The sequence below is a fragment of the Ahaetulla prasina genome, chromosome 2, assembly GCF_028640845.1.
Source record: "Ahaetulla prasina isolate Xishuangbanna chromosome 2, ASM2864084v1, whole genome shotgun sequence".
Taxonomy (NCBI): domain Eukaryota; kingdom Metazoa; phylum Chordata; class Lepidosauria; order Squamata; family Colubridae; genus Ahaetulla; species Ahaetulla prasina.
In genome coordinates, this window is record NC_080540.1 from 185,280,324 (window position 1) to 185,544,032 (window position 263,709).

The window sequence follows — 263,709 nt, forward strand, 5'->3', positions numbered from 1 at the left end:
ATGGGCCATAGTTTGAGGACCCCTGGTTTAGCACTGATACATTAATAAGTAACTGATGAATTGGTGACTCTTACTTTTTGCTTACTTTTGTTTGTTGAATCTGCTAATTGATTATCTTTTTCTCTTTTTTCTACTGGATATAACGACTTGAACACTTTTTGGAAATCATTATCATTATCTAAGCCACTTAACTCATTAATTTACTTGTAAGAAGATTAATTAACCCAGCTAAGGAATTGATTATATTTATTGCTATATATTAATTGACTGAAAGTGTTAGGTAATTTATTTTATACATTGATACTTCTCTCTTGGTTGTTTTAGTTCTTTCTTTTTTGTACTTTTTCCACCTTACATATAATCATATATATACCTATATATAACTCAGATTTGTTGATTACTATATCTTTTGATTAATATATTAATATTTATATATAATACTCATTAAGATTTATATTTATAACTTAAAACTGTAAGTTATTGTTATAATTAGTTATAACTAGATTTTGAAAAAAAAAGTTTCATATAGATATTTATAGTTAGGCACCTCAATCCTCTAATTAGTTATGCATTCTACAATTTCTGAATATTGATGTGAAAACCGAGATCTATATAAATAATATAATTACACAGAAATCTATAGCAAGCGCTAAATTAGCTAACTTTTAAGATAAAAAATTTGAAGCTGTTTAATGCCAATTTAATGCCAATTTAGGACAACATGTACAATATCCTTAAAAAACAGAAAGAGATACTAGAAGGTATGACTTCCACAAACATCACAATAACTAAGGCAGGAAAGAAAACCACACTACCTCTAGCACCCTCAGCAACAACACTTTCTGCAATAACACAAAAAACAACAGAGGGAATGCTAAAAGCCGAGGAACAAAATATTGCTTCCAACATTAATATCTAAACCTCACTATTTATTTATTTATTTATTATTTATTTATTATTTAAATTTATATACCGCCCTATCTCCCGAAGGACTCAGGGCGGTTCACAGGCATATAAAACATCAGTGTACAAAATTAAAATAATCTTTAAAAAACTTATTCCAATGCCCTATAATTAAAAATATAAATATAAATATTAAAATCAATTTAAAACCCCTATAAAATTTAAAATCTAAGCCAGTCCTGCACAGATGAATAAATGTGTCTTGAGCTCGCGACGGAAGGTTCGAAGGTCCGGAAGTTGACGGAGTCCTGGGGGGAGCTCGTTCCAGAGGGCGGGAGCCCCCACAGAGAAGGCCCTTCCCCTGGGCGTCGCCAGACGACACTGCCTAGCTGACGGCACCCTGAGGAGTCCCTCCCTGTGAGAGCGCACGGGTCGGTGAGAGGTATCTGGTCGCAGTAGGCGGTCCCGTAGATAACCCGGCCCTATGCCATGGAGCGCTTTAAAGGTGGTCACCAAAACCTTGAAGCGCACCCGGAAGGCCACAGGTAGCCAGTGCAGCCTGCGCAGGATGGGTGTTATGCGGGAGCCACGAGGGGCTCCATCTATCACCCGCGCACTACAAGAATCAATGGTAAAATTCCAGGAAATAATGGTAAAGAACCATTTAGAGACAAGAGCAGATATTAACAAACTGAAAAAGGAAACGGGGAAATTAAAACTGGAAATGAGATCAGACATATTGAAACTCGATGAAAAAATAGGATCAATCTAACAAGCACTAGAGAAGAATGAACATACAATAAGGGAAGTAGAGAAAAGAACGGAACAAACACAGAAGGAACTAGAAAAGATGGAACAACAAATAAAAACAGTGAGCAAAGAAATGGGAGACTCCCTGACCTTCATAGAGATGGATAAGGCTGCGTCATATTTAAGATTTCAAGATGTAGTGCAAGAAAAAGATGAAGATTTGGAACTAGTGATGGCAGAAATCTTAGCCAAAGCGCTAGATAGAGACAAAGAGGAAATGTTAAAGGAGATGGACAACGTTTACACGGTCAGCATGAGTTATGCGAGAAGAAACAAACTCCCAAAAGAGGTCCACATCCAATTTACAAGAAGGAAAGTGTGAGATATCATATACAAAATATCCAGAGAAGAAATAATAACATATAAAGGTAAAGAAATTCAGATCCTCAAGCAAATCCCGAGAAGAGTGAGAAAGCAGAGAAGGGACTATAAATTTCTGGCCAAGCAGTTGAATAAACGAGACATTCTATTTCGATGGCTGATTCCAGAAGGGATGTTGGTTACTTGGGAGGAAAGGACAATTAAAATAGATATGCTTGAAAAAGCTCAGGATCTTTTTGAACAACTGGCGTGGTCAGAAGACCAAAGTAGCAGAGAAAATTTAGATCTAAATTTTGTCCCCCAAAGAGGACAAGACCAACTAAAAAATAAAGACAAAGAACAAGAAGTAATAGATACTAATCAACAACAAACAGAAAGGGAAATAAAAGCAACCAGAAGACAAAAAGCGAAAGACAACTAGGGCTATGGAAAAGGAGGTGAAACTCTTATCTATTAACCTAAAGGGACTAAATTCAACAACAAAAAGGAAAAAGATTTTTGCAAATTTAATAAAACAAAATGTAGATATTATATGTTTACAGGAAACACATATTCTAAAAACTGATGAAAAATATTTAAATTGCCCCGAATTAGGGATGCTGTTTACAGCTTCTGCAGATCAGAAGAAAAAGAAAGAAATAGCAGTCTACATTAAGGAAGAGATAGAGGCAAACTTAGTATTTGAAGACCCCAAAGGAAGAATTTTGGAAACAGAAATACAGATAATTTTAAAAAAAATCCTACTAGTGGTAATTTATGCCCCCAATGACAATCAAAATGAATTTTAAAAAACCCTATATGACAAAATTATTGAATTAGAAAAGAAAAATATTTACACCATAGGAGATTACAATGCGATAACAGACTATTAAAAAGACTATAATGGGGGGAATAAGAAAGTGACAAAAAAGAGAGAACTACCCAAAATATTTGTAGAAATGACTAAAGAATTGAATTTAATAGATATATGGAGAACACTAAACCCAGAAAAGAGACAATTTACCTTTTATTCGAACCCCCATAAGTCTTGGTCATGCACTGATATGGCCTCGATGAGTGGAGAGCTAGTAGAAGTGACATAAGTAGAAATCTTACTGAATTCATGGGCAGACCACAACCCACTTAGAATTAGCTGGAAGGGTTAAAAAAAACCAAGGAGAAGATGGACATTAAATACCCAATTATTGAAAGATGAGGAATTTACTAAGAAAATCAAGGAAGAAGAACTAAATTATTACTTTAAAGAAAATAACAATCAATATACAACGACCCAAAACCTGAGATACTATGAAAGCTGTGATACGGGGAGTTATAATATCCTTTGTTGCAAAAAAGAGCAAAGAAAAATATGCCCAACAAAATAACCTACTTCAAACTATCAAAAAATTAGAGACTAATTGTCAAGGTTCCAGAAAAACCTCCTCTGCATAAGAAAAACTCAGAAGCCGTTGTCTTTCAGAGTTCTTTACTAGCATAAGAAAACTGGCACACGATGAGTGAAATTCCAAAACTGAACTTCCGGATTCTTTTCCCAGTTATACAAACCCCAAGAGTCCCACCCCCCTAACCCCTTTGCTGGTCACATGGTCCAATGCTCTTCCACTTTATTCGAAACCTTTTCTTGCCACACCTTCTGCAGATGTGAACACAATCCGACCTTGACTGCTTGAAGAATGTTACCATACCCCTCAACCCCCCTTCTCCCCCTCAGGGGAAAAATGTGGCAGCCTCTGGAAACCTAAGGCCTAGTATGGTTTCCAGGCCTGACAGGCGTCCCCCCTTGCAAAAGAAGCTATATCCTAGGAAAGAAAACAAAGAATTAATAAAGAAGGGTGTCGGTGGTCCACACTTCCCTTCTACCCCCCTCTTCCCCCTCCAAGAGTTTTTTTAGGTTTGTCAGGGAAAGTGTCGTGAAATTGTCTAATCAAATTGTCTGCATTTACTTTCCAACTTTTGACCCAAGTAGATTCTGATAATGGATATCCTTTCCAGTGGACTAAATATTGTAATTATATAGTCTAGAGTCAAGGATTTTCTTGATCTCATAGTGGGTTTCACCTTGGATTATCAAGGGTGGTGGTGGGGCGGCAGGTAGAGGTCTCAGTCCAGATTGTCTAGCAGGTTTTAATAAGATGCTATGGAATACCAGGTGTATTTTCCCCAATATTTGAGGGAGTTTGAGTTGGACGGTAACGGAATTAATAATCTTTACAATGGGTAAATGGCCCAAAAATTTTGGACCGAATTTTCTGCTTGGTATTCTCAACCTCAGATACTTAGTAGATAAAAAGACTTTATCCTCAATGCGAAAAGGGGGTTGAAGGGAACGGTGTTTGTCAGCTTGGGCTTTGTATTTTTGAGCTGTTACAGCTAAAGCCTTTTTTGTATTTTCCCACCCTTTTTTCAACGAATTCATCTAGTCCGTTAGGGAAACGGAAGTGGGGGGTTGCACGGGGAGTTCAGGCATTGGAACGAAGCCATGCTGGTGGTTATCTGAAAAGGAGTTAACCCCATGCTGCTGTGTACAGCATTATTATATGCAACCTCTGCAAATGCTAACAAATCCGACCAGTTCTCTTGTTGGTAATTTACATAACACCGTATGTAACACCATAACACCATTGAGTTCAATTTTTCAGCCGCACCATTGGTCTCAGGATGGAACCCAGAACTAAATCCTTGAGATGACCCAATGGACCGTAGGAACTCCCTCCAGAACTTGGCTGTGAATTGAACACCCCTGTCGGATATTATCCTTTTAGGAACTCCATGTAGTCTGTAGATGTGTTTCATGAAGAGCTTTGCTAATTTTCTTGCCGATGGCAATCCGCTGCACGCAGTGAAGTGGGCCTGTTTAGAGAACAAATCCACTACAGTCCATATCACCGTATTTCCCCCAGTAGGTGGGAGTTCAACAATAAAATCCATGGCAATCTCCTCCCAGGGTCTGGTGGGTTCGGCCATGGGTTGTAGGAGTCCAGGGGGTTTCCCTGGTCTGGACTTCATGGTGGCGCAGGTGGCACAGCTCCGCACATAGTCTTCGACATCTGATTTCATTTTTGGCCACCAGAATTGCCTTCTAGCCAAGTGGAGAGTTTTCAAAAACCCAAAGTGACCTCCTAGGCGAGAGTTGTGGCTTCTCTGTAGTATAGCCAGCCGCATAATGACGGGTACATAAATCATGGTTCCCTTCCAGGGTAGTCCATCCCTTAAGGTGAGGTCCGGCATGTTTTCTTTAAACCAAGCATCGTCAGTGAGTGCTGATTTTAATTCTGCTAGTAGTTTATTTGGTGGGATGTTAGCACCACAGCGTGATCACTGTTGAATAAGTGCTTGGCTGGCTGGTTCGCTATCGGGAATCATCGCATGTACTACCTCTTCGCGTTGGCTGTCAAATTGCGGTTTCCTGCGTCAGCCAGTAGATTTTGGTCGCCGGGATGTATTTGAGGGTGAAATGGAACCGTTTGAAAAACTGAGCCCATCAAACTTGTTTGGGAGAAAGTTTTCGAGGGTTTTTTAAGTATTCAAGGTTTTTGTGGTCCGTCCACACCTCAAATGGTTCCTTCCCCCCTTCAAGGAAGTGTCTCCAGGAGAGGAGTGCCCACCTCACTGCAAAGGCTTCGTTTTCCCAAACTGCCCATCTGCGTTCAGTGTCTGTCAGTTTTTTAGAAACGTACACGCAGGGCATAAGATTGTTGTCGGTATTCTGTTGTAATAAGATAGCTGCTACTGCTACATCACTTGCGTCAGCTTGGACCACAAAAGGTTTATTTGGATCCGGGTGTTGAAGAATTGGTTCCATCGAGAATAGGCGTTTTAGGTGTTCAAAGGATCATTGGCAGTCCATTGTCCAAGGTAGGGGTTGGTTAGCTTTGGGTTTGGTGGGTAATGGCCCAGTTTTTAGCAATTGTGTTAATGGTAGAGCTACTTCTGCGAAAGAAGAAATGAATTTGCAGTAAAAATTTGCGAATCCTAGGAAACTTTGAAGTTTCCTAGGATTCACAAATTTTTATCGCAAATTCATTCCTTCTTTCGCAGAAGTAGCTCTACCATTACCCGGTAATAGGCTTCCCTTAAATCCAATCTGCGTGGCAGTTGTCAATCCAACACCTTTACTTTTCCTGGGTCCATTTCGATACCTTTGTTTGATATCCGGTAACCTAGGTAGTCTAGGGATTTCTTATGGAATTCGCATTTGGAAAGTTTCACATATAGCTTGGCCGCTAGGAGTTTTTTAAGGACTTGTCTGACTAATTTGATATGTTGTTTGATATTGTCTGTGTAGATAAGAATGTCATCTAAGTAGACAAGAACCCCACTGTAGAGATGGGGGTGCAAGGTTTCATTAATTAGTTGCATGAAAACTGCTGGAGCCCCCTGGAGTCCAAAAGGCATGACACGGTATTGGAAACTCTGTGGCCTCTCTGGCTCAGACTGCTAATGCAGTCTGTTATTAACAGCAGCTGCCTGCAATTACTGCAGGTTCTAGTCCCACCAGGCCCAAGGTTGACTCAGCCTTCCATCCTTTATAAGGTAGGTAAAATGAGGACCCAGATTGTTGGGGGCAATAAGTTGACTTTGTATATAAATATACAAATAGAATGAAGACTATTGCTAACATAGTGTAAGCCGCCCTGTGTCTTCGGAGAAGGGCAGGATATAAATGCAATTAATAATAATAAAAAAACCTGCCCAAGTGGCAGTTGAAAGCCGTTTTCCATTCACCACCCCCCTTGATGCGGACCCGGTAATAGGCGTCTCTTAAATCCAATCTGGTGAAAATTTTGCCTTTTGCTAAGTGGTTCAACAAATCATGCATTAGTGGGGTATGTGTGTTGTATGCAAATCGCATTGATATTTTTGAAATCAATACACAATCTAAGTGAACCGTCTTTCTTTTGTTTAAATAGCATGGGCACGGCTACAGGTGATTTTGCTGGTTCAATGAACCCCCTGGCTAGGTTAGTGTCAATGAATCTCCTTAGTTCAGACATTTCGGCTGGCGTCATTGAGTACATTTTGGGTTTTGGTAATTTTGCCCCCGGGTGCAATTCAATTGTGCAATCAGTTTGTCGGTGGTGGTGGGGGGTAGGAGGTTACATTCAACCTCGCTAAAAACTTCTGCTAAATCCATGTATGCTTTAGGGATGTGTGGTTCATTATGAGATGGATTGGATATTGTGGCTATTGGTTCTCTCTGATGGTCATTCTGGATAAGGTTTTTTTCAGTAGGGGGAACTGGGTATAAGTTCATAATGGTCTCCAATATTATATATATATATATTTGAAAAAGTTTTAACAAACAAAAACATTTTTCCCCTTTCCCCCCTCCCCCCATAAACCCTCCTCCCCCCTCCCTTCACCTCCACCCCCGGCTTCCCGGGTCAATCACAAGGTATTGTTATACATAAACCAAACATAGAATAAAATTTTCCCTTCTAATCCAATTAACCTCATCCAATTCTTTTCATTTCCTAACCCCTCCCATTATATAAAATAATACATCCTAATTATTCAAAGGCAATCTGATATCTCTTAATCTGATATCTGTGTTGTAAATAATCCATTTTTTCCATTCAATTAATTATCTTTCCTGCATATTGTCTTTCAAAAAGGCTGAGATTTTAGCCATCTCAGCCAAGTTAGTAACTTTCAATATCCATTCTTCTATTGTAGGTAACTCTTTTTTCTTCCAATATTGTCCAATCAACAGCCTTGCTGCTTTTATTAAGTTCAAAATCAATTTAATCTCAGTCACTGTACAATCTGTTATAATTCCCAAAAGGAAAAATTGTGGCAGGAACTTTATCTTCTTCTTCAGGACATTTTAAATAATCCACCAAATTCTTATCCAAAAGGCCTTGATTTTCTTACAAGTCCACCAAATATGAAAATATGTAGCGTCATCACAGTCACATCTCCAACATTTCGCTTGGATATCAGGATACATACATGATAATTTTTTTGGATCTAAGTGCCATCTAAAAAACATCTTATAAAAATTTTCCCTTAGATTCTGTGCTTGTGTAAACTTAACATTTCTAACCCAGATTTTCTCCCATGTTTCCAACATTATTGGTTCCTGAATATTCTGTGCCCATTTTATCATACAGTCCTTTACCAAATTCTTTTCCGAATCTATTTCAAGCAACACATTGTACAATCTCTTTATATGCTCCTGGGTCTGATTTCTAATTTGCTTTATTAAATTTTCCTCCCTTTGCATTATACCAATTTTTTGATCTTCTTTCCATCTAGCACTTAGTTGCCCATATTGAAACCAAGTATAGTTCCTCCCTTCTTCATTTAATACCTGTAATGATTTTAATTGCAAGCTACCTCCTTTAGCATACAAAAGTTCTTTATAAGTAATCATTTCCTGTTTCTGTTCTATATTTATATTCTCTATTGCGTGTCTGGGGCTCACCCATATAGGAATCTTATAGTCTAGTTTATAGGAATATTTTTTCCAGATCCGCAGAAGAGCACTTCTCAACACGACTCTTAAAAGCCCTATCCACTTTTTTTCATAAAATAAATACGCATGCCATCCATATAATCAATCGATCAAAGGCCTTCTCCGCATCCAAAAAAAATAAGTGCTGCTGAAGTATTCTTCTTTTCCAAATATTCCAATATATTAATAATCTGTCTAACATTATTCCTCATCTGCCTCCCTTTTATAAAACCAGATTGATCAGTATGAATTCTTTGTTGTAAAACTAACATTAATCTATTTGCTATTATTTTAACTAAAATCTTATAATATTTATTATTTATTTATTTATTTATTTATTTATTTATTTATTTATTTATTTATTTATTTATTTATTTATTTATTTATTTATTTATATTTTTATACTGCCCTTCTCCCAAAGGACTCAGGGCAGTTCACAGCCAGATAAAACCACAATGAATAAATACAAGGTAAAACAGTAATTAAAAAACTTATTAAATATGGCCCAGATTAAAATATATTTAAAACAGTAAAACCCACTACGTAAGATTAAAACCGAATAAAAATGTCTAAAATTCTATGCCAGTCCTGCGCAGATAAATAAATATGTCTTCAGCTCGTGGCGGAAGGTCCGAAGTTCAGGAAGTTGACGAAGTCCTGGGGGACGTTCGTTCCAGAGGGTGGGAGCTCCCACAGAGAAGGCCTCCCCCTGGGGGCCGCCAGTCGACATTGCTTGGCTGACGGTACCCTGAGGAGTCCCTCCCTGTGAGAGTGCATGGGTCGATGGAAGGCAAACGGTGGCAGTAGGCTGTCCCGTAAATAACCCAGTCCTAAGCCATGAAGCGCTTTAAAGGTGGTAACCAACATTTAAAAGTGAGATCGGCCTATAATTCCCGGGTTTAGAGCAATCTTGCTCCTTTTTTGGTATCAGTGAAATAAAAGATGTTTTCCACGACAGGGGTATTCCCCCTCCTAATTGTATCTGATTAAATAATTCTTTAAGTGGGTCTAATATTTCATCGTGTAATTTTTTATAATAACTTGCTGTAAGACCATCTGTACCAGGGGTTTTCCCCATTTTTAATTGTTTAATTGCCTCCACTATTTCTCCAGTAGCTATCGGCCAATTCAACTCCTCCCTTTGTTCTAATGTTAGAGTATTAACCTTATAATCTTTCAAATAATCATAAATGTCCCTATTCGATATTTTATCTTTCGCATATAAAGTAGTGTAAAATTCTGAGAAGGCCTTTTTAATTTTATCCTGTTCTATTTTTTCTATGACACGTACTTTCTGTTTTTTCCTTAAGTTATATGCCAGCCACCTCCCAAGTTTATTTGCATTAAGTCTCCAATATTATATATAGTATATATATATAGTATATATATATATAGCAAGTCTCCAATATTATATATATATTATATAATATATATTATTATAATATATATATATTATATATAGCCCATATAATTTTCCTGAATCCATCCTCCCATTTGATTGTGGGTTCCCATTTGTCCAACCAAGCTAAACCCAGGATGATGGATTCTGACATCTTTGGAATTACTATGAATCGTATAAGTTCATGATGGTCTCCAATTTCTAAGCGAACCAGTTGCGTGATTTGGGTCGCTGGAACGCCGTCAATTAAGGTTCCATCTACTTGGTGGAATTTAATTGGGTGTTTCAAGGGAAATGTTTTTATACGCAGTTGGGCGACCGTAGAGGTTGAAATTAGGCATCTGGTGCATCCTGTGTCCACAATAGCCTCTAAATCTTTTTTGGCCCCTCCCCCTGGAATTATTAAGTTTACTTTGATAGCAAAAGGAGGAATGGGTGCACTCACCATTGGGTCGTTTTCTGCGTGGTTTGAGTCCTCAGGAGGTGAATCAGGTGATGGAAAGTTAGTGGATACTTCAGTAGGGAGGTCTTGCAAAGCGATTGGTATTCAGATTCTTTCGAGGGGGTCTGCGTGGTCAGGTAGCGGTTGGGCAATACTGTGGGAAGGGTGTTGGGGCTAGGCAAACTGAAGCCTGATGTCCTACTTTTCCACAACGGTAGCATTTAATTATTGTTGAAGATTGAAAGGTGGAGGGTGTGGTAGGTCTTAAGGGGGAGGGTCTTGTAGGTAGCCGCTGTGGAGTTGTAGTTGTTGATTGGCTTTGGCGGGGGTTGAATTCTCTGTCCAGAGCTATGGACACATTGTACCAATCATTTAGTTGCTCTGGGATTCCTCTGATGGAGCAGGCTTTTCTGATTTTTTGATTGATTGCCTCTTTGAAATAGTGGAGGAGGATGCAGTCTGGCAAATGTCTAAGATTACCAGCAATCCTTCGAAAATTCCTTACAAATTCTTTTAGAGGCCTGTTACCTTGTTCCATAGTTTTTAAGGTGGTTTCACATTCTGCAATTAGGTCATCATCTTGAAACTGGTTGCGAAGCAATGCAATAAATCCGTGAACATCATTTAATTCAGGTGCACGTTCATTGTGTAGTTGAACTCCTCCTTTTATATGGGGGACAATGACGGACAGTGACGGAGGCGACGGAAGCACCATCTACTTCCCGAGGGGACTCAGGTTATGGAACAGAGCAGTCATGTTTCTTTGTCCTGGTTGGGTTAAGATGGTTTACGATCTTTTGTCTGTTAATCCACCAGGATATCATGGACTTTACATCTAGCCATGAAGGACTGCTTGTTCTCTTTCCATCTTGTACCGGGCCCCGAAAAAACATCTTAGTATAACTTCTCAGCCGATAAAGGGGACGAAATCAGCTGTCGGCCGATGCCATGCGTTACTCGCCACATGAACTCTTGCGCCTGTGAGGTACCCCCGCCTCGCAGGAATGGCCCTCCACATTACCGAGGGCCGGCCTTATTGATGGGTTTTGGGACCCAGAGAGGTGGCATGTGTTGAGAAAGAATCTTTGGGGTTTTTTAAAAAGGGTTTTTTTAAAGGGGGGGAGGGAAAGGACGGGTGTGGGGGGTAACCCGTTGGGGAGGGGTCCAGTTCCTGCGCTTGCTCATGGCGTTACTTCATCGGGTCCGAAGGCAGGGGGGAGGGGTATGTTCCTGGTTTAGAGGGTCGTTCCATCTGTACGGTAAGTGGGAGAGGCAGGTATGGCGGAAGCGAGGGGCTATATCGATCTTTGGGAGCACGTGCTCGCTGTTTAAAAGCGACCGCGCGCTCCGGCCCCTCAGACTTCACCCGTTCCCCGGGTGGCCAGGATCCTCAGAGCTTGGGCCTCCGGTTGATGTTGTGCAATGCACGGTCCGTGGTTAACAAAGCCCCCTGATTTGTGATCTTATTCAGTGGGAGGCTGCGAACCTTATAGGCATTACGGAGACCTGATTGGGCACGGAAGGGGGTGTTCCCCTTGTCGAGCTGTGCCCACCGGGTTTCCAAGCATTCCGTCAACCGAGGGCCCAAGGTAGGGGTGGGGGGGTGGCGGTTGTGATTAGGGAAAGTCTACAGCCGAGGGAGTCCACTGTGCCTCAGATAGCCGGTTGTGAATCCCTCTTTGTGAGGTGGGGTCATAGGGATCAGATGGGCTTGTTGATCACGTACCTGGCTCCTTGCTGCGTGACTACAGCCCTGCCTGAGCTGTTGGAGGTGCTTGCCGGGGTGGCGGTTGAGACCCCCAGACTTATGGTCATGGGGGATTTCAACTTGCCATCAACCGGCTTGTCATCGACAGCGGCTCGGGAGTTCCAGGCCTCCATGACGGTCTTGGACCTGGTACAAGTAGTTGATGGCCCTACGCACATTGGTGGAGGCACACTGGACCTGATTTATATCTCTGGACAGTGGTTAAATGATCTGGAGTTAGGAGATTTAGTAACAGAGCCTTTGTCATGGTCAGATCATTTTCTCCTTCGCTTGAACTTTCGGATCGCTACCCACCACCGCAGGGAGACGTCCCAGGCGCCTGATGGCCCCGGAGAGGTTCCTGACGGAGCTTGGGCCGTTCCCCGAGGATCTGGCCCACGGCACAGCTGAAGAACTAGTTGCGGCCTGGGAACAGGCCGCGGCTGGAGCTTTAGACTGTGTCGTGCCTTTGCGGCCTCTGACCCGGCGTAGATCTCAACCAGCCCCTTGGTTCTCCGAGGAGCTGAGGGAGATGAAACGCCGGAGAAGACGCCTAGAGAGTACCTGGTGATCCAGCCGTTCCGAAGCTGACCGGACACTAGTTAAGTCTTATTCTAAGACTTACCTAGTGGCACTGAGGGAAGCGAAGCGTTCCTACGTTTCCTCCCTCATTGCATTGGCAGATAACCGCCCGGCCGCCCTGTTTCGGGTGACCCGCTCTCTCCTTCATCAGGAGGTGCGGGATGACCCCTTACAGGGACGGGCCGAGGAGTTTAGTGGTTATCTATACGATAAAATCATTCAGCTTCAGGATGGTCTGGATCAAAATTGGGATGATCCAGGTGAGAGGGCAGAGACTTGTCTTGTCGAGATTGTTTGGGATGAATTTGACCCTGTGGCTCTTGAGGATGTGGACAGGTTGTTGGGGAGGTTGCACGCCACCACATGTTTACTGGACCCGTGCCCCTCCTGGTTGGTGCTGGCCACACAGGAGGTGACACGAGGCTGGCTCCGGGGGATTATCAATGCTTCTCTGTTGGAAGGGGTGGTGAGGCCCCTCCTCAAGAAGCCTTCCCTGGACCCAGCTGTTTTGAGAAATTACCGTCCGGTCTCCAAACTTCGCTTTGTTGCGAAGGTTGTTGAGAGTGTGGTGGCGTGTCAGCTACCCCAATACCTGGATGAAGCTGTCTATCTAGACCCGTTCCAGTCTGGCTTCCGGCCCAGATATCGTACGGAGACGGCTTTGGTCGCGTTGGTGGATGATCTCTGGAGGGCCAGGGACAGGGGTTGTTACTCTGCCCTGGTCCTATTAGACCTTTCAGAGGCTTTTGATACCATCGACCATGGTATCTTGCTGCACCGGTTGGGGAGTTTGGGAGTGGGAGGCACCGTTTATCGGTGGTTCTCCTCCTATTGGTGGTTCTCCTCCTATCAACAGCAGACGGTGTTGACAGAGGGGCTGAGATCGACCGCGAGGCGCCTCACTTGTGGGGTGCCGCAGGGGTCGATTCTCTCGCCTCTCCTGTTCAACATCTATATGAAGCCGCTGGGTGAGATCATCAGTGGTTTTGGGGTGAGGTACCAACTGTACGCTGACGATACGCAGCTGTACTTTTCCACCCCAGGCCACCCCAACAAAGCTATCGAAGTGCTGTCCTGGTGCCTGGAAGCCGTACGGGTCTGGATGGGGAGAAACAAGCTCAAGCTCAATCCCTCCAAGACGGAGTGGCTGTGGATGCCGGCACCCCGGTACAGTCATCTGCAGTTGCAGCTGACTGTTGGGGGCGAATCATTGGCCCCGATGGAAAGGGTGCGCAACTTGGGCGTTCTCCTGGATGAACGGCTGATGTTTGAAGATCACTTGACGGCTGTCTCCAGGAGAGCTTTTCATCAGGTTCGCCTGATCCGCCAGTTGCGCCCCTTCCTTGACCGGGATGCCCTATGCACGGTCACTCATGCTCTTGTCACCTCTCGCCTAGATTATTGCAATGCTCTATACATGGGGCTCCCCTTGAAGAGCACCTGGAGGCTCCAGTTAGTTCAGAATGCGGCTGCGCGGGTGATAGAGGGATAGAGGGAGCCGCACATGGCTCCCATGTAACACCACTCCTGCGCAGACTGCACTGGCTGCCTGTGGTCTCTCGGGTACACTTCAAGGTTTTGGTTACTACCTTTAAAGCGCTCCATGGCTTAGGGCCAGGGTACTTACGGGACCGCCTTCTGCTACCGAACACCTCCCGCAGGGGAAGGTCCTTCTCTGTGGGGGCTCCTACCCTCTGGAACAAACTTCCCCCTGGATTATGTCAACTGCCTGACTTTCGGACCTTCCGCCGCGAGCAGAAGACGTATTTGTTTATTCGCGCGGGTCTGGCTTAGTAATTTTAAATTTTATAATTTTATAATTTTAAAGAGTTTAATTTTAATATTCATATTTTGATATAAATTTTTAGGGGTTTTTTAACGGTATACTGTTTAAATTTTAGCCAATTATATAATAAGTTTTTTAATCTTTGTTTTTATCTGTATATCCACTCTGAGGCTAGCCCCATGTTCATACCAGCCGAGATGGCGTTGATTAGGCTTCTTTCTGATGGGTAACCCCTCCCGCTTTCAAGGCAACCTTTGATGGGAATCCACATCACCTGGCTTACTTTCTCAGCAGAATTGAGGCTTACGTTGAACAATATAGATGTCTGTATTGTTCAACGTAAGCCTCAATTCTGCTGAGAAAGTAAGCCAGGTGGTGTGGATTCCCATCAAAGGTTGCCTTGAAAGCGGGAGGGGTTGGGTGAAGGGGTGGAGGTGGGTTTAGTTGGCCTGCTTGCGGTTGAAGAGGAACTTGTGGGATGGCTGTCGTTGATGGCTGTAAAAATGCTTGTGGCTGGGGGGGGGGGTGAAGCCATCGTGGCTGGTTGCTGAGTTGTAAAGGGGGGTGGAATCCCCCCTGGCTGCTGAGAAGAAAGTCCTTGAAATGCTTCAGCTGGTGCGGCAAAACCCGGCCTGGGGCCCCTAGGAAAGAAAGGTGCTGAACTTGCTGGTTGCCATTGGTATTGGATCCATCCTTGTCCAGGATAAAATGCCCAACCAGGAGGAATAGAAGCAGCAGGAAGTAATGTAGGCCTCGGCTGGTGGGAAAAGTCAATTGGGGGGGTTGCGGTTCCCCTCAAGTGCCTGGTGCTGCCTGAACTCCCTGCTGTCTGAAGGAGGGAAGGGAGGGCTTCCTGCGTTCATTGGAATGGCTTCGAGCTACAGTAATTTCTCCCTCTCTGGTGGGAGGGAAGATGAATTTAGGCTGAGCTAAACTCAAAGGCTCTCGAGGCAGGTGAGCTGAGCTTATACGAGGCCTCACTTCCAAACGCTCAAAAGTTTCCGGGGAGGTCCAACAGGGATTGCGATTTTAGGGAGTTTCTCAGGTCCCAATCCAGTGACTCTCCCGATTCTCCAGTTTTTATTGCCCTCCATTGAGATTGAGAAGAGGGAGGGGGCTCTCCATTCCGCCCTGGGGAAATTTCTCCCAGGGATCTCACTTCTTGCAACTGATGGGGAGGGGTTCGGCTGGAGCGACAGCTTACCCATGAATCGGAGTCTTTAGGCCATGCACCAAGCTGACGAGCAGGCTTTTCCACTTCAGGTTTTTGAGTCATATCTTCCGATGGGAAGTAGGTGATCTCGACCAAGTCCTCAGATTCCAGCCTCTCAGCCCCTTCAAAGCTTTCAGCTTGCTGGCCTTCCATCTTCGCTGGGTCTTTGCACCGCTGTGGAGGTTGCGGAGGCTGGGGCCCAGCACCCCCCTAACGGGCCCCCTGAGCGGAGAAGAGGGTACCATTAAGCCAAAGAAAGTTATGAGTTTTGGAATAATGTCAAGGTTCCAGAAAAACCTCCTCTGCATAAGAAAAACTCAGAAGCCATTGTCTTTCAGAGTTCTTTACTAGCATAAGGAAACTGGCACACGATGAGTGAAATTCCAAAACTGAACTTCCGGATTCTTTTCCCAGTTATACAAACCCCAAGAGTCCCACCCCCCAACCCCTTTGCTGGTCACATGGTCCAACGTTCTTTCACTTTATTCGAAACCTTTTCTTGCCACACCTTCTGCAGATGTGAACACAATCCGACCTTGACTGCTTGAAGAATGTTACCATACCCCTCAACCCCCCTTCTCCCCCTCAGGGGAAAAATGTGGCAGCGTCTGGAAACCTAAGGCCTAGTATGGTTTCCAGGCTTGACACTAATCTACAGAATAACCCACAAAACTCCCAACTACAAGCACAACTGATTCTCTATAAACCCAAACTCAATTTAGTTGAGCAGGAAGAACTGGCCAGAAACTTGAAAGTAACCAAACAAATACACTTCAAACGAGCAAATAAACCAGGAAGATGGCTATCTTATAAACTCAAAAAAGAGAGAGAGAAAATAACCATCTACCAATTACAAGATGAAAATGGAGAAAACCAACATACAATAGAAAGGAAAAAAGAGTTCACACATAAATATTCTGAAGATCTCTATAAGAAAGAAAAAATAGATGAGTATCAGATTAGGGACTATCTAAGGGAAAAAAGAACCCGAGAAATAAAAGACAAACTGAAAGAAATGCTGATTAAAGATATAACTATGATGGAACGAAATCAAGCAATTAGATCACAGAAAGGTTTCCCATCAGAATTCTATAAGGCAACAGAAGAACAAATAGGACCAATAATGGTTGATTTATTTAACGAGGTATTAACATCAGTTAAAATGCCGGATACGTGGAGGGAAACACTAATTTCGCTAATCCCGAAGGGGGATACGGATCCTAGACTGATACAAAACTATAGACCAATTTCTTTGTTAAATGTAGATTATAAAATATTTGCTACTGTTATTGCCAACAGACTAAAGAAAATTTTGAACGCTTATATACATTCAGATCAAAATGGAATCCTCCCAGACAGACAAATTAGAAATAATCTAAGAATAATAATGGACAGTTTAGAATATTATGAAGCTCACCCGGAGAAACAAGTAGCCCTTGTTTTCTTGGATGCCCAAAAAGCATTTGACAATCTCAATTGGCAATTTATGATTTAACAAGTGTATGAAATGAATTTTGGCACTAAATTTGAGAATATTATAACAGCAATATATTCGATACAAAAAGCAAAAATTATAATCAATGGAGAAAATACCCAAATGTTAAATATAGATAAAGGAGTTCAACAAGGCTGTCCCCTATCTCCTCTGCTCTTTATACTATCATTAGAAGTATTATTAGAACGAATTAGACAAAACCCAGAAATAAAAGGATTGAAAACTAGAAATGAAGAATATAAACTGCAAGCATTTGCAGACAATTTGGCCTTTATCATTGAAGAACCATTAGGGAGAGGACAAGCATTAATTAAGGAATTAGAAACGTAATTAGAAAATTGGAACTGTAGCAAGACTGAAAATTAATAGACAGAAAACGAAAAATTTAACAGAACTACAAATAATAGAATTGGAAAGAACACATGGACTCCAAACAAGAAAAATCAAATACTTAGGGATATGGTTGACAGCGCATTGCAAAGCGATAAAGGAGAATAACTACAACAAATTACTACAAGAAACAAAAAAAGATTTAGAATTATGGATGAAGATGCAGCTGTCACTTTTAGGAAGAATAGCAGCCATAAAAATGTCTATACTACCAAAATTCCTATACTTATTCCAGACTATCTCAGTTAAATTAGAAAAGACCTTTTTTAATGACCTTAATAAAACAATTGCAAAATTTATCTGGCGGGGGAAAAAACTAGAATAAAAATGAAATCTCTACAAGATATAAAGAGCAGAGGAGGATTTGGATTGCCAAATTGGGAACTATATTATAGTGCAGCAACACTAGTCTGGTTAAAAGATTGGATCAATTTAAAGAATAAAAGAATATTAGCCATAGAAGGTCATGACCTACAGAGAGGATAGCATGCCTTTCTGTGGGAAACAGGACACACGAAACAACAATATTTTCATAGACATTTGATTAGAGATTCGCTAATAAATAACTGGATTAAAATTAAAAAGAAACATTACATAAAAATCCCAATTTGGCTATCCACAATGGAAGCGATGATTTATCCAAATAATTTAGATTTGAATAAAATGCTAAAATACAAAGACCTATTAGATATTCATGGAAAATTAAAAACATTACAGGACCTCAAAGAACAAGAACTATGAGTGGACTGGTGGGCTTACCTTCAATTATAAAATCGATACAAACAAGATATAAAAGATTATGGAATATATCTTAAACTACAACAATTAGATAAAATTTTACTAGGGCCAGACAAAAAAAATATTACCCAAATTTATAAATATCTGCTGGAAGTAGAATTGGAGGAAGAAGTAGTCAAAGGATGTATGATTGCATGGGGTCAAAATATGGGACATAACATAAATTTATCAGACTGGGAGACCATATGGAACAGAAATTATAAACTAACAAAATCAGCAGCATATAAAGAAAACGCATATAAAATGTTCTACAGGTGGCACCTACCCCCTCGAGATTAGCGAAAATGTACCCCAAAATGAGCCCCAGATGCTGGAAATGTAAAAATAAAGAGGGAATATATTACCATATGTGGTGGTCCTGCCCCGAATCCCCTGAATATTGGCTTAAAATTAAAGAGTGGCTACAGGAAATTACAAATGAACAATTGGATTTAGAACCTGAACTCTTTCTATTGGGGATCCTCAAAAAAATATATGAGAAGAATACAAAATATCTAGTACTACATATATTAACCGCTGGTTGGATGGCCTTCGCTCAATGTTGGAAACAGCCATGTATACCCACAGAGAAACTTGTTATACAAAAGGTCATGAACTGCGCAGAAATGGACAAACTAACTCTGAGTTTAAAAGATAAAGAGACATCGATATTTTACAAAGTATGGGAACAGTGGTATAAATGGATAGAACAGAGAGAGAGAAGAATAATTAGTTACTAAGTATAAGCAATAGATAAAATAAGAATGTAAATACACACTATTTAATTTTTGTAAATAATGCACAGATTATTGTTATAAGAAAAACACCACAAATACCTGTCAAGTGATATAATTTTTTGTTTGTTTTTTCTTTTCTTTTCTTATGTTTTTAATGTAATAAAAGTTCAATAAAGTATATTTAAAAAATATTTTTTTCTGCCAATTCTTCTTTATCAAGTAAATTCAGTTTATGTCTTATTAATTCCATTTGTTTTTTTAGATTCTTTTTTATGGTTCTTTCTGTAGTTCTAATTCATTTGTGTTCTTCTAACATTTTTTGGTTTTGTTTCTTTTTCTTATTTTTCTTTCACATATAGGTTATATTTAATTCCCAAATATACGCGTTAGTAGTGTCCCATACATTTTGCAGTGAAGTTTCTTTTTTCCTATTCTCTTTAAATAAAAAGTTCAAAATTGAAACAAATAAATTTGTTTTGATAGTTTGTATGAATTCCTTATCTTTTAATATTGAGTCAACATCCATCTCCATTTTCTCTTTTGTCCTTTCCACTTAACTTTTACTGGGTTATGGTCTGCTTGTTTCTATTTCTATTTCTTGCACATTTGACTTTAACTCTGGTGACATCCATATCATATCTATTCTTGACCAAGACATATGTTTATTTGAATAAAATGAATATTGATTTTTCTTAGGGTATATCTTTCTCCATACATCTTGAATACCCATTTTTCCACCATTTTAAAGAAGGTCTTTGGAAGTGTGGGTGGGCGTGGCCAACTTCTTTTAAAAAAACTTTTAAAAGCATTTTTTCTACAAGCTCTTCAGCCGAAGAGTCTGTAATAAATGCTTTTAAAGGGTTCTGGCGATCAGGCAACTCAGCTGGGATCATCAGAACCCTTTTAAAAGCATTTTTTTTACAAGCTCTTCGGCTGTAAAAAATGCTTCTAAAAGGCTCCTCTGGCAATCCCAGCTGAGTTGCTTGATCATCAGAGGCTTTTAAAAGCATTTATAACAACCACTTCTGTTGAAGAGCTTGTAGAAAAAATGCTTTTAAAAGTAAAAAAAAAAAAGGTTGGCCACGCCCACCCAGTCACATTACCCCCCCCACCAAGCCACACCCACAGAACCGGTAGTAATCAATTTTATATTTCACCCCTGAGGAGACCCTATATCAGCGATGGCTGACCTTTTTGCCCACGCATGCCAAAAATGGAAGGAGGATGGGGGGGGGGGTCGTGCACATGCATGCCCACATCTATAATTCAATGTCACCCCGTGCAAGCGAACGCAACCCACCCACCCACCCACCCCCCACTTTTGGCACATGACTGGGAAGCAGGGGTGAAATCTAAAAATTTTCCCTACCGGTTCTGTGGGCGTGGCTTAATTGGTGGGCGTGGCTTGGTGGTCAGATGACTGAGTGGGCATGGCCAATAACAATAAATAATAAAAATAATAAACAAAGTATAAAAAACAATAAGAGATATCAAAAACCAACTTTCACACTTTACACACACAACACAACTGACACACACACACAATGTAAAAGCAGCTGCACTTCACACAGCCACAAAAAGCTCAAAAACCAACTTTCACACTTTACACACACACACACTCACAAAATGCCATATACAGCTTTCTGAGATTTTGTGTAGTTAGAGTGAAACACGACAGAAACACCCCAAATCTCAGAAAGCTGCACAAATATTTTATTTTATTATTTTATTTTATTTTATTGTGGACTTCAAATCCCAGAGTTCCTCAGCCAGCAAAGCAGGAAGTCAAAGCAAGCTTTTTAGTAGCTGAAGAAAACATGCCATTGCCAGCCCAAAAGAGCGGTAATTATAGGTAAGTGAGGAGGGAGAATTGGCTGGGCTTGGGTGGGGGCTCTTGTAAGTGGGGGCTGTTAAAAAGTGAGTTTTAAAGCCTGTGAGGATCAGGAAACTTCTCTGGGATTGCCAGAGGAGACTTTTAAAACCTCCGGTTTTTTTCTTTCTTTTTTTTCCCCCTTCGGCTGAAAGGTTTTTTTAAAAAAAAACTTTTAAAATGTTCTGATGATCTCTGCTCAGCCCCACGATCATCAGAGGTTTTGTTTTTTTTTACTTTTCAAGGCATGTTTCAGCTGAAGAAAAACTTTTAAAAGTAAAAAAAAAAAAGGTTGGCCACGCCCACCCAGTCACATTACCCCCCCCACCAAGCCACACCCACAGAACCGGTAGTAATCAATTTTATATTTCACCCCTGAGGAGACCCTATATCAGCGATGGCTGACCTTTTTGCCCACGCATGCCAAAAATGGAAGGAGGATGGGGGGGGGGTCGTGCACATGCATGCCCACATCTATAATTCAATGTCACCCCGTGCAAGCGAACGCAACCCACCCACCCACCCACCCCCCACTTTTGGCACATGACTGGGAAGCAGGGGTGAAATCTAAAAATTTTCCCTACCGGTTCTGTGGGCGTGGCTTAATTGGTGGGCGTGGCTTGGTGGTCAGATGACTGAGTGGGCATGGCCAATAACAATAAATAATAAAAATAATAAACAAAGTATAAAAAACAATAAGAGATATCAAAAACCAACTTTCACACTTTACACACACACAACACAACTGACACACACACACAATGTAAAAGCAGCTGCACTTCACACAGCCACAAAAAGCTCAAAAACCAACTTTCACACTTTACACACACACACACTCACAAAATGCCATATACAGCTTTCTGAGATTTTGTGTAGTTAGAGTGAAACACGACAGAAACACCCCAAATCTCAGAAAGCTGCACAAATATTTTATTTTATTATTTTATTTTATTTTATTGTGGACTTCAAATCCCAGAGTTCCTCAGCCAGCAAAGCAGGAAGTCAAAGCAAGCTTTTTTTTTCTTCAGTAGCTGAAGAAAACATGCCGTTGCCAGCCCAAAAGAGCAGTAATTATAGGTAAGTGAGGAGGGAGAATTGGCTGGGCTTGGGTGGGGGCTCTTGTAAGTGGGGGCTGTTAAAAAGTGAGTTTAAAAACCTGTGAGGATCAGGAAACTCCTCTGGGATTGCCAGAGGAGGCTTTTAAAACCTCGTTTTTTTTTCGTTTTTTTCCCCCCCCCTTCGGCTGAAGGGTTTTTTTAAAAAAAAACTTTTAAAGTGTTCTGATGATCTCTGCTCAGCCCCACGATCATCAGAGGTTGTTTTTTTTTTACTTTTCAAGACATGTTTCAGCTGAAGAAAAACTTTTAAAAGTAAAAAAAACAAAAAAACTCTGATGATGGTGCGGCTCAGCAGAGGCAGGGGTGTGGGGCCAGGGATTTTTGCTACCGGTCCTCCGAACCAGCAGCTGTCATCGCTACCTAATCGGGGGAGTCGGTGCGAACCGGGAGCATTTCACCCCTGCCGGGAAGGCCCATTTTTTGCCCTCTCCAGGCTCCAGAGGCTTTCTTAGAGCCTGGGGAGGGTGAAAACAGCCTTCTCCCCCACCCTGAGGCCCTCCAGAGGCTGGAAACAGTCTGTTTCCTGACTTCTGCTGGGCCCAAAAATTACCTGGCCGGCACGCACATGGGCAATGCTCGCATGCCCACAGATATGGCTCCATAGGCCACCTGTGGCACACGTGTCATAGGTTCGCCATCATGGCCCTATATCATTTCAGAAAAATACCGTAGTTGTCCCATCTCTTTTTGAAAGCCTCTAGTGATGGAGCACCCACAACTTCGGAAGGAAAGCTTCATTCATTGGTTGATTGCTCTCACCCTTAGGAAATTTGTCCTTAGTCCTAAATTGCTTCTCTTTTTTGTTAGTTTCCATCCATTGTTTCTTTAAAAAAATGTTTACGTATGAATATATTGAATACAGTATAATTGTCCTGGCATTCCACTTACCATAAAACAAAAGTAAAAAACAGAATAACATATATACTATTTTAAACAGTGCTACTGTTGTACAATAGTTTCTGACCATTGTATTCTAGTATGTCAATTTATCTATCATTCTAATACTTACATTCCTATATCGATAATAATATCTCTTTCCATGTCCACCTAACCTGATTCTTTCCCATTCCAACTTCTACCTCATGTTTCTAACCATTGATAGAATCTATTCCATGTTGAAAAGTATTCTGTTTCTCCTTTATCTTTTATTTTTAGTGTTTCTGCACAGTTTAATATCTCATCCTCTGAAGGGGTGTTTTCATTCTTCCACTGCTGCGCATATACAATTCTTGCTGTGGCTAAGATATGTAATATTAGATATATTGTCCCTTTGTCATAGCCATCTGATATAATACCTAATAAAAACAATTCTGGTTTAAAATCTATATGTTGTTTGATCATTTTTTCTAGCCACGTATGGATTTGTGTCCAAAATTTCCTTGCCTTTTTGCAAGTCCACTACATATGTTAATATGTGCCAGGTATTTGTTTATATTTCCAATAGTTTGTGGACATATTGTTAAACATTTTAGCCAATCTTGCCGAGGGCTGATGTCACCTATGGAACATTTTATAGAGGTTTTCTTTATATGATGTGGCCATTGTCAGTTTTCGGTTTCTATCCCAAAACTTTTGCCATTTATCCCAAAATATACTATATCCAAAGTTTTTGGCCCATACTATCATCGTCTCTTTAACTTGTTCTTTTTCCATTTTATAATTTAATAGATAATTGTATATTAACCAGAAATATCAGGCAAGATGAGCAAATCAAAGGAATGGCAATCAAAAGAGAAAAGTACAAACTACAAGCAGATGATTTAGTTTTTATCTTAGAGCAGGGGTAGTCAACCTTTTTATACCTACCATCCACTTTTGTATCTCTGATAGTAGTAAAATTTTCTAACCGCCCACTGGTTCTGCAGTAATGGTGATTTATAAAGTAGGGAAGTAACTTTACTTTATCAAATTTATAAAGCAGAGTTACAGCAAGTTAAAGCATATAATAATAATTACTTACCATTTAGTTTCACTTACGTAACGTGAGATAAACTTTTGTGCGGGCAATACAAATAGTATATTTTCAGAAATTTAAATTGTCACGGGGAATTTTATGAAAACAATGAAAATGTTTTAAAATAATGCTATGATTTTTTTAAAAAAAGTCAATTAAATTTAAAAAAAGGCATGTGCTTCAGTATAGGAGAAAACCCCTACCGCCCACCGTGAAAACTGGAATGCCCACTAGTGGGCGATAGGGACCTGGTTGACTACCACTGTCTTAGAGGAACCATTAGAATCAGGTCCGAGACTCATAGAGAAATTAGAGGAATATGGAGAAGTTTCTGGATTAAAAATAAATAAGGAAAAAACCAAAATGACAGTTAAAATCTTACAAACAAACAGAAGGATGAATTAATCAAGAAAATGGATATCCAGATAGCGAAAAAAGTGAAATATATAGGAATCTATCTAATAGCAAGATGTATAACTAAAGAGGACAATTATATAAAATTAATGCATCAAATTAAGCTGGATCTTATGGAGAGATGGAAAAGCTTGCAACTTTCTATGATGGGTAGAATGGCCACAATAAACTCAAGGTGCAGAACTTACCTAATATTCCTTCCTCCTCTTAGTTTCCCCACAACTGCAATCTAAGAAGTGGATGGGAAAGAGTGACTGATCATTCAGCCATGTTTTCAAGCCGCAAATGGGACTAGAATTTAAGAGTCTCTTGGTTTCTAGGCTAGAACCTTAACCACTACTTTGTTTAAAAAGGAGGAAGGAATGTCAAAATAACTTGTAAGAATTGTATGCGAAAACAGGGTTTATTTATTTATTTATTTATTCAATTTTTATACCGCCCTTCTCCCAAAGGACTCAAAAATTAAAAACATATTAAAAAACTAATTCTAAAATTTGGCCAAATAGAATTAAAACTAACATAAAACCATCATAAAAACCCCCATTAAAATTTTGTTAGGCTAGCCCCGCACAGTGGAATAAAAAGGTCTTGAGCTCGCGTTTAAAAGACCGGAGGTCGGGGAGTTGATGCAACCCTGGAGGAAACTCATTCCAAAGGGCAGGAGCCCCCACATAGAAGGCCCTCCTCCTGGGGGCCGCCAGCCGGCATTTTTTGACTGACAGCACCCTGAGGAGGCCCTCCCTATGGGAGCGCACAGGCCGATGGGAGGCTATTGGTGGCAGAAGGCGGTCCCGTAAGTAACCCGGTCCTGTGCCATGGAGCGCTTTAAAGGTGATAACCAACACCTTGAATTGCACCCGGAAGACCACCGGCAGCCAGTGCAGGCTGCGCAGGAGAGGTGTTACATGGGAGCATCGTGGTTCTCCCTCTATTACCTGACAGCCGCATTCTGGACCAGCTGGAGCCTCCTGGTGCTCTTCAAGGGGAGCCCCATGTAGAGAGCATTGCAATAGTCCAGGCAGGAAGTGACAAGGGCATGAGTGACCGTGCGTAGGGAATCCCGGTCAAGGAAGGGACGCAACTGGCGTATCAGGCACACCTGATAAAAAGCTCCCCTGGCGATGGCCGTCATATGTTCTTCTAAGGACAGTCGATCGTCCAGGAGAACGCCTAAGTTGCGAACCCTCCCCCTGGGGGCCAATGATTCGCCCCCAACAGTCAGCGATGGACTGATCTGGCTGTACCGGGATGCTGGCATCCACAGCCACTCTGTCTTGGACGGGTTGAGCTGAAGCCTGTTCTTCCCCATCCAGACCCACACAGCCTCCAGACACCGGGACATCACTTCGATGGCTTCGTTGGGGTGGTTAGGGGTGGAAATGTACAGCTGAGTATCATCAGCGTACAGATGGTATTCCACCCCAAAACCACAGATAATTTCACCCAGCGGCTTCATATAGATGTTGAACAGGAGAGGCGAGAGAACCGACCCCTGCAGCACCCCACATATGAGGTGCCTTGAGGCCAATCTCTGCCCCCCTGCCAACACTGTCTGTGATCGGTCAGAGAGATAGGAGGAGAACCACCGAAAAACGGTGCCCCCCACTCCCAAGCCCTCCAGCCGCCGCAGCAGGATACCATGGTCGATGGTATCAAAAGCCGCTGAGAGATCTAATAGGACCAGGACAGAGGAACAGCCCCTGCCCCGAGACCTCCAGAGATCATCAACCAACGTGACCAAAGTTGTCTCCGTGCTGTACCCAGGCCTGAAGCCGGACTGGAGGAAACAAACTTGTAAAGCTGCAAACATCACAGATAACATTTCAGAATAATCTCCCATAGAATGATGCAAAAGACAAGAGGGGATGTAGCAAATTACAATCTGAGATGGACCTGTTAGTAGGAGAGGAGACTAGAATGAGGAGTAATACTTTGCAAGATGCATCAACTCTGATGTCAAGTTGTTTTTATTTATTTGCACAAGGCAAGCATTCTTTTTATTTGAAAATTACTCCAGTGAGGCAAGTGGCCGGGCATGACAAGGAGTGGCCGGGAGGGGAATGATGAGGCACACCATGACAAGAGTGATGTCGAGTTGGCCATGTCCGCCCAGACCCATGATCACCCATAAACGTCTACCCAGCCTGTCATTAGGGCAAAGAACCTGTTGTTAAATTATTTGAATCCCACCACTGCACTGTCCTGAGTTTATCCCCATGCTTGAGTTCCCCAGGGAGACACCTCTTCCATGAGTAGATGGAAATCACTGAGGAGAGCATGGGAAAATGTGAAACAAGCCTTTCAGGAAGCTGCAAAAACACAAAAAGTGCAAGCCGATAAGCATCGGTCCCTCCAATTGCCCTTCCAAATAGGGGACAAGGTTTACCATCTACTAGGGAAAGTGCATCCAGTTTTCCACAGCAGCTTGTTAAAGACTATAATAGGGTCTCAGCGGAGGCCAGTGGACTGGGTAGCCCCAAAGCTGACCATAGTGCAGGGAAAGACGCATTTCAAAATAAAAAGAATCCTAGACTCTAGACCAGGGGTGTCAAACTCAAAGCCCAGGGACCGGATCCAGACTGTGGGATGCTTAGTTCTGGCCCGCGGCGCTGCCCTGGAAACAGTGAAGGACCAGCCCACAATGCCTCTGCATGCAGCCCTCCTGAGCTCTGCCTTTGCTGGCAGAGGGTTGCAGGAGGCCATTGCAGACAAAACTGAAGCTTGCAAGGGCCGTGGACAGCACTCCCAAGCTCCGTGTTGTCTGGCAGAGCACTTGGGCCACCACAGGTGCCTCTGACATGAGTGACATCGAGCCCCCCCCGCCCTCAAACACAACCTTGATGTGGCCCTCAATGAAATCAAGTTTGATACCCTGCTCTAGACTGTACAATAGGAGACTACAATACCTAATGCAATGGAAGGGATATCCATTGTCAGAGACCCACCTGGGTAAAAAGTTCAGATGTAAAAGCAGATTGATTAAGAAATTCCACAACAAATACTCTCAAAAGCCAAAAGAACCTCCTAGAGGAGGAAGGGGTGGCTGATGGAAGACTTATTTTCTGTTTGAATTTTTCAGGAACTTCTTTTGAGTTAAGGGGGGAGGTCTGACTGTCAGCTCTGAAGCAAACCTGGCTGAAGCTATCTTTTGCTGCCTCCTAGTTGCCACGAACTCTGAAAGGGGGAAGGGAGGGGGAAGACTGGCTAACAGTCAAAACAAAAAGTTTTCTTGTGGGAACCAAGGTCATCCTATCAGGTGGCAGTTGAAGGAAGAGAGAAGTGACCAAGCGGCCTGCCAGCTACTTACATTGGAAAAGGTGACTAGTGAAATCTGGGGAGGGAATCATTTGTTTTTTTAATTAGGCTAAAACCAGGGGAACTTTTAGAGTTAGTTTTCACTGGCTATGAAATATGATGTATCCAATAAGCATATTCTTTGAGGAATCTATCTGCCTCGTTCTGCTTTTGGCGGATGTGTTACTTGGAATGCTGACACTGGTAGTCCTCAACTACCTCGACAGTTCATTTAGTGACTATTCAAAGTTACAAGGCACTGAAAAAAATGATTTATGAGAATTTTTCAGACTTACGACCATTGCAACTTCCCCATACTCACATGATCAAAATTCAGACGCTTGGCAATTGGTCCATATTTATGACCGTTGCTGTGTCTTGGGGTCACGTGATCCCCTTTAGCGACCTTCTGACAAGCAAAGTCAATGGGGAAGCCAGATTCACTTAACAACTGGGTTATTAACATAAATTGCAATGATTCACTTAATAACTGAGGCAAGAAAAGTTGTAAAATGGAGCAAAACTCAATTAACAAATGTCTCACTTAAAAGAAATTTTGGGTCCAATAGTCAAGTCACTACTTACCTGTAGTGGCTAAGGCAGTGATGGTGAACCTTTTTGGCACCGAGTGCAGAGTGCCTAAAAGGTCGCACAGAAACGTCACGCGTGCTGCATGTTCGTTGGGGCCGCGCTCGGAAAAGCCAAACTTCCGGGTTCTAGCATGCATGCACGCCCAATGATCAGCTGGCTGCCGTGCATGCGCACTCTGATTTTTGGCACTGCTGCACGTGCAAAGGAGAGCCAATTGTTGTGCACGCCTGTGCGAGAAACCCTGAAGACAAACAGGCAAGGCCACGCATGCTGGGTGACATGGCTTCATGTGCCACTTTGGGCACACATAGGTTCGCCATCACGGGGCTAAGGTATGATCTAGAAACCAGGAGGCTGTGATATTTAGCCCTGCCTTAGGCATGAAAGCTGCTGAATGACTCGGATCCAGCCAATTCTCTCTCAACTCTCAACTGTTTATTGTAGCGAAAATAGGAGTGAAATGTATTAGATATTGATTCTTTTTGAGTTACAATATATCTAAAAAGATATATATGTATTTTAGAGGTCGCATTAGAGCAGCACAAATTGGTGTATACATATTGGTTAACTAATTAGTTTACTATGTAAGTTGTAAATAATGTCTAGATTGCAGTAGAGCAGTAATAAATATTATAGCAATTAGAGTTTACTATGTAAGGAGTAAGGAGAAAATATCTAGACATTTACTTTGTACTTCGAAACAACAGTTTGCTTGACCAATGAGTTAGCTAGTTTCACATCACACAAATCAGTTCACATTTTAAAGTACCCCTTCTACCTGTGTTTACTTTTATGTTGCTCTTGACATATAACTTTCACTTCACTATAACAGCATTGTTATCTTACTGAAGGGTTTCCTGCAACATATATACTGATGTCTTTGTATACCTGCATTTCCTTTCTCTGTAAGGTTCACTTATTAATATGTCTAAGCTCATAACTGCCAATCAAGAGACTTAAACAGAGGCTTGAGTAAAATAGCATTTAATCCTGATCAGGTTCAAATGGATAGTTGTTCCAAACACATAGATGATACATACATACATGCAAGGAAGGAGCTACCAAGCTCATGAGAGAAAGCAATGTCCTCTTATACCAAAAAGAGGTCTTTGAAGTATCTTTAGGGATGTCATAAACCATCAACTGGCATCTGCATATCCTGGAATCTGGTTTGGTGTATCCCATAGTAAAGGTCAGTGATATAATCTAACTCTAAATTTGCATTCCTCTGTAGTGTTATCTTTTCCTTCTTTTTGTCTTTCTAAATAGCCACTTGGTCCCCCAATTAGCACTACAAAGGTGTGTAGATTGCTTCTGCTAGTTTGAGATAATTTCTTGTGGGAAACAGAGTGGCATTTTATGGAGGTTTTTAGATCTTAATGCAGGTTAATGCAGGATGTACTTTTACAGCAGTAAGTATGTTCTTCATGAGAAAGGAAATGCAGGTATACAAAGACATCAGTATATATGTTGCAGGAAACCCTTCATTCCTCCCTTTTATTAAATATGATGGTATGCTTGCCATCATGGTAAATAACCTTATTCTATTCAGCATATAAATGGGAGCGTTCCTATGAGCATACATTCCAGCTTCTGCCCAGGTGGTCAGCCTTATATCTGAACTCTGGAGGCCAGCAATCTTTCTCTGGTCTCCTCATAAACAGGGCAGTATATAAAAAAGAAAATGCTTTATACTAGGGCTAGACAATTGCACATAGGCAAAATTTCCAATATAAGTCATCTGGAGCATGCCAATTACCACATTGGTCCATAACCCATTCTAATCTAGTTATTTTCAAATGGGTTACTAGGTTGTGTCAGTTCATAATTGCTGGTAACGTATGATTTTTTTCACACTTATTGCATCATCTGCTCCTCCCACTTATCCTATGCATAAGAAAATTTCAAATGTTGAACCATTGCATTCTGATATCTTCAGGGAGTATGATATCACTATCTCCTAGGACTAATGATCAGGTTTCTATAGGAGCAATCCCTTGCACATTTCAACAATCACAGTGTTGCAGTTCACAAGTACAACAAAATAACAACAGCATTCAGTAATGCAGTTACAATCACAAAACAAACACAATCTGTAGAGTGCGAAGTTGCACAGCTGCTTTTAGGATTTTCAGATGGAGTAAGAGTCCACCAATCAGGTCAGAAAGACAAAAATTGTTTCTCCTGCAAAGAGAAAAATCCCAAACAAAACTCATGCACACATTTTTGAAAATGTTCATTCTCAGTTGGTCTCCAGGAATCACTTGACACTTGTGGAGTTCTTTCATGAGGCAAGTTTCTCTTCCACCTGACAGAAATCTAAGATGTTCAGGACTTGCTGTTGACAGAAATCTCAAATACAATCCTTACATGAACACATAAAACAAGAAAGAACCAGCTGTCTTCTGGGAATTGAAAAAAGTCTTTTGATCGTTACCTGTCTACTCATTTCATGTCCATTTCTTCATTGGAAAGTTTTGCTCCACTTCGGTGTGGTGACTTCCAGTGGAGGCTGGCTCAAATGGATGGAATGTCTCTTTTGGGGAAAGCATCTTGACCTATGTATTCGGCTTCCACAGGTTTGAGTCATCTGCAGGGCTAAAAGACATGAGAAGGGATCCCCTCCTCCTCCCTTTCTGGGTGAGAAAAGGCATTGTTGGAGGATTAGGGAGGGGGCCAAGGGGAAATAGATAGCTTGCAGATAGAACTTGAAAAGGAACAACAACACATCAGCATTAAATAGATAAACTGGTACAATATGTTTCCATACGAGAAAAGGTAGCTGGATACACATGCTTCAGGAAGGAGATGAACAGGTAAAATCATTTAAACAAAAGTACAGAGAAGAAAGAAAGAAAGTTGAACTCTGTTCTTCACCCTGTCTAGGTAGCTGGTCCATCCTGGGCGAAAAGTCATTTTCGTTCTTTCCAGCACTTTTAAAATTCATACCCACACAAAAGCAGGGACAAAGAAGAGATGACACAACTTGGGGAGGTGGTTTACACACAAATCTCAGTTTTTTAACAAACATACTATGTGGAAGATAAAGACAAACAATCAACAAAAACCCAACTCCCTCCCCCCCTTTTTTTCATGTGTAGAACTCATTCACTAACAAATCCACAATATCAAAAACTTCCAAAAACAAATCACATTATATCTTAGCAAAATCACCATTTGTCTTACTTGTTCATACTTTTCTAACTCCTAACATTAAACCTTTATTTCAGCTTCATTAATGCCTCAAGCTTCAAATTCAAAGCTTGACTTAACAAATTAAATCCTTCACAGCACCAGTCTCTGATCATCCTCCTAAATCTCTCTCCACATCTTGTAATTTTCTAATTTATTTCTGAAATAGTTCCTAAAACAGGGCACATCTTGTGCTGCTAAAAAATAAAAATAAACAATACAAACAGCAAATAAGGGGTGCCTTGAGTCTGATTCAAAAAAAAAAGCACCCATACAGAAGAAGATAGGCATTTGTCTGAAATGGTTTACATATAGCTATTTTAGTTTCTTCCAACAAATAATTCCCTTGCAACTGCGTACCTCTCGTTATTGTTTTCATCTAATGCTTCTTTTCTTGCCTTCTGAAGAAAAAGTTGACTCCCTCCTCTGACAGTTCCTCAAATATTCTCTAAGTTACCCCAGTTTTTCTCTTTGTTAGACTACACATACCTAGTTCCCGCAACCGTTCGTCGTAGTTTACCCTCCAGTCCCCTAATCATGTTTGTTGTCCTTTTCTGCACTTTAGAGAATACTAAATACTAAAGAATACTAAATCTTTTTAGAATACTGGCGACCAAAACTGTGAGTATGGTCTTACCAGTGCAATTAACCTACGTTTCCCATAAGGAAATGAAGTTTGGTAACGGATCGAACGGCAATAATATGTAATATAAGGCGCAATAAAATAAAATGCATCACCGTTTCAGCTAAATACTCTGTGAAAAGTAAATCGGACTGAAGTGATTGGCCAGTTCCTTCATGTGATAGAAATATTGTCCAATAAAGAGCAAAAGTAACTTGAAGGGTGGGTGGCCTCTTGTTTTGATGATTCGTTGTTTTAAAGAGATGGATAGATCGCTTATCAAATTAAAAAAAAACATATAAAGAGGCCAAAGGGCGAGGGCAGGGTTATACTAAGGCAGGATTATACTATACATTGTGCTGCTATTGGCTGTTTGAACCGAGAGTCTGTCGAATGACACATAATTTGTCCAATTAGAATGCTGACTGGAAACAGACATAATTGATAAATGCCATCCTATCATTATGGGAGCCTTCTAAATCCTCCTTTACTATTGGCTTTGAACGGGAAATGACAGTTTCTATTAGCAATAGTAATAGTGATTGACGGATTTAGGGCGGGCCGAAGAGCAAACGGGCGTCGCTGAGGCCGGATGAGAAGAATCCAAAGGGGAAGTTTGTGGGTTGTTGCCTGGGGCTGTGAAAGGAAGCGGTGGAGTGTGGGGGGATTTACCCCCCCAGGTCGTTGCTATGGGCAACCGAGGAATGGAAGAGTTGATTCCGCTGGTGAACAAGCTACAGGATGCTTTCAGCTCTATTGGACAAAGCTGCCACCTCGACCTGCCACAAATCGCTGTGGTGGGTGGTCAGAGCGCCGGCAAGAGCTCGGTCCTCGAGAACTTCGTCGGCCGGTAAGTCGAGCTGTCGGTCTAACGAAGGGAAGACAGATAAGCGAGGGGGAAAAATGCCGAAGGAGTCTTTTGACCGGCCGGTTTATAGTAGCCGACGGAGTTTGCGGAAATGCCTTCTGAAAACGTCACGCACGTCTCCTGTGATGATTTCGGAAACAGCCACCATTAGAGCGGTCGCCTTGGTGTAACCGTTCTCTGTGAATAACTTCCTTCGACAAAACGTATCCTATTCCGTGAACGTTCCGGTGACGCTAGTTGCGTTAGCTGAGCAAGAAGCGCACAGAAATGCCAGAAGTGGCGGTCTCGAACAGAGGTTTCTGTGTGGGTTGTCAGGGGTGACTTGGCGAGGCGGGGCGATGTTTTCTGGCAGATGGGACACTCCCGTCCTTCTTTCCTAGCCTCATTGACAGGGGGAGGCGGCTGTCCGAAGAGTCCTCGCCGCCTGTCTTTTGAGGTAAATGGTAGGATGGTGCTCAAAGCTACCTTCGTGCTCTTTCCACCCTTATCTTATTCAGAAGACGCCCTTTCATTGTTTCCTGGAAATTTTGGTCTGGTTCTCATGTTATATGTTCATCTGTAATTGTGCAGCTGATTGTATGAATAAATTATGAAAATTGAAGTCATTTTTCATGTGGACGATATAGACGATTTAAGGGCCGTGGGTGGCTTAGGCTGTAAGATAGCCGGTTATTAAACACAGCTGCTTGCAATTACTGCAGGCTCGAGTCCCACGAGGCCCAAGGTTGACTCAGCGTTCCATCCTTTATAAGGTAGGTAAAATGAGAACCCAGATTGTTGGGGGGGGCAATAAGTTGACTTTGTATATAAATATACAAATAGGATGAGACTATTGCCTTACACAATGTAAGCCGCCCTGAGTCTTCGGAGAAGGGCGGGATATAAATGTAAATTAAAAAAAAAAGTTTCTCTTTTGTAAAATATCTCTGGGTGTATTAATGTTCTTTGTGATCCACTTTTTTGGTACTTTGCTGCTTGCAAAAACTTTCCAGTGACTAATTTGTTTATGAATTATTTATGTTACTAAACAGAAGATACGTTTTTAAGACCCTCCTTTAAAGTTGCATGAATAGAAAAGGCCTTACCTCCTTTTCTTTTATATGCAGATGGCGCATCAGTCTTAGAATAACGATTTAAAAATCTTATTAACCTGGACTTGTGTACCTCTGCTTTGGACAGTTGGCTGCCCCCTCTCCCCCCTCCCTTGCATATTGGGTGCTTGGCAACTGGCATTTATGGCAACTGGCATTTATGGCCGTTTGCAGCTTCCCATGGTCATGTGACCATGAGTCATGACATTTTGGGCTGCAAACTGGCATTCACTTCTGGTTTCTTTCAAAAAAATGTCCATTGGGTACAATTGGTTTACTTAATTACCATCGCATTTCTTAATTACTACAAAAAGGTTGTTAAATGGGTGGTGGTCATGTGATGACCCACTTAATCAACTTGAATTATGATCACAATTTAGGCTTAATTATGGTCATGAGGCGAGGACAACCTATAGTATTTTTCCCCACAATTAGCTATCTTTGTCATTACAACTCACTGATGCCAGTTGTGCTAGACCAGGGGTAGTCAACCTTTTTATACCTACCACCCACTTTTGTATCTCTGTTAGTAAAATTTTCTAACCACCCACCGGTTCCACAGTAATGCGCCATGTATCATCGTCTGAGCATCCTTCTTGCACATCGTGGATTGGATTTGGGGGGGGGGGTGCCAGCTATCACCTCTGCTTGTCTGTTACAGCTGGGTGGTGTGGGGGGAGATGCGCAAGCTATTCTGGGATGAGGCTCTTGTTTGCGGTCGCACTATAGTGCCATTTAGTTTCACTTGCATAACGTGAACGAAACTGACGTGCGGGCGATACAAATAGCATATTTTCAGAAATTTAAATTGTCACAGGGAATTTTATGAAAACCTAATGAAAATATTTTAAATAATGCTATGAATTTTTTTTAAAAAGTCAATTACATTAAAAAAAAGGAAAGTGCTTCAGTATTGGACAAAACTCCTACCGCCCACCATAAAAGCTGGCACGCTCACTAGTGGGCGGTAGGGACCAGGTTGTCTACCACTGTGCTAGACTAATGGCCCTTTCATATCTTGCATCAAAATTCTATTTAAAGATGCTTATGTGCAGGGTTGAATTATTTTGTTAATCCTTTTTCTTTTGAGGATCAGAGAAATGTATTTTCTGTACATATTTTCTGTAGATTTTTATCCTGCCTTTATTACTTTATAAGTAACTCAAGGCAACAAAGGTTCCTAATACTCCTTCCTCTTCCTGTTTTCCTTAAAACAACAACTCTGTGAGGTGAGTTGGGCTAAGAAAGTCACCCAGTTGCTGCAAAGTGACCCAACTGGTGGATGTAGAACTGACAGTCTCCTGATTTCTAGGCCAGTATCTTAATCACTAGACCAGATTAGCTCTTCATGATTTATTAATGTATAAAAGGGAATTCACCTAGTTATCTATGCTAAGTAACTTCAGAGGGCTACTTGAATTAGTCTGTTATAAGAAAAACAGCAGAGATTTTCAACAGTTTAAAGACATTAAATATACAGTGTAATTGGGGATTAAAATAATTTTCCTTGTTTAGATATTATTCTCATTTAGAAAATTGATAGGATAGAGAAAATAAATATAAGAATATTTTAAAAATATAAAAGGAATAAAAATAATAAAGATCTCAAATGGCTAAAAAAGTTTTGTCTTTGCACCAAAGGAAAGCAATATTGATTAACTTTCCCAGTTTATAAATTTTATAAATTTATGCTGCTTCTCTAATAGTTACTTTTTAAACTTTAGAGGGAGTATTAAGAGAAAAATCAGACATTGAGGAATGATCAGGTACCTGTGGATGAAGACATATGGTGGGCACAGAACCAGCATTTAGAATTTAGAAACCAATATATGATGTCACAAAATGAAGTTCATTTACTCAGAAATGTCCCAATTTTTTCTGAGTTTATTTCATGAATAAGTAAAATATTTTAAAACTGATTAAAATTATTTTAAGCCTAGACGTTATATACTGATACTATATGCTTGTACATAATATATGTATATGGAGTCCTATCCTGTCTCTCATTTACTGACAGTCTTGATCAATTCACCTCATTGTTAACTTTATGTAACATTAAACAAATTAAAGCAAATATTCTAGTAAAACATTACTTCTGTTTAGGGACATTTGTGGGTGGAGCAAAATGGCGGCCACAAGACAAATAACTTCATTTTGCTTCCTTAGGTGGTCTGCACAGTGTTGCAGAAGCTTCTGAACACTGCAGACCTCTCTAATTCCATTTGTGGGTGGGGACAAAACGGCAGCTGCCTTATAAATGGCCAGACAAATTTCTTCATTTTGCTGCCTTAAGAGAGGTCTCCATAGTGCTTGCAGGAGCTCATTGTTTAGCGCTTATTAAAGCAGCAAAATGAAGCAGGGTATGTGGCGGTAACCTGAATGCAGCTGCCATTATGTGGGCAGGAGAAAATGATGGCTGCTTTTGGAACTGTGCCATGTAGCTGTGCAAAGAAGGAACATTCCAGTGCTCTGGAAGACCTTGGAACTTTTCAAAAGGTAAGTGAGGAGAAGATTATTTGGCCTAGTGGGATAGATCAGCCCTAAGGCCTAGAACAGCGATGGTTAACTTTTTTGCCATTGCGTGCCAAAAATGCTCCCCACGCTGCTCCTGCTTTTGGCACGCAATGGCACAGTGAGCCCGGTAGAGTTGTTTTTCGCCCTCCCCAGGCTCCAGAGGCTTTCTAGGAGCCTGGGGAGGGCAAAAACAGCCTTCCCCACCCCACCCCAGAGGCCCTCTGGAGGCCGGAAACAGCCCGTTTCCCAACTTCCAGTGGGACCAGAAGGCCTGTTTTTCGCCCTCCCCAGGTTCCAGAGGCTTTCTAGGAGCCTGGGGAGAGTGAAAATGGCCTTCCTCTGTCAGCATTGGAAGCCATATTAGCACCAGAAACTTCTACGCTGCCAACTTTTTGCACTTCAGAAAGTAGGAGGGGGGATATAGGAGAGTGATTGTAGTTAGACATAATAGCATTATTCCTTTCAGTCAAGGTCATGGTGTTTATGCATCTGGAGGAGCAGTGGTTGCAGGGATGGCTCAAGTTGGGACAGATGATGATTGGGCCATGTGACAAACTGATGTGTGCAGGGGCTGGATTTAGGGTTTTGATTTACTGAGGGAAAACCCGGAACTCTCAGATTCGGTTTTTCCCAGATGTGCCAGTATACCTTCTCTAATAAACAGAACTTTGAGAAATGCTTGCCTCAGAGTTTTTAATTGGAGTGGGGCTTTCTGGAACGTTGAAATTAACCTGAATCCCTAAATTTAATAAAGGCACCCCGAAAGGGGGCTGTCCGGGGTGTTGAGCCCCAGCATCAACCTAAAACTCGGGTGGTGCGAAGACTCAGCGAAGATGGAGGAGAAAGAGAACATTGCAGAGGGAGTTGTGGGGACTGATACCAGAGGACTTATCAAGACCCGGTATTCTTCTGAAGAAGAAGTGGTGGGAGCTATTGGAGCTGCAGAGACAACGCAAAGGCTAGGCACTCGGCCCAAGGAGTCGGATTCCTGGAAAAGTTGCCAGTCTGATGCAACTTCAGAAAGAGGACAGGAGGAGAGACTGCCTGAATCTCGTGCTGCGTCCAGCTCTATGAAGTCACCCCATGAGCCAGAATGGAGAGATGTGACAGCTTTGGGATCAGAGGATTCCCGAGACTGGAACCTATTGCCTCCGCCTTGAAGCCAATAGTTGACCGGACTCCCAGAGTGGTTTGAATGGATGGAAGTGGGAAGTTATGCCCTCCCCACACAACCTTCTCAAGCGAGATGGAGCTTAATGCAACCCACTTTCACTTTTCCTGATCCAGGACCTGGTGGAGGAATTAGCAGCCAGCAGGCACCTTTCTACCTGGCCAGGGATGACAGGAGGAGCGGCTCCGTGCAGCCTGGCAAAGCAGCATTTGGGAGCAGATGCAGCCGGCATGGGGACCGCCACCCCTGCCTGCTGTCCCCCCTCACAAGCCTATTTTTGCACTATTCCCTGCAGAATGTATCCCCCCAGGCTGGGGATTCTAACCCGGCCAGGGGTGGGTCCAGTGCTAGTGATCACCAGCACCTTCTGCTCCAATTTTCCAGGGATCTCCATGGGCCCAATTTGTCCCAATGATCCCAGCACATCAGTGGGAACTAATCCAGTGGCCAGCTGGAGCTCCTTCCCCTCTGCAGCCCAACAAGCAGTGCAGCAGCTGGCCCCTGTCTCTCCTCCATCCTCAATCCACCCACCAGCAGCAGCTCCGCCGCAGGTTCCAGCTCAGCCACCTGTGCTTGCCCCACCGCCCGCCCAGGTGCACCAGCAGCTCCCAGCCCTGCCGCCCGTCGCCAGGTCCAATCCACCTGCAATACCACCTCCACTCTGTTTTAGGACCACCTTCGATGGTAAGCTTTCCAAACTGACTAACTTCCTCAGCCAAATCTGGGCCCATATAGATTAGTATGGGGAATAATATGAAATTGATCGCGACTTAGTATCTGCGATTTCAGAGGGGATGAATGAAGGAGACGCTTCAGACTGGATAGCCCAGTTGTACAATGAGGGAGCAGCCGAACTAAATGATGATGAAGGATTTGTTGATCTGTTTGGCCCGATTCTATGATCCTGACTAGATCAATGAGAATGAAGCCACAATAAAAGAGATTGTTGTGACTCCAGCCCCCAAACCTGGCCCTATGCCTGAAAGTGACTCCAAAAGTGAGGGCGAAGGGCCAATAAGGCTTACCTCGGGAGCACCGATTCCTTTGGCTCGGCTCCAGGAGCCAGAACCAGACCAGTTGGAGGATGTAATGAGGCCATCATCCCCTGATTCCTCCCTTCCCCAGGCTACGCCTTCAGACCCAGCTGATAATAATAATCAAGCTTGACTTGACCCACGCTTCAGAAGATTAGAGAGGCAGCGTCATCAAAAAGAAGGATGGGGCAGGAGCCCTACCCCACAGGATATATAAGGAGCTTTGGGACTGCTCTCACTCCACGGGAAGCAAAATTTAGCTGAACCGTTTCAAAAAGAGCTGAAAGTCTTGCTACGTGAGTCATTTGTTTGAACTTTGGCAGGCAGCTGCGATTTCTCTGCCAGGACTGATAAGAGCCGTGAATCCACTGGCTGAAGGCCAGCTCATGGGTCTGAAGTGGGGAAGGAGACAGAACAGAGATGAAGCAAGGTAATCGACCCACAAAAGACTTTGTACGAGATTTTAGATGGGTCGCAGGGATCCTTGCCCATTGGCTGGACCGCATACTCCTACATTATTTTAAAGACGCCATTGATCAAGAAGTCAGGAAAGCATGTGGCATCCAAGGAGTGCTAGAGTGACTGCAAGACTGGTATGCTATGTCCATAGCTCTGGATAGAGAAATTCACCCCCTCCGCAAAGCCCCAGCAGAGAAGCCGCCTCGGAGAACTCTGGCTAGACATCCACTTTCAAAGCTTGCTGAAGTCCCTCCCATTCAACCTGCAAGAGTGATTAAATGCTATCGTTGTGCACAAATGGATCATCGAGCTTCTGAGTGTCTGGCCCCTGCACCAGTTCCACAACAATGTCCGGCCACGGCCACCCTAGGCAGAAGGGCCCCAAGAAAGCCCCCGGATACCAGTCGATTTGCCAGACAAGCTGTAGAGGTTCCCCTCCCCATCGAAGAGAGCGAGGAACCTCTGGCCAAAGAAGCCCCTCCCAATGAGGCTAGCAGAGAAGATGACCCGATGGTGAGTTCACCCATCCCCTCTTTTTCAATTAAAGTGAAACTGGTGGTGCCAGAGATTGGGGAGCAAGGAGAAGTACCAGCAATAATAGATACAGGCTGTACCAGAAGTATAATTGGACTTTCAATTGTTGAACAATTAGGAATAAAAACAAAAGCCTTAAAGTGCCCAATTAAGTTTAAACAGGGGGATGGGACATTGATTGGTAGAGTCCCAGCCACCCAAATTACTGAACTGATTAGATTGGAATTTGGGAGACATAGTGAACTTATATGATATATATTAGCGCCAAAGATATCAGACTCTGTCATTTTGCTTCTTGCTGGCTGGACAAATGGGTCCCCACCATTAAATGGGAGGATGGATACCAGAAAATTATAATTGGAGTCGTCCCTCCTCCCAAGAGACTGCCAAACTATAGAAGCTAAATACCAGAAGCCGCAACAGTCACTTAAGACTGCCCTCCAGGCGAGCTCCAGATTCCCAAGGAATATAAAGACCTGGCCAAGGAATTTAGTGAAGAGAAATATTCTTCCCCCTCATCGAGCCACTGACTGTGCCATTGAATTAGAACCTGGGGCCAAGTTACCAAAACCCAAAATGTATTCCATGATGCCTGCTGAAATGATCCAGTTGAGGAAGTACATCGATACCAACTTAGCCAGAGGATTCATCAAGACTGCAAAATCTAAAGTGGCAGCCCCCATCTTGTTTAAAGAGAAGAAAGATGGAGGGCTGAGATTATGTGTTGATTTTTGTAATATCAGTGCAGTTTGCATACAAAACATATACCCCCTACCCCTAATGAAAGACTTGCTGAACCACTTATCAAAAGGCAAAATCTTCACCAAGCTAGATCTAAGGGAAGCCTACTGCCGAGTCCGCATAAAGGAGGGGAACGAATGGAAAACAATGTTTAACTGCCTGCTAGGCAGTTTCCAATTCCGAGTCATGCCTTTTGGGCTTCAAGAGGCCCCTTCAGTGTTCATGCAGCTGATCAATGAGGTGCTGCATGAGCACCTGTATAAGGGAGTCCTAGTTTACCTAGATGACATTCCTATATTCAGTGAGAACATGGAAGAACACATCAAACTAGTCAGACAGGTATTGAAAAATCTCGTAGCAGCCAAACTTTATGCAAAGCTGTCAAAATGAGTTCCATAAGGAGCCTTGGACTACCTGGGTTACCGGGTGTCTAATCAAGGAATCTAGAGAGGGGGCAGGGCCAGTATCACAATGACACAGTGTGCCCCGGTGCTCTGGGATAAACGCCGAAATTCCTGTTGTTTTGGGGGTTCTCAACCCCCTACAGCCCCCTGGACGATCTGGATGATAGCAGAGGTATTACATCTACCCTTATTGCCAGCTGCCTCGCTGCCATGGCTTTTTGGCTTTCTCCCTGCTGCCGGACTGTGGACTTGGCAGCCTTCACATCCCCCAGCCTCTCGGAGAGGTTTAGCCTCTTATATGGGCTTCGCCTCTTGGAGGGAGAGGTCTGGAGAGACCTGGCCTCTGGGATGGTTAGGATTTATTCCTGGCCATGTCTGGAGGTGGTTGTTGGAGGACTGCGGGGAGATGATGGAGGCATCCCGGAGTTGTTCCCCTGTAACCAGTCCGTGACTGTGATAACATCACCCATGCCCCCCTCGGCCTTTTGGGATTTCTATGGCCGTTTTTGGTCCTATTAGGACTTTCTGGGGGAGACAAGGGATCTATTTGGGGACAGAGGAAGACGGAGGAAGACGTGGCCAGCGACCGGAGTGCCATTTCCCCTCACCCCCGGTTCCAGGATGTTTGGACTATGCACCGGACAGAGTACCACCCAGACTGTCATTCGGTGCCAATTGCTGTTCCATTCTTTGTCTGTCCTCATTCTGGACTAGTACCATCTGTTATCACCTTGCCATTCGGAGATGGAGCCTCTATACTGCTGATTTCTATCCTCAGCTGCTACGCATTATACTTCTTGTGAACTCTTGCGCCTGCGAGATGCCCCCGCCTCGCAGGAATGGCCCTCCTCACTACCGAGGGCCGGCCTCCATGACGGGTCTTGGGACCCACAGAGGTGGCATGCGAAAAAGAAGAGCTTGTGGGGTTTTTTAGAGAGGGAATTTTTAAGGGGTGGGAGGGTAAGGGCGGGTAATGGGGGTAACCCGTCGGGTGAGGGGCCAGTTCCTGCACATGCTCGCGGCGGTTTTTCTTTATCAGGTTCGGAGGTTATGGGGGAGGAGTGTGTTCCTATCTGTGAGGGTGGTTCTATCGACACGGTAAGTGGGAGAGGCAGGTATGGCGGAAGCGAGGGGTCATATCAATTTCCGGGAGCGCGTGCTCGATGTCTGAAAGCGATCACGCGCTCCGACCCCTTGGACTTCTCCCGTTCCCCGGATGGTCAGGATCCTCAGAGCTTGGGCCTTCGGTTGATGTTGTGCAATGCTCGGTCCGTGGTGAACAAAGCCCCCCTTATCTGTGATCTTATACAGGGGGGCTCCGCGGACCTTATGGGCATTACGGAGACCTGGTTGGGCACTGAAGGGGGGGTGCCCCTTGTTGAGATGTGCCCGCCGGGTTTCTGTGCATTCCATCAGCCGAGGGCTCAGGGTAGGGGTGGGGGGGTGGCGGTTGTGATTAGAAAGAGTCTAGAGCCGAGGGAGACCACTGTACCTCAGATTGCCGGGTGCGAATCCCTCTTTGTGAGATGGGGTCATAGGTGTCAGATGGGTTTGCTGATCACGTACCTGGCTCCTTGCTGCGTGACAGCTGCCCTGCCCGAGCTCCTGGAGGTGCTGGCTGGGGTGGCAGTTGAGACCCCCAGACTTTTAGTCATGGGGGACTTTAACTTGCCATCTTCCGGCTCGTCATCGACGGCAGCTCGGGAGTTCACGGCTTCCATGACGGCCTTGGACCTGACCCAAGTAGTTGATGGCCCTACTCACATTGGGGGTGGCACTCTGAACCTGATTTTTCTCTCTGGTCAGTGGTTGAGAGATCTGGACTTAAAGGATATAGTCACTGAACCTTTGTCATGGTCAGATCACTCTCTTCTTCGCCTGGACTTTCTGACCGCCATTCACCACCGCAGGGAGACAGAGCCGACACGCTGGTTCCGTCCCAGGCGCCTGATGGACCCGGAGGGGTTCCGGACAGAGCTTGGGCCATTTCCTGAGGGTCTGGCTCACGGCTCGGCTGAGGAACTTGTTGCGGCCTGCGAACGGGCCGCAGCGGGGGCCTTAGACCGTGTCGTGCCTTTGCGGCCTCTGACCCGGCGCAGGTCCCAACCGGCTCCTTGGTTCTTCGAGGAGCTGAGAGGGATGAAGCGCCGGAGAAGACGCCTAGAGAGTTCCTGGAGGTCTAGCTGTTCGGAAGCTGATCGGACACTAGTGAAGTCCTATACTAGGACTTACCTAGTGGCATTGAGGGAAGCGAGGCGTAGCTACGCCTCCTCCCTCATTGCATCGGCAGATAACCGCCCAGCCGCCCTGTTTCGGGTGACTTGCTCCCTCCTACACCAGGGGGAGCGGGATGACCCGTTGCAGGGACGTGCTGAGGAGTTTAACGGTTATCTATACGATAAAATCGTTCAGCTTCGGGATGGTCTGGACCAAGATTGCGGTGACGCGGGTGAGACGGCTGAGGGTGGTCTTGGTGACATTCTATGGGATGAGTTTGACCCTGTCGCTCCCGAGGACATGGACAGGTTGTTGGGGAGGTTGAATGCCACCACGTGTTTACTGGACCCGTGCCCCTCCTGGTTGGTGCTGGCCACTCAGGAGGTGACACGAGGCTGGCTCCAGGCAATTACGAGCGCTTCCTTGGTGGAGGGAGTCTTCCCGACCGCTTTGAAAGAGGCGGTGGTGAGACCCCTCCTCAAGAAGCCTTCCCTGGACCTGGCTGTTTTAGGTAATTATCGTCGGTCTCCAACCCGCCGCGCGAAGGTTGTAGAGAGTATGGTGGCATATCAGTTTCCCTTACACCTGGATGAAACTGTCTATCTAGACCCGTTCCAGTCCGGCTTCCGGCCCGGTTACAGGACTGAGACGGCTTTGGTCGCGTTGGTGGATGATCTCTGGAGGGCCAGGGATAGAGGATGTTCCTCTGCCCTGGTCCTGTTAGACCTCTCAGCGGCTTTTGATACCATCGACCATGGTATCCTGCTGCGCCGGTTGGGGGGATTGGGAGTGGGAGGCACCGTTTATCGGTGGTTCTCCTCCTATCTCTCCGATCGGTTGCAGACGGTGTTGACAGGGGGGCAGAGGTCGGCTCCGAGGCGCCTCACTTGTGGGGTGCCGCAGGGGCCGATCCTCTCGCCCCTTCTGTTCAACATCTATATGAAGCCGCTGGGTGAGATCATCAGTGGCTTCGGTGTGAGGTACCAGCTGTACACTGATGACACCCAGCTGTACTTTTCCACACCGGGCCACCCCAACGAAGCTATCGAAGTGTTGTCCCGGTGCTTGGAGGCCGTACGGGTCTGGATGGGGAGAAACAGGCTCAAGCTCAATCCCTCCAAGACAGAGTGGCTGTGGATGCCGGCATCTCGGTACAGTCAGCTGAGTCCTCGGCTGACTGTTGGGGGCGAGTCATTGGCCCCGATGGAAGGGGTGCGCAACTTGGGCGTCCTCCTGGATGAACGGCTGTCTTTTGAAGATCATTTGACGGCCGTCTCCAGGAGAGCTTTTTACCAGGTTCGCCTGGTGCGCCAGTTGCGCCCCTTTCTAGACTGGGATGCCCTATGCACGGTCACTCACGCCCTCGTGACGTCTCGCCTGGATTACTGCAACGCTCTCTACATGGGGCTCCCCTTGAAGGGCATCCGGAGGCTGCAGTTAGTTCAGAGTGCGGCTGCACGGGTTATAGAGGGAGCCCCTCGTGGCTCCCGTATGACACCAATCCTGCGCAGGCTGCACTGGCTACCTGTGGCCTTCCGGGTGCGCTTCAAGGTTTTGGTAACCACCTTCAAAGCGCTCCATGGCATAGGGCCGGGTTATTTACGGGACCGCCTACTGCTACCGGATACCTCTCACCGACCTGTGCGCTCTCACAGAGAGGGACTCCTCAGGGTGTCGTCAGCTAGGCAGTGTCATCTGGCGACGCCCAGGGGAAGGGCCTTCTCTGTGGGGGCTCCCACCCTCTGGAACGAACTCCCCCCAGGACTCCGTCAACTTCCGGACCTCCGGACCTTCCGTCGCGAGCTCAAGACACATTTATTCATCTGTGCAGGACTGGCGTAGATTTTAAATTTATAGGGGTTTTAAATTGGTCTTAATACTCATATTTTTAGTTTTAATAATTGGGCATTAGAATAAGTTTTTTAATGTTTATTTTAAATTGTATATAAGTGTTTTATATGCCTGTGAACCGCCCTGAGTCCTTCGGGAGATAGGGCGGTATACAAATATGAATAATAAATAAATAAAATAAAAAACCATAGCTGTCCTGGAGGGACAGCGAAGAAAGAAGGCACCAGCCGGCGCGAATAGGGAAGTTGCAAATTCCCTACAGCACTGGCATCCAGCTTTCGACCCAACAACAGGAAAGGCAGCCATTAGAAGCTGCCAAAGTCGGGACGGCCACAGAAGAAGATTGAGCAGGAGGCGAGATCAGAACAGAGTATTGTTACCGAGTGAGCGATTGGCCAACTCGCAGGTAAGAAGAAAAAAACTTTTAAAGCTCAAAAATTTTCCGGCTTGAAGTTAGCAGCTAATTGGCATGTGGAAACTTAAAGTGAGAGGAAGCAAACAGCAAAGAGGATCTATAAGATAAAAGCCCTAAAAGAAACAACGTTCCATCTGGATTTAAAATTGGTTTTGGAAGAAAATATAAACATTAAAGGGAGAAGAAGATTAAGAGAAAGCATCTTCTACTAACAAAAGGATTTAATAGAAGAAGAAAAAGAAACTGCTTTTGCGGATTAACGAGTGACATTTTGTTGCCAGTAGTTGTGGATTGGAGAGAATCATTGCTGGGGAAGAAGAAGAAAAAATAGCATTGCATTGTTTAGTCTAAGAGGAAAGGGACATTAAAGAAGTACTTGTTTGAACAGCTGTGGTAAGAACTGGAAAAATCAAGATTGGAACTTGTAAGGAAAAAATAAAAGCATTTTGAACTGGCTTGCATTTGGAAACAGAAAAAAAGGGGGGGAAAAGAGAGACAATATTTTGGACTTTAATTTGGACTATACATAAATTAAGATAAATCTAAAAAGTTTTTCTCCTCACATCGAAAACATGGAGAATTGGGAGGGATTATGGGAGATGCGTCAAATGGTGCGAGAGTCCTTTAATGGGAACAAACAAGCAGAACTGTGGCTTAAAAATAAAAAAATAAATTATGAAATTATGAGAAAACAAGAACAAAAATATAATGTTGAAAAAGAAATGAGTGAGGATAATACAGATGATCATATTGGGATTGATAGGGAAAGAATAAAAATGGAGAGGGGGAACGATATTTTAAAAAAGAAAGGGAAAAAAGAAAAGAAGAAAACATTGAGGGGGGAAATTAAAAGAGTGAAAAAAATAGATGATTACACTGGGATTAGCAGTGACAGAACAAAGAGAAGAGGAAATAGAGAAAAATTGTGGGGGGAAATTAAAAGAGTAAAAGACAGAGAAAAGTAGAAAAGAGGATACAAGAAAGGGAGAAAAGAAGATAAAAGAACGGGAAAAAGGGAGAAAAATATTAAGAGATGAGATCTGGGAAAGACTGAAAGAAAATGGTTAAAAGAAGAGAAAAATGAATAGTAGAAAAGAAACTAAAATAATAGTAGAAACTTTCTTTTTTCTGGAATAATGGAAATTAGAAGAAATATATGGATTATTGTAAAAAGGTAGTACAAAAGGTTGAAATGAATGAAGGAAATTAAAAAAATGTGGAAGATATAATGGGATATATGTTTTCTTTTTCTGTTTGCGTCTGAGAATGCATGGAATGAGAGAATTAAATTTGAGGGTAAGGAAATAAAATTTAAATATATAAAAGAATGGAAAATCCAGCAGATGAAATGTGAAAGATAGTATGGTTTATAACTCAGTAAGCTCAAACTCCCCAAGGAGCTGCTGATTCAGTTCTACAGAGGAATTATTGAGTCTGTCATTTGCACCTCTGTAACTGTCTGGTTCGGTTCTGCAACCCAACAAGAAAGACACAGACTTCAGAAGATAATTAGAACTGCAGAAAAAATAATTGCTACCAACCTGCCTTTCATTGAGGACCTGTATACTGCACGAATCAAGAAGAGGCCGTAAAAATATTTACAGATTTTACAGATCCCTCATATCCAGGACATAAACTGTTTCAACTCCTACCCTCAAAACGGGTATAGAGCACCGCACACCAGAACAACTAGACACAAGAACAGTTTTTCCCCGAAGGCCATCACTCTGCTAAACAAATAATTCCTCAACACTGTCAAACTATTTACTAAATCTGCACTACTATTAATCGTTTCATAGTTCCCATCACCAATCTCTTTCCACTTATGACTGTATGACTGTAACTTTGTTGCTGGCAATCCTTATGATTTATATTGATATATTGACCATCAATTGTGTTGTAAATGTTGTACCTTGACAAACGTATCTTTTCTTTTATGTACACTGAGACCATATGCACCAAGACAAATTCCTTGTGTGTCTAATCACACTTGGCCAATAAAAAAATTCTATTCTATTCTATTCTATTCTATTCTATAAGTGAAAATGATTGAAATTAAGATGTAAAAAGGAATAAAATTGAAATGTTAGTAAATGATGTACACCAGTGGTAGTCAATCTGGTCCCTACTGCCCACTAGTGGGTGTTCCAGCTTTCATGGTGGGTGGTAGGGGTTTTGTCCGATACTGATGCATTTTCCTTTTTTTAATTAATTGAGTTTTTTAAAAAATTTCATAGCATTATTTAAAAACATTTTCATTAGGTTTTCATAATATTCCCTGTGACAATTTAAATTTCTGAAAATATACTATTTGTATCGCCTGCGCATAAGTTTAGTTCACATTACGTAAGTGAAATTAAATGGCGCTATAGTGCGACCGCAAAGAAAAGAGCCTCGTCCCAGAATATCTCGCGCATCTTCCCCCACACCACCCAGCTGTAACAGACAAGCAGAGCTGGTAGCCGGCGCCCCCCCACAACCCCAATCCACAATGTGCAAGAGGCATGCTCAGACAATGATACATGGCGCATTACTGTGGAACCAGTGGGCGGTTAGAAAATTTTACTACTAACAGAGATACAAAAGTGGGCGGTAGGTATAAAAAGATTGACTACCCTTGATGTACAGTATTGGAAGAAAATAAGTATTGAATTGTGAACAAAAACTCTAAGAAAATAAGAGGTGGAAGGTTGCATTAATTGATTGTAAGATATAAATGGAATAAAATGAAAACAATGTTAATAACTAAAATATAGGAGGGGAGATTTGAGAAATATGCATAATAAATGAGAAAATCAGGGTTGTCTGGACACCAGAAATATTGAAATGAAAATAAATACAGCAATGGAGAGAGATAAGAAGGAGAAAAGGCTGGCTGGGGCAGAAGAATGGAAGGGGTGGCGAAGGCTTTGTGGGGTCCCCCTGATGGAGGATGGATTGAAGTAGACAAAGGGCTGGACTTGGCATACGAGACCTGGTGCTGGGCTCGACCTGCCAGCTGGAGGGGAGCTGCTGTGGGGGACTGATGAGGGGGCACTTGGGGCTTGGAGTACTTGGGGCTCGGAGCGGTAAACTGCGTCCAGGAAGCACCACAGCAGAGTGAAGCTGCTGGAGTCAACCCTGGCTTTGCTGTCCATTGCAGACGCTAGATCGGCCCCCTGCAAACTCTTGTTTCTCAAGGAGCCTGGCCAAAGTTTCCCTGCTGCTTCAGCAAGCGCTCTTTGAGAGACGAGAGTTTGTAGGGGGCCGAGCTAGCGTCTGCAATGGATAGCAAAGCAAGGGATGACTCTGGCTGCTTCTGTTTGCTAACAGGCAGCCAAACTAACTACCTGAAGGACCCCATCCTGTCTTTGGGAGTCAAAGCGCTGAAGCGTGAGTGGTGCAGGAAACCTTGGCTGGGTTCCTCGAAAGAATTGCAACAATTTCTCTGCGGACCACCAAAATTTTCTCATGGAGCACCAGTGGTCTGTAGACCACCGGTTGGTGATCAGTGGTCTGGGACATCCTCTTCACGATTTGTTTTCCTTGTTACCTTCTGGGAAGAGGCTCCGTGGTGTCAGAAGCAGAACGTCTAGATTCAGCCACAGTTTTGTTCCATACTTTTGACCTCTCAAACTTGCTCTTTCTGCTATGTATTCAAGATGGACAGTGATTAATATTTATATGTATTTATATGTTAGGGTGTAGATATATACATATGTGTGTATATAGCATATCTATATGTGTGTTACGTATATGTACACTTTTGAGAGCAGGCAACAATTTCATTTTTAATGTGTGCCAGAGTCCCACAGAAAAAAAATGACAATAAAGGTTAGCTTATCTAAGCTTCCATTCTGTTTCTATAGTTAGGGAAACAGTAATATTGTACAACTTCCTGAATTAAAAAAAGTACTTTATAAAAGGGAAAAACTGTTAATAAATAAAAGCAGTTTCCCTTCCACTTTATTTCTTTGAAGTACTCAGTATTATGTTTCTTACGAACAGCGAACAGCATTTTTCTATGATTTTGCAAAATGTAAAAATTTTGTCATTAATGAGCCATCAGTCTATGTACACTAAGATTTGGGGAATGGAATGCTTTCTGGACAGTTGCAGTGTGTCATATATCTGATGACATACATTTAAAAATAATTGCTTAGTAAAACTTCTTGTTCATACTATCTGTTTTAAGCTATCTGTCGTGTCCCACTCCTCCTCTGATGGCTGGGTCGGGGAAGTCTGTATCAAGCGTGGCCACAAAGCCTCTGCAGCTTTGCCAAAGTTCTGTCAGAGTTCTCAGGGCAGGCAGGAGTCCAAGATGTGACTTCAGCAATCCAAATTAGACTTTGCCTGACTCAAAGAATGCCAGAAAGCAGATCCTTTATATAGGCCATGGGGTGTGGCTCCATGACTCAGCACTTATCCAGGCCTGCCCCTCCCTTCCTTTTGCTGACATCGCCCCTCCATTCTCCGGAAGCGTGGATCCCTCCACCTTCCAGCTACCGGCAATTCCAGCTCGTGACTGGCTTCCTGCTCCTCATGTTCACATACTGTGGGGGAGGGGTTTATTTGCTCGGTCTGTCCGGGCATGGTGCCAGGACTGGGGGCTTGAGGCATGTCAGGCCGTTCATCTGCACTATCAGTCCCTGGCTGAGGTAACAGGAGATGAGAGGGGCCCGGCTGCGGAGAGGGGGGCGGGCGAGGCACAACACTATCATAGTAATATATTGTCAATATATTTTGCAGAGATTTCCTGCCCCGTGGGTCTGGAATTGTTACCCGAAGACCTCTCATTCTCCAGCTTATCTTTTCTAAAACAGGTATGTGGTCCCTTCATTTATGCTTAAAAAGTAATCCAAATTTTTTTGTGAATAATGTTATATTCATATATAGTTTCTTCTTGGACTTAGAGTACTTTACATATTCAATCATGCCTTAAAAATTAGTAAGCATGATGAAGTATTTGGTATGGTTAAATTGTGATAATAGATAATAATTCTTATGTGAGCACTCAAAATTTTCCCTTAGATTTGTATTTGAGCTTCATATGAGATATCTCTTCTTTTTCAGAATATGCAGAATTTTTGCACTGCAAATCTAAGAAGTTTACAGATTTTGATGAAGTTCGACAAGAGATTGAAGCTGAGACTGATAGGGTGACAGGAACAAACAAAGGCATTTCTCCTATTCCTATTAACCTGAGGGTATATTCACCACATGGCAAGTGTTGTGGGTTTTTGTAAAAGTTGAATATTATATCTTCTCAATATCTAGGAAAGAAGATGGAGATTTGAAAAATATTATTCAGAAAATCTATGCATTCCTATCCTTTCTGGAAAATAATACAGGTAGTCCTTGTTTTAGAAGCACAGTTGAGCCTGGAGTTTTGTTTCTAAGTTGTTGCAATCATAAGTCTAGTCTCCACATGACCGGACTCAAATTTATGATCATTTTTATGATGATTGTTAAGAAAATAATTGTGGTTGTTAAGCAAATCATATAGTCATTAATTGAATCACATCATAAGTTAAACCCAGCTTATCCATTGGGTATTTTTTGCCTTTTTTAAAAGGCAAAAATGTTGCAAAATGTGATCACGTGACTGCAGGATGCTGCAACCAGTTGTAAATGTAAGCTAGTTGCCAAGTGCCTGAAATATGATCACATGACCACAGAAGCTGATGCAACAGTCGTAATTTCGAGGAGAGGTCTTAAGTAACTTTTTTCATCATCATTAAGTCCATCATAACTTTGAACAGTCATTAAGCAACTGGTTGTAAGCTGAGGACCGTAATAACAATTGTCCTATTTATTGAAGAGATGATATTGAAAGAATGAAGAAAGCTCCACTACAACAAAGCCAAGAGATAAATCAGACCCCAAACTTTGAAAATATCTTTCAATCTCATTATCTTTGTAAGGAAAAGAGGATTTTGAGAATCTCTTCTTTGATCTTCTTTGATCTTCTTTGATCTAATTAGCTGTCTGACAGGGATATACAGGGATATACAGGGATATAAGGGATATAAGGGTGGCTCAGGGGCTAGGACATTGAGCTCATCGATCGAAAGGTCGGCAGCTCAGCGGTTCGAATCCCTAGTGCTGCCATGTAATGGGATGAGCTCCCGTTACTTGTCCCAGCTTCTGCCAACCTAGTAGTTTCAAAAGCACGTAAAAATGCAAGTAGAAAAAATAGGGACCACCTTTGGAGCTTTGGACCTTTGGAACAGCGTTCCGTGTGCTTTTGGTGTTGAGTCATGCCAGCCACATGACCACGGAGATATCTTCGGACAGCGCTGGCTCTTCGGCTTTGAAACGAAGATGAGCACCGCCCCCTAGAGTCGGCAACGACTAGCACGTATGTGCGAGGGGAACCTTTACCTTTACTTTTTATGCTATATGTATGCTGACACACAGACGCACCCACATGTGCGCACACCCACACACACACATATATATACACATACATACATGCACACGCACACACACACACACACACACATATTTGAGGGTAGGAATGTACAAAATATTTCAATATGAAATGTTTTGTGCATTGAATTTCACAAAATGCTTCATTTTTAAGTGTATAGTTGACCGTCTCAAGCATTTTGAAAGTGTGAATGGGGATTTTTGGATGTGCTGATTAAAACAATTGAATAAGGGGAATTATGATATAATTTTAATGAGGAAGGAGAAAAAATGAGTTTGTAACTGTAGTAAGGAAGAGTGGAAGTGCTTTTTTTGCAATGTTACTAGCAGCAAAAGTATATAGTTACCTTCACGAAAATACTGAAGGGAATATATAATATATCCACTCTCAAGATGGAAATCTTTTGTAGTTCTTTGGAAATAATGTCATAACTTATAAGTATAATAATTAAAAGCTGAGAGTATTTAAGTCAGTTATAAAGATGACTTTAATTTATTTTTATTTTTAAATTTTAAATTTCCCTCTCATATAAATGATCTTGCTCTTGGCAATAATAGATACCCCCCCCCCCTTCTATGTGGAAAGGTTTTGGAAAAACCTCTTAAGGTCCAAAGTTGATTTAAGACAAAACAGCATTTTTCAGATGAAGTTCTTAGTCTTTGCTGATTTCCTTTTCAGTGCTGAATCTGACTCTAATTGATCTTCCGGGTATCACTAAAGTGCCGGTGGGTGACCAACCCCAGGATATAGAATATCAGATCAAAGATATGATTTTGCAGTTTATAAGCAGAGAGAGCAGCTTGATTCTTGCTGTGACTCCAGCCAATATGGATTTGGCTAACTCTGATGCGCTCAAACTGGCTAAAGAAGTTGACCCACAAGGTAAACTATGTTTTTATATTTACTTGGATGTAGTGGATATATACATCACAGACTTGTATGAAATTCCCAAATTATGATGATTTTTCCAGGTAGAATGCACCAAAATACTGTTGGTTCTATAGTTGCAATAGTTGTTGATAAATCTCAGTGTCATAAAAGAAATTTTCTGATATTATTATTTATTTAAATTTATTGGCTGGCCAATTCCAGGGGACTCTGGGCAGGAAACAAAACTAGAGAAAATATAAAAACAGGTACAAATATTAAATCAAACAGAGTTCAACAAAATCAACAAAACAAAATAGGGACCACTGAACAAATAGTAAGCATTAATCCCAGACCTGGGCCAAAGCCAGGTTTTCAAACTTTACGAGAGGGGATGCCATCTTTGTGGGAGTTGCTGTTCTAGAGGATAGGGCCACAAGATAGAATGCACACTTCCTAAGCTCCACAATATGGTAATGTTTAATTCAGGGGATGTGAAACATATAAACAGGCAGAAACAGTTGGAGACACTCTCAAATATATAGGCCCTATGCCATACAGGGCTTTATAGGTAATAACCAACACCTTGAATTGCACTTGAAGCTAATTGGCAGCTAATGCAGCTTGCCTCAGATTGGTGACACAGAAGTATACCAAGAGATGCCCTTTATTGATAGGAAGGGGAGCAAAGAAGAAGTGGAACAAATAAAAAAATTAAAGCATCCTTTACCTCAAAATGTGAATAAGAAAAAAATTTAGTATTTTGTTCCGTACTTCTGCTACTCTCAAGTTTGCTCTTACCTGCCTGCTACTGGTGCTGCTACGCAAGCCTCCCGTGAGTCAGGCAGCCGCACAGCATGTCCGGATTGCCTGTCTTCTCCCCACCACCTATGCCTCTACGCTCAGAATTAATGGTATTTGCACTGCGCGAAGGAAGCCGAGGCATGCTGAGAGCTTGGCCTGTTGCAGTTGCGGGCAAGCAGACAGTTGGACAGAGAAGGCGGGGTCAGCAGTAGCTGTGTTCCCACTTCCATCAGTCCCCACACTCACCGCCTCCTGCACTTAAAAAATATAAGCCCAAAATAAGCCCAAGTACTTATTTTCAAGCCCAAAAGAAAATAAGACCGGGTCTTATTTTCAGGGAAACATGGTATTGTTTAGAGTAGTAACTTTTTAAATTCTATGCTGCCTACCAAACTGTTAAAATCGGACCGAGCACTAGTAAGGTCTCATATTCAGACTTACCTAGTGGCGATAAGAACGGCAAAACGGGAGTATTTTTCTGCTCTTATCGCATCGGCAGATAATCGCCCAGCCGCCTTGTTTAGGGTGACCCGCTCCCTCCTTTTGCAGGGAGCATGGGAGGACCCCTTGCAAGGACGTGCTGAGGATTTTGGACAATATCTGCACGATAAAATCGCTCAGATCCGGGACGGTCTGGACGCGGACTGGGTAGATTCGGGCAGGATGACGGAGGTAGGTCTTGATGATGTTATCTGGGAAGAGTTTGATGCGGTGGCTCTCGAGGACATGGACAGGATATTGGGGAGGCTTAACGCGACCACATGTTTATTGGACCCGTGTCCCTCCTGGTTAGTACTGGCTGCCTGGGAGGTTACACGAGGCTGGCTTCAGGGGATTGTCAACACGTCTTTGATGGAGGGTATCTTCCCCACCGCCTTAAAAGAGGTGGTGGTGAGGCCCCTCCTCAAGAAGCCCTCCCTGGATCCAGCTGTTTTAGCTAACTATTGTCCGGTCTCCAACCTTCGTTTTGTGGCGAAGGTTGTTGAGAGTGTGGTGGCGCAACAGCTCCCCCGGTACCTGGATGAAACTGTCTATCTGGACACGTTCCAGTCCGGCTTTCAGCCTGGGTACAGCACGGAGACGGCATTGGTCGTGTTGGTGGGTGATCTCTGGAGGGCCCAGGACAGAGGTTGTTCCTCTGCCCTGGTCCTATTAGATCTCTGCGGCTTTTGATACCATCGACCATGGTATCTTGCTGCGATGGTTGGAGGGGTTGGGAGTGGGGGGCACCGTTTTTCGGTGGTTCTCCTCCTATCTCTCTGACCGTTCACAGACAGTGCTGGCAGTGGGGCAGAGCTTGACCGCGAGGCACCTCATGTGTGGGGTGCCACAGGGGTCGGTTCTCTCGCCTCTCCTGTTCAACATCTATATGAAGCCGCTGGGTGAGATCATCCGTGGTTTTGGGGTGCGATGTCATCTGTACGCTGATGATACATAGCTGTACATTTCCACCCCTAACCACCCCAATGAAGCCGTTGAAGTGATGTCCCGGTGTCTGGAGGCCATACGGGCCTGGATGGGGAGAAACAGGCTTTGACTCAACCCTTCCAAGACTTAGTGGCTGTGGACGCCGGCTTCCCGGTACAGTCAGCTGACTCCATCGCTGACTTTAGGGGGCGAGTCATTGGCTCCCATGGAAAGGATCCGCAATCTAGGCGTCCTCCTGGATGTACGGCTGTCTTTAGAAGATCATATGACGGCCGTCGCCAGGGGAGCTTTTTATCAGGTTCGCCTGATACGCTAGTATCAGCTTTTTATCAGGTTCGCCTGATACGCATTTCCTAGACCGGGGTTCCTTATGCACAGTCACTCATGCCCTCGTCACTTCCCACCTGGACTACTGCAATGCTCTCTACATGGAGCTCCCCTTGAAGAGCACCCGGAAGCTCCAATTGGTCCAGAATGCGGCTGCGCGGTTAGTAGAGGGAGCAACTCGAGGCTCCCATGTAACACCTCCTGCGCAAGCTGCACTGGTTGCCTGTGGTCTTTTGGGTGCAATTCAAGGTGCTGGTTACTACCTTTAAAGCGCTCCATGGCATAGGACCGGGTTATTTACGGGACCGCCTGCTGTCACCGATTGCCTCCCATCGACCAGTGCGCTCCCATAGGGAGGGTCTCCTCAGGGTGCTGTCGGTCAGACAATGTCGACTGGCGACCCCCAGGGGGAGGGCCTTCTCTGTGGGTGCTCCTGCCCTCTGGAACGAGCTGCCTCCAGGGTTACGTCGACTCCCTGACCTCCGGATCTTTCAACGCGAGCTCAAGACATTTTTGTTCCATCGCGCAGGACTTGCCTAATAGTTTTAATGGGGGCTTTTATTTGAGTTTTATTAGAGTTTTAACTATTAGCTAAATTGAATCAGTTTTTTAATGATGTTTTAATTTTTGTATTCTCGTTTTTTACTTTGCTGTAAACCGCCCTGAGTCCTTCGGGAGAAGGGCGGTATAGAAATCAAAATAATAAATAATAAATAAATAAATAAAAGATTCCAGAAGCTCTGCAAAATTAATGAGACATGAGGCAGAAATGCAAAACCTAAACAGGCCAGGTCAAAAATGTATGTTGTTGTAATATATTTCAGCTAGTTTTATATTACTTGTTATGGTTCATCACAGTCAGCCAGATGTCCATATTAGATTTGGCATTTTCATCCACCTATCAAGTCCTTCCCAAGGACTTCAGATAGTCAGATGTTGATGTTTGACGGTATTAAAGGCATCATTACAGGAAGTAAGCTGTTCTGAGTAAAGCTACCTTTTGCAATTGACTGATGAAGAATTTGTCATACATAATATATAAAGATTATAAGAGCAGTGGTGGTGCGGTGGTTAGAATGCAGTATTGCAAGCTGACTTTGCTCACTGCAAAGAGTTTGATTCTGACTGGGGCTGGTGAATAGCGCAGGCTGGTAATGCCTGTTATTAAGAACACAAAGCCTGTTATTAAGAACACAAAGCCTGCAATTACTGCAGGTTCGAGCCCGGCCCAAGGTTGACTCAGCCTTCCATCCTTTATAAGGTAGGTAAAATGAGGACCCAGATTGTTGGGGGGGCAATAAGTTGACTTTGTAAAAATATACAAATAGAATGAGACTATTGCCTTATACACTGTAAGCCGCCCTGAGTCTTCGGAGAAGGGCGGGGTATAAATGTAAACAAAAAAAAAAAAACTGGCTCAAGGATGACTCAGCCTTCCATCCTTCCAAGGTGGATAAAATGAGGACCCAGATTGTTGCTGATTCTGTAAACCATGAGAGGTCTGTAAAGCACAGTGAAGTGGTATATAAGTCTAACTACTATTGTTATTATTTTGCAAAGAAAAATTATCCTGAGAAAATTATTGTTAACTTGCTAAATGGTTCACAATTTGATTACAATTCTTTTTCTTTCTCAGGCCTAAGAACAATTGGAGTAATAACCAAGTTAGACCTGATGGATGAAGGCACTGATGCCAGAGATATCTTGGAGAATAAATTGTTGCCTCTGCGGAGAGGTAGAAAACCATTCAGAATTATAGTTGATGGGTATTTCTTTCAGTGAATCGTGTCTTGGGTTTTTGGTTAAATTCATAGGCAAAATAAGGAAGGAATACTCTAGGCTAATTATGGGCTGAGGAAGATATGGCAGAAGATAGGGAATGGGCTATACCTGTGATGGCGAACCTATGGCACATGTGCCAGGGGTGGCACCCAGGGCCCTCTCTGCTGGCACACGCGCCATTGCCCCAAGTCAGATCTCTGTGGCGTTTCTTTCGTGAGCTTCTGTTTCCCTGCAAATGACGAAACAGAAACTCAGGAAAAAAAAGATCTTACCTCTTACCATGCTGCCAGTGTTGGAATGCCCCGCCTCCTGTCAGCCAACTGGTCTTTGGGTCTTTGCTGCTCATGCACCCATGTCTGTGTGCATGTCTGTGCACATGTCTGCGCATGCACATATTTACGCATGTCCATACATGTCCATGTGCATGTCTGCATATGTGTGCATTTGCACACGTGCACCTTTTAGTTTGGGGATTCACGCACACACATTTTGTGCACTTGATGTCTAAAAGGTTCACCATCACTGGGCTATACTCTGGGAATGATCAGTGCCTTAAACTGGCTCTGCATTCCAGCCAATGGTCTCTTCCCCAATGCCAAGTCGTCAGAACCTCAGAGGCCTGACTTTTAACTGCTGCTGAATGCATCCTTTATTTTTGTCTCTAATCTTCTGTCTTTAGGGAAGGTTGTTGAGAAGATGGTTGTTGAAAGAAGTGGAATAGCTGGACTACTTTCAGTTGGTTTGCAGGCCTGAATTATGGGACTGAAACAGCATTGATTGCATTTGTGGATAAGCTCAGGTGGGAGTGGGGTGGGAATGGTGTATTCATCCATGCTTTCCTTGATCTCTTGGCAACTTTCAATATTGTTGATCAAGACATATTTCTGGACTGGGGAATAAGAGTGGGAGGCGTACTTTTGCATTGATTCTCTTCCTCTAAGGCCAGTTCCAGTCAGTGTTGATTGTGGGTGTGGAGAACCTAGCTTTTGATCTCTTCTCGGTTGAGTTCCTCAGGGATTTTCATTTCTAACTATTGATTATTTCTACCTTTTCTAAAGTGAGATAATCTTAAATTAAGAACCTTTTTCTTTTCAGATAAAATAATAATTCTACCTCTGTCATCTGGGTGATTTCTGGCCCTCTAAATTTGAAAAATTAATACAGGCAGGCAGCATCTTCTTACCCTGGGCACATTTTGGCCTTAGGAATAGAAAGATCAGATACTATAGGTTGCTTGTAACTATATTTTCTCCTCTGGAAATAAGCATTAAAAGCTGAAGCCATATATACCTGTTTAGAATAGTTATTTAGAAACTAAGAAATGGTTCAGCAGAAAGTGCTATAAATAGTTGACATATAAAAGAAATACGCAGGTCAAATTAGTCTTTGGCATTTCAGCAAAAATTGCTAAATTGGTTTGGACATCATGGTTATGATTTCATACTATTCCTTTGGGTAGCCATTAATTTGACAAGCTTTATCTGGTAGTGGATAATTAGTAGAGGACTAAGTGATTATTCATTTCACAAGATTATGATTATCCATTTAATCCAATTGAGAATCATTTTTCTGCATCTAGAATAAAATGCAAAATAAGCACAGTCTTGTGGTCTTATATTCATACTGCTTTCTAGTGTTCTATATTATTCTGGATTCCTTTTTCCTATATTAAAGATGATCATTTGAGATCAGTAGTATGATGACATTATTGATGAGCAGATTGTTCAGAGTGAATCCTATCCTGGATCTAGAGTGTTTTCATGCAAAGAAAAAAATAACAGTATATTCAGTGTTTTAAAAATTGATTTCTGGACTTCAGTGATAGAAGTATATTCCCTCTGTTACCATTATACTCTTACGTTTACCTGATTTTGTGAAGCTACACTGTCTCATTTACCCTACTCAAAATTTATTCTTGGGACTTCCGGTGGCAACACTGAATATACGTCTGCCGAACTTCTTCGACTGCGAGGTTCCCCCGCCTCGCAGGAATGGCCCTCTGGGTTATCGAGGGCCGGCCTTAACGAGGGGTCTTGGGACCCGGAGAGGTGGCATGCGAGGAAGAAGAATTTGTGGGGTTTTGTAGATAGGTTTTTTAATAAGGGTTTTTTAAAGGGGGAGAGGGTAGTGTCGGGTGGGGGGAAGAACCCGTCGGGGAGGGTAGGTCTAGTCCCGGAAACTGTTCCCGGCGTTTCTCTATTAGGTCCGAGGGAGGGGGGTGAGGGGTACGTTCCAGAGGTGGAAGTTGGTTCCATCTGTACGGTAAGTGGGAGGGGCAGATATGGCGGAAGTAAGGGGCCATATCGCATTCTGGGAGCTCGTGCTCGCTGTTTAAAAGCGATCACGTGCTCCGGCCCCCCAGTCTTTTCCCGTTCCCCGGTAGGTCAGGATCCTCAGAGCCCGGGCCTCCGGTTGATGTTATGTAATGCCCGGTCCGTGGTTAACAAAGCCCCCCTGATTTGTGACCTTATTCAGGGGGAATCCACGGACTTCATGGGCATTACGGAGACCTGGTTGGGCGCAGAAGGGGGTGTGCCCCTAGTTGAACTGTGCCCTCCAGGTTTCCGAGCATTCCATCAACCGAGGGCCCAGGGTAGGGGTGGAGGGGTGGCGGTTGTTATGAAAGAGGGTCTGGAGCCGAGAGAGACCACTGTTCCTCAGATAGCCGGCTGTGAATCCCTTCTTGTGAAGTGGGGCCATAAAAATCAGATAGGTCTGTTGATCGCGTACCTGGCTCCTTGCTACGTGACTACAGCCCTGCCTGAGCTGCTGGAGGTGCTAGCCGGGGTGGCGGTGGAGATCCCCAGACTTTTGGTCATGGGGGACTTCAACCTGCCATCGGCCGGCTTGTCGTCTTCAGTGGTTCAGGAGTTCCAGGCCTCCATGACGGCCTCTGACCCGGCGCAGATCTCAATTAGCTCCCTGGTTCTCTGAGGAGCTGAGAGAGATGAAACGCCGGAGAAGACGCCTAGAGAGCGTTTGGAGGTCCAGCCGTTCCGACGCTGATCGGACACTAGTTAGGTCTTTTTCAAGGACCTACCTAGTGGCACTGAGGGGGGCGAGGCGCTCCTACGCTTCCTCCCTCATTGCGTCGGCAGATAACCGCCCGGCCGCCCTGTTTCGGGTAACCCGTTCCCTCCTTCACCAGGGGGAGCGGGATGACCCCTTACAGGGACGTGCCGAGGAGTTTAACGGTTATCTATACGATAAAATCGCTCAGCTCCGGGATAGCTTGGACCAAGATTGCGATGATCCGGATGAGATGACTGAGGCGCATCTTGTTGATACCGTTTGGGATGAGTTTGATTCTGTGACTCCCGAGGACGTGGACAGGCTGCTGGGGAGGCTGCATGCCACTGCATGTTTACTGGACCCGTGCCCCTCCTGGCTGGTGCTGGCCACACAGGAGGTGACACGAGGCTGGCTCCAGGGGATTATAAATGCTTCTTTGATGGAGGGGATCTTCCCCGCCGCCTTGAAAGAGGCGGTGGTGAGACCCCTCCTCAAGAAGCCTTCCCTGGACCCAGCTATTTTGGGTAACTACCGTCCAGTCTCCGACCTTCGCTTTACCGCGAAGGTTGTAGAGAGTGTGGTGGCGTGGCAGTTTCCTCAGTACCTGGAGGAAGCTGTCTATCTAGACCCGTTCCAGTCCGGCTTCCGGCCCGAGCACAGCACGGAGACAGCTTTGGTCGCGTTGGTGGATGACCTCTGGAGGGACAGGGACAGGGGTTGCTCCTCTGCCTTGGTCCTGTTAGATCTCTCATCGGCTTTTGATACCATCGACCATGGTATCTTGCTGCGCCGGTTGGAGGGGTTGGGAGTGGGAGGCACCGTTTATCGGTGGTTCTCCTCCTACCTCTCTGACCGGTCGCAGACGGTGTTGACAGGAGGGCAGAGATCGACCGTGAGGCACCTCACTTGTGGGGTGCCGCAGGGGTCGATTCTCTCGCCTCTCCTGTTCAACATCTATATGAAGCCGTTGGGCGAGGTCATCAGTGGCTTTGGGGTGAGTTATCATCTGTACGCTGATGATACTCAGCTGTACTTCTCCACCCCAGGCCACCCCAGCGAAGCTGTCGAAGTGCTGTCCCGTTGTTTGGAGGCCGTATGGGTCTGGATGGGGAGAAACAGACTCAGACTCAATCCATCCAAGACGGAGTGGCTGTGGATGCCGGCATCTCGGTACAGTCAGCTACACCCACAGCTGACTGTTGGGGGTGAGTCATTGGCCCCGACGGAAGGGGTGCGCAACCTGGGCGTTCTCCTGGATGGACGGCTGTCGTTTGAAGACCATGTGGCGGCCGTCTCCAGGAGAGCTTTTTACCAGGTTCGCCTGGTGCGCCAGTTGCGCCCCTTTCTGGACCGGGATGCCTTATGCACGGTCACTCATGCTCTCGTCACTTCTTGTCTGGATTATTGCAATGCTCTCTACATGGGGCTACCCCTGAGGTGCACCCGGAGACTTCAGCTAGTCCAGAATGCAGCTGCGCGGGTGATTGAGGGAGCACCACGTTGCTCCCGGGTAACACCACTCCTGCGCAGTTTGCACTGGCTACCTGTGGTCTTTCGGGTGCGCTTCAAGGTTCTGGTTACCACCTTTAAAGAGCTCCATGGCTTAGGGCCCAGGTACTTACGGGACCGCCTGCTGTTACCTTATGCCTCCCATCGACCCGTACGCTCTCACAGAGAGGGTCTTCTCAGGGTGCCGTCCGCCAAGCAATGCCGGCTGGCGGCCCCCAGGGGAAGGGCCTTCTCTGTTGGAGCTCCTACTCTCTGGAACGACCTTCCCCCCGGTTTGTGCCAAATATCTGACCTTCGGACCTTTCGTCGGGAATTAAAAACTTAATTATTCATCCAAGCGGGACTGGACTGATTTTTTAGATTTTTTAAATTTCTAAATTTTAAAATTTTAAATTTTTATATTTTCTGTAATTTTATATGGGGTATTTTAGGTTGGTCAATTCAACGGTTTTAATTCGGCCACTATTGAATAGGTATTTTAAATTGATTTTTAACTTTGTATATTTATTGTTTTTTATCTTGGCTGTACACCGCCCTGAGTCCTTCGGGAGAAGGGCGGTATAAAAGTTTAATAAATAAATAAATAAATAAATAAACACAGACTTCGTGGACATCCCTTTGGGATCGTCTGCCCTGAGGTTTCGTCAAACTGTTTCTGACAGCGCAAATCAGCTGTCAAACGGTTGAAAATTCTTCCCCCGGGAGAAGGGGGAGAGAATAGTGGTCAGGTTTGGGTAGAGCTTCCCGGGACCCCCTGGAATCAAACCAGGGGCACGAAGGGAGAGAGCCCCCCTCCAGCCTGACAAAGCTCTGAACCCAGGATGCTTCTGTTTAGACAGAACGAGAAGCCACAACCATTTCTGTGCCGAGGATTATTTTTAAAGAGAACTCAATGCAGACAGAACGAAGCAGGAGGACTAGCAAGAGGATTTGCAAGTAATAAATCTTAACTTCTGTTTTCAAATAGCTTTCCTTTGAACTAACTTTCAACTTGAGCGGACCTAAAATGGCGCTTGCAATACACAAAGGAAAGTGAAAGTTAAACAGCTGCTTGTTAAAGCCACTAGTGCTTTTAGCAATGTTTAAAGCCTCTGTTTCTATTTGATAATGGACAGTTGGAACTAATTGGAAGAACTATAATTAGTTAATATTTTTGTTAAAGACTGTTGGAGATTTTTAAATATAACTACAAAAGGATAAACAAAGAGTTTTTAAGACTGTGGTGACAGAAAATTTAAAAAGACTTTTTAGAAGATGGCAGCTAAGCAATTAAAAACAACTGCTTCTAAAAGTGTTGGAGTATCCCCAGCAGCATCCCCAGCTCATACAGCAGATACTAAAGCATTAAATTTGGAGGCATTACAGTAAAACCTGAAAGATTTTGTGAAAGAATCCCTGAATGACGCTATAAATTTGCAAACTTCCCTTATTGAAGAGAAATTTAAACAAATGGCAGATGAGATGTTTGAAGTGAAAAATCAGATGTTGGAAATGAAAAATCAGATGTTAGAAATCCAAATAGGAAATAAAGAAATTAAGGAAGAATTAGTGTCAGCAGTTCAAAGTTTGGCATCAAATGTGATTTTGTTGGAAGAAGAGGTAGAAGAAATTAAGCAAGTTAATTTAAAGTTGGAAAATAAAATGGAGGAGATTCAGACTAAAGTGGAGAAAGCAGATGATGAAATTGTTTTGGTACAATATAGGGTGATGGAATTCGCTTCAAGAATTAGAGGGTTAAAGGAAGATAAACAGGAGAACTTGAGAGAAATATTTTCTGAAGCATTTGCAGAGATATTAGCAGCCCGACCAGCAGATGTGGCTTTTCAAATTGGTAAAATTTACTGCATGAATTCTTGGATTGCTAGGCAGAGAAAGTTGCCAAGAGACATAGTTATTTATTTTACAACAAGAAAAGTGAGAAATGAAATTTTACAAGCTTCCTATAAGGGGGAGAAAATACAAGCTGCTAGTGAAGAAATTTTAATATTAAAAGAAATCCCTCCTAAAATGCTGAGAAGTAGAAAAGAATATGCTTTTCTGGTGAATGAACTTAAAAAGCGACAGATAGAACACAGATGGGATATTCCAGCTGGAATAATAGTCTATTATGCAGGTAAAGCACATCGTCTCAATACTATTTGGAAAGCAAGAGACTTTTATGTTGATGTACTTAAAGCTGGAAGTCCACCTTCACCGGAAGGTAGGAGGAAAGAGGATGAAGCAAAGAAAGGAAAAGAGCTGAAACAGTTACAAGAACAAGCTGGAGTTATAGTTATGGAAGAAGACGTTGCAAGTGGTGGATATATCTAAAGTGGGATTAGAAGGTGCAAAAGAACAAAGGTTGACAAGAGCAGCTGCTAAGCATAAGGCCCAACAAGCTCAACTGGCAACTATCTCAACTGAAACAGTGGGAGGAGCAAGGCCCAAAACAAAATATGATTTGTGGCTGGTGCTTCAAAAGTTTCAGTCTACCAATAATGGCAATTAGACTTTTATGTTAATGGTTTAAATTCACCACAGAAGAGAAGGAAGATATTTCACTATTTGAAACAATTTAAAAATGATATAGTTTGTTTACAAGAAACACATATTAGAACTTCAGATCAAAAATATTTGATAAACTCAAGACTGGGTATACATTTTGCTGCTTCGGCTCCAGAGAAAAAGAATGGAATTGTTATATATATAAAGAAGGGTTTAATAGCAAAATTAATTGAAGTGGACAATCAAGGAAGATATATTGCAATTGAACTTTTATTGGAGGGGAAAAAGATACTTTTAATTGGAGTTTATGCACCTAATCAACAACAGGAGAAATTTTTTAAATTTCTACATAATAGATTATTGGGATTATAGATCACATATATTAATGGGTGACTAGAATGGAGTGATGGATACTCGAAAAGACAAAAAAGGATTACAAAATATTTCAAGTCGTGCGAAATTGCCAAAGGTCTTTTTTGATATGATGGAAGATTTTAGAATTAAAAGATATTTGGCAAGAACACAATATGGAAGAGAAAGATTTTACTTTTTTTTCTGATAGACATCAATCATTTTCTAGGATTGATTTCTTTTTAATTACTAACGATTTGCTCTCTAGGGTGAAGAAGTCCAAGATATGTCCAAGAATTTTATCTGATCATAGTCCGATTTGGATAGAATTGGATCAGGAAAAGGGAGTTATAAGATCATGGAGGTTGAATGAAAATTTGTTTAAATATGAACAAAATGTAAAAGAATGTAAAAAACAAATGAAAGAATTTTTTGTTACGAATGTGCAGAAAGGTACATCTCTAGAGATGGTTTGGGACACGAGTAAGGCCTATATGAGGAGATTTTAATACATATGAACGTAAAATATAGAAATAGATTGCAGAAGAAGAGAATGGAGTTAGAGGAGGAAATTAAAAAGAAAGAGCAGTTATTGGCAAATAATCCAGGAGATAAAAAAATAAAAGAATCAATAAATATATTACGAGGGCAGTTTAATATGATGAAGCAGATCAAGTTGCAACTAACTTACAATATGTTAAGCATAATACCTTTAATAACGCTAATAAGCCTGGAAGGTGGTTAGCCTATTTAATAAGAAAGAAACAGAAACTACATACTATCGGTAAGATAGAATATAGAGGTAAAGATGTATATCAACAAAATTTGATTAAAAAAGCTTTTTTAGAATCTTATAGAAAGTTATATGTTGGAGATTGTATTAAAGATATAGATATAGAAAGATATTTACAGGAGCAAGGTATTCAAGAAATTACAGTAGAGGAATTGAATCAACATAACTCAGAAGAAATAATTTTAGCAATTAAACAGCTTAAAATGGGTAAAGCACCAGGGACAGATGGTTTAACGGTTGTTTATTATAAAAAATTACAAAATGAGATGATGGAACCGCTTAAGGAATTGTTTAATAGAATTCAATTAGGAGGAGAAGTATCTCCCTCATGGAGGACAGCTTTTATTTCGCTAATACTGAAGGAAGATCAAGACTGTAATAAACCAGAAAATTATAGGCCAATATCGCTTTTAAATACTGATTATAAGATTTTTGCTAAGATATTAGCAAATAGATTAATGCCAGTTATGAGTCAAATAATTCATAATGATCAATCAGGATTTATTAGGGGGAGACAAATGAGTAATAATATGAGACAAATTGTAAACTTTTTGGAATATTTGGAAAGAAACAGCCAGGTTCCAGCAGCGCTCTTCTTTCTGGATGCTGAAAAGGCCTTTGATAGATTGAATTGGCATTTCTTATTTAAACTAATAGAAAGAATGCAACTTGGAAGTTATTTTATACAAGCTATTAAAGCAATATATCAGAGGCAAACAGAACAAATAATAGTTAATTAACAGAATCTTTTAGAATTGAGAAAGGGATGAGACAAGGATGTCCGTTGTCGCCATTATTGTTTATTTTGACTTTAGAAATTTTATTAAATAAAATATGTGGCTCAAATCAAATAAAGGGAATAAAAATTAAACATCAAGAATATAGGTTAAGAGCGTTTGCAGATGACTTGGTTGTTACTTTATCTCAACCAATATATTCAGCTGTATATTTAAAGGAGTTAATTGATCAGTATGGTAAAGTATCTGGTTTTAAAGTGAATCAACAAAAGACAAAGATGATAACTAAAAATATGAATGTACATCAAAAAGTAGATTTAGAAAGAGTAACTGGATATGAAATAGTTAAGAAAGTTAAATATTTAGGAGTATTTATTACATCTTTGAATACGAAATTATATAAAAATAATTATGAGGTAATGTGGCAGAAAGTACGGAAGGAAATGGAGAACTGGAAAAAGATACAATTATCTTTGTTGGGAAGAATAGCAGCCATAAAGATTAATGTTTTCCAAGGTTTTTATTTTTGTTTCAAATGATACCAATACTTAAAAAGGATGCAAATTTGCAAAAATGGCAAAAAGGGATTAGTAATTTTATTTGGATGGGTAAAAAAACCGAGAATAAAGTTAAAAATAATGCAAGATATGCGTGAAAGAGGGGGTTTAAAAATGCCTAATTTGAAATTGTATTATGAAGCAGTTGTTCTTTCATTAATTAGCGACTGGTTTAACTTAACAGAAGAAAGAATTTTGAATATAGAAGGTTATGAGTTGTATGGATGGCATGCTTATTTATTATACAATAAGAAAGCTGATAAGACATTTAAAAGTAATATAGTTAGAAATGCATTGTTGAGGGTGTGGAAGAAATATCAATATAAGTTAGATGGTAAGATACCAATATGGGCAATTCCTAGATATATGATAGAGAATATAAATATATATCAAAAAATGGAGGTGATTACTTATAAAGAACTTCTCTTTATGGAAAAGGGGGAATTACAATTAAAATCTAGATATAAAATGGGAAAAGAAGGGATAAACTATACATGGTTTCAGTATGGGCAGTTGCAAGCTAGATGGAAAATAGACCAGAAAATGGGTATTAGGCAGAATGAGGATAATTTGGTAAAATAAATCACAGATCAAGGACAACAGCATATTAAGAGGTTGTACAATGTATTGGTAGAAATAGACTCAGAAACGGAATTAGTTAAGGATTGTATGATAAAATGGGCACAAAACATACAATAACCTATAATGTTGGAAACATGGGAAAAAATTTGAGTGAGGAATGTTAAATTTACACAAGCACAAAGCTTGAGAGAAAATTTTTACAAGATGTTTTATAGATGGCATTTGGATCCTAAAAAGTTGGCATGTATGTATTCGAATATGCAAGCTAAATGTTGGAGATGTGACTGTGACGAAGCAACTTATTATCATATATGGTGGACTTGTAAAAAAGTTAAAGTATTTTGGATTAAAGTATGGTGGATTATGCAGAATATTTTGAAAAAGAAGATTCAGTTTACTCCACAGTTGTTTCTACTGGGAATAATCATGGGTTGTACAGTGATAGAGACTAAGCTGATTTTAAATCTAATAACAGCCACAAGACTTTTGATTGCACAATATTGGAGGAAAAAAGATTTGCCTACAATTGAAGAATGGACACTTAAAGTATCAAATTTGGCAGAGATGGCTAAAATCTCTGCATATTTGAAAGACTATACACAAGAGAAATATGTATCGGAATGGAGAATGTGGATTGATTATATTCAAAATAAGTATCAGACTAAAAAGTACCAAATAGCTTATGAGTGAATTTAGGAATTGTATTATATTAGTTTATATGTTTAATCGGGAGAGGAGTTGAGGGTACAAAGGGTGAGGAGTGACTATGGATTATGATTTATTTTGTATTTTAATTTATGATTGTTAATTTAAAACCCTTTACTTTGTTCTGGGAGGTCTTGGGGAGAGGCGGGGGAAGGGGGAGGAGGGGAAAGGGAGAGGGAGGGGTAGAAGATGAAGGATTATTAATGTACAGGAATGATTGAAGATATGTAATTAAAAAATAGAAATAATTTGAAATGAAATCGGGGCTGCTCAGCTGCCATTTCAGAAGGAAATGGAAAGGGAGAGAGGAGTAGAGAGAGCGAAGGAAGAAAGTAGGTAGGAAAGAGAGGTAGAAGAGGGGGAAAGGAGAGGAAGAAGAAAGGGGAAAGAGAGAGGGTTAGAAAGGGTGGAAGAAGAGAGGAGTGGGGAAGGAGGAGAGGAAGTAGAAAAGTGAAGGAGAGGAAGGACGGAGAAAGTAGAAGAAGGTAGAGAAGGGAAGAGGAAAGGAAGGAAGGGGTAGCTGAGCAGGCCCGAATAAGTAACAAATGAAAGTTAATGATTGATGTTGAATAAGAGACTGTACATTGAATATGTTGATGGAAAATGGAAATAAAACTTTTTATTTAAAAAAAAATTATTCTAGGGCCTGCCATTTTAAGACAGAACTTAACATATGGAGTTGTCCCTTGCAGGCTACATTGGAGTTGTGAATCGGAGCCAGAAGGATATTGATGGTAAAAAGGATATCAGAGCAGCTTTGGCAGCTGAGCGCAAGTTCTTCCTTTCCCATCCTGCTTATAGACACATGGCTGATCGCATGGGAACTCCCCATTTGCAGAAGGTCCTGAACCAGGTTAGCTGTTCCTAAAGCAGTCTATTCATTTTTCTTGGCTCATTCTTAATTTTTACTATCAGCTGAACATCATTAACAGTTTCTTTTACACTTTTTAATGGTATATATTATTGGAGAAGGTGTCTCTCTTATTTTAAACCCACATGTGGGATTTTTCCTCTCTCTTAATATCCATAAATCAATTAGCTATGCTTTAGTTTAGAGCTAATTTAGATATTGCAAAGAAACAAGGATAGCTTGGTTTATATTGTAGTTCGTTTAGGTCTCTATACCAGGCATAAACAATCTGCAGGAGTATTAATAATGGATAAATATGAATGCATTTCTACTGAATATGAGCAAACCTTGCTGAAGCCATAGATCTGTAGATGACATTACATAAGACAGAAGGATTCTGGTCTTTCTTAATTTACAATAATGAGAACAAAATAAAGCTTTCTTGGGGAGAGAATGGAGTATAAAGGTTCTTGATTACTAGAAGTATCTTCTGATTATTATCTTTTCCCAACTTTTAGAATAGGTTGTCTATCGGATCAGTACTCTTCTTTGGGAGCAAAATAGACTGGAAAGTGCTTAAGGAAATAGTGCATGACTCACCCTCACTGGCCTCAAAGAGAGGATGACTTATTTTAGTAGTAAGGAACATTATGTAATAATATTAATATAAACTTATTGGTGCTTCATATCTTCTTTTCAGCAATTGACAAACCATATCCGGGACACCCTGCCATCCCTACGTAGCAAACTGCAGAGTCAGCTGCTGTCACTTGAAAAGGAGGTAGAGGAATATAAGAATTTTCGTCCTGATGATCCTACACGGAAAACCAAAGCTTTGCTGCAGTAGGTCAACTCTATACTAAACTTTGGTTCTCATTTACAGAATACAGAATAACAGAATAGGAAGCTCTGAAGGTCTTCTAGTCAATCCCCTGCTTAAGCAGGAGAATCTGTACTATTTCAGACAATTGGCTGTTCAGTCTCTTCTTATAAACCTCCAGTGATGGAGCACCCACAACTCTGAAGAAAAGCCATTCCATTGATTGATTGCTCTAACTGTTAGGAAATTTCTCCTTATTTCTAAGTTGAATCGCCTTCATTAGTTTCTGTCTTCTTGTCCTGCTTTCAGGTGCTTTGGAAAATAGATTGATCCCCTCTTCTTTGTGGCAGCCCAGTAGATATTGGAAGACTATTATCATGTGACCCCTAGTTCTTCTTTTTCCTTAGACTAGATATACCCAAGTCCCCTAATCATTGTTGTTGCACTCTGCATTCTTTCTAGAGTCTTTTTTATATCGTGGCAACCAAACTGGATGCAATATTCCAAATGTGGTCTTGCCAGGACATTATAAAGTGGTATAACACTTCATATGATATTGATTCTTTATTAATACAGCTTAGAACTGTTGTTGGCTTTTTTGGTGGCTGCAGCATACTGCTGGCTCATGTTTAAGTAGTTGTCTATTAGGACTCCTAGATCCCTTTCACAGTTACTGCTCTTGAGCCAGACCTACCTAGTCTACTATACCTGTGTATTGTTTTTTCTTGCCTAGGTGTAAAACCTTCCTTTTCTTTTTTTTTTTATTACTTTTTTTGCAACAAACAAACAAAAAGAAAATGCATTATTACACCCTTGTGCTATACATAAAAGGAAGATTTGGGTCTTCGGATATATCCTCATGATTGCCAAAATCCACGTTCTCGAGGTACAGGTACTGAAGCGTCCAATGTTCCAAGCGCAAAGTCCACAAATGGTTTCCAAGTCTTCCAGAAAATATCTTCTTTATACACACCACTTCTAATTTTAATATCACATGACATTTTATCATTTAAAGCTAATTTCCACATTTCAGAATTCCACTCTTCTATTCTAAAAATCACATCTAGTTTCCAATATCTAGCTATTATAATTCTACCTATTATAATCATAATTCTAATCAATTCTTTTTCATATTTTGTTAATTCTATTTCCTTAATTACCAACAATAATATAGTTTCCACTCTCAATGTTATTACTTTCCCCATCATTTCAAATATCATTTTCTCCAATTGTTGCCAAAACTTTTTAACCTTATCACAATTATACCACATATGTTCATAAGTCCCCAATTCCATCTCACATCTCCAACATTTTTTACTATTTTTTTTATCCATTTGTGACAATCTTACTGGAGTCAAATACCATTTCCAAACAACTTTATAATTGTGCTCTTTAATCCTTATTAAGAAAAACACAGACTTCAGAGGATAATTAGAACTGCAGAAAAAATAATTGCTACCAACTTGCCTTCCATTGAGGACCTGTATACTGCACGAATCAAGAAGAGGGCCGTGAAAATATTTGCAGATCCCTCGCATCCTGGACATAAACTGTTTCAACTCCTACCCTCAAAACGACGCTATAGAGCACTGCACACCAGAACAACTAGACACAAGAACAGTTTTTTCCCGAAGGCCATCACTCTGCTAAACAAATAATTCCCTCAACACTGTCAGACTATTTACTGAATCTGCACTACTATTAATCGTCTCATAGTTCCCATCACCAATCTCTTTCCACTTATGACTGTATGACTATAACTTGTTGCTGGCAATCCTTATGATTTATATTGATATATTGATCATCAATTGTGTTGTAAATGTTGTACCTTGATGAACGTATCTTTTCTTTTATGTACACTGAGAGCATATGCACCAAGACAAATTCCTTGTGTGTCCAATCACACTTGGCCAATAAAAAAATTCTATTCTATTATAGATAAAGTTCTCATAATTCTACTCTTCCAATTCACATTCCAATCTGACTCTGGTATTTCAATATTAAGATCTTTTTCCCAATTTGTCCTCATCACTCTTTGTAATTTTTCATCAGAATTTATAATCTTATAAACCCTACTAACGAGTCCCTTTAGCCCAATTTCATCTTTCATAATCCGAGATACTAAATATTCAAATTCAGTTTCACATCTATTTATCGAATAATTTTCCCTTAATTTTTTTGTCCATTTTTCTATCTGTATTTTTTCAAACCAACTTAACCCTAATTTTTCAATAATTTCTTTATTCCTCCTTTCATTTTCCATAACTTTTATCCAATCTCTAATAATTTCTATATTTTCCTCTTTAATCACTTCATTACGTTTTATATTATTTTATTTTTTTTTGCTTCTCTTTTTTTTTTTTTTTTTTATTCAAAAAGTTTTACAAAATTTTTCCCCTTTCCCCCTCCTCCCCTCCCTTCGCAACCCCTCCCCGACTTCCCGGAACGAGCACAAGGTATAGTTAAAAGTAAAACAAACATATGCTAAAAAGTTTTCGTCCCAACTTAATTATACCCCTACAATCATCAATTCCTAACTTCCCCCAAAAGCAATCAAAAATAATACATCATAATCATTCAAAAACAGTCTGATAACTCTTAGTCTGATATCTACGTTGAATATAATCAATCCATTTTTCCCATTCCTTTAAGTATCTTTCTTGCGTATTGTCTTTCAAAAAGGCTGATATCTTCGCCATCTCAGCCAAATTGGCAACTTTCAATATCCATTCTTGTATTGTTGGTACTTCTTTTTTCTTCCAATATTGTCCTATTAGTAATCTTGCTGCAGTTATTAGATTTAAAATCAATTTAGTCTCAATTACTGTACAATCCGTAATAATTCCCAACAAGAAAAATTGCGGCAGGAACTTTATCTTCTTTTTCAGAACATTTTGTAAAATCCACCAAATTTTTATCCAAAAGGCCTTTATGTCCTTACAAGTCCACCAAATGTGAAAATATGTAGCGTCATCACAATTACATCTCCAACATTTTGCTTGCATTTCTGGATACATACACGATAATTTTTTAGGATCTAGATGCCATCTATAAAACATTTTATAAAAATTTTCCTCAGATTCTGTGCCTCGTGAATTTAACATTTCTAACCCAAATTCTTTCCCACGTTTCCAATAATATTGGCTCCTGAAAATTTTGTGCCCACTTTATCATACAGTCCTTTACCAAGTCCCTTTCAGAATCTATTTCAAGTAACACATTATACAATCTCTTTATATGCTCCTGAGACTGATTTCTAATTTGCTTTACCAAATTTTCCTCGTTCTGCTCTATACCAATTTTTGATCTCCTTCCATCTAGCATGTAATTGCTCATATTGAAACCAAGTATAATTTTTCCTTCCTCTCTTAATACTTGCAGAGATTTTAACTGCAAATTACCTCTTTCAGTATACAAAAGATCTTTATATGTAATCATTTCCTGATTCTGTTCTATGTTTATATTTTCTACTGTATGTCTAGGACATGCCCATATAGGAACCTTATAATTTAGTTTATAAGAGTATTTTTCCAAACACATGAAGGGCATTTCTTAGCACATGATTTTTAAAGGCCTTATCCACTTTTTTGTCATAAATTAAATATGCATGCCATCCATATAACAAATCATAACCTTCTATATTCAAAATTCTGTCCTCTGTTAAATTAAACCAATCACTTATTGCAGAGAGAGCAGCTGCTTCATAATATAATTTAAAATTGGGCATTTTTAAACCTCCCCTTCCCGAGAATCTTGAATTATTTTCATTTTAACCCTAGCTTTTTTACCTTCCCATATAAATTTGTTAATTCCCTTCTGCCATTCCTCAAGATTCTTATCTTTCTTAATTATTGGTATCATCTGAAAGAGGAATAAAAATCTAGGTAAAACATTCATTTTAATAGCAGCAATTCTCCCAGCAAAGATAATTGCAATTTTTCCAAACAATCAACTCCTTCTGAACTTTTTGCCATAAAACCTCATAGTTATTCTTATACAATTTCACATTTGATGACGTAATATAAACCCCTAAATACTTAACCTTCTTTACAATTTCAAATCCTGTTACTTCCTCTAGTTTTTCTTTCTGTTGTCTGGCCATATTTTTATTATCACTTTTGTCTTTTCTGATTTACCTTAAACCCTGAGACATTCCCATATTGATCAATTATTTCCAACAAAGATTTACTAGAATTTATAGGGTTTGTTAAAGTAATCACCAAATCATCTGCAAAAGCTCTTAACTTATATTCATACTGTCTAACTCTAATTCCTCTATCTCCTTTACTTCGTATTTTATCCAATAATGGTTCTAGAGTTAAAATAAACAATAATGGTGATAAAGGACATCCCTGTCTTGTTCCTTTCGCAATCTTAAAAGGTTCTGTTAAGCTACCATTGATTATAATCTGTGCTGTTTGCTCTCCATAAATTGCCCTAATTATTCTTAAAAAACCATCTCCAAATTGCATCTTTTCTATTAATTTAAATAAAAAATCCCAATGCAATCGATCAAAAGCTTTCTCTGCATCGAGAAAAATAAATGCTGCTGGAATAAAATTTTTCTTTTCTAAGTACTCCAGTAAATTAATAATCTGCCTAACATTATTCCTCATCTGTCTCCCTTTTATAAATCCAGATTGATCATTATGAATTCTTCGCTGCAGAATCAACATTAATCTATTAGCTATTATTTTAACAAAAATCTTATAATCATTATTTAAAAGTGAGATTGGCCTATAATTCCCAGGTTTAGAACAATCCTGTTCCTCTTTTGGTATCAATGAAATAAAAGAGGTTCTCCATGAGGGGGGAATTCCCCCTCCTAGTTGTATCTGATTAAATAATTCCTTAAGTGGACCTAACATCTCATCCTGTAAATTCCTATAATAACTAACTGTAAGCCCATCCGTACCAGGAGTTTTCCCCATTTTTAATTGTTTAATTACCAAAATAATTTCTTCCGAGGTTATAGGCCGATTCAATTCATCCGTTTGTTCTAAAGTTAAATTTTTAACCTTATATTCCTTCAAATACTTATCAATATCCCTATTCGATATATTATCTTTAAGATATAAATTTGTATAATATTCTAAAAAAGCTTTTTTAATTTTATCCTGTTGATATCTCTCTTTACCTTTGTATTCTATTTTTTCTATAGTACGTTGTTTTTGTCTTTTCCTTAAAGTGTATGCTAACCACCTACCAGGTCTATTTGCGTTACAAAAAGTATTATGTTTGGCATATTGTATATTTGTTGCCACCTGATCAGCCATTATCATATTAAATTGATTCTGTAGTAACTTTATTGCATCTTTAAGTTTTTGATCATGTGAGTTATGTATTAATAATTGTTGTTTCTTATAGATTTCCTCTTCTAAATACCTACGCTGTCTTTGTTGCTTATTTCTCTGTCTATTATTAAGATATATTAATACACCTCTCATAAAAGCTTTACTACAGTCCCAAACCATTTCTATCGATGTTTCATTATTCAAATTATAATCAAAAAATTCTTTCATCTGCTTTTTACATTGATTTACATTATCCTGATATCTAAACGTTTTATATTATTTTTAATCGGCCAAATTCCAATTGTCTCCCCCAAAAAGATTATATCCGGAATTAAAATTTTAACAAATTTATTCCACATTTTACTTAATCCCTTTAACCAATAACTTCTACTTACACATTTTAAATTTGCTTTATCTAAAAACCACCTTGATCCAAATTTCTCTATATCCCTTAACTCTAAGTCTCTCCAATAGTTATCTTCACCTTTAAATATTTTTACCACTATCCGGATACCATACGCACAGTAATAATTAAATAATTTGGGGATTCCTAATCCACCTTCCTTTTGATTTTGATACCACATTTTCTTCACTAATCTAGGTCTTTTGCCACCATTACAAAATTTATCCAGTTTTTTCTGATATCCTTCAATATCTTTCTCTGTCAAATTTAGTGGTAGCATCTCGAATAAAAAGTTGAACTTGGGCAGCAACATCATCTTACACATTGCAATTCTACCAAACCAAGACAACTTTAAAATTTTATATTTATCTATCTTCTTCTCAATTTCGTTAATCACCACATCATAATTAAGTTTTTTCAATTCTTAAGTGAAAGCACTATACCCAAATATTTCAATGTGTTTTTAATCCTTATCCCAAATTGCTCTTGCATATTCTCAGACTCATTACCATTACTATCCATCAATAATTCTGACTTTGACCAATTTACTTTCAATCCTGTCATTTCCTCAAATTCTATCAAATGCTTATATATCTTTTTCAGATCTTTCTCTACATTTTTCAAAATAATTAAAGTATCATCCATACAAAATTTATCTTATACCCTTATATCCTTCTAATTCTTCATCTGCTTTTTACATTGATTTACATTATCCTGATATCTAAACGTTTTATATTATTTTTAATCGGCCAAATTCCAATTGTCTCCCCCAAAAAGATTATATCCGGAATTAAAATTTTAACAAATTTATTCCACATTTTACTTAATCCCTTTAACCAATAACTTCTACTTACACATTTTAAATTTGCTTTATCTAAAAACCACCTTGATCCAAATTTCTCTATATCCCTTAACTCTAAGTCTCTCCAATAGTTATCTTCACCTTTAAATATTTTTACCACTATCCGGATACCATACGCACAGTAATAATTAAATAATTTGGGGATTCCTAATCCACCTTCCTTTTGATTTTGATACCACATTTTCTTCACTAATCTAGGTCTTTTGCCACCGTTACAAAATTTATCCAGTTTTTTCTGATATCCTTCAATATCTTTCTCTGTCAAATTTAGTGGTAGCATCTCGAATAAAAAGTTGAACTTGGGCAGCAACATCATCTTACACATTGCAATTCTACCAAACCAAGACAACTTTAAAATTTTATATTTATCTATCTTCTTCTCAATTTCGTTAATCACCACATCATAATTAAGTTTTTTCAATTCTTAAGTGAAAGCACTATACCCAAATATTTCAATGTGTTTTTAATCCTTATCCCAAATTGCTCTTGCATATTCTCAGACTCATTACCATTACTATCCATCAATAATTCTGACTTTGACCAATTTACTTTCAATCCTGTCATTTCCTCAAATTCTATCAAATGCTTATATATCTTTTCAGATCTTTCTCTACATTTTCAAAATAATTAAAGTATCATCCATACAAATTTATCTTATACCCTTATATCCTTCTAATTCTTCATCTTTTCTATCATTTTGTCAATATTTCCATAGCCAATAAAAATAATGTTGGGGACAGGGACATCCTTGTCTCGTACCAGCTTCTAATTTTATCTCTTCAGTTAATATTCCATTCACCTTCACTCTTGCACTGCTCTTTTGGTACAATTTTGAAATAACATGTATAAACTTATTACCAAAGCCTAAAGCCTCCACAATTACTTTAATAGTTTCCCATTGTACAGAATCAAGAGCTTTAAAATATCCAATGATACTATACCAATTTTATCACCATTATATTCAGCTACATCTATAATATTTAATACTCTTCTAACAATATCACTCATGTATCTACCCTTCACAAAACCTACTTGATTATAACTTATATATCTATCTATAAATCTATTTAATCTATTACTTATAATAGCAGTAAATATCTTTGCATCCTGATTAATTAAAGTAATGGGCGATAGGACTCAATCCTTTCTAAATCTTTATCTGGTTTAGGAATTAGGATATCACCGTTCTATTCCATGACAAGGTACTTCCCACCATGTAATATTCCATTGAATAATTTTTGCAATCTTGGTATTATTAATTCTTTAAATTCTTTATAAAACTCAACAGGTAATCCATCCTCACCTGGAGTTTTCCTAATTTTAATTTTGTATTATTCCATTAATCTCATCTTGTGTTATATCTTCTTCCATCAATTCCTTATATGTTTGATCAATTTTCACCACATACTTTTCTAAATAGGTTTGCAATTTTCCCCGATTAATTGGTTTCTTTGAATATAGATTCTGAAAAAAATTTCTAACCACTTCACATTTCTCTAATTTTTTATAACATCTTATCAAAACTCCAATTTCTCTCTTCTCTCTTTTATCTTTCGCCATCTTTGCCAATAATTTAGAATTTCTATTACTAAATTCAAAAAAATTCCTATTTAAAAATCTCAAATTTCTTTTACTAACTCTGTATCTTCTTCTATCATTTTATTTCTTAACATATTAAGCTCCTGAAGAATTTTTTTCTTTAGTAAGCAAAATTGATTTTCCAATTCTTTAATCTGATTTTATCTCTTTCCATTTTAATTTTATAATTTTTATATTTCCTACTTGATAATTTAATACTCTCCTCTAAACACCGCTTTCATCGCATCCCAAACAATTTCAAATTTAACCTCCCGTTATCATTTAATCTCAACTTTCCTCCAGTTTTTAAGTATCCATTTTTATCCTTTTCATTTTATACAATTTCTCGTCATATCTCCAATAGCTTCTTTTTTCTCAAAATTAAAATCTAAGTCCACCATAACTTCTGCATGATCAGAATCTTTAAAATTCCACATCTACCTTATCCGCATTATTCAACAAATCTTTAGAAAGAAAAATATAATCAATTCTAGAATATGTATTATATATCTTAGAGAAAAAAGTGTATACTCTCTCAATTCCTTTAACCTCTCTCCACACATCGACCACGCCGTTTCGAAGCATCCACATATTTAAAATCCCCATTTTATTTGCTCCTCCACAGCGGGTGGGATTAGTACTGTCTATTTTATCTCTGATTAAATTAAAATCCCCAGCCACAATTACTTTCCCTACACTTTCATTCTCCAAAATTTTTGTTATTTTTTCAAGAAATTCTCTTTGTTTTTCATTCGGTAAATATAAATTAACAAGTGTCACTTTTTCCTCATTAAGATTTCCAACAATTATTACATATCTTCCATCTTCATCCAAAATTACCTTATGTTTTTCAAAGTGCACCCTATCTGATATCAGTGTTGCAACTCCTCTAGCTTTTGAAGTTCCAAATGCTTTTTCATATATTTGCATACCTTTTATATACATTCTATTTGAATCTTCAGATTTCTGATGGGTTTCTTGTAAAAATAAAATGTCTGGTAAATCCCTTTTAATCTTAAATTCCAATCTTCTTCTTTTAATCTGATTCCCTGTACCCTTCACATTCCATGACATTATTTTTATAACTCCCATTTAAAATATAAAATTTTTAATCCTATCCCCGCATCTTCCTTTCTGTGCCCACCACCCGACATTAAACTACCATATAACCTATAAAACCTTCCTTTTCTTACCATTGAATTTCATTTTGTTGGATAGGGCCCAGTGTTCAAGTCTGCCGAGATACTTTTGGGCCTTGAGCTATCTTCTGGAGTGTTGTCTGCAAATTTGATCAGTTCCCCTTCTATCCCCTCATCTAAATTATTTATGAATTAGGCATTGAAGAATACTGGGCCTTCTCTTATCAATTGTTGTCTAGTTAAATATAATAAAATCTAAAGTTGATTTGTCTTCCCAAAACTGTCCAGATGAAATTGTTTTCCAGTTAAATAAATAATTCAATTCCCCAATCTCCTTTAATCTTCTTAGGGGAAACCAATTTATCACTTATCTACTCAGTCAGTTTTCTACTGTTTTCATCCTTTACTAAGGAATGTAGACCTGAACTTTGGGAAAGCATGTACAATCCATTCAGTGAGTTCTACATCGGTAAGGTATACATTTCTTTCAGTGCCACTTTCAAATCAAATTCCTTTTGTGAATCTGGTTTATCTATAGTTACTTATATCTGAATATTTTTGCAACCATTATTATTTGTCAAACTTTTTAAAAAAGTTTTCAACTTGGGTTTGTATATTATCAAATGTTTTTTTTCAAATGCCAGCCATCTTTCCTTGTCTGTAATCTGATACATTATTGCTCTCATATAACTTAGCAATGAAACATAAGAGATCTCTTCAGAGATAGGGAACGAAAAACATTAAAGTAATATTCTTAAGAAAATAAATAGAGAAACAGAGGATATTTTTGAATATTTTGATCCAAGATGCAAAAAAAAAAATAGAAAAAATAATCAACTTTTTACAAAGCTGTGATTTTCTTATGGAGAAGCAAGAGTTATTCAAACCAGCCAAATAGATCAAAGGGAAAAGACCCCCCCCCCCAAAAAAAACAGATAAAATCCAGCAGGGTGTTAAAATAAATCAGCATTCAACCAGCCAGTTAACTTTTAGATATAAAAAGCAAAGCAAAACAGAAACTTCAAGAAGTGTAGTTAAAACCTAAGAACAATCTGCCTAGAGGGAAAGATGGATAGATGACTGGTGACTTTCTGGCTACTCCCACAAGGTCCTGCAATCTTCAAGATTCCTCTTCCCAGATAGGTCCATGGTTTCCAAAAGTCAGCTTGGATAATTCTTAAGTGGCTTCCATTCAGATCCAGGGAACAGTGCTATCAAATAACCAGGAACCAGGTTTGACAGCAAAATCAACAGATAGTCTACAACAGAGAAAAATTCTCCTACTGTTCAGCAAGTATTTTGTGAGACGAGCCCCCAATAGCAATAGCACTTAAATTTATATACCGCTTCATAGTGTTTCACAGCCCTCTCTAAGCGGTTTACAGAATCAGCATATTGCCCCCAACAATTTAGGTCATCATTTTACCAACCTCAGAAGGATGAAAGGCTGAGTCAAGCTTGAGTAGGTGAGAAAAGAACTGCTAGTAGTCGACTGCATTAGCATGCAGTTCTGCATTCCAATCACTGCACCACCACTGTTTCAAGATGATATTAAGAAACAAACATGGATATTTTGTCCAGGACAAATTAGTGTTAGCTGTTGGGAAGATTTGGGATAGATAAGAAATCATGGTAAACTTTCTATGAATTGAATACAATACTAGTTTGTTAACTGAGAATTTTGAAATTTTGCCTTTTTTTGTTCTACCTATTAACTATTTTGTCAGTAATATAGTAGATGGATGACCGGTTAATAATTTGCAAATAGAATTAAAAGTTGAAAAAAATTGGGGCTGTTTCGCAAGGGGTGGGAAACTTATTAGTATTGATGCTGTCTAACCCACATTTTTCTATCTTACTAAGTAGTAGGGTGTAGTCTACTATATAAAACACCTTACTGAAGTCCAAGTAAATTATGTATATCACATTTTGCTGGTCCACTAATTTAGCCACTTTGTCAAAAATGCAATAAGAGATGTTTGGTGTGATCTATTTTTGACAAACTCACGTTGGTTTTTGGATATAATTTTGCTTGCCTCTAGGACATTTGCAGATTCGTTGTTTCATTATCTTTTCCAGGATCGTCCTAGGTATTGATGTCAGGCAAATTGTGTCAGAGTATATTCATGAACTGGAATAGGGCATAGCTACAGGTCAGCTAATGAGGGCTGTTTGGTAACTGAATCACAGTATTTGTTGTATGGGTGCAATGCATATTTGTTATATGGGACAAGAGACAATTTGGAGTCTGGGTGTGGCTTAACTGTTCTCTTTATAAGCTTGAGGGCACTAGCTTCTCTCTCCATTTTGCCTTCTCCATTTTTGTGCTTCCATTTTGTGCTATATTTGTACTTGCTATTTCTCTTCTTTACAGCGTGGAAAAACCTACAAGGGTATTGTATGCCTTATGTGGTTTTATGTATATAAAGACATTTTGAATCCTGCTGAATGGTCTGATTGTGTGTGCTGCAACAAACTTGTGTGTGGTTTCCTGGATCCATTTCCCCCCCTTTTTTGGAGATGGGAATCATGTCAGCTCTTTTCCACTCCTTGGGTTGCTCTCTGGTGCTTCAGGATCTTTAAAAGATATGGTTCAGTGATTCTGAAATCATATTTCTGCTCCTTCAAAACCCTAGGATGTAATCCATCTAGACCTGGTGATTTGAACTCATCTAGAATGGATTGGTGTTCTCTTACAATTATCTTAACTGTTTTGATTTGATTTGAGACCAGTACTGCTTTCAGTTTTCCTGGGTCCATTTCAACTCTCTCATTTGATACTCGGTAGCCCAGGTAATTCAGGAAAGTCTTATGAAACTCGCATTTGGACAGCTTTGCATAGAGTTTCGCAGCCAGGAGTTTTTTAGAAGCTGCTGTACTAGCTTAATATGTTCTTCCAGCGTCTTGCTGAATATGAGAATGTCACCTTACCTGAATGTACCTTTCACGTAAGGTACAGGTGCTCATGCATGACAGCATGACCTTGAACTGAAAGCTGCCTAGCGGGCAGTTGAAGGCGGTCTTCCATTCACTTCCCTCCTTAATCAGCACCCTGTAATAGGCTTCTCTCAGGTCTAGCTTGATGAACACTTTGCCCTTTGCTAAATGACTTAGCATGTCTTTCATTAGGGGGAGAGAGTAGGTGTTCTCCATGCTTATGGCGTTAATTCCACGGAAATCCACACAGAGCCTCATCCCCCCCATCTTTCTTTTCTTTGAACAGCACTGGGGCTGCCACTTTAGATTTGGCAGGTTGGATGAAGCCCCTTGCCAAATTGGCGTTGATGTACTTTCTTAATTCACCCATTTCTTTAGGGTTCATAGAGTACATCTTGGGTTTTGGCAGATTAGCTTCCAGCACGAATTCTGTTGCACAGTCAGTGGGGCAGTGGGGGGGGGGATGTTACATTTGTGCTCGCTGAATGCATCTACCAGATCCCTGTACTCTTTGGGCACCTCGGGGCAGCCAGGTGGGCCATCCATGGCGGCTATGGCCCCCTCCCCCCAACCAGGGCTGCTTGGGGGCTGAAGCAGTTGACTTTCGACCTGAGGGGGCAGAGGTAGTGGGCTGATGCCTATTTTTAGTTTGCAGTAGCTGTCCTCCCAAGTGATTGCTGGAGCCCATTTGTCAAGTCAAGCGAGGCCTAGGATGAGTGACTCTGTCATCTTTGGGGCTACCATGAAGCATATGAGTTCCCAGTAGTGTCCCATCTCCAGTCTCATGAACTTGGTAACTAAAGTGGCTGGGACTCCACCTATTAGTGTCCCATCAACTTGCTTGAAGCGTATGGAGTACACCAGGGGTTTTGTGTCTATCCTTGGCTTCTGGACAGTAGGGAGGCTAATTAAGCACCTGGTACATCCAGTATCTATAATGGTGTCTATGTCCCCCTGGGCCCCTGTTCTGGGTACCACTATGCGGGACTTTATGGAAAAGGGGCGGATGGCTTCACTTAACCATCGGATCCTCTTTGCTGGCCTTGCTGCTTTTGCTGGTAGTACCTAGAGAGGGTTCCAGAGCTGGAGTTTCTCTCCCTTTTGGAAATGGTGAAGGAACTTCAACAGCTTGCTGGGTAGGTTTTCCTTTGTCCAGCGATCTCCGTGGAGTTTCTTCACTTTAGCGGCCGTTGGAGTCCAGGGTAGAGGGATGGGGGCCGATGCCAGGCACTCTGACACCTGGTGGCCTTGCTGGCCACACTTGAAGTACTTGAACGTGGCTGCTTTGGCTCTCCAACCAGTTTTGAGGGGGCTCGATGTCCCAAGGATTGCTTAGGGTTTTTTTCCGGAGTAGGTTTCTGGTGAGGGTGGATCTTGAGGTCCATGGCCACTGCCATTCAGTATCAATCCTGTATGCGATCAGGGACGCCTCTGAAGGCAAAAGCTTGCCTGAGGTCCTGATCCAAGGCCTCTTGAATTGGTGGAAGAAGAGGTGTTCTGGCCACTCTCTTAGTTTTCCTGCCATTCTTTGGAATTCCCAGACAAACTCCTTCGCGTATTGGCCCCTCTGCTTCAGGTCCTTGATCTCAGCCTTGGCTTCTTCTCTCTGGGCTGTGTCCTCAAATCAGGTCCTTGGCAGCTGCATGAATTCGTTGACGTCCTCTAGTTCTGGGGCTACTTTATTGTGTAATTGGGCTATCCATTCAGCTGCTTCTCCTTCCATCATATTGTCCACAATCACTGAGATTGTCTCCTGATCCAATTGGTATGGATCCCCATAGCAGTCGAGGTGGGACCAGATCCGGTTAAGGAAGTATGCCAGTTTCCCCAGGGTTCCATCAAAAGTAGCTCTGAACTGTGGGGGAGGGGCAGCTGGTGGTACTGACGGCAGAGCAGGGGCCAGCTGCAGAGCTGGGGCTAGCATCCACTGGCATTGCACCCACCCCTGGCTGGGGTAAAATGCCCATCCAGGGGGAACTTGGTCTGAGGGATGGCTGGCAAGGAGGGGTATTCAGCCTCGGCAACCCTTAGGTCTCCCTCCGTGCCCCCGGGCTGGAATGACTCAGAGGCCCTACCTGCTGGCTGCTGACAGCTCCCAGTGGAGTTGTTATCCCTATAGACCGGACCCGTCGAGGAAGGGTTTGGGTAAAGTGGAACGAGGCAGACACTCCACTCTGGATGGTCGTGCTTCCTTGGCCGGGGAAGGTGAATATGGGCTGAACCAAAGCCCAGCCGGACTGGCCGCTTGGAGGGAGTTGAGCAGTGCTTCCCATGCTGAGCTGACCAAATCTCTCTGGGAGCCCAGCTAGCAACTGGCTTCAGGTCAGTGGCAGGAGACCTAACTCCCTGGATTTGCTGAGCTCAAGGGGTCTTCTTGCTCTCCACTCGAAGACTGTGGCTCTCTCTGCCCGGCCCAGTGCAATCTGGGAGCGTCGGCCTGCTAACCAACTTTTGTGGCGGTGGGATTCTCGTAGCATTGCCCCATTGCGAAGGATCCAGCTGCACGATCTGCCAGGGCACCAACTCTTTGGACCGGGTGCCTCATCCAAGCTCTGTCTCCGCAGGGTCTGCCTTGGCCACCACCACTTGCCAATGGGGAGTAGATAGTTCCAAGGATGATCTCTGAACTAGCCTTGGTGGCTCCCTTCATGGTTGCTGTCTTCTTTTCCATCTTCCCTGAGTCTTTGCACTACTGGAAATGCACTTGGGCTCAGGACCCTTGACAGCGGCCCTGCAGAGTGGGGAGCTGATTGGTAGTTAGTTTTAAGAGAAGTTTTGGGTTAATGTCAGCATTCCTAATAACACTCCCGACAAAATCAAAACTCCGAGGCAGACATCTTCCTCAAAGCATGAATTTATTAGAGATGTCATATTGGCACATCTGGGGAAACCCAAATCTAAAAGCCCTGGATTTTCCCTACCCAAAGTAAAGTCAAAGTTCCTTCCCTCCATCCACATGTGCATCATATGGTCCAATCAGATCACTGTCCCAGCTGTAGTTGACTTCCAGTCATGCCTCCCCAGGTGCAGGGAAAAATGATGTTATGACTAGACACCCGACACTATCTTCACCTCCCTCCTTCCGTTCCCACAGCTTGCCCATCCACCGGTGTGGCAGCCCCGAAGACTCCCATTAAAAATGGCTCCAGAGCTGACAAGAACTGCTTAACTCATTCTTCGCATCAGTCTTCACGCAAAAAGAAACTATAGCCCAACCTACCCAAAATTAGAAATAAAAATTAAAATAAGCATGAAAATGATTAGAGAACACCTATCTGATCTTGACAAATATAAATCACTGGGATCTGTTGGATTACATCCTAAGACTCTGAAGGAGCTAGCAGATGTTATCTCAAAACTATTATATCACATATTTCAAAAGTCCTGAGACACCAGGGAATTACCTAAGGATTGGAAAAAGAGCTGATGTGGTTCCCATCTTAAAAAAAAAAAAAAAAGTGGTGGAGGGGAACTAGATCCAGGAAACTACAGATCAATCAATCTAACATCAATACCTGGGAAGACAATGGAAAAGATAATCGGAAATAGATCTGGGAACATCTAGAAACAAAGAAAGTTATAACTAAAAGCCAATAAAAGCATATCAGGTGATATGTATTTGTGTAATGAGGAAGGATGTGGTCTAAGAAGAACAACACCCTATATCTTTTTTTTTAAATTCAAGTTTTTTTATTTTATATTGTTTATACATCTCAATGCGTGAATAGTGTGATATCTGGGTATCATACATTTCAGTACAATAAATATTATGCTACTACTCCTAGTTATTACATTTCATTTTTATTGTTTCATATACACATATCTTTTATAATCACCCTTCAGTTCTAAACCTTCCTTTTTTTCTTTCATATACCTTCATATCAATATATCTATCCATATTTATTATTATTACCGTCTTGTTTCTACCTCAATTTTATTTTGTTTTTTTCTTCTAATATCGCTATAATATTCAAAGACATGTTTTTTTCAGTTCCTTTAGTTAACTCTTCACATCAATTTTTATCAAAAATTCATCCTTCAATCTTTCATTATTCATTGCCTCAATATACACTCCTAGTACCAAACACAATCATTAATACATAATTCTATAACAGAGTACAATTCTATTCACATATTATATTAAAATATATTCTTTCATTATCTAATCACCCATTTTAGTTCTAATATTTCACTGCTAATAATATTTTTATGCATCTTTGATATTTCAAATTCTAGTTAAACTTATTGTTTTGTTCTTATTCATACTTCTCCTATTTCCCTTATTCCACTCTTCATATCTATTTTTATTTGAAATGTTATTCTAGTATCCATTGCACTACTTGTAAAATAATTAGCCAGCCTATGTAATTCTAATATTAATATATATATTTATTAAGGCATATTTATGGATTCCTTTCCTCCCCCCTCCTCTTATCATCATCTGCCTGCATCCGAACCTTTAATCTTATTTTCTTTTTGGTTTGCCTCCCATATTCATCCCTTAAGTCTCTTACCCCTTACATCTATATCTGTTTTCTGTTTATGTAATCTAACTTGTTCTTCCTTCTCTACCCTTTCCCACTGTCTGGTTCCAAAACTATCTGCTCCTTTTCTTTTCCTTAGCTCTCTTTCTTTTTCTCTTGTTCCCTTTTTATATATTTTACAGTATGTTCCTCCTTTTTTTAATTCCTTAACTGCTATTAGCTTTAATAATATCTCATCCTTGTTGATTTCTTTCTTTTGGTTTTTCAGTTCTGCTTTTTCTTCTATTCCTTCTGATGGTTCCATTCTTTTCTCATTGTCCTGGTCTTTGTCCATTATCGCTTGTAGTATATTGTCCAGTTTTTAGTCTATACACTCAAATATTTCCTCAATGCTTTGAAACAAAACCATTCCACTTTTCTTCTATCACTTCCGTCTTGTGTTGCATCTGTATTTAATAAATTTCCTTTTTGCCCAATTGTCCAGGAATCATTAATTATTAATCATTAATTCAATACAAAACTTCCAAATCTTTTTAAAAATATTTTAAATATCTCATCAATAATCAGTCCAGTCAATCCAGTCAATTTAAATTCATCAGAGGGTTATCAGCATCTCTTCAGGTCACTTTTATAGGTTCAATAGTATTCAGGGATCTCTTAGCTGAAATTCTTGTTTAATATTCAGATCTCTAGTGGTCTTAGTGCAGATACTTATCTTGTTCCTGTCTCTTTAAATAGTTAGATAGTTCCCTTTTCATCAGCAGATGGTGGTCAGCCTCTCTGTGATGTTATTAGTAAGTACGATTTAATTATTTTAAATTGTAAGTCTGGCAATTGAGCAATGGTAGAAAAATTAAAATTTGGGATTGTAGTTCCAGCTTTTTAAAAATGCCTCTTCAATGTCACATCTTTAATTTTGAGAAACCAAACTTCTATTCATTTTAAAAAGTAGTTTTTTTCTCTTAAATCCTTCAGTATTTTTCCAAGTGCCTGGTATGCAGCTTCAACAAATAGCTCTGAATATACTTCCCCCTTAGATTTCTTGGAGTCCAATTTCAACAAAAAAGTATTTTCTCAACAAGTTCACACACCATTCACTTTCTCTGCTCCTGTACTGTCTTAGTTTTTCAGACTGTCCCCGGCTTCAGGGCAATCATTTTGACTGCTGCTGCTCTTTGTCTTTGGATAAGGGGCCTTTCCGAGTCAGGAAGGAGAGATTTGGCACTCCTCAACCTGCATAGCGGTCCACTTTTACTTCACCTCCCCTCCAGGGTGGCTATGGCCCTAATTTGGAGCCCTCCGACATAGAGAGATCGGAACAGGCCGCGGTGCTCGTGGTCCCGCTTCCGAAGGTGCCCGAAGTTCAGCTAGAAGCCCATCAACACCGTATATGAAAGTATGCATAATTAATAGGCAGCTTTTTTTCTTCAGGCAAAATGGGCCAGAAAAGAGATTTAACTTACTTTAAAATTGTAAAATTGTAAAAAATATTTCAGAGGAATGCAGCACTCTTGAAATTGCTATGGTATTGGGGCATGATCACAGAACCATGAAATGTTTTGTTGCAAATAGTCAACAAGGTCACAAGAAACGTGTTGAGAAAGCAAATAGACTTCCAGTTTGACGTCACAGCGAGACAGTCATTGGATAGAAGGGCTCTGCGAATCAGAGCCGATACTTCTCTGTTAGGAAGCCCTAAGAGGCTAAAGTCACCCTGGACCTCTTGTTGACCATGGGAGAGCTTGATCCAAGCCACCCTCCCCACCCTCTAATGAAGAAGAGAGATGGCCATTATGACTGGACCAAAGTTGGGGCAACCGAAGAAGAAATAAGCTGGAGCGGTTTGTGAACAGAGGATTGGAACTGGGTGAGATGATTTTCAACTTCTTTATTAGAGACCCACCCTAAATAAAAGAATTTTTGAAAGTGCTGAGAAAGTGGCGAATTAAAACACGGAGATAAATTATAGACCCAAAAGAGAAATGAAATTTTAATGGAAGAATGTGAAGTTTTACAAGATAGAAAGACTGAATTGGAATTTGTGGTACTGTGAAAAATGATTTTAATTTGCTGGAAATATTGTCTGACAGCCGGAGGAAATTGTATAAAGAAAATAGATTCTTTGAACTTTATCAATCAGCTGTGATAGCTTCCGCCTCATTTTAATATTGGAACTTAGAGCTGGGATGCCACCTACTGGCGAAAGAAGATATTATATGGTTGGAAAAGACTTTGAAAAAAAAGTCAGGATTGATAAGAAGGAAGGAAACAAAGTGAAAGGCAAATAATATCTGGAAGGCTGTCTTTTTGTTTTCTCTATCTACTTGTCTTTTGATGGCTTGGGAGTAATTGAAAATTTTTCAAAGTAGTGTGGATTATAAATAATAGGAATTGCCTTTGAAACTGAACTCTGTGAACTATTCAGACATTGGGAAATTTGATGGGCCATTCTGGACTATAGTATTATGAGGCGAAAGAAGAAAATTTAAACAGACCTACAAATTTGGATAATTTAGAGGGAGTGAAACAGCAGATTTGGAGGACTGCAAGCATTGTGGATTCTGAGAACAGTTCAGGGATTGACCAAATTATTCTAATATTGGCTTTTTGATGTTTTTGGACACGTGGGACATTGGGATTTTGATGGATTACTGAGTAATTTCTAGCCCATTAAAAAAAAGTAAAATGTTACAACAAGGGAAAACAAATACACTCCAAAAAGAAATACTATTAATAGAATAGAATAGAATTTTTTATTGGCCAAGTGTGATTGGACACACAAGAAATTTGTCTTGGTGCATATGCTCCCAGTGTACATAAAAGAAAAGATACGTTCATCAAGGTACAACATTTACAACACAAATGATGGTCAATATATCAATATAAATCATAAGGATTGCCAGCAACGAAGTTATAGTCATACAGTCATAAGTGGAAAGAGATTGGTGATGGGAACGATGAGAAGATTAATAGTAGTGCAGATTTAGTAAATAGTTCGACAGTGTTGAGGGAGTTATTTGTTTAGCAGAGTGATGGTCTTCGGGAAAAAACTGTTCTTGTGTCTAGTTGTTCTGGTGTGCAGTGCTCTATATAGCGTCGTTTTAAGGGTAGGAGTTGAAACAGTTTATGTCCAGGTTGTGAGGGATCTGTAAATATTTTCACGGCCCTCTTCTTGATTCGTGCAGTATACAGGTCCTCAATGGAAGGCAGGTTGGTAGCAATTATTTTTTATAATGCTTCAGTGTATTCAAAAAACTATGACAGGGAACCATAGAGAGATAATGAAAGTTATGCATGATACAGATGTGGGACTAGGAAACTCCCAGCAAATGACAATGAAGAATGAACAAAAAATTCAGAAAATAGATGAGAAACCAGAAGAATGTCAAGGTTCCAGAAAAACCTCTTCTGCATAAAAAAACCTCAGAAGCCATTGTTTTCCAGAGTTCTTTACTAGCATGAGGAAACTGGCACACGATGAGTGAAATTCCAAAACTGAATTTCCGGATTCTTTTCCCAGTTATACAAACCCCAAGAGTCCCACCCCCCTGACCCCTTTGATGGTCACATGGTCCCACGTTCTTCCAGTTCATTCGAATATCTTCTTGCCACTCTTCCTGCAGATGTGAACACCATCCGACCTTGACCGCTTGAAGAATGTTACCATACCCCTCAGCCCCCCTTCCTCCCCTCAGGGGAAAAATGTGGCAGCGTCTGGAACCCTAAAGTCTAATATGGTTTCCAGGCCTGACAGGCGTCCCCCCTTGGAAAAGAAGCTATATCCTAGGAAAGAAAACAAAGAGTCAATAAAGAAGAGTGTCAGTGGTCCGCAGTTCCCTTCTACCCCCCCTCCCCTCTCCAAGAGGTTTTTTAGGTTTGTCAGGGAAAGTGTCGTGAAATTGTTTAATCAAATTGTCCGCATTTACTTTCCAACTTTTGACCCAAGTAGATTCAGATACTGGATATCCCTTCCAGTGGACTGTAATTGACCTCTGTATAGTCTAGAGTCAAGGATTTTCTTGATTTCATAGTGGGTTTCACCTTGGATTATCAAGGTTGGTGGGGGAGCGGCAGGTTGAGGTCTTAGACCAGACTGTCTAGCAGGTTTTAATAAGCTGGTATGGAATACCGGGTGTACTTTCCCCAACATTTGAGGGAGCTTGAGTTGTGAAGGGGGATGGAATTCCCCCTGGCTGCTGAGAAGGAAGTCCTTGAAATGCTTCAGCTGATGGGGCAAAGCTCGGCCTGGGGCCCCCAGGAAAGAAAGGTGCTGAACTGGCTGGTTGCCATTGGTATTGGATCCACCCTTGTCCAGGATAAAATGCCCAACCAGGAGGAATAGAAGCAGCTGGAGGCAGCGTAGGCCTCTGTTGGCGGGAAAAGTCAATTGGAGGGGGGAGTTGTGATTCCCCCCAAGTCCCTGGTGCTGCCTGAACTCCCTGCCGTCTGAAGGAGGGAAGGGAGGTCCTCCTGCATTCATCGGAACGGCTTTGAGCTTCAGTAATTTCTCCCTCTCTGGTGGGAGGAAAGTGAATTTAGGCTGAGCTAAAGGCTCTCGAGGTGGGTGAGCTGAGCTTATACGAGGCCTCACTTTCAAACGCTCAAAAGTTTCAGGGAGGTCTAATAGGGACTGGGATTCCAGGGGGTTTCTCAGGTCCCAATCCAGTGACTCTCCCGATTCTCCGGGTTTTACTGTCCTCCAGTGAGGTTGAGAAGAGGAAGGGGGCTCTCCATTCCGCCCCGGGGAAATGTTTTCTCCTGAACGACAGCTTACCCATGAATCGGAGTCTTTGGGCCGTGCTCCAAACTGACAAGCAGGCTCTACCACTTCGGGTTTTTGAGTCATATCTTCCGATGGGAAGTAGGTGATTTCAACTAGACTGTTAGATTCAAGCTTCTGTGCTGCATCCATGCTTTCAGCTTGCTGCTCTTCCATCTTTGCTGGGTCTTTGCACCACTGTGGAGGTTGCGGAGGCTGGGGCCCAGCACCCTCCTAACGGGCCCCCTCTGAGCGGAGGAGAGGGTACCGTTAGCAAAAGAAAGTTATGAGTTTTGGAATAATGTCAAGGTTCCAGAAAAACCTCTTCTGCATAAAAAAAACTCAGAAGCCATTGTTTTCCAGAGTTCTTTACTAGCATGAGGAAACTGGCACACGATGAGTGAAATTCCAAAACTGAATTTCCGGATTCTTTTCCCAGTTATACAAACCCCAAGAGTCCCACCCCCCTGACCCCTTTGATGGTCACATGGTCCCACGTTCTTCCAGTTCATTCGAATATCTTCTTGCCACTCTTCCTGCAGATGTGAACATCATCCGACCTTGACCGCTTGAAGAATGTTACCATACCACTCAGCCCCCCTTCCTCCCCTCAGGGGAAAAATGTGGCAGCGTCTGGAACCCTAAAGTCTAATATAGTTTCCAGGCCTGACAAAGAAGCAGAGGAAAGAATAAATAAAACAACAAATGATACAAGTTGATAAAGATAGTAAAGAGATAGTAAAAATTCTTGAAATAGAGCAGATAAATTATTTCACAAGAGATCAAAGGATAGAGGAGGGCAAAGAGAAACATCTCCCAGAAGTGATGACAGAGATATTGATGGGTGTTTTAGAGATTAGACAGCAAGAGGTAGATGTGGAGGCAGAAGAAATACTTACTGTATTTTTCGGAGTATATGGGTGCGTCTTATACATCGAATGTAGCCCCATTCACCTGCCGGCCCCCACCCTTTGGAAGTTGTTGGCCTCCAGACCTGCATTTTACAGCAGTTCCAGGTGGCAGGGATCCTCACTTCCACTTGGATTTTGATAACGAGCAGCACAGTTCTTTTTATCCATTTAAAACAAACCCTATCACTCCACGCGCATTTAACTGGAGGGGGTGGGGTATGATTTTCCTGGGGGCAGAAGAGGGACTTGGCACCGAAGGCTCCACTCTCAAGACTCCCTCGTCTTCCTACCTATAGTCATAGGCATTGAAAGCCTGGCTTTTTCGCAGCAAGGCCCGATAGATACGCAGCACTTCAGTCTTCCTGGATGCTGCCATCTCGTAAACATGCTGGTCTTCCCGGCAAGCACCCTGCGCCTTTGCTGCCTCGGTCAGAGCCTGATTCCGGAAATGGCCCGGGGAAGTGCAGAGGTCAGGACTTGGTTGTTGAAACAGGTGCTGTGCAGGGGGCGTAAGGCAAGGCGCTGCCACCCAAAAACACAATTGCCGTGATTTCCGCTGCCTGGAACTGCCCGAAAACTTGATGCTCTTTTTTGCCTCTGCACGGACCGTTTTTGGAATCTGGGAGGAAAGTGTTTTTGGGCAGTTCCAGGCAGCGATCACAGCAACAGTGTTTTCGGGTGGCAGCACCTTGCCTTATACCTCCTGCGCAGCACCCGAAAACACAATGCTGTTTTTCCTCCCTGATTCCAAAAACGGGGTGTAGAGTGATAGGTTTTGTTTTAAAAAGATAAAAATATCTCTGCTATTCGTTATCAAAATCTGAGTGGAAGTGAGTATGCCGCTGATCCTGATCCTGGTAGGCAAAGGCAGAATTCTTTTTTTCTTGTTTTCCTCCCCAAAAATTAAGGTGCGTCTTATAGACCAAAAATTACAGTAGATTAAACATGAGTGATATAAAGGGATACAAGATCCCAAGGGAGGAGCATGGGAGACTTATAAAAAAATAAATAACAGTTAAAATACTAAAAAAGGCAACAGATGATGGATAGATATAGAATACTTTTTAATATGGGATTTGTTTTATTAAAGATTAGAAAATAGAGGTAGAAATTGGAAATTGGAAAAATATTATGAATACTGTTATACATACATAATATATTTTACTATAATTACTATGTATATATAAATGTTAGAAGTTGGAAGATTACTCAAAAAGTCAGTAAGAGTTGAAATACTAAAAAGGGCAAGAGATGATGGATAGATATAAAATACTTTTTAATATGGGATTTATTTTATTAAAATTAGAAATTGGGAAAATATTATGCGTATTGTCACATAATATAACTTACTACAATTACTAAGTATACATAAATGTTAAAAGTTGGAAGAGTACTACTACTATGTATACTTAAATAGTATTATTATTTTTATTAGTATTGCGTATAAAGCAAATTGACCCAGAGAATGTACTGTTCACTAAGTAATCATGTATGCTAAAGAAAAAACTATAAATATTTTTTTTTAAAAAGAAAAGAAAAAAAGACGCAAATTAATTGCCAAAGATTTAAGAAATCTACCAGGAATCCATTATCCTCCAGTGTTGTCATATTCCAGAACTACAACCTACCTGGAGTGCCCAGAAATACAAGGTGTTCAGTACTCAGAGACAGGGCCAAGGTAAGTCTGAAACCTGACCACCACCAAACAGGACACATAAGTTTAAATGGCAAGACTGGGCCAAGAAATATATAAAGACAGATTTTTCAAAGGTTTTATGGACTGATGAGATGAGAGTGACTCTTAGTGGACAGATGGATGGGCCAGTGGCTGTATCAGTAATGGGCACAGATCTCCACTTTGATTCCGATGCCAGCAAGGTCTGAGTGGAGTACTGGTATGGGCTGGAATTATTAAAGATGAGCTAGTTGGATCTTTTCCGGTTGAAGGTGCTTAAAATCAACTGCCAAACCTACTGTCACTTTTTAGAAGATACGTTCTTCAAGCAGTGGTACAGGAAGGAGTCTGCATCTTTCAAGAAGACCATGATTTTTATGCAGGACAATGCTCTGTCGTATGCATCGAAATACTCCCCTGCGTGGCTAGCCAGTAAAGACCTTAAAGATGGAAAGAATAATGACATGGCCCCTCACCTGACCTAAACCCTATTTAGAACTTGTGGGCCCTTCTTAAATGGGAGATTTACAGTGAAGGAAAACAGTATACCTCTCTGATAGTATCTGGGAGGCTGTGGTTGCTGCTGCACAAAAAATTGATTGTCACCAGATCAAAAAACTGATAGATTCCATGAATGAAAGGCTTATGACTGTTAATGAAGAGAAGGAGGTCATGTTCAGAAAATGTCCCAGTGCTAATTTGTGAGCAAAGAAAATGTGCCATAGTAGCTGACTGTTAAGAAAACAGAGGAAGTAAGGTCTTATTAAAAGTGTGTCTACAGATACATATCCTTTTTTTCTCTTTTAGATTAGAGGGTTCATTGTTGATGTGATTGCTTTGCCTATCATTATGCGTTCAATCATTCAAGCCTTGGTCATCTCATATTTGGACTACTGCAATGTGCTCTATATAGGGCTACTCTTGAAGAGCATTTGGAGGCTTCAACTGGTGTAGAATGTGGTGGTGTGGGCAGTCTTTGGGAGCCCCTAGAGGGTCCATGTTACACCCTGTTCTGTGAGTTGCACTGATTGCCAGTTTGCTTCTGAGTGCAATTTAACTTGTTGGTTATTACCTATAAAGTCTGCATAGCATGGGTCCAGCTTACTTGAGGAACCATTTCACCCCTCTGAGACTGGCCCACTCCACCCATGCTGGCGAGGGGGGAACATGCTGTGGATTCCATCTGTCAAGGAATTCCAGCTGGCAGGATCCAGGAGAAGCCTTTTCTGCCATGGACCTGGCCTTTTGGAACATCTTGCCCCCTGAGGTGAAATTGATTCCTACCCTCCTAATCTTCCACAAGCATCTGAAAACTTGGCTCTGCCAGTTGGCTTGCAATCTTAATGGGGGAGTACCACACTGGAGGTGGTTGATTGACTAATAGCAGCTCCTACCTCTCCCCACATACATTCTGCTCCTTTCTTCCCCATCTTTTAGTCTTAGTTATAATCTGTATTTTCATAGTTATTTTATTGTGGTTTTTATACATTGGTGTGTGTGTATGTGTTTGTGTGTACATGCATACACATACATATATACAACATCAAAATAAACCATATACTACTACTACTATAAATTGAGGAACCAAATTGAAACAGATTTGGAAAAATCTGCAATTATCGTTAATGGGGAAAATAGCGTTAATTAAAATGAATGTACTACCAAGAATTTTGTTTTTCTTTCAAACAATTCCTATAAAATTGGAGAAGAAATATTTTGAGACTTTGAATAAAATGATGTGGAAATATATATGGCAAGGAAAAAAAGGAAGAATTAATATTAAATTGCTTCAAGACTCTAAGACTAGAGGAGGATTTGGTCTACCAAATTGGGAACTTTATCATCAGGCAAGTTAACCTGGGTTAAAGAATGGATTTTATTGAGAAATACATTGACTTTGGAAGGACATGATTTGCAACTAGGTTGGCACGCTTTCCTATGGTATGGCAAAAATAGGATACATGGATATTTTCAGAAACATTGTATAAGAAATGGCTTGTTAACAATATGGGAGAGAGTGAAAGAAAAACATTACATGGAAATACCAATGTGGCTTTCAACAATAGAAGCGTTGACACATCCGAATATGATTAACATAATCAATATTGTATGTTATAAAGACATTTTAACTGAGAAAGGAGAGTTAAAACAGAAGCAAGACCTAGAAAAACAAGGGATTGAGACTGATTGGTACACAAGATTGCAAATACAATCAAGCTATGATAAAGACTTGAAACAATATGGTTTTAATCTGGGGGAATCAGAGTTGGATCAGATACTGACTGGAAAGGATGAAAAAATGATTACAAATTGTATAATTACCTATTGCAAGTTAGATTGGAAGATGAAGTAAAAGAGACAATGATAACTTGGGTGAAAAATTTTGGTCATGCAATAGAATTAGAGAAATGGCAACAACTATGGGAAAGGAATTATAAATTGGCAATGGCAACGGCATATAAGGAAAACTTATTGAAGACCTGTATACTGCAAGTATCAAGAAGAGGGCTGTGAAAATATTTACAGATCCCTCACATCCTGGACATAAACTGTTTCAACTCCTACCATCAAAACGATGCTATAGAGCATTGCACACCAGAACAACTAGACACAAGAAAAAACACACGAACGAATGACGTCTGCCAGTAATTTATTCTTACAAGCCGACCTGGTTTCCTTTGGCAGATAAAAGTTCTGGCAGCTACTCTCCAAATGCCTGCCAAGTTTCTTATCACCTCCAGGAGTCAGCGTAGCTGCAGTCTGTTGCTGGGGCAACTAAGAGTCCAAGAATAGTCAGAAGTTCAAACCTTAAGTCCAAGAAATATCCGAAGCTCACAATGTGCAGTTTTTGTCCATCACAGAGCCTGCAGAGTAATCCCACCCACTTTTATCCCCTGTGGGGCGTGGCAATCTCTGGACTTGCCACACCTCTTTCTTTGCTGCGCACGCCTCTCCCTCCAATGCTGCCTGGGATCAATCCAAGATTGATCCTCATCACTCCCTATTAGTGGGTGCTCCGACACGCTGGAACCTGAGGCGTTGCCAGAAAGGAGGGTCTTGGAGAGGGAGGCCTTGTCAGCTGCTCCCCATCACTTTCAGAGTCATCTTCCTCCGTGAGGACAGGCTCAGGAGCCAGAGTCACAACAAAAGGGAAGTAGGTATGAGGAAGGAGAGGAGGAGGAAGAAGGTAGGAAAGGAGAAGGAGGGAGGGAAAAGAGAAGGTTTGTTGTAAAACGGAGGGGAAAAAAGGGTAGAAGAGCAACTCCAAATGTAATTAAAATGTTTTATTTTTGTGCTTGCTTTAGCAAGAATATGTATGATTATTTATGAATAAGAAAATGTACATGGGGGGGCGGAGCTGGCGTCACAGCGAAATGGCTGCAAGTTTGATCTCCAGACTTGCAGCCAAAGTTTTTCTGCCATGACGGTCCGTTTTTTCGGACCTCACTGTCCCGGAGGGACAGTGATCGTGTAGGGGCACTTCCTGCTGGTCTTGGGGATATCACAAAATCCCCGATTGACCCAGGAGAAGCCCTTTTTCGTGGCAGTCTATTCCAGCCTCGGCTGTCAAAGCTGGGACAGCTCCGATACAGAAGAGCGGAAGGAAACGTGCTGGCAGGGGTGAGAGACTTTCATTCAGTTAGACTTTGTAAAACCACCCTAAGATTTGAATGAAGAAAAATAGTTTAAAATACTAAAGAAATTGAATGGCGGATTAAAAATATTTAAAGAGAATATATCTTTTTAAATGTTGGCTTTTTTGGATTTTTTTCTTTTTCTTTTCTTTTTCTCCATCTTGGACTTAAAGTGAGAAGAATGATTTTTTTTTTGTGCTTGCTGTTGTTGGACTTAAAAATCTTTTTACTGGAGTCTCACTAGGGAAAGTTTTATTTTTGCTATATTTTTTATTAATTTTATAACCAATTTTTTCTGCTAAATTTTTTCTTTTTCTTTTCTCTTTCCTGTCTTTTTTGCTCATTTTTTTTAAGAGCGTGAAGGAGGTGGTGGATAGGAGGAGGGAGAGGGAAAGGATTCAACCAGATTGCTACCTACTGTTTGTACTTTTATTGCTACAAGAGATTTGTTATATTGTTACACCATTTCCCTAGAGCTTTAACCTTGAGATACAGTTTGGTCTTTTGAAATATTGAGACAGAACACTGAGGATTGTTTATTCAGGTGTTCTACTCTACACTCTGGAAAAGCTTGTAAGGGGAGGGAAGAAGGCAAGGGAAAAGCCTCTTCTGTTTTTATATTCTTTTTGAATGAGATTTTAAAAAGAATTCAAAGAGAGTTTTTATATAAAAAAAAATTTCCCCCTTTTTTCTACCCTCCGTCCTTTCTTTTATTTTTTACTTTTCCCTCCTATCCTTACTCTCTGGGGTTTTTAATTTTTGTACATCTGTTTTTCTATCATTTTTTTTATTTTGGTTTTCTTTTTGAGATTAACTCAATTTGGGTTAAGACACGGAAGTGTCTGAAGACCTGTTTTTTTTCTTTTTGTACAATCTTTGCAATTTGGATTATAATTTGAAGTTCTAGTCTCTGTACTTTTATATACAAAAATGAGTAGAAAAGCTACAGTGATTACATCCCCCTCCTCCTCACCAGCAGGATCTCAAAGAACAATACAATCATTGCTTATATAGGAAAAAGAAAAAGAGAAAGACAGAGACTTCTCTTCAGTTTATTTTATAGGGGATTGAACAGATTAAGCAAAGAGTAGAAAAAACAGATAAAAAGTAGAATATATTCAACAGATGCTGAAAAATTATGAGGATAGACTTCAGAAAGTAGAGGAGATAGAGGAACAAAGAGACCAAAAAATCCAAAATATTGACAGTAGATTAGAAGTGATGGAAAAAGATAAAAGTGGCGCTCTAGGTTGGGAGATTGATAGAACAGATTTTTTTTCTGAGATTCCAAAATATAGAGGAAGAGAAGGGTGAGAACTTGGCAGATAAAATGGCAGAAATTTTGGCTGAACTTCTAGTAATCACCAAGGAAAAGGCACTTGATGGCATTGATGAGATTTTTAGAGTGCGCACAACATATGCAACAAGAAATAACCTTCCTAGAGAAGTCCATATAAGATTTACTAAAAAATCATTTAAGGCACAAATCTTACAAGCAGCAAGAGAGAAAACAATGAAATACAATGGCAGATAAATTATTGTTTTGAAACAAGTTCCCAGAAGTGTAAGAGAATTAAGAAGAGAATACCAATTTTTGTCCAAGGTTTTACTGCAGAAAGGCGTGAATTAGAGATGGCTGGCTCCAGAGGGCCTGCTCTTTACATGGCAACAGCAAAAATATAGAATAGACACAATAGATAAAGCCAAGGATTTTTATGCAGAATTTTTTAAGGAGAAAGGGAAGGCAAGTGCTGAAATTTCAATTGATTGAATTACAGGAGTCAGAGTTATTGGCCTTACTACAAAAAGAAGGAGGTGCTGTAGGTGGCGAGATTGAAGTTAAGCCTCGTCGTGAACCAAGAGCGACAAGAGCAATAAACCCTAACTACAAAGTATAGAAATGGAAGAGAGAAAATGGATATCAATGAATATTAATGGATTAAATTCGGCAATTAAGAGGAAAATATTTCACAAATTAGAAAAATTGAAATTGGATATAATATGTTTGCAAGAAGTACACATTTAAAAACAGCATGAAAATTAGGGAAAGTATTCACCTCACTCTCTCAATGTAAGAAAACAGGCGTAGCCATATATATAAAAGAGACACTTAGGCAAATTTAATATACTCAGGTGAGAATGGTAGAATTTTGATGTTGGAAATAACTGCCGACAATACAAAAATACTTTTAACAGCAATATATGCTCCGAATGCCAATCAAGAAGAGTTTTATAAGAAACACTATATGAAGATTGTTGAATTGGACTATGAAAATAATTGTATCCTTGGTGACTGGAATGACGTAGTTGATGTAAAGATGAAGTATAAAATACAAAAAACAACCAGGCAAAATAGAAAGACTCTCCCAAAGTCCTTTTTCAAAATGGTGGAGGAAATGAATCTAAAGGATGTGTGGAGAAAAGGAATCAACAGAATAGACAATATACTTTTTATTCAAATAGACACCTGTCGTGGTCCAGAATAGAAGTGATATGACAACAGAAATGAGTCTTAACATAAGAAAAATTGATATAGAAGCCAATACCTGGGCAGACCACAACCCTATGATGTTGACATGGAAAGGGCAAAGGAAAAGATCCAGATGGACCTTAAATGCTATGATCCTAAAAGATAAAGATAAAGAACTTTATCTTTTAGGATAAAGAATAGAGAAGGAATTGACCTTTTTCTTTAAAGAAAATAAAAAGGAAAACACCTCAATACAAAACCGTTGGGATGCAATGAAACGTTGGTTCCGTCCCAGGCGCCTGATGGACCCGGAGAGGTTCCGGACAGAGCTTGGGCCACTTCCTGAGGGTCTGGCTCACGGCACGGCAGAGGAACTAGCCGCAGCCTGGCAACGGGCTGCGGCTGGGGCTTTAGACCGTGTCATGCCTCTGCGGCCTCTGACCCGGCGCAGATCCCAACCGGCTCCTTGGTTCTCCGAGGAGCTGAGGGGGATGAAACGCCGGAGAAGACGCCTAGAGAGCTCCTGGAGGTCTAGCCGTTTAGAAGCTGATCGGACACTAGTTAGGTCCTATACTAGGACCTACCTAGTGGCACTGAGGGAAGCGAGGCGTTGCTACGCCTCCTCCCTCATTGCGTCGGCAGATAACCGCCCAGCCGCCCTTTTTCGGGTGACCCATTCCCTCCTTCACCAGGGGGAGCGGGATGACCCGTTGCAGGGACGTGCTGAGGAGTTTAACGGTTATCTATACGATAAAATCGTTCAGCTCCGAGACGGTCTAGACCAAAATTGCGGCGATTCAGATGAGGCGTCTGAGGGTGGTCTTGGTGACATTTGTTGGGATGAGTTTGACCCTGTGGCTCCCGAGGACATGGACAGGTTGTTGGGTAGGCTGAATGCCACCACGTGTTTACTGGACCCGTGCCCCTCCTGGCTGGTGCTGGCCACTCAGGAGGTGACACGAGGCTGGCTCCAGGCGATTACGAGTGCCTCCTTGTTGGAGGGAGTCTTTCCGACCGCCTTGAAAGAGGCGGTGGTGAGGCCCCTCCTCAAGAAGCCCTCCTGACCCGCTGTCTTAGGTAATTATCGTCGGTCTCCAACCCGCCGCGGCGAAGGTTGTAGAGAGTATGGTGGCATATCAGTTTCCTCTGCACCTGGATGAAACTGTCTATCTAGACCTGCTCCAGTCCGGTTTCCGCCCGGTTACAGCACGGAGACGGCTTTGGTCGCGTTGGTGGATGATCTCTGAGGGCCAGGGATAGGGGTTGTTCCTCTGCCCTGGTCCTATTAGACCTCTCAGCGGCTTCGATACCATCGACCATGGTATCTTGCTGCGCCGGTTGGGGATTGGGAGTGGGAGGCACCGTTTATCGGTGGTTCTCCTCCTATCTCTCCGACCGTCGCAGACGGTGTTGACAGGGGCAGAGGTCGGCCCGAGGCGCCTCACTTGTGGGGTGCCGCAGGGTCGATTCTCGCCTTCTGTTCAACATCTATATGAAGCCGCTGGGTGAGATCATCAGTGGCTTCGTGTGAGGTACCAGCTGTACGCTGATGACACCCAGCTGTACTTTTCACACGGGCCACCCCAATGAAGCTATCAAGTGCTGTCCCGGTGTTTGGAGGCCGACGGGTCTGGATGGGGAGAAACAGGCTCAAGCTCAATCCTCCAAGACTGAGTGGCTGTGGATGCCGGCATCCCGGTACAGTCAGCTGAGTCCTCGGCTGACTGTTGGGGCGAGTCATTGGCCCCGATGGAGAGGGTGCGCAATCTGGGCGTTCTCCTGGATGAACGGCTGTCTTTTGAAGACCATTTGACGGCCGTCTCCAGGAGAGCTTTTCACCAGGTTCGCCTGGTGCGCCAGTTGCGCCCCTTTCTAGACCGGGATGCCTTATGCACGGTCACTCACGCCCTCGTGACGTCTCGCCTGGATTACTGCAATGCTCTACATGGGGCTCCCCTTGAGGGGCATCCGGAGGCTCCAGTTGGTCCAGAACGCGGCTGCGCGGGTGATAGAGGGAGCCCCTCGGGGCCCCCGTGTTACACCTATCCTGCGCAGACTGCACTGGCTACCTGTGGCCTTCCGGGTGCGCTTCAAGGTGTTGGTGAACGTCTTTAAAGCGCTCCATGGCATAGGGCCGGGCTATTTACGGGACCGCCTACTGCTTCCAAATACCTCTCACCGACCCGTGCGCTCCCACAGAGAGGACTCCTCAGGTGCCGTCAGCTAGGCAGTGCCGTCTGGCGACACCAGGAAGGGCCTTCTCTGTGGGGGCTCCCACCCTCTGGAACGAACTCCCCCCAGGACTTCGTCAACTTCCGGACCTCCGAACCTTTCGTCGCGAGCTTAAAACGCACTTATTCATCTGCGCGGGACTGGATTAGATTTTAAAGTTATTGGTTTTAAGGGGTTTTTTATTATTTATATTGTCTTTAAATTAGGCAATAGAATAAGTTTTTTAATTGTTGTTTTTTAATTTGTATTTATATGTATTTTAACTGCCTGTGAACCGCCCTGAGTCCTTAGGGAGATAGGGCGGTATATAAATTTGAAAAATAAAATAAATAAATAAAAAAGCTTATGCAAGAGGTTTGCTGATAGAATATGTGGGGAAAAGGAATCGTAAGGAAAAACAAACTTTTAAAATATTAGAAAATGATTACAGGAAACGGGAGCAAGAACTACAAACATTTCCAGAGAGGAAAGATATTAAAATGAGAATGGATTTAATTAAACATAAAATGGCCCTGATTGAAAAGGAAGAGTTAGCACAAAAAATCAAAGGGGCAAAACAGAATTATTTTGAAAATGCTAATAAACCAGGTAGATGGTTAGCCTATAAACTTAAAAAAGAGAAAGAAAATCGTAGAATTGTACAACTAGAGGACAATACAGGCCAGATTCAATTCATGAATGAAGAGAAGAAAAGAATTGTTCAAAATTTTTATATGCAACTATATGGAAAAGAGGAAATTGATAAGGAAAATGTGAAACCATATTTGTACAAAGTAAATTTACCTCAGTTTCCTAAAATATGGAAGTGATGTTGGAGGGAAATATAACAATGATGGAATTTTTTTGGGGTTTTTTTGCATTTATATCCCGCCCTTCTCCGAAGACTCAGGGCAGCTTACACTATGTTAGCAATAGTCTTCGTCCTATTTCTATATTTATATACAAAGTCAACTTATTGCCCCCAACAATCTGGATCCTCATTTTACCTACCTTATAAAGGATGGAAGACTGAGTCAACCTTGGGCCTGGTGGGACTAGAACCTGCAGTAATTGCAGGCAGCAATTACTTTACTTTAATTACTTTAATGCAATTAATTAATTACTTGAATTAATTAATTAATTAAATGAATTAATGCAAGCACTTAAAAAAAAAAGGAAAAGCTCCAGGCCCAGACGGACTGCCAGTCGAATATTATGTGACTTTTCAAGAAAACTGGGTCTTCACTCTTAGAGGTTATGAATGAAGTGATGCAAAAAGGGAAAATTCCTGAGACCTGGACAGAGACCTACATTACTCTTATTCAAAAAGAGGACTCTGACTTAAAACAAATTAAAAACTATAGACCTATATCCCTGTTAAATTTGGACTATAAAATCTTTGCTTTAATACTAGCAGAATGACTTAAACAACATTTGAATGAATTTATACATTCTGATCCAAATGGATTTCTGCCTAAAAGACAAATTAAAAACAATATGAGAATAGTTTTGGATACCTTAGAATATTATGAGGCTCATCCCGAAAAACAGATGGTGTTGATCAAAAAGCCTTTGATAACATTAATTGGCATTGTATCTTCTTACAATTGAAGCAAATAGGTTTTGGTGAAAGGTTTATTAAAGCAATAGAAACCATATATCATAAACAATCAGCTAAGATAATGATAAATGGTGAATTGACTGATGCAATCCGAATTGAAAAAGGTACGAGACAAGGCTGCCCATTGTCACCGCTGCTGTTTGTGTTGACCCTGGAAGTACTAAATAGAAATATTAGAGAGGAAAGGAAAATAAAAGGCTTGAAAATTCAGAAGGAAGAATATAAATTTCAAGCGTTTGCTGATGATTTTTATTATTGAGGACCCATTAGAATCTATAACTTGCTTGATAGAAAAAAATCGATGAATATGGGAAAGTGGCAAGGTTGAAAATTAATAGCGATAAAACGAAAATTTTGACAAAAAATATGTTGATGAAACAAAAGAGTTGGTAGAACGTTCAGGGATGCAGGTTGCAAATAAAGTTAAATATCTGGGGATATATCTTACTGCAAGATGTAGCACGCTGAAAGAGAATAATTATGGTAAACTCAAACAGCAGATTGTGACAGATTTGGCTAAATGGGAACATTTACAATTGTCTTTACTGGGAAGAATATCAACAATTAAGCTGAATATATTACCTAGAATTCTGTACTTGTTCCAGACTATACCAATTAAATTGAGGAGAGGATACTTTGTGGAGCTGAACAAAATGATGTTGAAATATATTTGGCAAGGGAAAAAGGCAAGGATAAAAATAAAACTATTACAAGAAAGTTAGAGGCGGCTTTGGTTACCTAATTGGGAATTGTATTATCAAGCAGCAAATTTGATGTGGATTAAAGAATGGATAACCCTAAGAAATAATAGAATATTGACTTTGGAAGGTCATCACTTGTTGTTGGGATGGCACTTTTTTATGTTATGGACAAGCTAAAACATAGGGATATTTCAGAAGACATATAGTAAGAGAAGCGTTGTTGTCAAATTGGGAGAAGATAAAGAAAAGTCACTTTTTAAAGATTCCAATTTGGGTATCATCTATAGAGGCATTCTTATACTCAATAACATTTAAAAAGGAACATATTGTTAGATATAATGAATTGTTGAATGAAAAGTATGAGTTAAAATCTAAATTAGAACTAGAGGCAAATGGTATAATAATGAACTGGTTTTCATATTTGCAAATACAATCCAGATATAATAAAAATGTTAAAGCAGAAGGCTTTTACAATAATATAACTAGTTTTTATGAGATCTTAACAGGTTCAGATGACAATTTGATTAGGAAATTGTACGGCTACTTATTAGAGGTGAAATTGGAGGAAGAACAGGTAAAAGAGACAATGATTGCTTGGGGGAAGAATTTGATCATGGGATAGATTTAGAGGCTTGGCAGAAATTGTGGATGTATAATTATAAAATGACAATGTCTACAGCATATAAAGAGAATTTGTATAAGATGTTTTACAGGTGGTATTTACCCCCAACAAGAATTGCTAGAATGTTGAGGACTTCCGGTTTGGCTCCGCTTCGTGCAGAAGCAGCTATGATTAGGCTGCTAACTCCCTAGTCTGTAGAGCTGTCAGGACATCGTAAATCTTGGTCCGACAGCTTGGAATTCTTTCCCTCGGGCAAAGAGGGAAAGATGAGCATTCAGGCTGAAGTTGAGACACCCTAATAAGCTTCTGAGGCTTACGGGGAGTTCTCCTTCCATAGCCTGATAAGCTCCTGGCTGAGGGAGGCATTTGCCTTTATGGCAAACAAACGAAGCGTCCAATTTCCATGGCAGGAATTGATTTATGATGGATTGTAATGTGGACGGAGCAGAAACTGGAGTTCTAGCATTTGTTTGTAAGAAGACTGTAAGCCCCTGAGGATATATTTGCTGCGAAGATAGGAGAGAAGAAAGCAAATGGCGGTTTTGTGGAATGTGTGTACTGAAAACGAAAGTAGAAATGCTTACTAACGGCTAGTGTTGAAATAGAAGATAGAAGATATATAGGAAGATACTGACTAAATGGAAGAAACGAGAATTTTATGATTTATATTTTTTCTTTTTCTTTGGGATTATAGTGATTTAGAAGAAAAGTTTTTTGAATTTTTCTTTTCTAGATTTTTTTTTTCTCTTGGTCTGTTATTAAGTTATATTTTTTTAAAAAATGGCTTTTAAGCAAATAGTGCCAAAAGTCATTAAAAACTTTGAAATTTCTTCAGTTCAGATTCAAAAATTAAAAGAAGAAATCAAAAAGGAATTAAGAAATTCTTTACAGGAGTTTTTGGAGACTCATTTTTTAGAAATAGATCAAAAATTTGATGAAATAGAGAAAGAGATGTTGGATTTTAAGGAAGTGGTGGAAGAGCAGAAGAGGGAAATGAAAATGGTAAAGGATGCAATTGCGCAAATATTAAGCTCTTGTATTCAGATGGAGGATGATCTTGTAGAAATTAATAAAGCTAAGTTAGAGTTGCAAAGGAAAATAGACGAAATTCAAAAAAATCAAAACAATTGGAATTTAGATAATAAGATGGAAGATATACAGGCAAAGGTAGATAGGGCAGATGAAGAAATATTACAATATAGATTAATGGAATATGCTATAAGGGTGAGAGGTTTGAAGCAAAATAGGAAGGAAAATTTAAAAGAGATTTTTACGCAAGCCTTTGCTCAGATAAAGGGTGTGGAGCCGGAAGATTTTGAGATTAATATTGAAAGAATTTATCGTGTTAATTCTTGGTGGGCAAGACAAAATAGAGTACCGAGGGATGTGGTTATTTATTTTACATCTAAAAAGGTTAGGTATTAAATTTTGCAAGCCTTTTATAAAAATAAATTTCAAATATTGGGACAAGATATAAAAATGATGAAGGAAATTCCTCCTAAAATGTTAAGAAAGAGAAGAGAATTTGCTTTTTTAGTGGATGAGTTTAAGAAACATCAGATATATTTTAGATGGGAAGTTCCAATGGGTTTGTCAGTGAATTTTAGAGGCAGAAAGTATTTTCTTAATTCAGTTATGAAAGCGAGACATTTTTATATTAATGTTTTAAAGAGTGGGAATCCTTTGTTGTTAGATGCTAAGTTAATTGGTTTGGAAATGATGGAAAATAGAATGGGAGAGGGAAGGAATGTTTAAGATGTGAATATGATGATTATGGTTAATTTTTGGAATTGATTTGTTTAGGATATAAATTATAGGACTTTTGTTATTTGCTATTTGTATGGTATAAATCTATGGGATGATATTATTTAATTGTGAAGGATGGAAAGTGAAATTTATGAATTTAGATAATGTGGATGTAATGATTTTAATTGTTTACTGTTATATTGTGGATGTAGTTTAAATGATTATTTGTTTTAATTGACATGTTTATAGATAGTAAAAGTTATGAAGTTAAGCTGGAAATATTATATTTGAGAGATTTTATTCGAAATGATATTTGATTGGGAGTAATATTGGAAGATTGGATATTAAATGTTATGACAATTGAAGAAATATATAAGTGATAAAAATTTGAATTTGAGAAGCTGGATTGTAATTTAAGAAATGGATTTATGAAATTTGAAGGAATATACAAGTGGGTGAAAAAAAAATTTGAATCTTAGAAGATGGACTAATTTTTAAAATGGACTGTAAGAAAAACGGACATTAAATGTTATGGCAATTGAAGAAATATATAAGTGATGAAAATTTGAGTTCGAGAAGATGGACTGTAATTTGAGAAATGGACTTAAGAAATTTGAAGGAATATACAAGTGAAAAAAAAATTGAATTTGAGAAGATGGATTAATTTTAAAAATGGATTGTAAGAAGATGTAATATGTGAAGTTGGTATTGCTTCTTTTCTTTTTTTCTTTTTATTATTCTTTCCTATCTCTTTAATTTTATTGTGAGGGGATCTAAAGTTTTAAATTTTTAAAGGTGGGAGGTTATGCTTATTTTGTATACTCTAGCTTGTGATTGTTGGTCATAATACCCAGTATTTGCTCTGGGAAGTCTGGGGGGGGGAAGGGGAAATGATACATGGATTGATTATTAATGTATAGTAATTTTTGAAGATATGAAAATAAAATTTAAAATGATATTGGGGATGCTCGATTGCCATTTCAGAAAGAAAAGGAGAGAGAAGTAGAAGGAGGGAAGAAAGTAGGTAGGAAAGAGTAGAGAAGGAGGAGTGGAATAAGAAGGTTAGATAGGGTAAGAAGGGAGGAGTGGAGAAGGAGGAGAGGAAGTAGTAAAGTGAAGGAGATGAAGGATGTGAAAGTAGTAGAGGGTAGAGAGGGAGGTTGTGAAGAAAGGAAGTGGCAATCGGGCAGGCCTGAATCAGTATGATTAATGATTAATGATAGATAATAGTTTGCACATAAATATGATGTTGGAAAATGGAAATAAAAATTACTTATAAAAAAAAAAGAATTGCTAGAATGTTCAAAGACAAATCTGAAAAATGTTGGCACTGTCATCAGACACCTGGATCATATTACATGTGGTGGACATGCGTTGAAGAGAAAAGATACTGGACTAAAATACACATGTGGCTGGAAAAAATGATCAAAAAACATATTGACTTTAAGCCAGAAGTCTTTCTGTTGGGAATTATACCTGAGATATACACTAGAGATGTAAAATATTTGATTGTGAATATTATTACAGCAGCTAGGATTGTGTTTGCTAAAAATTGGAAAAATGAGAAATTACCTTCGCAAGATGAAATAATTAGAAAAATGATGGAATGTGCAGAGATGAGTAAATTAACATTTGAAATTAGAGAGCAAGAAGACAAGCAATATTATAAAATATGGGATTTATTTTATCATTGGTTAGATGGAAAGATATGTTAGAAAAGATAATATAAGATATATGTATGAAAGAGATGTTTATTTTGTGAATGCACAAGAAGATACGTTAACACCCATGCAGCACGTTGTAAATTGTTTTCATTGATTTGATGAGGTTTTTTTCTGTTAAAAATAAATTTTAAAAAATTAAAAAAAGAAAAAGAAAATGTACATCTATAATATGTGTATAAGAAAATAAAAAATAAAAAACTTTTTTCAAAAAAAAAACCCCATATACTGTATGTCAGTTGCCCAGAGTCACAAATAAAATTATAAGATGCTGCAGGTAAAAAAAGACCAGAATTCTTGAATGTTTCTAAAACTAAACTCTTTGAACTGAACCTAGAATAGTAGAAGTCCTTGATTTTTCTGACTGCTTAGAGATAAAATAGCTGACATTAATTCCAAGTTGAATCTATTTTTAGCTTCTCCGAGAACCTTTTGGGGTGACAATAAGAAACTCTTTGTCAGAATAGAATTTATAAGGAACATTCCATCTTACTGCATGATATGTGAACTCTATCACGTTAAACTATATCCATTTTATTAAGAAAAAAAGTATGTGTGTTTTTGTGGGTCTGGGTCTGAGTGTGATTGTATTTTTATTGGTCAACAACCAAAATAAAAGTTCTATTAGTTTTCAGTAGATGTCAGAGAAAGTTGGCTTAATGACTTAAAAAATTAGAGTTTTATATTAAGATTAAGATAAATTTGCCACTAACTGGAGATACTTTTTAAAAAATCTTTCTGGCAATAACTTAACATTTTTCATAGAAAGGTGCCAACAGAAATCGATTCAATACCTAAAAGATCCCAGATCTTCATTGCTTAGGGCAGGGGTGTCAAAATGGCGGCCTCGGGCTGGATGCGTCACATGCAGGTCACACTCACCCCAACTCTGCAAAGGGAAAAAACATCATGATACATCACATGACAGCAACATGACATGGCGAGTTTGACACCTGTGACTTAGTGAGATTTCCACGATTTACCACATCTTGAAAAAATGATCATTACCTCATTTATCTTTTTGCAGAATGGTACAACAGTTTGCAGTTGATTTTGAGAAGAGAATTGAGGGGTCAGGAGACCAAGTGGATACACTAGAACTCTCAGGTGGAGCCCGAATAAATCGCATTTTTCATGAGAGATTCCCCTTTGAGTTAGTCAAGGTAAAGTGCTAAAAACTATTAGCCTTAGAGGAATGTATATATGATTTTCAAATATGTTGTTCACCAAGATTGAATCTGGATTTCATGCTGTTTGGTTTTAGCTACCTTGATAACAAACCCATTTCAATGTTTTTCTGTGCATAGAAAGAAGAATTTATTTTTGTTGGAAATGTTTTGGAAACATCCTGGCAATAAGAATGTAAACAAAATATGTACATTTGTCTTTCTGTTAAAGTCTGAGTATGATGCAGAGACATTTGTCTATGTAAAGAGGTACACGAGTGGAAAACATATATTCTTAAAAATACCTTATGTGTTAGGAAATTCAGATCCATTTAACCAGTCTATATTGTATATCTAATACTTACAGAGAGTTCTTTTTATAATGCTTTAAAGTGGTAGGATAAAGAGGACTTCTTAGATATGTCTAATTTTGGCTGATTTAAGAATTTCCAGTTTTCACTTGTCTATATTACTAGAATCTGAAGTCCAGTTTGCAACAATTTTCAACAATAAAAATATAGAAATACAGTTAAAAATACTACAGAAGATTAAAATTAAAACAGCCATCCTTTGAGCCATAAGACTGGCTTTCAAAAGCCCTTTGGAATAAAGTTGCTTCAGCTATCATTTTGTCCTAAGCCTAGACTTCTTGGATAACGTTTGGCATAGGTTGAATATGTTCAGAGCAATGCATCTTCTTTGTAAAACTAGGACTAGAACTTTGTTTAACAGAATATCCTCCCAGCAGGCTACCTTTAGACATAGACTTTCACTGCTATGTTAGCAAGATTTTTTTTACACCTAAGTTCCTTTGGCGATGCACATAGCTTTACTATATGCATCCCCAAGGAAACGTAGGTGTAAAAAAACTGCTATAGGGATCTCCATTCTCCATATTTGTAGAATGGGTTGTAACTTATAATATTAATCATAAACATAGAAATGCACCTTAATAATGTAATATTTAAATATAAAGCTAGTAGATGGGTTTTCTGTGTCTTGGAAAAAGAAATTTTTTGAAATACTTGCACTTTCCTAGGGGTCTTTTTCATGTCACTGTATGTGTGTTTATGTGTTTAATTTATTGCTGCCCATTTTGACAAGTATTAGGATATCCTCATGTATTATAGGAAAATGGATCATTGAACTTGTTTGAAGATTCCTCTTCTACCATAAACAGAGCATCCCGTCCTAATAAAATATTGATATTATATTTCATTTTATCTTTGTTATTTTTTTCTCAGACATTGTTTTGGAATTCCTAATGCTTTTTGCTTTCATAAATAGAAAGGAAGTTATCTTCCTTGCCTCATACTTTAGGGATTGTTACTGTTTTTCTGTCTGCCTGCTGGAGAAAATGACAGAAGCAATCTAATTTCAGGATGGCCTATATCAGTGATGGTTAACCTTTTTGGTGCTGAGTGGCCAAAGTGCGCATGTGTGCGTGAATGCACATATGCGTGCCCCAATCCCCAAAAGGCAATGCAACTGCCCCCTGCACATGTGCCCCGGACCCCATTTTGGCTTTCAGGTTGGTACAGGAGGCTTTTCCAACCCAAAACAGTGTGTGTGTGCTTGCAATCTTCGCAGTTTCTCCCTCCCACCATGCACCCAGGCTTTCTCCTCCATTCCTGCCTTCCCCAATCTCCAGAGTTTCTCCCTGCGCATCCAGGCTTTCTCCTCCATTTCTGCTGTCCCCAATCTTCAGAGTTTCTCCCTGCACACCCAGGCTTTCTCCTCCATTTCTGCCACGGAGAGGCACTTGTGGAGGGTAGAACCTGCGGAGATCGGGGAAGGCCCCACCCCTGCACATGCATGGCAGAGACCTGAAGATCAGCTGGCCGGTGGGAGGTGCGTGCGCACATGCACGGTGGAACTGGGCTGGGCAACAGCTGGTGGGCCCACAGAGAGGGCTTTAGGTGCCACCTGTGGCATGCATGCCATAGGTTCGCCATCATTGGCCTATATCCACTGTTGAAAAGGAACCTTTATAGTAAATCCAGTGTCTTACAGGCTTGTCCGATATTTTTAGACTTATATACACAAAGGCTCATTTATGCTGGTCGGGTGATTCCAAAGGGTAAGGCACTCTGTGAATTAGTTATAGCTGAGAGTGATACTATGAAGTGTTTAGTAGGCTAGGATGATATTCCTGTCAATAACATGTGGATTAAAGTAGTTTTTAAGACTATTTCTCACTCAGTTCATAAAAGTAAGCCTTTGTTTATCCTCTCACAATGGAAAAATGAGAGTTTGCTGAACATTTTTCATCACACTCCTTAGAAATATTAAGGACATAATGTTACAAATGAAGGCGAATATACGTGTCCCAGAATAATGTTGCAGGATCCAGTCTGAGTCAGTCACCAGGACCAGAGTTCGGTCTTCTGAGCTTTTGGACTCATGCTGGACTCCATTTTCAGGTAACTTCTCTGTGTTCTCTAGGCTGTTCTGTGTGTAGTATCTACATTTAAAAAGCTACACACAACAGCCATCATATAAATACCACACACAGGATAGCCCAGAGCACACAGAGAAGTTCCCTGAGGATGATCTCTTAACATGAGTCAGAAAGCTCAGAAGATAAAACCTTGGGTCCCAGTGACCCACCCAGATTGAATCCTGCAATAAGAAATATTACACAGATGTTTGTATAAATACATATGCCTGGTATTGGGACTGTTATATTCATTGCAGTAGTTGAAAGAAGTTGAGAAAAGTAGTGTAGACTTTTGTATAAAATTACATTTTCTAAGGCAAAGCTTACTTTCTTAATTATTAAAAAGCTTGAGTTCTCCATAGTGGTGGAGACAGCAGCCAGGCATGGGTTGTAGTCATCTGTTCAGATTGGAGGACTGAGTCTCTCATAGTTGTTAAGTCCCGCCCTTGTTGGTAGGGTCTTCCAGCTTTTGACTCAGTCCTTCAACCTCTCACCTTTACCTGGTTTTTTTTGCTGTCTGGATTTGGCTTTTTTCTTGCTTCGGATCGACTTAATGTGAGTGACAAGCTGCAATCACATTAATGACTTGCAGTTTTTTCTTCAAGACCATTTCTGGTCTGCCCTGGGATCAGGGCTTCCCAGCTTCCCTTACACAGAAGAGCCCCTTGAACATCTGGATTCAGGGCTACGCAGGAGCCTGGGAGCTGGTTGGCAGGATCGTGGGGATCCACGATCCATTGATAATTGAGCACTGTAGGAGCTCTGCGCTCCATAAACAGGCTAGTCAGATGGCCATTTTATGGTCAAGTCTTCAAACGCTGCCTGACAGGAATTTGAACTGTCAAGAGCCTCGCACTCTATTTAAATCAACAAATTTCGGCAACAACAGCCCTGCGCTCTCCCGGTCTGCAGCTGCGACCGGAGCCTTTGGCCAGACCATCAGCTGGGTTTTCAGGAGCTTCGCGCTCCATTTTGACTAAAGCTGCCTCAGAGGGCAGGACTCAGGAATCTAGCGCTCCACATAACGGCCACATTGCCACTTTGACAGCTGGCGGCCATTTTGGATTCTCCGCGCATTGGATTTTGTGCACAATTGAAAATTGACAGCCTGTCAGTTGTGCCAGCTGTCTTTGACTGTCTACTTGCCACTGTGCTTAGCACTGTTGCTCAATCAGTCCAAAGGTTTTCTTAATTTGACTCTGTGGATCCTCTTTCTTGTTCCTACTGCCTTTATTCCTTAGATTGAATTTTGGTTTATTTGTGCTGCAACAGCTCCACCTAGTGGTCAAAAGTATTTTTTTTTCTCCATTGTGTTTACCATTCAGGACTAGATTTTAGTGGACTGCATCTCTCCTGTTAAGTTTCACATTGGCTGATCATCTCAGCATCCAATTAATTCTTGGATCTTAATTAACTGTATAAAAAAATGGAAAAAGAGGACTAATACATAATAATTCAAGAAGTCTTCATTTTCAGGCTGTTAGAGCTATTTGACTGAGTTTCAGCTCATTTATCCTTGTTTCAGTGGCAGTGGTCTTAACTCAATCATGCCAAAGGCCTTGGCTAAATCCAAGCATGGCTGCAAAGCCAGTTCAGAGTGTCAGGATGTTTCCGCTCCAGTGGGATCTGGCATAGGTGTCTCTCAGGCAGGCGGAACAGAGGATAAGCGCACAGTTCCTAAGGCCTCAGCTCCTATCATACACCTCATGGCCATATGAAGTCCTCCAGTAGGGATGAGAGGCGTAGACACCCGGCCTTGCAGAAGATCTGCAATGAGGCCAGTAGGCAGGTGCCCCCAGGATCAGGACAGGAGGGTCTGTCAGCCTCAAACCTCCAGCAGGTTTCTCAACCTTGTTCATCTGCAGTGACTCCTGACCAGGTCTCACTTAGAGACTGGCCAGTGTCAATTCCCACAGCTAATTTGTGGGGTCCAGCCTTACCCTCCTGCTATTCCACTTGTGGCCGACGTTACACCTCATACTGATCGGAACCTGGAACTTTCTTCTACCCTGGTAATGACAACTGTGGCCCACCAGCCTCTGCCGGAAGTTGCCCTCCTGGCCAATTTTCAACATATTGTTTCACTGGCCATTCAGCAGTCACTTGCGGCTGCCTGCCATCAATCCTACAAGGAGCCTTCTTTGATGTCTATTTCTTTGGCTTCTTCGGTGTGTGATTACCAGGACGATATGTTATCATGTCATGATGTGGAATCCGTAGCTCCCTCACACAGCAGCCACCAGTCTCTTCTGGATGGGTTTGAGCAATGGGATCTGGAGCTGTCTGACGACGTGGGTCTTTCTCCAGACCAATCAGCCTTCACCGGCTTTTTTCCACTGGCCATTTTTAAGTCCTTGCTTTATAAGGTGTCCAAGGCTGCTCAACTTGGCTCTTCACCTTTGGGAGAAGTTCCTTCAGCCTCCAGTGAGTTATTGAATCCGCTGTTTTCTGAACCAGTCAAGCCGGTTGACGCTGTCCCTGTGTCTCGCCTCTTCTTGGATGTAATCCAGAGGCAGTGGGTGTCATCTGGCATGGTTCCGCTGCCCTCTTCTGACAAACGCTTCTTTAATGTAGCACCCAACATGACCACCTCCGATGGTCGATGCCCCCAATTGCTGCTTTACTGCCAAACACTGCTATCCCGAGTGGTCCGGATGAGGGGCTGCGCCCAGAGGAGCATCGCTTGGACCAGACCCTTCAATGGGTTCACCAAGGAGCGGCATGGGCCATATGTTCGGCCACCGTGGCATCATTTTTTAACCGGGCAACACGGTTTTGGTTGAGCCAGCTGCAGAGGTTACCTCCTGGCAATACCCGGCTGCAGCAGGACCTTAATAAAATTGTCGCTGCAGTCTAATTCTTGGCAGACGCTACACTTAATTTTTCCCGGTTCACGTCTAAATCTATGGCTTCGGCTGTGGCTGCATGGCACATGATCTGGCTCTGGCATTGGCAGGCGAATGCCAGGCACAAATGGTGGCTAGCTTCTGCTCCTTTTTCTGGCGGGAAGTTGTTTGGACCGGCATTAGAGCCTTTGTTAGTGGAAACGAAGGACAAGAGGAAGATTCTTCCTTCGTCTCAGCACAAATCTGAAGGTCATTTTTCTCCTTTCTCTCACAGGCCTCCTGTGCTGGGATCTGACTGGAGTTCATCATGTTCCCAGCGGGCACATCTGGACAGGCCCCCTCAAGGTCAAATGGCCCTTTCGAGGAGGAGGAGGTCATTCTTTTTGCTGCCAAGGTTAATTGCAGATCCGACGCTCCCATTGGTGGTAGATTAGCTCTCTTTGCTGACCGGTGGGATTCTCTGACATCGGATACTTGGGACAGGGATACTGTAAGATCTGGTTTATCCCTGGAATTTTTCTCCACCCCTCCAAGGTTTTTTATTATTTGTCCTCTATCGAAAGATCAAAACAAGTGGGTCCTCCTGGATTTGGCTGTGCAGCACCTTCTGGAAATCAGAGCAATTCAGAAGGTGCTGGAGGATCAGGCTGGGCAGGGATTTTATTCCCTCTTATTTCTTGTTCCCAAATCCTCAAGTGGGTGGAGACCTATTCTGGACCTTAAAAGACTGAACCAATATGTTATCTACAAACAGTTCAAGATGCAATCTTTGCAGTCTATTCTGACAGGCATCAGGAAGGGCGATCTCCTCGCTTCTATTGACCTGACTGAAGGATATTTGCACATCCCTATATTTCCCCCTCATCATAGGTTTCTTAGATTTTGTTACACCAGTATTCACTACCAGTACCATGCATTACCATTTGGTCTTTCTTCTGCTCCCCACACCTTTACTAAGGTGCTTGCTGAATTGGCAGCCAAGCTTAGGACCGTCCCTATTCGGGTCCAATGTTACTTGGATGACATTTTAATTCAGTCCTCTTCGAAACAACTTTCCATCCATGATCTCCAAATAACCATTTCTTGTCTAAAGGAGCACGGTTTTTCCATTAATATGGACAAAAACCACTTGACTCCTTCAACCCAACTGCTCCATCTCGGGGCGGTAATAGATTCCCTAGAGGGGAATTTGTCTCTGGAGCGGCAGGCCAGGATTCGAGACCTAGTTGTTAGGCTCAATGTGAGCGCAAGGTACCTTTGGCACTGGTATCAACGTTCCTAGGCAAAATGGTTTCAGCCATTCATGTCACCCCGTGGGCCCATCTACATGCTCGAGACCTTCAGTGGTTTCTTTTGCCTTTTCAGAAGGCGGGCAAGGACACCTCTCCAACCAAGGTCCAGGTTTCCCCCAAAGTCAGCTTGTCCCTGATCTAGTGGAGGTCGACTACATATCCAAGGGCTGGATGTTCCTTGAATCTCCTCGCCTGGTGTTAACGATGGATGCCAGCCTCAGTGGTTGTGGAGCACACATCCAGTTTCACATTGCTCAAGGCACTTGGTCCAGCCGCGACCGACAAAAGAACATCAATTGGCTGGAGCTCCGGGCAGTGTACTTGGCTCTGCGGCGTTTTTGATGTGTTGTCACCAACAACCATGTGTTGGTACTGACAGACAATGTGGCCATGAAAGTGCACATCAACCGCCATGGCGGCACAAGGTCGGATGGTCTGATGTTGGAGGCCAAGAGGCTAGGCCTCTGGGTGGTGCAGCATCTTCTTTCCTTGACGGTGGAGCACATCTCTCAGGACTCCAACATGAACGCTGACTGGCTGAGCCGGACAGTAGTCAACCATGTGGAGTAGTGCCTGCACCCATCCCTCTTCCGGGACCTGACGAACCACTTTGGCCTGCCGGAGGTCGATTTGTTTGCTACCTGGAAGAATGTGCAGCTTCCTCGATTTTACACCCGGTTTCCAGCTCCTCGTGCAGAAGGGACGGATGCTCTTTGCAGCCCATAGCCACGGGGGCTTCCGTATGTGTTCCAGTCCCTGCCACTCATTCTGAGAGTGGTGCGAAAGCTTCCTCGATTTTACACCCGGTTTCCAGCTCCTCGTGCAGAAGGGACGGATGCTCTTTGCAGCCCATAGCCACGGGGGCTTCCGTATGTGTTCCAGTCCCTGCCACTCATTCTGAGAGTGGTGCGAAAGCTTCTGGAAGAGTGCGCAGAGATCATCCTCCTTGCACCACATTGGCCCCGTCGGCCTTGGTTTGCAGACCTCACGGCCTTATCTTTGGCTCCACCCTGGAGGATCCCTCAGGGTGTGTTGTCATTCAGCCAGGCAGTTTTGGTCCACCCAGACCCACAGTGGCTCCAACTGACCGCCTGGAGATTGAGCGGCACACTCTGAATGGAGCAAACTTCTCCAGGGTCATCAAGACCATTCAGGCTTCACGCAGGACTTTGATGGAGCGCATTTATTCCACTACTTAGTGGGCCTTTTGTGCTTGGGGGGATCATGTTGGGGTCTCCCCCCTCCATGCCTCGATTCCCCAAATCCTTGAATCCTTGATGGGTTAGATAATGGGCTCTCCCCAAACACCATTAGATGGCAGGTGGCGACACTTTCAACTGTTCTGGCTTGCAGGCTGTTTACTTCATTATCAAGCACCCAGCCATTCGGAGGTTCTTGACGGGTGCCACTAATTTGTGTCTCCCTGACCTGCATAGGTATCCCATGTGGGACCTGACCATTGTACTAAATTCTCTCACGGGAGTCCCTTATGAACCCTTGCGGAGTGCCAGCCTTTGGCTGTTAACTTGTAAAGTCACCTTTTTGGGGGCTATTACCTCTGCTAGGCGTATTTTGGAGATTGCTGCCCTCTCCATACGTAGTGACCTCTATGTGTTTCACGCAGACTGGATGGTTCTCCATCTTGACCCTTCTTTCATCCCTAGGTTAATACTCCCTTTCACCGGATGCAAGAATTAGTCCTGTCTGATTTTTGTCCTAACCCAAGCCACCCACTAGAGTGTTGTTGGCATACTCTGGACATTCGGAGAGCCCTCTGTATTTACCTTAAGAGAACTGCTGACTTGTGACGGACAGTGTCATTGTTTATGTCTTTTATTCCAGTCTCTTTAGGTACCAAAGTGACTCCTTCTACCATCGGCAGATGGATTTGACCAACCAAGCCAAGGTTTATGAACTATGTTCCCTATCACGGCCACCTCGTCTGACAGCTCATTCTACCCGCAGTGCGGCTACATCGGCGGCTTGGGCTACACAAGCGTCCTTGGCTGAAATTTGCAGGGCAGCGACATGGACTTCCCCTTCCCCTTTTATTAAGCAATATTAGTTAGACAAATTTGCACCTGCAGAAGCGGCATTTGGTCGGTGAGTGCTACAAAGGGTTCATAAGACTAGGGAGCCATCGGAGCAGACTGTGCCCTCCTGTACTTAGGGACACTAGGCTTTGGTATGTCCCATGCCTGGCTGCTGTCTCCACCACTGGAGAAGGGGTGTTGGTCTTACTTGAGACGCACCTTCTCGTTGGGTGGAGACAGCAGCCAGCCCCACCCTTTCTCAGTCTGATCTTCCTTTCTCACTGTTTTTCTGTTCTCCACACATCGAGTCTGTTTCTTTGTCTTCGCCAAAAGCTGGAAGCCCCTAGCAACAAGGGTGGGACTTAACAACTATGACGGACTCAGTCCTCCAATCTGAACGAATGAGTACAACCCATGCCTGGCTGCTGTCTCCACCCAATGAGAAGATGCGTCTCAGGTAAGACCAACACCCCATCTATCCACTTCTGGGGGGAAAAAGTGTTTAGATTAAAAAAGATAGGAAACCATAATCATATCTCTAAAATTTTACTATCTTTATGGAGAAACCATTTTCTCCATAAAATGAATTTGGAAAACTTAGTGATTCTAAAAGGTAATCTTGCAATATCTAGCAGTAAGATGGTTATAACATTCTAATGTTGAAATTATTTGAGAGGAAAGAGTGGAAGATACCTTTTTATACTAGAGTTCTATATATATTTATTTCAAGTATAATTTAAAAATATATTATTAAAAATCATCCTGTATCATCTTTTATTAAATCAAATGTATGGTCACTTGTTATTGTTCAGTCAGTAAGTCACGTCTGATTCTTCACAACCACATGGACCAGAGCATGCCAGCTCCCCCTCCCCCATCCTCCACTATCTTTTCGTGTGACCTTGAGACAGCTGGTGCTTCTCACAGGATGGTACTGCTTGGTTTCGATTCTTCTGAGCTCCCTCCCTGCATCACCTACCCCCACTGCTCCCTACCCCTGTAGGCTGTCAGCTTACAATTCATAGTTTAGCAGAATGGCAGCCAAGCCTTTTGATAGTCTTTTCTCTATTTTGAATCCATCAGTTGTTCCATGTTCGGTTCTAACTGTTGCTTCTTCATCTGCATACAGGTTTCTCAGGAGACAAGTAAGGTAGTATGGTACTCTCATCTCTTTAACAACCTGCCAGTTTGTTGTGATCAAAGGCTTTAGGATAGCCAATGAAGAAGTAGATGTTTTCTGAAACTCTTGCTGTCTCCATAATCCAGCAAATGTTGGTAATTTGATCTCTAGTTCCTCTGCCTCTTCAAAACCCAATTTGTACTTCTGGTAGTTCTTGGTTCACATACTGCTGAAGCCTAGCTTATAGGATTTTGAACATAATCTTGCTAGTATGTGAAATGAGCACAATTGTAAGGTATTTGAACATTGTTTGGCATTGCCCTTCTTTCGGATTAGAACATAAACTGACATTTTCCAATCCTATGGCCATCGTTGAGCTTTCCAAATTTGGTGGCATATTGAATGCAGCACTTTAACAGCATCATCTTTTAGGATTTAAATTGCTCAACTGGAATACCCTTCATCTCTGCTAGCTTTGTTGTTGGTAATGCTTCCTAAGGTCCACTTGACTTTGCACTCCAGTATGTCTGGCTTGAAGTCAGTGATCACACCATTGTGGTTATCAGGGATGATTTTCTTGTATAGTTTTTCTGTGTATTTTTGCTACCTCTTTTTAATCTCTTCTACTTCTGTTAGGTCCATACTATTTTTGTCCTTTATTGTGTCCATCTTTGCCCAAAATGTTCCGTTGAGATCTCATTTTTTTCTGGAAGTGATCACTAGTCTTTCCCATTGTAAAGTCCATTTATTAATATGTCTAAGCTCATACCTGCCAATCAAGAGACTTAAACAGAGGCTTGAGTAAAATAGCATTTAATCTTGATCAAGCTTAAATGGTTAGCTGTTCCGAACATACTCAAGATACATGCAAGGAAGAACTACGAACTTATGACAGAAAGCGATGTCCTCTTATACCCAAAAAGTCATAAATCCTCAACTCTGGCATCTGCGTATTCTGGAATCTGGTTTGCATGTTCCCATAGTATAAGTCAGTGAATGTAAACTAACTTCTGGATTTACATCGGGTCACACAATAGTAAGGGTCAATTAATGTAATCTGACTTCTTTCTGTGGTGTTATCTTTTCCATTTGTCTTCTTAATTACCACTTGATTTCCTGGAGGATGACATACACGTTCTCAGCCAGAGTGGGGTGGGGAGAGATCAAATGATGGACTCTGACAATTTCCAGAGACTGTCATTGGTGGGATGAGGTATCAGTAACAATTCAGGAATTTAGTCAGTGTGACCTCCATAACCATCCATGATGGCATATTTATGTTCTAACCACAAAAGGGCACAATATATATATGTCAGTGTTATGGGAAACAGATATTTACCATGTGCAGTTATACAAACAAGAGACCAAGATATCAAATATCATTAGCAAGTTTCCTACTAATTCTAGTATTTTAGTATATATGTTCCCTTCACCATTATATTATTGTCCTCTATTTCTTTGCATTGTTCATTTAAGGAGGCTTTCTTATCTCTTGTGCTATTCTCTGGCAATCTGCATTCAGTTGGATATATCTGTCCCTTTATCCTTTGCCTTTTGCTTTCCTTTTTTCCTCAGCTACTTATAAAGCCTCATCAGACAACCACTTTGCTTTCTTGCACTTCCTTATCTTTGGGATGATTTCAGTTGTTACCTCCTGCACAATATTATGAACATCCATCCATAGTTCTTCAGACACTTCCACTTTGGATGCAATGCATATAATCAATATGATTTGGTATTGACCATCTGGTGATATGTAGAATCACCTCTTGGTTTGCTGGAAAAGATATTTGCTATGAGTTGTTGGAAAAGAGTATTTGCTATGTATTATCTTGAAAAAATTCTGTTAGTCTTTGTCTGGTTCATTTAGTACTCCAAGGCCAAATTTGCCTATTATTCCGGTCACCCTTTGACTTCCTACCTTACGGTTCCAATTCCCCTATGATGAAAAACACTTTTTAAAAATGTTCTTGAAGGTGTTGTAGATCTTCATAGAACTGGTCAACTTCAGCCTCTTCAGGATCAGTGGTTCAGCATAGACTTGGATTACTGTGATGTTGAATGGTTTGCCTTGGATTCAGACCAAGATCATTCTGTTGAATTTTGAGATTGTACCCGCTACTGCTTTTACCACTCTTTATTGACTATGAGGGCTACTCCATTTTTTCTAAGGGATTCTTGCCCAGAGTAACAGATATAATGATAATCTGAATTAAATTCATCCCTTCCCGACCACTTTAGTTCACTGATTCCCATAATGTTTAATCTTGCCATTTCATGTTTGGCTACATCTAGCTTACCTTGATTCATAAAATTAGAGGTTCCTAAACAATATTGTTCTTTACAATATCAGACTTTCCTTTCACCACCAGACACATCCACAGCTAAGCACCTTTTGGCTTTGGCTTCACCCTTTCTGGGGCTACTTATAATTGTCTTCTGCTCTTCCCCAGTAGCATATAAGATACCTTCAGATCTGAGGGACTTATCTTCTGGAGTAATAATTATTAGCATTTTGATATAGTCCATGGCAAGAATTCCTTGGCAAAAATACTGGAGTGGGTTACCATTTCCTTTTCCTGTGCACCACTTTTTGTCAGAACTCTCCACTATGACCTGTCCCTGTTGGGTGGCCTTGCATGGCATAGCTCCTAGCTTCATTGAGCTATGTAAGCCCATTTGCCATGATATCCATGAAGGGATGTGGTCACTAAGGAATTATAATATATTTAAAGTCTAATGTGTTAGAATACAATAGTATTTTTTAAAAATAACAAAGTAGTAATACTTGGGTATACTGTAGTATAAACTTAGCGTAGACTAAATGGTAGAGAAAATACCAGCTTGCATGTTAAAAAAAATGCCTCCTCTGCTATTACATATTCTATTGTTGGTAAGATCCTTGGGTTAAAGCAAGATTGGACTGAATGAGTATGTAGACACGTGCATGCACCAGTCAGCCACTCACATGGCCCGGTAGTGGGTCACAGTGCACAGGTTGCACAGGTTGAGGTAAGTACATTTCTTGTTTCCAAATAAGGCTGTCAGCATTCCGGAAAACCCCCACTCCAAGTAAAAACTCTGAAGCAAGCATTTTTCAAAGTTCTATTTACTAGAATAGGTAAACTGGCACATCTGGGAACACCCAAATCTGAGAGGTCCGGGTTTTCCCTCAGTAGATCAAAACCCCCCAAACTCCGACCACTCCTTCTCCAGATGCAAGATCGGCCTGACTTTGACCGACAGGAAGAATGCTATTATGTCTAAAGACAATCCCTCTACTAATTCCCCCCTCCTACTTTCCCACACATGAGAAGGTGGCAGCATGGAAGCTTCTGGCCTATTATAGCTTCCAAAGCTGACGAAGGCATGTATTTATTTTTTAAGATCAATGTGAGGAAATGCAAAAAACACAGTATGAAAAAACACTTTATATCAGATCTGCTTTGATTTGATGGCAGCCTGCCATTATATATGGCGGGTGTGTGTGGAGGAATAGAGGGAGGGGGCATGACAGGAACCAGAAGTGCCAACCAGAGATAATGGTTGAATGATCCAAGGATACAAGCATGGGAATGAAATGCGAACACCCACCAAAGAGGTATTAAACTTTAGAACTGATACCAAAACAACTACCGTATTGTTCAGTCTATAAGAGACATTTTTTCTCCCCCAAAAGTGAGTGGAAATGTGTGTGTGTCTTACAGAGCGAATGTTGTCAAAGCCCCACCCTTTGGCCTCTGCCTCTCAGCAATTTGCCTCCTTGCAGCAAACAGCCTGGTCAGCTTCAGCACAGCCTGATTTAGCATGAGCAACTGACTGGTGGTTGGATCGGCTCCAAACTTTGCCCCCAACGCCCTTTACTCTCCGGTCTGGAGAAAAACTCTTTCATATACCTGTAAACAGACAAAACTTCCAACTATAAATCCCATAGGGCAAGATAATTAATCCGGGAGGGCAAGCAAGATAAGAAGTCCAGACTTGAAGTAGCATGGCAGTAAATCAAACCAGTTGGGAGGATGCCAGGAATAAAGCAGCAACATGAACTCAATGTTTGTTCCCGACAACTGCCCCTCCCCTTTGCCTCCCTTTAAACTCCAAGTCCAGGTATATCTTGTGAAGTGAGTTGGGGCCCTCTCCTCCCTCATAAGCCACACAACCCACATTGCTCTCTTCTCCGTTCTTCCCTGCGTACTCTAGGATGAGGAGGGGATGGGTCTTGGTCTTCATCAGAACCCCCTCTTCCTTGTTCTACCTTTCCCGTTCTCTGCCCAGCCTGACTTTGCCCTTCCCCAATTTCCTCCACAGCCAATGGAGCCACTCTCTTGCTGTCTGTTAGCTGTTCCTCTTCTATCTCAGAGTCAGACTCCAACTGGGGCATGACAGCCACGTTTGCTTGCTGGTTGCCTCCGAGGAGGGAGCTGCGCTCAGGCTGCCCAGGTCCCCGCCGTGAGGGAAGAGAAGAAGAGGGAAGGGTGGTCCCCTCAACAGGATCCAGGTTGGAGTTGCCTTATTTTGTGTGGATCTGTAATGCTTGGCTTTGCCTGCCAGCCTCCACTCCCCCTTCACAGCCCAAGTGGTTGGATTCACACAACATGTGAAGTTGGAGAGAAGAGCATGGATGGAAGGATGGATGGAGAGATAAAGAGAGGGAGGAAGGGAAAGAGAAACAGAGAGGCAGAGAGAGAGGGAGAGGGAGGGAAAGAGACAGAGAGAGAAGGAAAGAGAAAGGCAGAAAGGGAGGGAAAAAGAAAGAAAGAGAGAGGGAAGGAAAGAAAGAAAAAAGGGCAGGAAATAGAGACAGTGAGAGGGAAAGAGAGAGAAAGACAGAGAGGGAGGGAAAAAGAGAGACAAAGCTAGAGGGAGGGAAAGAAAGAAAAAGAGGGAGGGAAAGAGAAAAATGGAGGGAAAGAGAAAGACCGGAGAAAGAGAGAGGGAGGGAAAGAGAGGGAGTGGGAGGGAAAGAGAGAGAAAGAGGAGGAAATGGAGGAGGGAAAGAAAGAAATAATATTATAAAAGTTTTTCTTTTTTTATTGTTGCTAAACGTAATATTTCAAAAGCAAGAAAAAAAATGAAGGAGCATAAAAGTGCATTTATCACATTTTTCTTAGAACAATTAGCTGAACTCTGTTGTTTCTCATTATTTTAGGTAGTAAAACCTCATTATTCAGGTTAAATTGCCATGTTGGCACTTTGCAATAAATAAGTGGCTTTTGGGTTGCAGTTTGGGACTTGGTCTCTAAAAGGCTAGCCATCACTGGGATACAGGGATACAGGGAGGGGAGAATGACAGGAACTGAAAGTGCTGACCAGGGGCAATGGTTGAACAATCCCAAGGAGCAGGCATGGGAACGGAATGCAAACTTCCACCAGAGGGGCACCAAACTTTAGAACTGTTACCAAAACCTTATTGGACACTAACAAGATGACCAAGGGAGAAGGGCCTGGGAAAAAGGAAAAGTTTTACATGGGAATCCTCAGATCTGACTGCTTAAGCTGTAACCATTTGGCATTAGTAAAAATATACCTTCACTGAAAAATGGAGTTGAGGATCTTTCTTTCATAAACTTCCAGTTGGGACAGACCTGACACTTTACTTTTTGGCAGCCAGAAATGTTGGCATTCAGAACTCTCTTTGTAATATGTTACAGCAGGGAATACAATATCACAATGGAGGCAAAAGCATCAGGTGGCATCCTGCAATTATTTTTTAAATCAAAGTAATTAACATCTAAACAAGATTTTTGAGAGAGAGCACTAAGCAATCCATGAAATTGCACAATTGTACACATGCTATTCTCTTTTGTGACACAATAATACAACTAGGTAACAATCAACAATTATAGCTTTAGAGCAATATATATGCACTGAATTGCAGCAGAACTGTAATGGTGGATTGCTATAGATGAATAGGCTTATATGTAATATGGAACTGTGCATTCCTTTAACCTTCTTGGAAGATCAAGCTTACAATCCTCAGACAAGATTCTTCAAATGTAGATGCTGATTGCAGGCGTAGCAGCAATTGGGTTTTGCATGCTTTCCTTCCTGATAAAAATCTTATCACAAACTTTCACGTTCTGAAGACTTTTGGTTGTTGAGAAATTTTGCAAATTATGGTACCTTTTTCTAAAACTAGTATATATATAGCATACAGTGTTCAAAAACATAGAATTATTACAATGACAATAAGCCAGCAGACTAAAAGTGGCAATTGGGAATTTTTTGTATAATCCTGCATCTTTCTTTTCATCCATGGGAATGCCTGGAAGCCTTTAAGCCATTGGATTCCACCAGCCTTCCAGCAAGGAGATCACTGCTAGACTATTATAGCTAAGATGCTTGGCCCTGCCTCTTGCCCTAGAAACTCTGATGATGCCACCCACTCATCCATCCATCCATTCTTAGCTCATGAAAACAGGTGTCAGTCCAAATCTGGCTCACAGGCTGTAGCTTGTTGACCCTGAATTAGAGTGGAAATAGCAATAGTGCCTTTTCAAATTTTGAAGACCTGTGATAAATTATTTTATCTATGTTTTATAGATATTGGATCTAGCTATTGTTAGACTAGCTTTTATTTAAATATGAAATTTTGCATTGTTGGAAATTAAATAAAATATGAGCCATGGTGGTGCAGTGGTTAGAGTGCAGTGCTGCAGGCTATTTCTGCTACCTGCCGGCTGCCTGTAATTTGGCAGTTCAAATCTCACCAGGCTCAAGGTTGACTCAGCCTTCCATCCTTCCGAGATGGGTAAAATGAGGTCCCAAATTATTGGGGGCAATATGCTGATTCTGTAAACCACTTAGAGAGGGCTGTAAAGCATTGTAAAGCGGTATATAAGTTTTAAATGCTTTTGCTGTTGCTAAAAGAATATTTTGCTTAGTTTGTATCCACCTTCCCACCTCATTCTAATTTTTAAGCAATTCTATGGATCCTTACTACTATCTTTAGCTTATTAGTCAGATATGGTATGGAATTGTTGGGATATGTAAATGTCCCGTTTTTAGAACAGACACAGTCCATTTTTTTGAACTTCATCTTAGGAGTGGATAACTTGACAGCAATTTGAGAAGTAATAATATGAAGTCATCTAGTAATTAAAGCATTCAACTATACGTTGAAGATCTTATCTATGGATCCAGATAAATTTCCAAGCTCTGTTTTGAAGAATGGATGCATAATATGCTTCCTTATACTTGGGCTGTCAAACTTTCACATGACATATGGATTCTCCATCCTATGCCAGGAAATCTGGAGAGTAATTATTAATAGACAGCATTGTTGTTGCTATGATTTGGATATTGACTAAAGAGTAAGGTATATAGATGCTAAAGTGTACAGTGAACTTCAGTGGCCCTCCTCCCACTAGGTGGAAACAGAACTTATCCCTGAGATTGGATGAGAGGAGCTAGCAGTTTCTCCTTCCACTGGTTATTATGGTGAGCACCTTTCTCTTGCTTATTATATCCTCAGGTCTTGCATTTTGACATAGATTTGCAGTATAAAATGACTGTCAATCATGACTTCACATAAATGCAGATATTTTTGGAAAAGGTCTATATATGGAAGAAAAAGAGAAGTCTTTTGGTTATATATCAGCATTTTTCTTTTAGATGGAGTTTGATGAGAAAGATTTGCGACGTGAAATCAGCTATGCAATCAAAAACATCCATGGTATAAGGCAAGTATTCAGACTGAATTGAATGTACATGGCATAAAATGTATACTTATGTGGGGCATCCAAAGCAGCTGATAGTTTGGGAAGCTGCTTGCTACTGAAAATGTTTCCTATTGTCTTGAAATCAAGAAAAATGTTGATGAGAATGTTGTGCTGAAACATTATTTATTTTTATCCCATTTTTATTATTTTTATAAATAATTAAAAGCAGTGAATAACATTATTAGGCTGAGAGAGGGAGACTGGCCCAAAGTTATCCATCCAGCTTTCCTGCCTAAGGCCAGTCAGCTTTCCTGCCTAATGTTCTGCTTGGCCACTGGCCTGGTGCCTTAAACCACTAGACCAAACTGATTATTATTTTTTTATTTTATTTATTTATTTATTAAATTTTTATACCGCCCTTCTCCCGAAGGACTCAGGGCGGTGTACAGCCAAAGATAAAACACAATACATATACAATTAAAACCAACAATTAAAACCTAGCAAATTTCAAAAGGCTGATAATTAAAAGTTTAAATTTAAAATTATAAAAAATTTAAAAAACCCAATAAAAACCCCAATTTAAGATTATAACTATAAAACCATTATGCCAGTCCCGCTTGAATAAATAAACATGTTTTTAGCTCACGACGGAAGGTCCGAAGATCAGGCACTTGACATAGGCCAGGGGAAAGTTCATTCCAGAGCGTCGATGCTCCAACAGAGAAGGCCCTACTCCTGGGGGCCGCCAGCCGACACTGTTTGGCGGACGGCACCCTGAGGAGACCTTCTCTGTGAGAGCGTACAGGTCGGTGGGAGGCATAGGGTAACAGCAGGTGGTCTCGTAAGTACCCGGGTCCTAAGCCATGGAGCGCTTTGAAGGTGGTAACCAAAATCTTGAAGTGCACCCAAAAGACCACAGGAAGCCAGTGCAGACTACGCAGCAGTGATGTTACATGGGAGCCGCGAGCGGCTCCCGTTACTACACGCGCAGCCGCATTCTGGACCAACTGTAGCCTCCGGGTGTACCTGAAGGGCAGCCCCATGTAGAGAGCATTGCCGTAATCCAACCGAGACGTGACCAGAGCGTGAGTGACTGTGCATAAGGCATCCCGGTCAAGGAAGGGACGCAACTGGCGAACCAAGCGAACTTGGTAGAAAGCCCTCTTGGAGACGGCCACCAGATGTTCATCAAAGGACAGCCGTCCATCCAGGAGGACACCCAAGTTGCGAACCACCTCCTTTGGGGCCACTAACTCGCCCCCAACAGTCAGCTGCGGCTGCAGCTGACTGTACCGGGGTGCCGGCATCCACAGCCACTCTGTCTTGGAGGGATTGAGCCTGAGTCTGTTTCTCCCCATCCAGACCCGTATGGCTTCCAGGCACCGGGACAGCACTTCGACCGCTTCGTTGGGGTGGTCCGGGGTGGAGAAGTACATCATCAGCGTACAGATGATAACTCACCCTGAAAACACTGATGACCTCACCCAGCGGCTTCATATAGATGTTGAACAGGGTAGGCGAGAGAATCGACCCCTGAGGCACCCCACAAGTGCGGCGCCTTGCGGACGACCTCTGCCCCCCTGTCAACACCATCTGCGACCGGTCAGAGAGATAGGAGGAGAACCACCGATAAACAGTGCCTCCCACTCCCAATCCCTCCAACCGGCGCAGCAGGATACCATGGTCGATGGTATCAAAAGCCGCTGAGAGATCTAAGAGGACCAGGGCAGAGGAACAACCCCTATCCCTGGCCCTCCAGAGGTCATCCACCAACGCGACCAAAGCCGTCTCCGTGCTATAACCGGGTCGGAAGCTGGACTGGAACGGGTCTAGATAGACAGCTTCATCCAGGTGCCGGGGAAGCTGCCATGCAACTACACTCTCTACAACCTTCGCCAGAAAGCGAAGGTTGGAGACTGGACGGTAATTCCCGAAAATAGCTGGGTCCAGGGAAGGTTTCTTAAGGAGAGGTCTCACCACCGCCTCTTTCAAGGCGGCGGGGAAAACCCACCAAAGAAGCATTTATAATCCCCTGGAGCCAGCCTCGTGTCACTTCCTGAGCAGCCAGCACTAGCCAGGAAGGACATGAGTCCAGTAAACATGTAGTTGCATGTAACCTCCCCAGCAACCTGTCCACGTCCTCGGGAGCCACAGAATCAAACTTATCCCAAATAACCTCAACAAGACGTGTCTCAGTCATCTCGGTCGGATCATCACAATCTTGGTCCAAGCTATCCCGAAGCTGAACGATTTTATCGTATAGATAACCGTTAAACTCCTCAGCTCGTCCCTGTAAAGGGTCATCCCGTCCCTCCTGATGAAGGAGGGAATGGGTCACCCGAAACAGGGCGGCCGGGCGGTTATCTGCCGATGCAATGAGGGTGGAAACGTAAGAACATTTCGCCTCCCTCAATGCCACTAGGTAGGTCTTAGTAAAAGACCTCACTAGTGTCCGATCAGTTTCGGAACGGCTGGACCTCCAAGAGCTCTCTAGGGGTCTTCTCCAGTGTTTCATCTCTCTCAGCTCCTCGGAAAACCAGGGAGCCAATTGAGATCTACGCCGGGTCAGAGGCCGCAAAGGCACGACAGGGTCCAAAGCCCCAGCCGCGGCCCGTTCCCAGGCCGCAACCAGTTCTTCAGTCGTGCCGTGGGCAAGGTCCTCAGGAAACGGCCCAAGCTCCGTCAGGAACCTCTCCGGGTCCATCAGGCGCCTGGGACGGAACCAACGTATTGGCTCCATCTCCCTGCGGTGGTGAGCGGCGGTCCGAAAGTCTAGGCGAAGGAGAAAATGATCTGACCATGACACCGATTCCGTCACTATATCTCCTAAATCCAGATCATTAAACCACTGACCAGAGATAAAAATCAAGTCTAGTGCACCTCCCCCAATGTGTGTAGGGCCATCAGTTACTTGAACCAGGTCCAAGACCGTCATGGAGGCCTGGAACTCCCGAACCACCGTCGACGACAAGCCGGCCGATGGCAAGTTGAAATCTCCCAAGACCAAAAGTCTGGGAATCTCAACCGCCACGTCAGCAAGCACCTCTAGTAGCTCGGGTAGGGCTTTAGTCACGCAGCAAGGAGCCAGGTACGTGATCAACAGCCCCATCTGATTCCGATGGCCCCACTTCACAAGGAGGGATTCACAACCAGCTATCTGAGGGACAGTGGACTCCCTCGGCTCCAGACTCTCTTTATTTTTTTTTATTTTTTTTAATTAATTTTTTTAACATTACGAACAAAAAAAAAAAAAGAAAATACATTTTCCACCCTTGTGCTATACATAAAGACTCTCTTTAATCACAACCGCCACCCCCCCACCCTTACCTTGGGCCCTTGGCTGATGGAATGCACGGAAACCCGGAGGGCACAGTTCAACCAGGTCTCCGTAATGCCCATAATGTCCGCGGACTCCCTCTGAATAAGATCACAAATCAGGGGAGCCTTATTAACCACGGACCGGGCATTGCAAAGCATCAGCCGAAGACCCAAGCTCTGAAGGTCTTGACCATCCGGGGAACGAGTGAGGACTGAGGGGCCGGAGCACGTGATCGCTTTTAAACATCGAACACGTGCTCCCGAAGAACGATGCGGCCCCCTGCCTCCGCCATATCTGCCTCTCCCACTTACCGTACAGATGGAATAACACTCTCTGCTCTGCACATTCCCCTCCCCCCCGTCTTCGGACCGGCTGGAATAATGTCGTGAGCGCGCGCTGGGACTGGACATACCCTCCCCGACGGGTTTCCCCCAACACCCGCCCTTACCCTCCCCCCCCTTAAAAATTCCCTATTTAAAAAACCCCAAAGACTCTTTCTTGAATATTATTGATTATAATATTGGCATGACTAGAGATTCACAAACCTAAACTACAACTTCTTCCTGTTAATTAATTCAGCTAGAGGGGAGGGTGAAAAAAGCTTAGGACATCAGATTGTAAATCTATTGAGAAGTTTTTTATTTCTGCTATAACAGGAGGGCAAGGGGAATGACACAGCATTTATGTGATGATTCCTTCCCCTCTAGAATTTTTTTATTTTGTTTATACTGCAAATGAAGATGTAAATGACAGAAAATCATGTTGATCTCTTTTGTAGCTAGCTGTTTTTCACACTTCTACATTCTAATTCTCTAATAACTAGTTAGTAAAGGAAAAATTTTCTCCTAAAATACATAATATTGGCATTTCCTTTTTTATATTCAAAGATATTATAAAAGCATTATGAACAAGCATATTAGAAATTAAATTTGCAAAATGCCTTTCAACCACAAATATGACTGTTCTTATCTCTTTCTATAATAATCTTCATTTTTTGAAGTCCTTGTTCCATCCCTATATTATTTAACTAACATTATTAGCAAAAGGAGAGGCTTGTTGCCGCAGAAAAGCTGTCTTGCTACAGTAGAGTATTGTGTTCTGGAATGTTGCCCATCTTTAAACCTCTTCCCCCCCACTTGTTTTTTCTCTGCTGTGTCTATGCTCTTCTATCCTCCTTGTTTTGATATAGGACGGGACTGTTCACACCAGACTTGGCATTTGAAGCCATTGTGAAAAAGCAGGTGGTGAAGCTGAAAGAGCCTTGTTTGAAGTGTGTCGACTTGGTTATTCAGGAATTAATCAATACAGTTAGGCAGTGTACCAGTAAGGTATTGAACTAGCTATTGTAGCTGTTACTTGACTGAGTTGGGAAAACCTAAAACTCTACTATTCTATTTTTCCCAACTTGCCAAATACAACCTCCAGGGATTGCTGCAAACTTCTTTTAAAACCTTGATTCACTAAAGTTGAGATTGTCCTGTTTCCTATATTTTTATAAAATACTTAAATATGGCTTTATGTGGTCCAGACAACAATCTTGGTATCACATTTCAGTTAGCCCTAGCTCTCTCTTGTTTTTATCCTTTGATCTCAAACAGAAGCATTTGTGAGCTGTCTGGAGGTTGTTCAAACTAGTGAGCAGATTTCTTCTTGGATTCTGGCTTTCTATTAAGTGCATGGCTTCTTGATCTGCCATTTCAATCACTCTCTCTGAAAATTTTTCATAGCAACAGAGCCAATAAAGCTTAAGTTGTTTTAGCAGTTTAACCTTAACTACATTGGTAATTACATTGGTAAGCTGGGACAAGTAACTCCCGTTACTTGTCCCAGCTTCTGCCAACCTAGCAGTTTTGAAAGCACGTAAAAATGCAAGTAGAAAAAATAGGGACCACCTTTGGTGGGAAGGTAACAGCATTCCATACGCCTTTGGCGTTGTGTCATGCGGGCCACATGACCACGGAGACGTCTTCGGACAGCGCTGGCTCTTCGGCTTTGAAACGGAGATGAGCACCGCCCCCTAGAGTCGGCAACGACTAACACATATGTGCAAGGGGACCTTTACCTTTTACATTGGCTGAAGTAATGCCCTGTCTCTGACTTAAAAGTCTCCTTCAAATAGGAATTCCATCATTCCAGTATAATTGGCTTGGCCATATATTTACAACCTGATTTGTCAGGAAACTGACTTCTCTATGATTACATTTTTGGACTCAAAAGCAGGCTGTCCAAACCAAGATTTCAGGTTCTCATTTTCTGTGTATCTTCTTGTTATTTTTTATAATTAGCAAAGTACTGAAGAACACTCTGTGAAGAGTAGTTTACATTGCTTGACTTTGCAGTGCTATATGTGATAGATTAAATCTGTTTCTGACTGAGGAATTGAGCTTTTGTTGATACACTGTGAAGAAGCCAGCACTTGCTGTCCAAGGTCCTTCAAGTCCCACTTACTCAAATGCAACAAGATCTCCGGTTGTCTGTCAGTCAGTCTGTTAGTCTGTTAAATTTTTTTGCTGCCTATCTGGGAAGCTTACAGCATTAAAACATTAAAATCCTAACAGATAAATATTTATAAAACAATGACATAGAAATAATAAGAATAAAAATAAAATCATAATTAAAATTATAGTTAAAAGATGGGGAGGGAGGGAGCAGAATGCATAGAAGTGGGATTGCCTTTTAATTCATTAACCATCTCCAGTGTGATGCTCCTCCATTGGTGCCCCAAGTGATCAGGCAGAGCCAGGTCTTCAGGCTCTTGTGGAAGGTCAGAACCGTGGGAGCCAATCTCATCTCGGACTCGGGGGATAAGGTGTTTCAAAAGACAGAAGCCATGGCAGAGAAGGTCCTTTTCCTAAATCCCACCAGCTGGAATTCCTTGACTGATGGGAGGTCTCCTCTGCCAGTGCAGTTGGGCCAGGCCAGTTCCAGGGGGTGAGATGGTTCTTCATGTAAGCTGGACCCATGCCATGCAGGGATTTTACAATAGTAGTTGTCCAGTTGGAGTGTACTGAGATACCATAGGACTCATTACAGAAGTCTTTCCCCAAAAGTAGAATATATGACATTTTTATGTTACAGAAATAACTTATTATTAATCTGAAAATAGGTACTGGCAAGGTGACAGAGGAAGAGATTATAAGAATGACAAAATAGGACATGGAATTGCTACTGCAAAGAGGGCTCAGTTACTAGTTCTGTTTTTTTAGTAGTGACATTTCTTTCAACCTAAATGGCCAAAAGTCATTATTGGACTTTGTTCTGGGCAAACAGTGAACACTGAAATGCAGTTGAAGTGCTGATTTCTAAAAGAGGTCTCTTCTTTACTGATACAGCCATCATGTATATAAAGGCCTATATACTGTACTGGAATTTTCTTTGTTCAAACCATTTGCTTTGCATATAAAAAACTTATATGTTACACAAAGGGCCGGATAGCTCAGGCTGGTAAAGCCTGTTATTAAGAACACAAAGCCTGCAATTACTGCAGGTTCAAGCCCGGCCCAAGGTTGACTCAGCCTTCCATCCTTTATAAGGTAGGTAAAATGAGGACCCAGATTGTTGGGGGGGCAATAAGTTGACTTTGTAAAAATATACAAATAGAATGAGACTATTGCCTTATACACTGTAAGCCGCCCTGAGTCTTCGGAGAAGGGCGGGGTATAAATGTAAAAAATATATATATATATTTTCATTGACATGGAGAATACATGTAGATATTGAAAAGCAGTAAGTTACGTGAGTCTTGTGTCTTTTGATTCAGTCAAACAATAATTTCAATTTCATGCTTCAGTGATGATGCTAATTATCTATTCCAGAAGTGGAAAGTCAATAATTCTATTTATTAAAAGTGGCAATGCTCTTCTTCCAATGCCCTTCTCCCCCCCCCCACTATTTGCCTTAGATGCCTGCTAGATAAAAAGGCTTTCAGACATTGGCAGCCAACCACAAGTCAAACCTTAAGTATGAGGTGTTATTACTCTGTGCAGAGCACAATGCTTAAAGGAAATTTGAGTCTAGTCTTTTGATATCAAAAGATCAAAAGACTGCTCTTTTCTATGTTTATATTTGTGCTTGTAACCCATGTGCCATAAGTTGGCTGATTATGCTCTAAACCAGGGATGTCAAACTCAATCTCATTGAGGTCCACATCAGGGTTGTGTTTTGCCTCAGGGGCCAGAGTGGGCATGGGCAGGGTGGGCACGGCCAGCTGGATATCACTTGTGTTGGGAGCGCCTGTGATGGATTTCACTTGTATTGGGGGCTCTTGAGCTCCATTTTCGGCTGTGATGGCCTCCTGCAACCCTCTGCCAGCAAAAATGTAGCTCAGGAGGATTGTCCACGATCCTCCCAAGCTCCAGATTTGCTGGCAGAGGCATTGCAGGCTGGTTCTTCGCTGTTTCAACGGCAGCCCCACGGGCCAGATCTAAGCACCCCACGGGCCAGATTTAAGCACCTTGCAGGCCAGATCTGGCCCCCGGGCCTTGAGTTTGACATCCCTGCTCTAGACCAACAGACTAGCTGTAAGCACACAGAAAAGCAGCCATAACTCCTTCCCTGCCATATACTAAAACAGTTTTCATGAGTTTTAAGGATAGCAAGTAAGAGGTGGACTTCCATGCCTTTACTGAAGACCTATTGTCTCATGGAATACTTTACAAGGATGAGCCAGTTGGATTACAGTCCATTTGCTTCAGGATTTGAATCCTGTCTGAGGCTGCTGAGGAGCATAATTTTTGAAAGATCTTGGAAGGGAACTGCTCATTTTGACAATTCAAGAAGGATCTTCTTGAGGAAGTGCTGCTGCTTTTTCATTTTGCACACTACTAATCTTTTCAATCTCTTTTTCCCTCTCTGTCATTTTTCTTTATTCTTCGAAATCTCTCCTTTTGTGTTCATACTTTCTGCATGGTGCAGGACGGGGCTCTTCACACCTGATATGGCTTTTGAAGCAATAGTGAAAAAACAGATTATAAAGCTCAAAGAGCCCAGTTTGAAGTGTGTTGATCTGGTGGTCTCAGAGCTGGCCATGGTCATTAAAAAGTGTTCAGAGAAGGTAATGGGTCTATACTCTTTTTTCCACTTTTCTGCTATCTCCCTAACTTTTGATAACACTTCAGGAGTATGGCTTCATATGATATCTAGGTAAATGAAAGCCTGAATGCATTCAGATAAGAAGCAATGGACACCACATGAAGTTCCATTCTTTTAGTTAATTATTAGTTTAGTTCTTTTGATTCATTTGGGTCAGTTACTCATTTGATTAATTGAGATGTAAATTCCTTTCCTGTAGTTTATTGCACATGGATTAACTATACAGTTGTGTCCTATAGTAATGCTGTATCTTGGATCATAGCAACTATAGTTGTATTTGATTTGAAATGGAACTAAAGGAACATTTTACATGACTTCCTGTGAGGTATTGTCTCTATATTAAACGTGTATGTCATAAAAGATGCTTTGGGATATATACAATATTTAATGAACAATTTTCTCAAAGAGAACAATCAGTTCCCTGTGATATTAAGAAGCCAGACTTCTGTGTGCTCCTTTCTTCTACTAAACCCCTGAAGAATCTTGGGCTATTTCCCCAGAAGATCATTGGGAGAGTATTAGGGAAATATTATGTCAAAATAGATTAATAAATTAAACTAGATCTGTTCTAAATTGGTAAAAATAAATTTATTTTACTTAGTAAATCAATCCTTTCCCAATGATAAAACAGGGAAGCAGCCCAACACAGATCTTCCTTTTTTCTTGCATGTCTGTGTAAATAGTGCTTAAAGCTGCAGAGATCTGATGTCTTATCCTATTGTCCCTAGCTTGGTTCCTATCCCAGGTTGCGAGAAGAGACAGAGAGAATTGTTACTACGTACATCAGAGAACGTGAAGGAAAAACTAAAGACCAGGTAAACAGTCCACTTCCTTATCTTCTAGCTAACCTTTTGGACGGGCCAAGAATAGAAGCATCAGAATTGAAAAGGTAGTTCTTAAAACAAAATGAACCCTTCCTTGGTTTTTCAATATTTGTAGTGAACTGAAATTAGCAGTTTCAGTCTCAGCAACTTTGATGTGTGGACCAACTCCTCAGCATGTTCAACAATTGTGAAACACTGGACTAGGATTATGGAGTAGGATTTATAGTACTTCTATTTGAGGGCAGTGCAGATATTTATTTATTTTTATTTATAATTACATTTCTATACCGCACCATCTCCCGAAGGACTCTGGGCGGTGTACAGCCAATATTAAAATACACACACCAATATAATATAAATATAATAAATAACACTATTTAAAAACAATTAAAAGCAAATATTTAGTGGCCAAATCACTAAAACGGTCAAAGACCGATTAAAACCCATTAAAATTTCGCTAAAATACGTCTTAGGCTAGTCCCGCTTGGTGAAATAATAAAGTCTTCAGTTCACGTTTGAAGGCCCGGAGGTCGGGGAGTTGGCGTAACCCCGGAGGTAGCTCGTTCCATAGGGCTGGTGCTGCCACAGAGAAGGCCCTCCCCCTGGGGGCCGCCAACCTACATTGTTTGGTTGACGGCACCCTGAGGAGGCCCGCTCTGTGGGAGCGCACAGGTCGTTGGGAGGCAATCGGTGGCAGAAGGCGGTCTTGCAAATACCCCAGTCCTAAGCCATGGAGCGCTTTAAAGGTGGTAACCAGCACCTTGAATTGCACCCGGAAGGCTACCGGCAGCCAGTGCAGGCCACGCAGGATGGGTGTTATATGGGAGCAACGCAATGCTCCCTCTATCACCCGCGCGGCCGCATTCTGGACTAGCTGGAGCCTCCTGCTGCTCTTCAAGGGGAACCCCATGTAGAGAGCATTGCAATAGTTCAGGCGGGAAGTGACGAGGCATGAGTGACCGTGCGTAAGGAGTCCCGATCAAGGAAGGGGCGCAACTGGCGAATCAGGTGAACCTGATAAAATGCTCCCCTGGCGACGGCCGTCAAGTGTTCTTCTAAGGAAGCCGATCGTCCAGGAGAACGCCTAAGTTGCGCACCCTTCCCTGGGGGCCGCCAACCTACATTGTTTGGTTGACGGCACCCTGAGGAGGCCCGCTCTGTGGGAGCGCACAGGTCGTTGGGAGGCAATCGGTGGCAGAAGGCGGTCTTGCAAATACCCCAGTCCTAAGCCATGGAGCGCTTTAAAGGTGGTAACCAGCACCTTGAATTGCACCCGGAAGGCTACCGGCAGCCAGTGCAGGCCACGCAGGATGGGTGTTATATGGGAGCAACGCAATGCTCCCTCTATCACCCGCGCGGCCGCATTCTGGACTAGCTGGAGCCTCCTGCTGCTCTTCAAGGGGAACCCCATGTAGAGAGCATTGCAATAGTTCAGGCGGGAAGTGACGAGGCATGAGTGACCGTGCGTAAGGAGTCCCGATCAAGGAAGGGGCGCAACTGGCGAATCAGGTGAACCTGATAAAATGCTCCCCTGGCGACGGCCGTCAAGTGTTCTTCTAAGGAAGCCGATCGTCCAGGAGAACGCCTAAGTTGCGCACCCTTCCCCTGGGGGCCAGTATTTCCCCCACCACAGTCAGCGATGGCGTAAGCTGACTGTACCGGGACGCCAGAACCCACAGCCACTCAGTCTTGGAGGGGTTGAGCTGGAGCGTGTTCCTTCCCATCCAGACCCGCACAGCCTCAAGACACCGGCCCATCACCTCGACGGCTTCGTTGGGGCGGTTCGGGGTGGAGATGTACAGCTGCGTATCATCAGCGTAAAGATGATAATCCACCCCGAAACCACGGATAACCTCGCCCAGCGGCTTCATGTAGATGTTGAACAGGAGAGGCGAGAGAACAGACCCCTGTGGCACCCCACAAGTGAGGCGCCTTGGGGTCGACCTCTGCCCCTCTGCCAACACTGACTGCAAACGGTCAGAGAGATAGGAGGAGAACCACCGATAAACGGTGCCTCCCACCCCCAATCCCTCCAACCGCCGCAGCAGGATACCATGGTCGATGGTATCAAAAGCCGCCGAGAGATCTAACAGGACCAGGACAGAGGAACATCCCCTGTCCCGAGCCCTCCAGAGGTCATCCACCAACGCGACCAAAGCCGTCTCGGTGCTGTACCCAGGTCTGAAACCGGACTGGAACGGGTCTAGATAGACAGTTTCCTCCAGGTATTGGGGAAGCTAATATGCCACCACACTCTCAACAACCTTTGCCAAAAAGCGAAGGTTGGAGACTGGACGGTAGTTCGCTAATACAGCTGGGTCCAGGGAGGGCTTCTTGAGGAGGGGCCTCACCACCGCCTCTTTCAAGGTGGTGGGGAAAATGCCCCCCAACAAAGAAGCAACTTTGTAACTCCCAGGAACCAGCCTCGTGTAACCTCCCGTGTGGCCAGTACCATCCAGGAGGGACACGGGTCCAATAAACATGTGGTGGGATTCAGCCTACCCAACAGCCTGTCCATGTCGTCGGGAGTCACAGGATCGAACTCAGCCCAGATAAAACTCTTAAGACTCATCCCCGCCAACCCACCCGGATCTATCCAATCAGTGTCCAGTCCGTCCCGAATCCGAGCGATTTTATCAGACAGAATATTGAATACCCAGGTTTTGAAGCCCTAACTTTAAAAAAAGTAGCTGGATTAGACCAGCTCTCTGCATTTTCTCCTGTAATCCTTTTTAGGAATTACAGTAGTAGAGAAAAATGCAAGCTTGGACTAGGAACTTTTTAAAATAATTTTTTTCAGCAAGCCAGTATAAGGTTAGTAGGGTATCCCAAAAGTGCTTTTTCAAGAGGCAACTGGACTTTCTTGTTTTTCTTTGAAGTCGTTTTGCTTCTCATCCAAGAAGCTTCTTCAGCTCTGACTGGATGTTGGGGAATGGAAGGATTTATATTCCTTGCAGACAGCTGGTCATTTGCATTGTTTTAGAGAGACGATGAGGCCACTTGGAGGTTTATCTATGACGCCAGGGTCACCTGAGTAGTGCAAATGGATTTGGAGCCGCCTTGGAACTGCTTAAAGGACTGTATTGTAGACTGGAGATAGATGATGCTGTATCCCTCCCTTTCTTTTAAGAGAGGGGTATTCAATTTTGACATAAATGGCCTTTTTGACCCTTCTTTCAAATCAGCGATCCTCTCTGTCCAAAATGTGGATTTTTCTGTCTTCAAAAGATCTTGACAGACTTGAACAATGAGCCCTATTCAAAATGAAATTTAATGTGGAGGAAAGCAAGGTTTTACAATTGGACAGGAAAAACCAAAGGTACAAGTACAGATTAGGTTAAACCTGACTCAAAAACAGGAGGGAGAGGGAGAGGGAGAGGGAGAGGGAGAGGGACCGGGACCTTGGAGTCTTAGTGGACAATTATTTAAACCTGAGTGAGCAATCTGCGGCAGCAGCCAAAAAAGCTAATGCAATCCTTGGTTGCATAGTAACAGAGGCATAGAGTCAAAGTCATGTAAAGTAGTACCACTTTATAAAGCCTTAGTAAGTCCACATCTGGAATACTGCATCCAGTTCTGATCATTCCAGTACAAAAAAGATGTTGAGCCTTTGGAAAAAAGGCAAAGAAGAGCAAGTAAGATGATTAAAGGCCTGGAGACTAAAATATATGAAGAACGTTGCAGGATTTGGGTTGAGCTAATCTAGAGAAAAGAAAGAGTGGGGGACATGATAGCAGTATTCCAGTTTTTGAGAGGCTGTCACAAAGAGGAGACGGTAAATTTATTTTCCAAAGCAGCGGAGAGCAGGCAAGAAACAATGGATTGAAACTAATTAAGGAGAGAAGCAACCTGGAATTAAGGACAATCACATGTCTGAAATGGTATAGGACTGTGATGGTGAACCTATGGCACTTGTGCCACAGGTGGCATGCAGCGCCCTCTCCGTGAGCATGCAAGCCATCGCCCAAGTTCAGCTCTACTGCACATACGCGCACACACACCTCCGCCAGTCAGCTGGTTATCGGGTCTCTGCTATGCATGCACGGGGGGGGCAAGTGCGGGGGGTATGTGCATGCGCAGCGGGTGGGGGTGTGCACACAAGCGCAGGGGTGGGGTGCATGTGCGGGGGGTGCATGCACATTGCATTTTGGGAGTTCAGGCATGCGCACTTTGGGCACTCAGTCCGGATAAGGTTAGCCATCACCGGTATAGGATCTCCTGCTTGAGCAGGGGGCTGGACTAGAAGACTCCCAAACTCGCTTCCAGCTCTAGTCTGCTTCAACTACATTCAGAATTAAAAATGGAAAAGCAGGGAAGCCTTAAAACCTGTAGCCAATGTGTTGCCAGGGTTGAGCTGAAGCCTGCTCTTCCAGTCCAGATCCCCGCAGACTCTAATCAGTCATGCTTTAGTTACCTCATGAGTGTACTATTACACTGTGTTTTGTATGAAGTTGCTGTTGAAAACCACTTAGAAGCAGCAGCTGGTCCAGATCATAGCAACTTGGGCAATAATAGGCATGCCACTGTATGCCCATGTAATTTCATTGCTCCACAAACTGTACTAGTGCCAGCTGGCTTTTAAGTGCAATTCAAGGTGCTATTTAATACTAATAAAGCCCTTCAGGGCATATGGGCTAGTTATTTTAGGGACCATTTATCACTTATTATTTCTGCACATCCTGTAAGATTTGGCAATATGGGTACACTTCAGGTCCCCTCAGTTAAACAATGTTATCTATTGGTGCTTTGGAATTGGTGCCCTTTCTATTAGGGTGCCTACCTCTGGAATAGCATTCTATCAGAGATTCATATGTTTCCAGCCTTGTTAATGTTGTGAAGGTACTGAGAAATTGATTATTCTCTATTCTCCCATAACTTGGAGTAGGGTGGTGGGTGAATCCTGTAAAATTTGTATTCTTGTAAAATCTGTTCAGTATGTTTTTCTTCATTCATGTAATCTGTTTATTTTATTGTTCTGGCTTTTATTTTGTTAAGTGTCCAGTATTGGTTGGAATTGGGTGTTCTTTAAATTTATGCGTGTATGTAGGTAAATAAATGTTAATCTCCATAGATGATCTTCCCTAAATGTTTTTTAGTTTTTAATTTGTTGCGTACAACTGAGAAACTTTTGTCATTCTTTTTTCAGATTCTCCTGTTGATTGACATAGAGCTGTCCTATATCAACACAAACCATGAAGACTTCATTGGATTTGCCAAGTGAGTCTTTGCTATCTAATAAAGATTTAGAAAACATGTAGACTACATAGTGTCTCTGTTTTTCACTAAATCCCAGAGACATCATCTATCTAAATACCTGTTTTTCAGCTAGACCAAGTAGAAACTAAGAATGCTTGATTTTAAGTTATAAAGAAGTTATAAAAAAGTAAGGTTCTACATTTAGGCCAAAAAAACAAAATGCACCAGTACCGTATATGTGGTACCTTGCTCAATAGTAGTAACTGTGAGAGGGATCTTGGAATCCTAGTGGATAACCATTTAGATATGAGCCAGCAGTGTGCAGCAGCTGTTAAAAAAGCCAACACAGTTCTGGGCTGCATAAACAGAGGGATAGAATCAAGATCACGTGAAGTGTTAGTGCCACTTTATAATGCCTTGGTAAGGCCACACTTGGAATATTGCATCCAGTTTTGGTCGCCACGATGTAAAAAAGATGTTGAGACTCTAGAAAGAGTGCAGAGAAGAGCAACAAAGATGATTAGGGGACTGGAGGATAAAACATATGAAGAACGGTTGCAGGAACTGGTTATGTCTAGTTTAACAAAAAGAAGGACTAGGGGAGACATGATAGCTGTGTTCCAATATCTTAGGGGCTGCCACAAAGAAGAGGGAGTCAGACTGTTCACCAAAGCACCTGAGGGTAGAACAAGAAGCAATGGGTGGAAACTGATCAAAGAAAGAAGCAACTTAGAACTAAGGAGAAATTTTCTGACAGTTAGAACAATTAATAAGTGGAACGACTTGCCTTCAGAAGTTGTGAATGCTCCAACACTGGAAATTTTTAAGAAAATGTTGGATAACCATCTGACTGAGATGGTGTAGGGTTTCCTGCCTGGGCAGGGGGTTGGACTAGAAGGCCTCCAAGGTCCCTTCCAACTCTGATGTTATGTTATGTTATGTTATGAAGCTTTGATGTTAAGACTTAGTTCAATTAAAATTGATAAAACTAGTTTTATTACACTTCATTTCAAATCAAATTCACTTCAAATCATTTCTGACTCTGAGTGGCTTATAATGCCTATCATTTGCAAAAATGCTTAAAGCAAGAAATAAAATCAAAATAGCAGCAATTGAAAAGACTGACTTCCATGGTCCTTATTGATAAATTTCCTTAAGAGAAATTATCCAAGGGGCTATTCTATTTTCCTTTGTCTTATTGAGCAGGTATTGGGAACATTCACAATCGTACCCAGACACCCAGCCATTAAAGACATGAAAGGTGACAACCAGCATCTTGCACTGCATCTCACTAGTAACCAGTAGAGTTCTCAGAGTTGAAGAAGTGCATGTGTGAATCAAGGAATGACCATAATTACCTAAGCTGCTGAAATCAGGACCAGCTTTCAAGTGGTCTTCAGAGCCGGTTCCATGTAGAGTGCATTGCAGTAGCTAAGTGAGAAGTGACCAAGGAACAAGAGAAGCTTTCCTGCCCATATGTGCTATTTCTTCTTCAAGTTAGGATCCACTTCAGTGTGACTAACACTGGGAGGGAACAGGGTCTCAACTAGAACCAAAGATGGAATATATTTGGAATTGGGAGGCCTGAATCTGAACCTTTTCTTTTCTATCCAGATCTAATAATGGTCTCCAAACACCATAATTAGTTCCTCAAGGACATGTTGATCTTGTATCTATAAATGACTTCCCACATTGGCTTCATGTAGATATTAAATACATGTGGAGAAAGTGTCCACAAGAAAGGGACGTGGGACTCAGTCTCTTCCCTGCTTCTACTATCTGGAACTTTCCCATTCCCCAATTTCCGCACATTTCAAAATAATGGCTACTCATTATCAAAAGTAGCCAAAATACAAGTTTAATCCAATTTTGAAAACAATAGCAAGATACAAATGTAATAATTTATAATGCGTAACCATACTTTGACTGACTAGTTTGTGAGGATCTGCATGAACAGCATTAAGAACATCCTTAGTTAAGCTCTTGAATAATGTTGAGATGAAAGAAAAAGAATGGTTTATATATATATAATCACCATGCTATCCTTTCAAGAAGCAAAACAGAGCAAACCACAACTTCAGAGGGGTGATCACAGTGAAATGGATATTGAAATAAGATGTTAGGGAATAGAACAGTGTTGTTATACTGTTTGCTGCTACTGCTTCTCTGATTACATTTTTGAACTAAGTAACAGTGTGATATTATTTGCTCTGAATAATAAGCAACATATAAATTAAATTAAATTAAATAAATAACTATTATTCTTGAATTTGTAATTCCAAGGTTCACTGTGAGACTTGAAATTACAATTCAAGAATAATAGTTGCCATATTTGAGTGCATATGAAAGGGAAGCATCTTCCTCCCTATGGTTTAAAGTATTGCTGGCTTTAAAGTGAGTTAGATTACAATAATCTAATAATACAGCTAGTCCTTATTTAGCAATTACAATTGGGACTAACAACTTGATTGTCAGCTAAATGGTTGCTAAATGTCTTTATGGTCTTATTTTTCTTTTGTTTTACAGACCTCTGAAGGTCGTAAATGTGAGAATTGGTTGCAAAGTTACTATTTCATAACTGTCCTAACTGCAAATAATTGCTATACGAAGCAGTCACTAAACGAGAAATAAGTATACCTTACAACTTGAAAAAGATTCTAATTCTATCAATCTGGTTATGATTAAAACTTGTGGCTTTTTTAAAAAATGACTTTTTATCATTTCTGATTATCAGGTTTTGAGAAAAAATATCCGGGGGAGGGATCACTGATATTACAGGTAGTCCCAGACTTACAACCATTTATTTAGTGACCATTTGAAGTTACAACAGCACTGAAAAAAGTGACTTATAACCATTTTTCACACTTACAACCATTATAGCATCTTTATGGTCACGTGATCAAAATTCAGATGCTTGGCAATTGGTTCATATTTATGACAGTTGCAGTGTCCTGTAATCACGTGATAGTATTTTGCAACCTTCTGACAAGCAAAGTCAATGGAGAAATTAGATACATTTAACCATATTTTTAACTTAACAATTGCAGTGATTCACTTAACAACTGTGACAAGAAATGTCGTAAAATATGGCAAAACTCACAAGAACTATCTCACTTAGCAACATAAATATTAGGCTCTGTTGTATTTGTACATTGACGACTACCTGTAAGGTTTTCAGAAAGATTAAAGTGAGAGTACTGTTTATACTGCACTGGTAAGACCACACTTGAAATATTGAGTCCATTTCTAGTCATCACCATACAAAAAGGATGTTGAGACACTGGAAAGAGAACAGGGAAGAGCAACAAAGTTGATTAGGGATCTGGAGGCTAAAGCATACAATGAACGATTGCAGGAACAGGGTATGTCTACTGTAATGAAGAGAAGGAATAGAAGCGACATGATAGCAGTCTTCCAATATTTGAGGGGCTGTCACAGAGAAGGTGAGGTAGACCTATTCTCCAAAGCACCTGAGGGCAGGACAAGAAGTAATGGATGCAAAGGTTATTAAAGAGAGATCCAACCTAGAATTAAGGAGAAATTTCCTGATAGTGACAACAAATAGTTACTGGAATGGCTTGCCTCCAGAAGTTGTGTGTGCTTCATCGCTGGATGATTTCAAGAAGAGATTGGACAACCATTTGTCTGGAATGGTTAGGATTAGGCTCAAGCAGCAGGTTGGACTAGAAGACCGCCAAGGTCTCTTCCAACTCTGTTCTATGATTAGTGTATCTTATTTCTCCAATTCTCCTAAATCATTGTTATTCAAGAAGTATACCACCAGCTTTGTAGCTAGATTTATGGAATTTGTTTATATTAGTTATTCTGAATGTTTGTTTATCCATGTATTTCCTTGATGGAATCACTGGAAATTACTTGTGGGTCACCATAGTTGGGTTCTCTTTTCTCTTCCCTTAAATACTTTATCAAGTTTGATAGTCTCCTTTTTAATTTTTTTTAAGTTTGTTGCTTCTTTACTGGGCTTAATGTTGTGTTTCTTTCTGCAGACAGATTGCAAAAGGAAAGTATAATTACTTTTTGTGGCACTGTAGTGGCTATAGCTGCTGAGCATACACTTAGACCAGCTGCATCAAACTGTTGATAGAGTACAGTGTTTAATTATGCTATACTATGTTTACATAGTGTTAATCTTACTGTTATTGCCACTGTTTTTGTGAGAATTTTTAAAACTTTTCTTACAATTAACATTTTCCTTTTGCTTCAGTTCCCTACATTCCATGGTAATAACATTTAGCTGCAACACAGCCCACAAGAAGTAAGATTCTCTTGAAATAGTTTGAGCTTTGTTCAGTTGGAACATAATTTACCCAGAATGTTCTAATGAAGTTTTTGGAATGAAACAACATTGAAATTATTTTTCATCTTTGTGCATACTTCTGATTCTCTGTTTAGTCTATTATTATTTAACTAACCCAAGGCTTGCCCAACAGTGTAGGGTTGGCAATTTTCTTATTTCTATGAATATCTGTTCTACATAACTTTGTCAATTTCCCCCTTTTCCTTCAACTCAGTCATTTTAGCCATAATTCCTCAACAACCTGCTTGCATTGCATACATACTTCCATAACTTCTGCAATCAAAACGGCTGCTGTAGTGCAAGTTGCAAAAGGCTGGGCTATTGCTGTAACTTATTCTTTCATGTGCTGTTATATAACAGAATAACAGAATTGGAAGGAACCTCAGAGGTCTTGTAGTTCAGTCCCCTGCTCAAGCAGGACATTCTTTGCCAGTTCATACAAGTGGCTGTCCAGTCTCTTCTTAAAAACTTCCAGTGATGGAGCACCCACAAGTTCTGGAGACAAGTTATTCTATTGATTGATTGTTCTTGCCATCTGGAAATTTCTCCTTAGTTCTGATTGTATCTTTCTTTGACAAGCTTTCACCCATTATTTCTTGTCCTGCCTTCTGGTGTCCTAGAAAATAAGTCAATTCCCTCTTCTTTGTGGCTGCTGCTCAGTTGGAACACTGCTATCATGTCACCCCATTCTTTCTTTTCATTAAGGGTAGACATACCCAATTCCTACAACCATTCTTCGTATACTTTAGCCTCCAATCCCCTAATAATCTTTGTTGTTCTGCAGTCTTTCTAGAGTCTCAGCATCTTTTTTGTATCATGATGACCAAAACTGGACACAGTATTCAAAATGTGATCTGATTAAGGTAGTATAAAGTGGTGCTAGCCTAAAGAAGGTGCTAGCCTAAAGAAGGTAGACATTGGCTTTTTTTGGCAGCTGCAACAAACTGCTGGCTCATTTAAGTGACTGTCCACCAGGACTTTTAGATCCCTCTCACAGTTACTGCTGTTGTGCCACCAATTCTATACCTGTGCGTTTGCTTTTTTCTTGCCTCAATGTACATTTCTTACCATTGAATTGCACTTTGTTGGATAGGGCCCAGTATTCAAGCCTGTCAAGATTGTTCTGAGTCTATTTACTAAAGTGTTAGTTATTCCTGTCAGCTTGTTTTTGTCTGCAAATTCAATAAATTCCCCTTCTGTCATCCCCTTCTAACTTCTATTTCTTATCTAAATAATTTATGAAGATGTTGGGGAATCCTGGGCACCTTTGCATGCTTCCCTCCATGTAGATGTAGTTTCATGTAGACTACACATTGAATGTGATCTGTCATCCATTCACGAATCTATCTGATGGTGACGCTTTCTCTACCACATTTTTCTCTCTTACCAAGAAGCTGTGGTTTACTATGTCAGATGCCTTATTGATGTACCTATGGCAAATTTAGATTCTTTAACAAAATTTACTTTCACTTTTTTTTTGCAAACTTGTAAAATATGTTAATGCATATTTTTCCTCTGTATTAAAATACCAATCTTTTGGCACAGGAGTCTGAAAGTTTGCTTAATAAAGACAAAAGCTTGCTACTTTTTAAATCAATGATTACTATAAAAGACAAACCTGAATCTCTTTGTTTTTTTTTAATATTATGATATGATCCTAAGGACTTTTATAATGTGACTTATGTGAACTGCAAATAAAATATTTGCCATCAATGTATCAAATAACCTGACAGTGACTTTCTTTACAGCATGTAAATTCATATATCTCTTTTTTCCCTCTTAATACAGAGTTGTTTTTTTCCTTTAATCTATCTTGGTTTTTCTTTGAATTGTCTCACTTTTATTTCTGGATGCCTTTGAAACTGTCCAAAATTCCCCAGTTGTTATACTGAACAGCACATGGTGACTGGGTGCGTATCTGCCTGTGAAAGTTTTTCTCTGTTATGACAAGAATCCAAATTGTCTAATCTTTTGGAACACTTGCTGGAAGTACCTTGCATTTGGACTTGCACTGGAATGAAGTTTGGAATTGAACAGTAGAAATTACTTCTTACAAATCTTCACTCGAAAAGCAAACACTGCTTGTTACGGTATCTGTCAGGCACATCATGTCAGATCAGGGGTAAAATGCTCCCAGTTCGGACCGGATCGCGCGATCAGGTAGCGATGGGGGCAGGTAGTTCGGAGAACCGGTAGCAAAAATCCCTGCCCCCCCCACACTGCCCACGCCTCGCTGTTCCTCTTCTCTGTCCCTGAAGCACTCAGTGGTGATATAGCTGCAAATGGCCTTAAATGACTGCAGTGGCACTTCAAAGGGCCACACTATTTTATTTTATTTTTATTTATTTATTTTGTCACAACATCATACAAAAAGATTATATAGTATATAACCATATAAACATATATAGGAAGAAGAAAAGAAAAACAATAGGACAGGAACGGTAGGCACGTTTGTGCGCTTATGCACGCCCCTTATGGTCCTCTTAGGAATGGGGTGAGGTCAATAGTAGAAAGTTTTTGGTTAAAGCTTTTAGGATTATGGGAAGAGACCACAGAGTCAGGTAAAGTATTCCAAGCACTGATGATTCTGTTGCAGAAGTCATATTTTCTGCAATCTAGATTAAAGCGGTTAACATTAAGTTTAAATCTATTGGTTGCCCTTGTATTATTGCAATTAAAGCTGAAGTAGTCTTTGACAGGAAGGACATTACAATAGATGATTCTGTGAGTTAAACTTAGGTCTTGTCAAGGCGACGGAGTTCCAAGTTTTCTAAGCCTAGGATTTCAAGTCTGGTGGGATAAGGTATTTTGTTGTTTTCAGAGGAATGGAGAACTCTTCTTGTAAAATATTTCTGGACACGTTCAATTGTATTGATGTCAGAGATGTGGTGAGGGTTCCAAACAGGTGAGCTGTATTCTACAATTGGTCTAGCAAATGTTTTATATGCTCTGGTTAGTAGTGTGGTGTTTTGGAAAAGAAGCTACGCAAAATTAGGTTTACAACTCTTAGAGCTTTTTTTGCTATGTAATTACAGTGGGCTTTGGCACTTAGATCATTTGACATGAAAACTCCAAGGTCTTTAACGGGATGGGGTCGTCTGTAAGGTAATGTCCATCTAGTATGTACTTATTTTTGGGTTCTTTTTTCTATATGTAAGACTGAGCATTTGCTGGTTGAAATTTGGAGCTGCCAATTTTAGACCAAGCGGTTAGATGGTCAAGGTCGTTTTGAATGATAGAAGTGTTGTCTGTGGTGTTAAATAGTTTGACATCGTCAGCAAAGAGAACACAATTACTTGAGATATGGTCACAAAGATCATTAATGTATAGTATAAAGAGTGTTGGTCCAAGGACGCTGCCTTGAGGAACGCCACTCTTGACAGGAACAGGATTTGATAAAGCATTGCCAATTTTGACCACTTGTTGTCTGTTAGACAGAAAAGCAGATATCCATTTGTGGAGGGGTCCTGAGATGCCATAGGATGTTAGTTTAAGGAGAAGTTTATCATGTACTACTGAGTCAAAAGCTTTGCAGAAGTCTATGTAGATTGCATCTATTGATTTGCCTTGATCTAGATTTGAAGTCCATATGTTTTTGCAGTGGAGAAGTTGTAAGTTACATGATAGCTTTTTCCTGAAACCAAATTGTTTGTTGGAGAGTAGGTTGTTAGTTTCTAAGTGTGAGGTAATGGATTGGTTGATGATAGATTCCATGACTTTGCAGGTGATGCAGGAAAGGGAGATCGGTCTGTAGTTTTCGACTAAGCTGGGGTCTCCTTTTTTGAAGATGGGGATGACTGTGGCTAGTGACCAAAGTTTGGGAAGAGAACTGGTAGTGAAAGCTTTATCAAAGATAATACTTAGGGGTTCGGCTATATTAATGGAAAGTTTTTTTAAGAAATATGCACAAAGTCCATCAGGTCCAATAGAAAGCGATGGTTTTAAGTTGTGTAGAGCTTTACCAACTGATTTACCAGCTGATCAGCGCTGTAGGCAGCTAGTAGACCAGTGCCTCTATTTTTAAAGAAGGTAGACCGGTGCCTGCAAAAAAAAGGCACTTGGTAGACCAAAGCCTCTCAGTAAAAGGAATTGATAGACCGGGGCCTCTATTTTTAAAGAAGGTAGACCGGTGCCTCCCAAGTTTTGTATACTTTATTATTTTTATTATTTATTATTATTGACCATGCTCATAAGCAACACCCACCAATTAAGCCATGCCCACAGAACCGGTAGGGAAAATTTTTAGATTTAGATAATTTCTTTGAAAGACTTCTTTATGGATTTCTTCTGATGAGTTGGAGCAATTCCTTCTGTTGCTTGCATTTTTATATTTCAATACAGATGAGAGAACTTTTCTTTTGCCAAAGCAGAGAGGGACACAGAACTAGCTTTCATTTCCCAAATTTTGAGTTATTAAGCTTTCCTGTTGCCAACCATATAAATGTTGCCTTCAAACTACTCTAACAGAGAGGAAGCAGAACCTTTTGTTTCTTAATGGCTGCTTGATTCTCTGGTTCTCCCAATATTTTATTTATCTTTTATCTCTCATTTATTGAGACTTCTGGTATTATAAACAAAAAACCAGGTTCAAATTTAAATACAAATTGAACTTGCTTATACAAAGAAATTATGTGACACACATCCATAATCACTAGTTGAAGGCTGTGGTTAAAACTATGCAGCATAGAAGGGGGAAATGCTTCTACTGTCTGAAGTACAGATAGTCCTCAACTTACAACAGTTCATTTAGTGAACATTCACAGATACAACAGCCCTGAAAAAAGTCTTATCCTTTTTCACACTTATGACCATTGTAGTATCCCCAAATTCACATGATCAAAATTCAGATGCTTGGAAACTGACTCATACTTATGATGGTTGCAGTGTCCCAGGTCATGTGATTACCTTTTGCAATCTTCTGACCAGCAAAGTTAATGGGGAACATTCACTTAACAACTGTGTTACTGCAGTGATTCACTGAACAATTGTCGCAAGAAAGGTCATAACATGGGGCAAAGCTCACTTAACAAATGTCTCACTTAACAACAGAAATTTTCTGCTCAATTGTAGTTGTAAGTGGAGGACTATCTGTATTATATACAGCTTGTTAATAGGGCACTTAATAATTTGAAATAACATTCACCCAAGAAAATGGTGCCTAGTTTGCTGTTTCTACCTCTGAAAGTTGGGAGATCACAATTTAGAATTAGTGTTGTAAATTTCTTCCAAATGCAATAGGCTGAGAATTGAAGATCTCCATTTAGTTCAGAGCAGCCAATTAAGAATGCATGGGCCTTGAATTTATCTGCAACTATGTGGACAAAATAATTCAGCATGCTATTTGAAAAAGTGTTTTGTTGATTTATTTGGTATTTGAAACTTTAATATACAGGTGCTACTGTTCTTTTGGAGAGTTTATGTTAGGGCAGGGATTCTCACACTGTGAATCAGGTCTCCCACAAAAGAGATGAGGGTAATCACATTTCATTCTTAAAAGTCAAATAAGGCATGCAGGCTAAGTGGGAGCAGTGCTGAAGCTGATTCTGGGCTTGGTTCCCAGTTCTACCTATCTGATTAGTCAGTTTTCTAGTATCTCAGAGTTTGAAAACTTCTGGTGATATATACAGATTAAAGTCAGAATGGGACAGTGGCCACAGCTGCCTGACCCCTCTCACTTCATCCTGGCCTCCCCCATGCCAGCTGATCCAATGGGGTTGTCCACCATCATTCCTTCCATGCTACCTCATCCTACCTCACCACTGTGGGACAAATTGCCCAGGACAATTTACCACTTGAGACAAATAGCCACGCATCCTGGCAGCCAATCCATGTGCTCTGCCTTCCCATTGGATTTGGTGCACCAGCCTTGAGTGCCCGCTTTTTCAAAAGACTGCGCCAGGAGGTAGTGGACGTGGCATGCCTTCCCACCCAGTGCCCTGCCACACACACCCCCCCAGGAGGGTTCTGGGCTCCATCCCCCACTACTAGGGCAATTGGGCTACTCTTCCCCACAAACTGCATCTTTCCAGTGGTGGCACAGTGCCTTGCCACCCCCCCAAAGGAAGGGTGCTCGGCTCCACCCAACCTCACCATGCCTACTACTGCACTGCCAGGATGGGTGAGCAGGACACTGCTGAGCTGATGGCCACAGAGCAGAGCAGCAGCTGCTGCTGCTGCTGGCTACACTGGAGCTCAGATCACTTTCCATCCAGATACAACATGCACCTGCAAAAACAACACTCTCTAACCAATTTCCCACACACATCTAACCTTCTCCGCCTTCCAACATAAGCAAAACACTTTATCCTTAGCAAACACCATGCCCCCTCACCACATACACTTTGCTGCTCCCCAAGCACATAACGTTGCCTTCTGCAGCTGCACCTCCCTACTCCCCTTTTGCCTTGGGTAGCCAGAACAAGCAACATCAACCACACACCAGCAACACGCCACTTTTACTGACCTTGAAGTCATTGCCCCGCTTGGCCAAAAAACTTTGCCACTCTTTGGCCATAGGATGCAGCCTTTGCTCACAGTCACCCCTTCAACTTCTCACCTGCTGAGGACATCCACGCTCTGTTACCAATCAGCTGGCCCCTCCCCTCTCATTTTCCCAACTTCCTACACTTCACATCTAGAAAAACATGCTTTCTTTTAATAATACCATCAAACCACAAGCACCTCTGAACAGGGCACAGATCTCTAAATAACGGGGGAGGGCGGAGGCTGCTGAATCACATGGTAGAACCTCTTTCATAGTGACAGGACTGCTGTGGAAAAGGTGTGACAGCTTGATATCACCGGATGACCCCATTGAAAGGAATACCTAGTGCCATCCACCCTATCTGGCTAGGTCAAACAGGCAGGTACAGACAGATCACCCAGTGCCCAGAGGCTGTGAGGGTCCAGATGGAGATGAACCAGCTTCCCATCACTTTGGTGTCTAGGAACAGGACAGGACTAGGGTACCTGCAAGATCACCTATCTCTGAAGTTATCTGCCCATCTCACCAAGCTAGATAGGGTGAATGCCTCCAATGAGATAGCAATCACAATAGGATGTAGACTTATATACATACTGCTTCATAGTGCTTTATAGCTGTCTCTAAGCAGTTTTACAGAGTCAGCATATTGCTCCCAACGATCTTACCAAACGATTTTACCAATCTCTGAAGAATGGAAGGTTGAGTCAACCTTGAGCTGGTGAAGATCGAACTCCTGTCAGTGGGAATGTAGATTAGCCTGCAATACTGCATTCTAAGCACTGCACCACCATGTCATCTGGTGAGAAGAAGCTGGGGCACCTTTTCCATAGTAGTTCCACCACTGTGCAAGAGGTTCACATCTATCCATCCATGTATCACATTTATATAACTTCCCACATAGTGACTCTGGGCGGTGTATGTGATAATAATCAAGTAAAAACCATTAAAAGAGTCAATTTAAATTTAAAATAAAAACTAATACAATTGCAGTACAACATAGAATGAATTCCATTAACTGTCATATAGACATCTAACAGGTTGCACTTTACCATGAAACTATCATGCAACTGCCCCAAGCTAGTTGACAAAGCTGTGTTTTAAAGGCCTTCCAGAAGACCAACATAATTGGGGTCAACCTCACCTCAGGGAGAGTGATGTTCCACAGAGTTGGACTTACTGCAGAAAAGGCTTTCTTACTAGGTCCTGCTGAACAACATTACCTAGCTGCCAGAGCCCATAACATGCCTCTCATGGTTGACCTCATGGGATATATAGATGCATCAGATATTCTAGTCCTGAGCAATATAGGGCTTTAAAGGTTACCATCAATATTTGAATTGGATCTGGAAGTGAATTGGAAATGAATGCAACTTGCACAGCAAGGTATGTGTGCAAGTTGAAGCACACATAATTGCCTTCTGCTGTTGCATTTTGTACCAACTGAAACTTCTGGATACTCTTCAAGGTTAGCTCCATGTAGGGGACAATACAGTAGTCCAATTTAAAAATGTTATTGCTGCATAAATAGTTAGAATTAAGACAGAGATTATACTTAATTAAAGAAATAGCTGGATTATCAACTAAAAACATTTTAAAATGTGCCTCAAGTTATTGCTTTTTAACATTGGTATGCTTAAGGCAATACTTTTTGTTAATACAGAATGTAATAAGTACAAAATAATATTCAACAAAAAAAACTTTTAAAAGACCTCAAAATCATCAATCCAATATACTGATCTTGGTGTACTTCTTACTTCTTTGTCATCCAAACATGGGTTTTCTGTTATCCACTGCAAAGGGCTCCAATAAGATTCAGCTTGGAACTAGGCTATGCATCTTCTTTCCTAAAGCCATTTTTTTCACCTGCTTCTGCAGCAAGCAAGCAGTTACAAGCTTCAGCTTAGTTTTTTCCCCTTTCCCCTTTCCCTAATTTAGACTTGAAATGGAATGTTTTACAACTCTTCTGACTTGATAGTATTCTAGTACTGACATAATCTGTTGTATGGTTGATATTAGCTTAATTATTGGTGACATTTTTCTTCAAGCACTGGAACTTACTTTCTTGCATGTTTGTTAACTTCCCTTGACCTGAACAGGAACTGTTCCTGTTGACTTGGAGCATAACTGTCTTGTTAGCTCTCTTAGAGCATTGCTAACATATAAGCTAGCTTTGTCGGGTGGGGAATGACATGCAATATACACGAAAAAAAACCATTTCTTTCTCTTCGTTCCTTTTCTTTCAGTGCACAACAAAGGAGCACCCAGGCAAATAAGAAAAGAGCAATTCCAAATCAGGTACTAATTCATGTCAGATACTGATCCATTTCTCTTTCAGTAGATTGTGACTATACATATAGTGCGGTCTGTTGGGCACAGTAATATATGTAGTTGCAGAAAATTGAATAGGCTTGTAAGCATAGCACTGCATAATGCAGGAGGTAATACTCTTTCCTTATATCATCTGAAAATAGAAAATGACATGGAAGCAAATCCAATTACAAAATGTACAGTACCTCTAGGAAGTTTTTTGTTGTATGTGCTGATTTAGACTGAAGCTGTTTCTGCAAAGTGCATTTCCAATTTCTTTGAGAAATAATCAGAAAACAATGCTAGTTATACAGAAAAAATAGAGACAATAAATAATGCAATAATGCAACCATAACATTCCTTTGAGAATTTGTCAGTCTTGAGGCACAAGACTGGCAATTTAATGTTGCATGATGGTTAGTATACAATATATAGTACCAACATATATTGATTCTTGTTTGGAAAGCGTGTAATGAAACATTAACACTGTACAGTTATAATTAATAGCATGTAACTTTTTTCTTTTACTGTTTTTTCTACTTTACCTTTCTTTTCCTACCATTTTTATGCTTCTGCTTCCCCTTTCCCCCTCTACTCAATTTATTTTATTTTTTTCACTGTTTTATCCCTCATTCTGCTTTTCCTTATTTTGCCTGCACAACTAATTTTGCCAACCTCTAAAGGGTGAGATACTGGTAAGTACTTGTATAATATGCTAGTGACTGATACTTAAAACTTGGTGATGGTGATTTTTTTTCATAACAAAAATCCCAAAATAGGTCATCTTGCTGCCACAAACTTTGTGCACTTAATTGTACAGAAAAGCAAGTGTCTCCAAAAAGTATTCCAGGAGATCCAGACATGGGAACTACAGTATAGCTTAAAGCCTAACTCCTAGTACTAAATTTGTGGGGTTATCAGTCTTGCCATGAATGTGGCTTTTCATAGACTTTCTCTGTATGATGCTCAAGGGCATACAAGTTTTGTCTGAAAGGGTTTCCTGCCTGAGCAGGGGATTGGACGAGAAGACCTCCAAGGTCCCTTCCAACTCCTGTTCTGTTCTGTTCTGTTCTGTTCTGTTCTGTTCTGTTCTAACCCCATCCCATTCCATTCCATTGAAAATAGAATAGGAAACTGCTTATGGGAAAATTCCTCTTTCTGCATGTTTTAGATTTTTATCTTCTTCTGGTGAGTGTTGTTGGTATGATGGAATGTCAGCACATATGCTATCCATCTCACTCATGCTTTACCAAATAAGGCTTCATGTCTCAGTTCCTAAGCGTCCCTAGTTTTTAATTTAAGAATGGGAACAAGAAGTGAAAAAGTAGTTCAGAGTGGAAGCTAAGTGTGCTAGTGAATCTTGACTGGCATTTGCAGTGTTACTAACTCTGTTAGATGGAATTTATGATATCCCTAGTTACATTTACTTTCTTGAAAATATCTTGGAATTCATGTTGTTATACATAATTAGAATATAATACATGATTCAGTTGCTTTTTGAAGTCCTAACTTCAGGCAAGCACAGGGAATGGCTTAAGAAGCAGAGCAAATGGATGAAGAAAATAAGTACAATAATTGTGTGTGGTATTGGACCCCAAGGCTTAAACTGATGAACTAAGTTGGTAGGATCATCTAGCTGATCTTTGGGAAATTCATCATATGAGGCTTTTTTGTAAAAGGAGATCTGATTCACACAATCTTGTAGTCACAAGGGACTTGAACATTCTCTAGATGTGCTTGGCTGTCATCCTCTGCTCAGTTACCATTTGAAGAAACAGCTTCAAATGGTCCAGGTGGGTGTCCTGGTCAGAAATATTGTTTCTGCATCTCCCTTGCTTCTGGAATAATGACATTTCAGATTTAATGAATGCATATGGTTTACTTAACAATGATGGCGGACTCACAAGCATATGGCAAATGCTATCCAGAAAAAATTAGATGTAAATTTAGCTGTGAAAATTTAATTGGTTAGCTTAGATATTTTATGAGTTATGAAGTTTCTGAACTATTTTGAATTGTCAATATTTCTGCATAAATATGACCTAAAACATGATCTGTGTTTCAACAGATTCTAAAACTAAACAAAGAGAACCTTATTAAATAAATGAGTAAAAAAAAGAGTAAGAGAGTAGAATAACAGAGTTGGAAGAGACTTTGGAGGTCGTCTAGTTTAAATCCCTGCTCAAGCAGGAAAACCTATACAGGGGTCACCAACCTTAAACACTCAATTTGGACCCATTTCCCACAGAAAACAAAACACCGGGAGCCACAGAACCTGGATAGGCGTGGCCAACTCAACATCACTCACTCCCACCCAGTCACATAAGCCCCCCAACCATATCTACCTGGCTGGTCATTAGGGCAGAGAACTGGTTAAATTATTTGCCACGCCCGGTCATGCCCCCCCCCCATCACTCCTTTCCACTATTTGAGCCCCACTGGATAAATTAGAATTTCAAGTACTCTGTTATGACCTATCACCACTTAGTTTCAACGTGAGGAATTTCAATCACTCTTTTATAACTCGACTTCTCCCTGGTGGCACTGGATTTCTTTAACAGCACAACTAATAATCAGGAATGATGGGAGTGTAGAGCAATAGCCTCTAAAGGGCCATCACATCTTTATTCCTTCCTTCCTTCTTTTTCCTTCCTTCCTTCCTTCCCTCCCTCCCTCCCTCCTTCCTTCCTTCCTTCCTGGAAAAATTATCCTACTTTCAACCCAAAGTAAGATTTAAAAAAGAAACTAAATAGGTCTGGAGAGACCTCAGATTCTTTTGGAAATGAAAATGTAGTAAGTGGTGTTTCCTCTGCCCCAAACCAAGAAACAGAAATGATTGCAAAACTCATATTTAATCCTGTATATTATGGTTTGTTATTGTTAGTATTTATTAAAGAATGTGTAGCTTAGAAGCTCTTAATAAAAATAACAGCAGCTGTTGTTTGTGGCTGAAGCTATCCTGGACTGTTATTTACACACACACACCCCTACACCTATTTTTACTTCACTTTCCCTGGATCCTTGGGAAATCTTTTCCCCATCCCTGTCTGTAATAATCAGGATTTTCCACCCGTGCGAGATTTAAGCACACATTTCTTCTCCTCCACCCAGAAAAAAAACAGGATTCAGAAATGTGAACCAGGAAACCCAGGGGGGAGTCCCATCCGGACTTGGGGGAGCGGAGAGAGAGAAGGAGGGTCAGGGGGGACTATCAGTCTGAGAACTTGGTGCGGTCTGGAGCTGCTGCATTTTTGTTCTGTTTCCCCTTCCCAACACTCCCAACAAAAAGTCAGTCAAAGGACTTCTTCAAGTTTATTTACATTTGGCTGGATTCCTTCTGGCACAGAGATGTTCTGGCCACGTCTCCCCACGCGCCTGCCAAAATCTCTGGAGATAACTAGAAAATTATAGATAAAGCAAGAGTCACTCACAAACAGATTCTTCATCCATGAAACAGTTTGCCCGCACAAATTCACTTCTTTGTCCAACACAAAAAGCCAAGAAGCTCCGCCTCCTGCTTTTATCCCCTATGGGTGTCGCTCCGTGACTCATCACTCCTTGAGCCTGTCCCAAAGCTTCCTCTGCTGCGCGCGCCGGTCACATCTGCGCAGTCTTGCATCGAGCCAAGATTGTTCTTGGGGCGTTGCCAAATCAGAAGAAGGCCCCAGGGGAATCAGGCCTTGCCAGCCCCTCCTCCTCCTCCTGGGTCGGTGCCAGGGAGAGAGAGGGCCCAGGAGAAGCAGGCCTTGCCAATTCCTCCTCCTCACTCTCTGAATCATGGTTTTTCTGGAACCCTGTCACATCCTCCTCCAGGAGTCCGAGTCTGGGAACCTGGGTCACAACAGTTTTATGCCCATTGCCTCCAACCAAGGTCCTTCGCTTCCCCATGGAAAATGCTCCCAAGCAGGTGGGGAGGCAAAGAGCCAGTCAATACCACAGAGGGTGTTCTCTATCTGCTCCCCCCTTGCAACCTTTTAACTACTATTGTCCCACCTTGCTTCCCCCTCCCTTTAAAAGGAGGCTAGGGAAGAAAGCCGGGAAGAGGGAATCTTAAGGAGGATGGTTAGAGACTGAGGCAGATCTCTCTCTGAATAGCCTCCTGCTCAGATTTCAACTGAATTCCTCTCCAATCCTCAAATGAACAGACCCCACCCCAGTGGTGAAATCTGAACCAGTTTACTACTGGTTTGCTGACTGCGCATGCGTGATGCGCTTGCGCAGTGTGCACCGTGCACCAAATGCAAGGTGCACAGGAGGCATGGGTAAGTAGAAGAGCGCGGGGGGTGGTGGTGGTGATCAGCTGTGGCACGCAATTTTTTTTTTACTTTTAAAAGCATTTTTTTTACAACCTATTCGGCTGAATAGGTTGCAAAAATGCTTTTAAAAGTAAAAAGAAAGGTTCTGATGATCAGGTAGCTTAGCTGTGATCATCAGAGCCTTTTTTTAACCTTTTAAGAGCATTTTTAACAACCTATCCAGCCGAATAGGTTGTAAAAAAATGCTTTTAAAGGTAAAAAAAAAGTCTTTGATGATCACGCGGCTCAGCTGTGATCGTCTGAGCCTTTTTTTATCTTTTAAAAGAAGCGGGCAAGCAGGCAACTGGGCAATTGGGTGGGCATGGGTGAGGGGTGGTAGGGATTTTTGCTACCGGTTCTCCGAACCACCCCGCCACCATTGCTACCAGATCAGCTGATCTGGTCCAAACCGTGAGCATTTCACCCCTGCCTACCCCCCTTTATGGATTCTGCACTGCCGGGCCTTTATTTTCCCCATTTATTGAGGGAAATTGGATTTTTATTGGGTCTTCCCCTCACCCCACGCCAAAAGGAAAGCCAGCCGGTGTCAGACTGTCTCTGATTATATTTAGGAAAGAAAACACCTTGACTTCATTTGAAAATAAAGATAAGTACTTTTACTAAATACATCTGGATTACAGCCGTGGATAGTTGAATCTGAGACAAAATATGGCCAACATCCCATAGCCCCTCATTAGTCCCTCCTTCCCACAAGAGGTCAGGCAGGGCTGGGCCAATGCCAGCTCCCTCTCGCCCTCCGTGGTAAACTTCTTCCGAAGGTCTCCGGCTGCTTGGCATGTCAGGAATGCCGATGTCATTGAAAAGCCCGCGGATCTGGTCTTCATGCTAATTTCAAACCTTTCCTCCCCCTCCCCTTTTTTATGTCAGACAAAAGGCCCTCTTCTCCTTTCCTGTATAGGATAGTAATACACCTTAAGTCCATGAGCTATTCTACATTAAACATAATAACATTGCAATCTAACTACTAAATATAAAATGCACAAATAGAAGTGAAGATTAGAGTGGAGGCTGACATTCGGCCCTCCTGCAACAAGGACGTTAGTCCTAAAAAAGAAAAGAGAAAAGTTAGGGTTTGTCAGGATATTTTCTATAGAATTGAGCTATCTTGTCTGAAGCGCGAACATCTTCCTTGTTCACCCATTCAGCCTGAGACAAAGGGAAGTGTTTCCAAGCTATAAGATATTGGATTTTATTTCTATGTTTTCTGGAATCTAAGATTTCTTTTAGTTCAAAATGTTCGCCTTCTATGAGAATTGGTATAGGAGGGGGCGTATGGTTAGCACGCAATGGAGACGTGTTCTGGTTTTAGTAGGCTAACATGGAAGACGGGGTGAATTCTCCTCCGTGTTTTCGGTAATTCAAGTTGTACAGTCACTGGGTTGATGATTTTTACTATGGGGAAAGGTCCAACATATTTAGGTCATAGTTTTTTAGATTTTTGAGTGGTTTGTAAGTATTTGGTGGAGAGATAAACCTTATCTCCAACTTGGTACTTGTTCTCAGGAGACCTTTTTTTATCAGCTTGTTTTTTGTGTGCACAGTGGGCGTCATCAATAGCTTTGCGAGTCATTTTCCATGTGCTTTGTATTTGATCTATCCATTCTGATAACGATGAAATCGTGGTTTTTTTCCTCTGGAAGTTCTGAGATGGGAACAAAGTCTTGGCCAGAGGCTATTTTAAAGGGAGTGAATCCTGTGCTACTATGAATTGAGTTATTGTAGGCTACTTCCGCAAAAGGTAGTAGGTCCGCCCAATTGTCTTGTTGATAATTAATGTAACAACGTAGATATTGTTCTAGTACCGAGTTCAAGCATTCACAACTTCCATTAGTCTGAGGATGGTGGGAGGAGCTTAATCCTTGGGCGGAACCTATCAGCCGCAAAAACTCTTTCCAAAATTGAGAAGTGAATTGAATCCCTCAATCTGAGATTATGCGTTTGGGAACTCTGTGGAGTCTGTAGATGTGTTAAACAAACAACTTTGCCAAAGTTTTTGAAGAAAGTATTTTGGAACATGGGATGAAGTGGACTTGTTTGGAGAATAGGTCTGTAACTACCCAGATTACTGTATTGCCCACACTTTCGGGTAACTCCACTACGAAATCCATGGATATTTCTTTCCATGGGGCTCCTGGCCAGGCTACTGTTTGAAGCAATCCAGGAGTCTTCCCTGGTGGTCTTTTAGCTGATGTGCAAACAGGGCAACTTGCTATATAAGATGCAATGTCCTTTTTAAGTCCTGGCCACCAAAATTGTCTTTTAAGGAGGTGCAATGTTTTCACAAAACCAAAATGTCCTGCCATTTTAGCATCATGGCATCATTGTAGTATGGTTTCTCTGAGTGATGCCGGAACATATAGCTTTGCCTCAATCCAAGCTAGTCCATCATGGAGCGTGCATTTGTGTGAATGAGCCAAGAACCAGTTGTCTGTGTTCAAGGACTGTTCTGTTTCCCTCCCCCCAATACTCCCAGCAAAGAGTCAGTCAGAGGCCTTCTTTTCTCCTTTTATTTACATAGATATATGTCCTGGCCACGTCTACCCACAGGCCTGCCAAGTTTCTGGAGATAACGAGGAAATTATAGATAAGGCCAGAATTACTCACGAATATATTCTTCCCTCCATTGATACAGTTTGCCCGCGCCAATTCATTGCTTTGTCCAAGACAAAAAACCAGGAAGTCCCGCCTCCTATTTATAGTCTCTGCAGATGTCACTGCATGACAATTATGACTTGGCTTTATCCCAACACTGCTTCTGCTGTGCACGCCGATCACGCCTGCGCAGCCTTGCATCACTCCAAAACTGTTCTTGGGGCGTTGCCAAATCAGAAGAAGGCTCCAGGGAATCAGGTCTTGCCGGCCCCTCCTCCTCCCTTTGAGTGGGTGCCAGGGAGGGAAAGGGCTCAAGAGAAGCAGGGCTTGCCAGGTCTTCTCCCTCACTTTCTGAATCATCCGAGTCCAGGAGTCCGGGTCCAGAAACCTGGGTCACAACACTATCCCTCACCGCAGGGCCCTTCCCCCCGGGGCTGACGATCGGGATGCGGTCGGGCTGGGTTCTGCTCATGGAAGGCCTGCACCAGGTCAGGGGCATGAACATCGGAGGCATCTACCCAGGAGAAATCAGTCCCGTATCCCTTCCACGCGATCAAATATTGGAAACGACCCTTCAGCCAGCGGGAGTCTCGTACGCTGTGGACTTCGTATTCCTCCGACCCGTCCTCGGCGACAGTGACGGGTGCTGTTGGGCACCGAAGGGGACTCGGTGTGGCCTCAGGAACCAGAAGGGACCGGTGAAAGACGGGGTGGATCCGCATGGATCGTGGCAGGGTCAGTCGGTAGGCTACCGGGTTGATGACTGCCTCGACAGGGAACGGGCCGATGAATCGGTGGTCCAACTTCTTTACCGGGTGGTCGGACGGGAGGTGTTTGGTGGAGAGCCACACTCGGTCTCCAACTGCCAGCGGGGGCGTTGCCCGTCGGGAACGGTCGGCGGATAGTTTGTAGTCCTCCTTTGCCCGATCCAGCTGCTGACGTACCAACTGTTGGACCGCATGCAATTCCGTCAGGAAGGTCTGCGTTTCGGGAACAGGAGAATCCGGTGGTGCCAGAGGGAAGAGCCGCGGATGGTACCCCACATTGGCAAAGAACGGGGTCATCTGAGTAGAGGCGTGCTGAGAGTTGTTAAAAGCAAACTCCGCCAGGGACTGGTAATCGGCCCAGTTGTCCTGCTGCTGGTTGATGAAGCAACGGAGATACTGTTCCAGGATACCGATGACCTTCTCTGTACCCCCGTCGGTCTCCGGATGGTGCGATGACGACAGACACACCTGCACCTCCAACGCGGCTATCAGGCTCTTCCAGAAGCGAGCTGTGAACTGAACTCCATGGTCCGAAACCACCCTGTCCAGTAGACCATGGAGGCGGAAGATGTGCTGCAGAAAGAGACGGGACGTTTTTGCGGCTGTGGGCAGTCCGCGGCATGGGATGAAGTGTGCCATCTTGGTGAGCATGTCCACCACCACCAGCACCGTGGTGAACCCAGAGGACGGCGGCAGGTCCGTCAGGAAGTCCATGGAGATCGCCCTCCAGGGTCTGTCGGATGTCGGCAAGGGCTGGAGGAGCCCGGGAGGGGCCCCCGTGGCGGCCTTGGCTTGCCGGCACGGTACGCAGGATGTCACGTAGGCATGTACATCATGCCGCACTCGGGGCCACCAAAAGGTCCGTGTCACCAGGTGGAGGGTCTTGAAGAACCCAAAATGTCCTGCTGCAGGGTTGTCGTGGCACTGGGTCATGACGAGGGCTCCGAGTGGTCCTGTGGGCACATATAATCGCCCCCGAAACTTGAGTAAGTCCTCCTCCAAGGTCCAAGGAGAAGTGGGGCCCACCTCCGCTCTCCTTTGCTGCGACCAGGCGTCCTGGCGCTGCGCTTCTCGCACCTGGGTCCGCAAATCCACTGGTTCCCGTGCTGCGGCCAAGGCTTCTGCCGGCAGCACTGTCCGTGGAGGAAGGGGGGCTTTGGCGCAGAGGTACTCTGGCTTGCGGGACAGGGCATCCGCCCTCCGGTTGGGACCGCTGGGAATGTAGGTCACGCGGAAGTTGAACCGGGCAAAAAACAACGACCACCGGATCTGCCGCTGGTTCAACTTCCGAGCTGTGGTGAGGTGCTCGAGATTCCGATGGTCCGTTCGGACCTCCACCTGATGTTGGGCCCCCTCCAGATGGTGTCGCCAAGCCTCGAATGCAGCCTTGATAGCCAGCAACTCTTTTTCCCAGATGGTGTAGTTGCGCTCGGAAGGATTGAGTTTCCGGGAGTAGTAAGCGCAGGGAAAATGTGTGCCGCCATTCGTCGGAGCCTGTAGCAGCACCGCTCCCAGAGCCACATTGGACGCGTCCGTTTCCACCACAAAAGGCCAGAGCGGGTCGGGATGCCTCAGGACGGGTTCCGTGACGAAGGCTTTCTTGCGGGCTGTGAATGCTTCTTGCTGCGGGGGACCCCACCGGAACGCAACCTTCTTCCTGAGGAGCTGGGTAAGTGGAGCCGTCAGTGTGGCAAAGCCCGGGATGAAGGTCCGGTAGTAGTTGGCGAAGCCCAGCAGGCGCTGAACATCCTTCACCCGACGAGGGGCTTCCCAGCTACACAAAGCTTCTACTTTGCATGGGTCTATGGCTATGCCCTCGGGCAAGATGATATGCCCGAGGAATTCTATGGAAGTCTGGAAGAAGACGCATTTCTCCAGCTTCGCATTGAGTTGTTGCTCCCGCAAGCGTTGCAGAACCAGACCGACGTGTCGAAGGTGGCTTTCCCTGGACCGGGAGTAAATCAGGATGTCGTTCAGATAGATAACCACGAACCGATCCAACATGTCTCGGAACACTTCGTTCATGAAGTGCTGGAAAACGGCGGGAGCGTTGGTCAACCCAAATGGCATGACAGTGTATTCGTAGTGTCCCTATCGGGTGCCGAATGCCGTCTTCCATTCGTCTCCTTCTCGCATCCGCACCAGGTTGTAGGCCCCCCGGAGATCGAGCTTGGTGAAGATCGTGGCCTCCCGCAACCTCTCCAGCAGCTCCGGGATGAGCGGCAGGGGGTAGCAATTCTGCACTGTAATGGCGTTTAGCCGGCGGTAATCACAGCACAGGCGCAAGTCCCCTGTCTTCTTCTTCACGAAGAGGACCGGGGCCGAGAGAGGGGACTTTGAAGGCCGGATGAACCCTCGGGCCAGATTTTTGTCCAGGAAGTCCCTGAGGGCGGCCAACTCGGGCTCCGACATGGAATACAGGCGTCCCACAGGCAGTGGTGTGTTGGGCAGAAGGTCCACGGGGCAATCGTAGGGCCGATGCGGGGGTAGTCGGTCCGCCTCCTTCTCGCTGAACACGTCGGCGAAGTCCGTCAGCTCAGGAGGCAAGGTGATGGCAGCGGTGGGGACGTTCTGGCCGGCACAGGTGTGGCGGATGTGATCGACGCACTGCAGACTCGGGAAAGAGATGGCGTTCCGCGACCAGGCCACCTGAGGATCGTGGGTCCGAAGCCAGGCCAACCCAAGGACCAAGGGAAAATGAAGGTCCGCCGTGACATAAAACTGGATTGCCTCCTCATGGTCCCCAATAGCCAGGCGCAAAGGCTGGGTGGCAAATTTAATGGGGCCGGACACCAGTTCTCGTCCATCAATTGTCTCTACCCGCATTGGAGGGTCCACCGTAACCACGGGGACCGCAAACTGGGTCACAAAGGCCTGGTCCATAAAGTTTGTTGTGGCCCCTGAGTCCACCAGCGCATGCGCCTGGAGCCCGTCCGACTGGTTCCCCAACCATATCCGTGTATCCAGAATCAGATGCCGAGGGAGCCCAGAGTCTACTTCCGCAACGTCCAGTGGGGGCTTAGTACGTGCCCGACCTAGGGTTTCCCTGAGGTCGGGCCTGCTCCGTTTCCCGATTGGTCACGCTGTGATTCGGGGACCGGCGTGCGTGCCCCACTTCGCTTTCTGGGGCAAGAAGCGGCGAAGTGGCTGGGCTCCCCACAGTACAGGCACAATCCCCCTTGGCGCCTCCGGTTCCGCTCCTGGGCTGTCAGGCGAGGTCTGGCCGCTCCCAACTCCATGGGCTCTTCCACAGCAGTTACAAAACATGGGGCGACCCGGGGTGCTGGTGGTGCAGGAAGTGGGGGTGCAGATGTCGACGGCGGGTCCCGGGGGGTGCGACGAGACGGTCGCCGTTGCAGACGGGCATCGAGGCGGAGACAAAGGGGCACCAAGTTGTCGAGGGTCCGCGGCGCCTCCAGCCGGGCCAGCTCGTCTTGCAAATCCTCTGAGAGTCCCTCCTGGAACGCGTCCACCAGCGCTGCATCATTCCAGTCAGAGTCCTGGCACAAAAGACGAAATTCGCCGATGTACTCCTGCAGGAGGCGTTTCCCTTGACGGAGTTCCTTAAGGCTCCTGGTTGCCGTCAACATTCGAACAGGGTCCTTGTACATGGTGCGCAGGTGCTGCCAAAAACGCTGTTGGTCCACCAGCAGGGGGCTGTCCTGGAGCAAGAGGGGCGTGGCCCATCGAGCAGCCGAGCCGGAAAGAAGGTTAATCACGAAGGCCACCTTAGCCCGGTCGTCTGGGAAATCCTCTGGCCTCATAGCCATGTAGAGCTGGCACTGTCCCAAGAAGGTCGGGAACATCTCAGGCTGCCCAGAAAACTTATCCGGCACGGTTATCGGGCACTTGCGACGAGGAGGAGGAGTGGGAGGATGGGGGGGGGGGCTGCAGGCACATTCCTGGCAGCAAGTTGGCCTGCCAAGTGAGCCACTTGCTGCTGGAGCTGTTGATTAGCCGCTTGTAGCTGCTCTAACTGCTGCTGTACCTGCTGCTGGTCCATCTTTGGTGGAAGATGTTTTAGTCAGGTCTTGGACAAAATGTTCTGTTTCCCTCCCCCCAATACTCCCAGCAAAGAGTCAGTCAGAGGCCTTCTTTTCTCCTTTTATTTACATAGATATATGTCCTGGCCACGTCTACCCACGGGCCTGCCAAGTTTCTGGAGATAACGAGGAAACTATAGATAAGGCCAGAATTACTCACTAATATATTCTTCCGTCCATTGATACAGTTTGCCCGCGCAAATTCATTGCTTTGTCCAAGACAAAAAACCAGGAAGTCCCGCCTCCTATTTATAGTCTCTGCAGATGTCACTGCATGACAATTATGACTTGGCTTTATCCCAACACTGCTTCTGCTGCGCACGCCAGTCACGCCTGCGCAACCTTGCATCACTCCAAAACTGTTCTTGGGGCGTTGCCAAATCAGAAGAAGGCTCCAGGGAATCAGGTCTTGCCGGCCCCTCCTCCTCCCTTTGAGTGGGTGCCAGGGAGGGAAAGGGCTCAAGAGAAGCAGGGCTTGCCAGGTCTTCTCCCTCACTTTCTGAATCATCCGAGTCCAGGAGTCCGGGTCCAGGAACCTGGGTCACAACAAGGACTCTTTTAATAACTTAGTTAATTCATCTGATAGGGATGTCACGGTTTTAGTTTGGCTTCGAGTTATAGCAGGGGCTGCTAATTATTGAATGGGGAGTATTGGGCGTATCACCTCGGAACGAGCACTATTGTATTGGGGCAGTCGTGAAAGAGCATCTGCCAGAAAGTTTTTTCCTCCGGGAATGTAACATAAAGTAAAGTTAAAATGGTTAAAATATTGAGCCCAGCGGGCTTGTTTAGGCGAAAGTCTTCTGGGAGTTTTTAGGGCTTCCAAGTTTTTGTGATCAGTCCAAACTTCGAAAGGATGGTTAGATCCCGCTAAGAATTGTCTCCACGTGCGAAGAGCCCAGTGAACCTCAAAAGCTTCCTTTTCCCAAATAGCCCATCTTCTTCCAGTTTCAGTCAATTTCCGGGAAGTGAAAGCACAAGGTTGTAGTTTACCATCAGCATTGTTTTGGAGCAAAACGGCTCCGACTGCTAACATCACTAGCGTCTGCTTGTACCACAAAAGGAAAATCCATGTCGGGGTGTTTTAAGATGGGTTCAGCTGCAAACTTTTCAAAAGCTGCTTGGCATTCCATTGACCATTCAAGGGGTAATGAAGGTTTGGGTTTTGTATTTCCTTTAGTTTTTCCTTCCCCATCATTATTTGGAAAGGGGTGAATCCAGTACTACTATGGACAGCATTGTTGTATGCTACTTCAGCAAATGGAATGAGATCGGACCAATCCGATTGCTGATATGTTACATAACTTCATAAGTAGCGTTTTATCATTGCATTTGCTCTTTCAGTGGCCCCATTAGTACTGGGGTGGAATGCCAAACTTAGTCCCTGAGATGAACTGCTGAGCTAAATAAAGTTTCTTCAAAAGTGTGCAGTAAACTGCCCTCCCCTATCTGATATTATTCGGTTCGGTACCCCATGTAACTGATAAATGTGTTGTATAAATATTCGTGCTAACCACCGTGCTGACGATAACCCATTACAGGGTACAAAATGTGCCTGCTTAAAAAATAGGTCTACTACAGGCCAGATTACCATGTAGCCCTGACTCTCCAGGAGGTCGACTATGAAATCCATCGCTATTTCATCCAATGGCCTCCTGGGGCCATATAGACGAGAGGTCGAATAACTAGCCTTGTGGTGCAACCAAAACAATCTGGAACTGAACACACTCAAAACCGTAGAAATGGTGGTAGACTTTAGCAGAAACCCCTCCATACTTTCACCTCTCACAATACTATACAGCACAGTATCAACAGTAGAAACCTTTAAATTTCTAGGTTCTATCATATCGCAAGATCTAAAATGGATCTAAAATGGACAGCTAACATCAAAAAAGGACAACAAAGAATGTTCTTTCTGCGTCAACTCAGTAAGCTCAAACTGCCCAAGGAGCTGCTGATTCAGTTCTACAGAGGAATTATTGAGTCTGTCATTTGCACCTCTATAACTGTCTGGTTTGGTTCTGCAACCCAACAAGAAAGACACAGACTTTTTTGTTTACATTTATATCCCGCCCTTCTCCGAAGACTCAGGGCGGCTTACAGTGTATAAGGCAATAGTCTCATTCTATTTGTATATTTTTACAAAATCAACTTATTGCCCCCCCCCCAACAATCTGGGTCCTCATTTTACCTACCTTATAAAGGATGGAAGGCTGAGTCAACCTTGGGCCGGGCTTGAACCTGCAGTAATTGCAGGCTGCTGTGTTCTAATAACAGGCTTCTAACAGCCTGAGCTATCACGGCCCCTATATTGTGAAGATCAGACTTTGATAACACCAAGAATTCTGTTCTTTAAATAAGGCAGGACCTCCCATATTCACATCTGATTATTGTTCCACTGATTGAAACATATGGCTCTAATTTCCCTTTCCAGTGAGCTGATAATCCATCTTGAATGCGTTTGAGTCAATATAAAGGAAAAAAGAATGACATTGCCATAATATCTAACAATCATAAGCTAGAATACACAAACTATCCATTGACTCACATCCATTCCCTAGAACCTTAACTCCCCTTCTCCATAGTAAGGAAAAAGAAAGAAAGAAAAAAGAAAATATGCAGTACATTCTATTCATTCATAAGCTATTTAGTAGTTCTTAATCCAATATTTGTTTTAAAAATAGTCGATCCATCTTCTCCTTTCCAATATACATCTTTCTTGTGGATAGTCTTTCTGGTACGCTGAGATTTCTGCCTTCTCCAGTAAGTTCACTGCTTTTAGCATCCAGTCTTCAATGATAAGCAAATGTTCCACCTTCCAATATTGTGCTGCTGGTTATCTAGCTACTAATATTAAATTTAAAATCAATTTACGCCCTTAAACATTATCTTCTTCTTCAAAATATTTTGTATAATCCACCAAATTTATATATCCACCATATATAATAATACATAGTATCAGCCCAACCAAATCTCCAACATTTAAATTATAATTTCAAATACATACACACCAGTATTTAAAATCTAGATATCATCTCTAGACATTTTACAAAATTTTCCTCTTAAATTTTTAACTTATATAAATTTAACATTTAGCCCAATTTCCCCTTTTATCATACAATCCTTGACTAATTCCATTTCTTATTCTATTTTTATCAACACCTTATATAACCCCTAATCATTTTTTATCCAGGATAACTTTGTTTTTGACAAATCCACTATATATAATCAAATATCCACTCTAGATGAGTTTAAATCACCAGGAAAAGATGGATTACATGTCAGGGTTCTGAAGGAATTGACAGATGAGATCTCAGAACTACTTTCAAAGATCCTGGAGCACTGGGGAATTACCAGATGACTGAAAAAGAGCTGATGTAGTTCTCATCTACAATAAAGGGCGGGGGAGGGGGGAACGGATCCAGGAATCTACAGACCTAGCTACTTGACATCAATACCTGGAAAGATTCTGGAAAAGATTATCAAGCAACAAATCTGTGAACACCTAGAGCCAAACAAGTCATAAGCAGAAGCCAATATGGATTTGTCAAAAACTGATCATGCCAGATCAATCTTATTGCATTCCTTGATAAAGAGACAAAATTAGTGGACCAGTGAAATACTGTGGATATAATTTACTCAGACATACAGAATCAGAATCAGAAAAGAGCTGGAAGGGACCTTGGAGGTCTTCTAGTCCAGTCCCCTGCTCAAGCAGGAGATCCTATACCATTTCAGACAAGTGACTGTCCAGGTGATATCCAAGTGGCATCAGTAAGGTATTTCATAAAGTTGACCACAACCTATTACTTCATAAGATCGAAAAATGTGGGTTAGACAGCATCACCACCAGATGGATTTGTAACTGGCTGACCAACCATACCCAACAAGTAGTTCTTAATGGAACTGCATCTACATGGAGGGAAGTATGTAGTGGATACTCCAAGGTTCTGTCTTAGGCCCACTACTCTTCAATGTCTTCATCAATAACTTAAATGAGGAGATAGAAGGGGAACTCATCAAATTTACAGACATCAAGTTGGCAGGAATAGCCAATACTCCAGAAGAAAGGCTCAAAATACAGAAGGATCTTGACAAACTTGAACACTGGGCCCTATCTAAAAAAATGAAATTCAATGTAGAGAAAAGTAAGATTTTACATTTAGGCTAGAAAAACTAAATGCACAAGTATAGAGTAGGTGGTAACAGGCTCAACAGTAGTAACTGTGAGAGGGAACTTGGAATCCTAGTGGACGATCACTTGAAAATTAGCCAGCAGTGTGCTGCAGCTGCCAAAACAGCCAATGTAGTCCTAGGCTGCATTTATACAGGGATAGAATAAAGATCATATGAAGTGTTAATGCCACTTTTTAATGCCTTGGGAAGATCACACTCGAAATATTCAATATTATTGCATCCAGCTTTGGTTGCAACGATAAAAAATGTTGAGGCTCTAGAAAGAGTGCAGAGAACAGTAGCAAAGATGATTATGGGGCTGGAGGTTAAAACATATGAAGAACGGTTGACATAGGAATTGGCTATGTCTAGTCTAGCGACATGATAGCAGTGTTCCAATATCTGCCACAAAGAAGTCAGCCTATCCTCCAAAGCACCTGAAGGTAGGATAAAGAAGCAATGGATGGAAATAATTAAGGAGAGAACCAGAGTAGAACTAAGGAGAAATTTCCTTAGAAATTTCCTATTCAGTGGAAAGATTTGCCCCCAGAAGTTGTGGGTGCTTTTGGAGGTTTTTAAGAAGAGATGGGACAGACTTCCTGTTTGGCACCGTAGGTGATGGCGGTGATCTTTACGATCACCAACCTCTGGATTATGTGGAATCGCTAGGACAGCTTAAATCTGCCGTCCAGCGGTTCGAAAAAAACCCTCTTCGGGAGAAGAAGAGGAGGTGAGCTGCAGGGTAGAGGTAGAACTTCCCTAAAGCCCCTGAGAAAAAAGGGGTTTGAAGGGTTAAGTTCCCTCCAGCAACCCGAAGTGCTCCAGATCCGAGGATTTTTCTGCTTTGGCAGAACCAATCACCACAACCAAACGCCGAGATTTATTTTGGACAATAAAGGATTATACCGGACAGAATGAAAGTGGGAGAACTTTATGCAAGTAGCCAAGCCAATTCCCCTTTACTTTGTAACAAGCTTGAAAATAGCAAGAAAATAGAGGCGAATTGTTAACAAGCTAACAAGTGGAAAGCGAAAGTGATACTTTTATTGCTTGCCGTCTGCCGCTGGTAAATTGCATGTTATTTGCTACTTTAACTCTTTGCTGCCTGCTGATAGAATCTAGGGGAGATTTTTAAATATTGCTTTAAAAGACTGTGTTTCTCAGAGGTTAAGAAGATTTAAAGTGAATATTAAGTTGGAAATAAATAAATAAATAAATAATTTTATAGAAGATGGCAGCCAAACAATTAAAGTCTACTGTAACAAAGGGCTCTGGAATTTCATCAGCTGGTGCCTCTCCAGCTCATACAGCAGAGACTAGAACATTGAATTTAGAGGCGTTACAAGAGAACTTAAAGGACTTTATACAAGAAAAATTTAAAGTAATAACTGATGAGATGTCTGAAATCAAAGAGCAGATATTAGAAATTCAAGTGGGAAATAAAGAAGTTAAAGAAGGATTTGTAATTGCAGTACAAAGTTTGGCAACAAATGTGATTTTATTAGAAGAGGAAGTTGAAGAAATCAAGCAACTTAACTCAAAATTAGAAAATAAAATGGATGAATTTCAAAGTAAAATGGAAAAAACAGATGATGAAATAGTTTTTTTTGTTTTTTTTATTTTTTTTTATTCAAAAAGTTTTACAAAATTTCCCTTTCCCCCAATCCTCTCCTTCACAAACCCCTCCCCCCCGGCTTCCTGGAACAAACACAAGGTATAGTTAAAAATAAAACAAACATATGCTAAAAAAATATTTTTCCCCAAAACTATTATACCAATTCTCCCTCTCCAGCTCTGACTTCCTCCTTACATAACCAAATCCTTCAAAAAATTAACAATAAACAGTAATAAAATATATAAATCAGTAGAACAAATTAATCCTAAAATATTTAAAACCAGCTAAAGCATAAAAATCCAATCCAGTTCAGAGAATATCTCCCTTATAGCTTCTATAACCATATAACCATATAATTTTCCCCCCAAGTCTTTCTTACATAAGATCTTTCAAGAATATTCTATTTAAAATTCAATACAACAGATTATAAAATTTATAAAATTTCAATAGAGAAAATTACAATATTATTTAATTAATTACAATATCTATTCAACTCTAGTCCTTCCTCATCAAAATCCAGTATATCCAAATATCTAGTCTCTTATAATCACAAATTGTCTTCGGGACACTAATATTTTGTCTATTAATATTTTAAAACCTTGTTTCAAAAATATTTTGTCTATTAATATTTTAAAACCTTGTTTCAAAAATAATACTTTTGTCTCTTGCCATTTTTTTGATACAATATAGAAATATGGAATTTGCTTTAAGAATCCGTGGCTTGAAACAGAAAAAGAAGAGAATTTAAGGAAATTTTTCTGAAGTATTTGCTGAGATATTAGCAGTCCATCCAGCAGATGTGGCTTATCAAATTGATAAAATATATAAATCAGTAGAACAAATTAATCCTAAAATATTTAAAACCAGCTAAAGCATAAAAATCCAATCCAGTTCAGAGAATATCTCCTTATAGCTTCTATAACCATATAATTTTCCCCAAGTCTTTCTTACATAAGATCTTTCAAGAATATTCTATTTAAAATTCAATACAACAGATTATAAAATTTCAATAGAGAAAATTACAATATCTATTCAACTCTAGTCCTTCCTCATCAAAATCCAGTATATCCAAATATCTAGTCTCTTATAATCACAAATTGTCTTCGGGACACTAATATTTTGTCTATTAATATTTTAAAACCTTGTTTCAAAAATAATACTTTTGTCTCTTGCCATTTTTTTTGTGCATTAATCTCTGTCTTTCCTTCGTTGCTCCTTTTAAAAGTCAATCACAATATTTCCTAGTAATTCCTTTTCCTGCTTTTTCAGGAGCGCAGAGAATACTGGAGGTTGGGGGAGGGGTAAATAAGGGGATTCGACCGTTCAGGACTTTGTATTACAAAAACAAAGCCCCTAGGGGAATCTACCCAATTCCTCCCCCTTGCTCTGTCTCTCTCTTTCAACCAGAGAGAGAAATGAAGCCGGGATCAGTTGTTAAATCCGGCTTTTACCATATTCAATGCGGAGTGCCATAAATTAGCACCCAGCGAGAAAGGTGGCGCTACCCAGAAGCCATGATGAAATAGTTTTGATACAATATAGAAATATGGAATTTGCTTTAAGAATCCGTGGCTTGAAACAGAAAAAAGAAGAGAATTTAAGGGAAATTTTTTCAAGTTTTTACATAAAAGAATAGTATTTTGGGATTATAAATCATATATATTAATGGAGTGAAAATTAGAAAATAAAATGGATGTTTCAAAGCCATGATGAAATAGTTTTGATACAATATAGAAATATGGAATTTGCTTTAAGAATCCGTGGCTTGAAACAGAAAAAAGAAGAGAATTTAAGGGAAATTTTTTCTGAAGTATTTGCTGAGATATTAGCAGTCCATCCAGCAGATGTGGCTTATCAAATTGATAAAATATATCATGTGAATTCTTGGATAGCAAGGCAAAAAAAGTTGCCAAGGGATGTTGTTATTTATTTTACAAATAGAACAGTGAGAAATCAGATTTTGCAAGCCTCATATAAGGGGGAGAAGATACAGGTTGCTGGTCAAGATATTTTAATATTAAAGGAAATTCCACCAAAAATGTTAAGGGCTAGGAAGGAATTTGCCTTCCTGGTGAATGAACTTAAAAAACGTCAGATTGAATATAGATGGGATATTCCAACTGGTATAATAGTATATTATGCAGAGAAAGTACATTGTCTCAATACAGTTGGAAAAGCAAGAGAATTTTATGTTGAGGCATTAAAAGTTGGAAGTCTTCCCCCATTGGAAGCTAGAAGAAGGGAGGCTGAAGTGAAGGAAAGAGAAGTGAAGCAGGTACAAGAACAGATTGTGATGGAAGAAGATTTATTACAAGTGTTGGAAATACCTACGACGGGTTCAGATTCAAAGGAACAAAGGCTGACAAGAGCTGCTGCTAAACGCAAGGAACAAGAGATGAAGGCACAACAACAACTGGCAACTACTACAACGGAAACAGTGGGAGGAGCAAGGCCTAAAGCAAAATGTGATCTGCGACTGGTGTTCCAGAAGTTTCCTTTGGCCGATAATGGCAATTAAACTATTATCTTGGAACGTTAATGGTTTGAATTCACCACAGAAGAGAAGGAAAGTATTTCATTATTTGAAACAATTTAAAAATGACATTACCTGTTTACAAGAAACACATATTAGATCTTTAGACCAGAAATATTTGATAAACTCAAAACTGGGAGTACGTTTTGTTGCCTCCTCTTTGGAAAAAAAAACGGTTTAGTTATATATATAAAGAAGGATATATCAGCAAAATTAATTGAGGTGGATAAGCAAGGAAGATACATTGCTATTGAACTTTTGTTGGAGGGAAAGAAGACATTATTAATAGGAGTTTATGCTCCGAATCAACAACAAGAACATTTTTTCAAGTTTTTACATAAAAGAATAGTATTTTGGGATTATAAATCATATATATTAATGGGTGATTGGAATGGTGTGTTGGATACTCAAAAAGACAAAAAAAGTTTAAGGAAGATTTCAAGCCGGGTGAAATTACCAAAGGCTTTTTTTGAAATGATGGAGGACTTGGAATTATTAGATATTTGGAGAGAACATAATACAGAAGAGAGGGATTTTACCTTCTTTTCTGACCGGCATCAATCATTTTCGAGGATTGATTTTATTTTGATTTCTAATGATTTGTATTCTAGAGTGAAGAAGACTAAGATTTGTTCAAGAACTCTATCTGATCATAGTCCGGTTTGGATTGAATTTGATCGGGAAAAGGAGGCTAGGAGATCATGGAGGTTGAATGAGAATTTGTTTAAATATGAACAAAATGTAAATGAATGTAAAAAGCAAATGAAAGAATTTTTTATTATGAATATGAAAAAAGAGACATCTATAGAGATGATTTGGGATGCTAGCAAGGCTTATATGAGAGGAAATCTTATACAAATGAATATTAAATACAAAAATAAATTGCAGAAAAAGAAAAAGGAATTGGAAGAGGAAATTAAAAAGAAAGAACAGTTATTGATAAATAGCCCAGGAAATAGTAAAATAAAAGAATCAATAAATATATTAAGAGGTCAGTTTAACATGTTGATGGCAGATCAAGTAGCAATTAATTTACAATATGTAAAACATAATACGTTTAATAATGCCAATAAGCCAGGAAGATGGCTTGCCTATTTAATAAGGAAAAAACAGAAATCACGAACGATTGATAAAATAGAATATAGGGGTAAGGAAGTTTATCAAAAGAACTTGATTAAAAAAGCATTTTTAGAGTATTATAGTAAGTTATATACTAGGGATATGATTGATGATACAGAGATAGAAAGATATTTACAACAACAAAATATTTGTGAGCTTACAGAAAATCAAAGAGAAGAACTGAATCAATTAATTACTTCAGAGGAAATTTTGTTAGCAATTAAGCAACTTAAAATCGGTAAAGCACCAGGTACAGATGGTTTAACAGCTGTTTATTATAAAAATTTACAAAATGAGATGGTTGAACCACTTAAAGAGTTATTTAATAAAATTCAAATGGGAGGGATGTTCCCACTTCATGGAGGACAGCCTTTATTTCGTTAATACCGAAGGAAGATCGAGATGGTATTAAAGCAGAGAATTATAGGCCTATATCACTTTTAAATACTGATTACAAGATATTTGCCAAGATACTTGCTAATAGATTAATGCCAGTGATGAATCAAATAATTCATAATGATCAGTCAGGATTTATTAAGGGTAGGCAGATGAGATATAATGTGAGGCAAATTGTAAATTTACTTGAATATTTGGAACAAAACAACCAAGTCTCAGCGGCATTCTTTTTTTTGGATGCTGAAAAAGCCTTTGACAGATTGGATTGGCAGTTTTTGTTTAAAGTAATAGAAAAAATGCAATTTGGGGATTATTTTATCCATGCAATTAAAGCAATATATCAGAAGCAAACAGCACAAATAATAGTAAATGGTGGGTTAACAGAAACTTTTAAAATTGGGAAAGGGACGAGACAGGGATGTCCCCTGTCCCCATTACTTTTTATTTTAACTTTAGAAATTCTTCTGAATAAAATACGTGGTTCCGATCGAATAAAGGGAATTAGAGTTAAACATCAAGATTATAGATTAAGAGCTTTTGCAGATGACTTGGTTGTTACTGTATCTCAACCAATATACTCAGCTACTGGTTTAAAAGATATAATTGGTCAGTATGGTAAAGTATCTGGATTTAAGGTGAATCAGCAAAAGACAAAGATGATAACTAAAAATATGAATATACAACAAAAAGAAGAGTTAGAAAGAACTACAGGTTTTGAAATCGTTAAAAAGGTTAAATATTTAGGAATATATATTACAGCTTCAAATGTCAAATTATACAAAAATAATTATGAGGTATTGTGGCAGAAGGTATGGAAAGAAATGGAGAATTGGAAGAAGTTACAACTATCCTTGCTGGGAAGAATAGCGGATATAAAAAGGAATGTTTTGCCCAGGTTTCTATTTTTGTTTCAAATGAGACCGGTACTTAAGAATGATATCAAATTACAGGAATGGCAAAAGGGGGTTAATAACTTTGTATGGATGGGCAAAAAACCAAGAATAAAATTAAAAATAATGCAGGACACAAGGGAAAGGGGGGGTCTTAAAATGCCTAATTTAAAATTGTATTATGAAGCAGTTGTCTTATCATTAATTACTGATTGGATTAATTTAACTGAGGAAAGAGTTTTGAATATAGAAGGTTATGGTTTGTTATATGGGTGGCATGCCTATTTATTATATGATAAGAAAGTAGATAAAATATTTAAAAATAATATAATTAGAAATGCATTATTGAGGGTCTGGAGGAAATATCAATATAATTAGATGGAAAGATTCCAATATGGGCAATCCCGAGACACATGATAGAAAATATAAATATATATCAAAAGATGGAGGTAGTTACCTATAAAGAACTTCTTTGTATGGAAAAGGGGGAATTACAATTAAAATCCAGAGAAAAGATGGGGGAAGAAGGGAAAAATTATACATGGTTCCAATATGGACAATTACAAGCTAGATGGAAATTAGATCAAAAAATAGGTGTTAAGCAAACTGAGGATAATTTGTTAAAACAAATGAGAGATCAAGGTCAACAGCATATTAAGAGGTTGTATAATGTATTAGTAGAAATAGACTCAGAGACTGAATTGGTTAAGGATTGTATGATTAAGTGGGCACAAAATTTTCAGCAACCAATAATGTTGGAAACTTGGGAAAGAATTTGGGTGAGGAATGTTAAATTTACACAAGCGCAAAATATGAGAGATAATTTTTATAAGATGTTTTATAGATGGCATTTAGACCCCAAAAGTTGTCATGTATGTATCCTAATGTACAGGCTAAATGTTGGAGATGCGATTGTGAAGATGCCACTTATTAGCATATATGGTGGACTTGTAAAAAAGTTAAAGCATTTTGGATTAAAGTATGGTGGATGATGCAGAATATTTTGAAAAGAAGATTAAGTTTACTCCGCAGTTCTTTCTACTAGGAATAATTATGGATTGTACAGCTATAGAGACTAAATTGATTTTGAACTTAATAACAGCCGCAAGACTTTTGATTGCTCAATATTGGAAGAAAGAAGAATTACCTACAATTGAAGAATGGACACTCAAAGTATCAAATCTGGCAGAAATGGCAAAAATTTCTGCTTACTTGAAAGACTATACACAAGAAAAATATATTTTAGAATGGAAAATGTGGATTGATTATATTCAAAATAAGTATCAGATAAAAAAATATCGAATAGCATATGAGTAAATTTAGGAAATATTTTGTATTAGATTTATTTCTGAAGGAGAGGGGAATTGAGAGTGTGATTATGTGTGGAGTGACTAGAGATTATAATTTAGGAATTATTTTGGATTATGATTGTTAGTTTTGATACCCTGCATTTTGTTCAGGGAAGTGGGGATGGGGGGTGGGGAATAAGGGGGAGGGGAATTGGGGGGTTGAGGGTAGAGGATGGAGTGATGGTTAATGTACAGGGATTATTGAAGATGTATAAATATAATTAATGTAGGGTCGGGTCTGCCCAGTTACCATTTTAGAATGGTGGGGAGCGAGAAAAGAGAGAGTAGGAGGTAGGAAAGAGGAGAAGAGGAAGGAAGAGGGGTAGAAGAGGGAGAAGGAAGGTGTAGGGTGGAGGGAGGAGAGGATGTAGATAAGAGAAGGAGAGGAAGGTCTGGAAAGTAGAAGAAAGTAGAAGAGGGAAGAGTGTTAAAAAGGGGGGTGGTGACTGGGCAAGCCTGACTAATTGTATATAACTGTACATTGGATGAGCTGTTTGATATGATTGTAAAAATAAAACTTCTTTATGAAAAAAAAAAGAAGAAGAGATGGGACAACCATTTGTCTGAAATGGTATAGGATCATCTGTTTGAGCAGCAGTCTGGGCTGGAAGACCTCCAAGCCAAGGTCCCTTCCAACTCTGTTATTCGTTAATCCTAAAGGGTCACATACATTTGCAAAAAAGTAAATATGTAGATTTGGATCATTTTCCTCAACAAATAAATGAATAAGCATGCTGTTTCGATTCATTTCTTTAATTGGGCCCTTTTTAATTAGTTTTTGGACTGGTTCAAAGAATGCATTTTTGATTGTATTTATGCAGAAATATTGACAATTCAAAATGATTCACAGACTTTAAAGTACCACTGTATTTGGCACAGTGGCTATTTTATTACATAAGATCTTCAGTTCTGATGTGTAACATTTTTTGCATAACATATTGGCTGGTATTGTTTCCTCTAATCTCTGAGAAAGGTAGGTACGCACTATTATTCCTCTATATTATTTTCCCTTGTCTGGTGAGACCAATGTTTCTCCATGCTTTTCCTTTAAGTGCACTACTTCAAAGAAATTTGGCTGAGTGGGCTTGGCTTTTTTAGACAATCTGTTATTGTGCTTTCAACTAAAAAGACACTGAATAAAATATAGATGCTGGGTACAGAGCTAAAAATCAAATGAGCTTATTTGATGGCTTCATGAGAAAAAGGAGGGAATATCCTTTTAATACTAGGGACAGAGCACTTCACCTATCTAGTTCTGTTTTGCAATAGTTGCTGTTGCAAAGATACTGATTATTAATGAGGTAATACAATCTGGGGTACACATGGCTAATTAATCCATTTTGAATGCTTATGCATTCATTCTGCTCAGATTTGAGGTATGGTCTGTTTTTCAAAGTGCTATTTTACTCCCCTCTTCCCAGTTTTACATTTAGATTTGGTGGAATAGAATCTAATCAAGTATAAAATATATAAGAAGTTTGCCTTTTGCCAGTTTCCTCTGGAGGTTTAGGTAGGTGGTCAGGTAGTATAATCATTGTTATGCTTGAATAATCTGAGAGTTTTGACACTTCCATTTTCATGATATTTTACAGATAATTGTGCAAATCATAGAACAGTAATTTTTTTTATTTTTTATAAGCATAAAAATAAAAAAAAATCCTTGTGAACAGATTTTTAGTCAGGTACATCTTTAAACATGTTTCAAATTTCACCCCCCATTATAGTCTAATACAATGTATTTTCTTCGCCTTCTTAAAATGAATTATTATTTGCACATATATTATATAAAAAATCAGTTCCATCCCATTCTGAAAAATATTTAAATGAAGTCTAGTCCCCATATTTAATTCCCCAAAACATCCTTAATAAATCTTCTGTTAACTTCTTAAATTTCACAGATCTGAACATATATCTATATTACTTAATCAGAGGTCAGACCATCTAACAATTCTTTCTTAAAACTGCCCAGCGATCACATAGACAATTTCAATCTTACTTAGGAATAGTCCTGAACTCACAAAGACTATTTCCTTTTATCATCTTCCTCTGCCTCTAAATAACAAGTTTAAAAAATTGTTTCCATCAAATCAATTCTCAATTAAAAAAAAACTTAACATTAAAAAGGGTAATTATTGCTTATTTCCCTCAATAAGTCCTTCATTGTGTTTAAGTATATCCTTGGAAGTTTTTATCACTAATCATTTTTATTACCTTACGTATTCTTAAAAACAAAAGAAATAACCTTCCCTCTGCATAATACCACTCATTTCCCTCTTACCCCAATTTATTGCAATCTTTCACTCCATTCCCCAAAACAACATTAATAATTATTTCATAATTGTCACTTGTATTCTTACATAAATGTTAACATTCTCTACTTAAATCCTTGACATAAATCTGATAACAGCCATTTAAAATCCTTTCTGAAAAATGTCGTGTGATCACACCAACAAAACGATCTTCATGGGAATAGTCCGCTATTCCATTCTTGCATTCTTCCTCTGCCTCTGGAAATCATTCTTTAGTACAGTTACAAATCGCAAATAACAAATTAAACATTTTAAATCACAATTAAATTCTTCTTATTTTAAATGTTTTCTTTTGTTCCATATTCGTCCCTTGTATTCTTGCTTAAATAACAAAATTTTCTCTTAATTCTGTAATCCAAAGGCAGTCATCCAAGGTTCTTTTTTTAAAACTGTTGTGTAATCACAACAACACCCATCCTCGTGGGAATAGTCATAAAACAAAAGCTATTCGACTCTTACTTTCTTTCTCTGCCTCTAGATGTCACTCTTTGATACAATTGCAAACCACAAGTAACAGTAGCCATTTTAAGTGGCAACTTAAATTTCTTCTTATTCTTAGATATTTTAGATCGTGGAGGTCAATTTTCCAACATTTTTTCTTGACTGTATCTTAAAATCACATTTATAAGTATTTTAAATCCGGAGAAACAATTTCTTTCTTTCATTTTTCCTCGGTCAATGTCTTCTTTTAAATTACAATCTGTTGACACTGTGTCAATTTTATTTCTGTAATAATAAACCACGCCTTCCCTTTGCCTCAGCTTGTTTGTCTTTATTGAAAATCTTATCCCCTTTTAGTAGTTTCTTTAAATTTCTTCCAGTCCCAAATTAGAGGATAGAGGGATTTGAGATATTCTATTAAAGTCAATACAATATTCTCTTAAACTCTTTTCTCTTGTTTCTTTTATTTCCTGAATAGGAAATAAAACTTCCAGGGCTCTCAAAACAATTGCTTAATTAAAAATATTTACTTTCTTCTCTTATTTAATTAGGGCTCTTAACTTCCATTCCAAGCCAAATCAAAAACTCACTTTCCAGAATGTGTATTCTTTAAATTGGTTCCTTCCACTTTCACTTTCCAATACATTTAACTGCCAATCCAAAAAATTTTTTTCCAAAGCTTGTGCCAAATTTAAAATAAAGTAAACAGTAATTTTTAAATACAGTATGAAGTCTTAGGAGTGCATTTCAAGAAATTGCAGGTGTGTCTGAATCCACATCGGTAGAGGATTGCCTATTGAATGTATGAAATTGTTGTGGGCCTGCCAATTAAGCAGGAAATCCAATCAAAATTGCTCATACTTGAAAGAGTAGGTTTTTCTCTGATGATGAATAATTTCTAATCCTTTGTGCACATTTCTCCTTTCACGGTATGTCCAATTTTAATTTTTCAAAAGATTGCAATCTATCAAAACTTTGGAAAACAACTCCAATTCCAATGCAATTCCTACTCTTCTCTTGCTAGCTTGAGAATGTGGATTATGCTGCAGTAAGGTGGAAATCTGACTGGCTGGGCTGTTTGATATTACATAATGGGCTTCTTGAATATCAGAAGACATATGAACCTATGAAAAATCCTTCTATATCTCTTTTTCTAGCTTCTTGCAAGGTTGGTATTGATGGTAAGAAAGCGTCAGGAGACTTCTCTTGATCCTTCTAACCATTTTTCCTATATTTGTATCCCTTCTGTTTTCTGGATCTGAAAATATGGCTAGCTTTTTGAGATCAATGAATAAAGGCAAATTTTGGTACTGTATTTCCTCAAAAATAAGATCCGGTCTTATTTTCTTTTGACCCCTGAAAAAACAGCTAGGGCTTCTTTTTGGGGTGTCTTAATTTTTTGAGCTGCAGGAGATGGTGAGTGCAGTCACCTCATGGCTGCGCTCAGCCCCTTAATCAGCTGAGCAAGTGAAGGCTGGGAGTTCTGTCTCTCCAGGAGCCTGCAGATATTTCCTATGCACTCTTGCTAGCCCCAGCCTTGCCCACAGCACCAGGCAACTCTCAGCCAAGAGCCCCTTTCTTCCACAGCTCACCTTGTGGCTCTGGAGCAAGCGGTGACCACGGTTTGCACTCCACCAGGCCTGGAATTTGGGTGTTGGTCAGGCTGCTGCTACGATGAGGCTAAATGCCATGCAGCCCGTCGGAATTGGCTCCCACCCCCGCAGCCTCTACCCAGCTGCTGCTGCTTGGGAAAAGGATGATCGGCAGGCAATTCTAGAAGCTTGCCGATCACCTGTCCCTTTCAAGCAATCAAATGTTGCTTGAGAAAAGGGCGATTCTTTGTTGTGATCCAGGCCCAAGTAGGTAGTAATAGACTTAGTCTGTGGAAAGACAAACTTTATTCAAACAGCTGGGAATTACTTCATTTCCAGCGTCATTCAACTCAAAAGTAAATCAAATGCCTCCCAACACAAATTCCTCAGTTATCTAACAAACCTTAGTCCAATTAGGCAAACTGCCAAAGGCCCTTCCTGGCAAATATCCAGGTGTAATTGCACTTGGAAGGGTTGAGCTTCCGGGAATAATTAGCGCAAGGGAAGAGAGTACTGCCAGACATGCAAGCCTGGAGCAACACCGCACCAACAGCAACAGCAACAGCAAATGGATGATGGGAGTCAGGATGTTTCAAGATAGATTCCTTCATGAAGGCCTGTTTCAAGGCCTGGAATGCCTGCTGCTTGGGGGTACCCCACCAGAACGGGACCTTTTTCTGCAGAAGCCGAGTGAGGGGTGCAGTCAAGGCAGCAAAGCCAGGAATAACGGTCCGATAGTAGTTGGCGAACCCGAGAAGGCGCTGAACATCCTTCGCTTGTTGAGGAGGCTGCCAACTATGTAAAGACTCCACCTTGCTCGGCTCCATAGCAGTGCCCTCGGGAGAGATGTGATGCCCCAGGAACTCGATGGTGGACTGGAAAAACTGACATTTCTCCAGTTTCACATATAGATGATGCTCCTGAAGACATTGCAGGACCTGGCGATTGATGGCTCTCCTGGGTGGGGGAGTAGATCAGAATGTCATCTAGATAAATGACGACAAACTTGTCTAAGAGGTCCCTAAAAATGTCATTCATGAAATGTTGGAAGACGACAGGAGCATTGGTCAGCCCAAACGACATGATCATATACTCAAAATGTCCATAACGGGTGCTGAACGCTGTCTTCCATTCATCCCCAAGATAGATCTGAACAAGATTATAGGCCCTTCATAAGTCTAATTTAGTGAACATGGTAGCCTCCCGAAGCCATTCCAAGAGTTCAGGAATAAGGGGCAGAGGATACCGGTTGCGCACCGTGATGGTGTTTAACTTGCAGTAGTCGCAACAAAGCCTCAAGTCTCCAGTCTTTTTTTTCACGAACAGGACTGGGGCGGACAATGGTGACAACGAGGGCTGGATAAAGCCCCGAGCCAGGTTTTTGTCCACAAAGTCCCATAACGTGGCCAACTCAGGGTCTAACATCGAATACAAATGCCCCACTGGGAGTGGCGCGTCCGGGATTAAATCAATGGGGCAGTCGTATGGCCGGTGCGGGGGCAATTGGTCTGCCTCCTTCTCGCTGAAAACATCCTCAAAGTCCTCGAGGTCGGAAGGCAAGGACACTCCGGTTGGACCCTGCAGCTGGCCTGCACAGACTTGATCCACACATTGCAGGCTTGGAAAAGCGATGAAGTTCTGGGAGCAACAGATCTGCAGGTCATGTGTCCAGAGCCAAGCCAAGCCCAAAACCACGGGAAAATGCAGGCTGGAGGTAATATAAAACTGAATGGCTTCCTCATGAGACCCAATGGTCAGGTGCAAGGATTGTGTGGCGGCCATAATAGGCCCAGACAGAAGCACCCGGCCATCAATGGTCTCCACGAGCATGGGAGGAGCCACCGGACACTGAGGGACGGAATATATGGCTGCAAACACCGCGTCCATAAAATTAGTTGTGGCTCTGGAGTCCACCAAGGCGTGTGCCGGAATTCCCTGCTGACTATTGGACAAGAAGACTTTTGCTGCCAAAATCAGGTGCCGGGGGTGGGTTCCGGGCTCCACACTCGCTAGGCGTTCCTTAGTATTGGAGTTTCCCGACAAGGTTTTCTATGGCTTTGGGGCAGGCACAGGAGCCGGCTCCCCTAGTTGCTTCTTTGGGTTCCCCACAATACAAGCACAACCCCCCTGATCGTTGTCTCTTTTTCTCAGCCACCAACAGATGGGGTCTGGCTGCACCTATTTCCCGTGGAGCCGGGGTCTCACGCCTGATTGGAACCACACGGGTCTCCAGGCGGGCACGGTGACTGGTCTGTATCTGCAACCGGGCATTGATCCTAAGGCACAGATGTACCAGTGCATTGAGGGTCAGAGTGATATCAGCCCGAACCAGCTCATCCTGCAACTCCTCCGATAAGCCATCCTGGAACGCGTCCATAAGGGCTGCCTCATTCCAGGCTGAATCCTGGCTAAGCAGCCGAAACTCACTGATATATTCTTGCAGTGCTTTCCGGCCCTGCTTCTGGATCTTCAGTCATCTGGTGGCAGTCTGCATTTTGATGGGCTCCTCATACATAACCCCACCTGATGGATCCCTCATCCTCTACAGCCCCCCTCTCCCTGCCCCGTGCTTTGTGGTAAAGAGTTGCGAACCAGCCCTTGTCTCAGGCATTTTGGACAAAGAAGGGATGTTGTTGGCCCTCTTGAGCCTCCCTCTGAATTGCAGCCCCCACTCTAACCTACCTTCCTTCCTTCCTTCCTTCCTTCCTTCCTTCCTTCCTTCCTTCCTTCCTTCCTTCCTTCCTTCCTTCCTTCCTTCCTTCCCTCCCTCCCTCCCTCCCTCCCTCCCTTTTTCTTTCTCCCCTTTCTTTTTCTTTCTCCCACCCATCCACCCACCCGTGCTTCTCTTCCTGTCAGGCAGGCATGATCAGGTATGTGGGAGCTTCTACCCCTCCCCTTCCTTCTCCTAACAAGTACCTGAGGCTGTTTAGCCTTGTCCTAGTAACCTCCTTCCCTTTTTTGGGAATTTTCCTCTCTGTTAGGGGCACCAAAATAACCCAGATGATATAAGTTCTCCTTCTGGAGCAGGGGGTTGGACTAGATGACTGTCGTGGTCCCTTCCAGCCTGAAGCTACGTCCAGTTATAATAGCGTCTGGGTTATTATCATCTGGATAAGTGCGTCTAGTTATCCCTCTTCCACAGGGAGAGGCCCTGGGAACCCCACCTGATGGATCCCTCATCCTCTACAGCTTCCTCCCCCACCCTACCCCCGTGCTCCTCTCGGGAGGCTCCAAACTGACAGGCGAGTGGTTCGTGGCTGGGGGGGCAGTCAGAGCCCCAAGCTCTACTAACCAGGGCAGCCCCAGTTGGGGACAAAATACCTTTGCCCCCTCCCAGCCCCCTCTTCCACAGGGAGAGGTCCTGGGAACCCCACTTGATGGATCCCTCACATTCTACAGCCCCCTCCCCTCATCTTTTGTGGCAAAAAGATGCAAACCAGCCCTTGTCTCATGCACTTTGAACAAAGGGGGGGTGTTGTTGGCCCTCCTGAGCCCCACTCTGAGCTGCAGCCCCCGCTCTTCCACTCCCAAAGCCCCTAAGTCCCTGCACTGATTGGCTGGCTGCGAATTGTCCGGGGCGGCCAAAAGCTCGACACGAACTGTACTTCGACGAATGGGCTGCAGCGAAGGGACTGGGAAGGAGGGGCTGTGGCTGATGTGCCGGGTGAAAGGCTGTGGGAGGGCCAGCCAAGGAGAAAAATTTGTGCCTAATAACACAGATGTTAAAACCTTGAGGAGAAAGAGGCAAGGCGAAAAGTCCCATTCTGGTGTGTGTGTGTGTGTGAGAGAGAGAGTGTTGTGACCCAGGTTCATGGACCCAGACTCCTGGACTCGGATGATTCAGAAAGTGAGGGAGAAGACCTGGCAAGCCCTGCTTCTCTTGAGCCCTCTCCCTCCCTGGCACCCACTCAAAGGGAGGAGGAGGGGCCGGCAAGGCCTGATTCTCCCGAGCCTTCTTCTGATTTGGCAACGCCCCAAGAACAGTTTTGGAGTGACGCAAGATTACGAAGACATGATCGACGTGCGCAGCAGCGGAAGAGTTGGGACAAAGCCAAGTCATAATTGTCATGCAGTGACATCTGCAGAGACTATAAATAGGAGGCGGGACTTCCTGGTTTTTTGTCTTGGACAAAGTAATGAATTGGCGCGAGCTAACTGTTTCAATGGAGGGAAGAATATATTCGTGAGTAATTCTGGCCTTATCTATAATTTCCTCGTTATCTCCAGAAACTTGGCAGGCCCGTGGGTAGACGTGGCCAGGACATGTATCTATGTAAATAAAAGGAAAAAAGGAAGGCCTCTGACGGACTCTTTGCTGGGAGTATTGGGGGAAGGGAAACAGAACAGAGAGAGAGACCCTTTCAAACAGCGTTTATTGCAATTCTTGTTACTATCTTCAGCCGTTTCTCTTCCTCTCCCCCCCCATTGCCTCTCTCTCTCTCTCACACACACACACACATACACACATGCATACACATTTGATTGCTTAAAATGGTCCCGTTGCGCTTTGCTTCTACCGTAAGCATACACTTCCCACAATCTTCCAGAATTGCCTGCCAATCATCCTTTTCTCAAGCAGTAACAGCCGGGTAGAGGCAGTGGGGGAGGATTCCGATGGGCCGCATCGCTTTCTTCCTCATCGTAGCAGCAGCCTGACCAACACTTAAGCTCCAGGCCTGGTGGAGTGCAAACTGTGGTTGCCGCCTGCTCCAGAGCCACAAGGTAAGCTGCAGAAGAGAGGGGCCTTCAGCTGTGAGTTTACCTGGCGCTGTGGGGAGGGCTGGGGCTAGCATGAGTGCACTGGAAACAACTCCAGGCACCTGGAGAGGCAAAACTCCTAGCCCTTACTGGCTCAGTTGATCTGTGGGCCATGATTAAGGGGCCAATCAGCCTTGAGGTGACCAGAAAGGGAAGGGCTGCCTCCTATGCTGGCCTTGCTCAACCCCTTCACTAGGACTTATTTTTGGGGTAGGGTTTATTTTAGGCCCACCCTCCAAAAATCAGGCTAGGACTTATTTTCGGGGTAGATCTTCTTTTTGGGGAAACAGGATATTAAGGCAAATGTCCCCTTTTCATCCCCAAGATTAACAGCAGAAATTGTTTTCTTGCAATTGGTGATCTTTGGCTGTTCTCACTAATTTGCTGCCCAAAGATCTGAATCCGTTTCTTCTTCCACATAAGCATTTCTCTCTTTTGCTATCTTCAGTTTGTTTTTCTGGCTCTATTCTTTTAAACTGCCATTAAATTTTAAAATGTAAATGATTCCTGTTTCAGATTCTTTTTTAAATTTAAAAAGCAAGAGCATTTAAACAGATGTGCTTTTTGTTTAGTGTCTTGGAATTCTCAGCACATTTTCATTGTTTTGCTGAACAAATTGAATCAAAGCTGAGTTTGCAACAGCCCATGCCCTCCAGTACACCATCCTTGCATATGAGCATTTGTACAGTTGTGTAAATTACTTGGAAGTTTATGTTGGCAATAAATTGAGTAGCTTTGGAAAGATGAAGATCCAATACAATCCTAACTCTCGATCCCTTTCTATGGTTACTCAGAATTCTTGCCCGTAACATTTGTAATGGTTGTAATCCAGCACATTCAACTATAGTCATTAGGTTTGGCATGACTGTACTCAAACATGTGAACAAATTCCTCAGTACTGATCGCTCCTTTCCAACTCATTACTAATCTGTGTGGTTGTACTAATTTGGTAGAAAAAAAATCTGTATTTAAACTAGGTTGTACTAAAATTTGACTTTTTTTTTCTTTTCTACTCTAAAATTACTGGCAATAGTAAGAATGGTCAGTATAAATTTGGATATCTGAAGTTGAGCCCAGGTTTCTCTTGCATAATTTAGTTGAATTTTGTTTGTTTGGGGGGCAGGAGTTGATTAGGACTCTTTTTTTATTTTATTTTTTATTTTACACAATCTGACAGACACACAACGTATAACATATAAATATTTCCTATTTCTAAACAGCATTTCTTAATGGTCTTCTCTCAGTTTTATACCTTTCCCTCATATCACATTTGTTATTTTATTTTCTTTCTTATCCCCTTTTCTTTATTTACCTTAAATTATCTAATATTAATAGCTTTACTTTTCTAGATTCTTACATCTTTATTATTTACATATTATACATTCCTAATACATTCTGTACTATTTAATTTCTCCCCTTTATTTTTCTCCTTTATATCTAGACCAGGGGTGTCCAAACTTTTTTTGGTGAGGGCCAAATACAGAAAAATAAGCAAAGGCCCGGGCCACACCATTGAACGGGGGGGGGGGGGGTGTCTAAATTTTTTTCGTACCAGTTATGTGGGCGTGGCTTATTTTGGGGTGTGGCTTGGTGGTCATGTGACTGGTGGGCGTGGCTAACTGGTCATGTGACTGGGTGGGCATGGCTAACTGCTCATGTGACTGGGTGGGCATGGCTAACTGCTCATGTGACTGAGTGGATGTGGCTATGGGCATAGAAACTACTCAGAGGGCTAAAAAAAGTAATTTTTGACCAGTCCTCACACTTATGACCATCCTCACATTTATGCCCATTGCAGCATTTTTAACAACCATATCACTCATTTCACAACTGCTTCTCTTCACCACGGTTACAAGATAGGGTGCAAAATGTAAAGATAGTTGTAGGTGTGAGGACCAGTCAAAAGTGTGAGGACAGGTCAAAAATAACTTTTTCAGCCCTCTGAGTAGTCCTTATGCACAAAATGCTGCAACAGGCATAAATGATGACCGGTCATAAGTGTGAGGACTGGTCAAAAGTGTGAGAACCTGTCAGAAATCACTTTTTTCAGCCGTCTGGGTAGTCCCTATGCACAGTTTAGGCTTAAGTATACGAAAGTTTGGTGGTTGAGACACGAAGGACTTCACAGAGATGGCTATCAGTCATTCTGGATCTCAGTCTGCTTTTGTTCTGATTTAACAGAGAAAATGTTTGTTCACATATGTATGTTGAGCCGAACAGGCTCATCATTCTTTTTGCGTGGCGTCTCATCAGAGGAAACTTGGCATGATCCAAACTCTGATAGAAGTCAGGGAGGGAGAGAAGCTGATGTTGACTCTTCAGAGAATCATCACATTGCATTTCAATCAGTTCTAACTGCAGACTCTCCTCCACTTCTTCTGCATCCACCAGGAAGGGGGTCGAGAACAGCTTGATTTGTTTTTCAATGACAGAAAAATCTTGAAAACGCTGGTTGAATTCTGTCACGAGAGATGTAATTACAGAAACATATTTCTCCTTTTTAGCAGAAAGGTCTGCCTTTGGAAAAGCAGACTTGATTTCAGACAGCGCAGGGAAGTGTGCAGCATTAAAGCTTCGTAGTTGTGTCTCAAACAGGCGGAGCTTTACACAGAAGGCTTTCATGTGCGCATACAGGTGTGACACCAGCTGTTCTTTGCCTTGTAGGTTCTTGTTCAGTGTATTCAGATGATGAGTGAGATCAACTAAAAATGCCAGGGCTGCCAGCCACAGAGGGTCACTCAGTTCATGAAGAGGTCGGTCCTTCTCTTTCAAAAACTTGTCGATTTCTGATCTCAGCGAATAAAACCGCTGCAGCACAGAGCCGCGGCTGAGCCAGCGCACATCAGAGTGGTAGAGTACATCCCCGTATTCAGCATCCACGTCAGATAAGAAAGCTTGAAATTCCCTGTGGTACAGTCCTCTAGCTCGAATTATGTTGACAGTTTTTACAACACATCGCCCAGCTGGACAGTCTTGGCACACAGTGCTTCTTGGTGGATTATACAGTGCATCCTAACAGCCTCACCTCCGCTCTCTTTTACCTTGATGCACACCATGGATGCCATTCCTTTGCGCTCACCCGTCATGGCCGGAGCTCCATCCGTTGTTACTCCACAGAGCTTGTCCCATTTAAGCCCCATCTTTTCAACTGCCTCTGACACAGCGTCAAAAATATTTCCACCCGTCGTTGTGCCTTTTAGGCTCATCATATCAAGCAGCTCCTCCGTACAGCAAAAATTATCATCGACTCCCCGCAAAAAAATTAAAAGCTGTGCGGTGTCTGTGGCGTCTGTGCTCTCATCGCATGCTATCGAGTAAAAATCAAAAGCACAAGCTTTCTCTCTCAGCTGAAGTTTCAGGTTAGCTGACAAGTCCTCGATTCTCCGCACCACTGTATTTCTGGATAAGGTCACGTTGTTGAAATCCTGCACTTTTTCCGGGCACATTACTTCTGTGACTTTGATGAGGCACTGCTTTATGAAATCACCGTCTGAGAACGGTTTGCCATGCTGGGCAATAAGTTTTGCGACTTCATAGCTTCCTGCTGTGGCGTTTTCCTGTATTTTGTTAGCACGAAATAAAAACTGTTGTTGAGCTTGCAGGCTAGCTGCCATTTGCTTGAATTTCTGTGCTCGTTTGGCACCTGTGTATGATGCGTAGCTCTGATGCTTGGTCTCATAGTGCCGACGGACATTATACTCTTTCATCACGGCAACATCTTCATTGCAAATCAAACAGACACACTTTCCGTTGATTTCTTTAAAGAAATATTCATTTTCCCACCGTGTTTGAAATCTTCTACACTCACTTGTTATCTTGCGTTTCTTCGGTGCTGCCATTTCTGGTGACTCGTGGTAAATATTTAGGACTATATCAGAGGCCTGAAAACCTGGGACATTACAATTCAGATGGATACAGTCAGTCTACTAAAAAGCAACAATATGTGGATATCATCTTCATTTAAGGGGGGGAAAATGTTTCATATTCATTCATCTTGGCCAGGGGTGTCCAAACTTGGTCTCTTTAAGACTTGTGGACTTCAACCCCCAGGGGAAGGTCCTTCTCTGTGGGGGCTCCCACACTCTGGAACGAGCTTCCCCCGGGTTTACGCCAAATACCTGACCTTCGGACCTTCCGCCGCGAACTGAAGACACATCTTTTCATTCGCACGTGGCTGGCTTAAATTTTATCGATTTTAAATTTTCTATTACAAATTTTAATGGGGTTTTAGTTTTATATATTTTAAAGTTTTTTAGGCCAATTATAAAATAAGTTTTTTAATTTGTATTTTAAATTGTATATTGTATTGTTTGTTTTTTACTTTTTGGCTGTACACCGCCCTGAGTCCTTCGGGAGAAGGGCGGTATAAAAATCGAATTAAATAAATAAAAATAAATAAAAATAAAAAAGAGTCCCTCAGACAGCAAGCTGGCTGAGGAACTCTGGGAATTGAAGTCCACAAGTCTTAAAGAGACCAAGTTTGGACACCCCTGATCTTGGCTTTTGTTTTGTATTTGGTATGAACTTGAAACTCCCTTCGTTATTCCCTACCCAAGGGGTGGAGGCGCGAGGAGCCTCGCCAGGCAGCCCGAGGAAGGCGAGGGTAGAACTGCTGGGGTCGGGCACGGCCAGCAGCCTCTTTCCCGCTCGCCGCCGCCTCCTCCGCCCCCTCCCTTCGTTATTCCCTGCCCAAGGGGTGGAGGTGCGAGGAGCCTCGCCAGGCGGCCCGAGGAAGGCAAGGGTAGAACTGCTGGGGTCGGGCACGGCCAGCAGCCTCTTTCCCGCTCGCCGCCTCCTCACCTGTTTCTCGATGGCTGTCACTGCCGCCACGCGTGTCCGACATGGGGAGGCGCGAGGAGCCTCACCAGGCAGCCCGAGGAAGGCGAGGGTAGAACTGCTGGGGTCGGGCACGGCCATCAGCCTCTTTCCCGCTCGCCGCCTCCTCCGCCCCCTCCCTTCATTATTCCCCGCCCATGGGGAGGAGCCGCGAGCCTCGCAGCGAACCACCGGGCAAGCACCGGGAGGCGGCCGAAAAGGGCCATATTCAGTTATACTTTCAGAATTTGCTGCGGGCCAATAAAAACTGACCCGCGGGCCGTAGTTTGGACACCCCTGATCTAGACTCTAACCCATTCATACCATTTATTCCAGATTGTATAATAAATAATCTGTCTCTTCTTTCTCTTTAATTTCTTTTGTTAACTTGTCCATTTCGGCACACTCTAAAACTTTCCCTATCACTTCTTCATCTGTTGGTATCTCTTCATGTTTCCATTTTTGTGCGTAAGTTAATTCGTGCAGCTGTTATAATATGTAGAATCAAATATTTAATTTCTTTGGTATATGGTCTTGTAAAGATTCCTAATAAAAATGTTTCCAGGTTGCTTTCAACTGGTTTTTCTGTTATTTTTTCTAGCCATTTTTTAATATTTGCCCAGAATTTTTTTGCTGCCAGACAGGTCCACCATAGATGGTAATATATTCCCTGAGTTTTTTTACATTTCCAACATGTTGATTATTATTTGGGAACATCTTTGCAAGTCTTGTAGGTGGAAGGTGCCATCTGTAAAACATCTTCAGCTGGTTTTCCTTGTATGCCGCGGATAATGTTAATTTTGAATTTACTTGCCACATTGCTTCCCATCTCTCCAGATCTATTGTATAATTAAAATTCTGTGCCCATTTAATCATTGTATCTTTCACTATCTCCTCTTCCATTTTGTGGAAGCACAACAAAAATGTATAAATCTTGCTAATTAACTTCTCTTCTATCCCAAGTATAATTTTATCTAATTCATGTTGTTCTATTTGTATTTCATAATTTTTTGTGTCTTTTTGTATTTTGATTTTATTTGAGTATATGTCCACCAGTCTATTTCTCTATTTAAATCTGACTCCAGTTCTTGTCTTGTTTTTAATTTCCCTTGTTGGTCTATTAGATCTCTATATCTTATTATCTTATTTAATTCTGTTAAATTTGGATGTTTTAGTGCTTCTGTTGGTGAAAGCCAAATTGGATTTTTTTGTGTAGACAACTCATTTTTTATTAGTAATCAGAAGGTAGAATGTTGAAAGTTTTTTTTTCCTATAGCAGGGCATGAAAACTAATCTTTTTTGTGTTTCGTGAAGTTGTAGGCTTTAATGAAGCTGACTAAATTGTCTGTTTTCAAGATTATTGGCTGTTATAGCTCCCTGCTAGCCACTGCAAAGCGTTAGCTTTTGATCATTTTGCTGTTCAATTGCCCAGCTGGTTGTAAGAAATTGTATTTTGTTTAAATATACATAAACTAAATATGTACAGGTTATTTCTTGGGGTGGGAAGTGGGTAATTCTTATTATACATTAGGAGCCTTATTTTAAAAAACCCTGGAATAAGCATTACATAGATATTGGGTGTTGGTCGGCTCATTCATTCTTTAGAACTGCCTTGCAGCACTTTTTTTTTAAAAAAAAGAAACATATAACAGCTAACTTCAAAAAAGGATATTGTCAGGGTTCCAAGTAATAGTCCCATAGCAAGCAAAACTCCAAGGCAACACTGAAGCTCCAAGATGGTTCCGGTCAGGTCAGCTTCAGGGTTGACATATATTCTTACAGAAAACAGAACACAGTTGGAAGAGATCTTAGGGGTCTCCTTGATAAGTTTCCATCACTTCTTGTCTTGTCCTCAGATACTTTCGACAATATATTGACCTCTCCTTACTTGTTACAATGCTTCAAATATTGAAAGACTGCTAACATGTCGATTCTAGTTCTTCTCTTCATTAGGTACTAGGCATACGCAGTTCCTGCAAGCCTCTAGTCCAGGGGTCAGCAACCTAAAACACTCAAAAGAGCCATTTGGACCCATTTCCCACTCCCATCCTGTCATGTGACCACCACCCACAGCCATACCAGCCGATCATTAGGGCAGAGAGCTGGTTGTTAAATTATTTGCCACGCCCAGCCACCCCCCCCCCTCTCTCTATCACTATCTCTCTCTCTCTCTCTCTCTCTCTCCTTTCCACTATTTGAGCTTCTCTGGAGAAATTAAGATTTTAAGTACAACTAAAGTTTAGCTCTCAGGGACGTTCCAAGACTTTTACCTGTTATATCAAAGGAAAGAAAAGTGTGCTAGAAGAGCAAATGGGAGTGGGGAAGAGAAACCAGGACATGGAATGCTTGATGGGTACAGAGATGAGACAGGTTCCTGGGGCATCTTCTGCAGGATCCCCATCAACCCTGGCAGTACACTGGGATACCTCGCTGAATTAACAAGAGGACAGCAGAGAAATACATTTATCTGAAATTTACATCATAGGACACATAACAAGAAACTGCGTCAGGGAGAATGCACACCTCTGTTATGACCTATCACCACTTAGTTTCAATGTGAGGAATTTCAATTACTCTTTCACAACTTGACTTCTCCCTGGTGGCACTGGATTTCTTTAACAGCACAACTATTCATCAGGAATGATGGGAGGGTAGTACAGTAGCCTCTGGAGGGCCATCACATTTTTCTTCCTTCTTTTTCCTTTCTTCTGTGAGATATTATACCTAAATATTTTAATCCTCACAATTCATAGACAAGTCTGGTTCACAAAATCAAAGTTTATTGGAGATAAAATGAAGAAAAATAAAAAGCAGTTGCAAGCACAGCCTCTTAGACCCTTCCGAAATGAATTGAGTTCAAAGAGCGCAAGAAGCAGTTTTCAAGCTACACATTTTGTACTATGACACAATGCACGCCACATCTAAGAAACTTCCCCCTAACCCCCTTATTCTACCAAGTCATTTCTTTAAATCATTTCATCTTCTAAAGGGTCATCATGACAATTTCTCTGGAGGAACAGATATCTTATCTTGTTTACTAGTACCTTTGTCCTGGGTGGATGTTCCTATCTAACTGAATTGTGGCCTTGCCTTGGACGTATGTTCCTGTCTTCCAAGAAAGATTTTTAACAAGTCATCATGTACTGTTTCACTGAATAAAATTTGTGGTCCTTTTACGACAGTAAGAACATCATAGCTTTTTAATACATTACACTTTATAAAAGAGTAACTTATTCATTTCCTTCCCTTCCTTCCTTCCTTGCCCCTCCTCTGATTTCTTCCTTCCTTCCTTCCTTCCTTCCTTCCTTCCTTCCTTCCTTCCTTCCTTCCTTCCTTCCTTCCTTCCTTCCTTTCTTTTTTTATTTCACCTTCCTTCCTTCCCCCTCCTGATTTTACCTTTCTTCCTCTGTTTTCACCTTCCTTCCTTCCTTCCCCCTCCTCTGATTTTTCCATCCTCCCTCCCTCCCTCCCTTCCTGGAAAAATTATCCTGTCTTCTCTGTCAAGGCCACTCCACCACAAAAACATACCCCATCTCTTTCCTTGAAAGCTGATTTTATTATTTCAACCCAAAGTAAGATTTTTTTAATAATAATAATAATTTAATTTCTATACCGCCCTTCTCCCGAAGGATTCAGGCCGGTTTACAGCCAGATAAAAACACAATATACATATAACCCAAAAATTTAAAAACCTGTTAAAAAACTGATTCAATTTGGCCAAAATAAGACTTTAAAACAATAATAAAACTATAAAAAATCCCTATTAAAATTACTATTACTTTAAGCCAGCCCTGCGCGGCTAAACAAAATCGTCTTCAATTCGCGACGGAAGGTCCAGAGGTCAGGGAGTTGTCTTATACCTGGAGGCAGCTCATTCCAGAGCGCAGTTGCCCCCACAGAGAACGCCCTCCCCCTGGGGGTCGCCAGTCGACATTGTTTGACTGACGGCACCCTGAGCGCTCCCTATGGGAGCGCACAGGTGGATGGGAGGCTATTGGTGGCAGCAGGCGGTCTCATAAATAACTCGGTCCTATGCCATGTAGCACTTTAAAGATGGTAACCAACACCTTGAATTGCACCCGGAAGACCACAGGAAGCCAGTGCAGCTTGCGCAGGAGAGGTGTTATATGGGAGCCTCGAGTTGCTCCCTCTATTACCCACGCAGCCGCGTTCTGGACCAACTGGAGCCTCCGGGTGCTCTTCAAGGGGAGCCCCATGTAGAGAGCATTACAGTAGTCCAGGCAGGAAGTGACGAGGGCATGTGTGACCATGCATAGGGAATTCCGGTTTAGGAAGGGGCGCAGGTCGTCATATGCTCGTCAAAAGACAACCGTCCATCCAGGAGGACGCCTAAGTTGTGAACCCTCTCCATAGGGGCCAATAACTCGCCCCCAACAGTCAGCGATGGCATCAGCTGGCTGTACCGGGATGCCGGCATCCACAGCCATTCAGTCTTGGAGGGGTTGAGTTGAAGCCTGTTCTTCCCCATCCAAACCCGCACGGCCTCCAGACACCGGGACATCACTTCAACGGCTTCATTGGGGTGGTTAGGGGTGGAAATGTACAGCTGAGTATCATCAGCGTACAGATGGTATTGCACCCCAAAACCACAAATGATCTCACACAGCAGCTTCATATAGATGTTGAACAGGAGAGGTGAGAGAACCGACCCCTGTGGCACCCCGCACATGAGCTGCCTTGCGGCCAATCTCTGCCCTGCTGCCAACGCTGTCTGTGACCGGTCAGAGAGATAGGAGGAGAACCACCGAAGAACGGTGCCCCCTACTCCTAAACCCTCCAACAGCCGCAGCAAGATACCATGGTCGATGGTATCGAAAGCCGCTGAAAGATCTAATAGGACCAGGGCAGAGGAACGATCCCTGTCCCAAGCCCTCCAGAGATCATCTACCAACGCGACCAAAGCCGTCTCCGTGCTGTACCCAGGCCTGAAACCGGACTGGAATCATCATAGACAGTTTCATCCAGGTACTGGGGAAGCTGTCATGCCACCACACTCTCAACAACCTTCGCCACAAAACGAAGGTTGGAGACCGGACGATAGTTAGCTAAAACAGCTGGGTCCAGGAAAGGCTTCTTGAGGAGGGGCCTCACCACCGCCTCTTTCAAGGCGGTAGGGATGACACCCTCAATCAAGGAAGCGTTGACAATTCCCTGAAGCCAGCCTCGTGTAACCTCCCGTGTGGCCAGTACCAACCAGGAGGGACACGGGTCCAATAAACATGTGGTCGCATTTAGCCTCCCCAGTATCCTGTCCATGTCCTCGGGAGCCACAGTATCGAACTCATCCCAGATAATATCCTTATTTTTTAAAAAAAAAAAAAGATTTGGGACTCTGATAGAAACTAAACGGGTCTGGAGAGACCTCGGATTCTTATGGAAATGAAAATGTAGTAAGTGGTGTTTCCTCTGCCCCAAACCAAGAAGCAGAAACAATTGTGAAACTCATATTTAATCCATAATAATAATAATAATAATAACAACAACAACAACATAGTTAGAAGGGAATAATAATAATAACAACAACAACAACAACAACAAAACAACATAGTTGGAAGGGACCTTGGAGGTCTTCTAGTCCAACCCCCTGCCCAGGCAGGAAACCCTACACCATTTCAGACAAATGGTTATCCAACATTTTCTTAAAAATTTCCTGTGTTGGAGGATTCACAACTTTTACAGGCAAATTGTTCCACTGATTAATTGTTCTAATTGTCAGGAAATTTCTTCTTAGTTCTAAGTTGTTTCTCTCCTTGATTAGTTTCCACCCATTGCTTCTTGTTCTACCTTCAGGTGCTTTGGAGAATAATGTGACTCCGTCTTCTTTGTGGCAACCCCTGAGATATTGGAACACTGCTATCATGTCTCCCCTAGTCCTTGTCAGCCTTCGCTTTAATTAAGTCTATTTCTCCTACTAGATTATCTGACTGTTTTATTACCTTGTTAAAAGTTTGCTCTACTGAGTGTCTTACATGATTTATGGAGAAGGGGGGAGGTTTTCACTGTTTCCAGCATTCAGCTGACATTGCATGTGTGGGAGAGGGAGACAGCCTTTTTAAACAGACGTTGGAACTGTTTTGGCGCGTGAATGTAACGGCAGCAGCTTCCTTCACATTCCATCCAGAAGATTGACAGTGGGAGAATATTGGAAGTGAAACTACACGTGGCCGAGGAGGAATACAACACTGGATTATTACTGTATGACCTCTAGTAGGGGGAGGGTTCAGGAGAGAATATGACTCTGTGGTTTTGATTTACTTCCAGTTCCAGCTTAGCTTGTACTGCATACTGACTTGTTTGGTATAAATTACCAATTTCTTCAAAATGATGGAGTTGAGTCTTTATTTTCTCAAACACTGATCTGGGGCAGGCTGACATTAAGCTGGAACTCACCCAAAAATCAGTCATCCCAGATCACAAACGAAGGGACTGAAAAAAAATTTTCCTTAACGATGTCGGAGCATGAATGCGAAGCTGATGAGGAGCAGCTGGCAGACATCTTATCCCAGGACTATCTCAGAGGAGCTGATAAAGAATCTTTTCTGGGGAGAAAGCCAACCTCAGAAGATGACCTGGAGGAGACGGGAGCAGCCTTGGCAGCCACATCGGACCCTCCCAAATACTCAGGAATTTCTGCAGAGTGGCTGGAGAAACTGCAAATAGAGTTGCAGTTATTCAACTCTATTGAATTGAATAGAGGAGAGACGGGAGAAGGCCCAACTGTATTTTAAAAAGTTTCCAGACCCGGGGGAACTACAATCCGGAGTTACTAGACATAAGCAAAAAAAGAAACTCTCTGCTTGGCAACAGGAACAGCTAATTAAGGATGAATTACAAATCGCAGAAGCCGTCAGACTATATCGTGAGGTGAGAGAGTGACAGAGGGATCTTGAAAGGTATGAGGTCCCCACCCAAAAGCCCTGGAGGGAGGGGGAAGAAGTGGAAACAGAAATTTTGATGGCCACCGGGGGAGCAGCATACAGCAGAGATATTCTGGAGGAATGAGAGCCTGAGCTGCGTTCCCCAGGGGCTGCAGATTTGGATAGGGGTCAGCGGACCCCTACTGCACAAATGTTACCTCGCAGAAGGAAAAACCTAAAATTCCCCCAATTCCCAGGAAGTTTGATGGAGACCCTAAGGAATTAGGCTTATTCCAGGCTATAGTGGACAGCCACATGCAAGAATGGGGTGAAGATTATTTGTCAGAAGCCTCTAAAGTGAGAAGCGTGACCCAAGTCTTGAGTGGTAGGGAAGCTTCCTGGTACGTGACCTTGTACCAAGAAAATTCCCCTCTCCTGAGGAACTACCACCACTTTATGGCAGCCCAGAGAATGAGATTTGAGGACCCCTTGGCAGAGCAGAAGGCCAAGATTCGCATGAGGTCCATCAGACAAGGGAGGACACCAGTGACTGACTACAACCAAGGGTTCAGCGATCTGGTACCTCTCATGAGAGGGTGGTCGGAAGTGACTCTTTTGGACATATACAAAGACGGTCTAAACGGGGATCTATATAAATTGTGTAGAGCCCGAGCATCCCCGACTACCCTGCATGGCTGGTACACCCTGGCAGCAGAAATGGAGATAGACCTAGCCAAGGACCGCCTGCGAAGTGATCGTGGTTGGAGGCAAACCCCAACTCAGTTCCAGAGGGAACCGACTAAAGTTTCTGTTGCAGCTGAGGGTGGGAAGAAGAAACCCACGGGCTGTTTCAGATGTGGAAAAGGCCACCGAGCGGCTGATTGTCATGCGAAGCTGCCGCCAAAGGCAACCCCTAGTGGCAAAAAACCAACGGCGCAGGTGGAACCAAAACCGCGAGAGGTCGCAAAAAGGGGAGCGGATGACGCCAAGAACGCTCCTCCCATCGAGGAAGAACTTGGGACTCCTTCTGGGTCAGATGACAGCGAGCCATCTTCAGAATTGGACAAGGATCTCCTGGTGAGTTGGAAAGGGGGGGCCCTTACCGTTCCAGTACAACTGTACGTCCCATCCTCAGGAATGCAAGGGGAAATGCTAGCTCTCTTAGACTTTGGGTGTACCCGATGTATCATAAGCCCCGAGGTGGTGGAGAAAATGGAACTAAGACTAAAAACATTGAGCAGGCCCATAGCCTTCTGCCAGCTAGATGGGTTGGTGGCGGGGGGAGGCCCACCCCACTTTGTGACAGAACCCTTAGAGATGACCATAGAAGACCACTGAGAAATCATAAACTTCATAGTGGCCCCAGGGATGGACCAGCCTCTCGTACTGGGTCTCGCGTGGCTCCGAAAATGGAACCCGAAAATAAACTGGAGAACAGGGGTATTGCGACTCCACACAAAGGCGCAAAAGAAGGAGAAGATAATTTTAAAAACCCCTGACCCCGATCGCCCTGAGAAACTGGGGTCGATATTTGAACGGCTGGAGGGAGAGGAAAAAATTCCTAAAGAGTACTGGGACCTATGAGAGGCTTTTAGTAAAAAGGCCTCTGACGTGCTGCCTCCCCATAGGCCCACAGACTGTGCAATAGACATTCTACCAGGGGTGAAACTCCCGAAACCAAAATCTTACCCCATGACACAGAAAGAATTGAGGGAATTACAGAACTTTATAGATAAAAATTTAGAGCGAGGATTCATTCAACCAGCTAGGCCTCGGGTTGCAGCCCCAGTCATGTTTTGGGAAAAGAAAGATGGCACCTTCCGCTTGATAGTTGACTATAGAAACCTGAACTGTGTGTGCGTGGAAAATGTATACCCCATGCCTCTTATGAAAGACATGCTTGCCCACTTGGCCAAAGGAAAGTTCTTTACCAAACTGGACTTACGAGAAGCGTATTACAGAGTACGCATAAAAGAAGGGGATGAATGGAAAACGGTGTTCAATTGTCCCCTTGGTGCTTTCAATTCCGAGTCCTACCATTTGGGTTGCAAGGGGCCCCAGCAGTTTTCATGCAGCTAATAAATGAAGTTCTCCATGAACATTTGTTTAAAGGGGTTCTTGTTTATCTTGATGACATACTTATCTACACTGAAACCATAGAGGAGCATGTGAAGCTAGTAAGAGCAGTACTTAAAAAATTACTGGCCACTGAACTTTATGCAAAATTGTCTAAATGTGAATTCCATCAATCAAAAATCGATTATCTGGGATACCGTATTTCCTCTCACGGATTGGAGATGGACCCTGCCAAAGTCTAAGCAGTACTAGAGTGGGCACCTCCTCGCACCCGCAAACAGTTACAAAGCTTTCTGGGGTTTGCTAACTTTTCCCTCGTTTGCTGACATTGTCCTGCCAATCACCAGTCTCCTCAAAACAAGAGGAAATATTAAACCCAAACCATCCTTACCACTGGAGTGGTCAATGGAGTGTCAGGCCGCTTTTGAGAAGTTGAAGCGATTGTTTGCGGCCGAGCCGGTCCTCAAGCACCCTGACATGGAATCCCCATTTGTGGTTTAAGCAGATGCTAGCGATGTAGCAGTCGGAGCAGTTTTACTCCAAAACAATGCTAAAGGTGAGCTACAACCATGTGTATACACATCTCGTAAACTCACTGAAACAGAGCAGAGATGGGCCATCTGGGAAAAAGAAGCTTTTGCAGTGCACTGGGCTCTCCAAACATGGAGACAATTCTTGGAGGGGGCCAAACACCCTTTCGAGGTATGGACTGATCATAAAAACTTAGAGGCCCTAAAAGCTCCCAGAAAGCTATCACCAAAACAAGCTCGATGGGCCCAATACTTTAACTGTTTTAATTTTTCTTTGCGATACGTTCCTGGAGGAAAGAACTTTCTCGCGGACGCCCTTTCCCGTTTACCTCAGTACAACAGTACTCACAAGGAAGTAGCACGCCGTATACTCCCAGTGCAACAATTAACGGCTCTAGCAATTACTCATAGCCAAGCACATACTGATCCAATATTACCAGAAGATCTCACAAAATTGCTCAAAGAAGCCTTGAACAAGGACGACTGGTTTTTAGCCCATTCGCACGAGTGCACTCTTCGCGATGGATTAGCTTGGGTAGGGGCAATGTTGTATGTCCCTGCATGTCTGAGGGAGGTCATACTTCTACGTTGTCATGATGCTAAAATGGCTGGACATTTTGGATTCGTGAAAACCTTACACCTCTTAAAAAGACAATTTTGGTGGCCAGGACGTAAAAAGGACATTGAATCCTATATAGTGAGGTGCCCTGTTTGTGCATCAGCTAAAAGACCACCAGGAAAGCCTCCCGGTTTGCTACAAACAGTAGCCCGGCCACAAGCCCCATGGAAAGAAATATCCATGGATTTCATAGTGGAGTTACCCAAAAGTGGAGGCAATACAGTGATCTGGGTGGTTACACACCTGTTCTCCAAACAAGTCCACTTCATCCCATGTTCCAAAATACCGTCTTCAAAAACTCCGGCAAAGCTGTTTGTGCAACATATCTACAGACTCCATGGAGTTCCGAAACGGATAATCTCAGATCGGGATGTGCAATTCACTTCTCAATTTTGGAAAGAGTTTTTGCGGCTGATAGGCTCCACCCAAGGATTAAGCTCCTCCCATCATCCTCAAACTAATGGTGGCTGTGAATGCTCGAACTCAGTACTAGAACAATATCTACGGTGTTACATTAATTATCAACAAGATAATTGGGCGGACCTACTACCATTTGCGGAAGTAGCTTAAAATAATTCTGTTCATAGCAGCACTGGATTCACCCCTTTCAAAGTGGCTTCAGGTCAAGAATTTGTCCCCATTCCCAAACTCCCTGAACAAAAACCATCAATTCCATCATTGGCTGAATGGATTGAGCAATTGCAAAGTACATGGAAAATTACACGAAAAGCAATTGACGATGCTCATCACACACACAAAAAACAAGCAGATAAAAAGAGAGCTCCTGAGAGAGAATTCCAAATAGGAGATTTGTCTACTAAATATTAACAAACGACTCAGAAATCGAAAAAACTTGGACCCAAATATGTAGGGCCATTCCCCATCGTGAAAATCATTAATCCAGTAACTATCCAACTAGAACTACCTAAATCTCTCAGAAGAATTCACCCAGTTTTCCACGTTAGCTTGGTCAAACCTGAACACACATCCTGCCTTAGAGCTAATCCTACTAAGGCCCCTGTACCTATCCTCATAAATGGGAAAGAACATTTTGAAATTAAGGAAATTCTAGACTCTAGAAAATATAGAAATAAAATCCAATATTTGGTAGCTTGGAAACACATTCCTCTATCACAAGCTGAATGGGTTAACAAAGAAGATATTCGTGCCCCCAAAAAACTAGCACTGTTTTATAACAAATATCCTGATAAACCCTAACATTTCTTTTTCTTTTCCAGGACTAACGTCCTTTTTTCGAAGGAGGGCCGAATGTCAGCCTCCGCTTTAATTAAGTCTATTTCTCCTACTAGATTATCTGACTGTTTTATTACCTTGTTAAAAGTTTGCTCTACTGAGTGTCTTACATGATTTATGGAGGAGGGGGGAGGTTTTCACTGTTTCCAGCATTCGGCTGACATTGCATGTGTGGGAGAGGGAGACAGCCTTTTTAAACAGACGTTGGAACTGTTTTGGTGCGTGAACGGCAGCAGCTTCCTTCACATTCCATCCAGAAGATTGGCAGAGGGAGAATATCGGAAGTGAAACTACACGTGGCCAAGAAGGAAGACGACATTGGATTATTACTGTATGACCTCTAGTAGGGGGAGGGTTCAGGAGAGAATATGACTCTGTGGTTTTGATTTACTTCCAGTTCCAGCTTAGCTTGTACTGCATACTGACTTGTTTGGTATAAATTACCAATTTCTTCAAAATGATGGAGTTGGGTCTTTATTTTCTCAAACACTGATCTGCGGCAGGCTGACAGTCCTTCGTTTCATTAAACTAGACATACCGAGTTCCTGCAACCGTTCTTCATATGTTTTAGCCTCCAGTCCCTGAATCATCTCTGTTGCTCTTCTCTGCACTCTTTCTAGAGTCTCAACATCTTTTTTACATCATGGCAACCAAAACTGAATGCAATATTCCAAGTGTGGCCTTACCAAGGCATTATAAAGTGGTATTAACACTTCACGTGTTCTTGATTCTGTCCCTCTGTTTATGCAGCCCAGAACTGTGTTGGCTTTTTTGGCAGCTGCTGCACACTGCTGGCTCATATCTAAATGGTTGTCCACTAGGACTCCAAGATCCCTCTCACAGTTACTACTGTTGAGCAAGGTACCACATATACGGTACCTGTGCATTTTGGGTTTTTTGCCTAAATGTAGAACCTTACTTTTTTCACTGTTGAATTTCATTTTGTTAGATAGCGCCCAATGTTCAAGTCTGTCAAGATCCTTCTGTATCTTGAGCCTATCTTCTGGGTGTTGGCTTATTCCTGCCAGCTTGGTGTCATCTGCAAATGTGATGAGTTCCCCATCTATTCCCTTGTCCAAGTCATTGATGAAAATGTTGAAGAGTACTGGGCCTAAAACAGAGCCTTGGGGTACTTCACTGCATGCTTCCCTCCATATGGATGTAGTTTCATTGAGGACTACACATTGAGTGCGGTTGGTCAGCCAGTTACGAATCCATCTGGTGGTGCTGCTGTCTTAAATTATGGTTTGTTATGGTAGTATTTATTAAAGAATGCTGTGTAGCTTAGAAGCTCTCAGCAAAAATAACAGCAGCTCTTGTTTGTGGCTGAAGCGATCCTGGGTTGTTATTTACATACACATACACACACTCACACCTACACCTATTTTTACTCCACTTTTCCTGGATCCTGGCATCTTTTCCCCATCCCTGTCTTCAATAATCAGGACTTTGCACCCCTTCCCTTTAAAACGAGGCTAGGGAAGAAAGCCGGGAGGGGGGAATTTTAAGGGGAGGGTTAGAGACCCAGGCAGATCTCTGAATAGCTTCCCGCTCAGATTTCAACTGAATTCCTCTCCAATGATGATCATTGATCCAATGATCAGACCCCACCCCCCTTTTTGAACTCGACCACCAGGCCTTTATTTTCCCCATTTATTGGGGGAAATTGGACTTTGATTGGGTCTTCCCCCTGCCCCATGCCTAAAGGAAAGCCAGCCAGGCTTTTCCCGGGCTTCTCCTTCTAGAAGCCCCCCTACCCTTCCTACTGCTCACTGCTCCCTTCCCCCTACCTCCCACTCAATGCTACTTTGGGACAGGAGCGTGCACTGGAAATGCGTGTTGGGGCACACCTCTGGTGCTCAGCCGTCAACTCTCCATGCTCCTCCAGGCCTGGTTTGCTGAGGAGGGGGGGGGGGAGCAGCCCTGACACCTCCGCTGCCTTCCCCTCCCATGACCCCAGCCATCACTTTCCACCATCCAACTTGCAAATGGGGGTGCTTCTGCCAGGCCAGCCAGCCCCTCTCCCGCTGGGCTTTTGTGCTCGGCACTTGGCCAGGGGAGGGGGGCGCTTCCCCCACACTACCTCCTTCTTTCTCTTGGCTCTGCCGATGAAGGAGGAGGAAGGCCACTCCCACCGAGAAACAAAAAGAGGAGAAGAAGCAGAAGAAGAAATAAGAGGAGCCGTCTGGTGGAATTGTGGATATATTAAAAACTGAGTCTGAAGAGGAAATTGGAAATAGGACTGATCTAATATTGTAACACCTTGGTTTTTTTTTTTAAAAAAGGTACAGATGATAAACCGAAAGGAACTGAAAGAATTATTGAACTGAATTAAGTTGATCATTGGATTAACTGGAATAATACCAGATTTATATTGATAACCTTATATATTTATATCAACGTTGAACAAAGAAATATTGTCAGATGTAATTTAAGAAATTAAGAGGAGTATAAAAAAATAGAACTGTATAAATATATGTATTATGTAGGGTGATTAAGAATTTTATATATATGTGTGTGTGTGTGTGCGTGTGTGCGTGTGCGTGTGTAGGTCTTTGGTTATTTGGGTTTGCTCCCAAATAAAATTGGAAGTGTCTTGGCAACGTTTCGACGAAGTCTCATTTGTCATCTTCAGGCTGGTGTTTACAGCTTCATGCTTCTAGGAGCAATGTGTGGTGGCAGCTGTTTCTTCCTTTTAACTGCTAGTGGGGGTTTGAACTGATTGGTTGGGAGCTTGGCTGTGTTCTGATTTGGTGAAGGTGTGTTCTGATTGGTTGGGAAAATGAACAAAGAATTCAAAAAGTCGAAGCTAAAATAGAGCAAGTTGACAATAAAATAGAAAAGAAGGAGCAGAAAGCCCTACAATTAAATAGTGAGTTAAGTGAGTCAATTGCGCATCTGGAAATGGAAAAAGCTTTGTTATTTTTAAGATTCCAAAATATTCCAGAAGAAAAGGATGAAGACTTGGAAGAGAAAATGGCAGAGATACTGTCAGAAGCCTTAGGAAAAGATAAACTAGAAATAAGAAGAGAGTTGGATCAAGCTTACCGAGTATATACAAAATATGCAAGAACACATAGAAAGGCGAGAGAGGTACATATAAAGTTTATTAAAAGAGCAATGAGAGATGAAATATATAAACAAACAAGACAGGAACCTATAATATACAAAGGTAAAGAAATTATGATACTAAAACAAATACAAATCTGTTGCTTGATCATCTTTTCCTTAATAACTAGTAATCTTTAGCTTAATAACTAGTAAACATCTTTTCCAGCATTTTCCCAGGTATTTATCAGGCTGATTGGACTGTAGGTTTCCTGAATCAATTTTCTCCCTTTTTTGAACATGAAAACCAGATCAGCTCTTTTCCAGTCCTCTGGTAGTTCTCTGGTGCTGTAGGATCTTTGAATGATATCTTTCTGTGGTTCCAAGGTCATATCTGCCAGCTCCTTCAGAACTCTGGGATGTATCTGGTCCTGCTAATTTGAATTCATCTAGAATTGTCTTACAATTGTCTTGCCTATTTTGACATATTCCTAATTTTTCTTTTATGGTATTACTTTTGATAGGCTATAGTTTTTTTCCTTTTGTGTAAAGACATGTAAAGAATGAATTAAGCGGTTCTGCTTTCTCCCTACTGCTCATCACCTCCTTGACATCTTTTCCCATTAGTGACTTTTTTCTTGCTTTTTTTTTACATTTTGAAACTTTTAAAAATTATTTTTGACATTTGTTGCAAGTCTTAGTTCATTCTGAGCCTTAGCTTTCCTGACTTTATTTCTGCAACTCAGGGTTATATGTGGTATTCTGTTGTAGTTAGCAGTTTGCAGTTGAGCAGCATATTAATAACAATAAAAATAATTCTGGAGACGACTTCCGGTGTCCAGCGGCAACGGTCGTCTGGAGGCTTCTCCTGCCTCCAGCGCCCGAATCCGGCCGCCGCCGAGGCCCTCAGGGGCCAGGTGTTCCGAAAAGGACACCTGCCGCACGGACGGCTCGCCAGGGGTCTCCCAGCCGACATACAGGACTGTGGGGACCGATGCTGGCGCGTCCTAGGCTCGGCGGGGTTTGGAGGCCACGGGCCACGGCCATTACTTTGGTCGTCGCCTGGGCCGCTGTGCCCGGTGACACCGGGGCTTTGGATTTATAACTGCAGCAGCCTGGTGGTGAACAGGGAACGGAGAAGAATTGAGGAATGGAGAAGGAAGGGATATCGTAAACGTGAGTGGAGTGCTCCGGTGCGGGGGTTTTCTCCCCTGCGGTTGGAAGGAGCACGAGTCATTCTGGAGAGAGAGAACTTAAAATAAGAAGATTACCGGTTTTGTGGAGCTCTGGAGAGAAGAGGTGATGGAGAAATTTAGGAGGGAGGTTTGAGGCCCCTCCTCTGGGGAACAGTGGTGGAGTCCAGCTTCCGCCTTCACTATGAGAATCTTGATGACATCACTTCCCTTCGGCTTCCTGGTTGACTAACTGTACTCTGGACTCGTTGCTCCTGTGAGTGCCCCCTGGTGGATCCGGAGGAAATTACAAGGATACTGTGCTTGCCTGAGGATTTTGTATTTTTTTTTTCAAATGGCAAAAGGTCAGAGACCAACTGCTGGAGAGATGGAGAGAATTTTGGAAAAGTTATCTAATATGGACAAGAAATTGGATGATTTGCAAAGAGGCCAAACGGAAATAAGAGTAGAAATTGTGACTATCCAAAAGGATTTAAAGGATACTCAACAAGTCTCAGCAGAAAACAAGCAGAAAGTGGAAGGTCTGGAGGGTGAGATGCGGGCAGTGCAGAAAAGAGAGGAGACGACAGGCAATGCTGTGCTTGGACTACAGATGGATAAAATGTCTTATTTCCTTAGGTTTCAAAATTTGGAAGAAATGGACCAAGAAGATTTGAGAGATGTTGTGACTAAATTGTTGGGAGAATTTCTTGGGAGAGGTGTTGATTTCATGAATTGGGATGTGGATCGAGTTTATAGAGTTAATTCACAATATGCACGCACGCATGCAGTTCCCAGAGAGGTTCATGTCAAATTTGTGAGAAGAGAGACGAGATGAAATTCTTAGAAAACATAGGAGTGGGGCACTGATTTACAGGGGCAGGAGATAGCCATTCTGAGGCAGATTCCCAGACAGGTACGTGAAATGAGAAAGAAATATTACTTTTGTCAAGCAAATTGTACCAGAAGGGAGTGGGCTTCAGATGGCTGATGCCAGAGGGATTGATGATTTTCCGGGAGGGCATTACGAAAAAAATTAGTACAATTGCGGAGGCTACGGCCTACGTGGAGGAACACAAAGCCCTCCTGGAATCAGATGACCCAGGAATTGAAGAAGGGGAGGTTATAGACCATGGGGCGGAGGCGGCTGCCGCTGTTGCGGCCCTGGAGTTGGGTCAGGCTGAACCCAGAGTTCTGAGATCCAAAACTAGGAAGTGATAAAGATATTTGGGATTGTGTTGGTTTTCCTTATTCTCTTTTGTACGATATTCTGTTTATTCTTGACCCTTCTTTATTACGTATTTAAGATTTGTAAACTTAGCTACTTCGTGTCACCTGCTTGCCATATGGCTGTTGTATGTGTTAAAAAATTTGAGTAAAATTCTTATTTTGGATAAGAAAAATGAAAATTTACCATACCTGATATGTATTTGTATAAACCTTTTTTGACCAATAAAAACTTTTTGAATAAAAAAAAAAAAAAAACAATAAAAATAATTCTAAGGTTATGCTATTTTTCTTAATTAATAATTGAAATTGGGTTATTACTAAAAAGCAAGAGAGTGAAAGTGCTAAAAATAAAAAGAATATAAGATTTATTGTTTTTGAATCAATTTAATAGACTGTCTGGTTGGCTTCTGAAACAGAAGATTATCTTCCAGAGTTGTAAATTGTTCTTGTGAGAGCCATCTGTATGATTGGTGTAGCAAGAGTTGTTTCCTTAGCCAAGTCAAATTTCCCCCTTTAGCTACTAGTGCCAAACCAGCATAAGTCACATGCTGAATATTTTTTGGAAGTCCTTAATGGGAACAGAGTTTATTGAAATTCTGGAATCAGTGGACTATAAGTAGGGAATGATGGATGCATATTCTGTGTCCTGAGTTGTGGCTGCTGACTATGGCTACTTTGTATATTATGAATAGCTTTTTTAAAGAGGTGATTTCGAGATAAAGCATTGTTGCCAATATATTCTGACTACTGCTTTCATTTTTTTCAGAGATTTTGTGTATGTGAGCTCTGATTTCAGATATAATCTTACATGCTCTTGCCCTCTGTTTCATGCTGTGAAGTTTCACTGCCAATGTTTTGTCTACTGTTTACTTGTTGTTCTTGACAGAATTGTCTATAAGATTAGACAGAATTGTTTCCTTAGCCAAGTCAAAATTGTCGTGCTAGTTATTAGTGCCAAAACAGTCCAAGTCACATACTGAATATGTATTAGAAGTTTATGGGAAGAGAGTTTTGGAATCATGGATTATAAACAAGAAACCAGTTCCTGTTCACTTTTTATTCATTGCAATATAGATATCTGTTAGTGATTTTTAGGCTTCAAACTAGATACATACATATTCCAATTAGGTTATTCTGTGTCTTGTGGATGAGCTGATATTTCTGGATTGCCTGTTGCAGAGCTCTGGTCATGTCATATATCAAAGTCTGCTTCACAAACCTAGCATTTCCTGTAGTTGATATCAGTATTAAAATTTCTCTAGATACATTTTTTCATAAATTCAAATGTTTGCTTCCAATTTAGTTTTACGGGATTATTTTATTTTCTCATTACTATCATAAACCAGTCTGCTGTGGACTAGCAGTTCAGAGACAGCTTAAAGATGGAATCATCAGTGGACTTTCATTATTTGCCAAGGCCATGGTGCTGTAAGATGAGGTGCTTTAAAGTCTTTTCTGTCTGTGTCCTGCTGCAGCTAAACTAGAATTTTAAGACATTTCATCAAATCTTCCCAAGCAACTCCCTTCTTCTTTTGTTCTTGAAGTTGGCTTGTTAATCTGTTCTGTTTTCTCCCTTCTCATCTCCCACTTCTTGATTTCCTCCAGGTCATCCGGCGAGGCTGGCTGACCATCAACAATATTAGCATCATGAAAGGGGGCTCCAAGGAATATTGGTTCATCTTAACAGCAGAGAGTTTGTCTTGGTACAAGGACGAAGAGGTATGTAATAGATATCTGCTGCATATCATGGGATGTCTTTTTCAATTGTTATCCTATTCCAGAAGAGTTCTGTTCTATTCTTCAATTGAAACAAAGTCAATTTGATTTTATATAAAACTTAGCTTAATGTACACATTCTGTAAACCTTGCACAACTATATAGCATGTGTTCAAATTTTCAGCTGATAAATATTTTGCAATGGATGCTAGTGTGATACAGGAATTAGATAGTTAGCAGGGATGAAATTCGATAGGACTGGTTCTGGCAAACCGGTAGGGACAATTTGAATTGGTTTGCCGAACCAGTAAAAATCACCCCGATTGGCCCTGCTCCCACCCGCCCTCATGGAAGGCAGGCAAGCAAGCATGTTGGGGCCGTTGGGAAAGGAGCTAGCAGCCTACTCCCGTCCACACAGTCCTGCCATGCTTGCCTGCCTTCCACACGGCCTTCCCAGCGGTCCCCCATGCCCACTTGCCTTCCAAGGTCCAATCCCGCATCCAGCCCATGATAGGAGAGGCTGGCCAGTGGGTGGGCAGGTGGCCCTTAGAGGAGACGCAGCCGCTATGCTGCGGCTGAGAAACGCAGCGACATTCCGGAAGCGTGGGCAGATGTCCTGGGGCTGCACATGCGGTGTGCATGTGCAGTCCCGGGACATCCACCCTGTTCTGTCCCCTCCCTTCCTTCCCAAAACAATACACCAGCCAAGGCAGTCTGCCAGCAATTTATTTACACTTGGCTGGGTTCCTTCTGGCAACAAAAGTTCTGGCAACGTTCCTTCACGTGCCAGCCAAGTCCTTATCACTTAGCAGCGTGCCGACAGATCGTTGCCAGGGCAACCAGGAGTCTGCAGGATGATCTTAAAGCACTCACAAGTAATCCCAGCCTTCAGTCCAAAGCAGTCAAAGAGCCAGTAGTCCGTAACTTTGTCTGACACAAGGGCCTATGGAGCACTCTCCCTGCTTTTATCCCCTGTGGGGTGTGGCTCCATGACTCAGCACTCCCTGGGCCTGCCCCACCCCTTCCTCTGCTGCGCACACTTCTCTCAGTGTCGCTGTTTCGCATCTAGCCAAGATTGATCCTCAGCAGCTGGTTCTTGGGGCGTTGCCAGGGAGGAGGAGGGGTCGGGGGAAAGAGGCCTTATCAGCTCCTCCTCCTCCTCCTGGCCTGCAGCTGGAATCTGAGACAGTGCCAGGGAGGAGGAAGATCCAGGGGGGAAGGAGGCCTTGCCAGCTCCTCCTCCTCACTCTCCGAGTCATCCGACTCCAGGAGGCCTGGCCCAGGGGCCGGAGACACAACACACCCTCCCTCCCAAAGTGCCGCTGTTGCCCTGGAGTTTGCCTTCGCCTCTGCAGCTCCCTGGCTCCTTGGGGCAGCACAAATACCGCATTTGCTCTTCTCTTTCTGGGTACAGCGCTTCTGCTTGTTGGGCCGCTTCCCTGAAGCCAGCAGCTCTGCGGCCAGCTGCTTTGCTTTTTCCCTCTTTGGGAGGGTCGTGGGAGGCTTACGCAATGGCACCGGCACAGGGGAGGCAGGCACTCCAGATACCCTGTGCTGGTGCTTGTTCGGTGCAGCTGTAGCAAGCCAAGAGACAGTGGGACGAAGGAGCTGGGGCATTGGGATCACCTCTGCCTCCCCCATGCCTCTGCCTCCCCCATGCCTCTGCCTCCACCTTCTGCTGGTGCTACCACACAAGCCTCCCATGAGGAAAAAGAAGGGTAAAGCAAAGTGGCTTGCTGCGGAGCTGCCAGCTTCAGGAAGTGGCCTAACAGGCAGAAGCGCCATGCCCAGAAAGAAATGAGCAAAAGTTATTCTGTGCTGAAGCAGAGACATTCCGAGCCTTCAGCGTATCCCAGGTTTGCAACACTGACAGCTAGGAATGGATCCATTTTCGTGAAAGGGAGGAAAAAGGGGAAGGGGATTTTCCTGCCTATCATCCATTCCTCTAGCTCAGCATAGATTGAGGGAAGGATGGTAGGCAGGAAAATTCCCCTCCCCGTTTTCCTGCCATTCGTGGACAAGGAGAGGAGGGGCTGAGTGAGTCGCCCCTTGACGTGAGTGGTGTCGAGGTGGCCACACCCATCCAGTCACATGACATCCCACCAAGCCATGTCCAAAGAACCAGTAGGGAAGGTAAGTGAATTTCACCCTGATAGTTAAACTATAAATATATAAGACTTAAGTTAATTTATGTCTAGGTCACAATCTTAGCCCAATCTAATCCATTGGGCTACTGTGGAAATACCATTGGAAGAGATGATAATATATTGAATTTGTACAGCAAAGGGAATATGTATATTTATATCTAGTTGGGTGTTTTTAAGAAGAGTCTATGACATAATATATGTAAGAAAAGAACAATTGTTGCTTCCTACATTAAAAACAGGGAAACAAGTAATTGCAAATATTTAAGTGGCTTGTTATAATGACCTCCCTTCCTGCACACATGAGTAAAATTGAATTCTGAAAATCTTGAAGTAATCAGATGTTGATACTGGGCCAACACTCTCTGTAGTATATAGTGAAAAGTGGCAAAGTAAGTAAAAGAAGGGCAAATTAAAATAGCAGGTCATTGGTAAGTTCTTTATGTTCTATTGACAGGATTTGCTTATTGAAATGTTTTTTCCAGTTCCAGTTGCCTACTTTTGTATGATTTTCCCATTTGTATTATGCAAATCTTACAAGAAGCGTGTAGCTTTTTTTTAAAAGATCATCATCCTGACTTTTCTTTGATACTAGCCAGCTTTCTTTAGTGAATAGTACAGTCTGTGACATTTAATTTCAAGAAACTAGTCACAGTACAATATATTCTTCTCTGATACATCTCCTAACTCCTAAACTTAGACATGTGCTTACATTTCTTGAATTATTTTGCCCGGAAGATGCCTTCCAAATTAGCTAGACTCAGATGAAGTATCTTTTATCTTCCTGTCAAGACAGGCATCACCCTTAGCAAGTATGCTGCATAGGTTTTCCCCCCTTCCATACAATAGCTAAGGAGTTCATATTAAAGGAAGTTTACTGAGCTAGTACAAATGTTTCTTTTTTTCTTAAGCTCATCTCACAGGCAACTGATTTAGTCAGAGCTCCTCACTTCTTTTTGCGGTGAGGAGGAGGGCTGCTGGTTGTCGTTGAGATAACAACAGACTGAGGAACAACAGCCTAGATGAAAATGAATTACTTCCTTCGTTGAATTTGCAATTGTTCAATTCCTCAGAACTGTATCAGTACACTGGACACATTTCTATTATAAACAAGAGTAAGAAGAATGGTTCTTTTGAACATCAAATTAAATATTTAATACTAGATTTTATTCTGAACTCATCTCTTGTATTTAGAAAATGAAGAGCACAAATAATTACCTGCCTTTTTATTAAATATTTAAATTCTAGGTATTCATCAAACTTAGAATAAAATTGTTTTCCGCCAGAAAGAGGTAGTACCTTATCTGAGCAGCCAGCATCTCTGAAATTATTCTTATCCAGTCAGTAAGGTAAAGGTTCCCCGGCACATGCATGCTAGTTGCTTCCAGCTCTAGGGGTGGTGCTCATCTCCGTTTCTAAGCTAAAGAGCCAGGGCTGTCCGAAGACATCTCTGTGGTCATGTGGTCGACATGATTCAATGCCAAAGGCACATGGAGCACTGTTACCTTCCCACCAAAGTGGTCTGTATTTTTCTACTTGCATTTTTTACGTGCTTTCGAACTGCTAGGTTGGCAGAAGCTGGAACAAATAACGGGAGTTCACTCCGTTATGTGGCGCTAGGGATTCGAACTGCTGAACTGCTGATCTTCTGATTGACAAGCTCAGCATCTTAGCCACTGCGCCACCACGTCCAACCAGGGGTGGGATTCAAATAATTTAACAACCGGTTTTCTGCTCTAAAGACTGGCTGGGTAAGTGTGGCCAGGTGGTCATGTGACTGGGTAGTCGTGGCCAACTTGACATCACTTATCACACCCAGCCCCGCCTCCCAGCCACTCACCTCAAAGGCAGAGGTGGAATTCAGCCGATTCAGACTGGTTCAGGCTAATCCCACCACTGGCAGGCCCCTCCCCCACCCATTTTTCAGCCCGTTTTGAAGTCTACAAATCTTTTTTTTTTTTTTTTTATAAAAAGTTTTATTTTTACAATCATATCAAATAATTCATCCAATGTACAATTATATACAATTAGTCGGGCTTGCCCAGTCACCACCCCCCTTTTTAACACTCTTCCCTCTTCTACCTTCTTCTGCTTTCCAGACCTTCCTCTCCTTCTCTTATCTACATCCTCTCCTCCCTCCACCCTACACCTTCCTTCTCCCTCTTCTACCCCTCTTCCTTCCTCTTCTCCTCTTTCCTACCTCCTACTCTCTCTTTTCTCCCTCCTCACCGTTCTAAAATGGTAACTAGGCAGACCCGACCCTACATTAATTATATTTATACATCTTCAATAATCCCTGTACATTAACCATCACTCCATCTCTACCAAACCCCCCCCAATTCCCCTCCTCCTTACCCCCCACCCCCCACCCCGACTTCCCAGAACAAAATGCAGGGTATCAAAACTAACAATCATAATCTAAAATAATTCCTAAATTATAATCTCTAGTCACACCACACTTAGTCACACTCTCAATTCCCCTCTCCTTCAAAAATATATCTAATACAAAATATTTCCTAAATTTACTCATATGCTATTCGATATTTTTTTATCTGATACTTATTTTGAATATAATCAATCCACAATTTCCATTCTAAAATATATTTTTCTAGTGTATAGTCTTTCAAGTAAGCGGAGATTTTGCCATCTCTGCCAGATTTGATACTTTGAGTGTCCATTCTTCAATTGTAGGTAATTCTTCTTTCTTCCAATACTGAGCAATCAAAAGTCTTGCGGCTGTTATTAAGTTCAAAATCAATTTAGTCTCTATAGCTGTACAGTCCATAATAATTCCTAGTAGAAAGAACTGCGGAGTAAACTTAATCTTCTTTTTCAAAATATTCTGCATAATCCACCATACTTTAATCCAAAATGCTTTAACTTTTTTACAAGTCCACCATATATGGTAATAAGTGGCATCTTCACAATCGCATCTCCAACATTTAGCCTGTATATTAGGATACATACATGACAACTTTTTGGGGTCTAAATGCCATCTATAAAACATCTTATAAAAATTTTCTCTCATATTTTGCGCTTGTGTAAATTTAACATTCCTCACCCAAATTCTTTCCCAAGTTTCCAACATTATTGGTTGCTGAAAATTTTGTGCCCACTTAATCATACAATCCTTAACTAGTTCGGACTCTGAGTCTATTTCTACTAATACATTATACAACCTCTTAATATGCTGTTGGCCTTGATCTCTCATTTGTTTTAACAAATTATCCTCAGTTTGCTTAACACCTATTTTTTGATCTAATTTCCATCTAGCTTGTAATTGTCCATATTGGAACCATGTATAATTTTTCCCTTCTTCCCCCATCTTTTCTCTGGATTTTAATTGTAATTCCCTTTTCCATACAAAGAAGTTCTTTATAGGTAACTACCTCCATCTTTTGATATATATTTATATTTTCTATCATGTGTCTCGGGATTGCCCATATTGGAATCTTTCCATCTAATTATATTGATATTTCCTCCAAACCCTCAATAATGCATTTCTAATTATATTATTTTTAAATATTTTATCTACTTTCTTATCATATAATAAATAGGCATGCCAGCCTTATAACAAACCATAACCTTCTATATTCAAAACTCTTTCCTCAGTTAAATTAATCCAATCAGTAATTAATGATAAAACAACTGCTTCATAATACAATTTCAAGTTAGGCATTTTAAGACCCCCCCTTTCCCTTGTATCCTGCATTATTTTTAATTTTATTCTTGGTTTTTTGCCCATCCATACAAAGTTATTAACCCCCTTTTGCCATTCCTGTAATTTAATATCATTCTTAAGCACCGGTATCATTTGAAATAAAAATAGAAACCTGGGCAAAACATTCATTTTTATAGCCGCTATTCTTCCCAACAAGGATAGTTGTAACTTCTTCCAACTCTCCATTTCTTTCCATACCTTCTGCCACAATACCTCATAATTATTTTTCTATAATTTAACGTTTGAAGCTGTAATATATATTCCTAAATATTTAACCTTTTTAACGATTTCAAAACCTGTAGTTCTTTCTAACTCTTCTTTTTGTTGTATATTCATATTTTTAGTTATCATCTTTGTCTTTTGCTGATTCACCTTAAATCCAGATACTTTACCATACTGACCAATTATATCTTTTAAACCAGTAGCTGAGTATGTTGGTTGAGATACAGTAACAACCAAGTCATCTGCGAAAGCTCTTAATCTGTAATCTTGATGTTTAACTCTAATTCCCTTTATTTGATCGGAGCTACGTATTTTATTCAAAAGAATTTCTAAAGTTAAAATAAAAAGTAATGGAGACAGGGGACATCCCTGTCTCGTCCCTTTCCCAATTTTAAAAGTTTCTGTTAACCCACCATTTACTATTATTTGTGCTTTTTGCTTCTGATATATTGCCTTAATTGCGTGGATAAAATAATCCCCAAATTGCATTTTTTCTATTACTTTAAACAGAAACTGCCAATCCAATCTATCAAAAGCTTTTTCAGCATCCAAAAAAAAAAAGCCGCTGAGATTTGGTTGTTTCTTTCCAAATATTCAAGTAAATTTACAATTTGCCTCACATTATATCTCATCTGCCTACCCTTAATAAATCCTGACTGATCATTATGAATTATTTGATTCATCACTGGCATTAATCTATTAGCAAGTATCTTGGCAAATATCTTATAATCAGTATTTAAAAGTGATATAGGCCTATAATTCTCTGCTTTAATACCATCTCGATCTTCCTTCGGTATTAGCGAAATAAAGGCTGTCCTCCATGAAGGGGGAACATCTCCTCCCATTTGAATTTTATTAAATAACTCTTTAAGTGGTTCAACCATCTCATTTTGTAAATTTTTTAATAAACAGCTGTTAAGCCATCTGTACCTGGTGCTTTACCAATTTTAAGTTGCTTAATTGCTAACAAAATTTCCTCTGAAGTAATTAATTGATTCAGTTCTTCTCTTTGATTTTCTGTAAGCTCACAAATATTTTGTTGTTGTAAATATCTTTCTATCTCTGTATCATCAATCATATCCCTAGTATATAACTTACTATAATACTCTACAATGCTTTTTAATCAAATTCTTTTGATAAACTTCCTTACCCCTATATTCTATTTTATCAATCATTCGTGATTTTCTGTTTTTCCTTATTAAATAGGCAAGCCATCTTCCTGGCTTATTGGCATTATTAAACGTATCATGTTTTACATATTGTAAATTAATTGCTACTTGATCTGCCATCAACATTTTAAACTGACCTCTTAATATATTTATTGATTCTTTTATTTTACTATTTCCTGGGCTATTTTATCAATAACTGTTCTTTCTTTTAATTTCCTCTTCCAATTCCTTTTTCTTTTCTGCAATTTATTTTTGTATTTAATATTCATTTGTATAAGATTTCCTCTCATATAGGCCTTTACTAGCGTCCCAAATCATCTCTATAGATGTTTCTTTTTCATATTCATAATAAAAATTCTTCATTTGCTTTTTACATTCATTTACATTTTGTTCATATTCAAGTAAATTTACAATTTGCCTCACATTATATCTCATCTGCCTACCCTTAATAAATCCTGACTGATCATTATGAATTATTTGATTCATCACTGGCATTAATCTATTAGCAAGTATCTTGGCAAATATCTTATAATCAGTATTTAAAAGTGATATAGGCCTATAATTCTCTGCTTTAATACCATCTCGATCTTCCTTCGGTATTAGCGAAATAAAGGCTGTCCTCCATGAAGGGGGAACATCTCCTCCCATTTGAATTTTATTAAATAACTCTTTAAGTGGTTCAACCATCTCATTTTGTAAATTTTTATAAACAGCTGTTAAGCCATCTGTACCTGGTGCTTTACCAATTTTAAGTTGCTTAATTGCTAACAAAATTTCCTCTGAAGTAATTAATTGATTCAGTTCTTCTCTTTGATTTTCTGTAAGCTCACAAATATTTTGTTGTTGTAAATATCTTTCTATCTCTGTATCATCAATCGTATCCCTAGTATATAACTTACTATAATACTCTAGAAATGCTTTTTTAATCAAATTCTTTTGATAAACTTCCTTACCCCTATATTCTATTTTATCAATCATTCGTGATTTCTGTTTTTTCCTTATTAAATAGGCAAGCCATCTTCCTGGCTTATTGGCATTATTAAACGTATCATGTTTTACATATTGTAAATTAATTGCTACTTGATCTGCCATCAACATGTTAAACTGACCTCTTAATATATTTATTGATTCTTTTATTTTACTATTTCCTGGGCTATTTATCAATAACTGTTCTTTCTTTTTATTTTCCTCTTCCAATTCCTTTTTCTTTTTCTGCAATTTATTTTTGTATTTAATATTCATTTGTATAAGATTTCCTCTCATATAGGCCTTTACTAGCGTCCCAAATCATCTCTATAGATGTTTCTTTTTCATATTCATAATAAAAATTCTTCATTTGCTTTTTACATTCATTTACATTTTGTTCATATTTAAACAAATTCTCATTCAACCTCCATGATCTCCTAGCCTCCTTTTCCCGATCAAATTCAATCCAAACTGGACTATGATCAGATAGAGTTCTTCAACAAATCTTAGTCTTCTTCACTCTAGAATACAAATCATTAGTAATCAAAATAAAATCAATCCTCGAAAATGATTGATGCCTGTCAGAAAAGAAGGTAAAATCCTCTCTTCTGTATTATGTTCTTCCAAATATCTCTTAATTCCAAGTCCTCCATCATTTCAAAAAGCCTTTGGTAATTTCGCCCTACTTGACATCTTCCTTAAACTTTTTTTATCTTTTTGAGTATCCAACACACCATTCCAATCACCCATTAATATATATGATTTATAATCCCAAAATACTATTCTTTTATGTAAAAACTTGAAAAATTTTTCTTGTTGTTGATTCAGAGCATAAACTCCTATTAATAATACCTTCTTTCCCTCCAACAAAAGTTCAATAGCAATGTATCTTCCTTGCTTATCCACCTCAATTAATTTTGCTGATATATCCTTTTTTATATATATAACTAAACCGTGTTTTTTTTCCAAAGAGGAGGCAACAAAATGTACCCCCAGTTTTGAGTTTATCAAATATTTCTGGTCTAAAGATCTAATATGTGTTTCTTGTAAACAGGTAATGTCATTTTTAAATTGTTTCAAATAATGAAATACTTTCCTTCTCTTCTGTGGTGAATTCAAACCATTAACGTTCCAAGATAATAGTTTAATTGCCATTATCAGCCAAAGGAAACTTTTGGAACACCAGCCGCAGATCACATTTTGCTTTAGGCCTTGCTCCTCCCACTGTTTCTGTTGTAGTAGTTGCCAATTGTTGTTGTGCCTTCATCTCTTGTTCCTTGCGTTTAGCAGCAGCTCTTGTCAGCCTTTGTTCCTTTGAATCTGAACCCGTCGTAGGTATTTCCAACACTTGTAATAAATCTTCTTCCATCATAATCTGTTCTTGTACCTGCTTCACTTCTCTTTCCTTCACTTCAGCCTCCCTTTTTCTAGCTTCCAATGGGGGAAGACTTCCAACTTTTAATGCCTCAACATAAAATTCTCTTGCTTTTCCAACTGTATTGAGACGATGTACTTTCCCTGCATAATATACTATTATACCGGTTGGAATATCCCATCTATATTCAATCTGACGTTTTTTAAGTTCATTCACCAGGAAGGCAAATTCCTTCCTAGCCCTTAACATTTTTGGTGGAATTTCCTTTAATATTAAAATATCTTGACCAGCAATCTGAATCTTCTCCCCCTTATATGAGGCTTGCAAAATCTGATTTCTCACTGTTCTATTTGTAAAATAAATAACAACATCCCTTGGCAACTTTTTTTGCCTTGCTATCCAAGAATTCACACGATATATTTTATCAATTTGATAAGCCACATCTGCTGGACGAGCTGCTAATATCTCAGCAAATACTTCAGAAAAAATTTCCCTTAAATTCTCTTCCTTATTTTCTTTCAAACCTCGGATTCTAAGAGCAAATTCCATATTTCTATATTGTATCAAAACTATTTCATCATCTGTTTTTTAAGTTCATTCACCAGGAAGGCAAATTCCTTCCTAGCCCTTAACATTTTTGGTGGAATTTCCTTTAATATTAAAATATCTTGACCAGCAATCTGAATCTTCTCCCCCTTATATGAGGCTTGCAAAATCTGATTTCTCACTGTTCTGTTTGTAAAATAAATAACAACATCCCTTGGCAACTTTTTTTGCCTTGCTATCCAAGAATTCACCGATATATTTTATCAATTTGATAAGCCACATCTGCTGGACGAGCTGCTAATATCTCAGCAAATACTTCAGAAAAAATTTCCTTAAATTCTCTTCTTATTTTCTTTCAAACCTCGGATTCTAAGAGCAAATTCCATATTTCTATATTGTATCAAAACTATTTCATCCTCTGTTTTTTCCATTTTACTTTGAAATTCATCCATTTTATTTTCTAATTTTAAATTATGTTGCTTAATTTCTTCAACCTCCTCTTCTAATAAAATCACATTCGTTGCCAAACTTTGTACTGCCATTACAAATCCTTCTTTAACTTCTTTATTTCCCACTTGAATTTCTGATATCTGCTCTTTCATTTCAGACATCTCATCAGTTATTACTTTAAATTTTTCTTCTATAAAGCCTTTTAAGTTCTCTTGTAACGCCTCTAAATTCAATGTTCTAGTCTCTGCTGTATGAGCTGGAGAGGCACCAGCTGATAAAGTTCCAGAGCTCTTTGTTACAGTAGACTTTAATTGTTTGGCTGCCATCTTCTATAAAATTATTTATTTATTTATTTCCAACTTAATATTCACTTTAAATCTTCTTAACTTCTAAGAAACACAGTCTTTTAAAGCAATATTTAAAAATCTCCCTAGATTCTATCAGCAGGCAGCAAAGAGTTAAAGAGTTAAAGCAGCAAGTAACATGCAAATTACCAACTGCAGACGGCAAGCTGAAAGTATCACTTTCGCTTTCCACTCGTTAACTTGTTAACAATTCGCCTCCATTTTCTTGCTGTTTTCAAGCTTGTTACAAAGTATCGGGGAATCGGCTTAGCTACTTGCATAAAGTTCTCCCACTTTCGTTCTGTCCGGTATAATCCTTTATTGTCCAAAATAAATCTCGGCGTTTGGTCGTGGTGATTGGTTCCGCCAAAGCAGAAGAATCCTCGGATCTGGAGCACTTCGGGTTACTGGAGGGAACTTAACCCTTCAAACCCCTTTTTTCTCAGGGGCTTTAGGGAAATTCAACCTCTGCCCTCAGCTCACCACCTTCTCCTTCTCCCGAAGAGGGGGTTTTCCGAACCGCTGGACAGCAGATTTAAGCTGTCCTAGCGATTCCACATAATCCAGAGGTTGGTGATCATAAAGATCACCGCCATCACCTACGGTGCCAAACCGGAAGTCTAAGTCTACAAATCTTAAAGTTGCCAAGTTTGGATACCCTTGAGCAAGATGTTCTGATAGATCAGTGTTTTTCAAATTTGGCAACTTTCAAGGTGAAGTGTAGACTTTAACTTCCAGAATGCAGTTCGGGATTTTTTTTAGGATTGCAAGTTTAAAAAGCCCTGTCAAAAATGGGCAAATTAAGATCATTTAGGGATCTGTGCTTTGGTCTTCTTTTTAAAAAAAAAATATTACAGATTATCCTGAGCAGCATATCTATGAAGGAAGACTCTAATAGAAACACGCTTTATGCATAAAAATATAGAAAGACATCTAAGGATCACTAATCTCCCGACCTTTGTGGATCTTAATTTATGAAAAGACGTTCGCAATGATCTCAACAGAAGTTTTCCTCAGCTCTGCTTTGCCTGAATATGCAATATCTATGCTCTGTCATTGAGCTGTGAAATAAACAAAAAGTTCTCTCAATCACAAGAATTGTCCTCAATCCTCTTTACAGTATTTATATTATGGAATCTTAAAAATAGACAATCTACCAATCTATATTCTGGAATAGTCAGATAATGAGGAAAAGCTGAGCAGGAGAGATACATGGACAGACATTATTATTGATCTGATTTATCCTAGAACTGTTGTCATTGGGGGGGGAAAAAGACTTTTATACTTATACTTAAAGGTTCCTCCATACCCCACCCCATTACTTTTTGGGGGGGGGGTGTCTCTTGGTTTTCCTCCCTCCTGTCCTTGATTTCTTTCCAAAGAGTCTGCTTGTTGTCCAACTAAATATGCTAGAGACAGATATGTGTTTTAAAGCACAACCTGTTTTGCAAAGAGATGTACTGATATGAGGTGTTACTGTGCTTAGTAGTGCGATTTTATACTATTTCATATGGTTGTATAATAATCCAAATTCAGAAGGGGGAATATGCTTTGGGGTGAAGGCTCACTTTGTGTTTGCCAGCAAAAGATTTGTGCAGCCGGGCAGTAAAAAGCACAATGGATGTGAGATATTAAGAGGTCTGAAGTGTGTGCCCTCATAAACTACTAATTCCTCTTCCCCTTTCAAATCCAGGTTGTTGTACAGCTTCAAGAGAGGTAATTTAAGATTTGAAATCTTCATTTTTGACCTGTTTTTTGGCTCTTTTCCAGCCTGTTTTGGGGAGCATTTTCAGACTTGTTTTCAGGCTGTTTTCGGTCATTTTTCGGACCATTTTTTTTGGACATCACTTTTGGGACTTTGTGTGCATGCAATGTGGAAGAAGGGACTCACAACAGTTGGTTTCAAAAACAGCATAAAATTATTAAACAAGAAAAACCTAAATGAAGAAATTAAAAATGCTCAGAGGAATGTTATGTCATATCTTAGAACATATTTCTGGGTAAACTCTGAATGCAAGTCTTTTGGTCTCCATCTAAGAGATGATGTAGGCAAGGCTAGAACTCCGGTTTTCCCAGTGTAGAATTGGAAATAGTTTGTCATTAATCAACTGATTTCTTTTCATTTTCATTTTAACACATAACCTTCTTATTAGAGTATTGAGTTCACCTTTTAAGGAACAAAGAAAAATTACATGTAACTTTTTATCTCTTATAGGAGAAAGAGAAGAAATATATGCTGCCTCTAGATAACCTAAAAATAAGAGATGTGGAGAAGGGCTTCATGTCTAACAAGCATGTCTTTGCCATTTTTAACACAGAACAAAGGTAAGAATAACCTCCCCTTCAGTCTAGATTTTTATAAGAAGCTGTTAAATTTCTTGGCTCCATATGACCTTGCCAGAAAACTAAAATGATGGAGACTTGCAGATTAGTGTTTGTATCTGTCTTGTAAAAATATAGCATTGTGTTCATTTGTAATAGCATTTGCATAAAAACACTGAAGATTAGAGATGAAAGTGAAATAGTGCTTTTTTCTCTTGCTTTTAGCCATCTTTCATAGATATGCTTGTTATCTTGATAGTTAAACCAAATTTAACTTTATCTTTTTTTACATATTTTATATGATGGAAGTTGGAGCTGTGCTGCAAAATGACTTTTGAAAAGAGATTAACAAAGTGCATTTCTCTTGGCTTGTACAATAACTCATAAAATCTCCTTTAAAAATAATCTTAGACAGTACTCTGGTTAGATGAAGAGGGGAAAATTAGATCAAAGATGAGCAGAGGTAGAATAGTTAGAGCCTTTTCCTAAGCTGTTGCTTTCTGGGCAGTGGTCAGCAATGATAAGAATTGTATTTGAAAACATCTGGAGAAAAATGAAATAGAAAAGCATATGAAATCCAAGAAAACAAAAGGTTGTTGAAAATGACACAAACTATTATGATCATATAAAGGTTAGTTAGGGTCAAAGTTCTGTAATGTTTGAAGAATCTTTCATCATTTGATTTTTCTTACAATTTCACACACCCACACCCACATATATATTCATATTATCCCCTTTTGGGTAAACAATATGCAAAGTGAATCAAGCAAGAAATAGTAAGCAAAAGAAATTGGAGGAAAAAATTACAAACAGAAGAAATTTGTCTAATTTTAGTTTACACTTATCATTCACTATATCTCATTTTTTGACAGCCAACCTTTCTTCCCATAGATTCATACAACAATTTATTTTCTTTTGTTCTTTCTCTTTTTGAAGTTCCCATCTACTCCATCCAACTATGATGGAGTCATAGGTCAGCTTCAGGGTTAACAATTATAATATAATTATATTATAATTAGAATATAATAAAAATATAATATTATAAAATTATAACATAACAACATAAATATTAGCACATAACCATAATCTGCAAAGATGAAGTTAGGAAACAAAGCCCCAAAATAAGCAAAGACTTGCAACAAAAGTCAAAGATAATAAAAAAAGTTTCTGTCAACATATAAACAGTTGAGAAACTGGCAGGAAGTTGGAGGTCTGCCATCATGCAGGATTATTGCTTAATAATGTGTATGTCCTCACTTAACAGTGATATCTGGGACTGCCAGAACAGTTGCTGCTAAATGATGAGGTCTTGTGAACCATGTTGCTTAGCAATGGAAATTCCAGTCCAAAGTACTCACGGACTTCTTGAACTCAGTTCTCATTTCCACTTTACAAAATGGGTGAAGTGCACACTTTGTATTTAGCTATTCTTACTTCTCCCAGCAACAACAGACATTACCTTTATATTGGTATTAGCATATCTTAAAACTTCTCTGTATATTTTTCCCTTTCCCATTAAATTTTCATATCCTTATTCTTCATGCTATATACTGAATAATGTTCACTCAAACACTTAGGTTCTGAACCAATCACAGAGGTTATCTGCATAGAAGAATGTCATTGCAATATCAATATGCAGCTAATGTACTAATGCAGAAATATACAATTGCTAATGCAGCAATATACAAACAAATCAAAAATTATGTTTAGTAAATACAGACTGTAGGATATTTTTCTTACTCTTATTTCATGATATTGATATTTTCTCTCATTTAAATAAATGGGTAATTGTTTTGTTGTTGTGCATTTCTACTCTAGAAATGTATACAAAGATCTGCGTCAGATTGAACTTGCCTGTGATTCTCAGGAAGATGTGGATAGCTGGAAGGCCTCCTTCCTTCGTGCTGGTGTTTATCCTGAAAAAGACCAAGTAAATATTGCTCAGATTTTTAGTTGAAAGAGAGGGAGGGAATTGCTGAAGAATTTCTTATCAGTTGTTGCCATTGTCTGGAAGTACCTTAGGCCTAAAATCAGGAGTATACAACCTTGAAAATCTAAAACATCAGATTTCAGTAACATCTTAAATGATTTAAGTGCCCTCAGGAGGAGTTGGGTACAGGTAATTTTTAATTAAGTACCCTAACAGGGATCAGACTTTGCATCTCTAAGCGAAGCAATTGTTAGGCAAAACTGTCAGCTGCCCATCTTCGCTTTCTTTGAAGCTCACTAGCAACTTCTGTAATGGGGGGGGGGAGATTTGGGAGGGGAAGAGTGCTGGAGGTGTGAAAGAATGCTGTGGAAAATAGGGGAGTATGGACACTAACAGGAACCAGAGGTGCCAGACAGCTATCTGCCTCCCTTCAAGGACGCTAATGCCAGGAGGCGTGGCCTGCGTCGCAGCGGAAGAGTCAGTCGCACCTATAGCTCCGGGTGACCGCCGAGATTCCCCCTGGAATGGGGGTCTATTGCAGACCATAGCTGCCCTGAAGGGGCAGCAAAGAATGGGGGAGCTGCCGGGGCTGGCAGGGAGGCAGCAAACTCCCTGTAGCCCCGATCTTTTTCCCCCAACCCACCAGGGAGGAATGGCAGCCGACATCAGCTGCCCCAAAGCCAGAGACAGACACAAGGATCAGGCAGGAGAGGAAGCACAATTTTTTGAAAGAGATACCGAAGCCGGGTGAGTGATCATCAGCTCACAGGAAGCATGGAAAACAAATTTGCCAAAAACAGGTTAAGAAAAAAAATGAATAGCGGCTAATTGAAACAGGAAAAGAAAACGGAAGGAAACAATTAAAGAAAATTAGATTCACCTAAAACCTGGAATGAGAGTGGAATTTATCTCAAGGGTTTTAATTAATTTTGGAGATCTTTTCAAATTAAATATTTCAACTGCAACTGATTTTGGACAATTTTAAAAGTTTTTATTGGCTAATTAACTTTGGACAGTTTTAAAAGATGGAGGGAAAGGGAAAGGAAGGAAAAAATGGATTTGATTACGATTTTAAAGCTTTAAAAATGGACTTAGATTGATTTCATCTTATCCTCCCCACTTTGCACAAGTTTGACTATAAAGGATTACAATGTAACTAATCATGGGACTGAAAGAAAGTTATAAACTCTAACAACTTGAAACAAAGAAAACTTGGCTTCAAAATGGCTACTGTATTATTTTGCCTAATTATACTATAAAAGGGACAAAGGATTGTGGCTTTAAATTGGGAAGAAAAAGAAAAAGCAGATTGGATCAGGACTTTAAAAATGCTTTAATGGATTGTGTTTTTATTCTTTGATTTTTTATAAAATTTTGAACATAAAGGATTATAAGAAATTGAATTAAACTGAAACAAAGGAGTTTGCTACTTTATCATTTTGCTGTAGTATAAAGGTTGACACCTAAAGGGAGAAGAAAGAAGGCAGAAACAAATGATTTGACCTTAAAAGGGATTTTGTTAACGGTGGATGGCAACTGCAGTGTAAAGATTGACACCTAAAGGCAGAAGAAGAAATGCAGAAGCAAGAAATTTAAATGATCTGAAATAAAAGACTTGATGATAACTGTGGACTGTAATTGTTATAAAGGCTGATAATGAAAGAATTAGAGCAGTCCCCAAGGAAAGACTTTTTCATTTTAAATTCAAATAGAATAATAAGGAGAAATTTGTTTTTGATGTCTTGAAACTTTAAAAATATCTGTTACTTATGTAATTATACTAAATAATGATTTTAGAGGCAGAGGAAGATAGCAGGAACTAAGTAGTCTTGACCTAGGACTACTCGCACATAGATGAATAGGTTGATGTGATCGTATAACCGCCCTAAGAAAGGATGTTAAAAGGCTGTCTTTAGATTCATATTAAAGGTTTTAAAAGATTTATGTAAAATACAAATGAGAATTATAGAATTTTTAAGGATATTTTGGGGAATGATGGAGACTATGGGAAATTGTTTTTGATGATTTGAAATTTCAAAAGAAATACTGTAATTTTTGATTTGCAATTTTATTAGATTGCGATCTCTAGAGACAGAGGAAGATAACAGGAACTGAATAGTTCTTATTTCAGGATTATTCCAATGTAGATGGATAGGTTGATGTGATGGCATGACCGCTCTAAGAAAGGATAATAATGACTGCCTTTAGATTTATACTAAATGTTTTAAAGAGAAAATGGAATTTATGTAAAATATAGATGATGGCTATATGAAAATGTTTAGAGATATTTTGGGACTAGATCTTTTCCAGGATAAAGGGATGGAATAGATTTTAAAAGAAAAGGGCTATCACAACATTTGAAAGGGGAAAATATTGGATAAATGATATAATGAGAGGATGAAATTTGAAATATGTTTGAATATGTACCCAACTGATCTTTTTCAACAAAGTTTTGTATGTTTTATTTTGTTTTTAAAAAATAAAAAAAACTTGTTTAAAAAAAAAAGGACATTGATCCTGAGAAAGGAATTTACAGTGGCACCTGAGGCACTAGGTTACCAAAACATCGGAACAGAACCTGATTGGTCTACTGCCACAAGGGGGAGGGTTTTGGACATTGTGTCAGCCCTGGAGGCTATATTTTTCTTTGGATCTTCAGGGCTGCCATACTTGGTGGATGGCCATGCTGTGGGAAATGGGAGTGGGGTTGGATCAAGATGGGGTCAGATGAATAGCCATAACAACATTATTTTCCCTGGCTGTCAAGGACATTCAGCCTGCACCTGGAGAGGTGTGACTGAGAATCAGCTCCAGTTGAGATGGGGACCTGATTGGACCATGTGATGGACATGTGGGTACAGGGGAAGGAACTTTGACTTTCCTTTGGGTGGGGAAAACCCAGGGGACCTTCAGATTCAGGTTTTTCCCAGATGACATCTCTAATAAAATGGAACTTTGAGAAAAATGCCTGCCTTGGAGTTTTACTTCTGTTGGGGGTGTTAACCCTGACACATTGGGGATTACTTTCAATGTATGTTTTTTACCCAGTTTTTCTTCAGAGCTTGCTTCGCTACACTGTATCTCTAGTAAAAGTACCTTTTCTCAGCATCTCTAGTAAAAGTACCTTTTCTCTTAACACCTATGGAGTCAAGGTCATTCTTTCCTAGGGAGCAAGCTGTGTGTCAGGGTTCCAAGTAACACCCCCAACAAAATCAAACTCCGAGGCTTGAGTTTCCTCAAAGCTAATTTTTATTAGAGATGTCATAATGGCTCATCTGGGAAAACCCGAATCTGAGAGCTTCTGGGTTTTTCTCACCCAAAAGAAAGTTCAAGTCCTTGCCCCTCACTCACATGCCTATCACACGAACCAATCAGGTACCCTCCAGAACAGAAGATACCTCCTCATTCTTCTCAGCACAGTTGCAGCACCTTGGCCTTGACTTTCTAAAAGAATTCTATTTTGACTACATATCTTCTCCACTCTGTACAATCCCCACCTCCCATTTTCCCACAGTAGAATTTGTGGTAGCCCTGAAGCCTGAAAGCACAAAAATAGAAATATGGCTTCCAGGTCTGACACTGGCTAGTCTGACAGTAGGCAAGCTATGTTGTAGCAGTCAACCAAGAGACCAGTGTCTACTGAGAGGACTGAGCAAAAATACCAAGTGACAAAAGTGGCTTGGAAGAAGCTGGAACTCATGGAGGGCCCCCTGCCAAGTCGCATAGCCCTGAAGAGGAGCTCGAATGGCTGAGGAACTTGAGCATTGGTGAGGAAGCCCCATACCCTGCTGGTCACTCACCCTGGGGATAAAAGATGAAATGGAGGAGAAAGCCCTCAGTGTAAGATACACCTGGGGGAGATAGGAACGTGATGGCCAGGGTGAGGAAGAACTCCAAGGGGAGCCGGACCAGCAGGAGAACCTGGTCAAAAAAGCCCAAAGGGTATTGAGATATTCCTTCAGGAAGCAGCGAACCAAAGAACTCCTTGCCCAGCTGGCCAAACCTCGACCCATGCTGGGACCAGTGGGAGATGGATTTGTAGCCCAGGCAGCTGAGGTTACCATCTCCCTGGACCTGCTCTGTCCCAAGCAGCCCCACCACCAGCTGCTCAAGAGGCACTCGCTTCGGCAGCACATATACTAAAATTGGAACGATACAGAGAAGATTAGCATGGCCCCTGCGCAAGGATGACACACAAATTCGTGAAGCGTTCCATATTTTTGACTGTATGATAAAGTGGGCACAAAATTTTCAGGAGCTAATATTACTGGAAACGTGGGGGGGGAAATTGGGTTAGAAATGTTAAATTTACGCAGGCACAGAATTTAAGGGAAATTTTTTATAAAATGTTTTATAGATGGCATTTAGATCCTAAGAAATTATCGTGTATGTATCCAGATATGCAAGCAAGATGTTGGAGATGTAATTGTGATGACGCTACATATTTTCATATTTGGTGGACTTGTAAGAATATTAAGGCTTTTTGGATAAAAATTTGGTGGATTCTACAAAATGTTCTGAAAAAGAAGATAAAATTCCTGCCACAATTTTTTCTGCTGGGACTGTACAGTAATTGATACTAAACTGATTTTAAATCTAATAACAGCAGCAAGATTACTGATAGGACAGTATTGGAAGAAAAAAGAAGTACCTACAATAGGAGAATAGATATTGAAAGTTGCCAATTTGGCTGAGATGGCAAAAATCTCAGCCTTTTTGAAAGACAATACGCAAGAAAGATATTTAAATGAATGGAAAAAATGGATTGACTATATTCAAAACAGATATCAGACTAAGAGTTATCAGACTGCCTTTGAATGATTAGGTTGTATTATTTTTGATTGTTTTGGGGGAGGTTAGGAATTGATGAGAATTGTAGGAGTTAGGAGGGAAAATTTTTAGCATATGTTTGTTTTATTTTTAACTACACCTTGTGTTTGTTCTGGAAAGTCGGGGAGGGGTTTGTGAAGGGAGGAGGGTTACGGGGGAGGGGGAAAACGGGGGGGGGGGAAGTTTTGTAAAATTTTTGCAATTAAAAAAAAAAAAGAGGCACAGCCCCTTCCACAAGGGGAGGCAATTCTCCCATAGCAGGGAACACCAAGGGCCCCAGCCCTGGACTTGAAGTACAGAGGAGGCCTGAAGCAATTGGTGTTCTTCCTTGTCCAGGTGGGGAACTATATGCAGGAGTACAAAGCAGATCTAGGTACAGAAGCAGCCTGGGTCAGATGCATAACTACAGTATGGCCTCTGAAGGCACTGCAATAGAATGGATGGTCTTCCTCCACAGTGATGACGTGCCAGAGCTCCAAAACTTTGATTGGTTCATGATGGCCCTGCATCAGCAATTCGAAGACCCACTCACCCAGTGCAAAGCAGGCACCCACATCAAAACCATCAACCAAGATCACAGGGAGGGTGACAGCTTACAACCAAGAGTCCTGCGAGTTGGCATGTCACGTAGCCGATTAGCTGGAAGACATCCTAATAGAATGCTTCCAAGATGACAATTATACAACACCCCCTGTGCATCTCTGCTAGTAGTACATATTAGCTGAGGAGGTGGAAATCGACCTAGCCAGGTCCCACAGCTGCAAAACCCGCACGTGGTGCCATTCCTCACTAGAAAAGCAAGATGCCTCGAGAACACCTGGACACAACCTTAGCCCCAAACATCAACCCTCAGGAGGCTTCAAATGTGAGAAGGAAGGGCACTGGGCCACCAACTCACCAAAGTAACCCCAAAGCCCAGTGGCACTGCAGGGAAGAAGATGGAAAAATCCACCCCAATGCCCCACAAAATGGCACTGGAGGGAATCAAAGTCTGGGTCGTCCCCCCCATAGCTACAGAGGTCAGGGAAGTCCAGCCACCCTAGAGAGTGGCTGTCATTGGGCACCCAGGGGAAGGTGTTGGCTTTACTGGACTTGAGCTGCACCAAATGCACGGTGAGCATAGTGGAGAAACTGAGATTGAGGCTCCAAAAACCTATAGCATTTTGCCAACTAGATGGCACTATGGCCAGGGAAACTCCAGCTCACTTTATAACCGAGCCAATGGAAATGCAGGTGGGGAATCACCGAGGAACCCTAAGCTTTATTGTGGCTCCAGAGATAGAGAGGCCTCTCTTGCTGGATCTGGCATGGCTCCAGAAATGGAATCCTTACGTTAAATGATGAAAGAGACTGTTAAAAATCGGATGGCAAGGGGACAATAGAGGAAACGTTTCTCCTGGAAAGGTTAGCAACCAAAACCACTCTGAGCACAATGGAACTAGTCACTGTGGGACAAAATCAACCAAGGTGGGATCCCCCAAATCCCCAAGGAATATTGGGACCTAAGGGATGTCTTTAGTGAAAAAAGCATGCTCCCATTTCACCAGTCAACAGACTGCACCATTGAGATCCTCCCTGGGGCCAGAAGGCCAGAACCTTAATTGTACTCTATGACCCCTTGGGAGCTGGAAGGACTCAGTGTGTTTATAGACAAAAATCTGCAACGTGTGTTCATTTAGCCATCCCAGCCCCAGGTAGTCACTCTGGTTTTATTGTGAGAAAAGAAAGTTAGCTCTCTCTCCACTTACACATGAATTATCGTGGGCTTACCGCAGTCTGTGTGGAAAATGTGTATCCCCTGCCACTCATAAAGGAAATGTTAGCCCACCTAACCAAGGGAAAGATTCTTATGAAATTGAACCTGCGCGAAACATTTTATTGTGTCAGGATTAAGGAGACAGATGAATGGAATGCAACCTTCACTTGCCCCTTGGAGTGCTTCCAATTCAGAGTGCTCCCTTTTGGATAATAAGGGTCTCCTGCTGTGTTCATGCAATTAAATATATAAAGTCTTGCATGATTTTGCATACAAAGAGATGCTAGTGTATTTAGATGACAGTCTGATTTACACCAAAACAAAAGACAAACGTGTTAAGCTCGTGCAAACAATGCTAAAAATATTATGGGCAGACAAGCTGTATGCTAAGCTCTCCAAGTGTGAGTTCCATCAAGATAAAATCCAATACCTAGGATACCAAATCTCGCACGAGGGGATGGATCCAGAATGGACCCAGAAAATATTAAGGCAGTACTGGGGGGGGGGGGGAGCTCAAACAAGAAAGCAATTTCAAAGCTTCCTAGGGTTTCCAAACTTTTACCGACAATTCATTCCCTCTTTTGTGCAAATCATCCTACTCATCATAAAAACAAAGGGGGAGGGAAAGCCCAAACCTAGTCAATCCTTAAAGTGGACTATGAAATGCAGGCAGCATTTGAGAAATTTAAGTGGCTGTTTGCAGTGGAGCCTTGCTAAGACACCCAAACCCAGATTCCCCCTTTGTGATTCAAGCTGACGCTAGTGGCATGGGCAGGAAAACCTTTCTAGAAGACCCCTGTCCAGATTACTGTAATACAACAGTGCCAGACCTGAAATTGTCTGACTGGTCATCTCTTCAAACCAATTCGCAGCAGCAGTAATCACAATGGGTCAGAGGAAAGCTGAACCAGACATTTTCCATGAGCTGCTAGACAAAAGGTGTCAAACTCAAGGCCTGCGGGGCCGTCCTGAAAATATCAAAGGACTGGTCTGGGGTGCCTCTGACAGCCAAAATGGGCTGCGGAGTGTGTGTGTGGCACATGCAGCCTGTTTTTGGCCTCCAGCAGCACTCTGCCAGCCGAAAACGGGCCCTATGTCGCCCATTTTTTGCCTCCACAGCCTCCAGCAGCACTCTGCTGGCTGAAAATGGGCTGTGCAGGGCCTCCACATGGCCCGTTTTGGCCGGCAGAGTGCTGCAGGAGGACTGGATTGGTCTACTGCCATAGGGGCAGGGTTTTGGACATTGGGGATTTATTTATTTATATTTTATTTATTTATTAAATTTTTATACCGCCCTTCTCCCGAAGGACTCAGGGCGGTGTACAGCCAAAATAAAAACAAAATATATACAATTTAAAACAACATTTAAAAAGAGCAAATTTTAAAGGCTGATTATTAAAATTTAGATTTAAAAATTTAAAAATATTAAGAATACCCAATTAAAATTCATCACTAATTATGCCAGTCCCGCTTTAATGAATAAATATGTTTTGAGCTTATAAATATGTTTTGGATTGCTTTCACCCAGTTTTTCTTCAGAGCTTGCCTCACTATGCTGCACTCAGCATCTCTAGTAAAAGTACCTTTTCTCTAACATCAAGTCAAGAGTCATTCTTTCCTAGGGATAGTTGACTAGTTGGCTAGTCTAACAGATAGTTGGCTAGTCTAACAGAAATATCACATGATTACACACTTAGTGATGGCAGTCTTGGTTGTGGTTGTAAAACGAGAACCACATCATTGTTAGGCAGCGACTTCATCTTTTCTGCCCTGTCACACTTGCTTATGCTTCAGCCCCTCCCCCCCATCTATCTCCCACCCCATTGTGCCCATTTGGCCACCCTGCACTTTACTGTTCCTGCTGACCTTTGCCATGTTCTTCCTCCAGCTGCTGACTAGGCGTGCTGGGCTGAGGCAACTACTTATGAAGAGCCAACAAGATTGCATTTTGTAGTTGCTAAACAAGGATGATTTGTAGTTTTGATATGACTGAAGAAATATTAATGAGTCAAAAATAATGACAAAGCAATATTCTTTTGAGAAGCTCCATATATCCAATCTTTATTGTCACAAAAAATAAATGAAATGTGGAGCATACTCAGCTGAGATAACTTTTATTCTGCGTATTCTTTCATAATGCAGGAATCAAGAAGATAATCAGTTTGGGTTTTGATGTATTTAACATCATTTGCATGTATAAGAATTATGTAGTTTTTCTAAACCTAAGGCAGAAACTGCTGTCTTCTAATAATTTATAGACTTTTTTTCATTTTATTAAATATTCCACATCTAGGTGAAGGTGAATGAGTAGGACAAGATACATCATTTGCAAAAAAGGGTTATCCTGTAGAAAATGAATTTATAATAAGAATGCATTTTAAGAGGAATAATAAGATGCAAAAAAAGTTCACTGTATGATCTTTAATGCAAGAAGATAAAGACTTATCAGTTTTGTGCATTAGCATTGTAGTCTGCCATCTTAATTTGCCTTTTTAAAAGTTGTGCAGCAGACCTGAGTTCTTATGAAAGAGCTGCGGTTCTGATTGCTGGAGGCATTGAAAAAATGATCTGATGTTACACATTTTATATCGTAACAGTGTCCATTTTTCTTATACACAGGTAGAAAATGAAGATGGAGCTCAGGAAAATACCTTTTCCATGGATCCTCAACTGGAACGTCAAGTAGAAACTATCCGCAATCTTGTTGATTCATACGTTGGGATCATTAACAAATCTATCCGAGACCTTATGCCAAAGACAATAATGCACCTAATGATAAATAATGTAACTATGGCTTCATCATTTATTTTGCCAGGGTGGCAGAGGGATGAAACTACAGGTAGTCCTCGAGTTACGACAGTTCAATTAGTTCAAAATTACAACACAAATTACAACACCCCCACCCAAAAGTATTTATGAACCGATCCCAAAATTATGCATGTTGCAACATCCCAGTGATCATTTGTTCTTAAGTCCAACAGCAGAGATGTTGCAACTTTCCCCCCTGCCTATTTCCCCCCCATCCCCCAAATACGGTCCCACTGAGTCTCCACAGGCACTGGGCCCTACTTTGCTAGCGTCCCAGATTCCACTTATTCCTCCACACCACATTTCCCATGGCATTACTACTCCCATGGCTTTACTTTTTGAAGAGCTCCAGATGAGGCTGACCCACATGACAGAGAAGCTGAAGTCTTTTATTCAGAAGCCAATAAAGTTGTAAAAATGTGAGATGTAAGGAAAATAGCTTTGGCCCATCTGAGTAAAAGACCAGCTTCTCTGCCATGAGACCCTGCAGGCTTAGTTAGGGCCCAGTCTGGCCGGTGCTGAGCAGCCTCCTGCTTGCTGCTGACTGTCTAGTTTGAATGAGCAGTTTCAAGGATTGGGTCATGGTAACCAATCAACATGAAGCTTGTTTCCTCATTAGGCTCTCTGTTGTTTGGCTGCCACGCCCCAATCCCTGAAGCTGTTCATTAAACTAGACAGGAGGCTGCTTGGTGCCAGCCATTTAGCTTTTAAATAATAAATTGTTCTTTTCTCCTGATCCTGATACAGGTACCGACTTACGATATTAATGGAGCCTGCCCATTCATATCAGAAGTCCGGGATTAGATTAAATGAAGCACCTAACTAACGATCTCCCTGCCCCTGCTTTCCCCAATGCATTCATTAAACGAATGCATGGGTTGTTAGGTAGAAGAAGAGGTGACTCAGGGATGGGAGAAATTAAGGGAGGCCTAGTGCAGGGACAGGCACTCCCATGCTCTGCCTTCTGCTGCTTAGTTTACCCAAAGCTCTATGGGCCTCCTCTATATGCTTACTTACTTTTTAACGAGCTCAGGAAGTCAGAATAAATAAGGCCACTCCCTCACTGGACCATCAAGAAGAAAAAATCCTAATTCTTTTGTTTCCCCCAGCCAGCACAAACCATTACAATATCTTCTTAGTTCCACTAGTGCTGGTCTGAGGAGGCTTTGCCGACAAGGACAGAAGCCCGGAAGGTCACACATGGCCATCCAGCCTCTGTCATCAATTGGCAAATGGCCTGAGGAGGCCTTTGCCAATGAGGATGGAGGCCTGGAGAGATGGTTGTGCCCTTCGTGGCCTCTGTTCTCGGCAGCAAATGGTTTTTGCAAATACAGCAAAAGGCTTTGCAAATGGAGGGAAGGCTTCAGTGCTTTAGGCCTTCACTCCATTTTCAAAGCCATTTCCTGCAGGTCTCATCTAGGCTTTCATTTTCAAAGAACAGAGGCCTAAAGTACCATGAGATCAGGCGAGATCAGTAGCGCAAGATCTCATGCTACTGATCTTGCATGATCTTGCAGTACTTTAGGCCTTCATTCTCTGCAAATGCATCAAAGATCTAAACTAAACAGGCAAAGAAATCGAAGGCTCCCTGGATCTTCGCAAGGTGAGTATCCACAGGCCTGTGCCTGTAGCGGGGGGGGGAATAGGCAGGGCGAATGTTGCAGAACCTCTGGTGGTTCCTAAGTGTGAATGACTGCCATGCTGCTGCAATCTTTTGTAATTTCAGGACTGTGTCATAAGTACTTGAGGGTGGTTAGGTCATAACTTCCAACAGTCACTAAGTGATCTGTCGTAATTTAGGGATTACCTGTATTCTGACAAGAGATTTAAGAAGAAAAGGTATTGTAATGATTTGCCTTAGAATTTATACTTGAAGAGTGTAAATGTTTGATGAAAGATAAAGAAATGGTGAAATCCTTCGCATTAAATAATAACATGGTGTTAATAGAGACAGCACTGAACAGGTATGTGCAGGAGCAACAATTTTTGTATGGATTTTCTGAATTTATTGTGGCACCTGGCTAAGATTGTTTTATGGGCACATTGCTTGAAGACTTGATCAAATCAAATTGGAATCAATACATGAAAAGAGAATCCACATTGACTTAGGTTGGTTACCAAGTAATTTTTGGCAGGATATTTATCAGTGTATTATATGAACTCAAACAACTATATGATCTATGGGAACCTTTCCATAATGCAGTAGATAGTTGAGGCCAGAACAGTCTTCTTTAGAATCATTGAGTGAGCTGCGGTGGCATAGTGATTAGAGTGCAGTATTGCAGGCTACTTCTGCTGACTGTCAGTTGACTGCAATTTGCCAGGCTCAAGGTTTATTCCATCCTTCTGAGGTGGGTAAAATGAGAATCCAAATCGTTGGGGGCAATGTGCTGACTCTTTAAACCACTTAGAGATGGCTGTAAAGCACTGGGTAAAGTGGTATATAAGTGCTATTGCTGTTGCTATCCCATCTGGGGGAAATGTCCTTTCCCCTCACTATTTCCAATGAATAGATAGCTAGGGTTGTGATCTAAACCACCCTCTTGAAGTTATCCCACTCTTGATCTATCAAACCCAGCCTATTGTTGTTGGAAAGCATTACATTTTCTATCCACCCAATATTACCTATCCCTCACAGACCAAGGATTTCATCCACTCGGAGTTGCTGGCCTACCTATACTCCTCTGCAGACCAAAACAGCTTGATGGAGGAGTCAGCAGACCAGGCACAGCGCAGAGATGACATGTTGCGAATGTACCATGCCCTGAAAGAAGCTTTGAATATAATTGGAGACATCACTACCAGTACAGTTTCCACCCCAGTTCCTCCTCCTGTGGATGATACGTGGCTGCAGGCAGGAAGCGGTGGGCATAGGTGAGTTGGTATAGTAGTTAGTTGGTTCTATTTGTTAAGGGGAAGGATGAAAATATGGAACATCACAAAGCCAAAAGCCACAAATGACTGTCACAGCTGAATGGGAATGGTCCAGATTCTTCATTTGGAACTCTGTAGTTGGTTTATCACTTCTAGAATGATAGGTAAAGGTAAAGGTAAAGGTTCCCCTCGCACATACGTGCTAGTTGTTGCCAACTCTAGGGGGCAGTGCTCATCTCCGTTTCAAAGCCGAAGAGCCAGCGTTGTCCAAAGATGTCCGTGGTCATGTGGCCGGCATGACTCAATGCCAAAGGCGCACGGAATGCTGTTACCTTCCCACCAAAGGTGGTCCCTATTTTTTCTACTTGCATTTTTACGTGCTTTCGAAACTGCTAGGTTGGCAGAAGCTGGGACAAGTAATGGGAGCTCACCTTGTTACACAGCAGCACTAGGCATTCAAACCGCCGAGCTGCTGACCTTTCGATCGACAAGCTTAACGTCCTAGCCCCTGAGCTACCACGTCCCCTAGAATGATAACACTGAACTAAATACACATTTTTCCATGTGTGTTTGTTAGTCAGCTTTAATTCTGTCATAATTTTGTTCATCAGAATAAGATTTTGTACAGTGGATATTTTTTACCTAAAAGAATATTCTTGTATTGCTTTTTTGTTGTTGTCTGCTTTGTCTGAAAATGATTGATATTATTTGGAGTACTGTTATCTTAAATTATACTAACTAATATTTTAATGTGTCCCTTTTCTTTGCTCTTACAGCCCAACATCTCAACGCAGGCCTCCTTCTACTGTTTTGCCTCCAGGAAGACCTCCAGCTGTGAGGGGCCCCATGCCTGGTCCTCCCTTGATTCCAGTGCCAGCAGCAGGCTCATCCTCTTTTGTGGCACCACCCATTCCTTCACGCCCTGTACCACAAAGTGCATTTATTACTAATAATGAAACTTTCTCAGCCCCACCTCAAATTCCCTCACGGCCAGCACGTATTCCACCTGGTATACCTCCCGGTGTACCCAGGTAAGAGCCAGTTCAGATTTCCTTACCTAATTTTTTCATATAACCTGGGCTATGGCATAGATCTGAGCTTATGAAATAGTCACAGTCTTTGTTCCTGTATAAACCTATTAATTTTAAATAGATATAGAAGAGTCTGTATTTAGATACTCTCCAAAAAATTAGAAAATTGCTTATGCAGAATCTTGTTATAGTGCAGCTTTTTTAGTGGTTGAAAAATCTATGGGAAGAAGTAGGTGTAAACTTTAAGAGTCTCCTTTCACATCCAAAGAAGTAATTGTTGTCAAACTTTTTCTGCAAAAGTTGAAATGGAGAGGAAAAGGAGAAATAGTCTTAGGCTGCCTAGAAAGTAAGCAATATTTCTGTAACATTTGCACATGGCATAGGAGTTCAGAAGAAGGAGGAAAATGGGCATGAATGTTGAGGCTCTTATACCTTGGCAATGTCTAATTTCCACCTTCTGTTTCTCTGTTCTTTTTCTCTGCAGCAGAAGACCTCCTGCAGCACCGAACCGGCCTACCATTATCAGACCAACTGAGCCCTCCTTATTAGATTAACCATGATCACTACCCAGAGGAGAAGACAATATTGCTTGTTAATCTTATGGAAAGAACTCATGCTTAATCTTTAGTGTAAAGAACTTCTTTGTATCTGGTCAGTTATAAGCCAAGGCACATTTTTCCCATTTCTCCTCCTCCCTTTCCTTCCCACAATAACACAACCCTAGCAACAGACATCAAGAAATAGATGCTGTCGGTTGATTACCTGTAAATAGCTCTGAGAAGCCAAGCATTCCTGTTCTATTTCTCTCTATGTTCCTGGGTCTTGGCTAAGAAAGTATTTAATGACCAGAGTCTTCCCTTCTGGGAAGAGGAGGATTGATTTCTTCCCAATTTTTCATGGTGGCCATGCCAGGCCCATTCCACATGGGAACATGGAGGCTTCTGTTTTGTGAAATCGTTTTGCACTTTGTTGGAAATAGAGAAACAACCCCCAGGTACTTGAGTGATTATGATGAGAATACCTGAAAATGTGTAAAACTAGAAATATTTTATTTCCACTAACACTTGTTAGAATCTCCTGCCATTAAAGTTGATTGGATCTATTTTCCCTGCCACCCTTTAATTCCTTAGTTATAATATATATGAAATATTCCTCTTAGACTTTTACCTTTCCACCATGGCATTTTAGTACAATATTGATCAATATTTCAATATATTTCTAAAAAATTATGGAACTGCAAATAAAAATGGCTAATAAATCCAATTTATGAAACTGGAGCAAAATTTTCTCAAACAGAATCATTGGAAAGAGGAATGCACCAAGTTGTTTTTGAGTCTCAGGTATAGTGATGACTTATGGCATGCTACCCTTTGCACAACCAATGATTATGCTTCAATGGAAGAGACAAACTTAGTTCGCCAGTTACAACTTGGGATGAGCTTGATGTAATACTAGAAAAGAACAATGGCCAGTTGCAGGAGATGATTTAATCATTTTAATATAAAATTGGCCAGTAGAGAAGTGGTAAGAAGAGGCAGTACTTAAAAAACTGTGATCTTTTGCAGAGATGACTATAGTAGTAATCTACTATATATATAGAAAAACTTTCCTACTTCCTTATGCAGATTTCTTTGTCCTTCAGTTCAGCTGAACTATATTTGCTTCTAGGTTGAGGCAGATTCTTTGTGGCAAACACTGTCCCAAGATAGATTAAAGTTCCCTCTGCCCCACAGAAACTCATATAGGAGTTTATGAACTCTGAAAAGTTATTTTTCATGTTGGTTACTCCATCTTTAGAACCATTATTATCCCAAAAGTTTGTGGAGCAAGACTGAAGCCTTGTCAACAGACTGGTAAAGCAATCTACCCTCTCTGGACTGTGGTTATATATTTCTTCATAAAACAAAGAAGTATTGATGCTTCTTCGATTCTAGTTTTTTTAAAAGAAGACCCAAGTTGCCTCCCAGCCTGCTCTCACTTACATACCTTTGCCCTTCCTAAGATAAGATATATGGAACATATACCTTCTGCCTTAATGCTTCCTTCCAGTGACCTCTTTTTATGTGATCGGAAACAGAAATTGCTTGCTTCATGTCTTAAAGCATACGACTTTTCCAGAGTGCTAACTTTGTGCCTTTATTATTGCTTAAATTCTATGTCATTTGCCCGAATAACCAGCACTGCCTTCCTTTAAATGTACCTCTATTGCCAAAGTCATTACCAAGGGCTTTGAACCTCTTTTGCAATATATTTCTCCAAAAATAGGTGCTTGCCATGTAGCATGAACTTCTCTAATTAGTTGTCTCTTGATTCTTTGTTACCATGCGTGAAGGGGTTATTATATCTTCTTTCTATCTTTAAAAGAAAAAAACTTCCAGCAGTTTGAAATAAGTGCCTCCATTATGTATCCAATTAATAAACTAAAATAAAGGGAAATTCTGCTGGTGGAAGGTTTCTACCAATTTGTGGTGTTGGCTTTTTATGCATTTTTTATTCTATTAGTTCTGAACACTTAAGAACTATTGGGCTTGGAATGAATATAAGTTCACATTTTTGTTAACTAACATGTCCAAATAACAATAGTCTGAGTAATATCTGATTTCTTGTGCCATGTGATATGATTTTTGACCTGGAAGTTAGTAGTATCCAATCTAATAAAAGCAACTGAACTTACAAATTACAAAATTAATGACATTAATGCAGCTAATATCTTTATCTTACCTTTTGTATTGATATTTACATGTATTCATCATCTCACAATTAAAAGTGTATTTTAAAAGTTATTTTTGTAGGCTCTAGTCAAGTGGGACAAATGGAGCAGGTCCACCTTGAATTGCAGAACTTGACCAGCCTCTGTAGCAGGAAAACTGTTTAATACTGAGAGGCATTAGTTGCCTCTCTTAAAGGAGATTGCTGTCTTGTTTTGCAGACATAGGAGACCTTTCAACATGTAGCAAGAAATTAATTCAATTGCTTGTACAGAAAGGTACATATAATATCTATGTTACCCAGTTTTATAGTTATAGTGTCATATATTTTATACCTATAATAATCATGAAAAATAGCAGATTTTAGACATATTTTCTAATATATTTTTGTAACATTCAAATTATGATGTTAAATTTATCTTTTACAAATACATACAGAATAACACAAAGAAAGGTTTTCTAATCTTATATCCCAAATTAACACATTTTGCCCAATGTGTCATTATGCATTATTTTTCTAAAGTATTTCTGCCCTTGCACATTTCCATTGTATTATGTCTATGTATATCATTATCCCAATCTGTTAAATTTCACATCAATGACATATTTTTATGTTTTAGATTTCATTTTGATGGCAATTTACATATTTGCTTTTTAAAATGTAGATTTTCTTTAATGCCTAAAATGTGTACTACATTCAAGTCCTGGAATAAAACATTGGGTTCCATCCATGACAAATAAGTTTAATAGATAATAAGTCTCCTTAAGGGTAACCTTGGTTAACCCATAAATTGGTTATGATTAATTACTTCCCCAAATACTTTTAACGTTGTAGTCTTTCCAAAATAGATGAAATTGGATCTGTCAATTATATCTCTAACCATTTGTGTTATAATTGGAATGTTTATTTGATTATTTAAACTGATGTAAAAAAATTAAATGGTTGCTCCCAATTATTTGGAAAGAGATTTCAAAATGTTTATTTTGAATACTTCTAAAAAAAAGACTACTTTTATTTATTTATTTATTTATTTATTTATTTATTTATCGTATTTGTATACCGCCCTATCTCCCTAGGGACTCAGGGTGGTTCACAGGCAAATAAAAAGGTACATATAAATACAGAATAAAATATCAATTAAAAAACTTATTCTACACAGCCAAATAATTAAAAAAGAACAATATAAATAATAAAACCCATTAAAACCCGTATAAATTTAAAATCTAATCCAGTCCTGCGCAGATGAATAGATATGTTTTAAGCTCGCGGCGGAAGGTTCGGAAGTCCGGAAGTTGACGAAGTCCTGGGGGGAGTTCGTTCCAGAGGGTGGGAGCCCCCACAGAGAAGGCTCTTCCCCTGGGTGTCACCAAACGACACTGTCTAGCAGACGGCACCCTGAGGAGTCCCTCTCTGTGAGAGCGCACGGGTCGGTGAGAGGTATTCGGTAGCAGCAGGCGGTCCCGTAAATAGCCCGGCCCTATGCCATGGAGCGCTTTAAAGATAGTTACCAGAACCTTAAAGCGCACCCGGAAGGCCACAGGTAGCCAGTGCAGTCTGCGCAGGAGAGGTGTCACATGGGAGCCATGAGGGGCTCCCTCTATCACCCGCGCAGCCGCATTCTGAACTAACTGAAGCCTCCGGGTGCCCTTCAAGGGGAGCCCCATGTAGAGAGCATTGCAGTAATTCAGACGAGATGTCACGAGGGCGTGAGTGACCGTGCATAGGGCATCCCGGTCTAGAAAGGGGTGCAACTGGCGAACCAGGCGAACCTGGTAAAAAGCTCTCCTAGAGACGGCCGTCAAATGATCTTCAAAAGACAGCCGTTCATCCAGGAGGACGCCCAAGTTGCACACCCTCTCCATCAGGGCCAATGACTCGCCCCCAACAGTCAGCCGTGGACTCAGCTGACTGTACCGGGATGCCGGCATCCACAGCCACTCTGTCTTGGAGGGATTGAGCTTGAGCCTGTTTCTCCCCATCCAGACTCGTACGGCTTCCAGACACCGGGACAGCACTTCGATAGCTTCGTTGGGGTGGCCCGGTGTGGAAAAGTACAGCTGAGTGTCATCAGCGTACAGCTGGTACCTCACACCGAAGCCACTGATGATCTCACCCAACTTTGTATGTTTTACTTACAAGGAAGCATTCTAAAATGAAACCTGCATTATTTAAAAACTTAAACCCAGCAATACAATATTTTGCAGCACTTTTCTTTAAAATGTGCAAACTGAAATGCAGTTTAAACTTTTAAAAAGGTATTTCTATTTGTCAAATTTGTCCCAGCTGGGTAATTTAGAAGGAAAGAGCCTTCGACTGCATTCGTAGTGAAAGGTATACTTTTACTAAACCAAGTGGTTATAAGATAGGAAAGCCAGTTCTGAGGTTGCACGCAAAAACTGCCTACATACTTTGCCCTTTCCCAGGCCCTTTCCCCCCATTATCTCCCTGATATCCAACTGGTTTCAAACAAATTGTTTTGGTAACAGTTTTGCTACTTGGCAGACTCGGTGATGGTTCACATTCGATTCCCATGCTTGTGGCCTTGGGGTTGGCCAGCTGACTTCTCTGGCAGGTACTCAGAGTAGTTTTGGTTTCTGGTCTTCCCCCACCCTCTGTTGGCTCCCTTCCCTTTTCTCCTCCCCCAGGGTTCATGGCAGTGTTGGAGCGTTTTTGGCAGTGTTCATTGAGCTATGACTGGATTAATAACTCGGACAGTGGTGAATGAGCCAATGTACTTTGGGCCCAAATTTTTGGGCTACTTTCTGGATTGCAAGAATTTGGTGGAGAGGTAGACTTTCTCTCCAACTTGAAAATCCTTTTGCTGAGAGATTTTTTAATCTGCATATTTTTATGGGTTTCTCATTCATTTTCTAGTGCCATGATGGTAAACCTATGGTACACATGCCAGAGGTGGAATGCAGAGTCCTCTCTGTGGGTGCGTGGGCCATTGCTAGCTGCTCTTCCTGGTTCTGTCATGCGCATGCGCACCGGCCACCTGCTCTGTTCTGGGTTCCAGTGTGTGCAGCTGGCTTGCACGCATGCATGCCAGACTAACTGGCCGGTGCACACACGCTCCAGTTTCGGCACTCAGTGCTGAAAAGCTTAGCCATCACTGTTCTAGTGCATTGTGCACAACGGGCCAGGTATAGTTTGAAGAGATTTAATCCATTCTGCCAATTCTGGTATAATCACAAAATCTTGGTTGGTTACCACTCAGAATGGCCTGCGTCCAATATTGCAATAAACTGTGTTCTATGCAATTTCTGTGAATGGGAAGAGGTCAGGCCACTAATCTTGTTGGTAACTGATGTAACACTTAAGGTACTGCTCCAACATGCCATTTGTACATTCACAGGCTCTATTCGTCTGAGGGTGATGTGAGGACAGACTCTGAGTAGTCCCAAACAGCTTGAGAAACTCTTGCCAGAATTGTGAGATAATTTGGACACCTGTTAGGGTTCCAAGTAAAACCCCTAACCAAGTAAGACTCCGAAGCAAACAGAAAGATCCATTTTATTAGAGATACTGCAATAAACTGTGTTGTATCCCAGTATTGGCACATCTGGGAAAACCTAGATCTGAAAATTCCCGGGTTTTCCACACCCAAAAGAAGGCCACAGTCCCTTCCCCTGCACTCACATGTCCATCACATGGTCCAATCAATCCACTGTCCCAACTGGAGATGCCTCCCGGTCACACCTCTCTAGGTGCAGTCTGAAGGTCCTTGACTCTAAGAGAAAGAATGTTGTTATTGCTAAATAGCTCTACCAATTCCATGCAAACCCCCTCTCACTTTCCCACAACACTAAGTGTGGCAGCCTTGAAGATCCAAAGAAAAAGATGGCCTCCAGAGCTGACAACACCCGTTTGAGATTATCCTTTCTGGCAGCTCGTGAAGCCTTTGTATGCGGAACGAACTCGAATTGAACTCGAATGAATGGAATGCAGAATGCGGAATTTGGAACGGAATGCGAACTCGAATGAACTGAATGCGAACGAATGGAACGAATTTGGAATGGAACGAACGAACTGGAACTCGAATCGGAATGGAATTCGAACTGGAATGCGGAATTGAACTGAACGCAGAACGGAACTCGAACGAATGGAATTCGAATGGAATTCGAATGGAACGCGGAACCGAATGCGGAATTGGAATGAACTGGAACTGAATGGAACCGAACTGGAACGCGAACTGAACGCAGAACGGAACTCGAATTTGAACTGAACTGAACGGAACGAATGGAATGCAGAACTGAATGCGAACGAATGGAATTGAACTCGAATTGGAATCGAACTCGAATGAATGCGGAACCGAACCGGAATTGAATTGAATGAATTGAATTGAATTGAATGGAATGGAATTGAACTGAACTCGAATTGAACTCGAACACAGAACGGAATTGAATTGGAATTCGAATGGAATTCGAACTGAACGGAATGGAATGGAACCGGAATTGGAACTGAATTGAATGCGAACGAATGGAATTGGAATTGAACTCGAACCGAATGCGAACGCGAATGGAATGCAGAACTGAATTTGGAATGGAATGCGGAATGAATGAATTGGAATCGAATGGAACCGAATTGAATGGAATGGAATTGAACTCGGAACCGGAATGCGAATTGAATTGGAATCGAATTGAATGGAACTCAGAATGGAATTGAACTGAATTGAATGCGAATTGAATGGAATTGAACTCGAATGCGAATGAATGGAATGAACTCGGAACCGGAATCGGAATGGAATTCGAATGGAATTCGAATGGAACTCAGAATGGAATGGAATTGAACTGGAATGCAGAACTGAATTTGGAATTGAATGAATTGGAATTGAATTTGGAATGCGAATTTGGAATGGAACGAACCGAATGGAATGGAACTCAGAATGGAATTGAACTGAATTTGGAATGCGAATTGAATGGAATTGAACCGGAATGGAATGAATGGAACGAACTCGGAACCGGAATCGGAATGGAATTCGAATGGAACTCGAATGCGAATTGAATGAATGGAATTGAACTGGAATGCAGAATGGAATTGAATTGGAATTTGGAACTGAATTTGGAATGCGGAATTCGGAATGGAACGAACCGGAATGGAATGTGGAATGCGGAATTCGGAATGGAACGAACCGAATGGAATGGAACTCAGAATGGAATTGAACTGAATTGAATGCGAATTGAATTGAATTGAATGCGAATGCGAATGAATGGAACGAACTCGGAACCGGAATTGAATGGAATTCGAATGGAATTCGAATGGAACTCAGAATGGAATGGAATTCGAATGGAATTGGAACGGAATTTGGAACGAATTTGGAATGGAATGTGGAATGCGGAATTCGGAATGGAACACGGAACTGAATGAATGGAACTCAGAATGCGGAACTCAGAATGCGGAACTGGAATGGAACCGAATGGAACTGGAATTGAACGGAATTGAACCGGAACGCGAATGCGGAACACGGAATTGAATTTGGAACCGAACTGAATGCGGAATGAATGCGGAATTGAACGCGGAATGGAATGGAATTCGAATTGAATGCGGAATCGAACGGAATTGGAATGGAATGGAATTCGAACTGAACTGAATGGAATGAATGGAACGAATTGAATGAATGGAATTCGAATGAACTGGAATGAACGCGGAATTGAATGCGAATTTGGAATGGAATTGAATTGGAATGGAATTTGGAAATTTGATTTTGGAATGCGGAATTCGGAATGGAATGAACTGAATGAATGGAACTCAGAATGGAACTCAGAATGCGAACTGGAATGGAACCGAATGGAACTCAGAATTTGGAATGGAATTCGAATGGAACGCGAATGCGGAACACGGAATTGAATTTGGAACCGAACTGAATGCGGAATGAACGGAATGGAATTGAACGCGGAATGGAATGGAATTCGAATTGAATGCGGAATCGAACGGAATTGGAATGGAATGGAATTGAACACGGAACTGAACGGAATGAATGGAACGAATGAACTGAATGGAATTCGAATGAACTGGAATGAACGAATTGGAACCGAATGCGAACTCAGAATGGAATGGAACTCAGAATGCGGAATGGAACTCGAATTGGAATGGAATTGAATGGAACTGAATGCGGAACAGAATGGAACTGAATTGAATGGAATTTGGAATTTGGAACTCGAATCGGAATGAATGCGAATTTGGAACTCGAATGCGAATGGAACTCAGAACTCGAATGAACGGAACGAATGGAATTGAACTGAACGGAATTTGGAATTGAATGCAGAACTGAACTGGAATTGGAATTGAACTGGAACCGGAATTGAACGAATTGGAATTCGAATGGAACTCGAATTGAACTGAATGGAATTCGAATTGAATGCGAATTGGAACGGAACCGAACTGAACTCGAACTCGAACGGAACTCAGAATGCGGAACCGAATTGAATGCGGAATGAACTGGAATGCGAACTCAGAACTCGAACGCGGAACGAACTCGAACACAGAACGGAATTGAATGAATGAATGGAACGGAATGCAGAACTGAATGCGAATGGAATGGAACTCAGAATTTGGAATGAACTGAACGGAATTGAATTGGAATCGAACCGAACTGAACTCGAACCGGAATCGGAATGAATGAATGGAACTCGAACCGAACCGAACTGGAACTGAACCGAATGCGGAATTGAATGGAACTCAGAATTTGGAATGCGAACGCGGAACCGAATGGAATGCGGATTCGAATGCGGAACGCGGAATCGAACTCGAATGGAACGAACGGAATTGAACCGGAATGCGGAATGGAACGGAACCGAACTCGAACTCGAATTGAACTCGAACTGAACTCGAACTGGAATGGAACACGGAACTGAACGCAGAATGCGGAATCGGAACTGAATCGAACTGGAATTTGGAACTGAATGGAACCGAACTGGAATCGAACTCGGAGTCCGAACTCGAATTGAACTCGAACGGAACTGAATTGAATGCGAATTTGGAACTGAATGGAACTCAGAATGGAATGGAACTCAGAACTCGAACGCGGAACCGAATTGAATGGAACCGAATTTGGAACTCGAACGCGAACTGAATTGAACTGAACTCGAACTCGAACGCAGAACTGAATGCAGAACGGAATTGAACTGAATGGAACTCAGAATGCGGAATTCGGAATTGAATGCAGAACGGAACTCGAACTGAACTCGAACTCGAACTGAATGGAACTCAGAATGCGGAATGGAATTCGAATGCGGAACTCAGAATGGAATTGGAATGCGGAATCGGAACTCGAACCGAACTCGAATTGAATTTGGAATCGAACCGAACCGAACGGAACGGAACCGAACGCGGAATGCGAACTCGAACTGAACTGAACTGAATTGGAACTCGAACTGGAATTGGAATGCGAATTTGGAATCGAACTGGAACGAACGGAATGGAATCGAATTGAACGAATGCGGAACCGAATGCGAACTGAACTCGGAACCGGAATTGAACTCGAATTGAACTCGGAACACAGAATGCGAATTGAATGCGAACTCGAACTCGAACTGAATGCGAATTGAATGGAATTGAACCGGAACACAGAACGCAGAACGGAACTGAATTGGAACCGAACCGAACCGAACTGAACGCGAACTCGGAATGCGGAACATGGAATGCGGAACGTGGAACTCGGAACTCGGAATGCGGATCTCGGAATGCGGAACTCGGAACTCGGAACGTAGAACACGGAACGCGGAATCCGTTATCTGGAACTCGGAACACAGAATGCAGAACTCGGAATTTGGAACTCGGAACTCGGAACGCGGAATGCGTAACGTGGAACTCGGAACTCGGAACGCAGAACTTGGAATGCGGAATTCGGAAATCGGAATGCGGAACATGTAATGCGGAACACTGAATTCGGAACTCGGAATGCGGAACATGGATTGTGGAAAGCGGAACTCAGAACTCGGAATGCGGATCTCGGAACGAAGAATGCGGAACTCGGAACTCGGAGTCCGGAACTCGGAGTGCAGAACTCGGAGTTTGGAACTCGGAATTCGGAATGCGGAACTCGGAATTCATAATTCGGAATGCGGAACTCGGAACTCGAAACTCGGAGTGCGGAACTCAGAATGCGGAATGCGGAATGCGGAATGCGGAACTCGGAACGTAGGACTCGGAACTCGGAATGCGGAACGTAGAATGCGGAACGCGGAATGCGGAACGTGGAATCCAGAACTCGAACGCAGAATGCGGACAGCGGAATTCGGAACTCGGAACTTGGAATGCGGAATTCGGAACTTGGAATGCGGATCTCGGAATGCGGAACTCGGAACTCGGAGTCCGGAACTCGAAGTGCGGAACTCAGAACTCGGAACTTGGAATGCGGAATTCGGAACTCGGAATTTAGAATGCGGAATGCACAATTCGGAACTCAGAACGCGGAACGCGGAATGCGGAACTTGGAACTCGGAGTCCGGAACTCGGAATGCGGAACTCGGAAAGTGGAACTCGGAATGTGGAACACGGTATTCGGAATGCGGAACTCAGAATGCAGAACGCGGAACTCGGAATGCGGAATGCGGAACTCGGAATCCGGAACTCGGAACACAGAACGCAGAAATCGGAATTTGGAACTCGGTACTCGGAATTCGGAATGCGGAATTCGGAACGCGGAACATGGAATCCGTTATCCGGAACTCGGAACACAGAAGGCAGAACTCGGAATTTGAAACTCGGAACTCGGAACTCGGAATTCGGAACTTGGAATGCGGAATTCGGAACGTGGAACATGGAATGCGAAATGCGGAACTCGGAACTTGGAATTTGGAATTTGGAATCCGGAACTCGGAACTCGGAGTCCGGAACTCGGAACACAGAACGAACTCGAATTGAATGGAACTGAATGCGGAACTCGAATGAATGAACTGAACTCGAACGCGAACGGAACGCGAACCGGAACTCGAAGTGCGGAACTCAGAATTTGGAACTCGGAACTGGAACGGAACTGAACCGAACGGAATGCGGAACGCGGAACGCGGAACGCGAATGGAATGAACGCGGAATCGAACTCGAATGCGGAATCGAACTGGAACGCGGAACTCGAACTCGAATGCGAACTGAATTTGGAACTCGAACTCGGAACGCAGAACTGGAATTCGAATTGAACGGAACTCGAACTGGAACTGGAATGAACTCAGAATGCGGAATTTGGAACTCGGAATGCGGAACATGGAATGCGGAATTTGGAACTCGGAACTCGGAACGCGGAATGCGGAACGCAGAATCCGGAACTCGGAACGCAGAACGCGGAACTCGAAACTCGGAACGCAGAACTTGGAATGCGGAATTCGGAACTCGGAATGCGGAACATGGAATGCGGAATTCGGAACTCGGAATGAACCGAACTGAACGCGGAACGAATTTGGAACTCGAATGCGGAACTCGAACACGGAATTGAACGCGAACTGAACGAACTCGAACTCGGAACTCGGAACGCGGAATGCGGAACGTGGAACTCGGAAAGTTGAACTCGGAATGCGGAACTTGGTAATCGGAATGCGGAAATCAGAATGCGGAACGCGGAACTCGGAATGCGAAATGCGGAATTCGGAATCCAGAACTCGGAACACAGAATGCAGAACTAGGAACTTGGAACTCGGAATTCGAAATTTGGAATGAATTGAATGCGGAATGAACTCGGAACTGAATCGGAACTGGAACGAACGGAACGCAGAACTCGGAATTTGGAACTCGGAACTCGGAACTCGGAATTCGGAACTTGGAATTCGGAATGCGGAACATGGAATGCGGAACGCGGAACGCGGAATGCGGAATGCGGAACGCGGATTTCGGAATGCGGAACACAGAATGCAGAACTGAACGCAGAACGGAACTCGAACTGAATGCGGAATTGAACGGAACTCGGAACTCAGAACGCGGAACACGGAATGCGGAATTCGGAATGCGGATCTCGGAACGCAGAACGCGGAACTCGGAATGCGGAACTCGGAACTCAGAATGCGGAAGTCGGAACTCGAACTGAACCGGAATGCGGAACTGAATGGAATGCGAACTCGAATTGAACGGAATTTGGAACGCGAACTCGGAACTTGGAACGCGGAATTCGGAACTCGGAATGCGGAACATGGAATGCGGAACTCGGAATGTGGATCTCGGAATGCGGAACTCGGAATGCGGATCTCGGAATGCGGAACTCGGAATGTGTAACGCGGAATTTGAAACTCGGAACTCGGAACTCGGAATTCGGAACTTGGAATGCAGAATTCGGAACACGGAATCCGGAACTCGGAATGCAGAACGCAGAACTCGGAATTTGAAACTCGGAACTCGGAACTCGGAATTCGGAACACGGAATCCGGAACTCGGAACTCGAACGGAACTGAATCGGAATGGAACTGAATGCGGAACTCGGAATGAATTTGGAATGGAATGAATTTGGAATGCGGAACTCGAATGCGGAACGAACTCGAACGCGGAATGCGAACTCGAATGGAACCGAACTGAACTCGAACACAGAACGGAACTCGAATTTGGAACTCGAACTGAACGGAATTGAATTGAATGCGAATGCGGAATTGAACTGAACTCGAACTCGAACACAGAACGCGGAACTCGGAATGAATGGAACTCGAACTGAACCGAACTCGGAACTCGGAATTCGGAACTTGGAATGCGGAATTCGGAACGCGGAACATGGAATGCGAAACGCGGAACTCGGAACTCGGAATTCGGAATTTGGAATGCGGAACTCAGAATGCGGAATGCGGAATGCGGAATGCAGAACTCGGAACTCGGAATGCGGAACTCGGAATTTGGAATACGGAACGCGGAATCCGGAACTCGGAACTCAGAATTTGGAACTCGAACGGAACTGAATTCGAATGCGGAATTTGGAACTGAACCGGAACTGAACGAACTCGAACGCAGAACTGGAACGAATTGAATTTGGAACTCGGAACTCGGAACTCGGAACTCGGAATGCGGATCTCAGAATGCGGAACCCAGAACTCGGAACTCGGAACGCGGAATGTGGAACGCGGAACTCGGAACTTGGAATGCGGAAGTCGGAACTCGGAATCCGGAACTCGGAACTCGGAACTCGGAACTCGGAACTCGGAATGCGGATCTCGGAATGCGGATCTCGGAACTCGGAGTCCGGAAGTCGGAGTGTGAAACTCGGAACTCGGAACACGGAATGCGGAACGCGGAACTCAGAATACGGAATTCGGAATTCGGAACTCGGAACACGGAACTCGGAACTCGGAACGCAGAACTCGGAACGGAACTCGAATTGGAACTCGGAACTCAGAATGCGGAATGCGGAATGCGGAATGCGGAATGCGGAATGCGGAACTCGGAACTCGGAACTCAGAACGCAGAACACGGAAAGCGGAACTCGGAATTCGGAATGCGGAACGCGGAACTCAGAATACGGAATTCGGAATTCGGAACTCGGAACACGGAACTCGGAACTCGGAACTTGGAGTGCGGAACTCAGAATGCGGAATGCGGAATGCGGAACTCGGAATCCGGAACTCGGAACTTGGAACTCGGAACGCGGAACTCGGAATGCGGAATCCGGAACTCGGAATCTGGAATCCGGAACGCGGAACACAGAATTTGGAACGCGGAACTCGGAATGGAACACAGAACGAACTCGAACGCGGAATGGAACTCGAATGGAACTGAACCGGAATCGAACACAGAACGAACTCGAATTTGGAACCGAACTGAACGAATTGGAATTCGAATTGAATGCGGAATGCGAACTCGAATGAACCGAACTCGGAACACAGAAGGCAGAACTCGGAATTTGAAACTCGGAACTCGGAACTCGGAATTCGGAACTTGGAATGCGGAATTCGGAACGCGGAACATGGAATGCGAAACGCGGAACTCGGAATTCGGAATTCGGAACTCGAACGCGAACTCGGAACTCGAATGAACCGAACTCGGAACGCAGAATGCGGAACTCGGAACCGAACGCGGAATTGAATGGAACTCAGAATGGAACTCGAACTTGGAACGCAGAATGCAGAACGCGGAATGCGGAACACGGAATCCGGAACTCAGAACGCAGAACGTGGAATGCGGAACTCGGAATGCGGAACTCGGAACGCAGAACTCGGAATGCGGAATGCGGAATCTGAAATTCGGAATTCGGAACCCGGAATCCGGAATTCGAACTGGAACTGGAACGCGGAATTGAACGAATGCGAATGGAATGCGGAATGCGAATGGAACCGAATGCGGAATTGAACGCGGAACTCGGAATCGAATGGAATCGAATTGGAACGGAACTCGGAATTTGGAACTCGGAACTCGAAATGCGGATCTCAGAATGCGGAACTCGGAGTCCGGAACTCGAAATGCGGATCTTGGAATGCGGAACTCGGAACTCGGAGTCCGGAACTCGGAGTGCAGAACTCAGAATTTGGAACTCAGAATTTGGAACTCAGAACTCAGAATTTGGAACGCGGAATGAACGAATTGAACTGAACGGAACGCGGAACTCGGAACGAATGCGAACTCGAATGGAACTCGGAATGGAACGAATTGAATGAATGGAATGAATTGAATGCGGAACTCGAATGCGAACGAACTGAACGCGGAATGCGAACGGAATCGAACCGAACCGGAACTCGGAACACAGAACGCAGAACTCGGAATTTGGAACTCGAACTGGAACTGGAATTGAATTGGAATGCGGAATGCGAATTGAACCGAACTCGAACTCGAACACAGAACGAACTCGAATTTGGAATTGAACCGAACTGAACTGAATTGGAATTGAATGCGGAATTGAACTGAACGAATGGAATGGAATTGAACTGAATGGAATTGGAACTCGGAATGCGGAACCGGAACTCGAACCGAACTCGAACGCGGAATGCGGAATTGAACTCGAACGCGGAACTGAATGCGGAATGAATGGAACGCGGAATTGAATGCGGAACGAACCGAATGCGGAATGCGAACTCGAACTGAACCGAATGGAACGAACTGAACGAACTGGAATTGGAACGGAACCGAATTGAACGAATGCGAATTGGAATTGAACCGAACTCGAACTGAACTCGGAACACAGAACTGAATTGAACTCGGAACTCGGAACTCGAATTGAATGCGGAATTGAACGGAATGGAATTGGAATTCGAATTGGAATTGAACGCGGAACTCGAACTGAACTGGAATGCGGAATTGGAACCGAATGCGAACTGGAATGCGGAATGGAACTCGAACTGAATGGAATTCGAATGCGGAACTGGAACTCGAATGAACCGAACTCGAATCGGAACTCGAATTTGGAACCGAATTGAATGCGGAACCGGAATGGAATGCGGAACGAACGGAATTGAATTGAATGCGAACTGAATGCGAATTGGAACTCGAACCGAACTCGAACGCAGAACGCGGAACTGAATTGAACGGAATTGAATGGAATTCGAATGGAATGCGGAATGGAATGGAACGCGGAATGCGGAACTCGAACCGGAATTGGAACTGAATGCGGAACTCGAATGCGGAACGAACCGGAACTGAATGCGGAATTTGGAACGCGGAACTCGAATGGAACTGGAACTCGAACTGGAACGCGGAACGGAACGGAACGCGGAACGAATTTGGAATGCGGAACATGGAATGCGAAATGCGGAATGCGGAATGCGGAATGAATGAACGGAACGGAACCGAATGCGGAACGAATGCGGAACGCGGAATTGAACTGAACGGAATGGAATGGAACTCGAATCGGAACTGAATGCGGAACTCGGAATGGAATTGAATGCGAATTGAATTTGAACGCGGAACTCGAATGCGAACGAACTCGGAATGCGGAATGCGAACTGAACTCGAATGAACCGGAATGGAACACAGAACGAACTCGAATTTGGAACTGGAATTGGAATTGAATTGAATGCGGAATGCGGAATTGGAACTCGAATGAACTCGGAACACAGAACGCAGAAATCGGAATTTGGAATTGAATGGAACTGAACCGGAATTTGGAATGGAATGGAATCGAACGCGGAACGAATGGAATGCGAACGGAACTCGAACTCGGAATGAACTCGAATGCGAACTGGAACTCGAATGAACCGGAACTCGGAACGAACGCGGAACCGAACTCGGAGTTCGGAATTTGGAACTCGGTACGTGGAACACGGAACTAGGATTTCGGAATGCGGAATGCGGAATTCGGAATCGGGAACTCGGAACGCAGAACGCGGAATTCGGAACACGGAACATGGAATCTGTTATCCGGAACTCGGAACACAGAACGCAGGAATCGGAATTTGGAACTCGGAACTCGGAATTCGGAACTCGGAATGTGGAATTCGGAACTCGGAATCCAGAACTCGGAACACAGAACGCAGAACTCGGAATTTGGAACTCGGTACGCGGAACACAGAACTCGGATTTTGGAATGCGGAATGCGGAAGTCGGAACTGGGAATGCGGAACATGGAATGCAGAACGCTGAACCCGGAACTTGGAATGCGGATCTCGGAATGCGGAACTCAGAACTCGGAACTCGGAACGCAGAACTGGAATGAATTGGAATTGAACTGAACTGAACTCGGAATTGAACGCGGAATGCGAATTGAACTCGAACGCGGAATGAATGCGGAACGCGGAACGGAACCGGAATTGGAATGGAATGAACGGAATGCGGAACATGGAATGCGGAACGCGGAACGCGGAATGCGGAATGGAACCGGAATGGAACTGGAATGCGGAATGAACTGGAACTCGAATCGGAACTGAATGGAACTCGGAATTTGGAAAACGGTATTCGGAATGCGGAACTCAGAATGCAGAACGCGGAACTCGGAATGCGGAATGCGGAACTCGGAATCCGGAACTCGGAACACAGAACGCAAAACTCGGAATTTGGAACTCGGTACGCGGAACACGGAACTCGGATGGAACTGAATGAACTGGAACTGAACGAACTCGGAACGAACGGAATGAACTCGAATTTGAACTCGGAACTGAACTGAATTGGAATTGAATGCGGAATTGAATGGAATGGAATGAATGGAACTCGAACTGAATTTGGAATGAATGAACCGAATGGAACTGGAATCGAACTGAATGAATGCGGAACTCGAATGGAACCGGAACTGAACCGGAACGGAATTTGGAATTGAATGAATTGGAATTGAATGGAACTCGAACCGAACTGGAATGCGGAATTGAACTGAACTCGAACGCGGAACGCGAATTGGAACGCGGAACGGAATGGAATGCGGAACTGAATTGAATGCGGAATTGGAATGCGGAACGCGAACTCGAATTGAATGCGAACTGAATGCGAACTGGAATGCGAATGCGGAACTGAACTGAATGCGAACTCGAATGGAACTCGGAATGGAACTGAATGGAACGGAACGAATGCGGAACTCGAACACAGAATGCAGAACTCGAATTTGAACTCGGAATTGAATTCGGAATTGGAATGCGGAATCGAACTGGAACGAATGGAATGGAACGAACTCGAACGCGGAATTCGAATTGGAACGCGAATTGAACGCGGAACGGAATGCGGAACCGAATCGAACTGGAACGAATGAACTGAACTCGGAATGGAACCGGAACTCGAATTGAACCGAATGGAACTCGAATTTGGAATTGGAATGGAACTCGAATCGGAATGGAATGCGGAATTGGAACCGGAATTGAACTGAATGAATGGAATCGGAACGCGGAATCGGAATGAACGGAATGAACTCGAATGCGGAACTGAATGCGGAACTCGAATGAACTCGAATGAACTGGAACGCGGAATTGAACGGAACTCGGAATCGAACGCGAACTGAATGCGGAACCGGAACTGAACGAACCGGAACCGGAACTGAACTCGAATTGAACGCGGAACTGAATTGAACGGAACGCGGAATGCGGAACTCGAACGCGGAACGAACGAACTGAATGCGGAACTGAATGCGGAATGGAACGAACTCGGAACTGAACTCGAACGAACGGAATGGAACTCGAATTGAATTTGAACTCGGAACGAATGGAATGAACTCGAATGAACTGGAATCGGAACGGAATCGAACGGAATGGAATTGAACTCGAACACGGAACTGGAACGAATTTGGAATGGAACTGAATTGGAATGCGGAATGCGGAATTCGGAATTGAATTCGAATTGGAATTGGAACTGAATTGAATGAACGGAATTGAATGCGGAACGAATTGAATTGAATTGAATGGAATTGGAACTGAATTTGGAATGAATTGGAATTGAATTGAATGAATTTGGAATGCGGAATTGAATGAACTGGAATTGAATGAACTGAATGGAATTGAATTGAACTGAACGGAATTGAACTGGAATTGGAACCGGAACTGGAACCGGAATGCGAACCGAATGGAACCGGAACTGAATGCGGAACTCGAATGGAACTGGAACCGGAACTCGAACTGAACCGGAACGCGGAACGGAACTGGAACTGGAACTCGAACAGAATGCGGAACGAATTGGAACTGAACGAATGCGGAATGCGGAATGCGGAATGCGGAATTGAACTCGAATGAACTCGGAACGAACTCGAACTGAATTTGGAACGGAATTGGAACTGAATTGAATGCGAATGAACTGGAATTGAATGGAACTGGAATGCGGAATGAACGAATTGAATTTGGAATGAATGGAACTCGAATTGGAATTTGGAATGGAATGAACTGAATGGAACCGAATTGGAATTGAATTGGAATGAATGAATTGGAATGCGGAACTGAACTCGAATGAATTGAATGGAATGGAACGCGGAATCGGAATTGAATGCGGAATGGAACGGAATTGGAACGAACGGAACGAACGCGGAACCGAACGCGGAACTCGGAATTGAACGCGGAATTCGAACGGAACTGGAACTCGGAATCGAACCGAACCGAACGGAACGAATCGAATTGAACCGGAACGGAACTCGGAACCGAACTGAATGCTGAACTCGGAACGCGGAAAGCGGAATGCGGAATCGAACGGAATTGAACGGAACGCAGAACGGAACTGAACGCGGAACGCGGAATGGAATGCGGAACGAACTGAACCGGAACTCGAACGAACGGAATGAACTCGAATTTGGAACGGAACTCGAACTGAACTCGAATTGGAATGCGGAAAATGGAATGCAGAACGCGGAATGAATGGAACCGGAACTCGAACACAGAACGAACTGAATTTGGAACTCGAACTGAACTGGAATTGAATGCGGAATGCGGAATGAACTGAATGAACCGGAATTGAACTCGAACACAGAAGGCAGAACTCGGAATTGAATGGAACGAATGGAACTCAGAATGGAATTGAATGCGAATTGAACGAACTGAATGGAATGCGAATCGAATGGAACGAACTCGGAATTGGAATTGAACGCGGAACTGAACTCGGAACGAATGAACTGAACGAACTCGGAATGCGGAACTCGGAATCCGGAACTCGGAACTTGGAACTCGGAACGCGGAACTCGGAATGCGGAACTCGGAACTCGGAATGCGGAATCTGGAACTCGGAATCCGGAATCCGGAATCCGGAACTCGGAACACAGAATGCAGGACTCGGAATTTGGAACCGAACCGGAACTCGAATTGGAATGCAGAATGGAATTGAACCGAACTCGAACCGGAACACAGAACGCAGAACTCGGAATTTGGAAGTGGAACCGGAACTCGAATGGAACTCGAACTCAGAATGGAATTTGGAATGGAATGGAACTCGAACCGGAATGCGGAATGGAATGCGAACTGAATGGAATTGAACGCGGAACTCAGAATTGGAACGGAACTGAATCGGAATGCGAACTCGAATTGAATGCGGAATGCGGAACGAACTGAATTTGGAATTTGGAATTGAATGCGGAATTTGGAATGAACGGAACGCAGAACTGAATTGGAACTCGAACTCGAACTCGAACTCGAATGAACGCGGAATGCGAACTCGAATTGAATGCGGAACTCAGAATGCGGAATGCGGAATGCGGAATGCGGAATGCGGAATGCGGAACTCGGAACGCAGGACGCAAAACTCGGAATGCGGAACTCGGAATGCGTAACGCGGAATCCAGAACTCGGAACTCGGAATGCGGATCTCGGAATGCGGATCTCGGAATGAGGAACTCGGAACTCGGAACGCAGAACGCGGAAAGCGGAACTCGGAACTCAGAATACGGAATGTGGAACTCGGAATGAGGAACATGGAATGCGGAATGCGGAATTCGGAATGAACTGAACCGGAACTGAACTGAACGAACTGAACGGAATGGAACACGGAACTGAACTGAATGAACCGGAACTCGAATGCGGAACTCGGAATTTGGAATTCGGAATGCGGAATGAATGAATTGAATTTGAACGCGGAACTCAGAATGCGGAACGCGGAACTCGGAATCCGGAATGCGGAACTCGGAATCCGGAACTCGGAACCGGAATCGAACACAGAACGCAGAACTCGAATTGAACCGAACTGAACTTGGAACGCGGAATTCGGAATGCGGAATGCGGAACTCGGAATCCAGAACTCGGAACACAGAATGCAGAACTCGGAATTTGAAACTCGGAACTCGGAACTCGGAATTCGGAATTCGGAACTTGGAATGCGGAATTCGGAACGCGGAACATGGAATGCGGACTGCGGAACTCGGAACGCGGAAGGCGGAACTCGGAATGCGGAACGCGGAACTCGGAATGCGGATCTCGGAATGCGGAACTCGGAACTCGGAATCCGGAACTCGGAACGCAGAACTTGGAATGTGGAATTCGGAAATCGGAATGCGGAACATGGAATGCGGAACGCGGAACGCGGAATGCGGAACAGAACTCGAACCGAACCGGAACTCGAACACAGAACGCGGAACCGGAATTGAACCGAACTCGAACTCGAATTGAATGCAGAATGGAATTGAACCGAACTCGAACGAACTCGGAACTCGGAACACAGAATGCAGAACTCGGAATTTGGAAGTCGGAACTCGGAATGCGGAATGCGAAACTCAGAAAGTGGAACTCGGAACTCGGAACGCTGAACGCGGAAAGTGGAACTCGGAAATCGGAACTTGGAATGCGGAATTCGGAACTCGGAATGCGGAACATGGAATGCGGAACGCGGAACTCGGAACTCGGAATGCGGATCTCGGAATGCGGATCTCGGAACTCAGATTCGGGAACTCGGAGTGGGGAACTCGGAATTTGGAACTCGGAATGTGGATCTCGGAATGCAGAACTCGGAACTCGGAGTCCGGAACTCGGAACGCAGAATGCGGAACTCAGAACTTGGAATGCGGAACTCGGAATGCGAAACTCAGAAAGTGGAACTCGGAATTCGGAATTCGGAACGCGGAACTCGGAACTCGGAACTCGGAACTTGGAGTGCGGAACTCAGAATTCGGAATGCGGAATGCGGAATGCGGAACTCGGAACGCAGGACGCCAAACTCGGAATGCGGATCTCGGAATGCGGATCTCGGAATGAGGATCTCGGAACTCAGAACTTGGAATGCGGAACTTGGAATGCGAAACTCAGAAAGTGGAACTCGGAACTCGGAACACAGAATGTGGAACGCGGAACTCGGAACTCAGAACTTGGAATGCGGAATTCAGAACTCGGAATGCGGAACATGGAATGCGGAATGCGGAACTCGGAACTCGGAATGCGGAATGCGGAATTCGGAATTCGGAATTCGGAATCCGGAATCCGGAACTCGGAACACAGAACGCAGGACTCAGAATTTGGAACTCGGAACTCGGAACTCGGAATGCGAACTCGAATGAACTGAATGAACTGGAACTCGGAAGACAGAATGCAGAACTCGGAACTCGGAACTCGGAACGTGGAATCCGAAACTCGGAACGCAGAACACGGAACTCGTAATGCAGAATGCGGAACGTGGAACGCGGAACGTGGAATGCGGAATTTGGAACTCGGAGTCCGGAACTCGGAACGCAAAATGCGGAACTCGGAACTCGGAATGCGGAACTTGGAATGCGGAACTCAGAAAGTGGAACTCGGAACTTGGAACTCGGAATGCGGAACTCGGAATCCAGAACTCGGAATCCGGAACTCGGAACTCGAAACACGGAACGCAGAACTCGGATTGCGGAAACCGGAGTGCGGAACTGGGAATTTTGAATTTGGAACTCGGAACTCGGAACTCGGAACTTGGAGTGCGGAACTCAGAATGCGGAACGCGGAACTCGGAATCCGGAATCCGGAACTCGGAACGCAGAACGCGGAACTCGGAACTCGGAATGCGGAACCCGGAAAGCGGAATCCGGAATGTGGAATTCGAAACTCAGAACTCGGAATGCAGAACGCAGAATGCAGAATTCGGAACTCGGAATGCGGATCTCGGAATGCGGAACTCGGAATGCGGAACTCGGAACTCGGAAATTGGAATGCGGAATGCAGAATTCGGAACGCGGAACTCGGAATTTGGAACTCGGAACTCGAATTGAATGCGGAATTTGGAACTCGAATGAATGCGAACCGAACTCGGAACTCGGAACACAGAACGCAGAACGCAGAACTTGGAATTTGGAACTCGGTACGTGGAACACGGAACTCGGAACTCGGAACTCGGAGTGCGGATCTCAGAATGCGGAATGCGGAATGCGGAATGCGGAATTTGGAACGCGGAACTCGGAACTCGGAATGCGGATCTCGGAACTCAGAATGCGGAACATGGAATGCGGAATGCGGAACTCGGAACTCGGAATGCGGATCTCGGAATGCGGAACTCGGAACATCGTTGTCCGGAACTTGGAGTGCGGAACTCGGAATTTGGAACTCGGAATTCGGAATGCGGAACTCGGAATGCGGAACTCGGAACACGGAATTTGTAAAGTGGAATGCAGAATTCGGAACTAGGAACTCAGAACTCGGAATGCGGAACTCGGAAAGTGGAACTCGGAATGCGGAACACGGTATTCGGAATGCGGAACTCAGAATGCGGAACGCGGAACTCGGAATGTGGAATGCGGAACTCGGAATCCGGAATCCGGAACTCGGAACACAGAACGAAGAACTCGGAATTTGGAACGTGGAACTCGGAACTCGGAACTCGGAATTCGGAATGCGGAATGCGGAATTCAGAATCCGGAACTCGGAACTCGGAACTCAGAACACAGAACGCAGAACTCGGAATTTGGAACGTGGAACTCGGAACTCGAAACTCGGAATTCAGAATGCGGAATGCGGAATGCGGAATTCAGAATCCAGAACTCTGAACTCGGAACACAGAACGCAGAACTCGGAATTTTGAACGTGGAACTCGGAACTCAGAATTCGGAACTTGGAATGCAGAATTCGGAACGCGGAACATGGAATGCGTACCGCGGAACTCAGAGCTCGGAATGTGGATCTCGGAATGCGTAACTCGGAACTCGGAGTCCAAAACTCGGAACGCAGAATGCGGATCTCAGAACTCGGAATGCGGAACTTGGAATGCGGAACTCAGAAAGTGGAACGCGGAATGCGGAATGCGGAATGCGGAACGCGGAACGCGGAATGCGGAATGCGGGGCTCGGAATCCGGAACTTGGAACACAGAACGCAGAACTCGGAATTTGGAACTCGGAACTCGGATCTCGGAATTCGGAATGCAGAATGTGGAATTCGTAATCCGGAACTCAAAACTCGGAACACAGAACGCAGAACTTGGAATTTGGAACTCGGAACTCGGAACTCGGAATGCGGATCTCAGAATGCGGAATGCGGAACTCGGAATTCGGAATTCGGAATTTGGAACGCGGAACTCGGAACTCGGAACTCGGAATGCAGAATCCGGAACCGAACTGAATGCGGAACTCGAATTGAACCGGAATGCGGAATGCGGAACATGGAATGCGGAACGCTGAATTCGGAACTCGGAATGCGGAACATTGGATGCGGAACTCAGAATTCGGAATGCGGAATGCGGAATGCGGAACTCGGAACTGAACTGGAACAGAATGCGAACTGAACGGAACTGAACTCGGAACGCGG

General features: G+C 41.9%; 2 protein-coding genes and 1 non-coding gene across 15 annotated transcripts; 2 read left to right on the forward strand and 1 right to left on the reverse strand.

The window, feature by feature from the left end:
- Positions 1-32,686: 32,686 nt before the first annotated feature.
- Positions 32,687-242,697, forward strand: DNM2 (dynamin 2). 13 transcript variants are annotated; one of them, XM_058166776.1, is made up of 22 exons: positions 32,687-32,964; positions 50,142-50,215; positions 50,466-50,615; positions 52,504-52,707; positions 56,888-56,986; positions 68,456-68,616; positions 69,314-69,456; positions 109,230-109,365; positions 126,714-126,781; positions 131,269-131,407; positions 135,899-135,985; positions 141,141-141,211; positions 147,389-147,418; positions 154,236-154,287; positions 154,983-154,994; positions 210,423-210,536; positions 223,686-223,795; positions 225,611-225,722; positions 234,928-235,092; positions 237,755-237,990; positions 238,767-239,021; positions 239,509-242,697. In XM_058166776.1, the coding sequence occupies exons 1-22, from the start codon at positions 32,804-32,806 to the stop codon at positions 239,573-239,575; spliced, it is 2,646 nt and encodes an 881-aa protein (XP_058022759.1). In that variant the 5' UTR covers positions 32,687-32,803; the 3' UTR covers positions 239,576-242,697. The 13 variants fall into 13 exon arrangements, with proteins under 13 accessions (XP_058022759.1, XP_058022758.1, XP_058022762.1 ...); XM_058166775.1 differs by lacking the exon at positions 131,269-131,407 and adding an exon at positions 134,994-135,132 and having other exon boundaries at positions 239,506-242,697; XM_058166774.1 differs by having other exon boundaries at positions 32,688-32,964; positions 239,506-242,697.
- Positions 219,617-223,647, reverse strand: LOC131190010 (uncharacterized). Its single transcript, XM_058166790.1, has 2 exons — positions 221,038-223,647; positions 219,617-220,654 (listed from the first exon to the last, which is right to left on the reverse strand). The coding sequence occupies exons 1-2, from the start codon at positions 221,450-221,452 to the stop codon at positions 219,900-219,902; spliced, it is 1,170 nt and encodes a 389-aa protein (XP_058022773.1). The 5' UTR covers positions 221,453-223,647; the 3' UTR covers positions 219,617-219,899.
- On the forward strand, positions 229,838-229,944 carry LOC131193751 (U6 spliceosomal RNA). The gene has a single exon (XR_009154009.1). It is a non-coding gene; the product is annotated as a U6 spliceosomal RNA (small nuclear RNA).
- Positions 242,698-263,709: the final 21,012 nt, after the last annotated feature.

Coding starts and splice junctions, on each gene's coding strand:
- LOC131190010 (XM_058166790.1), bottom strand. CDS start 221,452: ATGGCAGCCAAACAATTAAAGTCTACTGTAACAAAGAGCTCTGGAACT. Junction 220,655..221,037: donor ATTTGCTCTTAGAATCCGAG/GTTTGAAAGAAA, acceptor TTAGAATCCGAG/GTTTGAAAGAAAATAAGGAA.
- DNM2 (XM_058166775.1), top strand. CDS start 32,804: ATGGGCAACCGAGGAATGGAAGAGTTGATTCCGCTGGTGAACAAGCTA. Junction 50,616..52,503: donor GAGGGTATATTCACCACATG/GCAAGTGTTGTG, acceptor TTTCCTTTTCAG/TGCTGAATCTGACTCTAATT. Junction 109,366..126,713: donor TCCCCTTTGAGTTAGTCAAG/GTAAAGTGCTAA, acceptor TTTTTCTTTTAG/ATGGAGTTTGATGAGAAAGA.